The sequence below is a fragment of the Microplitis demolitor genome, chromosome 7 (assembly GCF_026212275.2).
Source record: "Microplitis demolitor isolate Queensland-Clemson2020A chromosome 7, iyMicDemo2.1a, whole genome shotgun sequence".
Lineage (NCBI taxonomy): Eukaryota > Metazoa > Arthropoda > Insecta > Hymenoptera > Braconidae > Microplitis > Microplitis demolitor.
Window position 1 is genome coordinate 13,549,698 of NC_068551.1, and position 288,358 is coordinate 13,838,055.

The 288,358-nt window shown below is 31.9% G+C and overlaps 2 protein-coding genes across 2 annotated transcripts; one reads left to right on the forward strand and one right to left on the reverse strand.

The window, feature by feature from the left end:
* Nucleotides 1–8,429: 8,429 nt before the first annotated feature.
* Nucleotides 8,430–138,925, reverse strand: LOC103578892 (homeobox protein orthopedia). The gene is made up of 6 exons (XM_014442320.2): nucleotides 138,739–138,925; nucleotides 105,201–105,338; nucleotides 104,932–105,113; nucleotides 22,262–22,442; nucleotides 21,968–22,147; nucleotides 8,430–8,979 (listed from the first exon to the last, which is right to left on the reverse strand). Exons 1-6 carry the CDS (start codon nucleotides 138,782–138,784, stop codon nucleotides 8,645–8,647), a joined length of 1,062 nt encoding a protein of 353 aa, XP_014297806.1. The 5' UTR covers nucleotides 138,785–138,925; the 3' UTR covers nucleotides 8,430–8,644.
* Nucleotides 138,926–238,391: 99,466 nt separating this feature from the next.
* On the forward strand, nucleotides 238,392–238,910 carry LOC103574413 (uncharacterized). The gene has a single exon (XM_008553857.1). The coding sequence runs from the start codon at nucleotides 238,392–238,394 to the stop codon at nucleotides 238,908–238,910; it is 519 nt and encodes a 172-aa protein (XP_008552079.1).
* Nucleotides 238,911–288,358: the final 49,448 nt, after the last annotated feature.

Here is a 288,358-nt window from a genome sequence, read left to right on the forward strand (position 1 = left end):
AATTATATATGGGCATATCAGATCATATTAGGTCAGATATGGATACATCAAATTTTTTAATATGGCTATATCGAGTCATATTAAGGCTTGATCAGAAAATTTTCTCACGGGTGCTTGTTTAGCTACAGTCTTGGCACAATACTGGCTTTTGATATTGGGCCAATGCTTGGATGAAGTCTTGGCACAATTAATTAATGTAACGGGACGGTTAGGTCCACCTCCGTTTTACGGGAGGCCGATTCCGCGCCCTCTCGGGCATACTCGCGCTGTGTACTCGCCTATCTTCCACCATAATATTATAAAAGCGAAATGTGAGCATAAGCTCACATTAGCTTACCCATTAGGCATGCAGTGCATGTGGGTGCCTCACCAACAACCACCACGAGACCGTCCTCACATGGACCCAAACACTCCTCCCATCTCAGGAAATAGAGAGACTCTGGTCGAAGTGGGGCTTGAATTGGGTCCCCCATGGTACCAATTCCCTGTATTGGTCGACATGCTGCAGAATTCGTGCTGAGCCACAGCTTGCACTCAGTGACCCCAAAAAGGGCTTCTTTCACATTATACTCACTCGGGTTTGTGACAGTAGTCAAATAAATTTGCCCTCAAATTTCCGAGTGATTATCACTATATGCTAGTGATATTATTATGTATGGGTTATTTATTACCCTCAGAATTTCAAGACATTCCAAGGGAGGATCCTCTCCCACGCAGAGGTATCTATTAGCTTCCTGCAACCACGGAGTTGCCGCATGTTACGGGTGCAAGACATGCGGGCACCGCTAACGGTTGGAGTACTAGTCCCAGAATCCACGAAGAGGGTAATACTTGCTAGTTTGGCGCCCCCTAGAGGGCGCCAAAACAATTTCCGGGGAAGTCTTGGCACAATTAATTAATGTAACGGAACCTAAGTTCACCTCCGCCGACCGGAAGCCGAGGCCTCGCCCTTTTGGGCATACTCGCGCTGCGTAAATCCCCTATCTTCTACCATAATATTATTAAAGCGAAACATTGAGCAAGCTCAATATTGGCGGATGTTATAACCCTTAGGATCGGAGATCCTTTGCGTGTGGGTGCCGAACCAACAGCCACTACGAGTCCTACCTCAAACGGGCCCATGCACTCCTACCGTCTCAGGAAATAAAGAGACTTTTTGGTCGAAGTGGGGCTTGGAATGGGCCCCCCATAGTACCAATTTCATGTATTGGTCAACATACCACAATTGGTCAAGAGGGGACGTGGTTTCTAAGTCTTGGCACAACACTGTCACTCAAGCTTGGCTCGGTGTTATCATTTCGATGCTTAGACAGACTTCCCTGCTTAAAAAATCTCATAAGTTCCGATAGCTTCTTATAAATTCTCATAGGAATTTTATGAGAATCAATGAGTTCTATAGGAAGCGAGAGTCCTCTTCTCATAGAACTTACTGAATTTTATGAGATTGTATAGGAGGTACTTAAAAAAATTATTTTCTCATAGATTCTGATAAGGGATTCTTTATAAGAATCTATCGGAAAATACAAATGTTTATAAAAAATGAGTTTTTATAAGGTTGGATGGGATAAAATATTCACGGGATTTATAGGGATCTATAAGAAAATAATAAAATTTACAAAATTTCTATTCAGTTGAGGATGTATGAGGAAATGATTTAGTCACTAACAACTGAAATCTATGAGAAAATAATACAATTAGCAAAATTTTTGTTTCAATGAGAACGTATGAAGAAATCATTCCGTCAGTAATGATAGAATTCTATGAGAAAATAATGAAATTGACAAAATTTCCATTTGGATGAGAATGTATAAGGAAATGATCTTGTCACTCACAACTGGAATCTATGAGAAAATAATAAAATTAGCAAAATTTTTGTTTTAATGAGAATGTATGAGGAAATGATCCTGTCACTAATAATTAGATCCTATGAGAAAATAATAAAATTTATAAACTTCCCGTTTGTATGAGAACGTATCCGAAAATATTTTTATCAGTCACAATTGGATTCTAAAAGAAAATAATAAAATTTACAAAATTTCTGTTTTAATAAGAACGCATGAGAAAATGATCCTGTCATTAATAGTTGAATTTTATAAGAAAATAATAAAATTCATCATATTCCCGTTTGTATATTCAATGACTTGTTGTCTCATGTAAGTTACGGTATTTACGCATATAAACATATTAGTCTAGTCAACAAGTGCCTTTTTGACGAAAATATGTCCAAGACCACCGAAAATTATGATTATGGTCTGATTTGATTCGAAATGGCATCTATAAAAAAAAAATTAAAGTGGAAATTTGGGCCTAGCAAAAATTGTAAGTTATTATCAATTTAGTAAAAAAAAAAAAAAAAGTGGTTTGGTTTTTTACAAATAGTTCAATAACTATTTGAGATATCCAAAATCTGTAAAAAGATCCTCCAAGAGCAGGAAATTTCCAAAAAAAGTCTTGTCTCCCTGAACTGTACCAACAATATTTATAATTTTAATTTAGCGGTGAAAATGGGAAAAAAACGGGTAGCGGCGCATGCACGCGCGTTAATAGAATCAATAGCATAATCGAAAAAAATTATTTTAGCCGATTAAATATAAATATTAAGAAATAAAAAAAATTTGGTTCTTTCTAAACGCATAGATTAATAATAACCCACCGAAAAAAAAATTTTATCTCAATTTTTCAATTAACTACGCTTTTGTTATTTAGTTCATTTTTACTCGTTCAACGTTTATATAAAAACCCTGATTATTTCTAAACTAAGAAACCAGGATTTTTTTCACTTCGTAGAGCTGTTCTTGAAAGGGTTTAGAAAAAATTGCCGTTGGAAAAATTAAAAAATTTCGATTTTTCACTTTTTTATTTACGATCTAAGGAATTGAAAAATTAAAAATGTAAATAAAGCAATCAAAGAATTTTATTTTTTTGATTATTTTGTTTTTTTATTGCTAAAAGCTACTTAACAATAATTAAAAAAAAATTTTTACTTACATCGTTCAAATAATTATTATAAACAAATGCATTGTTAATAAGATTTAAAAAAATTTTTTTTTGGGAATAAGATGCTTGATAAAAATAATGATTTTTAAGAAAAAAATCGTCCCTTAAAAAAATTTTTTTATTGCTAAAAAGCGCATTTGCTAATTAACAATTTTTTTTGTTGCTTAGTATTAATATTAATGAACTATTTTTTTTTTATTCATAATTCATCATGTTCTCTTGTTTTATAAAAAAATAATTTTTCATTTGTTTATTAAACAAACAATTTGTTGTAAACAAATGAATTTTTACGCTATATTTTTTTTAAATACTAAAAAAAGTACTAAAAATAACCATGTGTTTTTTTTTATCGCAAAACATTTTAGGAACATTCGAGTCGAATTTAATCTGTTTTTTCTTGTCATTTAATAAAGTTTAAAACTGACATTTTTCAAGATTATGAAAAAAGAAAAGAAACAATTGAGTAACTGTCTTTAAAAAAATGCATTAAATGAATTTAAAACTATTACAAAAAATTAAGAGAACATCATATTATCAAAATTTCAATAATAAATAAAAATAATTTTTTTTAAGCTTAGTCTTGGCCATATATAGTACTGGATAGCTTTAAATAAAAGAATAAATTTCGATTTCCAAATGCATGTGGTGGCCGAACGGGCTAAAGCACTTGACTTGAACTATTTTCAGAGCTTCAATCGAAGGGTCGTCAGTTCGAGTCCCATCACATGTTGGAAAATAATTAAAGATTTCTTCTTTACCGAAGTTGAAAAATAATATACAGTAGACTCTGTGGTTATAAGTTATATTTCTGTCTATACTCTTACTTACCGGAAAAAATGAAATTGACGTGAGAGTGAGTAGAGCGTCCGATGTAACTTTATAACCAGAGTCTACTGTATAACTCTCAGTGAGTTAAAGTGAGTTGTCAACTAGTAATTAAATTATTTTTTTAAACAAAGAAATAAATGATTTTGTTTTCTTATTCAATTCAACTGAAAATAATTTCAAAATTTAAATTATTCCAAATAATTTTTAATTATCTTAAGATACAGAAATATACGATATTTCTCTCATTTTTTTTATTATTATCTCATAGAACCCCATAAGTATGTCGCCTACGAATTAATGTAAAAATAATAAAACTATTTTCCCATTTATTCTTTTACAACAAGAAGAAACAAGACGTCTATATTTCCAATTGATTCTTTTAAGAAATGTATAAGTACAACGTATTCCTAATCATTCCGATAAAAATGTGAACATGTACAACAAATTTTATATAAGAATAATTGAGACATAAGTTGAAGGATTTGGTAAGTTTCTATCGGATTATGCTCAGGTTTGAATATTCTCATAGGTTCTAATATGGACTATCATTTTTCGATGGGACACTTTACGATTCATTCTCATAAAAATTTTTTTATGAGAATCTATCGGATTTTTTAAGCAGGGTTGGGCCAAACTTGGATTTCAAGCTTTCCCCAAAGTTAATAAATATTTCGCCAAGCCTCGGCCAAGCTTGGGTGTATTGTTTTTTCCTATAAGGGTTAAACACTCATTGAATATACACAAACTTCAATAGGACAATGTCAAAAAATTTAATTGTTAATTATAATATACTTACTTACTAGTACTCGCCTGAGTCAAAAACTTTCAGCATTATTTCAAACTGACTAAGCTGAACTGTACCTTAAATGAAGCTGACTGCGCTGAATTGAACCTTAATTTAAACTGACTGCTCTTAATTGAGCCTTAAATTAAACTGTTCTGCCTGCTATTGGAATTAAATTGAAGCTGGATTCAACCTGAACAAGCTTAAGCTTCAAACTGACATAAAATTTTCAGGCTGTTTTAAAACTGAACAGCCAACCGTAGCATTAAAGACACTTAATTCAAGCTAAACAACCTGTAGGTTATTCAGTTCAAAACTAGCTTAAGCTTTGAGCTTATTTTCAAGCTGAATAAACTGCTTCTTAACAAAAATTTGACTTGAGTTGAAACTGAATAGCTTGCTAAAGTATAAGAAAAACACTGAATTCAAGCTGAACAAGCTGTTAGGCTGTTCAGCTTGGAACTAGCTTGCACTTTGAACTTATTCTTAATCTGAACAACTTGCTATTTAATAATTTTTGGTATTTGTGTGGAAGTGGGGACCACTACATTTTTCAAAGTTCCAAGTGCTTGCACATCAAATACCTATAATTAAATTTTTTCCACGTGTTCAGCTACACGGCGGATTAATTTTTCTGTATGAGTTTATGTCTCTAACACTAGATATCTATCCGAACCTTATAACGAATGTGTGCAAAATTAGTAAAAATAACACAAAATCATGTAGATTTTCAAAAATAAATTTTTCTAATAAATATAAGTAATTTTATACAATGCCGTAAGATGGACGGTGGCGATGAAAAGGTCTATCTAAGAGTTACAAATAATTTTTGAACTCTTGTAATTGTAAAAATCAGCATATTTGTGTTATTTTAATACTTTTAAGGTGTACAACAGCTCACCTAACATTTTGTTACAAGTAGTTTGGACGGTATCCGCCTCCCGTTGCTAGTATAGTGTCTAGCTGAAGCCTACAATACTGTTTTACGCCGGCGCGTACTAGTAAGAGATGTAGTCTAAGGCGAGAGTGTGCTAACATAGCCTTACTGAAGAGTCCGTTAACGTACTTAGGACGAAACTACAAACATTATGGCAAATAGACATATACCTTAAGTTTTGGTGGTTGACTTAAGAGTCAATACATAGAATGAAAAGAAAAATATGTCAAATAGTGCAGTGCACCACGGAACTGAAAATTGTCAAAGAAAAATCCAAATTATGAGCATTTTTATACCATAGGCATACACTTATACAATACCAACGCTTAATAAACATCTAATTAATTAAGCAAATGTAACTTCAATCCGCCGACAAATGGTCACGGTTGAAATTGGAATCAAAGCGATTGGTCTATTTTTGGTTTTTTGCTCTTTAAAATACATGTGGACCCCACTTGTAAACATATACCTAATTTTTTAAGTATGAATTCAAGCTGAACAGTTTGATATGACTGTAAAAGTGAATTCATTCTTTCGATCTTATGTAGAGTACGACTAAACTCAGTAGTCATTGTCGGTAGCGTAGCCTAATCGTTAAAGCGTCAGTCTTTCGTTCGTAGGGTCCCCGGGTTCGAACCCCACTAATTCGTGTGCAGTCGTTGATAAGTGTAGCGTTTTTTCTCTGAATTAAAAATTTCTAACAGGATTAGAATTTCAATTATTCGCATTTCTAATAATTTCTGCATCACTGAAATGATTGACTAAAAAATTATAGTAAGAACAAAACAATCTGTTTTTTTAAATTTAATTAAATTTGGTCATATTCCGTCATACACAGCCATATATTGCCGATTTCCATATGTGACTGTATGTAATTGATAAATCCCGGGCAATTAAAAAAATATTAAATAATTACAATGATTTCTATTCTATTGAATCAAATATAATAATAACAATAATAATAGTATAAATCCTCGTCTCTAACTTAATGTCAGCCAAATTTCGGCCGGGAAACAAATTTATTATTTTTTTACCCGGGGAACCTAACATCAATCTGAAAAGCTTTAATTTCAAACTATTTTCAAGCTAAGGAGCCTTACTGATTGATTTTGTTTTCAAGCGTAATTTTAACTTGATGGTCCTGAAAAGTGAAATATGACGACCTTTCAGTCTGAGTTCAGGCTCATTTCATAATGTATTTTAAATAGCCACTTTTTATTTTTTTCAACTGTTGCCTAGGAGTTTATTTCAGTTTGAAATAAAGCTGAAATTTTTCGACTCGGGTCTATACACAAATATACAACCATAAAAATTATTATTTATTTATTTATTTATTTATTTATCTTCTCAGCAGTTATAAACGAAATGAAAAAAGTATAAATTATATTTTAATAAAAAGTTTTAAAAATCGGATACATTAAAATAAAACTAAGGATTATTATTTAATGATTGCATATATCAACAGTGATGTTTTAATTATTAATTTTGAAATACCCTGATGGTGATTGATAAGTACATAAATTATACATTTTACTAAATAAAACAAATAATATTATTGTTAGTTTGATAAATTAAAAAACATTTCACCTTTCTACCATTCATTTTGTACATTAAAAATCGTATACATTCGTAATCATACATTGACAACCACTTAAATTAATAATAATAATTAAAAAAAAAATAACAATCATAATAATAAAAATAATAATAATAATAATAGTAATAATAATAATAATAATTGATTATTTTTATGTAAATATATCAGTAAATTCGTAACTAGAATAATCAATCTTCAATGACGGTATAAATTATTAATATCAATCGCTCAATTTATTCGTCTTGTATTACTTATTTTTTCTTTGTTTACTTTGTTAACTCCTATAAATTGTAATACCACAACGTAATATTGGCTGATTAAAAAAAAATATCAGCCCGCCTTTAATATCACAATGTCGAAGTATACTCGTGTTTTTTTTTTTTTTTTTTTTTTTTTTTTTTTTTTTTTTTATTGTTATGATTTTTTATTTTCATTTATATTACTTAATAATTTGTTATTAATGTTGCTTAATAATTAATATTAATATTATGTTTATAAGTAAATGTATATTTTTATTTACAAAATTTATTTGTTTATATCAAACAACAACTGAACATTCTATCCTTAAATTTATAATACGTGTTTGTGATACTAGAATATATGTAGTTTGATTAAGAATGTAACAGGGTACAAAGGGTTCTAACTCTCAGTTAGCATTACAATTTTGGTTTTTTTTCTTATTTATTTATTTTTTTTTTTAACTATAAAGCCGCTATTCTTTATATCCGTTATAATACTCAATAAAAGTCGTAATCTCTATTTCTCTGTGATAATTATTCTCACTTTACAACATTACTTTCAAGACGAATAAAAAAATGGAAAAAAAAGTTAATAAATAAAATTGAAAAAAAAATAAAAATTAAACTAAACGATTAACATACAATTTATATGAAAGAGTAATTAAAATGATATTTAAAAATAACTAACTTAAAAAATTAATATATGATATCTTTCAATTTAATAAATGCGATATTGTCGCATTGACGTCTGATTATTTATTTACATGATTTCTCTTAATACAAATATGTATAGCACTAATATAACTTTTTCGTATACAACAGTGAAAATAAAATTGCTTTAGTATTTTGCGATTAAATTTTACTTTTTATTTTCATTTTTATTGGTGTTAAAAATTTTATAACCATCAATTTTTATATAAAACATAAAATTTCGCAGAAATAAGTGATAAGTACATATTTGAAATTATTAAACTAGAATTGAAATAAAATATTTTTCATTGATAATATATAGAATTCGAAATGCGTATCCTATTGCGTCAAGCGTTATTGTAATAAATTGAATTTAAAAATGTTTAAAATAAAATTAATAATAAGAGACTGAGAATTTGAGAGCATTTAAATGAAATATTCAGTTGTAAATTGCAAGTAAATTGGGACTATTTTTTATTTATTTATTTTTTATTTCCGTAGCAAATAGTTAACTTGAGAATAAATTTAAAGTGGTCTTTCTTGGGTTGTCTGCAATTCTCGCAGAATTATCATTAATACACTGAACTGTATTCGAGATCGTGAGATGAGTATTGTGGAGGACCAGAGGGTGGTGGAGGCTGCGGGCTGTATTGCTGGGAGGCGTCGGAAGCACGACGTCTGAGCGCCGCGATGCTGTGTGCGCCTCTCCAATCGGTAGTTTCACCGGCACTCCCATCCGCACTTCCAACGCAGGAAACACCACCACCACTACCGGATGCAGCTCCAGGCGAACCCTGTCCACAATTCATTCCACCCCCAAGGCCACCACCGCTACCCTGGCCACCGCCCGTGCCCACAGACGAAGCACCCGGTGGTGAACCGCGGGACGCTGTCACGTGAACTCCACCTAAAAAAAAAAAAACCTTTTCAATTTTTCATATACAAATATCTTCTTTTTGTCTATTATAAGCTTGAGGAAAAAAAAATTGAATCAGAAGTATTGAGCTGTTCGCTGCAGTCTTTTTTACTTTTTTTTTTTTTTTTTTACAAGCAATTAATTTTTTATTATCTCCGATAAAATACTTGAAAAAAGACATAAATTTCGGAGGGTCAACTTCCTCAATATGTAAATTTAAATCGTGTTAATTAACAATTCATAGAGTTTTGTTCAGTAGCCGTCGAGTAGGTGAATACACAAAATACTTATTGATGGTCTTAGTATATGATCTCGCGCCTCTCAAGTGCTAATCATTATTGAAAACCGAAAACGAAAAAAAAAAAAAAAAATAGAGCTTTGTAGTAAAAGCTATTTACTTAAATCGTTATCAGTTTTGAAACATTTTACGCTGATGGTTGATGGGTGCTACTACATTCAATATTGAAAATTATTATTACTTATATTTAAACACACAGATAAATACACACAGAAATCTTTATGGCGACAATCACTCGAAAATTTTAAAATATGGTAAGACAATATTTTATTTTTTAAAAATATTACTTGATTAAGTAATTTTTAATAGAATGAACTTGAACTATACTGTAGAAGGAATAAGTATTTTCACTTTACTGCATCGCAATATTTAGGCTATTTAAAAGAAATCTATTAATTTATTTTAAGGGCATTCTCAGACAGTGCCCCTCCCCACCTACTTTTTAAAAATTTTTAATGACTTTCAATTGTTGTAAGCGTATCAAAGTTTCATTAATTAATTAAAAAAAAAATTAGAGCATTCATTGGAAAAAGGATAACGTAGAAGTAATTTCGCCGAGATATAGAATTTTAAAAAAATTACTTACACACTGTGAAAAATCACCGGATAAGTGCAAGCGGTGTAGGTGTTAAAATCAGCGGTGTTAAATTTCAACACCGAAAGCGGTGTAAAAATAACGCCGCCACCAGTGTAAATATTCTGTACCGGTGTTAAAACAAATTCTCCGGTGTTAAAATAACGCCGTTACCGGTGTAAATATTCTAGACCGGTGTTAAAATAACGCCGCCGCTGGTGTAGATATTCTTTACGGGTGTTAAAATATTTTATTTTGTGAATATTTTTAATTACTCGATCACTATACTTGTTAATAAATGATATTTTTAATTAATTTTCATAAAGAACTGACATTTTTTGTGTTTTATAATCTTTAAAGTTCATTCTCCAAGCAAACGCAGTTTACCCTGCTTTTACACCGATATTACTCCGCTTTTACACCGGTTCTACTCCGTTTTTACACCGGTTACCCCACTTTAACACCGGTATTTTTAACACTGGTGAATTACTCCTCCTACACCGGTGTAATTTCATTTTTACACCGGGCGGAGTTAAAATGAGTCCATTTTTAACACCGCTCTTTTTACAGTGCAGTTGTTATTAATTAGGAGTTAAAGCAAATTTGTTAAATAAATTTTAATAAAACCTTAATGTCAATTTTATAATTCGAATTTTTAAATTTTTCATCTCGGCGAAATTACTTTTACAATGTCCTTTTTTCAATGAAAGCTTTAGTTTTTTTTTTTTAATTAATGGAATGTTGATACGCCTATGATAATTGAAAGTCGTTGAAAATGATTAAAAAAAGGGGGGCACTGTCTGAGAATAGCCTTAATAACGATAACAACAAAAAAATCGGTCTATCGGTTGATCCTGCGGGCTGGCCCCAAAACTTCTCGCTGTTTTAGAGCTCCTTGAGCTCGAAAAAATTGTTGTGAATACATTTTCGAGCTTGAAAATACTTTTTTATGCCGCTGTTTTAAAAAAAAACCGTTTTTACCATTTTTTTCTCCAACGATATCTCTCAAACAAATTTACCGATTGAGACGGTTGAGGTGGCAATTGACGCGTTTTATTGAGTTCCCCGACTAGAAATTATAGTGAGAAATGCCGAATTAGTGAGGGGCAAGTTTGGCTTGCCTAACTTAGGCAAGCCTAATATGCGCCTTATCACATTCATGTTAGGCAAAGCAAGGATCGGTTTGACAAATATGGATGGAATTCGGGATATCTATGGCAAGTCGAACTTCGGCAAACCTTCGGTTACAGTTACTTCCTGCATGTTAGGCGTTCCAAAAGTTTCTCGAAGTTGGCTTGCCAAGCTTATGGGGAACTAGGGACATCTATGGCAAGCCGAACTTCGGTACTTGAATGTAAATCTTTCGCATGTACTCATAACCTTTTTTTAATCTACTTATAATACTACTGCTGGACAATTTCTATTTAATTGACAACTTTATTTAATTAATTTTTTATGTTTATTTAATAATAACAGAAAAAGAAATGTAAAAACTTTATATAAAAAAAATATTTTTAATCCAACCAACAACCTAGGTGAAAAAAAAAATTAAATAAAAAAAATTTTTTTTATATAAACTTTTTATATTTCTTTTAAAGTAAACTTCTTTAGGTGCGACTAGGAAGTAACTGGATGACAATGCAACGGAAGTCCGTTACGGCAATATGGCGTCACGTTTCCGTACCATCCGGTTTTTAAATATTTTTGATTTTGTCAATAAATAGTTTATAAACAAATCAATCAAATGCTTTTGAAAAAAAAACAATTGATAAAAAATATTAAATTGAAAACATTAAATTAAATAATAATAAAAAAAAAGAGAGTGCGTGTAACATTCACACACGATTGAAGTAAAACTTCTTTGATATTGTACGAGATGGCGATTAAGTTAAAAATAAATATATCGCATAAAAATTTAAAAAACCATTTATTGACGATTTAACCCTAGTAATATATACATTTATATTAACGTCGACCTTTATACATTTTAAAACAATAATTTAATTACAACACGGAAAGAAATTTCCGTTAAAAATGACCGTTAATTTCCCTGTAATCATGGGACAAATGGCACGACCTAATCATTTGTCGGTAAGTCCGAAAATTTTTTACTTTTTTCAACAAATTTTAACGTAGTCTACTGTAAATTTTTTCGGTTTTCGGTAAATTTTATGAAGTTTACCACAAAATAAATGAATTTTTTCCTAATTTTTATTTCAAAAATGGTAATAAATAAAAGCACTGAGTTATGTCCCACGATTACAGTGAATTTAACGGTAATTTTTAAAGAAAATTTCTTTCCGTGTGTCATACTTCAAATATGATATGATTGGTTTATGATAACTGAAATGAGAAACATAAACCCTATTCTGCAAATTTTCTAAATTTCTTGAGAAAACTGCATCAATAGTCGTACCATATCTTGTTGTTGATTGAACTGGAGAATTATTCATCGTAAAATTTAGTTTATCACCTAAGAAATCAATTAATGGTCGAGATTCTTCTGAACGTAAATTAACATTGAAATCTCCAGCGTGAATTAATGGTATCTCATGGTAAGTTGTATCTAAAAGACTTGAACCTTCAGTAATGAAGTGAAGTAATTGCTGATGAATAAATTTTATGATATTAGATACAGTTTTATTTGGAGAAATGTAAAGAACAACTATAATCAATGTTTGGTCGTGTTTGTTTAAACAGCGAACAACTGCAATATCAGAATCTCGACCATTGATTAATGTCTTAGGTGATAAAAAATTTAACGATGAATAATTCTCCAGTTCAATCAACAACAAGATATGGCACGACTATTGATGCAATTATTCAAGTATATTTTGCTGTTTTAAAAGTGATGTATTCTTTTAATCTCATATAGCACAAGTAAACCTAGTAGTCACTGTCGGTAGCGTTGCCAAGTCGTTAGTGCGTCAGTCTTTCGTTCGTTAGGTCCCGGGATCGAATCCCACTAAAGTGTGCGTGGTTAGTTGATAATTATAGCGTTTTTTCTTGAAATAAAAAAATTCTACTAGATTAGGACTTAAATTAATCACATAACTGATGATTCCCACATAATCAAAATGATTTAACAAAAAAAAAATACAAAAATCGAGTAATTTGGTTTTTTTAATTTAGTTTAAATTTTTATACTCGATCGCTTGAGAGTCGCTTAGAACCTTTGCAGCAAGTGTGGCTTCCAAACTGCCGCCGCGAATTCAGAAGCCAAGTAATGCTGAGTCTCGCAACTGCGTTACTTCCCAAACATCGGCCTCGTTTGGATGCCTCACTTGCCACAAGTTTGACATTCGGCATGCCTCATTTGGATTAAACTACCGCCTCACTACAATTTTTAGTCGGGTCTAGAGCTAATAAGATTTCGGAATCAATCCACCAGGCACATTAAAAGTTATCTAAAAAAAATATCTTTGAAAAAATTTTATTTTTCGAATATCTCCGAACGCAACCTACAAATCAAGCTCAATTTTTTACAGCTTCTAGATATTAACAATCCACATCGAATGAAACCTTAACGATCAAAATTAGTCCATTCGTTCAAAAGTTATAGATATTTAAAAATGTACATACACACATACATACACTCCGACATCATCTTGAAATTAGTCAGAATAGCTTCCTAGAACCTCAAAACGTCAAGATCTGATAGAAACTCGATTTTCGAAAATTGGACCGAAACCAATAACCTCGCATTTTTGAAAATTTCCAATTTTCTTAGCGGGAAGTTAAAAAAGAGAAAATTCAATATTTACTTTCTTTCTTTTATTCTAGTATACTTAAGAATTAGAATATAAATCAATCATAGTGACGTATCAATGCGGAAACGAGGATCTCTTCATAGTATCTCTTAAAGTAAAAGACTCTAAACCCATTCAGTATCATTAGTCGCTCACTTTAACTGATTGATAGGTTTTCATAATTTTTATAATATAAAAATTTCAAGTAAAAAATTATCATTGATTAATAATTATGTGTGAATCTGAATATATATTAGGATATCGAATCGAAGATGTTTTATTTTATCAGAAATTTGAATCAAGTGACTGTTTTCAAAATCACGCTCAGCCGGTCATTTTTAGGTAGGTTTTTCCTAAAATCTAACTATTGTATTTGTTCACATGGTCGATTTTTCAAAAAATTTTGTCATAACCTATCATAATGGTTGAGTAAGGTTCAAAAATACCACTCGTTAAAAAATTTATATATGTATGTATATGTATATATATTAGGGTGGGCCAAAATGCGTTTTTTTTTTAATTCAAATTATTAATAGCGAAAATATCGTTTATAAGGCTTGAAAAAAAATGCGTGCGAAAGGCAAAAATTATAGGCAAATATCTTAGATTCGCCAGATGAAGTGAAAGTTAAAAGTCGGAAAAAAATTCATTCAGGTACTTATGTTCATAGAAATTTGAATCTCTTCCATAAAGGTCCTTTGATAAAATTACAAAAAATTAATAGTTTTTGAGACAATGACCATTTTATATCAAAATTTCACTTTTTTGCGATCTCCATACTTTGTAACGGTAAATTATAGTAATGTGAGTATTTTTTTTATTGAAAATTTGATTCTCTACAAAAAAGGTCCTTTCAAAAAATCCTGTCAAATTAAAATTTTCTGAGATAATAACGAATTTATGTCAAAATTTCACGTTTTTTTGCTATATCCATAAATTTACCGATGAATTATAGTAGTTTCAGTATGTTTCTGATTGGAAATTTTATTCTTTACAAAAAAGGTCCTCTGAAGAAATAATGTCAAATCAAAATTTTTTGAAATAATGGCCATTATATCAGAGGTACTAATGTTTTTTAATATTTCCATATTTTTTTATAGTGAGTAGTGGTTATTTGTGGATATATTTTAAAGATCATATGATTTTCCATGAAAAATTTCTCAAGAAGAAGTTAAGTCTAATTTTTTGTTTCGGAGATAATATCAATTTTATTAAACAATTTTGTATACCTTACTTTATTTATATTCTCCATAGGAAAATAATAATTTGATGGAGAACATAAATAAAGTAAGGTATACAAACTTGTTCAACAAAAGTGATATTATTTCTAAAACAAAAAATTAGACTTAATTTCTTCTTGAGACCTTTTTCATGGAAAATTGTATGATCTTTAAAATATATCCACAAATAATCACTACTCACTATAAATAAATATAAAAATAAGAAAAAATATTAGTATCTTTAATACACACATGCCATAAATTAAAGGAACAGAAAAGTTTTAGAAATCTTTCAGTGATTTTTGTAAGGCTGTAACTTCGTGAAAAATAATCGTATCGGAAAATAAAAAAGGCATTTTGTAGCTTGAAATCTCTAGTTTCGACGCATTTTTACCGAATTTTTTTTATACCTTCAGCAATTGCGCAAACATGAGAAATACCGCGAGACAAAAATTTTCTAAATTTTTTCTTTTCTTTGAGAGAGTCCACGGGCTGCAAAAAATTTTTTTCAGCTAAACCAATGCATGGGTCGGTTAGCAAATTTAATCAGCTTTAATTTGCATTTTTTCTGAGATTCGTACGATAACTTGTCGTTGAGATATCAGCCTTCAAACAAAAAATGATCCTTTTGGGTTTGATCATCGATATTTCAAGTAGTAATGAGCGCACAGTAAATTGAAGGGCGGTGTTAAAAACTTGAATAAAATCTCTACAAGATCCTCTTATCATTTTTTGAAAAAATAAATTTTTTTATTTTTAACGTTCATTAGAGGAAAATACAAAAAAATGACTTTTTTGGTTTTTTAGTAAATCAACCGCTACTTTGCGAATATCGATAAAAAAAATAATGTTGCCAGGGACTTTTTTAGCTAATGTACCCTCAATAACCCTGCAAATTTTTAAATTGATCCATCGAGCCGTTTTTGGGATGGATTGATTAAAGTTTTGCAAAACAATTAAAGGAACAAGTTTTGTTCCTTTGATTGTGTAATCATAAGCACAATGAAAAAATATTTTTTTCGACTTTTCTCAAATTTTTGCATTCGTTACTCATCAAATGCAAGAAAAAGACAAAAGAAAGAAAAAAATTCCAAAAAATGTCGAAAAAAAATAAAAAACAAAAATTGCAACTTGTTCCTTTGTGTTTGTAATTTTTTTTTCTGCAGCAATGATTGACCCGATTTTTATATAATATTTATTTGTACTTTGTTTATTTTTTAGTCTGTAAATAAAATATTTAAAGCGATGGGATAACTTTTTTTCGAATAAGGATATCCTGATAAGGTCCTAACAAGGAATTGATCAGGTTGACCCGATGGCAAATGATTCTTTCTTGAATAAGGATATCCTGATGAGGTCCTGGTAAGGAAGTTGTCGGGTTAACCCGATGGCAAATAACTTTTTTTTGAACAAGGATATCCTGATGACGTCCTGGTAAGGAACTCGTCGGGTTTACCCTAATAAGGCAAATCTTATATTAGCCTGATAAAGTCCTTATGGTACTTTAGGCAAATCAGGAAAAATTCTAGTCGGGTCGCTATTGTCTGAGAAAATTTCAATTTGACATGGTTTTTTCAAAGGAACCTTTTTTTTAGAGAATCAAGTTTTCAATACGAAACAAACTTACATTACTATAATTTACCATCACAAAGTATGGAGAATCGCAAAAAAAGTGAAATTTTGATATAAAATCGTCATTATTTGAAAAATTATTAATTATTCGCAATTTTATCAAAGGACCTTCTTTTGTAGAGAATCAAATTTTCTATTAAAATAAGTACCTGAATGAATTTTTTTTCGACTTTGAAGTTTCACTTCATTTGTCGAGCCTTAGATATCTGCCTAAAATTTTTGCTTTTTCCACACATTTGTTTTTAAGCCTTGTAAACAATATTTTTGCTATTAATAATTTGATTTCAAAAAAAGCGGATTTTCGGCCTACCCTAATATCTTCCATTTTTCTCGGTTCTTCCGTATATTTTTTTCTATCAACTTTAAGCGTACGACAAAAGAGACTTTTTTGTAGAAAATTTAATTTCCTACAAGATCTCTGAGTTCAAAAATCGGAAAAAATTTTTTTGACATAACTATTTACAAAACAGAAAAAACAAATTTTTTTTCAATGTATTTTGAATGGGAAAGCCCCCCCCCCCCCCGTGCGCCAACTCAATTTTTGAGATATAGAGCTAAAATTTTAGGAGAATTTTTTTTTATTAAAGTAACTTTTGAGGTGTATTTAACCGAAAAAAAAAAATAATTTTTTTTTTCTGAAACAGTCTAATATGTATGTAATATAACCAATTTTTTTATCACGATTACGCTTACAATTTTTATTGGATTCTAATGAAATTTTCTACACTTATTCTGTGGACGATTATCACGGTTAAGTTCGAAGATGGACTAAATCGGTCAAATAATTTAGAAGTTATGGCTGTCTGAAATTTTCACGATTTTTCGAAAAAATCAATTTCTATTTACTGTTGAAGTTCATATAACTATAAAACTAAACCTGATAGACAATTTCCGTAAGAAGTATTTTAAAGCTTGTGTAATAAGCTTCAATTTTCTACCTTAAACTTTGTGTTTTGACTATTTCTTCCAATAATTTGGTAGTCTTGAAAGTTTGGATATGGTATCAAAAAATTTAGAAAAAATGTTTTTCATTCTGGATAACTTATGCATTTTCCATTATAATCTAATTCCGTCAGTTATATTTTGTTGCGAACAAAATAATCTGTAAGCTTTACAGTTATTTTATACTTTCAAAGTCTATATATATATATATAAATATGTCAATGTGGTGGCGCGAGTCAACTGTGTCTCTATACCAATGTCATATGCCTGTTTAACCTTTCTCGTATTTGAATTTATTAATAATAGATAAATGTAAATAATAACTGTTATTTACCTATTTGTTTATTAATAATCTAGTATCATTCTCTACCAATTTCATGAAAAATCTTTGAGCTTAATATTTAAGTTTTTATTTTTAAATATCGAAATATTTGCTTGCGCCGTTTTTGGTAATTTAAACGAATTTATAAATCTCGAATTTTTGATGAATTGTGTAAATTTTCATCAGTACATATTTTATTACGTACATATATTTTCGTTTCTATATATAACCATATTTAATCAGAACTATAGTTTAACAATCCGAAATTTTAGTTGTACGCGATTATTTGAGTCGCGGATTAAGAATCTCGAATTGAAAAACTGACCTTCAAAAATTGGCGTTAATGTTAGTAAAAACGAACAAGGGCCGCCTTCGCTTCAAACTAAGCGTGAGCTAGCAAAAAGTCAGGGAGTTGCTGAAAATTTTCAAAAAATCTACCTTCCATTCTGGCTGCCACATGGGATTTTTTTACTTTAACGTTCGCTCGTTACACGGAATGAAAATTCCACTAAAACTTACGATGTTAAGATCGTAATTTGTCTTACTGATTATTGTAATAGCGGACCATACCTTTCAAATCATAATTTTTACGATGTAGAGTTGGAAATTTCATTTAAGAAATAATACTTCAGACAAATAATACAAAGTCTTAAGCTCTTTAGTAGAAATTACGATGTGAACATAGTAAAATTTGAAGAGATATTTCAAATAAAAGAATAAAATAATAATTGTCCAGGAGTTGGACTTGAACCCGAGTCCTTTTCAAGTGCGAAGTGTCCGACACCATGGACCACTCGGCCACGGAAGGGCTTAGACGTCCACGGTATTTTTAAGATCCCAATGAACGATTTGAATAAACAGTCATAAGTCGCGAGAGCGCCTCTTACGGACGACGCAGTTACTATTAAAAAATTACGATCTAATATCGTAATTTTTATAACTGCCATCGTATTATAACAGAGGCTGCACTGTAATATTTAATTTATTCAAGAGTAAATAGAAAGATAAATATAGGAATAAATATAGTTTTTGAATTGTAATTATTATTTTGTTCTTTTTACGATGGTAACATTGTAATTTTTGAAATAATTTTTAATCCTGAGTTTTTGTTAAAATTATGATGTTAAATAGTAAAACTACTGTTAAATAGTATAACCTACATAGTAAATTTTAAAATAAGACATTTGAAAATTGACGCTAATGAAAGTATAGTCCACGATTACGGTGTTAACATCGTAAATTTTAGTGGAATTTTCTTTCCGTGTAGATTAAATTCAGGTTACGTTAAATTCTTTAATAATTTAACAACTATATAATTAGATATATATTTTCAAGTTCTGAAAATTCAATAAAGTATAATATTTGATAAATTGTTCTTAAAGTCAATAAACTTATCATAGTTCAGTTGATTTTGTCTTTGAGTAAGTGTAGGGCCATGTGTTGATTCCAATAATTAAAACTATAAAAAACAAAATGATTTTTCATTTCATTTATTAATTTATATTAAGTCGTTTAATTTCACTGCAATAAAATGTGAGCGCATAATGAGCCTTTTACCTTAATCATTGTTTAAAAAAAATTTTTTTTTATTATGTAAGAATTTTTCACGAAATATTATAATTTAGCATAACTAATTTAACAATATAGTTGATAAAAAATTAATATGTATACTATTAATTTTTATCGTATCAGATCTAACAAGACGTAAGCTACTAAATAGATTCAAATTGAATCAAATTTCATAAAACACACGTCTAATTTTACTGTAATTTATTCATTCTATAAAATATATTGAAAAAATTTCGCGTCATATTTATATAAATATATGTCACATTCAAATTTATGAGATGAAAGAGAAGCCTTAAAATCTATTCCAAATTTCGATTAAATTTTCTTATAGTTAGTTACAATTATATTATTTGTGCAAATTTAAACGCAAATATAAAAAAGTTTCAACTTCCACATTAAAATGGTGATTTTGTATATAAAAAAATTCAGCATATATAGTATCAAAATTCTGATTTTAAATTTAGTTAGATCTATAGATCCAAATATATTTGGATATGATAAAATTGGCAAACCCTTTATATAGTCCCATGCAGGAGGTGCCAGAGTTGAATGACGGGGCCCTACTTGGTCCAGCACTGAAAAACCTAGTTTTGGCACACCTACATTGGCCCATGCTTGGCTCAAGATTGGGTATTCAGTCCTGGCCGTTACAATGATTACCCGGGCTTGGGCCAAGGCTGGATGCTGATGCTCCTGCCTTGGCTGTTTAATGGCAACCCAGATTTGGGCCAAGGTAGGATTACCCAAGTTTGGATATACCTATGGTTTAATAAGTACATCATATAAACGTATCAGTTTAATAGTAGTAGGTTCATCCAGTAGCTAACGTTCGGACCCAGCAATCAGAAGGACGGCAGTTTGTGCCCAGAGCCCAGCAGAATTTTCACCGAGTTTTTTTTTCATATTATTTACCTCCCTTAGATGGTTTAAACGTTAGTGATCATGAACTCTACGAGGTTAATAATATTTTTTTTTTTTTTTTTTTTAATTAAATTTATTTGCTTCTTCGATGTATGGGCCAAGTCTAGCAACAAAGCCTGGGCCAGCACTGGCAATGAAGCATGGGCCAGGTCTAGCAACCAGGACTGGTCCTGTGTTATCATTCCAGGCTTCTACCAAGTAAAAAGTGAGCGTGAATATGAATTTAATTTCAATCTGACTTCACTCCACATACGGATTGAATAGGGAGTTTTTTTTTCAGTGAGGTAATTTCGGAGTGATGTGGATTTTGTTTAATCCACATTCACTTCAATCCGGATCTTTAATGTTAAAATAAACTCCCCTATGAAGTAAATTTCACTCCGAGGGGATTTAGTAATTAAAAAATCATCCAATCCGAATTTACTCCAGATTTGATCCGCGTCCATCACTCGGCACATTTTCGACAGTATGTTTGCGCACAGATAATCATATATGAACAAATTTGCATAATTTTATAAAAAGATTTTTCAGCAATGATTATATCTACAAAGTGTTGACAAGATCTAAAGACAAATTTAAAGAGATCTGCACAATATTTTGAATGAAAATTTTTTTACTGATGTAATGATATTTACGATCTGACGTTGTATGCTGAAAAATAATTATATTTTTTCATATCTGCTTCGATAGATTAAAATCTGATCAGATAAAATTATTTATGATTATTCTCTTCAAATGAGTCACTGAAAAGTATTGCAAATCAGTAAATATTCACTAGACATTTGGAAACAGGACACTTGAAGGTATAATTCGCTTTTTTTGTTTTTACTGTACGACAATTATCCTCCGAGTTACAGTATGTTGAAAATCATTTGAAAATATGGAAGTTCTTTAATACCCCTAATTTTTGCGAATAGTATATAAAAAATCTTTGTGATTGGTAATTTTCATCATTATTCAATATTCGTCTGTGTAGTTAATGTGAGTGTAGTTAATACCATAATATCCCGATGACTGTAATTACTATGGTCATAATAGTTTGAGGACCGATTTTTTAAGTAACGAGTTGCTTCCTTGTAGCGATTAATTGTGATAATTGACACATAGTTACATATATCACACCGATATATATATACATACATACGTATAGTAAAAGGTGAGAAATTATTTAAAAAATTTAAATTTTTCACTTAATAACTTTAAATGACTTAAAAAAAATTACGTTACAAAATATTTCTTAAAAATATTTCACATGAACGAAAAATAAACAAGTCAAAAAAAAAAAATAATATGTGATAAAAACTTTAGTAAGAATTGTGAGTAATTTTGGAAGGTTCATCAACTTTAAAACACGTCTTTCGGTGAATACTTTTTTTTAGAAGTATAATAATATGAAATGGTTATTTATACTGTTTGAACGGTATACAAATATATATAGATGTTTGAAGCAAAAACAGGTTGCATCGGGATGTTATGGTCAACATATAATGAAAGATCTCACACCTAGGTGCGACCACTTTGATGTCTCACTGTGCAAACACAACTCGATGGACTTTATGTTTCTGTCTCAAAGTCTTTACGTGCAGACTCGTGCAGCCTCATTTCGCAGATGATTCCTGGAATTTATATTTCCAACGCTCGTATTAAAATTATAACCAAATAATAATAATAATAATATTATTTATATGAAAATAAAAAAAAATAATTAAATTAATTAAATAAATTTTATGATTAAATTAATTAAACAATTACCAAGAGAATTAAGTCCATAGGTCGCTTGGTAAACTGTTTGAGACGGGCTACTGATTGGTAGGGTAGAATTACCAAGTCCTAAACTTGAACCAAGACTTCCGGAAGTCTGTTGACTTAATTGACCTAAGCTTTGGCCAAAACTAGTCATTCCCATGCTACTTTGACTCAATTGTCCTAATCCTAAAAAAGTAACCGACAAGTTTAATTAATTAAATTTATTATAAAATACACATACATCATCATAAAATATATGTAATGATATCATGATATTCTTTAAATTAAATGATAACATACCTGGGCCCATTGCCCACCGATCTGTTGGAGTGTGAAACATCCCAGCAGCTCCACAAAGATCTGAACCCATTGCTCCAAAGGGCGGAAGCCCATGAGATGGTAGTAAAGCTCCTGGTGTTCTGAACACATTTGTTGTCTTCTTACGTTTCTTCCATTTTGCTCGACGATTTTGAAACCACACCTGTCACATACGTAGCATTCAAAATAGTAAACACTAATTATTATTTTATTTAATAATTATGTAATAATGTTTTTAATTATTCAAAATTAAACATCTATTATTTAATTTCATGTATGTAAAAAATATATAAAGCAGAAAAGAAAGAATAAATTTTAAATACAATAAATGTTTTTTTTTTGAGATTTGTAGAAGCGATTTACACATTAATATCGTGTCTTAAAGAGAGTAGGGGAATATTATTACATAGCATTCTTGATCGTTAGTACATAAGGTATCACGTGGAACGATGAGGTGTCCCTCGGTGTTACTACAATATCTTCAACCCCCACACCCGCCGCTAGCTATTAGCCGACGTTATGAGCTGTTGATTCTGGCCACGTAGTGGCTTCCTAAGCTGCCGAGGTCCCGGAAACTTGATTTATTGATATCGCATGCTAAGCCCTTCTCTCTCTCTCTCTCTCTTTCTCTCACTCTCTTCCTCCAATCTCTATTTTCTTTCTCACTACAGTCTCAACAATATACCCCATTGCCAGTGCATTGTTTGTACTATATATGTATATATATATATATATATATATATATATATATATATATATATATATATATATATATATATATATGTATAATTCTCCAACACTCGGGCAGTGACGTTCACTTTCCTGGTTTAGCTTTACTTGCTATATGTACACACGACACTGTACTCACAGAGCCATTTCATATTTGCGCTGTACCTATAAATTAGTACTTTGGCATTAGCACACGAACAGATTCGTAGTCAAGAGCTGTGTAGGTAAACATTATAATGTACTATCGTGTACGGATTATTTCAGTCTAATTGGATTTATACAATTTATCTTTGGTTTACTCTGAGTGCCAGTTTTATTTACAATAAAAATGATCGGATCGATTTCAAAGTTAACTTTTATTCAATTAATAACATCTATAATTATATATTGATAAATCATGGAGATAATGGACCGTACAAATTTGAAAATTTGTAAAGAACGTTTATTGAAAGAAGAAAAAAAAATAGAATCCTCTGGAGACAAATTTTAAAAAATCACTCTTTTGCAGTGAATATTCACTTATTGCTAGTGAAAAGTATACCACTATTTGAATTAGTGATATTCCTCACAAGTAAATAGTGAATAGTCATTACTATTTTCACTATTTTAAATTTCGGACGGAAGGAGATTATTATAGGGAGATTTGGTATTTTGTTGACTTGGTAACGTTATATTTTGTATGATTATTTTTTTTTTTTACCCCATGTTTTAGTCTGCTGGGTGTGGTCCTGTTGATTTCACGCCAGAGCAAAGGTTTAAAAGCCCATAGATAATTCGAAGCTGCTGCTGCATGATGCTGTTTATGATTCGCTTGGAAGAAGATGTAGTTTGAGGGTGTGGAACAATTTAAACCCTCACCTCGTACTTTTTTATTACGATTTTTATTACTTTATTCTTTGGTATTAGTTTTTCTACGAAAATTTATTTAACATTTTATTTTTTAATTTTATCTATCGATTTAAAATTTATTAATTATATTGTGAATAAATTTTACCTATTTGATAATCGTAAGTGTATACATTTAGAAATCGTATTCACATTGATCATTTTATGACTATTAAGTTGATGATGCGTTAATTAAATGCTTGTTAAAAATTACTCAATGACTTATTGGCAGATGTTTTACAATTCGAACACCTGGATTCCATTAAATCTCGGGGATTAACTATAAATTTTAAATAATCATAATCATTTTCGATTGAATGAGTCATAAATTTTTTTACTAAAATTTCACTTTTAATATAATATAAACTGTTATAAAAAGCAACCGGTTGATTTTTTTTCTATTTACTTTTTTATACTCTACGTGAATGGAAAGCCTCGTAAAAGGGGTTCAGTCTACTCTCTGTGATATAAATTGAGCTCACTATCAAAGTAAATGGCAGGATCTTCGAAATGCTTGAAGATATATTGTAGAAGATTTCACCTTGCTATTGAACGATTGTCAAATTTACTTAAAAAAACAAAAAAGTAATAGCATTTGAACATAAAAATGTCACGAAAATTCATGAGGTTTTATTAAATAGTTTAAATAAAATGTGAAAACAATTGCAATGATTGCACATCCCTAGTAAAAATAAACGAGGGCCACCTTGTTTGTCATCTACCGTTAGCATCGATTTCTAGCGACGCTAGCAAGATGCTAGCCAGTGCCTCGTTCCATTCTTACTATGGATCACATCGATAAAATAAAATAGTTTTATAGATTAAGATATAGAAAAGATAAAGATAAATAATTAAAAGTGTAAAACTCGTACACAGTCTTTGTTATGTTTGGTAGACGACGTAGTGAAGTTAATGAGAATAAATATTGTATAAACTTAGTGGGAGAAGAAGGGGAGAGAAAAGGATGACATCTGATTGATGATAGTGGTCGTAGAATCCCGTCGGAGGGTGGCAAGACGCATTACTTCTTAGACCACCTACTGTTCTCTTATTTTATCTCTTTCCCTCAACACCTCCTAAAGTTCCTTTTGTCTCTTTTATTCATTATCCAGGTTGTAGACAAAAAAAAGAGGGGTGGAGCTATTAGCGCATGGACAACCCCCAATAATCGATTAGACTATGTAGGAAATAAGAGTATTACATAAAATGTATATATAGAAAATGTGAGATAAAGATGACAAATATTTATGAATTAATGGATTTTAAAATGTCTACATCCAGTGAATATATACAGGGATTATATGATGCAAGTTATGACTTATAAAGTAACATCTTTTTTAAGATCAATAGAATATCTTGAACAGCATAGTAATGTTTTTTGAAAATAATCTTTTAAAAGAATACTAAATAAAATAGCGCCTTTGATGTTTACAGTGAAAATTAATTGCAGCTAAAAAAATGGAGGAAAAAAAGTTATAGAAGATTGTATATTTAAAGTATAAAAAACTATAGTCATGTTGTAATTGCACGTGCAATATCTACCGTAAAGTTGATCCATTTATATTTTATTGTTATTTCACAACCGGCATTATTCTTGTCTGTATCTATTATAAACCCATCGTTAAATTAACTAAAATTACAACCAGATAAAACTGGCATACATATTTTTTTCAACGTATGGAAATATTTCAACTAAACATTAAAATAATATAAATTTATTTATTATTAAGATTTTTTATACTATTCCTATCGTATTTTTGGTCAATAAAAAAATTTTGCATTGCTTTGATTGGAAGTTTGGAATGGAGTATTCTAGTATAACGCTAACCAGTGTCTTGAGGCTAGTCGATTTATTTCCACTATCTATAGGGATATCGACTAAACTTTATTACCTATAAAAATTAGATTCTGCAGGAGAATGGTATAAAATATATAAGATACCAAATTTTAAATTGTGAAAAAATAAATTATGAATAATCCCTTAATTTCTAAAGATTAAAAGTTACACAATAATTAAGCTCCTGATCACGATGAAAAAGTTAGTGTCGAAAAATTTGAGAATTAAATATTGAAATAATTTAATAATTTACTTTAATTTTGAATTAATTATTTTTGAAGTTTTTATAATAATGTAATTTATATTGCACACCTCCATTGCTCACATAAAAAACATATTGACACTCGTCCAAATATGCTCAACTAAAATAAAATCCGTATCATTTGAAGGATAATTTATTCATGTATTTCCAAATTTTTTTTGAAAATCATGTATGCCCGGACTAGAAATTTTGGTGAGGCTTGCCGAATCAGTTTGGCCCGAACTAGGCTTGCCTGACTAAGGCAAACTTTGGTATGCCAAAGTCGGACGAAACTAGGAACGTCTGTGGCAAGTCACACTCAGGCTTAATATTGGAATTCCTGACTAAGATCGGATTGGGATGACCGAAGGCTTGGTAAGTTCTTAGATCTTCGAGTCTACTTGATCAAATGATCTGAAATTTTCAGAAAAGTTGATGCCAAAAAAACTCTTTCGATCGCCGTCTTAATCATCCAAATTGGTTTATTAGTTAGAAAGATATAAATAGTTTACACACACACACACACACACACACACACACACACACACACACACACACACATACAGACACTCGGACATCATTCTGAAAATAGTCAGAATAGCTTCCTAGGACCTCAAAGCGTCGACATCTGATGAAATTTCGATTTTGGCAAATTCCGGGTAAAAACAATAACTTCCCGATTTTTTCGAAAATTGTTGATTTTCTGAGCGGGAAGTTAAAAATTTTTAATTTAGTCAAACAAAATTATATGATCATTACAGTCATACATGACCATCTATTGCCAATTTCTATGTATGAGGCTCGTATGCGAAGTATGGTTTCTAAACTACTGCCTAAGAAGGAAGCCAAATCAGGCAGGGCCTCGCAACTGCGTTACTTTCAGGATCTCGACCTAGTTTGGTTGCCTCATTTGGTGCAAGTGTGGAATTCGGCATGCCTTATTCGGACCGCACCACTGCCTAACTCAAATTTCTAGTCAGGTGGCTCTCATCATTTTAGTACTATGCGGAATGTTCTAAAATTAACTTTGTTTTTTCAAGGAATTTTTCATTGGACTCAATGTATTGTTTGCCACAAAAACTAAATACAGCGTTTTCTTTGCTATATTTAAAGTTGCTAAATTTTACGAAAGTTATTTACTTTCAATAATTTTGTTTTCGCGGCATCTTTATTTTTATTACTTTGCATCTTTATTATTTACTAACAGTATTGCAAATCTCTTCATTTACTTATATTAGCTCGAAAAAATATTATTATAGTGGTTTTTTTTTTTTTTTAATAACAATATTTTCACTTTTGGGGGGCGGAGTGATCCGTTTTGCCCATCCGGAGAATAATGAACATGTACAATAATATTTATAAAAAATATTTTAAGTTACAGAATTGATTATGTTTTGTTTACTATTTATTCAATGTCTTTTGTTTAAAAATTTCGGCAGATAGTGAAAGTTTAAGAGCTTTATCTTTAAGGTAGTACTATCGATACTACAAGTGTCAAATGTGTGCTTTGTCTAATTTGACTACCGTAGTATTTATATTTGGAAACGTCGCGTAAAAGCAAATGAGATAGAAGTATGCTTATAGTAACTCTGTTTCACTCAAAATGTGAGATCATGCGCAAAATTTATTGCGCAAACATCTATTATACAAGTTATTGGCTTTACATGTTTGTTTACTCAAATGTCTGATTCAAAATTATTAAATAATAAAAAAAACATATTTCATTGGAAAGGAAAGAGTCACAGAAAAAAAAGTATTAAAAAAATCTGTAACAAATAGCATTAGCAAATAAATTGAATGAGAAACATGGAAAGTTCACGTCTGCTAACCCTACGACTAACGTCAATAATTTTAGAAAAAATTATTCATTACTTTGAAACTAAAGAAAAAAATATTTAAAAAATTTGTAATATTAAAGTTAATTTATGCAATATTATATATTTTATAACATGTTGCTTCATTTAATAATGAAACTATATTAATAAAAAATATATTGTATGTTTTGTAATAAAAAATGAGTATAACACTGATATCCCTACATACCGCATTTGATGCATGTTTAAATTTCGAGCGCGTCATAACCTTTTTAGCGGCGTTGCCACATGTAAGTAACATGCCAAATTTTTCTTAATTATTTACTAATTACTTTTATCACAAGCTCTGAAGCTCTAATTTTAATAAACCAAAGTATTCTACGCATTTTTTTCTTTCCATTGATACTACCTTCATTGAAATCTTAACGTCAGATTTTGTGAAATAAAATAAACTATGTGATTTCCCATCCCGGGTAAAAAAAATTATATATAATTATATATAATTATCTATAATTATCTATAATTATATATGAAAAATGGCCCTATATAATTATATATAATTATGCAGAACTATATATAATTGAATTCCTATGCAATTTGTTAAATAAATTGTGAATTTTTGTATACCCATACAAAGTTTAGAAACCGGCCCTCGGGTGGTCCATCGCCGGGCGAAGTATAATGATTAACGGCCGGTCATTGACAATTTCTAAAGGCCCATGAACGGCTGAATATACAAATGATAACCCCGGCCCATTAATGGCGCTCGACTATCGGCCGATTAATGGCAGCCGGCAATCAGCCAAGCATGCAAATGAATTTAATTTAAAAAAATTTTTTTTTTCTTGAACCTAATAGAATTCATGATCATGAACGTTTAAACTATTTAAGTGGGGTAAATGATGTGAAAAATACTCGGAGAAAATTCTGCTGGGCTCTGGGCGTGAACTGCCGTCCTTCTGATTACTGGGTTCGAACGATGGCTACTGGACGAAACTGCTAATATTGAACTGACACTTTTGAATGATCGAGATATTCATTCTGCTACAACCACTCGATTTTATGAACATAAAGAGCAATTTAATTAATGTTTTCGATTATTTAGAAAAAAAAAGAAATTTCGTACTATTTTATTATAATTACATAATTTTTTAAAATAAAACTTATTAAATTGAATTGATTATTTATCAAGAACCCAGTTGAATTATCTTGCTCTACCGCCATTATTAAAAATGACATTTATTATAAAAATGTATGTATTATTTTTTTATTAAATTAATTTTTATAAATAAAGTTATAAAATTACAGTTGTTGGTTGCAAATAATAACGAACTAAAAAATATTTTAATTGTTAGTTATAAATAACTTTAATCGGAAAATTAAAATATATTATTGATTAAAAATTAGTTTAAATCCAAAAAAATATAATTATTAATTAAAGCAACCTATAATAATAAGTTATTTGTATAATCAATAATTGATTAGTAGATTTTTTTATTTGACAAAGTCATGGACCACTGATTCACTAACAGTATCCTAACGTTGCGAAACGATAATCGGCCAGTCATAAGTAGCCATTCATTAGCCAGCCATAGGCAGCGTCGTTTAAAATATTAAACGGCTGCTGGTAATTAACCATGCTTGGGCCATTACTAATTGTCAATGCTTGGCTGAGTGACGGCAGTCAGACATCGACGGATCTACGGCATTTTTTCCATTAACAGCGACTTTGTATGGGTAGTAGAGGCTTTATACTTTTTATTTAAATCATTTTTTTTTTTTTTAAGAGTCCGAGTTTAATTTCTAAGAAAAATTATTTATGAAAACATTGATAATAAATATTTTTGTCATTATGTAATACAAAATGCACTATATTACCATCAGAAAAGGTTCTTTTCACTCTGCTAAATAACGGAGGAGTGCCGGGCCGGAATATTCTCAAAGTTGAAATTTAACAGTTCTGAAATATAATCTACAAGGAGAGAGAATTATGGTAACTGTTCCTAGTACGTTTATGAAATATCATCCTATACCGTTATGGTAATGATTACTTGGAATTATAGGATATAGACCCATACTTTCTGGGAAAAGTTTTCATAAGTATGAGAACAATTCCTATCAATATGGTAACAGTTTCCATATCGCATGTGAAAGAATCATGGTAATGATTACCATACTCATAGGAATCGTTCCCACAAGCAAATAGTAACCGATCCTATAATCACATTGTAATGGTTCCTAAGTGTATATGGGAATAAGCCCTATATATTATGGTAACTATTCCTATAATATTATTGTAAGCATAACCATCATATTATAATAATGGTTACCATAATATTATGGTAATCATTTCTATAATGTATGGAAATTATTACCATGATATCATGGTAACCGTTATCACAATATTATGGTAACGATTACCATAATATTATGGTAACGATTACCACAATATTATGGGAATAGTTACTATAATAGTATGGGAATGGTTACGATAATATCATGGTAATAATTCCCATAATATTTAGAAATTATAATAATTTTTTTTTTTTGTTAGAAGCGTTTTTTTTGTATATTACAAAATTTTAAGAATACAAGAAAACGCTTAATACAAAAACAAATTTATTATAATTTCTAAATATTATGGTAACAATTACCATAATATTATGGTAATGGTTACTATAATATCATGGTAACCATTATCAAAGTTACATGGTAACGATTACCATGATTCCATAGGAACTATTCCGATACTATATGGGAATTATACCCATAATTATAGGAATGGTTACTATAATATATATAGGAGCCGTTCCTATAATCAACATTTGAAAAAAACCGGTTACCATGCAGTATGGGAACCATTCCCATAATATATTGTAACTGTTACCATAATTTTTTCTCCGTGTAGTCAACATGTGCCTTCTTGGTCAAAGTTTTTTCTTCGCCTCGGAAAATTATGATCGAGGTGTCATTCGATTCGTCATCGCATCTAGAAACTTTTTAAAAAATTTGATGTGGCGCTAGCAAAAATTTTAAAAGTTATAAACAATTTAGTAAAAAAAAAAAAAAGGGGGGGAGGGGTTTGGTTTTTTGCGAATATCTCAAAAAGTATTTGAAATTTTTGAAATTTGAAAAACGATTCAAAAAGAGGTACAAATTTCCTAAAAAAAAGTTTCACCTCCCTGAACTCTAGGACCAATATTTACAATTTTTTTAGGAGGTTAAAAATATGGCCGGAAACGGGAACTTATGGTTGCGTAAGCTCCGCCCATTTCGGACCTTTGATAAAAAAATATTATTTAAACTTATTAAATATGAAAATTAAAAAATGAAAAAATTCAGGCACCTACAGGATAAATCAATGAACAAAAATCTGGCGATCAAAAATTTTTATCGCGATTTTTCAATTAGTTATCCATTAGTTAATTAACAATTTTTTGTCGCACGAACTTAAATATTAAAAGTGCGATAATTGTTAAACTATAAATCTGGAATTTTTTTTCTTTTATGGAGCTATTTCACAAAGACTATAGAATAGATTCCCGTTAGAAAAAGTAAAAAATTGTTAATTTTCACTTTGTTATTAACAATTTACTTAAGTGAAAAATTATAAAGCTCGATTAAACATTGGAAAAAATATTTTTTTTATAATATTGCTATTGGTCTGTTTCTTTATGATCATAAGCTACTTAAAAATGATTTTTAATCATTTTTATCTCATACTGTTTAAAAAATTGTTATAAACAAATGCGTTATTTATAAGATAATCAAAACATTGTTTGTATAACATATTCTTTGATTGAAATTATGATTTAAAAAAAAAAATCTTAAAAAAATTTTTTTATTACTTAAAAAGGCATTTGTTAATTAACTATTTTTTTTTCCACTTGTTATGAAAATTACGGAACCATTTTCTTTTTTAAATCATAATTCATCTTGTTCTTCAATATCTGAAAAAAAATTTTTATTTTTATTCAAATTTTATTTGTTTATACAATAAACAATTGAATTTTTTATTTATAATTTTTTTTATTCTAAAAAATACAACAAAAATAACCCAGCATCAGTTTTTAAAAAAAAAAAAATTTTCGATTTTTTATTTAATTTTAAGTTATCTCCTTTATTCAAACTTACCTTTCGCGCCTGCTTTTCTTCATTTATTATTAATATAACTTATAAACTATTGCAGATACAACAAATTCATCTAGATCTTCTTTCTCCTAATTTAACTACTCAACAAATTCATGAATCAACTAAAGCTTTAACTTAATTATTTATATAATTTTTTTGCAATTATTTATAAAATTTAAAGGAAAAAAAATTTTTTTTTGTTTTTAAAATCGAAATATCTCATTAACTATAACAGATACGACAAAAGTTATTTATATCTTTTTCATTCTGTATTAGTTGGTGAACAAATTGAGCTCTAGCTGAAGCTGTAATCTTAAAATTTATAAAGCAAGTAGCAGTTATTAATAAGAATGTATTGGGCAAATTTTTTTTTTATTCTGACACATTTATTCATAATATCTAAGATTATACTGTTACAGCCTCAGCTAGGAGCTCAATTTGTTCAATAACGAATACAGAATGAAAAAGATATGAGTCGCTTTCGTCGCATCTGTTATAGTTAATAAGATATTTCGATTTTAAAAACAAAAAAAAAAATTTTTTTCTTTTAATTTTTATAAATAATTGCAAAAAAGTTATATAAATAATTAAGTTAGAGCTTTAGTTTAATCATAAATTTGTTGAGTAGCTAAATTAGGAGAAAAAAGACCTAGAGGAATTTGTTGTATCTGCAATAGTTTATAAGTTATATTAATAATAAATAAAGAAAAGCAGGCGCGAAAGGTAAGTTTGAATATAGGAGATAACTTAAAATTAAATAAAAAATCGAAAATTTTTTTTTTTTCAAAAACTGATGCTGGGTTATTTTTGTTGTATTTTTTAGAATAAAAAAAAATATAAATAAAAAATTCAATTGTTTATTGTATAAACAATTAAAATTCGAATAGAAATAAAATTTTTTTTTCAGATATTGAAGAACAAGATGAATTATGATTTAAAAAAGAAAATGGTTCCGTAATTTCCATAACAAGTGGAAAAAAAATAGTTAATTAACAAATGCCTTTTTAAGTAATAAAAAAATTTTTTTAAGAAACGATTTTTTTTTTAAATCATAATTTTCATCAAAGAATATGTTATAAAAACAATGTTTTGATTATCTTATAAACAACGCATTTGTTTATAACAATTTTTTAAACAGTATGAGATAAAAATGATTAAAAATCATTTTTAAGTAGCTTATGATCATAAAGAAACAGACCAATAGCAATATTATAAAAAAAATATTTTTTCCAATGTTTAATCGAGCTTTATAATTTTTCACTTAAGTAAATTGTTAATAACAAAGTGAAAATTAACAATTTTTTACTTTTTCTAACGGGAATCTATTCTATAGTCTTTGTGAAATAGCTCCATAAAAGAAAAAAAATTCCAGATTTATAGTTTAACAATTATCGCACTTTTAATATTTAAGTTCGTGCGACAAAAAATTGTTAATTAACTAATGGATAACTAATTGAAAAATCGCGATAAAAATTTTTGATCGCCGGATTTTTATTCATTGATTTATCCTGTAGGTGCCTGAATTTTTTCATTTTTTAATTTTCATATTTAATAAGTTTAAATAATATTTTTTTATCAAAGGTCCGAAATGGGCGGAGCTTACGCAACCATAAGTTCCCGTTTCCGGCCATATTTTTAACCTCCTAAAAAAATTGTAAATATTGGTCCTAGAGTTCAGGGAGGTGAAACTTTTTTTTAGGAAATTTGTACCTCTTTTTGAATCGTTTTTCAAATTTCAAAAATTTCAAATACTTTTTGAGATATTCGCAAAAAACCAAACCCCTCCCCCCCTTTTTTTTTTTTTTACTAAATTGTTTATAACTTTTAAAATTTTTGCTAGCGCCACATCAAATTTTTCAAAAAGTTTCTAGATGCGATGACGAATCGAATGACACCTCGATCATAATTTTCCGAGGCGAAGAAAAAATTTTGACCAAAAAGGCACGTTGACTAGACTAATAAGTTTCTTACCAGGGACACTACAAGTAGAGGGCGCGATCTCGTGGCGAGCACCGAACTACTTCCGCTGCTGCTTATAGCATCGGTGACTTCTCTCTCCTACGTACATATATATTTGGGTGTCCCAAAAAACAAAACAAATACTTTGTTTTTAAACTCTTATGGGCCCAAAAGTTACTTTATATTATAAAAAAAACCTTCACCAAATTTTTGCCAGATATCTTTAGATTTGAACTATCACAAATGGGGGTCCCCTTTCCCATTTAAAATACACACGAAAATTTTTCATTTTAGTTTTTCGTTATTAAAACTATGAAAATTTTTTTTTTCAATTCCGCTTGGTATAATTCCGTAGGAAATAAAATTCTCTACAAAAAGTATTGATGCAATATGTACGTCAAACAAAATGGGAAAAAGTTACAGGGCGTCAAACATCGACAAAAATTTAGTTTCCTTAGTGTTTAATTATTTTTTGTTATTTTTCATCTTTATTCTATCGGAAAATTTTTTTTCAAATAATGACAAGCACGGTCTTGTAGGAAATTTGATTTTCTACAAAAAGTATTCGATATCATATGTACGTCAAATGAATGCGAAATAAGTTAAAAGGTTTTAAATATCAACGAAAAATCAAATTCTATTTTTGTTGACATTTAAGTTCAGAAAATTAATATTTTTAAAAATTGATTTTTCGTTAACATTTAAATCTCTGTAACTTTTTTTTCATTCATTTAACGTATGTATGATATCAAATTCTTTTTGTAGAAAATCAAATTTTCTTACAAGACTGTGCTTGTCATTATTTGAAAATAATTTTTTTTGATAGAATAAAAATGAAAAATAGCAAAACATAATTCAACACTGAGGATACTAAATTTCTATCGATCTTTGAAGCCCCGTAACTTTTTCCCAGTTTGTTTGACGTACATAATGCATAAGCACTTTTGTGTAGAGAATTAATTTCCTACAAAATGATACCAGGTTGAATTTAAAAAAAAATTTTTTTCACAGTCTTAATAAAGAAAAATTAAAATGAAAAATTTTCACGTGTATTTTAAATGGGAAAGGGGCCCCTATTTGTGATAGCTCAATTTTAAAGATATCTGGCTGAAATTTAGTGAGAATTTTTTAGTAATATAAAGTAACTTTTGAGCTCATAAGAGGTTAAAAAAAAAAAACAAATTTTTTTTCTTTTGTGGTATCCAAAAATTGAAAGTATAAATAAAAATAAAAATTTTGGTACCAATCCGGGCTCTTAACAATGATATTAAGGTTTGCCTCAATCAATTTTTCTATTTTCCGTTTAAATAACACGGGAAAAAAAAATTTTTTTTTTTTTAATTTTCAAGCTCACAAACCAATCAACAGATTTTTATGCACTATAAATATTTCTGTAAGAAATTGAACGCTCTACAAAAAAAGTCTCTAATCATTTTTTGATAAATCCCGCTGTTCAAAAGTTATTTAAGCTTCAAGTCAAATTTATAAGAAATTTTGAAATTTTTTTACCTTTCTGGTGAAAATATCAGTCTTATCAAAAAATGTCATGGAAACTTTTTTGTAGATAATTTTATTCCTTACAAATTGTTACAAATAACGTTTTTCGAAATTCCGCATTGTTCACAAGTTATTTACATTTCAATGTCAAGCTCTTAAGGAAATGGATTTCTGATTGATTTTAAGAGCTTGACATTGAAATGAAAATGACTTGTGAACAATGCGGAATTTCGAAAAGCTTTGTTTGTAATAATTTATAAGGAATTAAATTATTTACAAAACAGTTCCTACGATATTTTTTGATAAGACTGATACATTCGCTGGAAAAGTAAAAAAATCTCAAAATTTACTAAAAATTTGACTTGAAGCTTAAATAACGTTTGAACAGTGGGATTTATCAAAAAATGATAAGAGATTTTTTTGTAGAGCGTTCAATTTCCTACGAAATCATAAATTGTACATAAAAATCCGTTGGTTGGTTTGTGAGTTCGAAAATTAAAAAAAAAAATATTTTTTTTTCCCGTGTGATTTAAACGGAAAATAGAAAAATGGATTGAGGCGAACCTTAATATCATTATTAAGAGCCCAGATTGGTACCAAAATTTTTATTTTTATTCATACTTTTAATTTTAGGATACCACGAAAGAAAAAAATTTTTTTTTTTTTTTTTTTGAAACACCCATATTCATATATATATCTTCACTCCCGAGTTATTTTTCTTTCTTTTCTATTTTTATATAGAATTATATATGATTCTTATAGAATTATATGTTTTTATATATAATTATATATATTGCTAAGAAAAAATCACAGATGATCATATATAAGTATATATAATTATATGCAATTACATATAATTGTACATAACTATGTATAATCATCTGTGATGTTTCTCAGCGTTATATTTAATTATATATAATCTTGTAAAATTATATATAGTTGTATATAATTATATAGATTTATATATGATTATATTGAATTATATTGGGTGTACAAATTAATTCGGTCCGTTTTTTGTTGTTAAAAATATATTTATTTTTAAATCAAAATAAATTAATAGATTAATCAAAGTATTGTCCATCGTTGATTACTACTTTTTCCCATCTCTCAGGCAATTTTCAAATTCCATCTCGAAAAAATGATTCGTCTTTCGAGGCAATCCAATTTTCTATTTCTGCAAAAGCAGTGAACCGGTGACCTGCCAAGTCGTGCTGCATCCATCGGAATAACCAGTAATCCGAAGGAGCAAGGTCCGGAGAATACGGCGGGTGTAGTAAAATATCCCACTTAAGTGTTTCTAAATATTTTTTGACGACGTTTGCGACATGAGGTCGAGCGTTGTCGTGCAAAAGAATAACTTTATCATGTATTTGTTCGTATTCCGGCCGCTTTTCACGTAATGCACGGCTCAATCGAATTAATTGTAACCTATACCGATCACCCGTAATAGATTCACCAGGTTGTAGCAACTCATAGTACGCAACACCTTTTTGGTCCCACCAAATACACAGCATGACTTTTGAACTCAAATTTTGCTTTGCTGTTGATGTCGAGGTCGATGGTAACGATTCACCAGGCTTAGCGTAGTATTTTTTCTTCTTGGGATTATCGTAGAATATCCATTTCTCATCTCCAGTAACAATTCGATGTAAAAAACCCTTTCTTTTTTGCCTTTGAATCAACTGCTCGCAAGTGAAAAATCGCTTTTCAACGTCTCTTGGTTTCAATTCATGAGGAACCCAGTATCCCTGTTTTTGAATCATTCCTATGGACTTTAATCGTACAGAAACTGCTTGTTGAGTCACTCCTAAACTATCTGCAAGCTCCTCTTGTATTTGACTTCGATCTTCGTCGAGTAATGCCTCCAATTCTTCGTCCTCGAATTTTTTTGGTTGTCCGGGTCTAGGCTTATCTTCAACGCTGAAATCACCATCCTTAAAACGTCGGAACCATTCCCTACATGATTTATCAGTTGGAGCATTATCACCATAAACTTCCACAAGCATTCGATGCGCTTCCGCTGAACTTTTCTTCCAATTGAAGCAAAAAATTAAAACCTCCCGCAGATGCTGCTTAGTTAACACAAAATTTGACATATTCAAAAAAATTAAAAACAAGTTCTTTTACGAAATTCGAAGTGATGGGAACGGAATGTTATTGACAGATGTCTAACCTCTTTGAAACCACCGAGATTAACTGTCACAATAAAACATTCATGACAGCCAGAGCCATCTTTTTAAAACGGACCGAACTAATTTGTACACCCAATATATAATTTTTTTTTACCCGGGCATAAGGATCAATGCTAAAGACAAATATCTTCTAATATTAATATCTTTTTTTCAGTTCTCTGTAGACCTTTCAAAATTGAACTGGTTCATTATTTCATAATAATGTGGCAATATACCAAGTTTTATCAAATTCTGAACGTCAATTCTAAAACCAATAGTACACAGTTGAAAAATTTGTGTCAAATTTAACACAAATCACATGTCCCAAACGGTCCACTGAATTTTTTGTGTTAATTTAACACATTATACTTGTGTCAAACAATAATGCAGGTTTAAAACTTGTTGAGATCAAGTAACACATTCAACTTTAGTTAAATTTATACTTGATGATGTCAAATAATTGACACAAAATATTTAACCATTGAATTTTTATACACAAGAACACAAAATTTTCAACTGTGTACTACCTTAAGTTGTTTTGGCTGAATATTTATAGTATTGAATAAAAGTAAATTCTTGTGACATCATATTACGGAAGCGCATCTGCATGTTTCAAATATCAAGAAAATTAAAATAAATTTATAAATCTAGATTATTATTATTTTTATTATATTGGTAAAAAGTCCTGTTTTTGATCTAAACGTGATCAGAAATAGACTAAAAATTATAGTACATAAAGTCTGATTTTGTTCTTAAAAACATTTGAACACATACACGGAAAAAAAAGAAATATTGTTGCAACAGGAACGTTCCTGTAATATGATCCTGTTGCGGCCACAGGTTTTTCCTGTTGCAGTCACAGGTCTACTTCTGTTGCAATCACAGATCCATTGCTGTTGCAGCCACAGGAATAATCTCAGATTCATAATAAGGGTAATAATGTGTATTAGTGGAGTTGAGAATCAACGACGGTAATACATATTTTTTTCTGCATACACACACACACACTTACAAGTGCATATGCGCGCACACACGCACGCACACACATACGCGCAAGCACATTCCCACACACATGTGAGCACACACATCTATGCACACGCACACACACACATGTGTGCAAACGCGCGCACACACACGGATACACACATATGTACACACACACGCGCACACACATATGTGCATCCACATATGTGCACACGCACATGTGTGCAAACGCACAGATGTGCGTTCGTATATATATATATATATATATATGTGTGTGTGTGTGTAATAAAAAATATTTTTATCGGGGTTAGTTTCCAACTCCATTAATTCACTTATATTAAATATTTGTCATGATTCCAAGACTATTCCTATGATTGCAACAGGAAAGTCCTGTAGTATTTACAAGATCATTCCTTTTGCAGCCACAGGTCCATTCCTGTGGCTGCAACAAGAATGATCTTGTGAATACTACAGGACTTTCCTGTTGCAGCCACAGTTCTTTTTTTTTTCCGTGTACCAATAATTATAACAAAAAAGTCTGTTTTTAGTTTACCCATGCAGGAGCTGCCAGAGTTGAACGAAGGGGCCCTCCTTGGCTCAGCACTGGGGAACCTAGCTTTGTCACGTCTATATTGGCCCATGTCTTAGCTGACCCAATGATTACCCGAGTTCAAGCCAAGACTAGGTTCCCCTGCCTTGATCATTCAATAGCAACCGAGACTTGGGCCAAGGTAGGATTATCCAAGTTCAGCTGTACTTATAGTCACCCATCCTTGGGTCAGAATTGGCTAACCCAGGTTTTTATGAATTATTTAATTAACTTATTATTATGTTTTTTTAAATTAATAATTATTTATTTTTGAATCAAAATAAGTTTTAATTAATAAACGTTTTAACGTTTCGATTAAAATTATTTACAACTCATTATTAAAACATTGTTTAGTTCGATATTATTTGCAATCAACAACCCTAATTTTATAATTTTACTTATAAAAATTAATTTAATTAAGAAATAACTTATGAATTTTCAAAATAAATGCAATTTTCAATAATGGTGGTAGAACAAGATAATTCAACTGGGTTCTTGATAAATAATCAATAAAATTTCATAAATTTTATTTTTTTAGATTATGCAATTATAATAAAAATAATACGAAATTATTATTTTTTTTTCTTAATTGAAAATATTAATTGAATATTAATTGCTCTTAATATTTCATCAAACCAAGAGGTCGTAGTAAAATGAATAAGTAAATCATATAAAAATTTCAGTTCAACATTAATAAGTTTGTCCAGTAGCTGCGGTTCAAACCCAGCAATCAGAAGGACGGCAGTTCGCGCCCAGAGCCCAGCAGAATTTTCACTAAGCTTTTTTTTACGTCATTTATCTCACTTAAATAGTTTAAACGTTAATGATCACAAACTCTATTAGGTTAATAATAGTAAAATTTTCAACTTCCCGCTAAGAAAATTGCAAATTTTCAAAAACTCGGGAAGTTATTGGTTTCACCCCGATTTGTGAAAATCGAAATTCCAACAGATATCGACGTTTTGAGGTTTTAGGAAACTATTCTGACTAAATTCAAGATGACGTCCGAGCGTATGTATGTATGTATGTGCGTACGTACGTATTTATGTACGTATGTAAATATTTTGTAACTTTTTAACGGATGAACCGATTTTGATTTTCGAGGTGTTATTCGACGCGGCTTGTTATATACTATGAACACCGAAAATTTGAGCTTAATTAGTAGGGTACGTTTAGAGATATTTCAAAAATAAAATTTTTTCAAAAATCTTTTTTTTGAATAACTTTTAATTCGCTCAATGGATTGATTCCAAAATCTAATCAGCTCTAAAACTTTGTTGTAAGCCGCGTCGAATGCCACCTTAACCTTCGAAATTGGTTCATTCGTTCAAGAGAAATCGTTAACGAAAGAATTAAAAAAAAATTTTTTTAGTATTTTGGAAATTTCTCAAAAACGATTTGATCAATCAATTTCAAAATCTGATTAGTTGTAGAACTCAATAAAACGCGTCGATTGCCACCTTAAACGTCTCAATCGGTTTATTCGTCCGAGAGATATGGTTGTAGAAAAAATGTTAAAAAACGTTATTTTTCGAAAACAAAAGCATACAAAAGTATTTTCGAGCTCGAAGAGCTCAAAATGAGCGGCAAGTTTCGGGGGTTGGCCTGCAGGGTCAACCGACAGACCGATTTTTTTAAAATTAATAGTATATTACAACCCAAGGCCAGAAAGTTGGATTTCCTGGCGCATGGGATATAGAAGCCGAGGCTTTTATATTGCATGTGTCAGGGTATCCAACATTTTGGCCGTGGTTTCTATGCTTTTTTTCTTGATCTTCAACCGAAAGTACGGAAATACGGACAAAGGTGGGGGGGGGAGAGGGCGGCCCGTCCGACTTTTGCAAAGCCCAGGCGAAACCGAGGTTTTGTTGGTCGGGGCGGGCTAAAAAAAAAAATTTGAAAAATAGTTGACCCTGCAGGCCATTTCTGGAGCTCAGAGAGTGCCCCTCACTTTTTCAAAAATTTCAATGGCTTTCAACTTTTATAACCGTATCAAAATTATATTAATTAATTTAAAAAAAAATAGAACCTTAATTAAAAAAGGGAAAGATATAGATTTAAAAAAAAATTACTTGCATTCGATATCAATTAGAAGCTGAATGAAAACTGTAAAATAAATTTCAGTAAAATCTTCATGTTAATTTTATAATTCGAATTTTCAAATTTTATAGGCTAAAATTTATTAAACAAATTTCGTTTAACTCCTGATTGATATCAATTGCAAGTCTTTTTTTTTTTAATTGTATACCTCGGTGAAATTACGACTACGTTCTTCTTTTTTCAATTGATTTTTTTAATTTTTTTTTAATTAATTAATAAAGTTTTCATATGGTTATAATAGTTGAAAGTCATTGAAATTTTTTAAAAGTGGGGGGTACAGTTTGAGAATGCCCTTAATATCACTCAGTAGTATTAACTCTTAAAAATTATAGTAATTATGACGATTTAAAATAATTTGTGTTGGTTTTGTTGTTGGTTATGTTGAGCTGTCAGTACGCCGGCCTTGTATACTGTACACATTATAGTGTATTATTCATGTGTGAGTATACTGACACAAGCGCGCTTGTATATATAGTTACAAGAATGAGCCAGAAAAAAAACGTAGTCCACTAAAGTGCGCTGTAATTCGTGTAAGCCACAAAAGTTGTTCTTTCTGGAGCCAAAGGCAGCCAGGAGATCCGTACTTTCGGGTCGGGAATCAAGAAAATTTATTTGTTTTATCGATGCATGGACCAAGTCTGGCAAACGAGCATGGGTCAGGGCTGGCAACCAGGCTTAGCATGGTTATCATTCCAGACTTCTACCAAGGCTGGAACAAGGCTGGCTTACAAGCTTGGCCCAGAGTTCTACATAGTTGAATCAAGCCTGGACAAAGCCTGAGCTTGTTGTACTTTTCTGTCTGGGTAAAAGCGATTTAAAACAGACTAAATATCATACTGTTGCGTGATTGGAACTATATTTGAATTCAAATATAGTTTCACTTCCGGCAAATAGAAGCAGCACCTCCTGGGGCCTAGCTATAATTTTAAATCTGAGCATGCGCAATGCGGCGCATGCGCAACCTCGCTTTCCTGCTTCGTGTCGAGAAGACGGCCATCATTATCTTTTGCATACATACATTCAAGTGATAACACGTGTTATTGTAAATCGTATGATTTTGCGCTCATCCTGAGTAATTAATTAAAAATAATAATTGATATACATCCAGCAATCAATAAGCTCATCAAAAATATAATTATTTTTGTAATTGTGGCCACCAGAGCTCATAAAATAATTATCCAAAAAACACAAGAATTTAAGTGATTAACGACCACGTTCCTGAAGAGGTATATTTCGACGGAAAACATTACAGGTGCTTATTTATTCAATAAATAATTATATAAAGTGCTCAGAAAATTAAAAGACTCAATTTTTAATAAATTAATTATCAACATGCTCAATATTTTAAATAATATAAAAGTTAATTCTCGCTCGATAGCCTCTGCAATCATGCTACCACGTATTCAGAAAATGAATTCGATTCAGTGTTATTTATTACGAGCTCATTCAACAATATTAAATTAAGTGATCAATAATATTATAAATCAATGAACTCAATTATTTATGCATTTTGTGCTATTCAAAATAACTATTAAGTGTTCAATTATTAGCTTCGCTCGGTAACCTCTGAATTTATGTTACTTATTATCATGACATTTTTGCAATCAACTCAGTGTTTCAACATATTCAACTTAATTATTCAATTATTTCAATTAATTACTCCTGCTCAATTTTATAATTTAAATTTAATTATTTACGTATTCATGATCTCAGACAATTAACAGTATTAATAAATTAAATCAACGATTTGATTTTGTAATCCAGTGATATTATGTGCTGTGACAAAAAAATATTGTTATATTTTTTAATATGCGTATTTTTCCAACATCCCAACCACCAACCAATCCTGGCATTTATTTAATTATTATTACAACACATACGAATATAAGTCTGATATTGGCCTAGATAAAGAATAATACGGACAAAAACAGATTATATTCTTATATGAAATAAATACGATTCATAGACTTAAATTAAAGAAAAAATATTAGAATTTATCATTTATTTTTAAACAGATCTAATTTTTTGACCCAAGTTATCATTCCAGACTTCTACCAAGGCTGGCTTATAAGCTTGGCCCAAGGTTCTACATAGTTTGGCCAAACCTGGGTCAAGCCTGGGCCCATCGTATTTTCCTCTCTCCCTAGTAGAAATGAAATTGGGGCGCTGGTTAGGGCCTAGCTAATTTTACTAGATTGAAGCCAGGTGCTAGCCAGTATAATATCAAGGTGCTGGCTAGCACCTCGCTAGTTGGACTAGAAATGAAATAGAATATGGTGATACTAAATCCCACGATTTCAAAGGATAGGTTATAATATTAACCGTGATTGCACAATAATTAACTTATATGAATTATGATTTTAAAAAATTGAAATAATTATTTGTAATAAATGAATTACTACTTTTTAATATAATAATTATTAATAATCTGAATAATTTAAAAACTTTTTTATTTAACAATCTTTTATTAAAATTTTTTTCTGAAACAAATTTTATAAAAAACAATACAATGTTATTCATTTATTTTTTCGTTATTTTAAAACTTTAATATTCAAACATTTATCATTTATTATGAGATTAAAATTATTTTAAAAAATAAATTATTATTTCTTAATTATCATCAATATTCAACGATTTATTATCACGTGTTTTACTACTTTCATCCCAGTCTTTTGAGTTTGTTAAAATAAATCCCACAGCTTTCAAAATCTCTGAACGTGAACCTATAATTTTAGATTCAAAAAATTCATATAAACATATCATAATGTTTCCAGTTAACACATTGATGTAAATTCGACGTCAGAGTGACGTTACGCTATGTCATCATTTACGTAAGATATAAGTCATGAATGAGTCAGGTGTGACTCATTATTTCACACTTTTTTACGTAAGATTATGACGTAAAACTAATGACGTATACATGACGTAAATGTGATGTCTGTGTGACATTCCATGACGTCAGTATGACATATGGGTGATGTCAAAATCATCAATCCGAAAAAAATGTTTTTGAAAAAAAAAAAAAAAAAGAAAAACATTAATTACCGAATTTTTGAATTGATTATCACCGCGTGAACGCATTACGAATTTAGAAACAAGATTTGATAGCAGTAAATTAGGAAAAATCCTGGGCGTCTGCTGGGTTCAAACACGGCTCCTCTTGACTGGCAGTCCTGAACGTTGCTCACTGGTCACATCACAAGAGTTCAAGTCTTGTGCTTAATTGATGTATTTAGAGTGAAATGCCGGTAAAGACAGAGTTCATAAGTTTTTGTGATGGATTTTTACCAAATTTAAAAAAAACTCTATGAACTTATATGAAATTTTATAAAAACAATATTTGTCGGCCTCGATGATAATTATAAAAAATTATATAAAATTTTATTAAAGTTCTTCAAATTTTTTAATTTTCCGTTGTGATGTGAAATTTAAAACATTTTACTAGGGTGATTCAGTCGTTTCGAAGATATTCGTGAAAAACCGATTTTTACCGTTTCTTTCTCCGACGATACCTCTCGAACGAATAAGCCAATTGAGATAGTGGAGGTGGCAATCTACGCATCTTATCAAGTTTCAGAGCTGAATAGATTTTGAAATCGACCGTTTAAATCGTTCTTGAGAAATTTGAAAAAAACAAAAAAAAATTTTTTTTTCGCAATTCTCAATTATCTTCGAGTCTATTTGATCAAATAATCTGAAATTTTCAGGATAGTTGACGATCATCAAGCTCTTTCGACTGCTGCAAGAACAAAGTTAAACATAAACGTTTGAAAAAAATCATTTTTAAAAACTATGTGTTTCAATAGTAGTAATCGATTTTTTTATAAAACAGTAAATTTGTAATCATTTATATAAGTAAATTAGTTAATAAAATCGACTTTGGATACGTGATATCAACGTAAATATTTTGTTTTTATTAATTTTATGTTGGTCAGTCACTGGTGTGCTTTATTACTGTACTAAGCCAGTAAATGACCGACAAGTCATTCATTGGTATGTACAAAATTTCTCAAGCCTAGTGAATAACCGTATGTTTGATTTGATTCGTTAGTTGATTTTATGCTTCATAAACGAAACTTTAAAAGTTACAGTTTGGCGCCATGCAGTAAGTTTTACATTTTAACTATGAAATATTGCAGTTTAAAAATGTATCAAGTTTACTTTCTCACACTGTAATATTTGATGAAAATTATCAAAGTATCATTCGATAAGCTTTAAAATTTACAGTTTTTCTCAGCAAGTTTTACGTAAAAATTATTAAAACTTGTTTCTTAAAATAACGATATTGCCACTATAAACTGAAAATTTTACATTTCCAATGAGTAATATTTGTATTTATTCTTTTCAATAATCTAGTTTAAATAGTGATAGAAGCCACTGCAAAACGTAAAATTTTTTTTTTAACTTCCCGCTAAGAAAATCGACGATTTTCAAAAATTTCGGGAAGTTATTGTTTTCACCCCGATTTTCGAAAATCGAGTTTTCATCAGATGTCGACGTTTTGAGGTCCTAGGAAGCTATTCTGACTATTTTCAGAATGATGTCCGAGTGTGTGTATGTATGTAAACTCTTTGTACCTTTTGAACTAATGAATCGATTCGGATGGTTGAGGTGGCAATCGAAAGAGCTTGTTGGCCTTCAACTTTCCTGAAAATTTCAGATTATTTGATCGAATAGACTCGAAAATATTGGCGAATTACGAAAAAAAAAAAAATTTTTTTTTTAGTTTTTTATTGATTTCTCAAAAACGACTCATACGATCGACTTCAAAATCTAATCAGCTCTAGTATTCAATAAAACGCGTCGATTCCCACCTCAACTATCAAAATCGATTGATTAGTTCAAAAGATATCGGCGTTGAAATGTTAAAAAAATAACATTTTATGTTATTTTTTCCGGATAAATCATAATATAACGTACTAAAATGTGCCTGATATCATACCAACTCATCTTTTTTTATGATTTCTTGCGATCATATAATGTCATCGAACTTGGTTTTTAGTTTAAATCATATTATCAACGAAAAAATCGATAAAACGTTGTTTTTAATATTTTTATCGGATATTTCATATTTTATTGTTTCTTACATGAGTCAAAATTTATTTAAACCTTGATTTTGATCCCCGACATTGATTTCTGCCTCAATACACTTATTTTACTGAATAAAATCAGGAACTAAATTTTAAAAACCGCTTCATTGATGATTTTCGATTCTTAAATTTTCAAACTTCAGCATAACAGGTAACTTGTTAGAGCTTGAAAAGATTATAAAAAAACAATTGCATGTGATAGCATTTTCGAGCTCGAAGAGCTCGAAAATATATCTACACTAATGTTTTCGAGCTCTTTGAGGTCGAAAACAGCGGGAAGTTTTGGGGCTGGCCCGCAGGGTCAACCGACAGACCGATTTTTCTTTTTCATCTAAACGTAATTTTTCGTTTTTTTATTCCGAGAAAATTATTCAAGCAAACATTAATATTATAAATTAAAGTCATGATGTATTATAGGATATACTATAGTACATTCCAAAAAGGTACTTGTTACTCTGTCAGGTAACAGAAGAATACTTGAACAAAATTGTATTTAAATTTGGAATATAACAATTCTAGAATATCTTTCTTACCAGGGAAAATACAAGTGGCTGGGCGCGATCTCATGGTGAGCACCGAACTACTCCTGCTGCTGCTGCCAAGCACTTGTGACTTTCCCTTTCTTCATATCTATCTTTTTTCCCAAGAAATTTTTTTTCTTGGCTTAAGCAACTTTTGTTTTCTTGGTTGGAGCATATAAAAATACTTGCATGAAAAGTATAATACTTGTTTCGAGAAACTTTGTTTTCTTTAAACAAGAAAATGCAATATTACTGCAAAAAAATTATGTATCTTGCTTAAAAAAAAATATCTCTTGCTTTAAGTAATACAAGCTCTTGAAGCAAGTAAAAATTTTTTGATTTAAGCGTAAAAATATGTTGAGATGACACAAAAAATTTTGATTCAAGATAAAAATTTAAGGATAATTGTTTACTTGGTCCAAGTATATTTTTATTTTCCGAATCGATAAAAAATTCTGAATCAAGAATATTTTTCTTGATTCAAGTTAACTGTTTTTTCTGTCGATAATCTCTAATATTGGAGCATGGGTCTTGGCTTAGTGCAACGTGCACTCACATATACAATTTCAAAAATATCTACTGAAAATTAAATAGAATTAGTATTTTCGTACATGCAGCTAATTTCCGTGATACAGTCCTAAATTTCAATATCTAAAATGTAAAACTTACAAATTCAAATGCAAGTGATTTCATGGAATTGAAACACAAGTGTTCAATTTTCAAGCTTTAATGAATGGTTGTCAAACTGCAAAAGTTTAAAAAGTAAATTTTTAATTTTCTAAAACTTATTAACGATATTTTAAAATGTAGTTTTACTATTTTTACATTTTTAACAGTAAAAGTTCGTGATTGCTAAGGCATTGATAATACTTGACATAGAAATTTTAAAAATTACAGTGTGAGATGTAATAGTTCCATTTTCTACATTAAGATTCATAATTGAATGCTCATACCGTAAATGTTCTCGAACCACTCCACAAATTTTCTTATATGATACTTTAATTTTCACACAACGACTAAACTGTAATTTTTACAGCTTTAAAGGGGATGGAATGATTTTTAAAGAAACAAACTTTCTTTGAGCGAAAGGTATTAATTATTTTACATTTTGTTGTGTACGATTTACATTTTCAAACTGTAAACATTACTGCTTAATTTGCAACGAATTTTTTATAGGATAAAATTTAAAAATTACAGTATACATTCTAACTTTTGTAATTTTTAATATGACGGGCTGGTTTTTACATTTTATTCTGTGACTATTCCTGTTTTCTTTTTTCCGTGCACTGAGTGTTAAAAGAGAAAAAAAAAAAAACAAATAAGACTGTAGAAGAATAAAATTCAATTTATAAAATCAAAGATTTTTTCGTTAATTTTATCATTTTATTTATTAAACATTGTTAGTTATTTGAATTTCAAAAATTGCATATCTGTAACCAATTCAAAGATTAGTAATAACAATTTATAAGTGTTGAATAATTAAATAAATAATTTACGTTAATCAAAATCTGTCAACTAATTAAATATGATATTTAAACGAGTGTACTTTAATAAGCAGAGGGCGCTGCTGCAGCTTGCGTGGCTGTCACGTTTATATAATGCCAATACGAAATTCTGTTTAATAAGTTAGAAATCTTTAAAAAAAAATATTCAAAGTGATTATTAAGTTGGATTATTTGGCATTCTATGTGTAGGAATCCAGTTTCTGCTTTTCTTAGCTGTTTCAAAAGTGAAATCTCCATTAATTCAAATTTTGTAATCTACCCGCATAGAAAAATACATATGTGAAAATTATATGCAACACATATGTCACATATATAACACATATAACAGTTATTGGTTATATATAAATCATTATATAAAATTATACATAATTATATATAATTATGTATAATTCTATAAAATTATACTTAATTATATATGGCCAAAACTCATACCTAATTTTATATAGTGATTTGTATATAATTATATATAATTCTTTTTTCCCGGGTATATATGCGTGCATATATGTATTTCTATATGTAGAAATTTATGTAGACATATACGTAGACATATATGTCTGCATATATGTAAACATATATGGCTGTATATACGTCGACATATATGTCTACATATATGCCGACATATGTGTACGCATATATATGTACTTATATGTATGCATATATGTCTTTTATATTCTTATATAAATGTCTAAATATACGTATGCATATACGTAGGTATATATTTTACAATTATCAAAATATATATTTTTTTATGACTTAAAATATATTTTGGCGCAAAAAAAAAATAAGTCGGAATATATATTTTATATAAGTAACATATATTTTTATATATGTGACATATATAATACATATATATTTGCATATATTTTCCGCATATATATATTTCCATGCGGGATAACTAACTTCAAAAGTGGCCTAAATGCTGCTGACACTGAGGTATGTCCACGAAACCTGTGTCTCTCTCAAAGACTAACCAAATTGTAACCTCTATACCAACAAAACCACTTGATAAAAAAAAAGGAAGACCAAAGAAAGGCGCTGACATCAACATTTGCGTGGAAAATAACCCCAGTTCGACAGCTACAAGCACTGACCTACAAGAAGTGGCCTGGCTAGCGTCGTATCTTGCTACCATGCGAAAAAAAGTAAATCCTTTTACGCAGATACCAGCGATAATATTAAAGACATGGCCAAAAAGCAAGTTGATGCCATTAAAAATATTAATGAGGAGGTGAGTGCAATCAAAGAAAGTTTTACCAAACTAACTGAAGAGAACGACCTCATTAAAAACAGGCTTAGCGAAGTAGAATCTGCCCTGGCAGCTGTTCAGAAAAATTCTTCGCAGCTCACCACTGATGAAGTAAACAAAATCTCTGCTATTCCAACAGAATCAGAGAAATCCATAAATGAGTTGAAAAGGAAGCTTGAAAAACACAAAGAGAATCTTGTAAGAAATAATGTAATAATCAAAGGTTTACCTGTCTCTGAAGAAAATATCACCGAACAAATTCCAAACTTCTGGGTAGGCAAATTAAACTTTTAACCGACAATTCTTGAAGCCAGAATCATTAATAAATCTCCTGCAATTGTATCGATTAAATTCGATTCATTGGCGTCAAAAGTCAAGATGATGAAGGCAAAAAGAGAGCTGAAAAAATATCCTGAGGCCAAAAACATATCCATAAACCCTGAACTCACGAGCCTTCAAAGAAATGTAGACAAGAAAAACAGGAATTTTGCTGCTCAATGCAAACGCGAAGGAAAAAAGACAGCCATCTTGTTTCAGAAAGTATTAGTTGACGTTAAACTTTTTCAGTGGTCGCCAATAGAAAATAAAGTCTTGCCTCTAACCCCAAAAAAAAAAAAGCTATCAACAGCCCTATAACCAATGCAAACCCACCCAAGCCTGTAAACAATTTTTCATCTATCTTTAATTTCACTGGAAACAGTCAACATAATAAACACAAGTAGCTCAAGAAACGGGCTAGGTTTCCTAACACAAATATAAGTATCTGCTTCGTAAATGTAAAAGGTTTTAAAAACTTCCAAGATATCTTTAATGGACTCAAAACTGATTTCTACTGTATTAATGAAACCTGGATTACTTCCCCTGTAACTTATGTTCCAGCTTTTCTATCCAACACAGAATCCCTCTGGGCGTCTGCCACCAAATCACATTGCACTGGTAGAGGAAGTGGAGGTGTAGGCATCATCTCCAGAAAACACCAGCTAGCCTGTATTGCCAAAACCGCTAATTGGATTTTCACCAAACTTCATCTTGGCAATGATCTCCATGTGATTCTAGGTACACTTTATTTTAAGCCTGAATGTCATCGTGAAAATAAGCTCAAGGAGCTGAAACAACTAACAGAAGATATTCAATTAGTTGAAGAAAGTATACCTATCATCATCGGAGGTGACACAAATGCACTACAAGTCCAACTTCCAAGAAGCCAACAGGCTCAACTACGTGTCAACAAAATCGCACTATAAGAATCTGGTTAAACAAAAAAAAAAAATCACTATGTTAGTGAAATTCAACTCCGATTTGCAAGTACAAAAAATCCTAAAGAGTTCTGGCAGACTGTCAGACTCTGCAAGCCGAAGAAATCTTATCAATTCGGACCTGACATTCAAACCTGGAATCATTTCTACAAATCAGTGTATCCCAAAATAATACCTATCCCTCTAACACTCAGCCTCCAGCAGTCTAAAGAACTTGATTGTGACTTTACCTTACATGAACTTGATCTCTGTCTGAAAAATTTAAAACAAAACAAAACACCAGGGCCCGATCAAATTCCCAATGAATTTATATTTAACTTTCCTTCAAATTGGAAACAAACTGTGCTATCACTATTTAACTGCATACTAGACAAAGAAGAAACTCCGGGAGATTGGACTACCGCACACTTAAGCATGATTTTCAAAGCAGGAAACCACGCTGACCCAGCCAACTACCGAGGAATTGCATTGATCAACTGCATAACAAAAGTTTTTACATAACTACTCAGGAGAAGGCTGGAGACCTGGGCCGAAAATGCAAAAATTCTCCCTGAATCTCAACTAGGCTTTCGGAGTAAAAGAAGCTGTGCGCAGACAGCGTTCATACTCCAATCGGCTGTGAATCTACGTCTCCGCCTAGCAGCCAAAGCATATGGACTGATAGTTGACTTTAAAAGAGCCTTTGGGTCAATACCTTATCACAGACTTTGGTAAAAACTGCATCACCTTGGAATAAGCACGAAACTAATAAAAATTTTAATGTTTATATAAAAAAGCATATGCTAAAGTAAAATCAGGTAATCAATTCTCAAATAAATTTAGAGTAACTGAAGGCATCCTGCAGGGCAAGAGTCTGAGTCTTCTACTATTTATTTTTTTCATCGCCGACTTTGAAACTTTTCTTCGAAATCGAAATTGCTCAGGTATAAATATAAATATTAACAATCTTATAGACCTGCTCATGCTTATGTATGCTGATGATACCATGTTACTGGCAAATAGTGTTATAGATCTCGAGAAACTGCTAAAATTTTTGGAATGCTACTGCGATTCAAATGGCTTAGAGTTCAACACTACTAAAACAAAAATAATGATTTTTAGAAGAGCTGGGAAACTAAAGACAAATGAAATAGAGCGTTTTTTCTACAAATCAAAAAAAAAGATACCGTAAGCTCCTATAAATATCTCGGAATTCAAATATCCTCTTCCATGCTGGGCTTAAAGGCTACTGAGCACGTGATAAAAAAATCTAAGATGGCAACTGGAGCAGTTTTAGCGATAGAAAGAAACGCGAAAAGCAGTGCCTGGAGTCCCAAAGTCAACTTGTTTAATGCTATGGTAACCTCGACACTTTTTTATGCATTTCCAGTTTGGGGTATCGAATACATAGACAAAATTGAAACAGTCCAAGCCGATCACTTCAGAAGAATCCTGAATCTACCGAGAAGCTCGCCCAATCATCTCCTAAGACTTGAATTAGGTCTCACCAAACTCAGTCTCACTGCCTACAAATTGGCTCTCAAATTTTTGATAAAAATTCTGGAGCTAGAAGATCGCTGTCTTGCGAAAATCTGCTTTCTTAGGCAACTCGAACTCTGTGAAGACCCTAGAGGATTGATCAGTGATATCAAATACAACTGGGCCGCGTCTTTCAAAGAAATTCTACCTACAATGAATATCTCCCACATTTGGGCTAACTGGGATCCGTCAGTCTGAAAGGCGAATCTTGCCCCGGCCCTCAAACATGTCAAACGTAAACTAAGGCTTGAAGATATAACTTCCTACGAGAAATTACCTACTCACCTCTTCAGAATTCACAGATCAGCCGAGGACAGTACTGCTTTCCATCTCACTCAAAATCTCACGATCTCGCACAAACGTCTACTGACCCAACTGCGACTTGCAAATCAATATATGTGCATTTTTACTACTGGCAAAATAACAACTAAAATTAACCCAAAACATATCTGCAAGTTTTGTGACTTAAATAATTTTGAATCAGCCGAACACATACTATTTTGGTGCCCCTTCTACGAGCAAGACAGATCAACCTACTTATCACCCTGGATCAATCAACTTGAAGTTTCCAGCTCGAAAATTTATCAAATCTTAGACATCAAACATACTAGAGGCTTGAAAGACATCTATAGTTTCATGCAGTGCATCATCACAAAAAGAAACAAATACTTAGCTGAATCCCAACAGACTGTATACTAAAAGGAACTAATTTACAGAAACTTTATATTATGTATTTCTATGAAGCCCCGCCCCTTTTGCAGCAGGGAAAATATGTACCCCTTCAATATGCAATAAATAAATAATAATCATACTTTCATAAGCATGATTTTGTTTTATACAGTTAAAATTGTTAATGTGATATTAATATACCTTACGAGTATTTTTCTACATTCAAAATTATTATAGTTATAAAAACACAATAGCTATTTCCATCCATTGGTACTGTGATTATAAGGATTCGTTAAATGAACTAATAAAATTTTAACGAATATCAAAATCGGTGTTTTTTCCTACTCAAAATTGTTAATTCATCTCTCGGATACAATAAAAGTTTCTATAAAAATTAACTTCAAGTCAGAACTGAATGTCGGTCATTTACTGGATTATGCCCGGTCATTCAATGGATGAAAGCAGTCATTCACTGGGTCTTTACATTTACGCTGATTAAATGGAATTTCATAGAAACTATAATGAAATAAATAAAAAATCATGATAAATATCAAAAGATAAAAGATGTCACAATTCAATTATAATAGCTTGACTGAGTTTCAAAGTTAATTATTGTTTTTATTAGACGAGATATCTGCCACTATACACTGAAAAAAGAAAATACTGTATTCAAGTATCTGCGTGTTTGTTTATAATTTCCTCAGGAGGATACAAACACGCAGATACTTGAATACAGTATTTTTTTTTTTTCAGTGCAACAAATCGGTCATTCATTGGGCAGTTTACCCTAGTCCAAGAAACTATAAATATTAGTCAAGATTACTATTTTCTCATACTCATATCCCTTTCTAGTTACCACAACCATGCACTTTTCTCTCAGTGTAGTATATTGTCGAGAAATATTCCGTGTTAATTAAACAATTAATTTTCTTTAACCACCCACACAGAAAATTTGAAATTTTCTTTTTTTTATTTCTGCAAACAGAATACACGTGTCGATAATTTATAAAACTAAGTTGATTACTCAAAATCTAACATGAGTGCTTGAAGTTTACACTTTTACATTTTCCAAGCATTAGTAATGAATATTATTGGGACGAATTTTGTATTGGGAATAAAATAAATTTTATTTTCTAATCCAATTTAAATTTAAAGTGGTTTGAAATAATTAAATAAACTACAAATATGCTATTAGATGATTATAATTATAAAGCTATTATTTTTTATTGATGTTTATAAACGTGATTTCTTATCTGGTGGTTTAGAACTAGGGGATAGATATGTGATTTAATGTAGGGGAGTAGGTGCGACATCATAACCAAATGGGCGTCGAATGACGTTCCCTTGGGTGACCGCGACGACACAGTTTATCCATTGAGAAGCCCCATATCGTACACAACCCTCTGTACCATTTTAATACCACACATTTCTATCTCTATCTATCCTTCACCTCTTTTCATTTCTCACTTTCGTTTATACATTTTGAGTATATTATTCCCCTGTCTGGAACAACCCTATATATACATTATCCACGTTATATTTTTCAAGCGACGAAACGTAAGAGCTAATATCACAACCTATGCATATTTATACCGCATTAAAAATCATCCTCCCTTAAAATGCATGAGACATTGCATATCCAAGACGTTTTTATACTTTTTTTTTGGTTCGTCCTTAGTCATACATATATTTTTTACGTGTATATAATATATACGTGATGTATTAAGTAGAATAAATTATTTTCAATAAATATCGTATAAAATGCTAAATTTTTTGTAAAATATATATAAATTTATTTAAAGCTAATGATTTAATATTGTTAAGTCAAAATAAATGGTGATTATAAAATGAAATTATCCTAGTGATATTTTTCTGGTTGAATTCGTAATAACAAAACACACATTTGATTTTGCAATGAAATAGTAGCTTTTCCCTGAGGAATTTGGAATGACACTACTATCAACTCAGTTCTCTAGGGAATACTTTAAGAGCAATAATGCATACCTACCACCCCATATGTGACTATAGATTATTCCGTACCCCAGATATTTACTCACTAGTGCAAAAGTCAAGTTTTTTTTTTTATTCGTAAACTACCAGCTTTATTTTACTTTTCTTTCTTTTATCTATATTAATAGGTATTATATTTAGTTAGAAAAATTATGGATAAAAAATAGTTAAAAATAGTTATTTAATAAGTAAATGAGCACAATAAGCATTGGAGAGGATAAGAGGAGCTTGGTGGCGGATTGAGAATGTGAGATCGTATGCTATAAAATTGGAGGCAGTAATAATCGAAAGAGAACCCTTCAGCCTAGAAACGACGCAGTTAGTAGCTCTCGAAGCAGTTAACTTAAATGCCCTGTTAACAGACGTTAACTGCCAAGCGCTACGAGTTCTATTTCTCTGGACGATTGCAATTTTAATTGACACTTCATTACGATTAAATTTAAATCGGGTGCATGCAGTTGTAATAAAGTTTTGCCGGATAGTTGTGCCTCGTGAAGCTCCTTTTTTTTATGTATTGGAAGTATACATGTCTCTATATCATACACATACACATCCATCCACACACATATGAAAATTTATTAGTTTAATATGTTTGAAGAATCCTCTCCAAAAATCAGTTCGATTAAAATTTTTTAAGGAATCAGTCAAAAATTTTGAAAATTCTTAATTTTCCTTTCTCGTGGCAGTAATAGTTTATTCCTCCGGAATTATGAACATGCTAAAAATTTCAGCCGAAAATTCAAATATTTAAACATTGTTCAAGAATTTCGAATGTTTCCAAGTACTGCCTTTCGGACGTTTTCGAGCGACCCTGAAATATCAATTTTAAGGTTTCTCGATTTTTTCACCATTAATTTGTCCAATACCGAATGAAAATAGATTCCGAGACCTACAAAAAATTAGTTATTTACACACTTTTCCTTATTTAATTCTGTTATTTGAATTTTCTTTTAGCTATCATTGTGATACATATACATATTATATATGCTTAGTATATAATCACCTCCTAAAATTAAGACGAAAAAAAATTTTCCCCATGCACACTAATAGAAAAAACTTTAGTTTTAATAAGAATATCTACATGTCGTGTGTATTTACAAATTTGTTTTTTAAGTTGAATGAATAATTTTTTTTTGCTCTTTTGTAAAACTTACAAAAATAGAGTTAGATGGTTTACTTTTGAGAAAGATGATGTACATATATATTAGCGTGACCCAAAAAAACTGACTATTTTTTTTTTCGAGTCTCTTACGAAAATTTGCTAGTTTACGATGTTTTAAGAAGCCTCTCCGAAAATTAGCTCGATAAAAAAATTTCACGAGGTTGCTTAAGAATTTTGAAAATATCAAAAATGATCGAAAATTGAATTTCTTATTTCAGATTTTTTTCTTTCTCGTGAAATAATAACTACGCTGAAAATTTAAGCTCAAAATTTAAATATTTAAACCGCGCTCAAGAATTTTGAATGATTCCGAGTGCTGTCTTTAAACGTTTCCGAACGACCCTTGAATATTAATAATAAAGCTTCTCGATTTTTTCACCATTAATTTGCATCACAATAAATGAAAATATATCCTGAGAAATAGAAATAATAAGTTATTTACATGGTTCTTTATTTTTTAATTCAATTTCTAGGTTTTTTCGCTTATTCCAAACTTACCAAATTTTATTGTTTAAGACTGTTCTGTATATTTTTGGCTATGCAAAAGTTATATGCTAGTGAAATAACAATAATTGAGTCCCGTAATATTCTGATCATATATAAAAACATATATTTATATTGTGTATGGAAAAGAAAACTTTCTTATTCGTATGACCAACTCCAATTAAATAAGATATAAATTTTAAAATACTCTTTAAATTGCAGTTAAAATTTTCAAAATTAGTTAATTTAATGCGAATTCGCATACCCATGTAGATATACATACACCGAACAAAATATATGCTTAAATTTACCAAAGAAAATATATGGTGCCATATATAATATAAATTATATGCTACCATATATTTCATTTCATATAAAAATTTTATATTTTTTAAATTTAAAAGGATATATATTAATACAATATATTGTAAAGTAAATGTAAATATATATATAGTTTAATATAAAAAACATATAAGTAACATATATGAATACATATATTTACTACTGTATATAATTTTATATTAAATCGACGAAAATCTCTATATGACTATTTATAATATACCGTATGATATATCATATATTTTTTTGTTGCAAACATATATGATTTTATATATTTTAACCATATATTGTTTTTTCATACAGGGTTATGAACGAAATACGAAAACTAATTTTAAGTGTCAGTTACATATTATCAGTAAATATTCAAAATTCTTGAGCGTCGTTTAGATATTTAAATTTTGGGCTGAAATTTTCAGCATAGACATGATTTTACAAATATAAACTATATGTAAACTATTGGATCACACTAATATATATATATATATATATATATATATATATATATATATATATATATATATATATGCTAAGTTAGCTTACTCATTACCAATATCTTTTTTTACAAATCTATTGACAGATGTCAACCGATTATTTTGTGACGGATTCAAATTAACGTAATTAAAATTGTCGGTCAGGTTTTGCTGAATATAGACTCTACAATATTTTGGTATTTTTTATATTGGATGAAAGAATAAACTAAATATATATATTGATTTCTATTCAGTTTTAGCTTATAGTTAATTAGATAGACGAATTAGTTCGTATTTTACTGTCAATCAAAATTTTTCATATAAATAAATAACAATTCCAATAGTCCTGGTGAGTTAATGGCAGTTAATTTTCTCGTCAATGGAACTTTCAACAAGTACTTTTTTGCTATAAATTGAATGGTTTACTGTGTAGATGAAAATAAAATTGATTCACAAGTATAAATTTAATCAGTTAAAGTGATTAATGCAATAAAAACAATTTTAATTATCTTTGACATTAATGACTGTGGTTTTAATCTTTCAATTTTTAGAGTAGATAGTGATAATCATGTATAACAAAATCTATATAGGCCATTCCATGTCAAATCGCCCAATGGTTGGAATCGACCTCTTTCGATTTGGACGAATTTTGGTCAGAAGTTTCCTATTACCATATAACGCAATACAGCCAATGGAAAAAAATTTGGGAATTTTCCTTCAAAAGTTATGCAAAATTTTTTACGAATGTTAAGAATTCAAAATTTGTCATTTTTAAAAATTTTTTTTTGAAATATTTTTTTTTTTATAGCCTCCAGTATCCCTTCCAAAAAAAGCTTTGGATCGTCATTGTAACTATCATAGTTTTCGAGATACTGAAAGAATAAAGTCGAAAAACTGAAAAAATCGCGAAATTTTGAATTTTGTATAACTTTTGAAGAAAAATTTCCAAATTTTTTTCCTTTGGCAGAATTGGGTTATATGGTTATAGAAAACTTCTGACCAAAAGTCGTCTAAATCAAAAGGGGTCGATTCCAACCATTGGTCGATTTGACATGGAATGACCCATATATGAAAAAAAAATCAAAAATATATAATCAGGCTTGAAACTTACAATAGTCAGGCTGAATTATAATCACGACGATGATCATAGCAATGATCATAATAGCCTATCGCAAAATTCTTTGACAATTCCACCATGAGGACAAATGTAGTAGCTAGATTTTTATTAAATCTACTAAAAATAGAATATGTTTAGAAAATGTTCAAGACGCAGGTTCCCAACTAGAATTTTTCATAAGGTCCTGACGAGCTCCTTATCAGGTTAATCTTATTTCATATAAGTTCCCGAGTGGGATATCCTGACGAGGAACTGATGTGAATGTAACGCTTAAGACCCATGAGGTCCTCATCAGGATTGCCTTATCAGGTCCTTACCAGGATATTCCCATCAAATCTTTATCACGGTGACCTTATTAGTAATTATTTTAAAAAAAATATTCAATTGCGAAAAAAAAATAAAAAACTTTTAATTCGATCGGGAATGTTATCTATTGTATTAAGATTATTAATTAGAGCAAGTAAACATGTTTTTTATTGATGAAAAAATCCCAATGACTGCTAGGCTCGAACCTGCATCCTTCCGATTCAAGGTCCTTGATGCTATCCACTGCGCTGAGACACATATGTGATCTTGTAAGTGTAAATATTATATTCATTATGGTGTCCAAGAATAACTGATGAAAAAGTAAAAAATCTATGCTGCAATGATTGACGTGATTTCTATATAATATTCATTTGTACTTTATTTAATTTTTAGCCTATAAATAAAATAAAGGGATTGGATAACTTTTTTTTCAAAACACAGAAAGAAAAAAAATAAAAAATAAATATTTTTTACAATAATAAATGTGAAATTCTTGTTTTTATGTCAAGATATACATGAAAAAGACATTATATCACACGACGGAAGTGTTATGTCCTTTTTGATGTTATTTGCAGGTATATCTTGATGTTTTCGAAAATTTCAAATCCAACTCCACCGTCCATCTTACGGCATTAAATATCTTGAGTCAAGAAAATATTTTTGAAGACAAACGTTTTCGGAAACCAAGTCAAGATTTTCCTGAGCCAAGAGAATTCGTCTTGGTTAAAAAAAATTCGTCTTGGTCAGAGAAGATTTCTACTTTATCTGAGAAAGTTTAGGTCTCCAAAAAAATTTTCTTGAATCAAGAATATTTACCTTTAGTCGAGAATTTTTTTTTTCTGTGTAAGGATTTCCTGATGAGGTCCTGACAAGAAACTTGTCAGGTCGACCCGATGGCAAAAAAACTTTTTTTGAATATAGATTTCCTGACGAGATCCTGATATGGAACTCGTCGGGTTGATCCGATGACAAATAACTTTTTATTGGATTGGGATATCCTGATGAGGTCCTGACAAGGAACTCGATGGGTTGACCCGATGGCAAATAAATTTTTTTTGGATATGGATTTCCGGACGAGGTCCTGATATGGAACTCGTCAGGTTTGCCTTAATAAGGCGAACCTTATATTAACCTGACAAGCTCCTTATGGTACTTCAGGCGAATCAGGAAAAAATTCTAGTCGGGATTATAGCAGTGCTACCTCTCGGAAAAAAACCTGTTTTGGCCTAAGAGACTTACATGGAACAATCAAGCACGAATGTATGGAAGCTATGTACACAAACATATATAGTCTCCATACACGAATGGTTACTGTCTAGCACATGAGACAGTAATGTTCTAAAAAAAGTGTTTGAGAACACGATTGGTTAATATGCTCAGGCCAACACTTTATGTTTGGATCCGTACTCAGTCTGGTGCAGCACAAAAATGCTAGCACCGTAATCATGCCCGGGAAAAAATGGTTTTATAAAATTTTATAAAATCTTATAAAATTTTATGTACAATTCAATAACAATTTATAAAGTAAGATCTAGGTAAAAAACATAATAATTAGGCGTAATTTTACAGTATTTTATAAAATTTCATAAAGTTTCGCAAGATTTCATAAAATGATATAAAATTTCATGTTCAGTCACGAGCTTCGATAATTTGAGAAGCTTCGTGCATTTCCGCTACGTCCGGGAGCTGCAGAACCCGCTACTAACTTCAAGGTCAGAATAGTGCCGGGTCACTCGTTATCTGGGTCCGGTACATACAATTTCTAGTGTAATAGTGCGTTTTTGATTTTCGACTTGAAAATCGAGCGCGAAAATCCAAGTGATCTTACGGCCATCTATTTGAATAACTTTACGTTAATTAACACTCACCAGTCGCTCGGGGCCATGTCAGAGGGCCCCCTAGATCGAATTCTACTGAGACAATAGCGGGGTAGTTTCCCACCCTCAGAACTTTTCCTTTAAAACGGCTAGCAAGCAATTATTCAAGATCTCAGGCTCTGGCTACCACCCAGAGTGGACCAGTAGGGTAGTGGACTGATGACACCTAGCGAGGTTCCTACTCTACGACCAGAGCTCATTATAATTTACTTGAGCTGGCCTAATGATAAGTCTAGTCACATCTAGTCATTGAGTCCAGTGTTCAATTTTATTTAATTTATTTTATATCTTTGAGTTTGTTCGTTCGATATTGATAGCCGCAGTGATTATTTTATAAATTATTTATTTGAAGAACGTTTTAATTGACCACATTTTGAGTCAAATTTCTACCCGCGGTCATTTAGTAAAGTTAAAGTTAAATTTAAATTGTGCCGATAAAATTCGTGAGTGTTATCACACCATTGCTGTTCATTTCCTGCGATTTTGTACCACGGGAGATTGGGCCAACAACGTCGCTGCCACGTTTGCTGCCTACTGATATTGAGGGTCACTTCCACTTACACTTACAAGGATAGAACATGCAGTAAGGTACAGCATAAGTGGGATCCCCAAATTAAATTTATACTTGGTCTTCTCCCTCGTAAATTAAAATATTGAACTTATATACTAAATTTTACTCTAGTTAATTCTATTGGGAAAATTTGCATATTGTAAATGGGTATTTAATTAAATAAATATAATATTTTTCTCTTTGATAATGCAAAACCAAATCTTTCACGGAATAAACCACCAGACATTCCTTCCCTTTAACAATTAATAAGCGCGAATTTTTAGGGAACAAGGCGAGCCCCCCCCCCCCCCCCCAGCTCATAAGATTAAATTAATTAAGTTGATTATCAGTAACCGGGGCCTGGACAGAGCTAGCCCAGCCAGGCTCACCCGTTATACTAGCTCATGGCCGGGTCAACTCGGCATGAGAGCCCCGCTACCAGCCGACCAATCAGGAAAATTGGCGGCTAACTACATCCTGCTGGCGCGCTTTTATGCAAATGGGAAAATTCGCTGGGACAGCCATGCTGTCCACGTTACCAGCGAGCAACAACGAAGGAAGAAGCCGCCGTTTTATCACCTCAATCTTCATCGTGGACAGGCGGCGAGAACTTCTGACCCTCAGCATACTTAACTTTGTCAGCCGGTAAAGTTTAGTTCGTCAACTTGACAAAGTGAAACTTTACAAAATTAATACCGTGTAGTTGGCAGCTCTATGACTTACTAGCGCCATATTGTTGTTTTTGCTATTTATATGCATATATGTGCCCGCATGGAAATATATATATGCGGAAAATATATGAAAACATATATGTATTATATATGTCACATATATAAAAATATATGTTACTTATATAAAATCTATATTCCGACACATTTTTTTTTTTTGCGCCAAAATATATTTTAAGTTATATAAAAAAATATATATTTTTATAATTGAAAAATATGTACCTACGTATATGTATACGTATATTTAGACATTTATATAAGAATATAAAAGACATATATGCATGCATATAAGTACATATATGTCAGCATATATGTAGACATATATGTCTACGTATATGTCTACATAATTGTCTACATATATGTCTACATATAGGAATGCATACATTTCTACATATAGAAACGCATATATGCACGCATATATATAGGCCTATATAAAATAAATATTTTCAAAAATAATTTTTTAGTCGACAGGAATCGGAATTTTTTTTTTTGTTTATGGAAATTGGTACAGGAAACTGTTTGGGAATTTGAATCAGAGAAGAATTTCTCAGTGTAGGGCTTATTAATCATGAAAGAAAAATAATTTGGTTTGCCCGAGCTTGGAATCGAACCCAGACCAATTCGTTCTCACGCGAGTACTCTGCAATTGAGCTACCAGGCTTTGTACCAAACAGAGTTCAATTTGTTTATATCAATTAAGTCAGGCCATCTATTACCCAGCGGCATTTGTGAAATGATTTATATATATATATGCTTTTCATCAGACATACGTCTGCCATATATTTGTATACGTATAGTAGAATATTTTAAAAAATTTTCCTCAATTCATAATTAAATTTAAAATATATATTTGACATACATTTTACATATATGTTTACATATATATTTACATATACATCGACATATATATTTGTTTATATGCCAGTATATAGATTCGTATATATGTTTTCATATATGTTGACATGCATGTAGACGTATATGTCTGCATATATGTGCACATATACCGAGAAATATCTGTATATATATGTCTACATATATTTTTACTTATATAGCCACATATGTCTTCATTTATATAGTACCTATTTATAATATATATATTATATATTTTAAATTTTATGTAAGCATTTATGCTTTCATCTATCTATACATCTATCTGAAAATTTAGTTGACATATTTTTTTTTTGCGCACATATATGTTATATATGTGACATATATGTTGCATATAATTTTCACATATATATTTTTCTTTGCGGATGTGGTCGTATATCTGTCAAATATAAAAATAAAAGTTTATGCAATATCGATTCGTGTCATAAGAAAATAAAACATGAAACAATGTCTTCGTGTTGCATTATATCTTGTGGTCATAATCATAAAAATCCTTCGTGACGTTATCATCGCTTTCCGAGTAAACAAGAAATGTAAGTTAATAAACTTTTTGATTGAGTTAGACAATACAAATGTAAACATTCATTGTATAAAATATTTTAAAAAATAATTTATGCGATGCATGATATAAAACAATATAATAACAATGTTTAATGGTAAAATATTTTTTAGTTGTGCTGCATGGATCCAGGCGGTCAGAGTTGAAGATTTTCTGCAACTAAATAGCAATATACTTCATAAAAAAAAATATGTGTGTAGCTGTCATTTTACAATTGACGATTATAGTTCATCGTTACGAGTTCATTTAAAACGTACGGCTGTTCCTTCAGTATTCGATAAGAAAACGATTCCAATCAGCGACGAAAAAATGTCTCAATTTTTTTCGTCGCAAATTATTGACCCCACAATTTGTAAGTAAACTCTTGTAGTTGAAATCTATTTCTTTTTTATTATCAAAAAATCTTTAATCATAGGAATATCATTGAAATTGTTCATTTTCAGTTGTTGCTTTACCTGTCCGAAAATTAAAAAGCATCGCAGTGCAAGCAGAGAAGAGAAAAAGATCAACAAGCCTGGATACGGGCTTGAATATAAGCTTCAACACAAGCCTGGACTCAAGACTGGAAGAACCTCCAGCAAAAAAGATACGAAAATCCGGTATATATAGATATTTATTTATTATCTTAAATATGTTAGAAATGGAATTAAAACTGGACATAATGAATACAAATTTTTAAATGATGGGAATAAAATTGTTTTGTTCATGAAATGAATTGCTTCTATCGATGTTGCAGTCATAATCGATGGAGTCTTGAAGCAAATAACAATATGACAACGGGTGAATCTTTACGTAATGTAAAGAAATTAAAGAATAAGCAGCCCAATTTAATAATAAAGATATTATGGCAAAATTTGAATGCCATGGACCTGCTAAAATATGTATATTGAAATTATATATTATATACTTTATCATTCTAAAACGTTACGATGTTGATGTAATTAAGTTAAGTCTCATTCAGTAATTTAATAAAAATTTGAATATAGTTAACTCCAATTATTAATACATTAGTAACATGTAGAATAACTTAATAAAAGATAGTACTTTCGAATAAAAAATCATTTAAAATTAGAAACTTTGCAGTATTTTGGATGGTAAAGTTTCGTAAGTACGTCAGAGTTATATCATACCCTTACCCTTATAGTTTTCTTTTTAAAATTTTCGTTCTAAATACTTCTTTTTTCCAATCTTTTCTTATCAAAACCATATGTAATTGACGTTTATAATTAATAATAATTTGTTGAAATTATTTTTAGTTGCCGTTAGATATACTACGAAGAAGAAACTTGCAGAAGAGGCTGGAATACTTGGGGCTGAAGTTACTCCTCAGACTTCAGCAGTTTTGAATCTTTTAGCGGAAGAACGTACAAAAACGAAAAATTCAGAGAATGTGATATCAAAAATGGTAAAGGATTATGATTTGCTGAATACCAGGTTATAAAATTGCCAGTGGGGAGAAGACAGTAACCAACTTCCAGGGCTTTCACTACTGGCAGGTTTAGAAAAGAGGTACATAAACCGGAAAGTACGAAGAGAACGCTATACACGTGAAGAAATTTTATTTGCCATTGGCATATATAACCGTTCACCAAAGTGTTATCGGTTTATGATGAACTATATGCTGCTTCCTAGCGAAAGTACGTTAAAACGTGCTTTTTTATCTATAAACTTCTCAGAAGTGGTTTTGGCGCCCTCTAGGGGACGTCAAAACTAGCAAGTACCACCCTCTTCGTGGGTTCTGGGTCCAGTACTCCAACCGTTAGCGGTGCCCGCATGTTTTGCACCTTGTAACATGCGGCAACTCCGTGGTTGCAGAAAGCCAATAGGTACCGCTGCACGAGCGAGACCAACTCTTCAGACTGTCTTAAAATTCTAAGGGATACTAGCTCGGACACAACCCTATCACTAGCATACAGTGATAATCACTCGGTAAAGACTGAGGGCAAGCTTATTTAACTGCTGTCTTAAATCCGAGTGAGCATAATGTGGAAGAAACCCTTTTTGGGGTAATGAGTGGAGGCTGCGACTCACCACTAATCTGCAGCATGTCCACCAATACATGGAATTGGTACCATGGGGGACCCATTCCAAGCCCCACTTCGACCAGAGTCTCTTTATTTCCTGAGATGGGAGGAGTGTTTGGGTCCAAATGAGGTCGGTCTCGTGGTGGCTGTTAGTGAGGCACCCACATGCATTGCATGCCTAATGGGTAAGCTTATGTGAGCTTATGTTCATATTTCGCTTTTATAATATTATGGTAGAGGATAGAGGATTACGCAGCGCGAGTGTGCCCAAAAGGGTGAGAAATCGGCTTCCCGTCAAACGGAGGCGCACTTAACCGTCCCGTTACATTAATTAATTATCTATAAACTTAAACGTGGGCATTAATGGCGTTATCTGTGAAGCTTTAAGGAAAGCTGTCCAACGGATGTTCCATCCCTTAGATCGATATTATACAATTGTGTTCGACGAAACTGGTATTAAGCCACGATTGTCCTATACAGTCGGTAGTGAATCTGTAAGTGGTTACCATGATGATGGTAATGGTGTACAAAAACCAGAGCTTGCAGATCATAAGACTGTTTTTATGCTCCAGCAAATAAACAAATCAGTGAAACAACCATTATCGTTTCATTTCACGCACAAGCCAATGAATACATGCGTTTTAAAATCTATGCTTGTGCAAATTTTAATGGCAGTGGTGGCTGTAGGGATGATACCAGTTGCTGTGATATCTGATCAGGAATCTACAAACAGAACTGCATTTAATTTGCTTCGTAATGAAACCCTTAATAATTACAAAAGGAATAATTTTCGAATTAAAAACTATGCTCAAAAAATTTTTATAATATTTGATATCGCACATTTAATCAAAACCTTGAAGAATAATTTCTGGCAGCTTTGAACTTGGATTTTTAAAAACCCTCGTAAAAGTAAGCGAGATTATCCTGGACATATTATCGAGATGAACTGCGAATGAGGCTATTGGAGAGATATAGTGAATTATTTCTTCGAAGATTCGCAATGCCACTTGAAAGATGAGCATATTTTTCCCACAAGTAAAGTGAAAATGGCTGTAGGATTTGCCTCACAGGTCTTAAGCCAAACAACGGCTGCACGGTTAAAAGCTTGGGCATGTGCTGATCGAATTACACGTAAAACTGCAAAAAAGACGAGCAGCATCATCCAATATTTAGATAGAGTTATTGACTTATTCAATGGTTGTAAGTTGAATGACGGTGATAGAAAAAAGTCAACAACAAGAACTTATGTAACTTCAACATCTTATCATTGGCAGTTTTGGCCGAGGGCAAGACAAATGATTAAGTCGTTGAAATTCTTTCGTCCGGACGGAGTACAAATATCTAGAGGAACAAATAGTAAAAATCAAACGTCGCCAACAATCATCCAACTTCAAGATTTACTTACTGCAGCCGATTCAATAACCTCATCAAAAAATTTTCACAATTCGTCAGATGCAAATTATGTAGCCATAGAAACAGACGAAACGCTAATTTATCACCTTGAAAATACTGATGAAAATTTAAATGCCCAATTAAATTCGATTTTTGACGGAATTCAAATAGAAGAAGAAAATGATCTGGCTAAAGAAGATACATCCATACCTGAAAAATTATTCTGTAACATTTCGAAATCTCCCTACTCCAAGTCTTGTTCAGACTGTAAAAGTAATTTTTTGTCTATTAACGAATCAGGATCTCTACAGATCGCACCAGCGCTTCAAAATCAAATTTTGAAGGCAATAAACGTATTTAACACGAAAATTAAGAGCAGATTGCACGAAAAAAATGTATGTATATTAGCTAGGAGTTTGATAGTTAACCAACTTTCAGAGTGTTCAGTAGGTTGCTCGAAACATGCTGAAGCACTAAATGTTGAAACTTCAGAGAAAGTTGTAAGTTTTCTGATCAGGCAGCTATACTTTCTAGTCAATCGTAAAATTGAATTAGACGAGATGAAAACAGCTAATTTACAGAAAATTCCTGAATTCACTGGAAAAGCTAAATAAAAGCTTTTGCTAAAGTAAGATTCAAAATAAAAAAACATACTTTGCGAAGTAATATTATTACTAGTCATATATTAATTCCAGTTGCTTAAACGACTGAAAAAATATTTACAAAGTGTTCTGTTTTTACTGAACTGTTTTAGTGAATTTTTCTTTGTCATGTCTAATGCTTTTTAGTTAAATTATATTTTTGTTATATTTATTAGCCATGTTACCTCATTTTTCAATGAGAATTAATAAATAATTTATTAATGTTATCATTGGTTTAACCAAAAAGTTCTAAATTGTATTTAAATGCATTTTAAATTCTGAATAAATAAATTTTTTTGCTTTTGTATTATTGTTATTGTTTATGGTTATTGATAAGGTTATTGTCAGTGGTTTTTTTTACCCAATAATGACAATTATATAATATTTCCAACATATTAGTTTATTTACAATTATTAAATACAATACGCATTTCTTTTCTTAATTTCTGATTTCCTATTTTTCAAAATTGCCGCTATCACGCTGTTTTAGTAACTAACCGACTGAGGGCGCTGATATTTTCTCGGCAGTGTTGTCCCCCTAACAGATTTAATATGAAATTACTTTTAATGTTCGTATTAAAAAACTCGACCCGCTGACAAAATTCGGTCCCATCTAAAAGCATTGAGTGCTCACCCCCTGCTCTTAGCTAACGGCACGCATCGTGAACTGACGCATTTTCCCGGACACCATTCCTACTACTACTATTGCTACTACTAAATCAGTTACCAGTAATATACGCCATTATTTAGCCAAAAGCTCATAAGCCCACCCCCGGTGGAAACTTATTTAATTGAGGTTATTTTATTCTATTGAATTAATTATTGGAATTTTTGGAGGACTACTATTGTGGATCTCGGACCTGGAGGTTTGCTGAGGGTTTTGGAGGAATTTAGCGGTCGATGAGAGTGTAAAAGAGTTGAAGTAAGTGGAGTTAAAAATTGTCGACATAAAATTTATTGTTAAAATTGTAAAAATTAAAATCAGTAGTCACTGTTAAAATTGTTAATATTAAATTAGTCGAGACATTTATGACAGTCAAGTCAGTCATAATTTATACAGTTGCGTCGAGTCAGTTTCATCAGCCATTTTATTTTACTGTTTACAGTCATTTTATTATTTGTCAAAGCGACTCCGTTTGCAATGAATGCCATAAGTTAATATTAAAATTATATTTAATTAATTAGTTAATTTTCCTTGATAATTTCCCTTCATAAGTATAAGTAAACATATAAGTTCTCTCTCTCTCTCTCTAAATTTAATACTGCGTGGTCCAGTACGGGGTTATTTTCATCCTGAGATTACTGAGCTTAAGTTTTACACACGTGTGGGCCCTTGGTTTGTCAAGACCACACCGTTAATTGACAAAATAAGTGGGACCCATTACAATCCCAACTTGAAAAAAAGTTGTAAGCTATGCAGCAGCTGCCAGAGTTGAACGACAAGGCCGTACTTGGCCTAGTACTGGAGAACCTAGCTTTGGCACATCCATATTGACCCATGCTTGGCTCAAGATTGGATACTCAGTCCTGGCCGTCCCGATCATTACCCGAGTCTGAGCCAGGACTGAGTAACCTAGCCTTGGCCGTTACAATGATTACCCAAGCTTATGCCACGGTAGAATTACCCGTTTGGCTATACCTATGATCTATGGTTTAATAAGTACATTATACAAAAGTATCAGTTCAATATTAGTAGGTTCGTCAAGTAGCTAACATTCAGACCCAGCAATCAGAAGGACGGCAATTCGCGCCCAGAGCCTAGAAGTATTTTCACCGAGTTTTTGTCACATAATCTACCTCCCTTAGATAGTTTAAGCGTTAATGATCATGAACTCCACGAGGTTAATAATAATTTTTTTTTTTAATTAAATTTATTTGTTTCGTCGATGTATGGGCAGGTCTAGCAACCAGGATTGGCACTGAGTTATCATTCCAGGCTTCTGTCAAGGCTGGTTTACAAGCTTGGCCCGCCGTACTTTCCTCTCTGGGAAGACCTATTGGTATCTTTGGTTGGTAATTTTTGGTCATTTTAACGTTGGATCATCCTTGCAAGTTCCCAAAAATATCTCAATCGAGCAATCCCATTGTCAAGTCATTAATTTCAGCATTGGGTATTCCCAGAATGTTCCCAATTCTATCCCAATCGGGTAAGCCCAATCGCAATTTTTTTATTTTAATCGTGGGCTTACTCAATATGTTTCCGACCATATCCCAATAGGTATAACCTTAACGAGCTTGTCCCATCGATACTCAATGGAGTCCCAGTGTATGCTTGGGGATAATTTCTAGTCGGGATCTTCAATATTCTTATGTATACTGCCTTGAACAAGTTATGCACATGTCTTTATGACGATTTTTTACTACATGATCTTGCGCAAGATTCATACGTAGAAAAAGACAATAGTGACCAGGGGTATTGCTCAAGGCACTAACACCAGAATCTTACTTAAGCATGTGTTACTTGAGTCCATTTTACGTCTTGTATATTCCCGAGAAAAAATGATCAGACATGAACAGGAATGGGCCTTCAGACCTGATCAGGCATGTTCATGTCTGGTCAGGCATGTTCATGTCTGATTAGGTATGTTCATGTCTGTTCATGCCCATCCGGGAAAAAAATTATATATAAAAAATGGCCCTGTATAATTATATATAATTATGTATAACTATATTATATTATATATAATTATTGCTATAAAAATAAGAAATTCGGGCATGTGCAGGATTTGAACCGTGGACATTGCGCTCGAATGTTTAACACGCTACCCACTGACCTAAGAGATTTAGTTGAAAAGTAAGTTTCGTATAAACTTTAAGTAATAAAAATTTTATATGTGATAGATTCTTGGTCAACAAAATTTTATATCTATGAGCAGACATGAACAGCCATGACCAGACATGAACAGGCATGATCAGGCCTGAGCGTGTTTAACGCTTCAGACATGAACAGGCCTCATCATACGTGAACAAACATAATCGGGTCTGATAATTTTTTCCCGGGTTATAAAAACTAGAACTCATATTTCGCACGCAAGCGCGCGAGTGTCGCTTTTCATATATATTTAACTTAATGTATATATTGTTGTGTAAATTGTGTATATTCTTATGCTGTTTTGAGTTCTTAGCCGATTACATTACGAAGAGTTTGGTTTCACATATTTTTCATGCCTACTATATTATAAGCATACCAGAGTAAATCTCATGTTCGAAACGTTGCGATAGATATTGATTAGATAGAAATTGAATTATAATACCCTAATATTAATCTACACTAGTCCCAAAAATTAAGGGATCGAAAAAAAATTCGAAATTTTTGGGTGATTTTCAACATGCTGTAACTCGGTAAAAAACGGTCATAGAAAAATAAAAAGGAAATTGTAGCCTCAAGTTTCTAGTTTTCAGATCTGGCCCTTAAATTTTTTTATTTTAGCAAAAAAGTCAATTTTGATAATCAATAACTCCGGACGTATTGGTCGTACTGAGAACGGAAGTAGGGTTTTGAAAACTGGAAAACATTCTCTATAAGGCAAAATTAGTCGCTTTTGATAAAAAATTTTTTTTTTGAAGCGATAATGTTTATTAAAAACAGGTCAAAATTTGCATATTTAAGGATATTCGGAAATCTTGCTATAACTTTAGATATAACGGATGAACAAAGGATATCGTCATTTTTTTTCAACCTCAAAGTATCCTGAAAAAACCCTGAAAATTGCAAAGCGCTGTGATTTTTCTTTTTTAGTGTCCCGAAGCTTTAAATTTATCGATTTTGTCAAAAATCTCCATAATTGGCAGTTTCTCGGTGTTTGTTCATTTTTTCAATTTCAAAATGTTTTTTTCACCAATAATTTTGATTTCGTTCATCAAAAAGATTGAGTATCAAAAAAAATTAAAAAAAAAAAAAAAAAATGTTTCAAAATTTTTTTTTTTTTTTTTCAAAATTTATTTTTTTTTTTTTCAAAATTATTTTTCTTCAAAATTTTTTTTTTGGTGTATCCGCAATGACTTATTATTGTCAAGAAGAATTCCTCAATTTTTTTTTACTGTCGGTATGTGTGTAAGAAGCGTAAATTCGACCGTGCAATCTTCACGTGGTACGCTTTGGGAAACGCTAATGCGGGCAAAAAAAAATTGAAGAATTTCTTTTTGATAATGATAAATCATTGCGAATACAACGAAAAAAAAAATTTTGAAATTTTTTTTTTTTTTCAATTTTTTTTGATATTCAATCTTTTTGATGAACGAAATCAAAATTATTGGTGAAAAAAACATTTTGAAATTGAAAAAATGAACAAACACCGAGAAACTGCCAATTATGGAGATTTTTGACAAAATCGATAAATTTAAAGCTTCGGGACACTAAAAAAGAAAAATCACAGCGCTTTGCAATTTTCAGGGTTTTTTCAGGATACTTTGAGGTTGAAAAAAAATGACGATATCCTTTGTTCATCCGTTATATCCAAAGTTATAGCAAGATTTCCGAATATCCTTAAATATGCAAATTTTGACCTGTTTTTAATAAACATTATCGCTTCAAAAAAAAAATTTTTTATCAAAAGCGACTAATTTTGCCTTATAGAGAATGTTTTCCAGTTTTCAAAATCCTACTTCCGTTCTCAGTACGACCAATACGTCCGGAGTTATTGATTATCAAAATTGACTTTTTTGCTTTGATCAATGATAACTCGGCGCCAACTCTTCGTAGAGACTTCTTAAGGCCGCCAAATTGAAGGGCATAAAATTTTTTAAAAGAGTCATAAGGTCAGATTATCCAAAAAAATTTATTGAAGCTCATAGACTTGTTGAAAGACGAGCTAAAATTTTGATTTTTTTTTTTCGTCGGTTTGCTTAAGATTACTCCGGAACCGTGCATGATAAAAAAATTTAAGGGCCAAATCTGAAAACTAGAAACTTGAGGTCACAATTTCCTTTTTATTTTTCTATGACCGTTTTTTACCGAGTTACAGCATGTTGAAAATCACCCAAAAATTTCGAATTTTTTTTCGATCCCTTAATTTTTGGAACTAGTGTATATAACGATCCATAAACTGACTCAATCTTATTTATAAAATCGAATAGAATTTAATTGCAATGAGAACAATTACTGAACCTTTAATAGCTCTATGATATATATAAATAATACTTGGAACTTATGTCACTGAAAAATCTAATGTAACTTGTAGAGGCTTTTAATGGAATAATGACTTGCGAAATGATATTAAGAATGAATAATAAGCCGATCGTTTTAAACGATCTTTGAAAACTTACACGTAGTAATCATTCTTGTTTGAAATTCTATGGTGTCGTACTAAAGTCGGGCGGTGTTGGTCACCTGACGGATATTCAAATAAACATATTACAAAAATTATTATGGCCATAATAAAATTTTCAATGCCATGGTAATAGGCCATGGTAATTTTTTCAATATGTTTATTTTAATTTCCGTCACGTGGCAAAGAAGGTTTAGGATTTTTATGACACCATTAGTATTTCGAACAAGAATAATTTCTCATTGTTTATTAAGTCGAGTTGTAAGATTTAATTGTTATCGAGATAATGTATGAAGAATGCAGGTAGTAATTTTGTTAATATTAATAAATTTATATATTATTATTATAATTTCCTGGACTGATCACTAGATTGCTTCGATAGAAATATGGTGACATGACTTCTCTTTATTACCTTACAAACGGCTCTCTCCATTTATAACACGTTCTAGTTGCAGGAAAATTGTTATCCACTTGTTTCATCGCTGTTAAAAATATATTCACTGTTATGAATGTAAAACTATAATTCAGACTTTTAGCATTCTAATTTTAAGATTACTTAAAGATGGCCCCCACTTACCCTATATAAAGAAGGGGGAGGCAACTTAGAACTGTTAACTATAAATAAACAACATTTGTTTCAATCACAAATTTGAAATTTAAGAAGGCAACATAGCTGCTAATTAATATCTATCATCAACGATTGTATTTGTATTTCAATTAATAGAGAAAGATGTTAAAACTGTAACGTAGTAACTCGAGGTAAAGGAAATAGTATTTTTGAGATAAAAAAAGGCGATTTGTTGCGTCGATTAAATGAGCTCATGATAACTTAGATCTGAGAAGTTTTTTTAAATTATTCGGTGAAACAGTTTTCACGTTAAAGAATAAAATTTGAAAAATTATTTTCTTTTTACGATTTATTTTTACACATTCGGAAACTAACTTCGTAGATCTTAAAATTTTAAGAGACTCGAGATTGATTTTCTGTTATAGAATGCATCTTATTTTTAGACTCCATGATAACATTATATAAAAACCTGGCAAGACTATCCTAATTAGACTCCGATGAGACCTTTTTAGTTGTTTTATGTTATGTTTCATAAGTTCCTCCTTAAGCTCATTTTTATAAGGCTCATATAGGAGGTAGTGTCCACTAATATGTAATCCGATAAGGATCTCATAAAATTTTGTGGTCCAGGCCCTGATCGAAAATTCCGATTGAAAGTCAATCGGAATCAATTGGACTAATAGAAATGTTTATGAAGTGCCCTTAAATTCTAATTGTAATTAGTCGGAGTTATTGACCAGAGGATTGCAGCAATTAAAAATTTCACGACCTGCATTTGACCGAATATTAAGATCGGTATGGGTTCAGTGGTTTTTGAGTAATCTAGGTAATTAAATTTTTTAAAATATTTCCTTTGTTTATGTTCTGAAACCCATTTATTTTTTGAGCTCACAGAGTTATAAAATGTCTTCAAGTGTTGTGGAGCTCAAAGCTAACGGGATGTTTTGGCATTGGCTTGCAAAGCCAACTTTTCAAATCCTTTATTTAACGAATGCTTATTCTTTTACGATACTTTTGCTCAAAACTTTTATATTATTAATTGAACTTCCAAATTAAAAATAATGATACAATTATTTCGAGTGGTATTTAATCACGGTATAAAAACAATTTATTTTTTTATATAATGTATACTGAATGTACTGTAATAAGGTAATGATACATTATTAAATTGTGAAGGTTATTCCGGTATAAAATTTTTTAAGCATATTAATTGAATTTAAACTTCAATTACTTGAAGTATCCGTTGCATACTTTTTTAGGTTATTTTCGCTGAATTGAATAAATTTATCAGAGTATTTAAAAATTAGAGGATCTAAAAAACATCTTTATAATGTCCATAATAAGTAATAACGTTCATAATGTATATATTCACAATATATATGTATCCATAAGATGAATTTTATTTAATTTTTTTGTCGTCTACGTTCATATAAACTGCAATATAATTTAAAAATGGACATTCGTTTTATTTAATTGACTTTGACTACTGTCATAAAGAGAATAAAATCAAAATCATTAAAATTTTATGGATAAAATATGGTTCACTATTCCAGTATATATCATAAAATATGAATTACTCTTGAAGCTGCTGTCTCAGTCACAGAAAATATACAGTATGACCGAGTAATACTAAATGTCATATATTATATTTTATCTGACATCTTAGTTAAATTTTTTATATTATTCTATGAATAAATCATTACTTTAGTAATTTATTAAGGTTAGTAATTAAATAAATGAATAATGTTTAAATCACTTATTTTTAAAAATATTTTTCATTCAAATAACTATATCTTTCTAATTCGTATCATTATAAAAAGAAATGAGTTATTTGCTAGTATCTTTCTTAATCTCATTAAAATGTATTTAATTCTGCTCAATTGAATTTAAAGAATTAAAAATTAAAAGTAATTAAATAAGCGAAGCCGTATAAAACTTTCTATATTGAAAAAAAAAATGACACAATTTTGTTCTTGTGCTTACTTTATGAAACGTTCTACTCTGAATATTTAAATATTTTGACAATAATTAATTAACCCTTTTGTTTAGTAAAAAGTATATTTAATGAAACGCCATAGTAAGTCAAGAAATCTTTGATAGCCGACGCTCAATAGAGTTTCGGTTGTGAGCGCCGGCGCTCTTTCTCGCAGCCGGATTGGTGCCTCCAACCCTCTGTACAAAGCAAGTAGAGAATACTCGCGGCACGTTCCCTTGGAAACGTTTCGTTCGTTCTAATATCTAACCCTCTCGCGGATGAAAGGCCTCTTTCAATTACACTCCCTTTACCACTCATCCTTTTCCTCTCTTCTATACCAAGCTCTTCGATCCTCTTGTTGAAGACTTTCCTCTATAACTGAACTATGCGACTTTCTTTGTTGACGTCAAACAATCAACCGTTTCGTTTCGAGGTCTCTTTGTTCCTATAAATTGTTGTTTCAAATGTTTTTATTTTATTTTCACAATTTAATTTTATTATTACACACAGAAGAAACAGTTAACATAAATCAAGAAAAATATTCTTGATTCAAGAAATTTTTTTTTGATCGATTTGAAAAATCAAAATTTACTTGCACCAAGTAAACAATTATTTTGGAATTTTCATTTTGAATCAAAATTTTTTCTCTCACTTTAACATATTCTCACGCTTAAATAAAAAAAATATCACTTGTTTCAAGAGTTCATATTTCTTAAAGTAAGAGATATTTTTTTTTAAAGCAAGATGTATTATTTACTTCCCGCTAAGAAAATTATAAATTTTCAAAAATTCGAGAAGTTATTGGTTTTATCCCGATTTTCGAAAATCGAGTTTTCATCAAATGTCGACGTTTTGAGGTCCTTGGAAACTATTCTGACTATTTTCAGAAGGACGTGTGTGTGTGTGTGTGTGTGTGTGTGTGTGTGTGTGAACTCTTCATATCTTTTTAATGAATTGACCGATTGAGATGGTTGAGGTAACAATCGGAAGAGTTTGTTGACCGTCAACTTTTTTGAAAATTTCAAGTTGATCGATCAAATAGACTCTATGATATAAAAGAAATACAAAAAAAAAAAAAATTTTTTTTTCAGTTTTTTTCAAATTTTTCAGAAATGGCTCGATCCATCGATTCCAAAATCTAATCAGCTTTAGCATTCAATAAAACGCGTCGATTGCTGTCTCAACCATCTCAATCGGTTTATTCGTTCAAGAGATATCGATCGAGAAAGAAATGGTGAAAAATGGTTTTCTTCGATTATCTTTAAAGCGACTCATCCAATCTATTCTACAAATTGATCAGCTCTGGAACTCACTATAACACGTCAACTGTTGCCTCAACCATCTCAATCGGTTGATTCGTTCAAGAGAAACTGTTAACGAAAGAATTAAAAAAAAATTTGTTTTTTAGTTTTTTTGAAATTTCTCAAAGACGACTAGATAAATCAATTTCAAAATCTGATCAGCTCTAGAACTCAATAAAACGCGTCGATCACCCCAACCGTCTCAACCGATTAATTCCCTGAGAGATATTATTGAAGAAAAAATGGTAAAAACGGTTTTTTTCGGAAACAACGGCATACAAATGTATTTTCGAGCTCGAGGAGCTCGTAAATGTATTCACAACAATGTTTTCGAGCTCCAAGAGCTCGAAAACTGCGGGAGGTTTTGGGGCAGGGCCAACCGCGAGACCGATTTTTTTTTGTAGCAATATTACATTTTTTTGTTTGAAGGAAATAAAATTTCTCGGAACAAGTACTTATACGTTTTACGCAAGTATTTTTGTATTCTCCGACTAAGAAAACAAAAGTTGCTTAAGCCAGGAAAAAATTTCTTGGAAGAAAACTGGTGCTAGGCAGCAGTAGTGGGAGTAGTTCGGTGATTGCCACGAGATCACGCCCAGCCACTTGTAGCGTCCCTCGTAACCCAGGGAAAAAGGTTTAGATCTGATCAGATATAATTATATGTGGTCAGATCTAAACCTTTTTCCCCGGGGATCCCTATTAAAAAAAAATATTAAATTGCGAAAAAAAAAAAAATTAAGATAATTTCAATTCGACCCGAAATGAAATCTGATATATTAGGAACGTTACTTAGAGGAATTGTAAATGATTATTATTAATGAAAAAATCCCGGTGGCGGCTGGGCTCAAACCTGCATCCTTCCGATTCAAAGTATTTGATGCTATCCACTGTGCTGACCCACGTATGTGATCGCGTGAGTGTAAATAACTAGATATGAACAATTTTAAATAATAATACAATGTATACATAATTATATCTGAGCAGATATAATAAGATCTGATTATGTGAAGTGTTGTATTTAGTTCAGATGTCGTTATATCTGATCAGATCTTACGAGATACACGCAGATCTGACCGGATATAAGCAATTTTCTACAAAATTAAGACATATGAAAAATTTTTCACCAAATAGAAAAACAAAAAATAACGCTTCAGATTAAACAATAAAAAAGAATCAACCCGTCAACCTGTCGGAGAGAAAATATATTTCTGACTGAAAAAATTTTTTCGCTTTTATTAAAGAAGCAATTTTTTGGAGCAAGAAATTTTTTTCTTGGCCCAAGAGGCTATTTTTTCATTCAAGCAAGAAATTATTTCTCTTGTGGCAAGTTTTTTGGCCAAAGTAAACTTTTTTTCCTTCCAAACGTTAATATTTTGTAGAGAAAATACTTATTTTCTTTAGCCAAGAATTTTTTTTCTTAAACCAAGAAATTTTCAATTTCAATTCAAAAATAAATTTTTTTGAAGCAAAAGAATTTACTGTCTTGAACCAAAGAAGAGTTTTTGAATAAAGTGTTTCATTTTTATTGACTCAAGAGAAAAAATACGGAAGAAAATATTTTTCTTGAACCAAGTTAACTGTTTTTTCTGTGCATGTATTTTCGTCATTTAATAAGATAATTCTAATGTTTCAATATTCATACACTGATAAAAAGAAACCTTTGAGTCTTGGTTTGAGTTGAGCCCAATACGCCACGACTTTGAGTACGGCAAAATACGCTACGGCTTTGGCTGAAAAGCTACACGTATTTGGAGGGAAATTATCTACTCAAATACATGGTGTACTTGTGAACATATCATTTTCATTTGTGACGACTTTTACGCACTCAATTAAAAAATATATGTAATTGAGTCAACATACTAGAGACTTTATTCCGCCTATTTTTGCTTTTGTTTCTACAATACTTAAATTTGATGTAAAAAATTATGATATTCTATCTATTTTTTTTTTAATTTGAATAAACTTACATTTAGTCGTAAGAATATAATTTTTTTTCAACTCGATTGCTTTAATCGAAATTCATATAAAGTTACAACTCGATTGCTTTAATCGAAATTCATATAAGGTTACTGCAATTTATTCAAGTTGTCAAGTCATTAATGATCGATCTTGCATCAAAATAATACTTTGTAGAATAGAATGCAACCAGAGTGTATCCAGAGTAAATGAATACTGAAAAAAAAAAAAAAAAAAATTACCGAAATTTATTATTTTTAGATTATTCAAGAGCATTTATTGAAAACAAAAATTACTTTTTTTATTACCTGAAACGTACTTTATATTTCTGAATTATAAAAAAAAAATTTTCCAAGGAAACAAAAATAGACATTATTGTCACAATGTAGTATAGGATATACTATAATACCATCAAAAGAGGCACTTGTCACTAGGTCAGACGACAGAGGAGTGGCCGTGCCAGAATTGTTGTCAAGTATAGAATATAACAACTCTGAAATATATATCTAACCAGGAACAGCACAAGAAGTTGCGTGCGATCTAGTGGCGAGCACTGAACTACTCCTACCGCTGCTTATTCGAGTTCGGTGCCTTATGAAAAACATTTATAAAAAAATATGTTAAAAATACATAAAAAGTACATAAATATATATGAAATATGTATCAAAAATAAATTTTTAATAGCAAACTTTTGGCCGATTTTAGTATATATTTCAAATGTAATTTAAATATTTTTATAATAGATTTTAAGGGGTATAAGAAATACATGTTTGAAAATATATAAAAATTATATTAACAATATATTTCAAATATATAAAAAATATAATTATGAAAATATGAAAAATATATTTTTAATTTAACCAACATAAGAAAAAAAATATAATAAAATTATATATTTTTTATGTATTTGAAATATATTTTCTTCATATTTTCATACATGTATTTTTCAACTATTCTAAGATATAGAGAAAGGAGAAGCAAAATAGAGTACCCCCAATCCCTGATTAAAATTATTGATTGAAAACAATAGAATCGGAGATGATTTTAATTGTTTTCAACAAATTCTATTTCTCGATTATTCAATTCAGCCAAGATTAAATTGTTCTGAATAGATAAATAATGTAAAAAATTTCAAACCTATTTACGTATACACTGTGAAAAATTTCCAACGAATTTTACTATGGGTGCATTGTAACACCGGACCATAAGAAAACTGGTATGAAATTTACAAGTGTCCCGTAGTAAACGGTATACGCAAACGACACGATTGGGACCTATGCGCATACGTTTACTATGGGACACTTGTAAATTTTGTACCAGTTTTCTTATGGTCCGGGATTACAACGCACTCATAGTAAAATTTAATGGGAATTTTTCACAGTGTGAAAAAAAATTGAGGAAAATTCAAATATTCAATTGCGTTCAATAATTTTGAATAGATAAATGGTTCATGAATTTCAATCTTATGCGGAATTTAAAAATAATTGAAAAAAATTGATGATTTTGAATTTCTCCCAATTGTTCTCTATGAATAAATAAAACTTAATTTCTGGTTACTATTTAAATAATAAATGGTTGATATTCATTCGCAATTTTTAATGTCTTTGAATTATTTTCAATGAATAATTGATATTTTGTATCTGGTCCCAGCGTTAATAAAAAATTATAGAATTTCATTCGCAATTTTGAATGTCTTTGAATTACTTTTAACGGATAATTAATATTTTATATCTGGTCGCACAGTGAATAAAAAATTATTATAATTCATTACGTAATTTTCTCATGGCAGTTATTGTATATATAACTTAAAAAAGTTTTATATAATTATATGTAATTAGATAAAATTATCTTTGATTAAAAATACTTATTGAAAAGTATTGAAAAAGATAAGAATTGAATCCTTTTAATTACTTTCTATACCCCAAGGTTTTCATCTGGGCATAAATTTAATACTTTTCTATCATATTGAATTTAAAAATAATATAAGAATTCCTAAACTTCCGAGGAATTGAAAATGATTCAAAAGAATTGATATTTTCAATCTTTCTCAATACCAAAATAGTTCCGTATTTCAGGTTAAGAGTGGGATTGAAAAAGATTCAAATGAATTGACATTTTTGAATCTTTCTGAATCCTTCTCAATACCTAAATAGTTCGATATTTCGGATCGAGTGTAAGATTGAAAAGAATTAAAATGAATTGAAATTTTTGAATCTTTCTGAATCCTTCTCAATACCAAAATCATTCCATATTGGAAGGTATTGAAATGATGAAAGATTGAAATCCTTTCAATACTTTTGAATTCCATTTTAAGAATTACAAAGTATTCAAATGATCAAAATTTCGATTCCATTCAATACTTTCCAAAACCTCCGTATGGATTGAAAAGAATTGAAATAATTTTCAATCCTTGTCAATGAGTATTTTTAATCAGGGATATCGTGCCAAAATCCATCTATAAAAATATAAAATTATATATAGCCATTTAGATATATTTATATAAGATTTTTTTTTCCCGGGGAACTATAAAATTTTAATCACTTTTTAATAATTTCCAATTTTACCAGTAAATGTTGAGAAAGATTCATTTTCTTTGGTTTCAATTGTTTTCGATATTTTTCAATTCAATGCTCGGAATTGAAAACAATTGAAATCAAAGAAGACTGAATATTGTTGAATAGTTTTCTATTCGGCTTCTAGTTATTTAAAAAAGTTTAACTTTCGAAAGTTCAATTTCAGTCAATGTTTTTTAATTTCATCTAAAAAATTGAAATGAATTCAAATTTTTTTCAATTGTTATCAAACAATAATTTTGATCAGGGATAGCATAAGAAAAAAAAAGTCTTTTTTTTAAATGTTTTTTAAACCTTCCAAAATCACTTGTGTAAATGTAATTGACCATTGTTTGAATTTTTTTTGCTAAAATGACTTTTGTTTTATGATAAAAACCATTGAAACATTTTTAATTTCCCCTTGCATCTAATAATTATGTGAAATGTAATTTTCCGTTATGTAAATTACTTACAAGAAAATTTAATGTCATCGAATTTATTTAATTTTCAGAAATTTTTTTTTCTTTTTACTTTTTTTAGAAGAAACCCTATTTTTCCCGCAAAAATGAAAAAATTTTTTTTAAATGGCCTCTGAAAATTTTTTCTAATATTTACTTTGGATCTCATTGAAAAAAAAATTTTACTGTATTTGAATTCTCAACAACTTAGTATTTCCTTAAGTACCCCGTTTTGCTTCTCCCATCCTTTTTTTAATATATTTGAGTTACATTGAAAATATGTAAAATATATACGAAAATCGGCCAAAAGCTATTAGAAATGTATTCTTTATACATATTTTATATATATTTATATAATTTTTATGTATTTTTACTTTATTTTTTTTTATACTAAAAATATATATATTCTCTATTTTAATATGTTTTTTTTTATAAACGTTTTTTACGAGGGATGTTTTAGATAAAAGAAAAAGTGATTTTTATATTCCATTCATGCTCTTGAATAATCTAAAAATAATAAATTCCTGTAAAATTGTTTTTTTCAGTGTATTCATTCCCATGTAGGAACTTACAAGCTCTGACAACGGGGCTAAGCACGGACCAGGACTGGGTAACCCAGCTCTGGCTCCCCAGTGTCGGCCCTAGCTAAGGCCCAGGACTGGGCAACCTAGCTCTGGCTTCCCAATGTCGGCCCTAGCTTAGGTCCAGTCGTGGGCAACCTAGCGCTGGCTTTCCGCTGTTGGCCCCAAACGAGACCCAGTCATGGGTAACCCTGCTCTAGCTCTTCAATATTGGCTCAAGCTTGAACCAGAACTAGTTCACCGAGCTCTGGGTTTCCACGGTAGACCCTAGCTAGGACCCAGCTATGAATAACTTCTACCCATACAGGAAGCCCCCGAGTTGAACGACGGGGCCATGCCTGGGACATTATTGGGAAGCCCGTCTTGGCAAACCTATACTGTCCCATGCCTGGGCCATAACTGGGTAATTAGTATTGGCCATTCCAATGATTACCCAGGCTTGGGCCAAGATTGAATAACCTAGCCTCAGCCGTTGCATGGTTACCCTAACATCGGCCCAGGCTTGGCTCAACTATGTTGAACTCTGGGCCAAGCTTGTAAGCCAGCCTTGTTCCAGCCTTGGTAGAAGTCTGGAATGATAACTGGGTGCCAAGCCTGGTTGCCAGCCCTGACCCATGTAAAAAAAATATCAAACTTTCATTAATTTTTTGTTCTTATTATTTCTCATTATAATTATAAAAAAAAAATTTTAATCTGTTTTTGATCGAATATAGATCAAAATCAGAATAAAAATAATAAACAGAAAAAATCGGATTTTGATCTAGATTAGAATAAAAACAGACTAAAAGTAATTGACAGAAAAAGTCTGATTTTGATCTAGATTAAAACAAAAACAGACTAAAAATTATTGAAAATAAGTCTGAAAATAGTCTAAATAAGGAATAGTACGGGCAAAACTAGATTAAAATTCACATATTAATTAAATATAAATAAAAAATAAAATTGAATAAAAATAACTTAAAATTTTTAGTAGATTAAAAATAGATCAAATTTTTCGACCCGGGCTTGTTTGAATTTCCATGTTTTTAAATCAATTGAAATTCAGTTGACTCAAGTGCGGATAGGCCAAGTACGCAGCGTATTTCGGAAGAAAACACGATTTTTATCAGTGTATATCCTTGACATTATGTAAAAAAAGGAAAAGATAAAAATGGAAAAGGAGAAATGATAATAAAAATCTACCCAGTTGTAAAAACAGTGAAAATGAATAAGTGAGTTTATATATAATATATAGATATGGTAGATAGAAAGAAATTCTATGTAAGCTTTTGTCTCATTTAGCGTTCATAGATAAATTTTTCTTTGATATATATATATATATATATATATATATATATATATATAAACACTAAAGTATATGAATATGTTGGAAATTGTGTAAAAGAGAAACTGTTTTAAATGCAGACGGCGCTTGGCTTGACTGACGCTTCGAGATTTACGAATAAAAATTTCATGAATTTCTATTATCCTCGCGTTTTCTCGACATACCCTAGAGAGTTGAATAAAAAAAAAAATCTGTTGATAATAGATGTGCATTTATTTTTGACATCTTGAATGTGGAGAAAACGAATAAAAGAACTTTCAATTAATTCATTTAAATAGGCAGCTTATAATTAATAACCCGGGAAAAAAAAATTTATATTATTATATATAATTATATCTAAATGGCTATATATAATTTTATATTTTTATATTTCGATTTTGGCACGATATAATTTGATCTAATTATATATATAAATATATAATTATATATAAATTTACACTGTACAAATTCCCGGAGTGTATGCGGAGTGAATGAATTTTTAATTATTCACTCTGCTCGGAGTGGAATTCACTCCGCTTGGAGTGGAATTCACTCCGCTTGGAGTCGAATTCACTCCGAAGGGGAGTTTTCGCGGAGTAGATAATTTTGTATTAATTTAATTCCTCCGGATTGAAATTCACTCCGGAATGGAGTTTTGAAAATATAATTAATAAAATATAACTCTACTCAATATAATCGAAGTAAAAACTCGTGTATAAAATTGCTGATCAGCTGATACGCACACACACACCCACACCCATATTTTGACACACACACGCACTCGCGCACCCGCACACGCGCACGCACACATACATACATTTGTACACACGCACGTATTCGCACACGCACACACCCGCACATTCGCACACGTGCACACACACGCACACTTTTGCACACACCCGCACACACACACGCACACATTTGCACACCCGAATACACACAGTTTAACAGTTTAATATAAACTGAAATAAATTTATTTAAGTATTAAAACTCCGGACCGGAGTGAATTGGGAGTGAAATAAAATCCGCGTCACTCCGCCAAAAAAAAAACTCCCCATTCACTCCGCATGCGGAGTGATTTTTTTTTAAGCTCCGGAACTCCAAGTGGCAGAGTGAATTCGGATTTAATTTCACTCCGAATTCACTCCGGATTTACTCCCGATTTACTCCCGATTTTTTACAGTGTATTGAGTTATATATACGATAACTGCCATGAATTGAAAAAAAAAAAAAAACTTTTTGATTCAAAGTCTGATGTACTAACCACCGTGCTGAATCTTACACTTGAAAATATGACTTAATTGTATCTATTTGGATACAATCAACTTTAAAAAATTCAAGACATCAATAAATAAATAATTGATTCTATTATTTGTATTTTATTCAATTATGTTATTGCTTATCGAGTAAAGAGACCAATAGCGGTATACCTACTGATAGCTGAACAATAATTCTTTTTTTAGGCAAAGTAAAAAAAAATCAGAAGTTAAAATATTTTAAACTTAACTAAGACTTTTTTAATTTTATATCTCAGTTTTTTATAGCATAATTCATTATTAAAACCTCAAAATTTTTTAGCTGTCATCCCGTGTTGGGTGTTTTTAGTCTATTTCCAAGAATTTAGAATAAAGTTTTCTTTATAAAATTTATGAATGCGGTAATAAATTAAAAAATTTTATAGACTTTGTTTTATAAATCATTTTGCAGTTTTTATGAATAGTCTTACGTTGTTTGCTCGTATCTAAATTATTTCACAAAATATTGTGATTCACACACTTGCACAGCTTGATATTCACTCAAAAATTGCCATTCGATAAAATTTTGTAGAACTCAATTATACACAAATTTTTCGACCGAATGTATAAATATGCATAATTATATATAAAATAACATACTTATGTATATTTATATAAAAAAATGTATTTAAATATATGATTATGTATATTTGTATATAATGAAATTACCCGCATGGAAAAGCTATATATTGTTAAAAGTATATAAAAAAATATATGGTGAACATGTGATAAATATATAGCGACAAAAATATCTATATTGAAAAATATATGTTTTTTACATATATTGGATTATATATTTATAATAATATATTTGCCCATATATAATGTTGTGTATTTTTTTATATGTATTATCTCATATAATGGTCAATATATTCTTGCCATATATGGATAGTATATATAAAATTTATAAGTATAATATAATAAACGATATATACTTCCATATATTTTGTCCCATATAATTAGTGGTATATGGTCTCTATATACACGGAAAAATTGAAACCCGACTGGTTCCTGTGCAGCACACGACTGAGTCGTGTGCAAGAAAAAATATGGGCAAGCACACGACTGGTTCTGGTGCAAGAAAAAATATGGGCATGCACACGACTGGTTCGGGTGCAACACCGTAACTACTCGTGTGCTACACTCGAACGGTTGCTGTTTATAACTTTCTAAGTGCAGTTAATGAAAACGTCAACAAATTTCAAAAGCACAAAACCTCAATATTTTAAAATATTTCAAATATTTTGGTGGGGGATAGCATTTAAATATTAAGGTAAGTAAGCAAAAAATTTACAAATATATTTCATCATCGTTTACACTTGAGTGTGTCAATATATTTGAAATATTTTAAAATATTGAGGTTTTGTGCTTTTGAAATTTGTTGACGTTTTCATTAACTGCACTTAGAAAGTTATAAACAGCAACCGTTCGAGTGTAGCACACGAGTAGTTACGGTGCTGCACCCGAACCAGTCGTGTCTAGCACTGTACTCAGTCTGATTTGCCACCCGAACCGCTACAACGGCAGCACTATAATCAGTCGTGTGCAGAACAATACTGATTCATGTGCACACACGAATCAGTTTTGTTCTGCACGCGACTGATTATGGTGCTGTCATTCGGGTGCTGCACCAGACTGAGTCCAATGCTAGACACGACTGGTTCGGGTGCGCACCAGAACCAGTCGTGTGCTTGCCCATATATTTTCTTGCACAGGAACCAGTCGGGTTTCAATTTTTCCGTGTAATTGATTATATATGAAAGAATTTATATGTTTAAATATATGGTTCGCAGTATATTGAAATTATATTTTTCCAATATATTAAAACTTATATTTTTCGCAATGTATTGAAATTTTATTTTTTCAATATACTTTTTCAATTTCTACACATGCAATCCCACAAAAAAAAGTCAAGTTTACTATTTTTTTTTTCATTTCATCGATCTTGCATTTACTGAATAACTAACGCAATGACCTAAGAAAAGTAAAAAAAGTGCTGTATATTTTACAATATACTAGAAACCACATATTTTGCAGTATACAGGAAAACATATCTAAAAAATAAAAAAAATACTATATATTAATTAATATACTACTTTCAATATAATATATCAATATAAAAAAAGATATATTAAAATATATATGTAAAACATACATAAAAAAGTCATGTATTAATAAATATATTGGTAATATATTCTAGCAATATATTTTTATTCAATATATTATCATATATTAATACGGCAAAAATATTAATATTATTTTATATATTGTACAATATATCACATTATAATATTCATATATTTTATCATATATGTTTTCACATATAAAGCTTCTTCATGCGGGATAGGAAGATTTATATAATTATATATAAATATATATAGTTTTATAAAACTATATATAAATTCATAAAATTATATATGTTTATATATAATTAAAAATAAAAGTTTATAATTTTATATAATTATACACGTAATTTTATATATGTATATATAATTACATAAAATTATATATAATTTTATATAATAATGTATGATTATATCTTATTATATAAAATTTTTTTTTCCCCGGTAAACTAGCAATCTATTTTATATAAATATATATTATATTTTATCTGGAAATCAAATTTCAATTATACCTTGAAATTAATTATCGTTCTTCACATACACCGTAAAAAAGAGGTATAAATCCACGTTATCCCAGGGTTTAATTAAACCTGGAAAATGATGTTAACAAAAAAAGTCGTATTAGATTTTGAATATCAGAAAGTTTAAAAAATAACAATTTATGTCATTTTTTCCGGATAAATTATAATATAATAGACTAATATGTGTTCAAAATCATACTCATTCTCCTTCTTCATGGTCTTTTTTGATCACCACATAATGAAATTCAATACGTTCTTTAGTTTAAATATTACTAGCAGCAAAAAAATTGAAAAAAAAAACACACAGAAAAAAAAATTAACTTGGTTCAAGTACATTGTTTTCTTTAAATTATCATTTTTGTTTCGAAACATTTGAAATTTTCAATTCAGAAAAAGTTCAGTCTTAAATAAATAAATTATTACTCTTCAATGGAGAATAAAAATTTTTCATACAAAAATTTTACTCTTGAAAGAAGCATTTTTTGTTTTCAAACAAGATGCATAATTATTTCTGTCGAGATTTTTTTCTCTTGGTTTGAGGCCAATAATATTGACTCAAGATGATACCAACTTAGTTTGAGTATGGCACATTTTTTGAACCCATACAAAGTCGCTGTTAATGGAAAAAATGCCGTAGGTTGGTCGATGTCTGACTGCCGTTGATCGGCCAAGCATTGGCAATTAGTAATGGCCCAAACCTGGTTAATTACCAGCAGCTGTTTTTTTTTTTTATCAGAATAGCGTTGTCCAATCGAAGTGAGTTTCTATTAATATTTTTGAATGTATATGTTATGGCATAACTGGTTTCATATCAGAATATGACTTCTCGTAAAGGAAATAATAGTCAATGAACGGCTACTTATAACTGGCCGGTTATAACAGGGCTAGGCTGTTACTCTGGTCGTCCTTAAATTACCTTTTTAAGGGCGCCACTGGAAGTGATAACGGCCTCCCAGAACCGGATCTTAGATCATCAGGGTCGGTGTAATTTTATTTAATTGTAAGAGAAGGATGAGGAAGGATAACTTATAAATAATTTACTATTTCAATTCACCAATTAAACCTTTTTATTTTCTCATGACCTAATTGACCTTTAAAATTTTTAACTTCACTTATAACCTTTTTATAAACCTTATTTTATACCTTTTTAAACCTTATAACTTCTTATATAAACCTTATAACATTAAACCTTATAAACCTTAGAACCTTATGACCTTATAACATTAAACCTTATGACATTAATTGACCTTAACATAAAACCTTATAACCTTTATAACTTCATTGAACCTTATAACCTTTTATTTATTTACCCGCAATAATTTTTATTAATAAAACCAGCCAACTACCTTTGGCGTTTCCACACACTCACACTCTGGTTAAAAATCGCTTTACCTTCGCGACACTTAATTACTAAATTAGCCAACTACCTTTGGCATTTCCACACACTCACACACACAATGATTAAAAATCGCTTAACCTTCGCGACACTTAATTACTAAATTAGCCAACTACCTTTGGCATTTCCACACACTCACACACACAATGATTAAAAATCGCTTAACCTTCGCGATACTTAATTACTAAATTAGCCAACTACCTTTGGCATTTCCACACACTCACACATACAATGATTAAAAATCGCTTAACCTTCGCGACACTTAATTACTAAATTAGCCAACTACCTTTGGCATTTCCACACACTCACACATACAATGATTAAAAATCGCTTAACCTTCGCGATACTTAATTACTAATGTTTTTCCTTAACTTCTTATTTATTTCACTCACTCGGTCCCCTGAACTTATTTTACACACACTTCTTAAATTAATTTTCCGCAATTAATAATTTAATTAATTTAGAGAATTATATAATTATTAATTAATTTATTAATTGAATTTCCTTCCTAATTTATTGAGTACTATTTCCTTCTCATTTACTTATCACTTATTTTATCTCCTTAATAACACGACCTTGATTCATTAATTTAATACCACGTTACTTCAGGTACTTTTATCACCGCGATAATTATTCTTATATTAATTCTGCCTTCTTTTTAATTAATTATAATTTCTTTAATTGCTTAATTTCCTAATTAATTTTATAACGTCTTCGACCACGGACTCCTCTTATTTTCCCGAGACAATTTTAATTGATTTTCTTAATTTATTATTTTATTAAATTTTATGTATAAGTAATCACTAATGGACTAGCGTCTATGACTAGATTCGACTGTTCCGGTGCGCGCGTCACTCGACCCACCTGGAAACTTCTAGAAGAATTCCGGCTACCTGCCTGGAAATATTTTATACACGCAATGGCTCCGGCTACCTGCCTGGAGTTAATTAATTACTAAATCTTATAATTATCCGAATTTAATTTATTAATTTACTTTTGCAATTAATTTAATTCGCGAGGATTTTCTTTAGGCGCGACGATATTAACGTATGCCAAGTATTTAATAAAATTTTCCGGCTTCCCGCCTGGAATAAATTTTATAAATACCTCAACAATTAATTCTCCAGCTCTTTCGTCGTCGTCTCTGTCCGGGTTCTGTCTAGTTAATTGTCCTTGTTCTCGTTGGTCTCACTGGGTTCCGTCTCTCTTTCTCTCTTTACTCTCCTTTCTTTCCTTCTCTTTACTCTCCTTTAACCTGGTTAATTAATTTAACGGCGTCTGTATGGCGTCGGTTGTCTGGTTACTTCGTCTCTCCACCTCTCTACTCGGACGTCCCGGTGGTTAATGCCCGATTCTCGTTCCGGTCCCCGTTTTTAATTGCTCGCTCACTCTTGACTATAGTTGTCCTTTTTCCACTCCTACTTAACTCTAGGTGGGGTCGACGGTCGAGCAAGTGAAATTTCCATTTCCGGACGACTAGTCGCTATCTACCCGGAATACCCGAAGTGGTAATGTCACATGACCGACAGTGCGCATAATAGATTTTATTTTAAACTTAATTGAACGCGGTAAATAAAAATTTACCCCGTTACACGGTTATCGGTTTGCAACTTTGGGCCACTATTGGTGAATTTCTCCGTACAGTGGTCTATGATTGATTCTTGTTGAATGAAAGAATCTACTAATCAGTTATTAAATATTCAAACAATATTATTATAGTTTTCTTTAATTAATAATTATTGATTTTTGAATTAAACTAAGTTTTAAGTAATAAATATTTTAATTTTCCGATTATAGTTATTTACAACTAACAATTAAAATATATTTTAGTTCGCTATTATTTGCAATCAACAACCGCAATTCTATAACTTTATTTACAAAAATTAATTTAATAAAAAAAGAATACATACATTTTTAATAATGGTGGTAGAACAAGATAATTCAACTGGGTTCTTGATAAATAATCAATTAAATTTAATAAGTTTTATTTTAAGAAATTATGTAATTGTAAGAAAATAGTACGAAATTATTATTTTTTGTTTCTAAATAATCGAAGATATTAGATATTAATTAATTTGCTCTTTATATTTCATAAAATCAAGTGGTTGTAGTAGAATGATTAAGTAGGTCATTTAAAAGTGTCCGTTCAACATTAGTAGGTTCATCCAATAGCTATTGTTCAGACCTAGCAATCAGAGGGACGGCAGTTCGCGCTCAGAGCTCAGCAGAATTTTTTATCGATATTTTTCAACATCATTTACCTCACTTAAATAATTTAAACGTTAATGATCATGAACTCTACTAGGATAATAATAAAAAAAATATTTTAATTAAATTCGTTTGCATGCTTGGCTGACTGCCGGCTGCCATTAATTGGCCGATAGTCGAGCGCCATTAATGGGCCGGGGTTATCATTTCTATATTCAGCCGTTCATGGGCCATTAAAAAGTGACAATGACTGGCCGTTAATCATTATAGTTCACCCGGCGATGGGCCATCCAAGGGCCACCCTGGCAGATCCAATTCCACTGAATCCCCTGAAATCCCACCGTATAAATGTGAAAAAATTCCACACAACACACATTTAAATTACACCGTACTCCTCTGGGTTACACGATTTTTACCCGCTATTCCCAGCGGAGTTTCGATAGAAGAAGTAAAACACTAAAACTACACTTAGATCACACTACGGCTGATTCAGTGAAAATTTAAATTGTACGCTTAAATTACATCTTATACAATGTATTAAATAAATTGTAAATTTTTGTTCATATAGTAGAGACTCTATTCTTCTTATTAAAATAATTTTTTTTTGTAAGTCCAAGTTTACTTTCTAAGAATAATTATTCATGGAAACATTGATAATAAATACTAATGCCACGAAATAAAATAGGATATACTATGTTACCATCAAAGAAGGTACTTATCACTCTGTCATATAACAGAGGAGTACTTGTGCCAAAATTGCTTCCAAGATTGAAATATAACAGTTCTGAAATAAGTTTCTTACCCGGGACACTACAACCGGTGGGTGCGATCTCGTAGCAATCATCAAACTACGTCCGCTACTGCTTATAGCACCGGTGACTTTCCGCTCCTGCATATATACATATATATCTTAACGCCCAAGTTATTTTCATCTTAGTTTAAGCATTTTTAGCTTCCCACTAAAAAAATTGAAAATTTTTAGAAATTCGGGAAGTTATTGGTTTCGGTCCGAGTTTTGAAAACAGAATTTCTATCAAATCTTGACGTTTTGAGGTTCTAGGAAGCTATCCTGACTAATTTCACGATGATGTCCGAGTGTATGTATGTGTTTACGTACGTACGTACGGATGTATGTAAATATTTATAACTCTTGAATGGATGAACCGATTTTGATCGTAAAGATGTCATTCGACGCGGCTTGTTAATATCTAAAAGCCGTAAAAGATTGAGCTTGATCGGTCGAGTGCGTTCGACGTTATTCCAAAAATAAAAATTTTTCAAAAATGTTTTTTTTTAGATAACTTTTAATGTGCTCGATGGATTGATTCTGAAATTTAATCAGCTCAAAAACTATAAGCCGCCTTAAATGCCACCTCAACCATCAAAATCGGTTAATTCGTTTGAGAGATATCATTGAAGAAAAAATGGTTAAAACGGTTTTTTTCGAAAACAACGGCATACAAAAGTATTTTCGAGCTCAAGGAGCTCGAAAATGTATTCACAACAATGTTTTCGAGCTCAAGGAGCTCGAAAACAGCGGGAAGTTTTGGGGCTGGCCCACAGGGTCAACCGATAGACCGATTTTTTTTTCTTAGTTGGAGCATACAAAAATTTTTGTGTTTAAAAAATAGTACTTATTCCGAAAAAATTTATTGTCTTCAAAGCAAAACAAGGTCATTCAGCAGCCAAAATGGAAGGTAGATGTTCCAATTAATCTATATGAAAAGTTTTATATATACATATCTTGTGATACATGTTAGTTTATAGTCATGATATGAAATTAGGCTCGTTTTTCTAAGAGTCAGGGTAAAAAAAGACAACAACTATTTTCGATAGAGAACTTCAGATAGTTGATTTGACAAAACATTATGTAAGTAATGTACCAAACTCACCATCATGTAAACAAAGTATAGATAATTTAATTAGTATGAGATCATGATTATAATCACTATTACGATGGCAAGGCTAGTTATAATTAGAGTACGTACAGGTACGATTGAAACATAATAAATAACAAAAGAAATACTTTTAAAATATGAAATAGCTGTGAAATTTACTAGTTATTTTGTTTACAATAAATTACAACTGACAAAATTGTTTTATAATGGGAAATGCATAAGTTATACGGAATAAACACCATATTTACAACATTTTTTGATTCCATTAGAATTTTCAAGGCTATCAAATAATTAGAAAAAATAATCAAAACATGAAGTTTACGGTCAAGAATTAAAGCTTACTAAACAAGCTTTAAAATACTTTTTACTGAAATTGTCTATTAGTTTTAGTTTCGATGTTATATGAACTTTAACAGTGAATAAAAACTGATTTTTTCGAAAAATCGTAAAAATTTCAAACAGCCATTTTTTCAAAACTAATCGACCGATTAAGCTTATCTTTGAATTTGATCAAGATCATCGCCTATAGAATAAATGTAAAAAATTTCATTAAGATCCGATAAGAACTGTGACTGCTATTGTAATGACAAGACCAGTGATAATCATAGGGATTAGAGGTACATTTAATACATCATAAATAATAAAAGACATACTTATAAAATATAAAATAGCAATGAAATTTACAGGTTATTTTGTGCATAATAAAATACAACTGACGAAACTGGATTATAATGGGACAAGCATAAGTTATGTGAAATGAAAACGATATTTTCAACATTTTTTGGTTCCATTAAAATTTTCAAGGCTATCAAATTATTGGAAGAAACGCTCAAAATATAAAGTTTAAGGTCATAAATTGAAGCTTATTAGCTAAGCTTTGAAATACTTTTTACAGAAATTATTTATGAGTTTTAATATGAAAGTTATATGGACTGTAAAAGTGATTAAAAACTGATTTTTTCGAAAAATCGTTAAAATTTCAAACAGCCATAACTTCTAAGCTAATCGACCGATTCAGCCCGTCTTCAAACTTAACCGTGGTAATTACACATAGAAGAAGTGTAGAAAATTTTATTAGGATCCGATAAGAATTGTAGGCGTAATCGTGATGACAAAATTGGTTATATTACATATATATATATATATATATATATATATATATATATATGTAATATAACCAATTTTGTCATCACGATTACATATATATATATATATGTAGCATTGCTACAATAATTACGATTGATCAATTTAGGTAATCTACGCCGAACATGGATTTTTACATATTCCGTCTCTACCTCATTCGTAGAGACATTATATATTACAATAAGTTATACCACTGAACTGCATACACGCATCTAAGCATTTCTTATTGTATTCTCAAATTTTACTGTGTTAAATACGTTGGTTAAATAAAATATTTATTGAACATTATTAGTTGGTTTAAATAATTTATATTAATATAATTAAATTTTACCGTTAACCACTAAATATATATATATATATACAATATATAAATTTTTTAACGAATGGTATTTTTGAACTCTACTCAACTAATTATGATAGTTTATGACGAAATTACTTGAAAAATCGACCATGAGGACAAATACAATAGTTATATTTTTAAAAAAATCTACTTAAAAATGTTTTATTGTTTCAAAAAACTAACACATCTTTCTTAAAAAACAATATCTTTCATATTTAGAAAAAAAAAACTATTAAAACAAGTAAAAATTTTTTTTGTTTAAGCATAAAAATATGTTGACTTGAGAAAAAAAAATTTTGATTCAAGATAATTATTTACTAGGTGCAAGAAAATTTCGATTTTCTGAATCGTTAAAAATAATTTCTTGTATCAAGACAAATTTTTTGGTTCAAGTGAACTGTATTACTTTGTGAAAAATAAGTTGTAGGAAGTGGAATGATTTACATAAAAAATTATATCACATTTTAAGATAGGTCTGACAGTTTCGCCAAAAAAGTCAAAAATCTAAAGATGATGTAATGTGAGTAGATGAGTCAAAAAATGTAGAGTGATCACAAAGTACCCTCAGCGCTTTCGCGCTGGAAGTAAGTAATATTACTAAATTTCACTATGAATCCAACTTTGACCTCGAATAATTTTCAATATATTAAATTTATCAAAAAATTATAAGAGACCTTTTTTGTAGAACGTTCAATTTTCATCGCAAGTATTCATTAATTGTTCCGATACACTAATTGCCTGGTGAGTGATAAAATTCTAAACTGTAAAAAAAATTTTTCCTATGTTATTTAAATCGGAAATCGACAAATGCGATCGTCTACCTCTAAAACTTGAATTTAAGAGCCAATCTTCTGACAGAATTTTTTTTTGACATATTTTATCAATTTTTGGTGGTGCCCAAAAAAAAATGTTGTTATTCGGCACACCCTAATTTTTATATCATAAAATAATTCCAATTTTCAGAATTGATTACAAATACAATTTACAATCATCTAATTATCTTGCACCAAGTGAATATTTATCTTGATATTTTTATCTTAGGTCAAAATTTTTTTTTTTTGAAATTGACATATTGTTATGCTTCAATTGAACAATTCTTAATTGCTTAAAGTGTTCTTATTTCTTAGTGTGAGAAATATCTTTTTGAAGAATGTTTTTCGTTAAAAGTGAAAATAAACTGTATTTTTTAATCGAAAAATTAAAAGCAGAACACAGAAAAAAGACGAGTTATTTCAAAATTCAAGTTGTAGTAAAACACATGTACCTTTTATAGAATCTGACGATTGCTTGTTAATTATATATTACCATATATAATTATGTAAGATTATATATAACCATGTGATTTTTTTAGTGGCATTTTATATAATTATATGCAATTATATAAAATCGTATATAATTATTAGGTTGTTCGATTTTGAGGTGACTTTTTTTTCAACAAAATAACCGGCTAAAAACTTGCAGGAAGGTGAGAAAAGAAGCTTGTTTACAGCGGAGCTTAATATTAATATTTAGAGATGCCTATTTCTAATTTTCCATTTCCCATTAAAGAGGGTGGGGGGGCTAAATGCTAAATCGTGAAAAAAAATTGGTCTATCGGTTGACTCTGCGGGCCAGCCCCAAAAGTTTCCGTTGTTTTCGAGCTTTCCATGCAAGAGCTGCCAGAGTTGAACAAAGGAGCCATCCTTGGCTCAACACTGGGGAACCTAGCTTTGGCACGTTTATATTGGCCCATGCTTGGGTCGAGAAAAGTTACTCAATCCTGGCTATTCTAATCATTACCCGAGTCTGGGCCAGGACTGGGTTCTTCTATTTTGGCCATTCAATGGAATCCCACACTTGGGCCAGGACTGGGTAACCTAGCCTTGGCCGACCCAATAATTACCCGAGTTTAAGCCAAGACTAGGTTCCTCTGCCTTGATCACTCAATGTCAACCCAGACTTGGGCCAAAGTAGGATTATCCAAGTTCGGGTATGCCTATAGTTTCCCATCCTTGGGCCAGAATTGGCTTATCTAGGTTTTTTATTAATTATCCAATCATCTTATTATTATGGTTTTTTAAATTAACAATTATTTATTTTTGAATCATAATAAATTTTAATGAATAAATATTTTAACATTCTGATTAAAATTATTTACAATTAATAATGAATACATTTTTTAGTTCGTTATTATTTGCAATTAACAACCGGAATTTTATAATTTTACTTATAAAAATTAATTTAATTAAGAAATAACTCATGAATTTTTATAATAAATGTTATTTTTTAATAATGGCGGTAGAGTAAGATAATTAAGCTGGGTTCTTGATGAATAATCAATTAAATTTAATAAATTTTATTTTAAAGACTATCATAACCGGTGTAGCCTGGGTTGGCTAGCTCTTGTCCAGGCCTCGGTTACTTAATATTAATTTAATTAATTTAATCTTATGAGCTGGGGGGTTCGCCTCGGTCTCTGAAATTTGCGCTTAGTAATTATTAAGGAAAAAGGAATGCCTGGTGGTTTATTTAGTGAAAGATTTGGTTTTGTATTATGAAAGAGAAAATATTATATTTATTTAACCAAATACCAATTTACAATATGAAAATTTCCCCAATAGAATTTATTAGAATAAAATTTAGTATATAAGTTTCGATGTTTTAATCACGCGGGAGAAGACCAAGTATAATTTTAATTTGGGGAAGACAAATTCCCACTTACGCTGTACCTTACTGCATGATCCATTCCTGTAGTTGTAGATGACCCTCAATAAGCGTAGGCAGCAAACGTGGCAGCAGCGTTGTAGGCCCAAATCTTCGGTGATAGGAAATCGCAGGAAATGAACAGCAATGGTGTGGTAACACTCACAAATTTTATCGGCACAATTTCAATTTAACTTTAACTTTACTAAATGGCCGCGTATAGAAATTTGACTCGAAATGTGGTCAATTAAAACGTTATTCAAATAAATGATTTATAAAATAATTACGGCGGCTATTAATAACGGACAAACAACTCAAAGATATAAAATCAATTAAATAAAATGATCACTGGACTAAATGACTAGATGTGACGAGACTTATCGTTAGGCCGGCTCAAGTAAATTGTATTGAGCTCTGGGTGTAGAGTAGGAACCTCGCTAAGCGTCTTCAGTCCACTACCCTACTGGTCCACTCTGGGTGGTAGCCAGGGCCTAAGTCTTTTCAGCAACTGCTTGCTAGCCCTTTTTAAAGGAAAAGTCTGAGGGTGGGAAACTACCCCACTATCGTCTCAGTAGAATGCGATCTAAGGGGCCTCTGACCTGGCCCCGGGTGACTAAAGAGTGTTAATTAATGTAAAATTATTCAAATAGATGGCCGTAGGTCAATTCGACTTTGGCGCTCGATTTTCAAGTCGAACGCACTGTTACACTATGAAATCATAATAAAATAAATACGAACTAATTTTTTTTCTCTCAATCGAGAATATTAATTAAAGTGCTCTTTATATTTCATAAAACTGAGTGGTTGTAGTGAAATGAATAAATAAATCATATGAAAGTAACAGTTCAACATCAGGAGGTTCGTCCAGTAGCTACCGTTCAGATCAGCTATCAGCAGGACGGCAGTTCGTGCCTAGAGCTTAGCAGAATTATCATTGAGTTTTTTTCACGTCATTTACCTCACTCCAATATTTTAAACGTTATTGATCACAAACTCTAGTAGTTAAATAATAATAAAATTTTTTTTTAATTAAATTTATTTATTTTTTCGATTCATGGGTCGGGGCTGACAACCAGGCTTGGCACGATGTTATCATTCCAGACTTCTACCAAGGCTGGAACAAGGCTGGTTTACAAACTTGGCCCAGAGTTCAACATATTTGAACCAAGCCTGAGCCCATCGTACTTTCCTGTCTGGGTTCTTGAGCTCGAAAACATTGTCGTGAGTACATTTTCGAGCTCTTCGAGATCTAAAATACTTTTGTATGCCAGTGTTTTAAAAAAAAAGCCGTTTTTAGCATTTCTTTCTCTCACGATATCTCGCGAACGAATTAACCGATTTTAATGGTTGAGGCGGCAATCGACGCGTTTTATAAAATTCTAGAGCTGATTAGATTTTGCATTCGATCGTTCAACTCGTTTCTGAGAAATCAATAAGAAACTAAAAAAAAAAAAAGTTTTTTTTTTTTTTCGTAATTTGCAAATATTTTGAAGTACTTGATCAAATGATCTGAAATTTTCAGTTGATAGCTAACAAGCTCTTTCGATTGCCACAGGAACTATTCAAATCGGTTCATTAGTTAAAACTTTATAGACCTGTCACACACACACACACGCACGTCCACACGCACAGACACACGCGCGCGCAAGTACACACCACACACACATACGCGCGCACACAAACACACAGGCACTCGGACATCATTCTAAAAATAGTCAGGATAGCTTCTTAGGACCTAAAAACGTCGACATATGATGAAAACTCGATTTTCGGAAATCGGGGTGAAAACAATAACTTCCCAAAATTTTTGAAAATCATTGATTTTCTCAGTGGGAAGTTAAAAAATACTTTTTTTACAAATTTGTTTTAGGTCTATAGATTGAGCTAATTTATTGCAACCTTTTGAACATTATTAAGCATAGATTCAACAACATCAAGTAATTTTTTTATGCAAAAGTATCCGCAAACAAGCCAGTGACGGAGCTTCCCCCATAACGTTTTTTAAAATAGATGATTTGCGGTGAGCACTGTATCTCAGCTGAAAATTAATTCAAATAAAAAAACCACTGAAACTTAGTTAAAGGATTATTAAATCCTGCCCCCAACGTTCTCTGATAATTATTTTTTTTTATTTTTTAATTTTTTTTGATCATTTAAATTAAAAACTGCTTTTTTTTAACGAAAATTTGTGCCATTTTGAATGTGGAAAACTCTCTTGATGTGAAAAAATTCTAAAACTCAACTTTCGGGGCAGGTATTTTATACGTAGAAAGTGTGTACCAAGTTTGAAATAAATCGGTAATGTAGTTTTTGAAAAGCAGTACTCGCGGATTTTGAAAAAGTAGTTTCGAGGGACATGCGTTTAATGTTTTAAATGCTAGCAATGAAAAAAAATAATTTTTTTTTTAATTTTAAAAATAGGAACTAAAACTAGAAAACGCAGACAAAACGTCGTAAAAACTCCGAGGAAACACAGTTGAAACCTCGTGTCATCATGGCAGACAAAACACCGCTTTTTACCGAAAAACACTGTCGAAACTCCGTTGATACGCCGAGTTTTTGAGTTTGTACGGTGGCATTTGAATCACTAGGATATAACTTGGAAATTCAATAGTAATAGAGTGTAAAATGAGTGTCAGTAGATTAGTGTGAAACAAGGACAAACTAAAAGTGAAATTTTCACAAACCCACCGTGTGATACACGTGAGATTCCGGTGTATTTTGAGTGTAATTCGGATTACACTAGCCCGACTAGAATTTTTCATAAAGACCTGATGAAGTCCTTATCAGATTAACCTTATTTCAAATAAGGTCCCGATCAGGGTGTCCTGACGAGGATCCTGATATGGATGTAACGCTTAAGACCCATGAGGTCCTTATCGGGGTTGCCTTATAAGATATCCTCACTAAGATATCCTTACCAAGATATCCTCATCAAATCCTTATCAAGATTACTTTATTAGTAATCATTTAAAAAAAAATATTAAATTGCAAAAAAAAAAAAATAAAAGAATTTGAATTCGATCGAGAATGTTATCTATTGTATTGAGAGCATTAATTAGAGCAAGTAAACATGTTTTTTATTGATGAAAAAATCCCGATGACTGCTGGGCTCAAACCTGCGTCCTTCCGATTCAAAGTCCTCGATGCTATCGGGGGTGGTTTCCAAACTTCACGGAAAAATTGAAACCCGACTGGTTACTGTTCTGCACCCGACTCAGTAAGGTGTTGGAAACAAATGTTCGATTGTGGTGCAGTACCACACTGACTACTGTGCGGGACCGTACTGAGCCGGGTGCAGAACAGTAACCAGTCGGGTTCCAATCTTTCCATGTTTGTATGGGAATCAGGATGTTATTTTACTTGATTTAAAAATATACAAATATATTTTTAAAAATTATTAATTAGTTTATTACTATAATACATAGAAAATTCAATTTCTTGATGTAATTGATTCGATCTTTATAATAGAAAATATTCTTTTAAGAAAATTCAGTCTTTTGGACCAAAATGTTTTTATTTTGTTTCAAGAAAATTTTCTCCTTACAAGAAAATCGCGTCTCTTGCTCTAAAATGCTTTTATCTTGTTAAGTTGAGAAAAAATGTCTTGAGCTAAAACGAAAATATTTTTGAGCTAAGAAAAAAAATTTTATAAATAAAAAAAAAACTTTCTTGGGCCAAGAAATTGTTTTTTGTCACAAACAAAAAAATAATTTCAGTTGAGAAATAAATTTCTTCAGTTGAGCAAACAAATTTATTAAGCTAAAAGATTTTTTATTTTTTTTTATTTGTTATCGAAGAAATTATTTTTCGGTTTGAATATTATTAAACAATGCTGTGAAGCAGATAAATAGTTTATTAGAGGCGTTTATAACGGATAGGAAAGTTTTTCAATGAGTTTCATTATTGTAACAAATTGAGAAAAACAATTATCGCTTAACGCAGGAATCGAACCCAGACCGATTCGGCGTCGCGCGAGAGCCATACCAACTAAACCATTCTAGCCATTGCTGGCTACGTTTACTTTGTCCACATCTATTAAGCCACACTGGCCTTACGGTCAGTCATATTTATCAATCTTAAACACAGAATTTAGAATAAAAATATTATCGCCAATAATTTGGAAAAATTTTACATTTTAGCAAAATACTGAACAGATTATATGAATCGTTCATAAAACAATTTCGATATAAAAATAATAAAGTTTTTAATAAAAAAAAATTCGGTTAGAAAAAAAATTACAAATTTAGGGTAAGAGCACCAGTACCCAGCCCCTAACCAGTAGACAGCCGGTCCTATTCTTTAGCATTGGCTCCAAATATATATAGATATAATTTAACATGAGGTGGCTGGCTACTAGTTTGGGGCTGGGTACTGGTACTCTTACCCTATTTAATATTATTTAATTATCTAAATTAATTAATTTATTATAATAATATAATTCAATTATTTAATTTTCATTTGTTTCAATAAGAAATTTAGACTCGGTATCCATTTACTGTGCTAGTGCGAAAAAGAAAGAGTAAGTTAGAATTCATTTCTTAAGAACATAATTTTCTTCAACCAAGAAAATTTACTCTTTGCTCAAGTTGGGCATGCACCTTACCTGGAGAAACTATATCACCAATAGGAGAACAGAATTTTGTTAGTACAATGAATTTATTTTCTTCAATCAAAAGATATTGTTATTGAATGAAGTAAAGTAAGGTTCTTGTTTTAAAAAAAAAAATTATTTACCTTCATAAATGTATTGACTTCGAATAAATAAATTTATTCTTGATACAAGTAAATAACAAATCTTGAATAAACAAAATTTTTCTTCAATTAAGAAAATCAAGTATCTTGAATTAATAAAGAAGTATTTTCATTCGATCGTAAAAGTGTTTTTGAGTTAAAAAACGATTTAATGACGTAAGATTTAAAAATCAAGTAAATTTAATACTTGATCGAAGAAACTTCTGGCTTTCCTTATTTAAACAAAAACTTTCTTGACTCAAGAAAATTTATATTCAGCCAAAATATTTTTTTTTCTGTGTAGTTACTAAAAAAGATCAAATTTTTTTAGTAACTACACAGATCAGATCACATTTTAGACTAACTGGACTGTATTTGGACTACTTGGTCTGTTATTGAACTTCTGTAGAAATTTTAAGCTGTTTTTGATCTACCTGGACCGGAAAATTTGATCTGATTTTAGTCTAATTGGACTATTTGATCTGTTTTTGATCTTTCACAAAAATTTTAAGCTGTTTACGACGTGTTATTTTAAAAAACAATTGTGTTACGGGCAGGCCAAACTAGATTAAATCATGGACTTATAAAATTTTTATTCATAGGCAATATTTATAAAAAAAATATTAAGTTGCAGAATTGATTATGTTTTATTTACTATTTATTCAGTTTCTTTTGTTTATAAATGTTGGCAGTTAATGAAAATTTGACAGCATAATTTTTAGTTGTCTTGTCTGAATATTTATAGCTTTGAATAAAAGTGATAAAACAGCTCTTAAAATGTCAAGAAATTTTTCTTATTTATTGGATAAAGTCGAAAATATGTTGGCATTACAAAACATCAAAATTCTTGTGCCACGGAGAAAAAACTTTCTGTTTCAAGTTTGGTCGACAGCATTGTAAATATTGGTAGGTTTCGAGCCAACACTTTTCTCTGTGTGACATCTTATTACAGAGGCGCATTAGTATGTTTCAAATACCAAGAAAATTAAAATAAATTAATAAATCTAGATTATCATTATTATTATTTATATATTTATAAAAAGTCCTGTTTTTGTCCTTGAAAACAATTGAACACAAACCAATAGTTATAAAAAATTCTGTTTTTAGTCTAAACCCGATTTAAAACAGACTAAATATCATAAGAAATCAAGTCTGATATTTGCCTGGATAATGACTAGTACGGACAAAAACAGATTAAATTCCTATATAAAATAAATGCCATTTATCAACTTGAATTAAAGAAAAAATATTTGAATTTATCATTTATTTTAAAACGGATCTAATTTTTTGACCCGGGAAACTAATGATTTGGAAGTTTAATGCATATTTTTATTTGTAAAAACAATTTTATTTATACTAAAAATTTTAATCACATTATTTTTTAATGACCTCATTTTCAATAATAGAAAATTTAAGGTTACCTAGAGAATAAACATGGACAAATAAATACATTTGCTGTGAAAATCTTTAAAGTTTGAACACAGTAATTACTTATCATTTTGGGTATTATCATGACGAAATTCATTTATATTTATATACAATAAATAAAAATAATTATTACCTGCGAGATTTATGTTTGGATGTTCAAATTGTGAACTTGCAATTCAAAACTAACGATAACTAACCAAGAAAACGAATAAGTGTCACAAGCAAATACGCTGTGCTCTTTGAAGCGCTGAAATTTTTACTTCACCCAAGTAAATATATTACTTGGTTTGAGAGATAGATTTATTGTGTGAAAAAAACGTACTTTTAAACCAAGTATTAACAAATCTTGATTTAAGAATCCTGAAACTCCGTGAGCCAAGCAAACAATTTTTGAAGCAAAAAAAATGGCATTCTTCAAACTAGTATTCTTGGTCCAAAATTATCTTACTTGAATAAAGTTAACTTTTTTTTGTGCACCTTTTTTGCCTCAAAATGTAATCAGTTTCAAGTCTTGCTGAGCCTTTTCAATTGCCACCAAGAAAGTTCAAATCGGTTCATTCCATCCAAAGATATCGTTGGACTAAAATTATAATGATTCAGTAAAAGTACGTTTTACCGGCCTAACAAATTTTTGAGCTAAAAAATTTACAAGTAGTAATGTTTCCAAGCTCCCTGAGCTCGGAAACAGCGGGAAGTTTTTGGGCTGGCCCCATTTTTATTTTAACACCATTTTCAGGATTAAATTAAACACTGATATAACCTTAAAGCCGAGATAGTGTGGACTTACATCGGTTTTTTATGTAACGAAATATTATTATCATTATCATTATTATTATCACTATTGTTTTCCGTTTTGTAGATTCTCAAACACTTACACTCACATCCTTACTCTCTAAATCTGAAACAGTAACTATTCATTGTTTCACAGCTATAAATATACCAAGTGGTATACTTATAGTTGTGAAATAGTGTATATACACTATTTTTCAGTGATTTTCACTGTTTCCGAATTAGAGAGTCTGCTCCGATCAGAGTTAATTTACTCCACGTGTACATCGTTTTAATACCGATTGAATAACATCGTTCCACCAGTGTGAGATCATGTTAACACCGCTGTTTTACTGTGTGTACTTTAAAATAAATTTATTTTAATTTTCGATACTTTGAGTAATTATTAAAAATTCACTTTTCAAATACTTTAAATCGGAATAATATTTAATTTGAATATATTTCAAATGAAATTAATTAATTTTTTATGCAATAATAATTATCAAAGGCAGTAAACGGTAACTTTTTTAATTAAATAGTTACATAACGAAAATAGATATTAAACAATTATTATAAACATGACAAAGATTAAAAATAGAAACTCATTATTAATTTTAATTTGAAGCCTATGGTATAGAACCAAAAGTAAGGAATGAGCTTAACAACAAGTTTCACTTTAATCCACAAAATCTGCGGTAGGCCGTGACAATTGATTCAAAGACGTAGTTACAAAGGCTTTGAGTTAAGACGCTCACACAATGATAATTATTACATTTATAAGTACATGATATATTATCTATTATTAAAACACATATTTATGTGTAATTACAAAAGTTAATTAGAAAATAAATAATCAAATGAAACAAACCTGAACTCTACTTTCAGTCAGCCCGATCCGCATGGCAATTTCTTCTCTTAAAAAAATGTCTGGGTAATGAGTTTTACCAAAACATCTTTCTAGTTCATTTAATTGGGCTGGAGTAAATCGCGTCCGGTGTCGTTTCTGCTTTGTTGGTTTGTCGTCATTCTGGCCAATACCTCCTGCGCCTCCTGAAAGTAAATTATTCCTTAAAATTACTCAAGTTATTGATTTTAGAAAATAATAAAAATTATAAGAAAGTTAAATTACTCTCTTACCTGCTCCAGGCATGCCCATTATTAATTCTTGATGAAGCGTAAGCCCTCCACCAGCAGACAGACCTCCACCCAGATTTGTCCCCAGGACACCGTCCAATTTTTCGTGTTTCAGTTCTTGTGCATGAAGATCTTTCGCTCCTACAGTAAAGGCACAATTATTTTATAATCTAGGATTCATTAATTTTTTTTTTTTTTTTTTTTTTTTCATTTTCAATTCTTTTTTTTTAATCCTTATCACGTAATTCTTTCGTCTTTTGATTTTCTATATAATACCCTTAGATTATTCTTTCCCGAATGTCGGCGGCCAACGCAACCCCGTTAGACTTGTAATTTAAATTTGTATAGGAGCAGAAGCCGGCCGACCGGTAGCGACGGACCTACAGGTCACTTAGCACGAAGGTGTGAGAATCGTCACTGGTCTCCGCTTCAAGGCGAACAAATATACGCGGTCACCATCTTACTACAGGGCTCCCATGTTTCACCTCACAAAAGTAACCGACAGAGAAAAAACTTAAGGAGAGACTTGTGTATAGTAAATAATACAAGTGTTGAAAGATTGCTCATATAAGAGTTACTATATGTGGATTGTTTGAGTGTTACTTTTGTGCTTTGTCGGGTGTTATGTTGCGTAATGAACTAGTTTAATCTTTATTGATAATTATAAATATTTTTAGAAAAATTCTTTTCAAATTATTTTACTTAAATTACACTTGTGACGAATTTTCTTACATATAAAGGAAACTAGGACAAAATGAAACTGTATTTTAAAACTAAAAAAAATATTTTTTTCTACAAAATATGAATAGTTACAGTTTGTAGTAAAGAGTAGGGACAAGTTAATCAGTGTATGCAATAGGGCTATTAAAAAATATTTTTTTTTTATTTTGAAGTATTTGTTACCTGAATTAATTCATTGAAAACTGTAAACAGCTGAAACTGCGGTAAAATTGGCCACTATTGAAAAAAACAAAACAATTGTTTGCTGGAATTTGTTGTAGTTGATGATAAAGATTGAAGGATGTTTCGATAATTAAATTTATGTAATAACAAAAACTTAGTGTAGTCTATTTTTCCCGAAAGTTAGCTTTTTGTAATTTTCAATTAAATAATTCACAAAACAACGCAGATAGAAAAGATCTATATTCCGGGTCAAAAAATTAGATCTGTTTTAGAATAAATGATAAATTCAAATATTTTTTCTTTAATTTAAGTTTATAATTCATTTATTTTATATAAGAATTTAATCTGTTTTTGTCCGTACTAGTCATTATCCAGGCCAATATCAGACTTGATTTCGTATGACATTTAGTCTGATTTAAATCGGGTTTAGACTAAAAACAGACTTTTTTATTATAATTTTTGGTCTGTATTCAATCGTTTTTATGGACAAAGTTGAAGTTGAGTCAAAACGACTTAAATAACCTGAATAACTTTCGAAGGAGTGAATTTAGCAAAAAATGTTAAGAGACCTTTTTTGTAGAGCATTAAATTTCCTTCAGAAATCTTTATCTTGACTAGAAAAAATTTCAATATTTCTAGTAGTTACGAAAATCAAAAATCGAAACAAAGAATTTAAAAAACAAATCTGCATTTAAGGCTCGGTTACAAGCAAACGGCTCATTTTACGTCAATGTCCTAAGAGAGATTTTTTGTAGGGAATTCAATTTTCTTCGAGAATATACATCGCTCAAATTTTTCAAATAGATGATTTACGAGTTTTGGGTAAAAAATGAAATTTCTCTAAAAAAATCAATAGTCGTAACGATACACCTCTTAACATCAATATTAAGGGCTCAAACTTTCACAATAATTTTTTTTGGTCATCAGGAATAATATTTTCACAGCATCGAAAGAAAAAAAAAATAGTCAATTTTTTGGGCCCAGTCTAATATATATATATATATATATATATATTAGGGTTCTTCGTTTCCGGCGGAAGTATTTTTTTTGTTGCACATCAAGCAAAATATTTTTATGCTAAAACAAAAATTCCTGCTAAGTTTGAGCTCTTAATTCCAATCCTAAATACTTTTCATTTAATTTCCAAGATTTCCCATTTAAAATACTCGTAATTTAAATTACTTTTTTTTTAACTTTCTAATATTCAGCTGCGTTTTATGATATCGACACGGTTTTGGTCGCAAATTGTAGGACATTTGGTGTTCTTCAATAGTGCCCATAGTAACTTAGCTGTAATTCCAGCTGTTTCACTTGTGTCCGCTGTCGAAGTCATTTTTCCTATGAAATTGACCTTTATTGGCTAGCAGAACGTAAACCAATGAAAGTACACTGAAAATGTTTATAAGAATTTTATAGGAAATTCCGTTTTCTTCAAAAATAGCAATTATCATTTTCTTTTTTAATATTATATTTTTTAAATTATTAAAACTCCTATAACTTGGAAACTATTGACTTTAGTGACTTGACTCATAGGACTTTTTTTGAAGGGAATAAAGTTGTCTATAAAATTTCCATTAATATTTTTGATGTGCATTCATTGGTTTACGTTCAGCAAGCCAATAAAAGTCAATTTGATACGAAAAATGACTCCTCAGCGGACATCAGTGAAACAGCTAAGCTAATATGGGCACTTTTGAAGAACACCAAACGCCCTACAAACGCGACCAAAGCCGCGTCGATATCATAAAACGCAGCTGAGTATTATAAAGTTAAGAAAAAAGTAATTTAATTTACGTGTATTTTAAATGGGAAATCTTGGAAATCAAATAGAAAGTACTTAGGATTGGAATTAAGAGCTCAAACTTGGCAGGAATATTTGTTTTAGCATAAAAAACAATATTTTGCTTGATGAGCAACAAAAAAAATACTTTTACCGGAAACGAAGCACCCTAATATATTTATTCAGCCGAGACAACTAAAAAATAAAGCTGCCAAACTTTCATTAACTGCCGGCATTTTTAAACAAAAGACACTAAATTCATAGTAAACAAAACATAATCAATTCTGTAATTTAATATTTTTTTTATAAATATTGTTCATAAATAAAAGTATTAGAAGTCCATGATTTAATCAAGTCTTGTCCTTGCAAATTTTTAGAACTAAAATTTTTTAAAGTTCAAAAATTAATCTAACTTTGTTTGTCAATAAAACAATTGTTTTTTAAAACAACAGATCGAAAACAGCTTAAAATTTTTATAGAAGATCGAAAACAAATCAACTAGTCCAAATACAGTGCAATTAGACTAAAATCAGATCGAATTTTACGAAAATTACCTACCCAACATCAGTTTTTCCTGAGTGGGGCCCAATTGGGAACTCATTGGGATAGCCCAATGCAAAAATAACTAACTTATATTGGTTTTGCCACATCGGTACCCAGTTGGGAACTTGTTGGGATATCCCATTGCAAAAATTACCATCCCAACATCAGTTTTTCCTACGTGGGGCCTAATTGGGAACCCATTGGGATAGCCCAATGCAAAAATAACTAACTTTTATTGGTTTTGCCACATCGGGATTTAATTGGGAACTTGTTGGGGTAGCTAGCCCGATGCAAAAATTATTATTATTTTAATAACTTTAATGATTCATATACAATCTGAAATGCTCAAAATTCGTTATTGAAAAATTTTTTTTTCGAAAATTTAATAATAAAACGAATTTGTGTTCTACGCTCGTACACAATATTTATGTTGAAATTACTTTTTTATTTATCTACATTGTATATAAACAATTCATTTTATCAAATTTAATTAATTTTTAAATCAAATTATTTTTCACTTCTTCTGAACAAGATATTCTGTTTTGTGTCCTTCCCTCCTCTCTTTTCTATTTGTTCTAGTATAATTTCAATTGACTACAATTTTGATTAAATTGATTTTTTCTTGATTTACTTGAGGTTTTAATTTGGTAATCCATTTGACCGTAAGATTTTTTAATTTTTTTTAATTAATATTCTGTTTACTGGCTAAAAATTAAGCAAAGTACAAAATAATAATATATTTACACAAAGAGTACGTCGATTATTGCATCACTATAGGTATTTGAGAATACCTTGGTCTTACCCAATTGGAAGCCTATAGGGATTGCCCGATCAGGACCCAAGTATGTTTCTGCGTTACATCCTAATCTAGGGTTGCCATTGGGCAACCCAATTGGTTCCCAAGTGGTTGCACTGAAAAATTTCAAGTCGGGGTATGCCAAGGCTTGAACCAGTCGCTCCGGCTCGAAAAATTCGATCTGATTTTAGTCTAACTGCACTGTATTTGGACTAGTTGATCTGTTTTCGATCTTTTATAAAAATTTTAAGCTGGTTTCGATCTTTTGTTTTAAAATACAATTGCTTTATTGACAAACAGAGTTAGATTAATTCTTGAACTTTAAAAAATTTTAGTTCTGAAAATTTGCAAGGACCAGACTTGATTAAATCATGGACTTTCAATACTTTTATTTATGAACAATATTTATAAAAAAAATATTAAATTACAGAATTGATTATCCCGGATCTAAAAATTTAATCTGATTTTAGTCTAACCAAATTGTATTTGGACTACTTGGTCTGTTATTGAACTTCTATAAAAATTTTAAGCTGTTTGACCGGTTTTTTAAAAAAATAATTGCGTTACGGGCAGACAAAACTAGATTAATTCTTGAACTTTAAAAATTTTAGTTCGGAAAATTTGCGAGGACAAAACTGGATTAAATCATAGACTTATAAGATTTTTATTTATGAGCAATACTTATAAAAAAATATTAGGCGAGACCGGGACAAGACGGCCCACCTAAGCCGATTATTATTATTTGTGGCTCTTAACCATCAAGTCTATTTACTTTCGTCCAATTTTAACTCAATTCACCAAAATTTTGGTGAAGCTCCTGAAAAAAAAATTTTTTTTGGGGCAAGACGGTCCCCTCCAAAAAAAAAATGAAAAAAAAAAAGTTTTTTCTTTTTTAATTGTAAAAAAATTTCCCGCGTTACAAATGTTTATATTTTTCTCTTTAACAACAGTATTTACTTTTATATTACTCGAAATAACCTTTTTTGATATAATACGAGTAATTTGTTCACTTCTGTAGAAAAAAATTGAGTGTTTTAATTTTTTTCCAAACATATTACCAAATAAAAGAATTAACCAAAAATGATATTTCTATTAAATTAATCATGACTAGGTTATAATAATATGAAAAACATTTTTTTTAGAATTTTTTGAGTAGTTCATTTTGCCCCTAGTTTCACGTATAGGGCTAAAAATGAGTAAATAATCTGAATTTGTGTTAGTCAAAAGAAAACAAGAAAAAAAAAATTTGGTTAATTTTTGAGGTGGGCCTTCTTGCCCCAGGGGGGTGGTCTTGCCCCGGTCTCCCCTAAGCTACAGAATTGACTATGTTTTGTTCACTATTTACTTAGTATCTTTTGTTTAGAAATGTCGGCAGGTTATGAAAGTTTGACAGCTTAATATTTAGTTATCTAAACTGCATATTTATAACATTGAATAAAAGTGATAAAATAACTCTTAAAATGTTAAGAAATTTTTCTTATTTACTGGATGAAATCGAAAATATTTTGGCTGAGAAAATATCAAAATTCTAGTGACATCTTATTACAGAAGCGCATTAGCATGTTTCAGATACCAAAAAATTAAAATAAATTTATAAATCTACATCATTATTATTATTATTTATATTTGTAAAAAGTCCTGTTTTAGATCTAAGAGCGATTAAAATCAGACTAAAAATGATAGTAAATAAAGTCGGTTTTTATCCTTAAAAACAATTGAACACAGGCCAATAATTATAATAAAAAAGTCTGTTCTTAGTCTAAACCTGATTTAAAACAGACTAAATATCATACGAAAATAAGTCTGATTTTGGCCTGGATAGGGAATAGGACGGGCAAAAACAGATTAAATTCCTATATAAAATAAATACGATTTATAAACTTGAATTAAAGAAAAAATATTTGAATTTATCATTTATTTTAAAACAGATCTAATTTTTCGACCCGGGCATGTTTTGTTTACTATGAATTTAGTGTCAATTTCGTTTAAAAATGTCGGCACTTAATGAAAGTTTGGCAGCATTATTTTTTAGTTGTATCACTAAATATATATATATATATATATATATATATATATATATATATATATATATATATATATATATATATATATATATATATATATATATATATATATATATATATATATGTAGCGTTGCTACAGTAATTACGATCGATCATTTTCGGCAATCTACGCCAGAAGATCGATTTTTCCATATTCCGTCCCTACCTCATTCGTAGAGACATTACACAATTACAAGATACACCGCTGAGCTGCGAACACGCATTCAAGCATTTTTATTTTGTATACTTTTCTTTTACTGTGTTAGTTACGTTTGATAAATAAAACATTTATTTATCATTATAAGTTGGTTTAAATAGTTTATTATAATATAGTTAAATTTTACCCTTAACCACTAAATTGGTGACCCCGACGTGATTTCTTTTTACAAGAAGCGTCTAACACGTGCGTTACACAGTTTATAAAATCTCGCGAGTTCTCGCGTCGTTTTGCCGCGAATATTTTGTCGCGTTGCCGACTAACTGGCGAGACCGTGATATTTTATTCACAGTTATTTTTGTGTGAATTTATTTTTGATTTAATTCGTGCAGTGAATTTTTCTATCATTGTGCAGTTTTTTAACTTCCCGCTAAGAAAATCGACGATTTTCAAAAATTTCGGGAAGTTATTGTTTTCACCCCGATTTTCGAAAATCGAGTTTTCATCAGATGTCGACGTTTTGAGGTCCTAAGAAGCTATTCTGACTATTTTCAGAATGATGTCCGAGTGTGTGTATGTGTGTGTGTGTGTGTGTGTAAGTGTGTGTGTGTGTGTGTATGTAAACTCTTTATAACTTTTGAACTAATGAATCGATTTGGATGGTTGAGGTAGCAATCGAAAGAGCTTGTTGGCCATCAACTTTCCTGAAAATTTCAGATTATTTGAATAGACTCGAAAATATTTGCGAATTACGAAAAAAAAAATCGGTCTGTCGGTTGATCCTGCGGGCCAGCCCCAAAACTTCCCGCTGTTTTCAACCTCAAAGAGCTCGAAAACATTAGTGTAGATATATTTTCGAGCTCTTCGAGCTCGAAAATGCTATCACATGCAACTGTTTTTTTACGATCTTTTCAAGCTCTAACAAGTTACCTCTTATGCTGAAGTTTGCAAATTTAAGAATCGAAAATCATCAATGAAGCAGTTTTTAAAATTTAGTTCCTGATTATGTTCAGTAAAATAAGTGTATTAAGGCAGAAATCGATGTCAGGGATCAAAATCAGGATTTAAAGAAGTTTTGACTCATGTAAGAAACAATAAAATATGAAATATCCGACAAAAATATTAAAAACTACGTTTTATCGATTTTTTTGTTGATAATATGATTTAAACTAAAAACCAAGTTCGATGACATTATATGATCAAAAGAAACCATAAAAAATATGAGTTGGTATGATATCAGGCACATTTTAGTACGTTATATTCTGATTTATCCGGAAAAAATAACATAAAATGTTATTTTTTTAACTTTTTAACGCCGATATCTTTTGAACTAATCAATCGATTTTGATAGTTGACGTAGCAATCGGCGCGTTTTATTGAGTTCTAGAGCTGATTAAAATTTAAAATCGATCGCGTCAGTCGTTTCGAAAATATTTAGAAAAAACCGTTTTTCACTATTTCTTTCTCCCACGATAACTCTCGAACGAATTATCCGATTTTAATGTTTGAGGTGGCAATCGACGCGTTTTATTGAGTACTAGAGCTGATTAGATTTTTAAGTCGATCGTATAAATCGTTTTTGAGAAATCAATAAAAAACTAAAAAAAAAATTTTTTTTTTTCGTAATTCGCAAATATTTTCGAGTCTATTTTATCAAATAATCTGAAATTTTCAGGAAAGTTGAAGGCCAACAAGCTCTTTCGATTGCCCTCTCAACCATCCAAATCGATATATTAGTTCAAAAGTTACAAAGAGTTTACACACACACACACACACACACACACACACACACACACACACACACACACACACACACACACACACACACACACACACACACACACACACACACACACACACACACACACACACACACACACACACACACACACACACACACACACTCGGACATCATTCTGAAAATAGTCAGAATAGCTTCCTAGGACCTCAAAACGTCGATATCTGATGAAAACTCGATTTTCGAAAATCGGGGTGAAAACAATAACTTCTCGAAATTTTCGAAAATCGTCGATTTTCTTAGCGGGAAGTTAAAAAAAATTTTTTTTTTAGTTTTTTATTGATTTCTCAAAAACGACTTATATGATCGACTTCAAAATCTAATCAGCTCTAGTACTCAATAAAAAGCGTCGATTGCCACCTTAAACATCAAAATCGGATAATTCGTTCGAGAGTTATCGCGGGAGAAAGAAATGGTGAAAAACGGTTTTTTTTAATATTTTCGAAACGGCTGACGCGATCGATTCCAAATTTTAATCAGCTCTAGAATTCAATAAAACGCGCCGATTGCCACGTCAACCATCGAAATCGATTGATTAGTTCAAAAGATATCGGCGTTGAAAAGTTAAAAAAATAACATTTAATGTTATTTTTTCCGGATAAATCATAATATAACGTAACAAAATGTGCCTGATATCATACCAACTCATATTTTTTATGGTTTCTTTTGATCATATAATGTCATCGAACTTGGTTTTTAGTTTAAATTATATTATCAACAAAAAAATCGATAAAACGTAGTTCTTAATATTTTTATCGGATATTTCATATTTTATTGTTTCTTACATGAGTCAAAACTTCTTTAAATCCTGATTTTGATCCCTGACATCGATTTCTGCCTTAATACACTTATTTTACTGAACATAATCAGGAACTAAATTTTAAAAACTGCTTCATTGATGATTTTCGATTCTTAAATTTTCAAACTTCAGCATAAGAGGTAACTTGTTAAAGCTTGAAAAGATCGTAAAGAAACAGTTGCATGTGATAGCATTTTCGAGCTCGAAGAGCTCGAAAATATATCTACACTAATGTTTTCGAGCTCTTTGAGGTCGAAAACAGCGGGAAGTTTTGGGGCTGGCCCGCAGGGTCAACCGACGCCCAGATTTTTTTTTATCTTTTATCACCCTTGGTGCATTGCTGGGCATCTTATTGACGTTATGCCGTATCAGTGTTAATTCGGGGGACCTTTAGTGCGAATCGAATAGTGATAAAAGTTTACGCGAGCTGTGATAAAAAAATTGTAATTAATTTTTCGCGCAGGGTCGCGTATAATATTTTTTCCGTTACCGGAAATACCATCGAGGATTAAGCCAATACACCGGCTGCACATTCCTGAGCCGTGCGTCATCGATAATCTTTCGGTAGCACAGTACCGAATTAAAGACATTGTTGAGGGGTGATGTCAGACTCTGAAACGGAGAGTGACAAGAAAATAAAATAATCTTAAGTGCAGGTGATATTATTATTATTTGAAATATTATTTTTATTTTCTATATTTCAAAATGTACGCATTCACCGCAGAGGAAATCGCTGCTTTGCGTAAGCAACTTGCACTGTTGGCTGCCGAGTATAGCGAAATGTTTACTCAGGAGCAACTTTCAAACACACGATCCAGAGCACAACGACACCATCGTCCTCGGAAGGTTAAAAAATTTCACTATTGCTGGTATCACTTCAAGCATGGGAAAAATGCCCGACCATACGCTTCCGGCCATAAATGGCAGGGAAACTTAAACGAGAATCAGTAGAGGCGGCTCATGATTCTCAATCGATTTCTCGCCGCCTGTTTATCCGAGACCGAACTACAGGAACGGAATATCTTGTCGATTCCGGCTCCGATTTGTCCGTTGTTCCACGTGGCTGGTTGAAATCAATCAGTACACCGATAGGTTACTAATTCCATGCCGCAAACGGCTCGATAATTCAAACCTATGGTTTAAAATCGCTTAAATTGAACCTTGGACTTCGCCGTGAATTTTCATAAAACTTTATAATTGCTGACGTCACTAAACCGATTATAGGTGCAGACTTCTTATGTCATTATGACTTATTAGTCGACCTAAAACGAAAATGTCTTCGTGATGGCATCACTGGTTTATTGACACCTAGAAATTCTCACACGACATCGGCAGAAACAAATATCAAATAAGTCGATGGTAGTTCTGCATATATGGAATTATTAAGAGAATTTGCCGATATTACACGACCTGACGCTACTGAGCGTCAAACGAAAAAACATTCAACGGTGCATCACATTCGAACGTTACCTGGACCGCCAGTTTCGTACAAAGCAAGACGCCTGGCTCCAGATAAATTGAAAATTTCACAAGCCGATAAATACTCGCTGCGTTATCTTGACGACTTTGCTGCATTTTTACACGGTGAAAACATATTTTCAGTCCTCCAATTTTGCAAAGGCCTTTTTGCAAATACCCGTTTCACCGGAAGACGTGCCGAAAATGGCGATCATTACACCGTTCGGACTGTTCGAGTTCTAATTTATGACGTTTGGGCTTAAAAACGCGGCTCAAACATTTCAACGAATCATCGACGAGGTCACTCGTGACCTGGACTTTGTCTTTCCATATGTTGACGATATTTTAATCGCATCTAACGACGAGAAGCAACACATGGAGCACCTGAAAATTTTATTCGAGCGTCTCCGTGGATACAGACTGGTAATTAACGTACCAAAATGCCAGTTTGGTCAACCGGAAGTAAAATTTCCCGGCCATGTCATCACCAAAGATGGAATTAAGCCGTTACCGGAAAAAGTCGAGGCTATTGTCAATTTCGAGCCTCCTACCACCGTAAAAGCTCTTCGTCAATTTCTCGGCACAGTGAATTTCTACAAAAAGTTCATCAAGAACGCTGCAGAAATTCTAGCACCACTTAATAAAAGTTTGGAAGGACCCAAAGTCAAAGGCTCTCATCTAGTCACCTGGACAACCGAACTTCAAGAGTCTTTTAAGTCAGCTAAACAAGCTTTCGCGGATGCTACATTTTTCGTTCACACCAAAATCAATGCTGACTGGGCAATATTCACCGACGCATCCGAAATCGGTATTAGAGAAGTTTTACAACAAAAAGTGGATAACAACTGGCAACCACAGGCATTTTTCAGTCGAAAAGTGCCCCCGTCGATTCAAAAATTGTCGACGTACGATTGCGAATTGAATGCCATCTACGAGGCTGTTAAATACTTTCGACACATATTCGAAGGCTGGTATGTTACGATCTACACTGATCACAAGCCACTTCAGCACGCTTACAAACAGCGCACCGAAAGAGCATCGCCTTGGCAATTTCGTCGACTCGATTTCATCGGTCAATTCACCACCGATATCCGACATGTGTCGGGTAACGACAATATTGTCGCTGACACATTGTCACGTGTCGAAGCAGTATCTACTGCTATCACGTCGCAAGAACTTGCCGACGCTCAACAAACCAACGACGAACTTCAACAGTTGTTACGTCAGACAACTGCTTTGACTTTAAAAACAATTCAACTTGATAATGGACCTGTACTGTATTGTGACACTGCGTCAGGTACAGTGCGTCCATACGTTCCAGGACCGCTAAGGATAAAAAGTGTTCGACTCGCTACACACGCTCGGTCACCCTGGAATTAAAGGATCGCTAAAAATTGTCTCCAAACGATACGTTTGGCCGTCGATTAATAAAGATTGCCGTGAATGGGCGAAATCTTGCATCGATCGCCAGAAAAATAAAATCCATAGACACGTGTCATCGCCGATCACCAGTTTTCAACCTCCAACTAAACGATTCGAGCACATACATATCGATCAGGTGTCTCTAAAATCGTCAAGGGGCTTCAATCAATGCCTAACGATCATCGACCGATTCACGAGGTTTTTTGAGGCTGTACCGTTATCAAATGGAACTGCAGAGATGGTAGAACATGCACTATCGCTGCATTGGATTTCTCGCCACGGAGTACCTAAACGCATTACCTCGGACCAAGGTCCGCAATTCGAATCATCGTTATTTCAGTCGTTACTAAAAATGTACGGAATAAAATACCTACATACTACACCGTATCATCCGCAAGCCAACGGTGTCGTCGAACGTTTACATCGTCAGCTAAAGGCAGCACTCTTGTGTCATTGAGAGTCATGGTATGACGCATTACCAGCCATTTTGCTCGGCTTACGAGCTGCTTGGAAAGACGACGTCCAGACGACCCCGGCTGAATTAGTATACGGTGAGCCTATACGATTACCCGGTGAGTTACTACCTCCCACTAATAAAACTACGCCTCATAACATCGTCAATACTCTAAAACGTCATTTCAACTCATTGGCACCGGCCGAAATGTCGCGTCATGGCAAGCATTCTGTTTTCTGTTTCAGGAACCTTAGTACTTGCAGTCATGTACTGGTACGGAATGACCAGGTTGGACCATCTTTCACAGCGCCATACGAAGGTCCATATCGTGTAATAACTCGGCACGATAAATACTTCATCGTCGATTTTCGTGGACGACAAATCGCTATTTCAGTGGACAGATTGAAACCGGTTTACGAGGCGAATCCAATCGACACGACAATGACGATAGCAAACTCCCCGCCAAATAACACAGCAACCGAGACCCAAAAATGCCGAGTCCGGTTTAATATTTAAAAATTTACACGTTTTAATGTTTTTTAGTTAAAAGTTTTTTTTTTACAAAGTAAGAATTCACCACTGTATTATATTCATTCATTTACTTATTTATTTATTCATATCATTTGTAAATATTCCATTACTTTAATTATCGTGTATTAAATTTAAAACAAAAAAAAAAACAAAGGGAGTTCTGTAGCGTTGCTACAGTAATTACAATCGATCAATTTCGGCAATCTACGCCGAAGATCGATTTTCCATATTCCGTCTCTACCTCATTCGTAGAGACATTACACAAGATTACACAAGATTGATATAAAATTTTCGAAATTTTTTCGATAAAAACATTATCGCTACATTGAGAGAAAAAATCACTCTTATAAAAAAAAAAGTATATTCCAGATCGAAGAAAATAATTTATGGTAAATTTCCAATAAAGTTTTATTTCTGGCCGAAAGAATATATGTTATATATTGAACCATATAAGAATTATAAGTTGATTAAATTTTCGCACATTCAAGTAATTTAAGGTAGTACGAGTAGGAGGCATGGTGAGGATAGGCTGCTCTGAGCGCGCGGTAAAGGGGTGATGATAATCATGTGACCGCGACAGTACGTATGGCAACACTGTGATTGCTGTGATTATTATTTCTTGTTGTTATTTGTGAATTCAAAATAAACATCGAGTGTAAACAAGTGTCAATTTAGTGACAAAATCATCAGCTATTATAAAAAAATTGTGTACTAAAACTCGTAAAATTATTAAAAATATTGACACTGAATTTAATAAAATAGATAAATAATTATAAAAATGTTTATTGTTTTTAATTATTAATAATTCTATGCCTACAACTGTGTATTAACTTATTGACATTTTTTTAAATTAATAATATATAAGTATGAATGTAGCAGACGTCAGGAAAATTTTAAATTATTAATAAATAGAGTAAATCATTTTAAAAAGAATATTTACAAAAAATGTACTTATTAATTCCAAAATTTTTCGAACGCGCATTTTTTAAAAATTTAATTTTATTAATTATTTACTCAATTTATTAATAATTTTAAATTTCTCTGATGTCTGCTACATTCACACCCACAGTAATTGATAATTAATATTAATTAATTAATTATTAATAATATTTACTATTATTATTTACAAATAAAAATTTTTGATTAGACAAATTTCAAAAAATACCGCTCCGTATAAATATAATACCCTGCATAAATATAAGTTAAATTTGACAGTTGTAGGTTAGGTTACTTCACTGTTATGATCATCACTTTGTTTCTATCTCTTTCCAATATATTTTATCTCTTTTTAATGGCCTACAGTTTTGCCAGCTTGTACGAAAAATAATCAACTCTTGAAAAAGTTGATCTTTTCAATTAAATATCTTTTTAATTAGTCGGGCACAACGGGATTTTTTTGTTTCCAATAATTTATTAAGGTTTTAACTTTAATTTAAATAGATCTTTTTTATTTCCACCGACTAGTTTTGGAGAAATCTGTGAAAACATATCATCCATCTACCGTTTTACCATAAAGCCAATGTTAAATATACCTACTTTTGAAGTCATTTATTTATTTAAATAATCGGGTACCCCCCCCCCCTAAAATTTTCAGAATTGGTTTAGACTTAGTTCAACTTCATATAAAAAAAAAAATCAAGCCTTTTATTCATAATTGTCTTGATGCTCGTACTACCTCAATGAAAATCATTCTATTGAATGATTATTGTTCTAACTTTCCGCTATGAGAATCCCATGCAAGAGCTACCAGACTTGAACGATGAGGCCCTACTTGACACAGCACTGGGGAACCTAGCTTCGGCACATCTATATTGACCCATGCTTGGCTCAAAATTGGGTACTCAAATTGGGTTACCCAGTCCTGGCCACCCCAATCATTACCCAAGTCTGGGCCAGGACTGGGTAACCTAGCCTTGGCCATACAATGGCAAGCCAGACGAGCCAAGACTGGGTAATCTAGCCTTAACCTTTACTATGATTACCCGAGCTTGGGCCAAGACGGGGTGCCCCTGCTTTGGCCTTCCAATGGCAACCCGGACTTTGGCCAAGGTAGGATTAACCAAGTTTGGCTATACCTATGGTTTAGTGAATAGATCATATAAAAGTATGAGTTCAACATTAGTCGGTTCGTTCAGTAACTAACGTTCAAACCTAGCAATCAGAAAAACGGCAGTCGCGCCCACAGCCCAGCAGAATTTTCACCGAGTTTTTTTTACATAATTTACCTCCCTTGTATAGTTTAAACGTTAATGACCATGAACTCTACGAGATTAATAATAATCAAATTTTTTTTTAATTAAATTTATTTGTTTTGTCGATGTATGGACCAGGTCGGACAACGAAGCATGGACCAGGTCTAGCAACCAGGACTGGCCCTGTGTTATCATTCCAGGCTTCTACCAAGGCTGGGCCATGGCTAGTTTTCAAGTTTGGCCCAAGATTCTACATACTTGGGCCAAGCCTGGGCCCCTCGTGCTTTCCCCATTGGGTTACGTATATTTAAGCACATTATGCTCAGTTAGTTGCTTCATTGTCTTATGGTAGAACCAAGCTTTAGCCATGCTTGGCTATCAAGGCTTAGCAGATTAAAAAAAGATTAATGCTGTCCAAATTGTCAACATTAGTGGTATCTGCCTGGGATAGAAAGAACGGATGTACATTTTTTTTTTTTAGCTTCTGATATAAAATTTTAACTTCATAACTAAAAACTATTAAAGAGATTAAATCAATTTGTACTTCATTGAGTAGGGTAAGATACTTAATTATCAGCCGCCTACCAGAATCTGCCCCTCCCCCTCACCCGTTCTCTTTATATATTATATTAATAAAACGAATTCACGAGGGTTATTATTTATTTTCTTTAGCTCGATAATATCTTCGAGTACTTGTTGTATTTTTCGAGCCATTCCAGCTCGAAAAAAGTAACATTTCGTATTCATCGATAATTTGAGAAATTGATAATAATCGATAAGGATCGTTTTTCAAGTTTCATTTACGATTATGCTTGATGAGTCCAATATCTTTGGACATAAATTGATAGAATTAACCAAAATGAAGACTACGTGAACTTTAAATCCAACCAGCGAATCAATATATGAAACATTAGAAGAAAATATCAGGAACAGTGATTTTCTAGAATTTTTTATGATGACACTATTCAAATTAACGTACGGATTACAATAATTGATGCAGCGATCATCGAACACTATAAAGCCGAAGGACCAGTATGAGTTTTAGAATATATGAGGAATCACAGTGGGCTTCATTTGAAAAAAATGAAGTGAATTGTTATTTTTTAAATTTTTCATCGCCGATATCCTTCGAACTAATTAACCGATTTTAATGTTTGAGGCGGCATTGAACACAATTTATCAGCGTTTAACGCTAAAACATCATTAGAATCAATCAGTTTTATGATTTTTGAGTTTATTAAAAAAAAAATTTTTTTTTTTTTTTTTTTAAACTTTTGATAACGATATCTCTTGAACAATCAATTCGAAGTTGCTTATAGAGCTTAAAAGCTGATTAGATTTTTTAATCAGTCCATCAAGTTGACTAAAAGTTATTCAAAAACAATATTCTTCAAATAATTGTATTTTTCGAATAACTCGAGACGTAACTCATACTCTACATATCAATACCTCACAGCACTTAGGAAGTAATGTCGCTTCGACTTCTACTTTAAAGATCTAAATCGGTACACCCGTTTGAAAGTTATAGAATGGCTACATACGTTGGCGCGCACACACACACACACACACACACACACACACACACACACACACACACACACACACACACGCGCGCCCATACATCCTCTTCAAAGTAAACAGAATAGCTTTCTAGGACCTCTAAACGTCGAGATCTGTTCAAACCTCAGTTTTGGAAAATCGGACCGAATTCAATAACTCATTTTATTTGAAAATTTGAAATTTTCTTAGCGGGAAGTTAAAAAAACTTTTTATTTACTTCGCAACTCTGAGTTATGGAGTGAAATCGAGATTGAAATTAAATCCATGCTCACTCCGAAGTCATTTCCAAATTCCATAGTGTAGACTGACTACACTGTAAGAATAAAAATTTGCAGGCTTTAATAAATATATTTACTTGGATCAATATTTTATTAAGCTGAGTGAATTTTTTTTGAGCCCGTATATTTATTTACTTCTTGAAATTTTAACTTAATCTAATAAAATAGTTCGCGATCACTATATCAGTAACATATTTACTTGCAACTAAAAGTTATTTTTCTCGGTATCTACTAGTATTATGTTTCAAATTAACTTATTTCTATTTTTTCACTTTTTAATATCAATTATTTTACTAACTATCAGCATCAAAATCAAGTTTTATAAAATTCTGAACTCATTAAAAAAAAAAATTATCAATGTTCTCGTTGCTCGAACACTGCAAAAAAAAATAATAAATAGCAAAAATAATATGCGGAGCTGCAATAAGAACAAGTAAAAAACATACAGAATAAGTCCGGTGGAATACTTTTTTTCTATACTTAGGTGTCCATCGGTGCTTAAAATAAATGCAATGAATGAAAATATTATAATTTACGGAAAAATATTAATTTGTAAACTTAATATTGCTCCGATCAATAAAACAAATAGAATTGACCAATTAAAATATGGTCACACCACAATACCGATGTATGTCCCATGTACGAACTTACAAGCTCTGACAACGGGGCTAAGCACGGACCAGGACTGGGCAACCCAGCTCTGGCTCCCCAGTGTCGGCCCTAGCTAAGGCCCAGGACTGGGCAACCTAGCTCTGGCTTCCCAATGTCGGCCCTAGCTTAGGTCCAGTCGTGGGCAACCTAGCGCTGGCTTTCCGCTGTTGGCCCCAAACGAGACCCAGTCATGGGTAACCCTGCTCTAGCTCTTCAATATTGGCCCAAGCTTGAACCAGAACTAGTTCACCGAGCTCTGGGTTTCCACGGTAGACCCTAGCTAGGACCCAACTATGAATAACTTCTACCCATACAGGAAGCCCCCGAGTTGAACGACGGGGCCATGCCTGGGACATTATTGGGAAGCCCGTCTTGGCAAACCTATACTGTCCCATGCCTGGGCCATAACTGGTTAATTAGTATTGGCCATTCCAATGATTACCCAGGCTTGGGCCAAGACTGAATACCCTAGATTTGGCCAACCCTAGAGTCACCCTAACATGGGCCAAGATTGAATAACCTAGCCTCGGCCGTTGGATGGTTACCCTAACATCGGCCAACACTAGATAACCTAGCCTTGGCCAAGCCGAGAGTCACCCTAACTTAGGAATTATGGTGGTAGAGTAAGATAATTAAGCTGGGTTCTTGATAAATAATCAATTAAATTTAATAAATTTTATTTTTAAAAATTATGTAATTATAATATAAATAATACGAAATTATTTTTTTCTTTCTTAATCGAAAATATAAATTAAATTGCTCTTTATATTTCATAAAACCGAGTGGTTGTAGTAAAATGAACAAGTAGAACATATGAAAGTTTCAATTGAACGTTAGTAGGTTCGTCCAGTAGCCAGCGTTCAAACCCAGCAATCAGAAGGACGGCAGTTCGCGCCCAGAGCCCAGCAGAATTTTCACCGAATTTTTTTCACGTTATTTACTTCACTTAAATAGTTTAAACGTTAATGATCACAAACTCTAGTACTTTAATAATAATAAATTTTTTTTTTTTAATTGAATTTATGTGTTTTTTCGATGCATGGGCCAAGTCTGGCAACCAAGCATGGGCCAGGTCTGGCAAGCAAGCATGGGCCAGGTCTGGCAAGCAAGCATGGGTCAGGGCTGGCAACCAGGCTTGGCACCCAGTTATCATTCCCGACTTCTACCAAGGCTGGAACAAGGCTGGCTTACAAGCTTGGTCCAGAGTTCAACATAGTTGAACCAAGCCTGAGCCAAGCCTGGGCCCGTCGTACTTTCCTATCTGGGGTATATTTTTTCCCCTCACCGGAGTTTTAATTTTGAACTTTATTTAACACGGTTTATTATTAAAATAAATAAAAAACGAAGGTTAATTGAAAGGGATAGAGTATTTAAATATGTAAATACCAAAAGTTCATCTAGAAAATCCGAAAGAGACATTGGGCTATATTATATAACTTCTCAGATACACCCAGGGTTCACTCAATTGAGATAGGATTGGGAACATGTTGGGAAAACCCAATGCTGAAATTAATGATTCGACAATGGGCTTGCTCGATTGGGATATTTATGGGAACTTGTTGGGGCAACTCAAAATCAAAATTAATATCTGGCTGTTGGGCTTACCCGATTGGGAGAGAATTGGGAATACGTTGGGAAAACTAAACATGAAATTTATAAAAAAAAACAAATTTTACTTTTAAAAATTAAAAATAATTTTTAAATACAAAAAATTTTCGTTTCATTATGTATTTTTATATAAAAAAAAAAAAAAAAGATTAAACTTTAAAAATAAAGAAAAAAAAACTAAACAATAGGAAAACATATTTTTGATCTCTTGTAGATTATAAATTTAGTTATAAACTTAAAAAAAAACTAACACTTTAGCAAAAAAATAGTCCATATGACAGGTCCACACATAAAACAAATAACTAGTGGACAAAAACCCATATGTAAGTGACTCTTGCATTGGAAAACGTTCTAAGTAACTCATCAAGGCGTAATTTTTTTAATTCCTTTACAGTTACAATACCGTGCAATACAATTGATCGAAATAATAATAAAAAACTGCTAGTGCAGTGCAATATAATTGATAATAATAATAATAATAATAGAATGCTAGTATAGTGAATATCAGTTATAAAAATTATGTCTCGTGCAAAGTGAGAATTTGTGAAATAATAATTTTTTTTTGTCAGTTAACAGAAACATAAATTAACAGTAATAACGAAAATTAAATAAATTAATTAAAAAAATTGTACTGGAATGAAAGGATTTAAATAAATAATTTATTTAAGCAAATTTTTTTTATGTTAGGATTTTAGTGGGATTTTATTGGGTTGGCCTAAAGTTTCTGTAGGGTGTACCCAACTGAAACCCTATAGGATATGCTTGATTGGGAAACAGTCGGGTATACCCAATTGGGACCCAATAGGGATGACCCGATTGGGATCATCTTGGGCTATGCGTTACATGCCAACGTTGGGTTCCCTATTGGGAACTTCATTGAATACCAATAGGTCTTACAACTTTTTTTCTAGTCGGGATACTTAAGTTTGAAGACTCAACACAGAAAAAAAAATAAGTTGGCTGAAAATAATTTTTCTTGAGCCAAGAAACTTTTGAAGACATAGATTGGAAATCAAGATTTTCTTGAGGAAAGTAAGAAAATTCCTTGGATTTTAAATCAATATATAGGTTATATATTGATGAAATACAAATAAACTATTATAAATTATTATTTTAAAAAATTAAAATAGAAATTATTTGTAATAATTAAATTACTAATTTTAAATATAATAATTATTGATAATCTGAATAATTTAAAAACTTTTTTATAAAACGAATATTATAAAAAAAAAATGAGTGCGTGTATTTATGTACGCGCGTGAGAAGTTATACTTTTTTGGCATCATTAAAAAAAAAAAAAAATATATATATATATATATATATATATATATATATATATATATATATATATATATATATATATATATATATATATATATATATATATTAGGGTGGTCGTTAAAAATTAAATTTTCTCAGACGCCCCATAAAAAGCTACTTTTTAGTGTAAAAATACGTAGGGAATTTAGTTTGTTGGTTTTAAGTAAAAAGAATAAATGAAATTAATCTTCATAAAATATGCAGATTAAAGAAAAAAACCATAGAAACAATTTTGTAGGAAATTAAATTTTTGACAAAAAAAGTCATGATCATTTTTTTTATAAAACGTGTATTTATGAATATATTTTAAAAAAAACTTTTCTAGATCTTATATATTGGGCATTTTAAGGATAACGAATGTTAAAGATAACGTTTTTTCAGAAATATAAACAACTTCGTAGCTCGTAATATCTTAATTATTAATGCTTGTTACAGTTTCTGTATACTTAGAAAAATGATATTTACAAAATTTATAATTCTTAAAACGCTCAATTCATCAGATCTGAAATAAGTTTTTTCAGAATATCTTCATAAACACACATTTTTTAGAAAAAATAATCATGGGCTTTTTTGCCAAGAATTTAATTTCCTACAGAAAGGTTCGTATGATTTTTTCCATTAATCTGCATATTTCATGAGATATTTAAAAAAAGCTCCGATAGTATCGAAAAATGAACTTTGATCGTCCTTCGGCACGTGTTATTTTTACTTAAAACGAAAAAACTGAATTCCCTATGCATTTTTTCACTAATAAGAAGCTTTTTATGAAGCGTCCGAGAAAATTTAATTTTTAACGACCACCCTAATATATATATATATATATATATATATATATATATATATATATATATATATATATATATATATATATATATATATATATATATATATATATAATTATTAAAAATAAAATTCAGAGAATAATCAATATATATATGAGTGTGAATGTAGCAGACATCAGACAAATTTAATATTATAAATAAAAAGAGTAAACAATTAAAAAAATCATATTTATAAAAAATGCGCTTATTAATTTCAAAATTTTTTAAATGCGCATTTTTTAAAAATTTAATTTCATCAGTTATTTACTCCATTTATAAATATTTTCAAATTTCTCTGATGTCTGCTAGATGTACACTCATTAAATATATATGTGATGATTTGTACTAAATATTATAAGATTCTTAATTTTAAACATTTATTATTGATTATTTAATATTTTAAAAGTAAATAAATAAATTTAATATTAAATTTTGAATTTAAATTTAGTTATTAATTAAGTTTATTTATTTTTTAAATATTTATTATTCATTCAAGTTAATAATTAATAATAAATATTAAAAATGAATATTTTAATTTGATGGTCAATTCTAATTTTTATCACAAATTTGTTATTAAATTTATTTCTTCATTTTGTAAATATTAAATGCCCAATAATAAATATTCAACATTAATCCTAATAATTTTTAGTATTGATCATATTAAATAGTAATATTTCAATTTTTATTACCACTGAATATCATTTATCAGCACATATTATTCACTCTTGTATGAAACTAAAACTCGTGTTGTGAATGTAGGAACGAGAAACATGTGGATAAACATGAAAATAATTATCAGAGGCGACGAGCGTGCCAACATGCAAGATTAATAGAGGTTCTATTTCTATTTTGTTGGTAGCTTTTTTCGAGACTTAATGCGCAGTTTAGCGGATAGCTTCAACCTGTAACTTTTGTGTAACACTGATGCGCGCGCATCTTAAAATTTCATTTCATCATTTTTTCATAACGCGACTAAAGAAGTTTAACTTCAAAAATAAATAAATTATATTGTATTGTTTTTATAATATTCGTTTCATAAAAAAGTTTTTAAATTATTCAGATTATCAATAATTATTTTATTTAAAATAAGTAATTCAATTATTACAAATAATTTCTATTTCAATTTTTCAAAATAATAATTTATAATAGTTTATTTGTATTTCATCAATATATAACCTACACGGAGAAAACATTATAGTAACTGTTCCTAGTAGGTTTATGTAATATCATCCCATACCGTTATGGTAATGATTACTTGGGATTATGGGATATAGACCCATACTTTCTGGGAAGGTTTCCATAAATATGGTAACAATTCCTATCATTATGGTAACAGTTCCCATATCGCATATGAAAGAATCATGGTAATGATTACCATACTCATAGGAATAGTTACCATAAGCAAATAGGAACCAATCCTATAACCATATTGTAACGGTTCCTAAGCGTATATGGTAATGGTTACCATAATATTATGGTAATGGTTACCATAATATTTAGAAATTGTAATAATTCATTTTTTGTAATAAGCGTTTTTTTTTGTATACTTAATCTTTTTGTGAAACTATATTACAATAAAATATTATTTTTGGTCAGATAAAAATTAATTTGTAAATAATAATAATAATAATAAATAACTTCATTTTAATTTACACTACAAAATTCTATAGAAAAAAAAAATTATTATAATTTCTAAATACTATGGTAACCATTCCCATAATATTATGGTAACCATTCCTATAATATTATAGTAACCATTCCCATAATATTATGGTAACCATTCCCATAATATTATGTATATCCATTCCTATAATATTATAGTAACCATTTCCATAGGTACATAGTAACGATTACCATAATTCCATAGGAACTATTCCGATACCGTATGGGAATTATACCCATAATTATAGGAATGGTTACAATAATATATATGGGTGCCGTTCCTATAATCAACATTTCAAAAAAACCGGTTACCATGCAGTATGGGAACCATTCCCATAATATATTGTAACTGTTACTATAATTTTCTCTCCGTGTAAAATTGGGAATCATGAGATTTAATATCACCATTTTTTATTTCATTTCTAGGCAATGTAGCCAGGTGTTAGCTAGCGCCTCGATATTATACTGGCTATAATCTAGTAAAACTAGCCAGGCGCTAGCCAGCGCCTCGAATGCATTTCTACTAGGGCGTTTTTGAGAAATTTCGAAAATACTAAAAAAAAAAAAATTTTTTTTAATTCTTTCGACGACGGTTTCTCTTGAACGAATGAACCGATTTTGATGGTTGAGGTGGCATTTGACGCGGCTTATGAAGCTTCAGAGCCCAGTTGATCCTGGAATCAATCCATCGAGCACATTACAAGTTATTAAAAAAAAAACATTTTTGAAAAAAGTTTATTTTTGTAATATCTCTGAACGAGCCCTACCGATCAAGCTCAATTTTTCACGGCTTTTAGATATTAACAAGTTGCGTCGAATGACACCATGACGATCAAAATCAGTTTGTCTGTTCAAAATTTATAGGTATTTACATCCAAACGTACATACATACATACATACACTAGGACATCATCTTGAAATTAGTCAGCATAGCTTCTTAGAACCTCAAAACGTCAAGATCTAAGAGATCTAGAAGTTCGATTTTCGGAACTCGGACCGAAACCAATAACTTCCCGAATTTTTGAAAATTTGCAATTTTCTTAGCGGGAAGTTAAAAATACTTGGGCTGAAAATCAAATCACTTTAAAACAAGAAAAAAAATACTCTAGTCGGAAATCAAACTGTTTTAACCCTAGACTGGTCAACGTATGAGCGTGAAGCCGCACTTAATTTTATTATTTTTATTACAATTACATTTTTTACTAAAAAGGTTTAAAAAATTTTGACTTTGTTCTTTAAACATTTTAAAGTATCTTAAAATTTTTTTTGAGCATGTTTAATAACAGAAAGTCGCTGCAAAAAAAATTCTAATAAAAAAGTGACGGATTTGCGGGGCTGTTTTCATCACTTGACCAGAGTTGTTAGTAGATTTTCTCTTGCGGCGTTGCCGTCTCTAGTGTATGTTCCCTCTTTCCAACTTCTCATGTTCATGCGCAGACTTGCGCAGATTGTTACCGGCGGTTATTGTGTATGAAAGGTTATGTAGAGGTAAATATTTATTTTTATCAATAAACCTTTTTAGAAACTCTGCGATGAAGAAAATAATTTTTTAATTTGTTTTGTGGTTGAATTTATAATAAATTTATTAAAATATTTTTTTCTACCTACTATTAAAATATTTCCATTTACCGCCGAAGGCATTAACCTATGTTTACGTGATATTGTTATTTATAAAAAAAATAGTTGAGTTCTTTTTAAGTTAAATAAATTCAAATATTAGCAAAATTTAATTAACAAATAAGTATGTTCAATTTGTTTAAATAACAAATTGTTTTAAACAGAGTTTGAAATTTTTAAAAATAAAGTTTTGTTTCAAGTTCGAATTTTTTACAATATTCCCGCCGGAAATTATACACCAATAGAAAACAGCCAGAGCGATCAGACAACGTTGCACTCTCAAAAGCATCGCGGCGATTCTCTCATCACTTGACCAAAGTCGTTCGGTCGCGTTTGTTGACCAGTCAAGGGTTAAACCGAGACAAAAAATACTTGAGTCAAAAATTAAATTATTTTAAGTTAAGAAAAAAATACTGGAATCAAAAATCTAAATACTTAAAACCAAAAAAAAAAAAAATAATACTTGAGATAGGTCTAAAATGTTTCTGAACAAATACAAAAGTTTCTCAAGCTGAATAATTTTATTCTTGAATCGAGACAGTTTATTGTTTAATAAAGAAATTTGCTTCTAAATCCAAATTTTGTTATTGTTTTAATCAAAAACAAAATGTGAGCTTGATTCAAGAAAAAAGTTGGGAGGAACGTAAATTCCTTAAATCAAGTAATCCTTTTTTTATGTGCGTATTGATATAAGACTTGCGTTTGCAATGCATTTATTAGCATCAGTAATTTTTTATTTTTAATTTTACTATAAAAGACAATAAAATTGAATCAAGGGAGAACCGAAGAAACTTTTTGACTTGATTCTTTTTAAATCTTACAGTACCAAAAAATAAAATTAAAATTACACCGAGTTTAATGGTGAAGTCGTATCGCGTATAATTTTCCTCTCTAATTTTAACGAGTTGTATACGCAGGAAAGTTTTTAGTAAAAATTACCTAAGAATTCTAGATAACGGTGGGACAGCTCGATATTTTTGAGAGTTGTATACTATTTTTGTTTCAGTGATTTTGAATTGAATTTTATTAAAATATACTTAAAAAAATAACTACAGTTATTATACTACATTGTCATATTTTGGACTTAGCAAAAAATATATTACTTTATTTTAATACTTACATTAAAAAATAACTAAAACTAGATGTAATAGAAAATTTATCAATTTGAATTTAAAAATTCTAACTTTCCATGCAAGAGCTGCCAGAGTTGAACAAAGGGGCCATCCTTGGCTCAGCACTGGGGAACCTAGCTTTGGCATGTCTATATTGGCTCATGCTTGGGTTAAGAAAGGTTACTCAATCCTGGCCATCCCAATCATTACCCGAGTCTGGGCCAGGACTGGGTTCTCATATTTTGGCCATTCAGTGGTGACCCAGGCTTGGACCAGGACCGGGTAACCTAGCTTTGGCCGTTACAATGATTACCCGAGCTTGGACCAAGACTGGGTTCTCCTGTATTAGCTATCCAATGGAATCCCACACTTGGGCCAGGACTGGGTAACCCAACCTTGGCCGACCCAATAATTAGCCAAGTTTAAGCCAATACTAGGTTCATCGGCCTCGATCATTCAATGGCAACCCAGACTTGGGCCAAGTTAGTATTATCCAAGCGCGGGTATACCTATAGTTTTCCATCCTTGGACCAGAATTAGCTAATCTAGGTTTTTTATTAATTATCCAATAATCTTATTATTATGGTTTTTAAAATTAATAATTATTTATTTTTGAATTAAGATAAGTTTTAATAAATAAATGTTAAACATTCTGATTAAAACTATTTACAATTAATAATTAATACATTTTTTGATTCGCTATTATTTGCAATCAACAACCGTAACTTTATAATTTTTACTTATAAAAAATTAATTTAATTTAGGAATAACTCATGAATTTTTATAATAAATGTTATCTCTAATAATGGTGGTAGAGTAAGATAATTAAGCTGGGTTCTTGATAAATATTCAATTGAAATCAATAAATTTTATTTTCAAAAATTATGTAATTATAATATAAATAATACAAAATTACTATTTATTTTTTTCTTAATCAAAAATATCAATTAAATTGCTCTTTATATTTCATAAAACCGAGGGGGTTGTAGTAAAATGAATAAGTAGAACATATAAAAGTTTCAATTCAACATTAGTAGGTTTGTCCAGTCGCCAGCGTTCAGACCCAGCAATCAGAAGGACGACAGTTTGCGCCCAGAGCTGAGCAGAATATTCACCGAGTTTTTTTCACGTCATTTACCTCACTTAAATAGTTTAAACGTTAATGAACATCACAAACTCTAGTACTTAAATAATAATAAATTTTTTTTTTAATTAAATTTATTTGATTTGTCGATGTATGGGCCAGGTCTGATAACCAAGCACGGGTCAGGGCTGGCATCCAGGCTTGGCACGATGTTATCATTCCAGACTTCTATCAAGGCTGGAACAAGACTGGCTTACAAACTTAACCCAGAGTTCAACATAGTTGAACCAAGCCTGAGCCAAGCCTGGGCCCGTCATACTTTCCTGTCTGGGTTTCTTCAAACATTGTACTACACAGCATGGTAATTTTAGAAATTAGAAATGGTTCAAAAAAATTCAAAACAATTCAATTTTTAGACTATATAGATATACATTCATAATTGAGTAAATCGTTTTATTTAATCAGGGGTATGTTGAGCTAATGAATTTACTTAACCTTTTTTTTTTCAGCTTTCTTTAAATTACAATTTTTTTTTTTAATTCGTCGCTTTTATTTTATATTTTACTAAGTACTCTAATCTAGCATAATCAATTACGATGCAGCTAGTAATAATTTCTAAAATAAAATTGATTATCCCAGACAGGAAAGTACGACTGGCCCAAGCTTGGCCCAGGCTAGGTTCAACTATGTAGAACTCTGAACCAAACTTGTAAGCCAGCTTTATCAGAAGTCTGGAATGATAATATCGTGCTAAGCCTGGCTGCCAGCCCTGATCCATGCTCGGTTGCCAGACTTGACTCATGCAATAACAAAATAAATAAATTTAAATGAGAAAAAATTTTATTATTATTATCCTAATAGAGTTTGTGATCATTATCGTTTAAACTATTTAAGTGAGGTTAATGACATAAAAAAAACTGGGTAAAAATTCTGCTGGGCTCTACAACCACTCGGTATTATGAAATATAAAGAGCAATTTAATGAATATTTTCGATTAAGAAAAAAAAAATAACAATTTAGTATTATTTTTATTATAATTACATAATTTTCTAAAATAGAATTTATTGAGTTTAATTAATTATTTATCAAGAACATAGTTGAATTATTTTACTCTACCTCTACACGGAGAAAAATGTTGGCTCAAAACCTACCAATTTTTATTATGCTGTCGACCAAACTTGAAACAGGAAGGAAAGCATCCAAAAAATTATTATGCTCTTATGAAAAATTATGATGCTGCATCACAACTATTATAATGTATGAAAGTAATTGTTATTAAATCGTAGCGATAAGTGTCTCGCGCGTACACTGATAGGAAAACTATCTTGATTCAAGAAAAACTTTTTCTTCAAAATGTGGTTCTTGTTTCAAAATTTTTAATTGTTTTAATTCAAGAAATAAGTCTTTGAACCAAAAAATTTAAATTCTCGGATAGAGAAAAAAAATTCTTCGTTTGAGAATTTTATTCTTCGATAAAGCCTTTTTTGTTTTGAAACAAAATTCTGACATACTTTGCTTAAGAATTTCTTGCTCTTAGATAAAGATAGGCAAAATGTAGGTTTAAGACATTACCGACTTGTTTCGAGAATGGCGCGATTTTCAAATCAAGATATCAATTTACTCAGCTTGAAAAAAATTTTTTTTTTTATTTTAAAAATAAAAAATTCTGAAGTGATTTTTTAGGACTACATTCATTTACTTCAGATATTTTAAATTAGAAATTTATTCAAAAAAACAAATTTTTTTCATTACTTTAAAAACATCTTCCATCAAGGAATTATAACTTGAACCAAAAATTTAAAGTTCTTAAAATAATAATACGACATTTTTAGTTGAAGAGACAAGTGGTCTTGCTTGAAGAATTCAATAGTATCGATTAAAGATAATATAGTTTCGGGTCAAGAAACGAGAGTTATCCATCAAAGATACAAAATCTTTAGAGCCAAAAAAATCTAAGTCAAGACAAGAATTTCTTGAAGGAAGACAATTGGTTTTCTTCAGAAATAAATTCTTGGCTCAAGAAAATATTTCTTGAGTCAATATAAAATTTCTATCACTGTAGTAAGTATTATGGTACAGCATAATAATTTTTTGTATGAGCATAATAATTTTTTGAATACTTCCCTTCCTGTTTCAAGTTTGGTCGACAGCATAATAAAAATTGGTAGGTTTCGAGCCAACATTTTTCTCCGTATATTATTAAAAATAACATTTATTGTAAAAGTTCATGAGTTATTTCTTACTTAAATTAATTTTTGTAAGTAAAATTATATAATTACGGTTGTTGATTGCAAATAATAGGGAGCTAAAAAATTTTTTAATAATTAGTTGTAAATAATTTTAATCGGAGTGTTAAAATATTTATTAAATAAAACTTATTTCAATTCAAAAATAAATAATTATTAATTTAAAAAATCATAATAATAAGTTAGTTAAATAATTAATAAAAAACCTGGATTAGCCAATTTTGACCCAAGGATGAGTAACTATAGGTATACCCAAACTTGGATAATCCTACCTTGACCCAAATTTGGGTTACGATTAAATGGCCAAGGCTAGGTTACCCAGTCCTGACCCAAGTGTGGGTTGCCATTGAATGATCAAGGCAGGGGAGCCTAGTCTTGGCCTACACAGAGAAAAAAATCTAATAATATTTTTTATTTTTCAAATAAAAAGTACTATGTCGCCGAGGAAAACTAGAAACGGTCCAATAATGTCGAAATTTTCCTTTAGATAATTAAAAATTATAATCGCTTAATCCTATAAATTACTAAATTATAAGCAAAATTACTATGAGTTTTAGAGTACAAAACACACGCATTCAAGAAAATTTACTATTTGATATAGTAAAAAATCTATTTTAAAATAAAACTTTCACTGAGACTTCTATTGAATTTTTACTAATCAAGATTGCAAAAATTGTCTTCTTGAGTGCAATAATAAATTTTTTTTTTTTTCCCAACGATGTACATATATGTAGTTATATATTGTTGGAATGTATCTGTATATTTGTTTATGGATATATCTCAACTGTCATCTTAAAATCCGCCATCTTTTTTTTTTTTGACCACTGTGGGATTCGATCCTACGCCTTGCGAATAATCCAATTCGAATGCAAGCATGCTAACCATTCGGCTACAAGTACCATTCGAATTTTTCGAAGTATATGCCAAATATAAATAAAATACAATGAACTCGAGATTATATCTCACGGATTAAAAGTTACATTGTCAAATAGTAATTTTTTCCCGCTAAGTGGCGATTCACATTACTAACGTTTTAAAAACTACAATACCTCAAGAAAATTCTATTTGATATTATAAATTTCAGAATACTTTAGTTCTTTTTACAATGTTTTCAGTAATAGTTCTAAAATGTTATGAAGTAAAATTAATAATCTTACAAATTGTACTAATCGGGATATAAATGAATATTTTTTGCGAAATTCATAAAAACACAACTTGAATCACGTCCCGGTTCGAAAAATTTGATCTGTTTTTAATCAACTAAAAATTTTAAGTTATTTTTATTCAATTTTAGTTTTTATTTATATTTACTTAATATGTGAATTTTAATCTAGTTTTGCCCTTACTATTCCTTATTTAGACTATTTTCAGACTTATTTTCAATAGTTTTTAGTCTGTTTTTATTCTTATCTAGATCAAAATCAGACTTTTTCTGTCAATCATTTTTAGTCTGTTTTTGTTTTAATCTAGATCAAAATCAGACTTTTTCTGTCAATTATTTTTAGTCTGTTTTTATTCTAATCTAGATCAAAATCCGACTTTTTCTGTTTATTATTTTTAGTCTGATTTTGATCAATATTCGATTAAAAACAGATTCAAATTTTTTTTTTATAATTATAATGATAAATAATATAAACAAAAAAATTAATGAAAGTTTGATATTTTCTTACACATTGATATAAAATAATATTTATTTAATAAATAAATTAGCCTCAATTAACATATAGAGATTACTTAAAAAAAATTTAACTTCATCCTCCTTCTTTTCTTCTGATAGTGCATCCTAGTAACTGAGACTTTCTTTGAACATACATTCTGAGAAAAATCAACTATTTTCCTCTGGCTTCTTCTACCTCCAACTCATTCAGTTCCTTATCATCATCTGTTAGATATTTTTATAAATACAGAAATTTATTATTATAAGTTTATATTCAAAATGAAAGAGAATCTTAATTTAAAGAATAATTGGAGAAAAACTTTACCATTAAAAAATGAATTATTCTAAGAAACTCAAAGATTGTGTGACACTGAGTAATCTTAATTTAAAAAAAAAAAAAAAATTATGAGACAAATTTTTTTTTTAATTCTTTGCTTCATTATAAGCGTTACATAAAAGCAATAAATTTGAATTCAAAAAATAATTAAAAAAAAGAAATTAATATTTCCATTTATGGACAAAATTAATTACTACATGATTTATTAAAAATAACAAAAGTGAATAAAGTTCAATTAAACTGCTCAAGGAAAGTGATTCGGAAACATCTAGACATAGAGGATTATTTAAATTTTCTTGACATTTAAAACATGCTGTTGCTATTTTGTATTACAATGTCACAAAGAAATATTTTGATACGGTTTTTAATGTCAGAATATTTTTCGACTTTATTCAGTGAATTGAAGAAATTTTTGTTGAGATTTTAACGCCAATTTTACTACTTTCGTTAAATATTATTAATATTCTATCAAGACAACTAAAAAATATAGCTGTCAAATAATCATTAACTGCTGACATTCTTATACAAAAGACACTAAATAAATAGTAAACAAAAAAAAAATCTATTCTAGATCTTAGAATACTTTTTATAAATTTTTTCTAGACATAAATGAAATTATTATAAGTCCACGATTTAATCTAGTTTTGTCCTTGCACAATTTCAGAATCAAAATTTTTCTAAGTTCCAGAATTAATCTAGTTTTGTCCTTCTGTATCGCAATTGTTTTTTAAAACAGCAAATCAAAAACAGCTTAAAATTTTTATAAAAGATCAAAAACAGATTAACTAGTTCAAATACAGACTAATTAGTCCAAATGCAGCGCAGTTAGACTAAAATCAGACCAAATATTTCGACCCGGGAAGTGACTTCTGTTGTTTCCAGAAAAAAACACTATCTACTCTATACTAATATTTTTTATTTTATCTACTGAATTTTACTGAATAGATAAAAATAAATATGTTTTACAGTAATTTATTGTTAATGAATTGTAATATTCAACGTCTACGCTTAGAAATCTTTCTAACTCAGAATTGTAATATTATCAAAGAAATTTTTGAATATTGTTATTTCCAGAATGATCGTTGTGAAATAATTATGGATTGTTACACCATTCTTTATTCAGTTTTTACTAATCTGCATTATAATTTTTACAAATCGTAAAATTTACAATACTGATTGTAAAAATCAACAAAAAAATGGAACTTTCCACTATTAATAGATATTTTTGGTTTGGATTGTCAATTTCTCTTCGGAAAGTAATTTTTATTTGACGACTATAAATATCATCTAATTTTGAGCTCCGTTTTTTTCCGTGTAAGCTCGGGCAATCATTGGGTCGACCAAGGCTAGGTAACCCAGTCCTAGCCCAGATTCGGGTACACTGTAAAACCAAGTGTGTAGTCAAAATGTACACACTTACCAAATAACATTGAAACGCCATAAGCAATCTATATATATTTAATACACCGTGGAACGTGTTTTAAATTACTACAAAAAACTGTAGTTTCTCTTATGGCCTTAAACATAGAACACATTTAATAAGTATTAAAATAATACGTTTGTAACACACTTGGTTTTAGAGTGTAATGATTGGAATGGCCAGGATTGAGTAACCATTCTTGACCCAAGCATGGGCCAATATAGACGTGTCAAAGCTAGGTTCTCCTGTGCTGAGCCAAGGATGGCCCCTTCGTTCAACTCTGGCAGCTCCTGCATGGGATGTTGCTTTGTCAAAACTACCATGTGCATTGTGAATTCCATTCGATGTATTTGGTAATTTTCGTTGTAATCGGTAAATTTCATCATAATTTGATACTGTTCTTATCCTAGTACAACTGTAGTAATTTTTCTATAAATTTTTTATGTAAAAAATACAGTAAAATTCTCTGAATATAAAAATAGGGTAGAATAAAAAAAAATTTACAAAGAATAAAATTTTCCGACTTGAAGCGCGTGTACAGAAATTAAAAAAAAAAGTACAGCTAATATAAAGATAGAGTTTAACATATTTTTTAATTAATGATATGATTGATAAATAATTCTGTCATCCAGTATCATATAAAACATAAAAGACGAGAAACCACCATGTACGCGAGAATTTCACGTCAATGAAGACTTATAATCTGAAAAACTCTTTTAGCATGAATGAACGTTTACGACTGTGGGTTCTACTTCACCTTTTATTTTTCACCAGTTTTTGTGATGGTTTTATTTCGATTTTATTGGCTGTCAGAATATTTGGGCTCTACGAGAAACGTTTTATTTACAAAATACAAAACTAAATTCATCGTTATTATTCTCTTTGATCTACCGTCGCATTTGTACATCTCATACTTGCGTATATAAATTTTTACATATACAAATATTACAAAGAATCAGTTGTTTTTATACCCACAATATTTTTATCACAGATATATCAGTAAAACATTTTCCTCATTCTCTAAACTCATCAGTTATTTTTATTTTATTTTATTTTTTTTTATCTAAAAGACGTTAATTAAATACACCTTAATTTTCAATAAGCGTATTATGAGTTAGTTTTGGTATTTTAAACTTTAAGTAAAACAATAAAAGTGCTGTTGTAAAATTAGAAAACGAATATAAATCGATTATTAGTTATTAGTGATCGTGGATATTGGTTATTATTACTAATATTGTAATTATTATTATTAATGTGATATAATAAACTTACCGGTGATGCCATGAATGGAGGTTCCAGCAGAAATATTGTTGAGCATCCCTCCCCAGGAGCAATACTCCTGCACTCCCCGCGGCAATCTTCGTTCAATCGTAACCACTTTAGTAACAACAAGATCCGTAAGAAACGAAATCGAGTACCGATTAAATCGAGACCCGATATAAAAGACAATACAACGACCGAGCGGCCCGAACCTTCGGAAGGCAAACGACTAACTGCTTGGCTGCCATCTCCAAACTCCCCACTTCTCATTCTATCATCCTTGTCTTTTACACCCGCACTCTGTTTGACTTACAGTCGGACTATTTACTTGCGCGAGGATATTCTCTCTCACTTATTCTCATATTGAATCAACCGGGCGTTTCTTTCTATTCAACGAAGGTACTTGTTCGTGGGCGTGATATTAAATCGTAGCTATCCTTCGACTTCGACGCTTTATCAGGAACGTACGTAAACCAAATGTACCCTTTACAAATAACAATTATTTATTTATAAAAAATAAATATATAAATAATAAATTAATTCAAATTTTTAATTTACACTAATTAGTTAATTAAACAAATAATTAAATTCACAAACGAAATAATTATATTTCCAGAATTTATCATTTTTGAATATTAAAAATGAAATTTTTTTCTTTTTGTCATTTAATTAGTTGATTAAAATATTTTTGACTTTAATTTAATTAATATATGATTAAAATATATTTAAAAGTAGTTCGGTGCACATTTGATGATATGTATACCTCTGATTCAATAAAATGAATAAATATAGACAAAAAATTAAAATAAGTGTAAGTGTATTGCGTGGGCGCGAGAAGAAACCAACATAAGCCACGTTTATTATCTATACCAGCTTTATCAGTCTATACATGTTTACATTGTAGGCGTAACCAACGCAAGCCACCCTCCAATGAGAAGGTGGCCCGCCCTCCAGATGCCCCACTGGGTTCACAACGCAGAGATTTATTGAAATTTTATTTTTATGGACGACGAGCGTACCGCGCGCGAATTCACCGACGGTACAAACAGAGTGTACTGTACCAAAGTGTCAGACAATGAGAGAGTCAACTCAACTGTATATACATATATAGATACAACCCATTCCATTAGGGGATGGTAGTAGGGGATGAATAGCCCAGCCAAAGAAAAGATTGCTCCTCTACCATGCCTTTGCTTTCTTTCATTTTTTGATTACTATTATTATTATTCTTTTTTTTGTTACTTCTTGGTACACTTTATCTTTGTTTCTACCTTTCTTCTTTTATTTATTGTATGTATACTCTTTCTTAGCATTCGTTCCTTTTGTTTTATTGCAAACTACTTAGCTTTTCACTATATATTGTAAATTTATAAATGATTTTTTTTTTTTTTGCGTTCTAACAGCATAAGTATATTTATATATTATTTTATTGCATTCAGAGATTTCGGTACACAGTTTAAAGAATAATAGAAGAAAATATTTATAGATATACTGAGAAAATAAAATAATATTGTCCGAACAAGAATTTCTTGGTTCAAGAAATCTGTTCAAAATATTCATTTCATTATTATCAACTATCAATTTCTTGAGAAAAGAGCATCAAATTTATTTTTGTTATTATATGCATTTGATATTATACACGGTAAAAAAAGCATGGCGTTCAACACCATGCTGGTATGGTCTCAAGGCAGATATTAAAACAGTATGTGAAATATTCCAAGACAGTATTGTAGCGAATCCCAGAAGTATAGCGTTATTTGCTATAATGTATAGTACTAGAGCTATTGTATTGCTCACACGTATGCATAGCAAGCACGGCGAATCAGCATGGCCCTGAGACCCATACTACAATGCCGAGAGCACAATGCTACTAGTTTTTTCCGCCATAATTTTTGGCGTGTCGATCAATGTATACGATCGTATTACCGCCAAAACTGTATAGATGTCGTTAGAATAGGTTTATCGGTCAGAAGCATTGTGGATACGGCAACGCAGTATGGGCCTGACGGCCATACTGACATTGCGGCGTCTGCGAGAACTATCGCCAATGTTACTATTCCCGCAATGGTTGAATCACCTATGCATACAATTTTACAACGTATAAAAATCTCCGATACCATGCAGTATGGCGTTCACGCCTATACTGGCATAGTGATATCCGCAAAATATTTCTTACCGTGTATTATGAGTAAATAAAAGAATAGCTTTACTTGAATTAAATAAAAATTATTTCCATCAATTCTACAAATTCTCGAGACAAAATTAGATATTTTCGAAAATTATCAGGAATATATGTTCTTGGATGAAGTAAATATTCTCAATAAAAGTACTTTTTTTCTCATTGTACATATATAATTATAACAATATATATTTATTTTCCAAGTATAAATAAAACACACGACAGACGAGTGAGTACTTTTTTTAAAAAGGGAGTGGATACGAAAACGAAAATATATTAAGCGACTGTGTCTGTATGTGATCGATATTAAACAAACGACTGGGACGAGCAACATCGAATTGACAATGTGTCTAATGCAGCTTGTCTGTGTTATCGCCTCTAGTCAAGAGCTACCCTTTTGCACGAAATTAAAAATTGTTTAATTTTGATCTATTCATTAATTAAAAATGATTGTATAATTAAATTATTCATTTATTTTCGTTAAAAAATTGAAATTATTTTAATAAATTATTATCTATAGTCGCATTATATTATTTGTGATAATTTATGCTGTTTAGGGTATCAAAGGATTGATCGAAATGTATAGGTCATGCTCATACTTGAATAGTAATAAATATTTTATTTACTAAAGAGAATATGGATGCATTTATAAACACATATAGAGATGGAAAATTTTCAATGTATATATATATATATATATATATATATATATATATATATATATATATATATATATATGTTGCTGTGGGAATATATTGCAAAGGCATACCGTTTTCAATAGTAGACGAGTGTGTACAACTGAAACTTCGTGGGATCACAGCACGCAACACAGGTAGGAATTTCTGATATTACATACCTGAATCTGGAATGCTCTCTCTCGTTCGAAACAACCCCCACAGTATACAAAATGTTCTCTCCACCACATATATATAAATATAGACATATATAATATATATATTTACCCTCGACTATGTATTATTTCACTAGTAGTTGCTTCGTATGCCAATTTATTTCTCGTCTCTTCTGCATTGCTTCGAAGTTATTTTTCATATCGTTTAATTTTTTTTAATAATTTATTAATTTTTTTTTTCAAATTTTTTTAAAAGTACTATAATACATTTTCATTTAAGTATTTTCAACGCTGAAGGAACTTTTTTTAAAAAAATAACGGAATTTGCAAAAAATAAGTCATAACATAATTGACATTGTTTGTCAAGTTCTTGTCGTGGAAAATAGACATAATGTTGAGATAGGTCGTTTCACAAGGATTTAGTGCCTTCGTTAAGCTTCGAGCTTCATTCAATTTTCTTCAATTTACGGCAATTTGTGCTTACAGCAACCACATACTCTGACGCGTTTTCTATGTAAACTCTTCAGTATAAAGCACTTGTGTTAAAACAATTTACTAACTTTTCACTTTTAATTATAAGTATATTTTATACTTCATTTAATAACAACTTAATACACGAAAGTAATCTTTAAAAGTTCTTTTTATTTGATGGCTAACTTTCTTATATTCTTTTTAATAAAACTAAATTATTATACAAATTAGAAGTTTTTTTTTTTTTTAATAAACAAAAGCTCAAGTGTTAATATAGCTAATTAAATAGTAAAACAAAATATAATAGTAACTTATTATTATATTAACATGATGATTCAGTGTTGGACTAATAATGTAACTATACCTATTTGAGTCATCTCCATACTGAGGGAAAAAATTTTAGCAAGCATATTAAAAAATTTTTGGTTAATACAGTGGATATGATTAAGTATACACTGTAAAATATTTGAGAATGAACGCGTAGTAAACCCGGAAAAAAATTCTAAGTGACCCAGACAGGAAAGTACGACGGGCCCAGGCTTGGCTCAGGCTTAGTTCAACTGGGCCAAGTTTGTAAGCCAGCTTTATTCCAACCTTGGTAGAAGTCTAGAATGATAACAGCGTGCCAAGCCTGGTTTCCAGCCCTGTCCCATGCTGGCTTGCCAGTCCTGGCCCATCCTTGGTTGTCACTTTCGGATACTTTCGGATACTTTCGGATACTTTCGGAACACTTTCGAGCACATTCGAGCAGATAGATACCTGTCAAAAACTTGTCAAAAACACAAATTTCACATGATAAAAAATTTCAAATAATAATAATGTAATTTTTTTTTTTTTTTTTCTATTTACCCAACGGCTTTATTTTTATTCGAGAGATGTATGTTTATACCTGACCCATGCTTGGTTGCCAGACCTGTCCCATGCATCGAAAAAACAAATGAATTTAATTAAAAAAAAAAAAATTTATTATCATTGAAGTACTAGAGTTTGTGATCATTAACGTTTAAACTATTTAAGTGAAGTAAATGACGTGAAAAAAACTCGGTGAAAATTCTGCTGGGCTCTGGGCGCGAACTGCCGTCCTTCTGATTGCTGGTTTGAACGCTGGCTACTGAATGAACCTACTAATGTTGAATTGCGTTTATATGTTCTACTTATTCATTTTACTACAACCACTCGGTTTTATAAAATATAAAGAGCAATTTAATTAATATTTTCGATTCAGAAAAATAAAAAAATTTCGGATGATTTATATTATAATTACATAATTTTTAAAAATAAAATTTATTAAATTTAATCAATTATTTATCGAGAACCCAGCTTAATTATCTTACTCTCCCACCATTATTAAAAATAACATTTGTTATAAAAATTCATGAGTTATTTTTTAATTAAATTAATTTTTGTAAGTAAAATTATAAAATTACAGTTGTTGATTGCAAATAATAACGAACTAAAAAATGTATTAATTATTAGTTGTAAATAATTTTAATCGGAATGTTTAAATATTTATTCATTAAAACTTATTTTAATTTAAAACTAAATAATTATTGAATTAAAAAACCATAATAATAAGTTGATTGAATAATTAATAAAAAACTTGAATTAGCCAATTCTGGCCAAAGAATGGATAACTATAGGTATACTCGAACTTGGATAATCCTATCTTGGCCCAAGTCTGGGTTGCCATTGAATGATCAAGGCAGAGGAACCTAGTCAGCTATAGCCCTGTCGTCCAACTCTGGGACTTCCCGTATAGGGAATTATTTTATTATTTATTTACTTTGAGACATACACGGAAAACAACAGAGCTTAATATTAGATAATATTTATAGTCATCAAATAAAAATTACTTTCCGAAGAGAAATTTATAATCCAAAGCTAAAATTACTGTTAGTAATGGAAAGTTCCATTTTTTCGTTGATTCTTACAATCAGTATTGTAAATTTTACGATTTGTAAAAATTATAATGCAGATTAGTGAAAATTGAATCTAGAATGGTAACAATCCATATAATTACTTCACAACGATCATTCTGGAAGTAACAATATTCAAAAATCTCTTAAATAATATCACAATTCTGTGTTAAAAAGATTTGTAAGCGTAGAAGTTGAATATTACAATTCATTAACAATAAATTACTGTAAAACTTATACTTATTTTTATCTATTCTGTAAAATTCAGTAGATAAAATAAAAAATATTAGTTTAGAGTAGATATTGATTTTTATCTGGAGACAACAAAAAAGTCACACGTGAATCAACCCAGGTAGGAATCACCAAGGCTGACTATAGGCCGAGCCTAGGTCCTATTGTCACTTCCCAAGCTTTGGCAGCTAACCATTGGCCCGAGCCTAGGCCAGGGTCGGACCCTATGTTTCAATTTTTGTTAAATCGAGACTTGGCCACTGAAGATGACCCAAGGATCGGCCGAGGCTTGGCACAATAGCCTCACAGTGTTAATCTGAGCCTTGGGAAGGAACCATTGGCTCAAACCTCAACCGAGGCTGGGCCCGATAGTTTAATTTTTGTGAAGCCGAGCCCTGGCAGCTGACCATTGTCCAATGCCTCAGCCTACCCGGAAAAAAATTTCTTGTGGCTGCAACAGGAGGTAGTCATGTTGCAGCAACATGCCTGCCTCCTGTTGCAGCAACAGGATTAATACTGTTGTAGCAACAGGTTTAATACTGTTGTTGCGACTTAATAGTAAAATATAGTTACACAGTAAAAAATTTTGCGTCATTACGTCAAAAGACTTAAGGTCAAAATTTTTTGTGTCAAATATTTAACACTTTTTTGTGTTGATTTAACAAAATAAATGTTAAATGTACATATAAAACTATTAAATATTTAACACTAAGTTCTTTCACGCAATGACGCTACAGTTTTTACTGCGTAACTATATTTTACTATTAAGTCGCAACAACAGTATTAATCTTGTTGCTACAACAAAGCTGTCTCCTGTTGCGGCAACATGCCTACCTCCTGTTGCAGCCACAGGAAATTTTTTTCCGTGTAGGTTAAATTTTTATTTAACATTAAAATTAGCAACTTTACATGTATATAAAGAAGACCAGGGCATGACGGTCCACCGCCCGACTAGAAATTTCAGTTCGTTTTTTATTAGTTCCGGATTAGGCATGCCGAATTCCGAGTTTGCGCCAAATGAGGCAACCGCATAAGACTCGCATCACGAAAATAACGCACTTTCGGATCTCTGCATAATTAGGAAAGCCGAATTCGATGCAAATTCAGAATCCGAAGTCACCCCAAAAAACCGTAATCTATCTGTGAAAAATGATTTTACATAGAAATTGGCAATATATGGTCATGTAGGACTGTAATAATCTAATTTTGTTTCACTAAATTAATTTTTTTTTTTTTTTTTTTCATTCAAAATTATTTCGCGGAGCAGCTTATTATCAGATGTTCTAATTTAATGTTGCTTTAATTTCTGATCGAATTAGAAATTTTTAATTCAAGGAAAAACGCGAAAGTTACTAACGGCCGCTGTGGTGGGATTCGAACCCGGGATTTTACGCACGAAAGATCGACGCTTTGACTGCTAGGCTACTCTACCGATTGTGGTTCCTAGGTTTGGTTATGGTATTAAAATATTATTCGGTACCAGTCAGGAATTCCAAAGATATACCTAACTTAGGTAATGACAAAGACTTTCCTAATAGTAGCCGAATTTGGCATACCTAACTTTAGCAAATCTTCAGTCATTCCAATTCAATTTTAGTCAGGAATTCCAAAGATTCACTGAACTTTTACGCCCTGCTGAAAACTCCTAATGACAAACAAATTTGGAAAAGTTTTAGTATATCGAGTTTCGGTTTTCCTTATAAGGACGGGACAAGTTTTAAATTAGGCTTGTTGTTTTTCGAAAAGCCTCATTCGTCCCGAATTGGTATTTTGGCATGCCACACTAGATTTCTAGTCGGGCGAGCATACGTTTAATATCAAGAGTTAAAATTTTCTAAAAAGTAAACTTATTTGATATACAATAATTTTGATTTAATAAGTTACTGCTATGTACAAAACTATAGTTAATATAAATGTAAGAGTTCAATAAACAATATAGTAGTGCTACTTGATTTTACTCTTAATTTGGTCATTTACATCAAATCATAAAATTACAAATTAATGAATATATGTCATTACTCATCAGGCAATTCCCAGTTGATTGAATAAAACGACATTTCACCTCATCTTTACGGTGTAATATTTCTGAATTAAAGTGTATTTAAATAATTGACAAGCAAAAAATCATGATTATCTGAACATCAGACTTAGCACAGTGGATAGCGTCCCAGCCTCGTAATCTGAAGGATCTCAGTTCGAACCCTGGTACAAGGCCCAATAATTTAATTCGTTACTTCCCATTAATTCAGTAATTAGTTAATGACACTCCAATGTAATGTCGATAAAAGTGTTATCAAACTTTTTTTAAATTAGGGTCGAGGGGGGCAAAAGGGGTAGGGTAGGCAAAACAGGGTACCCCGAAAATTTGGTGAAAAAAAAAAATATTATTTTTTTCGTCTAATTATTGTATATCCGATGTATTTGCGCATTTTGAGCCCTACGCATGACACCTGGGGCAAAATGAAACAGCCGAAAAATCGAAAAAATGATTCTTTCATATTTATATCGTTAAATTAAAAAAAATTAATATGTTAATTCATTTTTCGACTGATTTTCTATAGTTGGGGTAAGTTGGACCACCAAAAATATTCTAAAATAACATTTCACTTTTTAATTGATAACAATTCAATTAAGAAAAAAAAAATAAAAATTTATCATTTTTCGGAGGGGGGCCTCTATGCCCCACAATAAAAATTTTTTCTGCCTTCGTATCCACCAATGATGTGAAATGTAATTTTTCTTTATGTATTTTATATGAAAAAAAAAAATTTAATTTGATGAAATTTGATCAATTTTTAAAAATTTTATTTGTTCAACTGTTTTTAAGAGTACCCCATTTTGCCCGTCAGAAATAAAAATTTCATTTTTAACGGCAGCAGAAAATTTTGTCTATTTACCTTGAATGTCATTAAAAACGAAAAGATTCGGCGTATTTTAGCCATCGAAAACTTAGTATTTCCATAGGTATCCCCTTCTGCCCCCCTCACCCCTATAGCGGGCTTTTAAAACTGTTCAAGCAGCTAGCGAGTCAGAAGATTCATACAAACCGTCATTACGATCTGAGATGGTTCATGAAGAAATACAAGCTATGTCAAATGAATCGTCCTCATTAAACAATGGATCAATGAGGGCTAAAGAAATTTATATTGAAGACCAATCGAAGAAAGGTATTTTATTTTAGTGGTCTATTATTTAAGATTTTTGATAAATTATTTTCATACTGAAAATGTTTATTTTTATTGAATTCATGACAAAAATTTGATTAACTATTAACAAAAAAGGAAAAAAATACTGTTAATTAATTCTTTAAAAAATAGTCATCTAATAAAGAATTTTTAACTTCCCGCTAAGAAAATCGACGATTTTCAAAAATTTCGGGAAGTTATTGTTTTCACCCCGATTTTCGAAAATCGAGTTTTCATCAGATGTCGACGTTTTGAGGTCCTAGGAAGCTATTCTGACTATTTTCAGAATGATGTCCGAGTGTGTGTGTGTGTGTGTGTGTGTGTGTGTGTGTGTGTGTGTGTGTGTGTGTGTGTGTGTGTGTGTGTGTGTGTGTAAACTCTTTGTAACTTTTGAACTAATGAATCGATTTAGATGGTTGAGGTGGCAATCGAAAGAGCTTGTTGGCCATCAACTTTCCTGAAAATTTCAGATTATTTGATAGAATAGACTCGAAAATATTTGCGAATTACGAAAAAAAAAAAAAGTTTTTTTTTAGTTTTTTATTGATTTCTCAAAAACGACTGATACGATCGACTTCAAAATCTAATCACCTCTAGTACTCAATAAAACGCGCCGATTGCCACGTCAACTATCAAAATCGATTGATTAGTTCAAAAGATATCGGCGTTGAAACGTTAAAAAAATAACATTTTATGTTATTTTTTCCGGATAAATCATAATATAACGTACTAAAATGTGCCTGATGTCATACCAACTCATCTTTTTTATCGTTTCTGTTGATCATATAATGTCATCGAACTTGGTTTTTAGTTTAAATCATATTATCAACAAAAAAATCGATAGAACGTAGTTTTTAATATTTTTATCGGATATTTCATATTTTATTGATTCTTACATGAGTCAAAACTTACATAAATCTTGATTTTGATCCCCGACATTGATTTCTGCCTCAATACACTTATTTTACTGAACATAATCAGGAACTAAATTTTAAAAACCGCTTCATTGATGATTTTCGATTCTTAAATTTTCAAACTTCAGCATAACAGGTAGCTTGTTAGAGCTTGAAAAGATCGTAAAAAAACAATTGCATGTGATAGCATTTTCGAGCTCGAAAAGCTTGAAAACATATCTACACTAATGTTTTCGAGCTCTTTGAGGTCGAAAACAGCGGGAAGTTTTGGGGCTGGCCCGCAGGGTCAACCGACGCCCAAATTTTTTCTTTTTAATACAAATAACTCGTAATTACTCATATAAAGTATTAATGATTTTAATTATTATTTTATAGATTTCAAGAATTCCCAAACAAGTAATCAGAGTAAAGTAATAAATAATGCAAACTTGTCATTAAAGCGAACAGCTGCTGCTGGTAATTATTTGAAATTTTTGCATTTAACTGAAATATAATAGTATATTTGACATAATTTATGAAATTGGATGTATTATTTTGATTGAATATATAGCTAATCTAAACGCTGATGAAGGACAAATACCAAAAAGATCCCAAAAAGAGAATTTAAATGATAAATTAAGTGAACTTAAAAGCAAAATGACCCTAGAGCAACGTAAGTATTCATTTATAATCGTTATTTTAATTATATTATTTTTGTTTTTATTTTACCTATTATTTTTCTTATAGAGATTGTAATCGAGTACATGGAATTAAACTTTGAGTCCATAGGAAAACAAATTATGAGTGCGAAAAGGAGCATTTTGTATGACATTGCTCACAAGTATCAAACACACTCATCTCATAAATCTAATAATTCAGCGGCACCAACAGATCAAGCAGACGAGTCCTGGCAAGCAAAGATTGGTGTCTCATTCCCAATCGAAGAATTGCCAATTTTTCTATCATTTGATGAGGATTTGAAAGCCAATATTGAAAAGAGAAATGCAGTTGTAAGTGTATCTTTACTTAAAATAATATTTACATTCATTTTTTGTATTTACAATGATGAATGGTTGAACTTTTAAATATTTCCTATTCTTTATAGAAAACTATGTTCCATGCATGGACGCGTGGAGGTTGCGAGTATGATAAGGACATAAAAAAAATTAAGTCAGAATTATTGAAAAAGGAAATACAAATTTTATACAGCGGAGTTGGACGAGTAACGAAAGGTGTTGGAAAAGAAAATTTTAGTGCTACTGAAGTATTTTCATTGATTCAAGGTTAATATTCAGTGATAATTATATTTATGTTTTGGTTATTGCAATAAATTTTATATTTAATATTACAGAGTTTATTGAAAACACATATTCTGATAAAAAAAAACAATGAAAATTATCAGTGTTCTAAGCACATATTTATCTGGAGCTGGGGATCGTGAGGGTGGAAGATTGACACGAAAAAAAGATTGAATAAAATAATCTATATCTTATTGTTGTTGTTTTTTAAACTAACTAAAATTTAAAATGTTTTCATTAATAAAAATTTTATAATTCTAAATAAATTATATCGTATTTCTAATTATGAATTTATTATATTAATTTTCAGTATAAAGTATGTTGTAAACATCCGCTACACTTTCTATAAGTATTTAAGACAAATGGAACCTGGAATTTTTGCTTGGACCAACCGTTAATTTTGTTTCGTGAGGCTCAGATCAAACTTGCATTTTTCTGCTCTGGAAATTGGATCGAACCTAGATTTTTGTTCCCCAAGGCTTGGATCAACCCTAGATTTTTGTTCTCCAAGGCTTAGATTAACTCTGGATTTTTGTTCCCCAAGGATTAGATCAACCCTGGATTTTTGTTCTCCAAGGCTTGGACCAACCTTTGTTTTTTTGTTTCCTAAGGCTTGGCCCAAGCCTGGATTTTTTTTTGCCAAGGATTGGGGACATTGTTATCATCCTAGACCTGGACCGATCCTTGGCCAAATGGTTAGCCAAGGCTTGTGCCAAGCCTTATCCAAGGCTAGTGACGCTTGGCCCAGGCTTGGTCCAAGCCTTGCCCAGTTGTTCTTTCCTACCTGGGATTTGGCATGTACTTCGAGAAATTCGAATGGTACTTGCAGCCGAGAGGTTAGCATCCCTGGTTGGAAGGTACCATTGGCCAAAGCTTGGACCAAGCCTTGGCCCGTCGTCAGCCAATGCTCTTCGGCTTAGCGCAAGGCTTGGGTTGAGCCTTGGCTGACTATTGGGCGAGCCATGGTTCAAGCCTTGGATGGTAGCCATGTTCCAAGCCTTGGGAATCAAAATATCAAGCCTCGACCAAACCTCGGGGAGCAAAAAATCCAAGGCTCACCCAATTCTCAATCTATAATATTGTCATTCAAATTAATAAATATAATTAAAAAAAAGTTTAATCACACTTTTATCGACATTACATTCGAGTGTAATTTACTAATTACTGAATTAATGGGAAATAACGAATAAAAGTATTTGGGCGCTACTGCACTGAAAAAAATAATCGGTAACTGTTACCGATTATTTTTTTCACTGTGGAATTCGAACTGAGATCCTTCTGATTACTAGGCCGGGACGCTATCCACTGTGCTATATCTGATGTTTAGATAATTATGATTTTCTGAATGTCAATCATTTAAATACAATTTAATTCAGAAATATTACAACGTAAAGATGAGGTGAGATGTAGTTTTATTTAATGAACTTAAAATTGTCTGATGAGTAATGACATATATATATATATATATATATATATATATATATATATATATATATATATATATATATATATTATATATATTATATATATATACACAATTTGTAGTTTTATGATTCGATATAAATGAATAAATTAAGAGTAAGATCAAGTAGCACTACTATATTGTTTATTGAACTTTAAAATTTATGTTAACTAATGTTTTGTACATAGCAATGACTAATTAAATGAAAATTATTGTATATCAAATAATTTAACTTTTTAGGAAATTTCAACTATTGATATTAATCGTATACTCGGTGGAACGTTATACCCTGGTCTTCTTTATATATATATATATATATATATATATATATATATATATATATATATATATATATATATATATATATATATATATATATATATATATATATATATATATATATATATATATATATATATATATATATATATATATATATATATATATATATATATATATATATATATATATATATATATATAAATACATGTAAAGTTGCTAATTTTAATATTTAATAAAAATTTAACCTAGGCTGAGGTAATGGCCTATGGTCAGCTGCCAAGGCTTAGCTTGACTAAAATTAAACTATCGAGCCCAGCCTCGCCCGATCCTTGGGCCAATGGTTAACGGCCGAGGCTCGATTTAACAAAATTCAAACCATAGGGTCTAAGCTTGGTGCACTTCTGGCCCCATGATCACTTTCAAATCTTGGGAATAGCAAAATTAAACCATAAGGCATAGGCTCAGTCCAGGTCTGGCCCCATGGTCATTATCAATGCTGGAGAGATTACAACTGGCCCAAGGCTCGGCCAATTGATGACGTTGGCGATTTCATCCTGGGATATTCTAGAATTGTTATATTCTAAATTTAAATACAATTTTGTTCAAGTATTCTTCTATCACCTGACAGAGTAACAAGTACCTTTGTGGAATGTACTATGGTATATCCTATAATACATCATGACTTTGATAAATAATATTAATGTTTGCTTGAATAATTTTCTCGAAATAAAAAATCGAAAAATCACGTTTAGATGAAAAAGAAAAAAAATTTTACATTTCGCAGTGAGTTCTATCACTATTTAAAGTAGATTATTGAAAAGAATAAACACAAATATTAGTACCCAGGTAGGAATCGCCAAGGATGACTATAGGACGAGCCTTGGTCCTGTTGTCACTTGCCAAGCTTCGGCAGCTGACGATTGGCCTAAGCCTCGGCGAGGTCTTGGCCCGATGGTTTGATTACGTTTAGCCAAGCCTTGGCAGCTAACCATTGGCCCAAGTCTAGGCCGAGGCTTGGTCCATTGATTTCATTAAATTAAGCCGAGCCTTGGCCGCTGACCATTGGCCCAAGGATCGGCCGAGGCTGGGCCCGATAGTTTAATTTTTGTCAAGCCGAGCCTTTGCAACTGACCATTGGCCAATGTCTCAGCCTGGGTTAAATTTTTATTTAGTATTCAAATTATCAACTTTACATATATACATATATATATATATACATATATATATATATATATATATATATGTATATATATATATATATATATATATATATATATGTATATAGAGAAGACCAGGGCATAACGGTCTACCGAGTATACGATTAATATCAATAATTTCCATTTGATTAGTTACTGCTATGTACAAAACTTTAGTAAACATGAAATTTTTATTTTTGGCGGGCAAAATGGGGTACCCTTTAAATAAGTTGAGAAAAAAAATTTCTACATAAAGAAAAATAACATTTCACATCATTGGCTTAATAAATCGTTTCCCTTCGATTAGCTTAATTACTAATTGTTATTCAATAAAAAAAAAAAAAAATTCTACATTTTTTATTTGCTATTATTTCGAACCCTAAAACGTATTTTTTTATTTTTTAGATTACAGATTATTTAGCATTATTTGAAAAATTTATCAATTAATAAACAGAATATCATTCTCGAATATTTTTAGTGGCTGAATTTGCCCCAGGTATAGAGAATCAGCCGGAAAATAATTTAATATATTAAATTTTTTTTAATTTGATGATAAAAATGTGAATCATTTTTTCAGAATTTTCGGACGGTCCATTTTGCCCCAGGTGTCATGTGTAGGGCTAAAAATGCGCAAATATGAAAAATACGCAATCATGAAATTACAAATTAATAAATATATTCCATTACTCAACAGACAATTTTAAGTTCATTAAAGAAAATTACATGTCACCTCATCTTTACGATCTAATATTTTTGAATTAAATTGTAGTTAAATAATTTAACAAGCAAAAAAAAACATGATTTTCTGGACATCAGATTTAGCATTCAGAAGGACATCAGAAGGATCTCAGTTCAAACCCCGGTAGCGCCCAAATAATTTTATTCGTTATTTCCCATTAATTCAGAAATTAGTTAATTACACTCCGATGTAATGCCGATAAAAATGTGATCAAACTTTTTTTTTAATTATATTTATTAATTTAAATAATAATATTTTAGATCGAGCATTGGGCGAGCTTCAGATTTTTTGCTTCCTGAGGTTTGGCCGAGGCTTGATTTTTTGTTTTCCAAGCCTTGGCCAAGGCTCGATTTTTCGTTTCCTAAGGCTTGGCCCAAGCCTGTTTTTTTTGTTTGCCAAGGCTTAGCGAAATAGTTATCAACCTAGGCTTGGGCCAATCCTTGGCCCGATGCTTAGCCAAGGCTCGCACCAAGGCTCGGAATTCTGGCATGACGACTGGCCAATGCCTGGTCCGAGCCTTATCCAGTGGTCCCTTCCTACTAGGGTAATTAGAAAGGTAGAATTTACAGTTTATAGTGGCGATATCGTTATTTTAACAAACAAGTTTTTAAAATTTTTATGTGAAACTTGCTAAGAAAAACTGTAAATTTTAAAGCTTATCGAATGGTACTTTGATAATTTTCATCAAATATTACAGTGTGAGAAAGTAAACTTGATACATTTTTAAACTGTAATATTTCACAGTTAAAATGTAAAACTTACTGCGTGGCGCCAAACTGTAACTTTTAAGTTTTGTTTATGAAGCGCTGCGTTACTTTCTGGAATTGTAATAAATGCGCTTTCGAACAGCAATTATTCCTGTTTTCTTTTTTCCGTGTTATAAAAAATAAATCTACAAAAATGTTTCTTTAACATTTTACAATAAGTTTAATAGTTTCGCTGAAAAAGTCGAAAAATATTGACAGTTACTATAAATTGAACTTTGACCAGGAATAATTTTTGAAAAAATAGATTTATTAAAAAATGATAAGTGATCTTTTTTGTAGAGCGTTTAATTTCCTACAAAATTATATATAGCTCTTTTTGATAAATTGATCTGATGATGAGTTATAAAATTCCAAAGTTAAAAAAAAATTTTTCCCATGTTATTTAAATGGAAAATAGAAAATTGCGATGAGGAAGTTGTTTATATAAATATTAAGAGCTCAAGCTTTGACCGTATTTTTTTTTCGTCATCTTGAACAATATTTTCGATACGATTTTTGAAAAAAAAAAAAAAAAAAAAAGTCAATTTTCTTGAATCAGTCTAATGTATATATATATATATATATATATATATATATATATATATATATATATATATATATATATATATATTAGACTGGTTCAAAATAATCGACTATTTTTTTCCTTTTCAAAACCCGCAGTAAAATATTTTCCTAGTCATGAAAAAAGAAGCCTGTAAAAACGGAAGCTCTTAATATCAATTTTGAAAGGTCGCTCATCGTAAATGTCTATTATACGTTTAAATAACATGGAGAAAAAAATTTTTTAACTTTGGGATTCTACAACTCATTTCGGAATTAACATGTCGGGGTGAGAGATATTTATTTTTGAAGGCAATTGAACGCTCTCAATAAATTGTCTTTTATGTTTTTTCTCTAAGTCTACTCCTTTAAAAGTTATTCAAGTTTAAAGTTCATCATGTAATCAATTTAACCGTTTTTTTTTTAAATTGTGGTATAATAATAAAACTCATCTTCGAAAAAAATTATTTTACAATTTTTAAATGGTATAGATAATAGCTTTAAGGTTAACACGATTATTTTCAGTTTATAAAATTTACGGGTTTCACTTCAGCTATTTAAACTATGAGCAATGAAATGCTACTAACAACAATCAAATATCAATAACCCAACAATCACATTTTGATGAAAAGGCGACACTTATCCAGTCATCTGGGTTCGATTCCCAGTTCGGGCTATCTATATTTTTCTCAATTTATCTATAAATTGTCTTATTGAGAAGGTTTGCATGTTTTAGGTTTCGACTATATTAAATTGGTTTCCACTATATAAAAAACCAATTTAATATAGTGGAAACCTAAACATGCAAACCTTCTCAATAAGACAATTTATAGATTAATTGAGAAAAATGTAGATAGCCCGAACTGGAAATCGAGCCCAGACCATGTGGGAATCGCACCGAGTGCTCTACCAGTTGAGCTATTTGGCACTATACTATATTCCGTTCAATTCGATCTATAACTTATTGAGCCTAACCGTCCATCGCAATTCAAATTTTTTTTAAACTTCAAAGAGAGAATTAATTTCAGATTATTTAAATTGAAAAGTCATTTATTCCTCATAGTAGAACAATAAAGATCTACTTTGCCAACGACGATAAACTTGATAATTTAATATTTTAAGACAAATTTTTTTTTTCAATAATAATTATGAAATATTTAAGAAAAATTAAGAAAAAAAGGTTAAATCAATTACATGTTGAACTTTTAACTCGAATAACTTTTAAAGGAGTAGATTTAGAGAAAAAACATAAGAGACAATTTATTTAGAGCGTTCAATTTCCTTCGTAAATATGTATCTCTCACCCCGATATGTTATAACGGTGGGCCCTGGCTACTTCGTTTCCAGTAGCCACGAACCACAGTTAAAGAATTTTCCCGAATAAATAAATTAATTAATAATAAATTATTAAATATAAATATAAATCATAACTATTTTGTTGCTGGTTCTTAGCGGGAAAAGATCTCAGGAGTAGGTCGACTCGTTTTGACCCGACACGCGGCTGAAAATAAAAACTTATTCTATACGACACTGGTGATGAAAGTAATTTTATTTAGAGACTCAATTCAATTATTTATAAGATTTAGTTTTATTTAACCAAGACCCAAATATATACAAAATTCCTCTTTATATAAATTTAATTTCTTTTAGAAATAAGTAAGTGTCCAGTGACAATGAAATAAATTTATTTGACGCGCAGTTATTTAATGGACGCCGGAAAAATAAAATCTAATAACTATTTACGCTAAATTCGCGTTGAAAAGAGAGATATAAATATGAATATAACTTTATTATAAAATCTTATCTGGGCTTATTATGTACGACGTACTGGTGGTATAGGGCGTCGTTGCATCGTTGACCTTCACCGTGGATTTGTTCAGGTTCCTAGGCTGCTGATGATACTGGATACTTGGCACCAACACTAAGTAAAACTTCACTAGTGGTTTTCTAAACCAATTTTAAACCAAATATTTACCGAAGCAATTTTATTTCACTCAAAATTATCAGATAAAATTTATAATGCAGAATTTAGTTAATTTCTTAACTGACTTTTGCGTGTCTGCTAAGTCGATCTCTTGAACTTGAGTGTCGATCGCTTGAACTCGAATCTCAATCGCTTGAACTCGAATCTCGATCGCTTAAACTCGAATCTCGATCGCTTGAAGTCGAATGTCGTCTCTGATCGAGACGTCTTAGGTCCCAACCTCCGATGACCCCTACCTAATTATGCGCACATGACCGATTTACGGTCACCTGCTGCGCGAAATCATCCGTTGTGGTCTAGCGCCTAACTCAGCCGAACTCAGCAATCAGGCTGTAATGAGTGAGAGAGAGAGAAAGACCAAATCCAGACAGAGACAGCGAGAGAGCCGCACTCTCACGTCGTATATCAACGCTGCCCGGTTATACTCCCCGTCGCCAGACTTGAGATTGGGGCTCGGGAGCTGAAACAAAGTTAAACGGTCTTCATCAGCCTTTGGCTGCGCCTGGGCAATTTTAAATCTGGTACATAATGATTGCCCAAAATTTTACCAGCTTCTGACTTTAGCTCAACGACCAAAGGACTAAAGATTTTATTAACAATGGCTGGTCCTAAGAATTTACTAGCCAAACTAGACGAATATTGGTCGGCTTTCTTACTCAATTTCCGATTTGGGTAATATACCGGATCACCCACTTGCAGTTTGGGAGGCTCTTTAAGTCCCTTATCGTGATATACGGCTTGCTTTTCACTTTCCCTTCTCATTATGTCTTCTATTTTATGCCGTAATTGATCAAGGCGATTAACCCGAGTACGCCACGAAGTATCATCAAGATCCAAGTCATCTATTTCGAGTCCAATAACTTTACCCGACAGCCGTGGTTCTTTGCCATGAACCAAGTAGTATGGTGACATATGCAACGAGGCATGATAACTGTTATTATAAGCGAGTTGAAATTCGCCTAAGTGCTCATCCCACGACGTCTGATCTTTCGAAATAAATGCTCGAATCATTGGTTTAAGAGTACGGTTAATTTTTTCAACCGGGTTACTCTGAGGATGCGCGATCGCTGTGGGTACTGATTTTACTCCCGTTTCTTTTAGGTAATCTTTAATCTCGTGATTGATAAATTCCTTGCAGTTATCTGTGATCAAAAACAGAGGGTATTCCCAACGTGAAAAAACACGACGCAAACTTTTCTTAACATTTAATCCGGTCTGCTTACGAAGTCTAAAGACCTCAATAAAGCGCGTATATAGGTCCTGTACAATCAACACGTACTGATAACCGGCTTTCGATCGCGGAAATGGGCCAGTCACATCGGCAGCGACTATGGCCCAGGGTTCAATAGGCTGTCGCGTGCGCATCGGCGCTTGAGACGAGGTCTGTTTATATTTGACCTTTTTACAAGTCTCACAATTTTCAACATACTCGCCGACATCGCGATACATACCAGGCCAATAGTAGCGTGTACGTATCCGATGATACATCTTATCGCGACCCAAATGACCCGCATTCGGTACATCGTGGTTCTCTTTTAAAATATCGGGGATCTCATTCTCCGTCGAAACCAATTTCCACGCATCTTGATTGTCAATATATTCTTTTAAATAATCGGGCTTATAGTACTCTAATTTATCCTCGCTATTTATTCGCCAATCAACAAAATTCTCAGGATATTTTCGTACATTAGCTTTCGTCATATCATACCACAAGCGAACTTGAATATGTACAAAGTCTACGTCTTTATTTTTAATCTCATCGAGGACTTCAGACCACTCCACAGGCTCCTGGTCCACATGTAGGCGCGATAAGGCATCCGGGCTTCCGTTCTCGGTTCCATGACGATGTTCAATCGTTATCTGGTGGGCCAGAAGTTCCATCGCCCAACGGGTGAGTCTGCCGTTCGGGTTTTTTAACGTATGAAGCCAATTCAATGAGGCGTGATCCGTGACTACAACAAACGGAAACCCTTCGAGATAACATCTGAGTTTACTCACGGCCCATACAACCGCCAAACACTCCTTCTCGGTTGTAGTGTAACGCGTCTCAGCACCCCGCAATGGCCTACTTAGACATATGATAAGAAACTCTTTCTCAGTATTTGGTTCCTTTTGAACCAAGAACGCACCTAGACCCGTATCACTCGCGTCAGTATATAAATAGTACGGAAGATCTGGCTGCGGTACAGCCAAAGGCTTAGCATTAACAAGAGCTTATTTAAGATCCTGGAAAGCCTTTTCTTCCTCATCACCCGATTTCCATTCCGTATTAACACTACATAATTTATTTAAAGGCCCTTGGACCTTTGCGACATTTTGTAAATGCCTATGGTACCAGTTTACAAGCCCGCAGAAACTGCGTACCTGCTTACGGGACGTTGGACGAGGGAAATTCGCGATAGGAGCTATTTTTTCAGGGTCAGGCCGTAGACCCTCGCTATCTACGATAAAGCCAAGAAATTTCACCTCGGATCTCGCGAATTTGCATTTACTTGGATTTATTAACAATCCAATCTCGCGAAATATTTCGAAAACAAGAGATAAAATGGCTTTATGCTCATCGTAAGTCTCACTTATAATTACCCAATCGTCCAGGTACGCGAAAACTTTGTCGGTCCAAGAACTCGGTAGGTTTTTCTTATGTACTTGCTCTACAAACTTCTCGCGAAGCTTATCCATGGCTTTTTGGAACGTAGAAGGTACCCCCGCGAGCCCATAAGGCATACGAACCCATTCAAATTGCCCCCTACCTTCTACAGAGAAGGCAGTGTAAGGAATGGACTCCGGTGCCATTAAAACCTGATGGAACGCTTCCTTAATATCCATAGTTGTGATATACTTCGCGTTATGTAAAGCACCATTACCGGAGAACACGACCAGCAACTGTTACTAGGCCTAATATAGCCTTTCTCGAGCAGTTCGTCTATTTGTTTATTTAATTCCGCCGCAATGACAGGACTACGCTGATACGGACGAGTTTGTATGGGTTTAATTCCCGGTTGTAAGACGATCGTATGCTGCCCGAGTCCAGTTAGACCTTGGTTCGGCAACTCCGCAAATTTTAACATTTCCAATTCCAAAAATACATCAAAATCTTTCTGTTGATCAAAAGTCAACGTTTGACAACTAGTTTGCTTATCGCGACAATTTATTAATTCAAATGGATGACTTTCATTAATGTCTTTAAATTGCCAAGTTCTCTTAGCGCAATCTATCAATATCCCAAACTGAAGAGTGAAGTCCATACCTAGGAATAGCTCAGATCCTCGAGGACACTCAAATACTGCTCTCCCGCTATTGTACCTATTTGAACTATGAACGGAGTCCCCCCAATAGTTTTGCATTGGGTATGATTCGCGAGAAGAACTTCCCGACGGTTTGTATCATCCTGTTGTAATTGACCAGAGCTAAGCTCACGTATTTGGTCATACATTTGCCGATTGATATAGGACCTTTCACTTCCCGTATCAATAATACCGTTAACCTGCACCTCGAATATCCAGATGGACACCGGTATACGAACCGTAATAGTTGGTGGTACAGGACCAGTATCCGTATAAAATTTGGTCCGAGATGTAATGCGCTTGGCAATACGTGAGGGCAATGCCTTATCTCTGAGTACCTCAGGAAGATACAACGCGCGCGAAGGCGAAGAACACGATGGTGGAGAGCTATGGCTAAGAGCTGGACCTTCAGATTCTAATCCTGGATCCAATTCTTCCTCCCACTCTTCTTCTTCAGTCTCCTCGTCACTCTCAAGTGGCTCCAGACCACATAGATATGGCATACCGGGAACGTCTACGAAACTTGGTTCTTCGGATTCGTCTGAACCAATCGACACAACAAAATCGCCAACTTCTGAAGTCTCTAAAATTTTCCGATGCGTTTCATTAGGGTTATTTTCGACCGAAAGAAAAGAACGATCAAGATAGGCACAAATTTCTTCTAATAAATTATCAGGCATTGGTAAATTAACCATGGACCGTGCTTCTTCCCTCAAGCCTTCCCAATGATTAATTTCGTCGGAATTTAAAACGAGTGAATTTATTTCGTCACTATTTAAAATCGGTTGGTTATTATTTAAAACCCATGAGTTATTATTAGAAACAGATAAGTTATTATTTAAAACCAATAAATTATTAAGATTAGGTAAGTCATTATTTAAAACAGATAAATTATTAAATATAGATAAACCGTTCGTATTATCATATATATCACAAAACTGCGTGAATAGATTCTCTTCAACATCCAAATTTTCTAAATTACTACCACTACTAATTTCGTCGATAGCATCATACCAAATTTCGTCTTCAAAATCGTGATCTAAATTATTTTTCTCTATAACTGGGCTGCATAGGTCAAATAAATTGACCTCAGTCCCAAATTTATTATCATTATTAAATTTTTTTTATTATCATTTCCCCGTATTATTTGTTTAAAAGACCTTCTACGTTTCGCGCCCTTTTTCCTCGGGGAATAGGAGGGCGAAGCTAGTTTTTTTAACGATCAGTGTGACTCACATCGCCAACACTGGTCGGTTGAGCTTCGACACAATTAGAATGATTGTTTACATTATTAATATTATCATAATTATTATTAACATTATTATTACGAGCAAAACGATTAGAACGGTTACCACGATTATTTCGGTTAAAATTATTTGAAGTTGTGTTCGGGTTTCTCCTATTAAAACTCTTTATGTTTGGTTGCCGACAATTTTGGTTATAATTATTCCTATTATTATTCAAGTTATTTTTATTCGAATTATTATTTGACTGAACGGGAATGTTTGTCGGACGTAAATTGAGACTTCCCGTAAACCCGGACCTAAATGAATCGGCATTTACTTTAAAACAATTTTGCCTGACATGTCCTATTTTACAACAGAAATTACAGACATCTACTCTGTTATTAATACACTGTTCAGATAGATGACCATTTTGCCCGCAGTTAAAACAAAAGTAATGGTAGAAATTACGACCAGCAGTGACTTCACTAAACGTACGCGATATGACATTTGAGTTGCCACTATTATTCGCGTTATTAGGAATAACGTACTCGATTATTTGGAGATCTATTTGATGAGATATTATTTTGAGGAGTTTGGACAGTTGCTGCCGATGCACAAACGATCAATTTGCCATCATCACCCTCTCGAATTTCCTCGATAACGAGTGGTTGTTTATCGTTCATCATCTCAACCAAAATAGGAGTACGCGGAAACGTATGCACTGCTGAGAACCGAGATTTTTCTTTTGTTTTAGCGTGTGACTTATCGGATGGCTCGGACGCGCGTTTATTTTCTTCCAGTAGCACAGTGGCCTCATGTAATACCGATAAGAGGTTATCATAAGTATTCACTGACCTAGAGAATACTAAGGTAGAAAGATTTCTGGCCTAGTGATCACGAATACACGTAACCTGTTCTGATTCAGGAGGTGGGTTACGCATCTCACTATAATTTTGTTGAACTCTAAATGTGAAATCGATTGACGATTCACCAGATTCTGCTCTCAACTGACCAATTTCCATCAACAACTGAGTGTCCGTTTTTTGTGAGCCAAAAGCTCTTAAAAATTCCCGTTTAAAATGGTCATAGTCGGACCAATGTCTCCTGTACGCGTCATACCACTTAGTAACGTTACCAGTTAAAAGATATCCAATAATTTTCACGTAATCTGTCATGAGCCAACCCTCGCGAAACGCCATGGCTTCAAATGAATCCAAGAAGCTATTGGCTGATAGATCGCCTTGCGGATAACGCACGGGCCACGCTCTCACGATTTCCTTTATATCGCGCCATTTACGTAACGAAACCGCCGCGGCGTTTGGTATTAATAGATTATTCGCTCTAGGTTGATCACAATACTCTTGATGTCTTTCTCCACCATTATTAATCGGGTATCCAGCGTAATTTCCATCGAAATTATTATTATTACCAGCGAATGAATTATCCCGTAATATTTCAAAATTATTGTCGTAATTATTTATTGGTGGATTATTATTTCGAATTCCGTTGTGGTTATTGTAACAATAATTATTGCCGTTGGAATTATTATTTACATTGTTGTTGTAAATTCTGCTAGGATAAATAATGGGGTGGTCGTTACTATTATTGTTCATATTATTGTTTAAATTATTATTATAATTATTGTTACTGAGACCGGCCATATTGTTGTGAGCATTATTAATTCCACTGGTACTTGATTGTATATTCACCGGGAGGGCTGAGGTCGTAGCAGCCCTATTATCGTGATTCAAGTGACCTGTACCATACTCCCCGTCGCCAAAACTGTGAGTTGTCTCGCGAACAGTTTGTGTATTTGGCTGTACAGGCACTTGTGGATTGTTTACTCGTTGCGTGCTCATAGCTAGGGTCAAATTTTGTAGACAATTTAAAATTTGAGCCAGGGCAGTTTGAGTTGCCGCTTGATCAACCTGTGCGGAAACTGGAACGATGCCAGGAAGAAAAACGGATCCCGCATTAGGCTAAATTCGTTGAGGAAGTACCAGGGGATTTTCTATGAACACTTCGTTCATAGATTCCCGTAAATTATTATTAATATTTGTTGAATTTGAGTTTAATTGTGTGTTTGTATTAACGGCCCGTGGGTCGCTCATTTGAATTGACCCAGACGAAGTTGTAACAGTAACTGGTGTGATAATAACGGTACTCGGTAGTGTCGCGGTAGTAATTGGTATAGTGGTGGTCACTGTCGTGATCATAGACGTGGTAGTCGTTACCATATTCCCCAAGCTACGCCTTACTGGCGGTCTAACCTGCTGTGGGGTGTCAGTAGTCACGACCAGATTAGGTATGACGGGTAGCGAAGTAGGATTTGACATCGTCGAGTTCGCTGACGAAACCGTAGTACTAGACGTTATTGTACACGTAGTCAAGGGTGGTGAATGTACTACCCTATGCTGACTTCTATCGTTCGAGGAACTAATACCTTCGAAGATCATCTCTTCACTTTCCCGTCTGCCCGATTGTTGAACCGAACGCTTTGAGTTTTGACGCGTTACTGGTCGAGTGTTACTCATAATACGATTATTGGGACTTAATTTTAATTTATATTAGCTGGTAAGACAAGCAGCTTACGAGCCCCAATAATACTTGAATATAAAATTTTATTACCGGTAGCAAATCCAAATTTCTTAAAATATTTCTATTGTCAATTACTAAGATTAAAATTTATACATTTATCACCGAATTAAGAGTTTATTTTAATGACTAGGTGACGATAGCTAAGTAGTCTCTAACAATGACAGTCTTTGTAAATTACATTTGATTTATTTGAATTTTCTATAATGGTTTAAATATTAAACCACAATCTAATAGAAATTCTTTGTTTGAAATTATTACAAAAGAAATTTTAGACAATGGCTAAAATTTAAGTCACTATTTTATTTTATTTATTAACTGTTAATATTAATTCTTTCTAATGCTTAAAATTTTAAGCCCCGAATTCTATTTTAATTATTAAAATTTTAACTATTTGTTTAATTTATTTAGTTGAAAGATTTACTTAGACTTAAGCCTCGTGAGTGAATTTTTGAAATTTAATATAATATTTCTTTTATCCAACGATTTTATTTATTATCACTCATTCACTTAATGAATTTTTCTCAAACTTAATTAAATAATTCAAACGGTGGATTATTTTAACCAAATAGAATTTATCAATAATTATTTTTATTATCAATTTTAACTTATGATTTACAACAAATTTTCTTTTATTATTTTATTTCGATTAATTATTTAATGAAAAAAAAAAAAATCACTGTCACTGTTAGTCTCATTAATATTGAACTTAAATTTTTTTCAAAATTTTTCAAATTTAATTTTTCTTTATCACCAGGTCAAGAATTTTTAAACGAGGAACACGAGTTGGGCGCCAAATATAACGGTGGGCCCTGGCTACTTCGTGTCCAGTAGCTACGAACCACTGTTAAAGAATTTTCCCGAATAAATTAATTTATTAATAATAAATTATTAAATATAAATATAAATCATAACTATTTTGTTGCTGGTTCTTAACGGGAAAAGATCTCAGGAGTAGGTCGACTCGTTTTGACCGGACACGCGGCTGAAAATGAAAACTTATTCTATACGACACTGGTGATGAAAGTAATTTTATTAAGAGACTCAATTCAATTATTTATAAGATTTAGTTTTATTTAACCAAGACCCAAATTTATACAAAATTCCCCTTTATATAAATTTAATTTCTTTTAGAAATAAGTAAGTGTCCAGTGACAATGAAATAAATTTTAATTTTATCGACAACGGTTTTTCTTGAACGAATGAACCGAATTTGATGATTAAGATGGCATTCGACGCAGCTTATAATGATTCAGAGCCCAGTCGATTTTAGAGTCAATCCATCGAGCAGATTACAAGTTATCAAAAAAAAAACATTTTTGAAAGTAGTATATTACACTACAAGGGAAAAAAGTTGGAATTCCTGCCCTGTGTGATAAGGTAAATCCTCGGGCATCTTATCACACAGAGCAGAGCTTTCAACTATCTTCCCGTGTGGTGTATACGATTTTTCTTTTTTTGTGGTCGAAAGTACGTTTATTAATTACATTTTTTAAAACTATAGGCAATACAAACACGTCCTGCCTTCAGCTGGCAGGTCGGCCATGTTTTTTTTATGTGCTCCCTATTGACGCGCCTCTTTCGGACATATATAAAACTTTAATTCTTTTTGGTCTCACTTTTTTTTTTGTTGCGTTTTTGATGCCTGCCCCATGAGATTTGATAGCACGAGAAAAGCGAGTGCGTCTGGTGGTGGGGGCAGGCATCAAAAACAAAACAAAAAAAAGCCATAATTATATTTACAAAAAACATCGCTGTCCCATTATGAGCATATCTAGAAAAGTTGTAGAATAGGTAACAGTTTGCCGTGAAAAATTATGATGAAAATCGATCAGTACGTGTTTTTTTGTAAATCGATAGTTTATACGAAAAAGTTTAAATTTCAATAGAAGCATTTAACCACTTTTCACGAAGTTACAGGCATTGGAAAAAAAATCTACATTTTTCGAAAACGGTTGGGAGAAAAAATTAAAAAAAAATCATGAAAGCTTTTTTCAACCTATACTAAAAGTTAAAAAAGTTACAAAAAAATCTGAAGTGCGAAAGCTAAATGGTCCGATTTGGCGTGGAACGCCCCCTATATTTTTCTCAATTTATCTATAAATTGTCTTATTGATAAGGTATGTATGTTTAGCTTTCCACTATATTAGATTGGTTTCCACTATATAAAAAACCAATTTAATATAGTGGAAACCTAAACATGCAAACCTTCTCAATAAGACAATTTATAGATAAATTGAGAAAAATATAGACAGCCCGAACTGGAAATCGAGCCCAGACCATGTGGGAATCGCACCGAGTGCTCTACCAGTTGAGCTATCCGGCACTATAATATATTCCGTTCCATTGGATCTATAACTTATTGAGCCACACCGTCCATCGTACGGTAATACGCCAATTTAATATAGTGGAAACCTTAACATGCAAACCTCAATAAGACAATTTATAGATAAATTGAGAAAAATATAGATAGCATGAACTGGGAATCGAACCCAGACCATGTCGGTATTACGCCAAGTGCTCTACCAGTTGAGCTATCTGGCACTATACTAAACTCATATTTATTCACCTTTCAAACCTTCTTTGGTCTGCCACAAATAATTCAAGACCAAAATTAGCCAAATCGGTTCAGCCGTTTTCGAGTTTTAGCGAGACTAACGAACAGCAATTGATTTTTATTTTTATAGATATCAACATAAATAAAATTTAACATATATGTATCCATTACCTCATTGTTCATATAATTATAAAACAGAGATTAGAATAAATTCTTTATGACACTTTTCATTGCCATGAAAATTTTTAAATGTAGGTTTTTTAATGTTATCGGAAAACTTATATTATCATTAGTCAACATAGATAAGAAAATTTCAATATTTTTAAGTAATCATTATCATATCACTCAATCTTATGAACCGTCGGGAAATTTTTCACGGATTACAGCTGAAAAAAAAAATTTTTTTAATTTTCTTAACAGGAAGATAAAAATTTTGGTTATTAGTAATTAAAAAATATTTTGTTAAGAAACTTACTTTCAGTAGATTTAAACGTATTAGTACTGCGAAAGTTAAGCTTTCCAACGCCATATGACTTTTTACCAATGCTTGAATAATTTAATTCAACATCTTTTTTTAAAATTGCAGGAAAAATTTTGTGTACACAATCAACTACTTTCATTTGCCCAAAGGTATACACTTGGATTAAATTTTAAAAATTCTGGTTTTTTTCTTTATTGTCTTCCGATATTAAACTATCATCAAATTTCTTAAATGTTTCCAGGTCACTGATCGGTAAACTTTCATCAAATTTTTTCTTAATCTCAACTAGAGATAAAATTGGAACTGGTGATTTGTTGTGTGAATTAGCAATTATTATTTGATTTTGCAAGTGATTTGTGTTCTTGCTCAAGTCATACATCAGGCTTCTTTTTAAAGAGTCTATATAATTGCGTAAGCTTAGAGTTTGTTTTCGGATAAGTACTTCAAGATATTTTTGCAGTGGTTCTAAAAAAATAAGAACAAACTAGCGATTATTACTTCAGCTATAGCTATTTTATGCTATAAATTAATCTACGTACGCAAAGGAGGATCTATCTCAGCAATAACTGCTTTTTCTTCCCTGTCTAAAGCATCAACCAACTGACGAAAATTCGAACCTGATATTGCAGCTTGCTGAATACCTGATGCCGAAGATGACTTATCAGCAGAAACTGACATAGTTAAAAAAAATTCAATATCTAAAAATTTAATGATTTCTAACTAAATTAGTAGTTGGTTAAATAAAATATAACATTAATTTTTTTTATCTGTGCTGAGAAATTGATAATTAATGATTAATTATAAGTCCTTACTTGTACTAGCAGGCTCCTGTTCTTCAATAATAGTATGATTGAGTAGACTCGATATGGGGCGAGATGAAGTCATCTTGGGAACTGCATTCAACGCTTCTTTAACTTTTTTCTTCGATAACATTGCACGATTATCTGATTTTTTACTTTCGTCATCTGTACTTTTATATCTTTACTAGTACAAGCTCGTTTTAAGCACCGTTTTGCTTGCTTCCAATTTTCTGAAATTATTTAAATTATTAAATGGATATAATAGTTTATTTTTTTAACTAAAATTTTATACTTACGTGCATAACTCAAAATTTCAATATCGTATAGCTGCCAAGTATCAGAACAATTTTTTAATTCTTTCGCCCAATTTCCAACGTATTGGTAATCACTTGAGGAAGAGTAACGACAATGTTTGTTATTCATTGTTAACCAACTCAATGGAACGATTTCAATCTCCTCAGTTTCGGGGGTTTTCCTCGGAAGAAAAAGGATGACAACGTATGGCTTATCGTCGTTATCATCAGATTCATTGGCACTCATCAAATTAATAGAAACATTTTAATTGAGCAAATTAAAACAAACAAGAAGCTAATCAATATCATATTAAATTCTTTTTCTTATAGAAATTTACTGCTTAAATATTTTTGGTTACTAACAAAAAAACTATCAGGAAGCTTTAGCAATAGTACTTATGATACAACACAACACAACAAGACAATTCAACTAACCAATTTTTCGTCTCAGTCTCAATCTAAAACCGAACAATAGAGGAAACACTTATGATTGTTATTTTTTTAAACTTCCCGCTAAAAAAATTATTAATTTTCAAAAATTCGAAAAGTTATTGGTTCCACCCCGATTTGCGAAAATCGAGTTTTCATCAGATGTCGACGTTTTGAGGTCCTATAAAGCTATTCTGACTATTTTCAGAAGGATGTCCGAGTGTCTGTATGTATGCGCGCGCGTGTGTGTGTGTGTGTGTGTGTGTGTGTGTGTGTGTGTGTGTGTGTGTGTGTGTGTGTGTGTGTGTGTGTGTGTATGGATGTAAACTCTTATTATTTTTTTAATGAATTGACCGATTGAAATGTTTAAGGTGGCAATCAAAAAAGTTTGTTGGCCGTCAACTTTTCTGAAAATTTCAAATTGATCGATCTAATAGTCTTTAAGAAATGGAAGAAAAACAAAAAAAAAAATTTTTTTTTTTTTCAGTTTTTTTCCAATTTTTCAGAAATGGCTCGATCGGTCTATTCCAAAATCTAATTAGCACAAGAACTCAATAAAACGCGTCGATTGCCGCCTCAACCATATCAATCGGATAATTCGTTTGTAAGATATCGTGGGAGAAAGAAATGCTAAAAAACGGGTTTTCCGAAAATAATGGCATACAATAGTATTTTCGAGCTCGAAGAGTAATAATAATTAAAGTAATAATAATTACTTTAAATAAACAAATTTTGTTACTAGTGAAAAATTATATAAACCAAGTTCGTGGTATATATCACTGTAAAAACAACTAACGATGGACGTGTGACGACACCGCATACCCAAAGTTTACACATAGTTAGTTTAATTTTTTTTCTTTTTGTCACTAGAGGGCTAAGACCCAATACAAACGCAGTAATTCTTTTGCGTAATATACTTTCATATTTTACATAGAATTAATTGTTTTTTTGTTTATAGTTTTTTTTATCTACACGTTTTTTAATTATTGGTCATGTAGTAACGTAACAACATAATGTACTCTATCTATACACAATAATACACATTTAAACTTGACACTCTTAATGGATATTACTTCAATGACTTCTGAAAATTTATCTCCCGCCACAATACCTATGTCAGTGGATGAAGTAGGGAAATCAAACACTTCATATGTGTCAAGTAAGATAGAGCCCATGATATAAATATCATTTTCTTTTATTACTTTTCTATCAGATTCATGTTTTATCAATATTTTTTGCACTATAATTATTGTTCTGTTTATTAACTGTTTACAATTATCAGGCTTCGTTAGTTTAATAATTGTATTGTTAATAAAAATAGAAGAATTATTATCATATTTTTGGTTGTTATAGATAAACAGAGAGTCTTTTTTAATTATGCATCGATCAACATGGTTATTTCTTTTTAATCTAATTTTTTTTTGAAGAATTTAGTTGTGACAGTCGATTGACAATTTGGGTAAGTGGCTTTCGATAAGATTTAACTAATGCATTAAATTCTCCAATAAAATTTTCACCCCAAACAGCAGAAATGTCACTTAATGGGAGATCTAAATTTATAACATCGTCTGATAAATGAATTAAGTTATGCATACTCAACACTTGTGTTTTTTCACCATATAATAAAGGTAACAAATAGAAAAACTGTCTTAATAACATTTTTGCATATTCATTACAATCTATCAACACTTCTGTATTATGGAGAATAAGACATGCTACAACTAATAAAAGAAAATATTTGTAATAATTACGTGGTAACATTTTTTTCATTACCATTCCCCCAGCATATAATAAAAAAAATCTGAATTGGATAGCTTTCCATGTAGATACTAGTGTGACTAAATATTGTTTTCTCTAAAATTCACTTGGAATATCAAGTTTTATAGATTTTAAAATACTACCAAAAGTTGAAACTTGACGTAGGTTTAATCGAGCACAACTAGTTCTATGTATCCAAGACTCAAGTAAAAACTTCGTCTCTCCGAGATACAGAAGATGCATTGAATCTAAAACTACTGATTTGACTGGATCAAAATTGGTGAGTTTTATTAAAGGACATTCACAGTCCAGATAATGACCTATTTGATGTTTTTCATCGAATGATGTGAATGTCCATGCTGGAGTATCCATATCTGGATAAATTCGTTTCTTTTTTGTTTTTTCGCCTGTAGATTTACCTTTTGTGGTGCATCTTTCACAAGCATAAAAAGCTCCAGGAGATTTGCATCATTCAATGTAAGAACGTGCTGGGGAATCAGCAATGATGGCTAATATTTGAAAACTATATTTTTTACCCTGTAAAGAAATACCATGAGCAGTAAGATGATTAGCTTCATCAATAAAGTCTTGTAAATATTCAGCCACGTTACGAGGTTTTGAATCAGCACAAAATATTGCTGCGGCAAATGGTTCACAATTATATTTCCGATGAAAGACTTTCACAGATATTGGCCAAATTTGTACTTGAGAACTTATGAAAACTTGCATTCCATCTACATGAATTGAAATGTTCATGTGGTTTTCTTCATATACACTAGATTAAATAACTTTTTCTAAACCTTGAGCGATTCCTAAATAAATGTACTCACTATCTGTTTCAAGCTTGCTTTCTATCAACCTCAATACTCGGTGATGTTGAGTCCTCAGTAGAGTTCGAGCAGTTTTTGGTAAATTCGTATAACCCTCTGTTCTTAACAACAATAACAAATCAGTTACAACATTAATTTTTAAAGTATTTAAATTATTTAGAACCCATTCACGTATTTTTTCTTCGATACCTGTATGTAAAGTAGTCTCATCGCTATTAACTAGAGCAGCCTGATGATTATCATCATCAATATTATGTCCATCAATATAACTACTAACATCACGATTATCACTAGCACAATAATTAAATTTACCATTATTTTCAATCACTTGATCACTATGATCAATAGTATTTGATAGTGATTCATAACTTGGAGTTTCTAAATGGTTAACCTCCAAATCTTCTAATTTATTCACCTCATCTCTAACTCGACTACAATCATCGTCACCATTATCATCTACAGACTTTAATTTATAGTGTTTTTTTTACTCGATAATAATTGTGTGACATAATGAATGATTAAATAAAATAAGTAATATTTTTAAGCTATTGCATAGCTTTTATCGCGGGCTTTGAGCGCGGTGACCGAATCAAGAAATTCCGTAACGAAAATAAAACCTAACACCCCCCACTCCGCCTACCATGTATCTCGACTGAGCGTTCGCTTAGCGTGTATGTATATCGTACGACTGTACGAAGCTCGATCGGATCGAGACGAGCTGCTCCGAAATCGGACGAATACGTAAGCAGCTGTTTGTGAGAAAGTATATCGCGTACCAAAAGATAAAAGGGCGCATAAATTTTTTTTTCATCGCCAATTGATTAGTAAACATTTTCTACGCTCGAAAATTTAACATTGTTTTCCCAAAGCTAAAAGGGCGTATGTCTTTAATTATGCGCCTTTTTAGCTTCAGGAATTTGAAAATTTTGTGACCAAAAGCTAAGATGGCGTATAAATTTTTTTTCTGAAAAATTAATTAAAAAGCTTAGCCAAAGACTCAAAATGAAAAAAAAAATCTGGGCGTCGGTTGACCCTGCAGGCCAGCCCCAAAACTTCCCGCTGTTTTCGACCTCAAAGAGCTCGAAAACATTAGTGTAGATGTATTTTCGAGCTCTTCGAGCTCGAAAATGCTATCACATGCGATTGTTTTTTTACGATCTTTTCAAGCTCTAACAAGTTACCTGTTATGCTGAAGTTTGAAAATTTAAGAATCGAAAATCATCAATGAAGCGGTTTTTAAAATTTAGTTCCTGATTATGTTCAGTGAAATAAGTGTATTGAGGCAGAAATCAATGTCAGGGATCAAAATCAAGATTTAAATAAGTTTTGACTCATGTAAGAAACGATAAAGTATGAAATATCCGATAAAAATATTAAAAACTACGTTTTATCGATTTTTTTGTTGATAATCTGATTTAAACTAAAAACCAAGTTCGATGACATTATATGATCGCAAGAAATCATAAAAAAGATGAGTCGGTATGATATCAGGCACATTTTAGTACGTTATATTCTGATTTATCCGGAAAAAATAACATAAAATGTTATTTTTTTAACTTTTCAACGCCGATATCTTTAGAACTTATCAATCGATTCTGATAGTTGACGTGGCAATCGGCGCGTTTTATTGAATTCTAGAGCTGATTAAAATTTGAAATCGATCGCGTCAGTCGGTTCGAAAATATTTAGAAAAAACCGTTTTACACCATTTCTTTCTCCCGCGATAACTCTCGAACGAATTATCCGATTTTGATGTTTGAGGTGGCAATCGACGCTTTTTATTGAGTACTAGAGCTGATTAGATTTTGAAGTCGATCATATAAGTCGTTTTTGAGAAATCAATGAAAAACTAAAAAAAAAATTTTTTTTTTTTCGTAATTCGCAAATATTTTCGAGTCTATTCAATCAAATAATCTGAAATTTTCAGGAAAGTTGATGGCCAACAAGCTCTTTCGATTGCTACCTCAACCATTTAAATCGATTCATTAGTTCAAAAGTTACAAAGAGTTTACATACATACACACACACACACACACACACACACACACACACACACACACACACACACACACACACACACACACACACACACACACACATACACACACTTGGACATCATTCTGAAAATAGTCAGAATAGCTTCCTAGGACCTCAAAACGTCGACATCTGATGAAAACTCGATTTTCGAAAATCGGGGTGAAAACAATAACTTCCCGAAATTTTTGAAAATCGTCGATTTTCTTAGCGGGAAGTTAAAAAAAGTGCTGCAGTCGTAAAGGTATATTCTAACTAATACTTTCTTCCAATATTAAAGTTAAAAATATATCTACACAGAACAAAAGGATTTTTTGGGGCAAAAAATTTTTTTTTTTAACTAAAAAAATTTTTACTTGACCCAAGAAATTTTTTGTAGTATAATGTAAAATCAAAAATTTTCTTGGGGTGACAAAAAAGTTTTTTGACACAAGAAAAAAATTTTTTAGGCGAGAAAAAAAATTTTTGAGCCAAGAAAAATTTTTTTCTTTAATTCATAATACAAAATATTTCTATTGCCAAGAAATTCTAATTCTTCTGTGTATAAAAATAATTATTTCTTTATTATTAAGTTCCTTGGATTTTTCTTTTTTTTTTTTTTTTTTTTTTTTCATATTATTCTGATTCATGACGGATCCATAATCCAAAACACTAATTAAAAAAAAAGTAAGTAAATTTTTATTTTTCATAATCTTTATAAAAATTTTTTATTCAAATAAAAATTTGATATTTTCATTTTTTTTTTTAATAATTTTATTTTTAATAAATTTTGATAAAAAAAAAAAGTGTAGTCGATTTTTTTTTTCATCTAACTTGTCTTGTGAAACTATTTGTCAGTATTTTGTATTTAAACTTGAATTTTTTTTATGTGCCCTTTTAGCTTTAGGCACTACTTTTCAAAAGCTAAAAGGGCGTATGTCTTAAGGTACGCCCTTTTAGCTCAAAGATGCCAAAATTTTTTTTTTGCAGATCTTGGCATTTCGAAAAATTTTAATGCTAATGGCAAAAGAAAATTTTTTTATGCGCCCTTTTAGCATAATTCCCTACTAACCTGTAGCAATGCGCCCTTTTACCTTTGGTACGCGATTTAGGTGTATAGGTATTTATCATATCTTTATAATGTTACACTCTAGGGATGGGCGATATTGAAAAAAAACATCGATATCGTAACATCGATAGTTATAGTTTTTCATTATCGAGTAGCGATATATCTTGTCCAAAAAATATCGATAGAAAACATCGATACTTTAGAAACAAAACATCGATAGTTGAAATATCGATAGATCAACTTCGCTGATGAAAAATCAGAGCGGTTGACAACTTTTCTGTCAGAAAAATTGAATTTGAAAATGAATAATGATCCACAAGAATCCACAACAAAATATGGGACCACCATTGACGTGGTATTTTCCAGATATTTAGAGGATGTCAAGTCACAAACTTATGTTTCTTATTTCAATGACCATAAACCTATAGTTTCAATGATAAAAATTCCTAAATAACCTACATGTATTGTAAGATAACAAAAATATTTTAAACGATATTAACTTCTCATTTCTTCAATAAAAGAAAAAAATTTGTTTTCTTATCGGTCACCACGCTCAAAAAGTATAGCTTGAATTAATATCAAAGAAAAAAAAATACTGCATAAATAAAAAATAAATAAATAATTATGATTGCATAAGTTGATAAAAAATTCTGTGCAATAGCTTTACCGCGGCAGTCCCCGAGTGCCACACGTCTTTTTTTTTTTATAATTTTACCTAACACACCACTTGTAGGGAGCTAGGTCTCACAATAGACTATGATCCCTACATTTTCTACTAACTTCCACAAGTACATGAATCTATAGTCTAGTTGCAGAGAAAAAAATAACAATTTAAAACATAATTCGTTTAAATTTCAAACTGAAAAAGAAAAAAAAAGTTAAGAATCACTTTTTGTTGGTAAAAAAAAAAAAAACTTACACAAAAAAAAAAAAAATTAAAATGAAAATTTTTAATAAATTATTTTAAATGAATATTTCAATAAATATTTAATAAATATTTCAATATTTTAAATAAAATTAATAATAGATTAATTTTTCATCCATTTATAATATAGGGTGAAAATTGTGATCGAAATACTCTCAGTCTTCTGTAGCTTACGACTGGGTTAAGAAGGTTTTTTAATCATCGGCAATCCATCGATAATCATTGATCGGTCTACCATCGGCTGGATGACTGGCCGATTGTCTAACCAGTGCCTTTGATACAAAATCCATGGGCCACTTATCAACCATTAATGGCCCAATAATGGTATTTTGATCATCGGCCAATGATTGCAAGCCATTAATAGGCCAGTCATCGGCATTGTTGTATGCCTGGCGGTTCCTACACGGGTTGGGATGTAACGCAAAAACATATTTGGGCCTCGGTCGGGCAATCCCTATGGGTTCCCAATTGGGTAAGACCTACGTATTCCCAAACGTACGATCCCTATTAAAAAAAATATTAAATTGCGAAAAAAATAGTATATTGCATAGTTAGGATACTAAGATAGTCTTTATGTGGCGAAGGCAATGTTTTCAGCACGAGTCATAGAATTACATACACGAGTCGAAGGCCCTTGTACGTGGCCCGGAGACGTGTGCTGAAATCATTGCGCTTGCCGGGTAAAGACTATTCGAGTGTCCTACTATGCACTATATTTTATCCAACAATTGTCTGATTTACGTGATTAATGGCAATCTGCGAAACGAAGTCTGTGGCTGTTTAGCGACACAGTGCGTCCACAAAATTACAACAAACCATCGGCTTTAAAATTCAAAGTTCATATTTAATTGATCTGAAATTTACTCGGATGTTTTAATTATTAATTTCAATATTTATTAATAAAATAAATACAATACAACCACGTTTTATAACTCACTCCTGAGATGATAAGTTGAAGTAACTATATTTAGTGTACTAGCCGTTCAACATGAATTTTGACAAAAAACTTTAAGTCGTTCAACGAGTTCTTACGATGTTCAATAGATGGAGCTCAGTTAAAAATCTTAAGACGCGTGATGAAATGTCATTTCACCACTCACTTTTCACAACGCCGGTGAAAGTCGAAGACATCGATTTTGATTTTACTCACCTTCTTTGCATCGGTCGATAAACAGCTGTTCAGGGTTCGCAACGCAGACGTTATAGAGCGCGCAAATCAGGCCTGCGTTGAAGAAAATAAAATAATTTTAATTAGATCAGAAATGTAATTTATTGTATTAGAAGCGTTACTTAGAGGGATTGTAGTACATAATTTTCATTGATGAAAAAATCTCGATGACTGCTGGGCTCGAACCTCCATCCTTCAGATCCAAAGTCTTTGATGCTATCCACTGTGTTGACCTACGTATGCGATCGCGTGAGTGCAAATAGTATATTTATCATAATACCAAAGAATAACTTGAAGAAATAAAAAATCCGTGCTGCAATGATCGACGTACTCTTTGTATAAATATATTATTATTCTGTACTTTGTTTTATTATTAGCCTGTAAACAAAATATTAAAAAGAATTCAAAAATTTTACGGTCAAATGGATTTTACCAAACTAAAACCTCAGGGTACTTCAAGTAAAACAAGAAAAAATTAATTTAATCAAAATTTTAGTCCATCAAAATTACACTACAAAAAATATAAAAGAGTGGAGGGAGGGACACAAATGAGAATATCCTGTTCAGAAAAAGTGAAATAATTCGATTTAAAAATTAATTAAATTTGATAAAATGACATTGTTTATACACAATTTAGATAAATGAAAAAGTAATTTTAACATAAATATTGTGTACGAGCGTAAAGAACAAATTTGTTTTATTATTAAATTTTTGAAAAAAAAATTTCAACAGCAAATTTTGAGCTTTTAAGATTGTATTTGAATCATGAAAGTTATTAAAACAATAATAATTTTTGCATTGGGTTATGCCAACAAGTTCCTAATCAGGTCCAACTCAGAAAAACCTGATGTCAGATAACTAATTTCTACCTTGGATTATCCCAACGAGTTCCCGATTGGATCCCAATGTGGCAAAACCAACATAAGTTATTTATTTTTGCATTGGGCTGTCTCAATGAGTTCCCAATTAGGTCCCACTCAGAAAAAACTGATGTCGGGTAACTAATGATGACATTGGTATATCCCAACAAGTTTCAGATCGGGTTCCGACTGGGGTAGACCTACTGGGCATGCCATAGTGATTCCCAATTGGGACTCAATATGTATTGGGACAATTTCTAGTCGGGTACAATTTGCACTTGTATTAAAGTAAAACACGTGTTGTGTATGTAGCAACTTCAACATTTAGTTTTCGTTTCGCCCCTGTGCGCACGCAGCGTAAGAATTAACTTTTTCATAACGCGCCCAAAGAATTATAAGTCATATATGAGCTTAGATATAATTATATATTAACATATATGATCATTAGACTGATTCAAAAAAATCGACTACTTTTTTTTTTAATAAGGACACACACTCAAAAGTTTCAGGAGAATAAGTGAAGACACCAGTTAAAATTTGAGCCCTTAAAATCAATATAAAGTACTTCCCAGTGAACACATGGCCTTGTTTTGACGTCATACATAGGTCATAGAAATGTCACGGCATCTTATGTAAATATGATGTCAATCTGACGTTCTACATGACTTTAATATGATGTAAGCATGACTCGTGTATGACGTCACAGTTATGAATTATGTGTTACGTACGCTTGACATAAAATCTAAATCACATTGTTACGTAGTCATAAAGTAATTATTGTATATCATACTGACGTAATTTTAAAATTATACATTTATGTCAGTAGCAAAGTCATGGTTATACGTACTATGGATGTCACTCTCAAATCATATCTTTACATCAGTGACAAGTCAGTATTTTACGCAATGCTGATGTAATTTCTGAGTCATAGTGTTTTTATCATCTATTTATTAAAATAATACGATCATAGTATGAATTTTCAAAAATGTGTAAATGTGTAAGAATAACAACTAAATGTCGAACAATTTTGGGGCCAAAGTAATCGATAAACTCGATAATAGATTTCAGACGTTTTAGATTAAAACATTAGTGTCAGCATAAAAAAATTAACTTCATTTTTTTAGATGATATACCGAAAATATCGTTGAGGATGAAAAAGAAAATTTCACGACAGTTTGAACTCTTTTGATATTAAGATTGTAAAGTGTAGTATTGCAATTTTTCAATCGATTGAATTCCATACGATTTTGTGAAATTATTTAATATTTCGCAAAATTTTATATAACATTTTTTAAAATTTCATTTAAGTTCATGGAGTTTTTTTAAATTTTGTAAAAATCCATCACGAAAACATATGGACGCTGTCTTTACCAGCATTTCACTCTAAATACATCAATTAAGCACAAGACTTGAACTCTCGTGATGTAGACCAGTGATCGACGTTCAGGACTACCAGCCAAGAAGAGCCGTGTTCGAACCAAGCAGACGCCCAGGATTTTTTCATCATTTACTGCTATCAATTCTTGTTTCTGAATTTGTAATGCGTTCGCGCGGTAATAATAAAATCAAAAATTAGGTATTTAATTTTTTTTTTTTCTTTCAAAAATATTTTTTCCGGATTGATGATTTCGACATCATCCATACGTCATACTGACGTCATGGAATGTCACACAGACATCAAATTTACGCCATGTATACCTCATTAGTTTTACATCATAATCTTACGTAAAAAAGTGTGGAGTAATGAGTCACACCTGACTCATTCATGACTTATATCTTACGTAAATGATGACATAGCGTAACGTCACTCTGACGTCAAATTTATGTCAATGTGTTTACTGGGTTTTTGATTGCGATTTTCTATTACTAGAAATTTCCCATTTAAAGAACATAGGGAAAAAATTTTAAGTTTAGAATTTTATATCTTCGTAATGACGTATTGTACAAATAAGCCCAAAATATTTGTAACTTTCCGCTTAGAAAATCGATGATTTTCAAAAATTTCGGGAAGTTATTGTTTTCACCCCGATTTTCAAAAAACGAGTTTTCATCAGATGTCGACGTTTTGAGGTCCTAGGAAGCTATTCTGACTATTTTTAGAATGATGTCCGAGTGTCTGTATTCATGTGTGTGTGTGTGTGTGTGTGTGTGTGTGTGTGTGTGTGTGTGTGTGTGTGTGTGTGTGTGTGTGTGTGTGTGTGTATGTATGTATGTATGTAAACTCTTTATAACTTTTTAACTAATAAACCGATTTGGATGGTTAAGGCGGCAATCGAAGGAATTTTTTGGCCATCAACTTTTCTGAAAATTTCAGATCATTTGACCAAGTAGACTCGAAGACATTGGCCAATTACGAAAAAAAAAAATTTTTTTTTTTTAGTTTTACAAAATCGGATAATTCGTTCGAGAGTTATCGCGGGAGAAAGAAATGGTGAAAACGGTTTTTTCTCAATATTTTCGAAACGACTGACGCGATCGATTTCAAATTTTAATCAGCTCTAGAATTCAATAAAACGCGCCGATTGCTACGTCAACTATCAAAATCGATTGATTAGTTCTAAAGATATCGGCGTTGAAAAGTTAAAAAAATAACATTTTATGTTATTTTTTCCGGATAAATCAGAATATAACGTACTAAAATGTGCCTGATATCATACCGACTCATCTTTTTTATGATTTCTTGCGATCATATAATGTCATCGAACTTGGTTTTTAGTTTAAATCAGATTATCAACAAAAAAATCGATAAAACGTAGTTTTTAATATTTTTATCGGATATTTCATACTTTATTGTTTCTTACATGAGTCAAAACTTATTTAAATCTTGATTTTGATCCCTGACATTGATTTCTGCCTCAATACACTTATTTCACTGAACATAATCAGGAACTAAATTTTAAAAACCGCTTCATTGATGATTTTCGATTCTTAAATTTTCAAACTTCAGCATAACAGGTAACTTGTTAGAGCTTGAAAAGATCGTAAAAAAACAATCGCATGTGATAGCATTTTCGAGCTCGAAGAGCTCGAAAATACATCTACACTAATGTTTTCGAGCTCTTTGAGGTCGATAACAGCGGGAAGTTTTGGGGCTGGCCCGCAGGGTCAACCGACGCCCAGATTTTTTCTTTAGGAAACTTAACGCTCTACAAAAAGAGTAGTTTTATGATTTTTTGATCAATCCATTTGTTCAAAAGTTATTTAAGCTTAAAGTCAAACTTATAGTAAATTTTGAGATTTTTCAATTTTCCCAACGAAACTATCAGACTTAACAGAAAATGTCAGAAGACCTTTTTTGTAGACAATTTTATTTCTTTTGAATTGTCTCTGATAAAGTTTTCAAAAATTTTGCATTGTTTTCTAGTTATTACCTTTTCAATGTCAAGATCTTAAAATTGATCTCAACATTATTTTTTTTTAAATCTTGACACTAAAATAGTAATAACTAGAAAACAATGCGAAATTTTTAAAAACTTTATCGGAGATAATTCGTAAAAAATAATGTTATTATGTTTTATCATTAATACTTGAATGAATGACTTATTACAATAATTTTAATTCTTATAAAAAAATTATACTTTCATTTTAAATATAAATTCATTCTCGTGTTGTAACTCCGAACCGGTGTGAGTGCTGATAGAAATAAAATCCACATTTCTCTGACATCACGCATACGGAATGATTTATTTTTGAAACTTCAAAACTCGGGTGTGAATTGTGGAATCAATTTGGATTGAAATCAAATTTGTATTGAGGTGAAACTATTTAAAATTATTTGGCGAAGCAAATAAAAATGTGGGCATCAGTTGGCCTTCCGGCCTAGCCCCAAAACTTCCCACTGGTTTCGAGTCCTTTGAAATCGAAAACATTAGTGTCATTACATTTTCGAGCTCAAATAGCTCGAAAATACCTTTGTTTTCCTTTTTTATGAGCTTTTCAAGCTCAACAGGTTACGTTTTATGTTAAAGTTTAAAAATTCAGAATCAAAAATAATTAATAAATAAGCGTTTTTTACATATTTATTCCCAACTATGTTCAATAATTAGGTCAAAAATAAGTTTACGTGATACGTTGTATCTATATCGTGTAAGTATATCGTGGTATGAGCAAAAATGATGATTTTTAAGCAGTCACTTCCAATGACTTACATAAAGAAGAACTTATTAGTTTCGAGTTATGTTGTTCAGTAATTATGATGTTTTGCAATGAAAAAAGCAGATACAGATTTTACATTTATTATTTCGTTAACGATATCTCTTCAATGGATGATCTGATTGGGACGTTCTTGGTAACAATCGAATGCTTTTATCAAGTTCTAGAGCTGATTAGATTTTGAAATTGATCGATTTGATAGTTTCCGGAATATTCACGAAAACCGAAAAAAAAAACGATTTTTTTTTTCATTCTTTCGTCGACGATATCTCTTGAACAGATTGTCCGATTGAGACGTTTGAGGTGGCAATCAGCGCGTTTTATTGAGATCTAGAGCTGATTAGATTTTGGAATTGATCGATCCAACCGTTTTCAAAATAATGCCGCGACTATTAAAACGCGGTCAGTTCAACCTCGACAGTTCAACCACGACACTTCAACCGAAGGAAAGTTCAGCCTAGCTACAAAATATCCGCGATAAAATATCCAAAGAAAACATAATTCATGGTTTTTGATAAACGGATAAACTGTACCACTCTAAGCATATGTGTTGACCTATTTCCAAAATGATATCCACTCAAAATATGTAAAAAAAGGCACAGTACTCTCTTAAAATGAATCAGAGAAGTTCCACTGATTCAACCAGTGAATTAAAAATATGTAAGCGCGCGGGTACAGCAGCATTCTGTACATGAGTGAATTTAAGTGTTTTATTGTGTCAATAAGTAAGTAATATTTATTTATTATCATTATATAATATTTCAACTAACTTCTATATAATAACAATAATTATATGACACAATTTTTACAGAATATAAAAATAAATAACTTTGGACCCCGTCAATGTCTTCTCAATTTTACATAGATTATTTTATGTACTTGATTTAAATTATCCTATCAGTTTAGATAATTTTTATAATTTTATTGATCACCACATTTATAAAATAGCTACAGCCCGTAGTGCTGTCTCTTTTTTAAACATAAAATGAAACAATATAAAAATCCTATTGAAAATGGAATCAAATTAAATTTTTATAATTCCTAATAAATATTATTTATTTTATAACTAAATAATTTATAACTAAATATAATTGTTATTAAGATTATTTTAGTTTACTTTGTTTTCAAATAAACATTTATAACAAAATAAAATTAACCTAACCTATTTTCTTTATATTTATATAGTACACCAGCGTATCACTGGTTCAACCAGTGAGCCAAGCGATCATCTTAGTCCACTGGTTGAATCAGTTAATTTCACTGGAGAATCAGTAAAATTTCACTGGTTCATTTTAAGAGAGTACGATTGTCGTTCAGTTGAAATGTTTTCGGTTTAAATGTTGCAGAACCACAGACATCGCTCTGAAAATGTCTGAATAGCATCCTCGCAACTTCAAACGTCAACATATGATAAAAATCCGATTTTTGAAAATCGGGGTGAAACCAATAACTTCCCGAATTTTTTGAAAATCATCGATTTTCTTAGCGGGAAGTTAAAGAAGTATATTTAGACAAACATCGATGTAAGCGATCGAAGTGAGGATTTAAATGAGTTCCGACACGTATCAGAGCGTTAATACATGAAATATCCAAGAAAAATATTGAAAACGGTGTTTTTTAAATTGTTTCGTTGATAATATTATTTAAACGGAAAAATAAGTTACATTACATTACGTAGTAATCGAAAGAGGCCGTAAAACAGAGTTCTTATGTTTTAAAATACATTATTTTACATTATATTATGATTTACTTGGGAAAAATTACATAAGTTGTTGTTTTTTTAACTTTTCGACGCCGATATCTTTTAAGCTAATAAATAATTTTGATCTTTAACGTATTGATCGACGCGTCTTATTGAGTTCTGAAGCTGATTAGATTTTGGAATTGATCGATTCAATAGTTTCCGAAATATTCACGATAAACAAAAGAAAAAAAAAAACAATTTTTTTTCATTGTTTCGTCGACGATATCTCTTGAATGGATTATCCGATTGAGACGTCTTGGCGGCAATCTAAAGCTTTTATCGAGTTCTAGAGCTAATTAGATTTTGGAATTGATTGATTCGATAGTTTCCGAAATATTCTCGAAAAACGAAAAAAAAAAACGGTCTATCGGTTGACTCCGCGGGCCAGCCTCAAAACTTCCCACTGTTTTCAAGCTCCCTGTGCTCGATAACACTGTTGTGAATATATTTTCGAGCTCGATAATACTTTAATATGCCATTGTTTTCGAAAAAAACCCTTTTTTAGCATTTCTTTCTCCCACGATATCTCGCGAACGAATAAACCGATTTTGATGGCTAAGGCGGCAATCGATGCGTTTCATAAAATTCTAGAGCTAGATAGATTTTGAAGTCGATCGTTCGACTCGTTCCTGAGAAATCAATAAAAAACCAAAAAAAAAAAATTTTTTTTTTGTAATTCGCAAATATTTTTGAGTCTACTCAATCAAATGATTTGAAATTTTCAGGAAAGTTGATGGCCAACCAATACGAGGTCACCGATGCTCGAAAAAAATCTACGATCGACCGAGGCTCGGCTACCAATGCTCGGTCGAGCGTCGGTGCTCTATTATCAACCTATGGCTGGCACACCATCGGTCACTGAACTATATTCATAACAATGAAATACGATCATCAGCCGGTTCTCGGTCGATGATATGATAAATTTTCTTTTGCGCATGCACACTAATTATCACATCAGCTATTTTTAAGCATTATTTACATGTATATACTCTTCATTAGATAGAAGCAATTCTTACTGGATAACAGAAAATAAATTTATGATTGTTATCAATAAAAATTTTGTAATTTCTAAAATCATGTCTGACCGTGTAAAAAAACATCGGGCGTTAAAATAAACATGGGTAATAGATCCCAACCGCCTAATACACCCTCACTGTTAGTTGTTAATGATCATATTACAAACGATCGTGATCATGATAATTCACACAGTGAAACAATTGCAAATAATGTTAAAAATAAAGAAATTAATTATAGTGTATTTAATAGTAATAATGAAAATGATGAGAATAGTTTTAATAATTGTGTACACTGAGAAAACATTTCTCTTCAGACAATTCAATTGGTTTTGTTAAATTCTGTTGAACTAAATTTTATTACATCAACATAATCTATTTTGTCATTTTTAACAAATAATTTAATAGACTCTATTTGGTTGACATTAATATTTCTCTCTCTAAGATAATAAAATTATTTGGTAATGTTAAGAAAATATTCATTTAATGGACAACTAAACTATTTTATAGTGCCAACAAATTCAAATATTGATGCAAAGTATTATTATATTAACTCCAATGAATATTACTTACACACAAAAAAATATATTCATTTAGAATAAATATACATATATTTGGTTGAGGTTGATAAATATATATTTAAACGTAATGATTACTGATTTAAAAAGTTATGGTGATAGGCAGCAGCAGCAGAAGTAGTACAGTGCTTGCCACTAGATCGCGCCCAGCAGGTGTAGTGTGTCCCTGGTAAGAAACATGTCAGAATTATTATATCCCCAACTTAAAGCATATATGGGACTGCTTATCTGCTGTAAATCAGCAGAGTGACAATAACCCATTTTTGATAGTAATATAGAGGTTTTTTGTATTACACTATGACATTAATGTTTCCCTGAACATTTTTGTCACAATATAAAAAAAATACATGTAAAGGAAATAGATTATTTGTCTAAGTATGCATTTATTTAATTGTAAAATAAATATGCTGTGATTTTAAAATAATATTTAATTATTGTTAATAACTCATTCTCTAAGGCTCACTAATATATTTCATTATTACAAAAATTAGTTATCAGAAGAAAATTTTGTTCTCAGTGTACAATAGGATAATCCTCGTATCCTATCCTCGGCCGATACTCGGTTACTATCTTCGGCCGATGCTCGGTTACTATCCTCGGCCGATGCTCGGTTACTATCCTCGGCCGATGCTCAATTGGCAGTCTTGCGCTGATGTTAACATCCGATGCCCAGCGAGTCTTGCTCCTATACATATTCCGATGCTCAAGGATCAGGCGGCAATCATAGCCCGATGATTGACCGATCACCGTTCTTTGTATGGGAACAAGCTCTTTCGATTGCCGCAAGAACCATTCAAATCGGTTTATTAGTTCAAAATTTATAGATCGGACACACACACAGACACACACACATCTCTGATAATGTCAGAATAGCATCCTAGCATCTTCAAACGTCGACCTATGATGAAAACTCGATTTTTTAAAATCAAAGTGAAACCAATAATTTTCCGAATTTTTTGAAAATTGTCGATTTTGTTAGCGGGAAGTTAAAAAAATTCATACAATCTTAAAATAAAAATTGATAATCTTTTTTCGATTGAAGTTTTATTAGCCGACTATAGTTACAGATAACTTATAAACATTAATTATATTAGAGCAGTTAAAGAATTTTTCTACAAGAGCATTGACTGTTTAGTATTGTTTGATGTTTTTGATGAACATCAAGTGAATACTTGTAAGGAGCGAGAAAATGTAAGTTCTCTCAATGTGGATTAAATTGAATGATTCAAGGTTCAAAAGTTTAATAATAAAAAAATGTGAATAATTGTTGTTGAAGGTTGTTAAACTTCGTCGATGATACAGAACGACTATACTAGTATATACAGTTCATTGAAGCACCATTCTAACTGAAATTATAACATTCTAGTGGAGAAAAGGGGTACCGATATTAGCTTGCGCACGTATGCTTTCATTAGACGTTATACCTTCAAGCGTTTCAATTTAACGTGGAACTACACTCAAGCCTCGTTTACAACTCTATAATATATCCATCCGCAGTACTTGCTATTTGTAGCGTACTTCATTTATAAGAGGATTGAGTTCCTATCATATCTCACATTCCTACTGTTGTTAACAATTTTATGAAGCATACTTTATACACATTTTATTTTACAGTAAAAAACTCATTTCTAAAAAGTCTATAATGGCATAATAAAATACCGTTGAAAATTATTTATAGACATCATAGAATTTTTTTTTTGGACGATATACATATATCAAATTGAAAGATTTATTTTATTTTATCCACACGACCATGGGTGTCCAAAGTTTAATTAGTTTTCAGAACGGATGGAAACGCCTAACGAAAGTTAAGTTTTAGTACCGAGTTGTAGTTGAGGGACAATTTTCTCCAGAGTTTAAGTTTTTCAATTTCACAGACATGAAAAGAAAACTAAGAAGATATTCATGACCTGAAAAGAATTTTCCATTAGATTTTTTGGCCTTTTCTATTTTTATAACTTTTTTTTCTTATTTTATAACATCTATGTAGTTATCAACATTTGAATAGTGAAAACAAATATATATATTCAATGAAGTCTACATGAATTTTTTCCTCATGTTTAATAAAAATACAGTATTGACTTAAGAGTCTTGAAATTTTCGCATTTTTTAAGCTCCAACAAAATTTCATCTTTTTTCGCTATACTGATGAAAATGTTTGATAAAAATAATTTGCGATACAATTAACATTAATAACTACATTCGATATTTTCTCCGAGCGATTGTCATTGTTTAATTCCCTATTTATTAAATACTAGTAATGCCTCTACCTGTTCCGTTGGACAAAGCCGTAGAATGGAGTTAATAGTTAATATTTTAAAGACATTGAAAACATGGCGTTTATTTCTCAAGAATTTTCCAGTTTTTCTATTCTTATGGTATCAGTTTCCCATTGGGTAGGAAATTCAATGAAGAAACTTCCTCTTACAAGGAGAAAAAAAATCTATAATGGATAATTATGTGCATTTCGTGAAGGGAACGATCTATGTATAACTCCAATTACGATCTAGATAGCTACCGTCACGATTCATTCTTCCCATTTTCACTATGATCTTTGCTATCACTATACTTATCACTAGCCCAACTAACCTCCAAATAGCTAAACAAGTACTGTAACATTCAGGAATTCGTATACCATGTATCGAGCTTATCATAAAAATGTTTTTTCTTCCGTGTTTTTATTTGTATAAACTTTCTGTAACATATCTTCAATAGTATATTACCTGCGCTGTAAGTTTAAATTATATCCACAGATCTGATAAAAAATTGTATACACACCCGGAGGAAGGAAGAACGTCTCAATCTGCGTGTATGCCACTCTCGCCTTCGGCTCGGGTAGGTAATTGTACATATGAATGACCTACTTTCGTCCCTTGGTGTGTAATATACTGTTATGCGTGTATAATTAAATTAGCGAGAGGCCTACAATTTTTTTTTTTTTTTTTTCAGAGATGAACATACCTGAATTGCATTCCACCACTAATTTTATCATACACTGAAAAAAATAATCGGTAGCAGCTACGGATTGGCAATCGGTAGCCGCTACCGATTATTTTTCGGTAGCAGTCACCGAAATAATCGGTAGTGGCTACAGATTATTTTGGTAACAGCTACTGATTATTTCGGTTGATTGAAATCGGTAGCAGCTACCGATTATTTTTTTTCAGTGTAATTGAAAAGGTTATTGCAGCTAAACTTTATGCAACAAATAATAGGCATATTCAGATTCAATAAAAATAAAAATAATATAGAGTTATGCTATATTGCTCATGCAAGTTTTTTCTAAATAAACTGTCTATGTAGACAGCTGCTACGTCCGACAATACGTATTGCTACATCTTAACAATATATATGGATATTTTTAACATCCAGATTGCAATGTTAATTATTTGGATTTCTATAGGGAATGGAACTAAATAATATGGTTAAATTAATAATACTCCTATTTGAAACTTAAGATCATGACCGCAGCAATCTAGTATTACCAATTCGACACTTTTTGATATGAGAAATATCTATAACTAACAAAACTTTAGATATTTACGATAACAATACTTTTTTTTTTTTCATGAATGCAATGTAAAAAGAAATTGACTATAAAATATCAGGTAAACTATCTCCAAATTACGACGAAATTAATGAGTATAACTTTTCTGTTGATATGTCATTGATGTCCCATATAAAAAAAATATGTGTCCGGAAATATCCGGGCCAATCTGCATATATGAGACACATACTTGTATATATGTCGTATGTATGCAGATTGGCCTGGATATATCCGGATCTATTTTTTTCGTATGAGATAAATCCTCTTAAATTTGAAATAGTAAAAATAGTGACAATTTGCTATCAACTAGTAAAAGCTACGCTACTCTTTTAAAACATAGCGCGGTATAATTTTAACTAGCAATAAGCGAATATTTAGTGCAAATAATCAATTTCATTAAGGGGTTATACGCAGTTAGAATTTTAAAAAAATCGTTTTTTTTTTTCATTTTCGGAATGTACATATATTTGAGTATCTTCTCTAAAAATTTGAAGTCAATCCGATAAATACTTTCAGAGATATACTTAAATTTGTAAGGCCACGTCAGAGCGTTAGAAAGTAGGGCCAGTAAGAACTGGACGAGCAGATGCACGCATGAGGCGCGCTACCTGAGACCCTTTATTCTATTGTTTTCTTGTAGAATACGAGTATAATAGTTAGGTATACTAAAGACTTGAAGGTCACATCCAGTTATATTATAACCTAAAAGAAGTGTTTCGTCAGTCTAAATTGTTCTGCTACGTTGTAAAGTCGTGCGTTCAGTTCAAACTTACTTGTGAATTTTGTGTTTTATTGTGAATTTTATTTAAACATTAAAAAAATGCCTCGTAAATGTTCGAGATCTCGTAGAAGTACCGAAAATGTCCAAATATCTAGAAGAAAGAAGAGAACACAGACTTTTAATCCAAAGACTACTGAAACGGATGAAAGTAGTTTTAGTGCGTCTGCTAAAAAATTCAAAATGCAGAAAGAGATTTTAGTTTCACGTGATTCTTCGATTGAATATATAATTTTAAACTTCATTACAGTATTTGCTGCCATAAGTGAATATGTGCAATCTAAGTCTTGTAAGGGAAACATAAAATTTGAAACTGCTTCTACCCATGGACTTGGTTTTAAAATCGTTGTACTGTGTGATAAGTGTGAGAATCGTGTGATAAACTCCAGCCCTTTTGTAAAGCATTCTTACGAAATAAACAGAAGATTTATATTTGTCTTGAGAATTCTGGGACTAGGATTAAAAGGCGCAGTTAAATTTTGTGGCTTGATGGATATGCCTGCTTTTTTAACACAAAACACTTATGACTTGATTATTGAGAACATTCATTCTTGTGTGAAAGTAGCAGCTGAAAAACTGTTTGAAAAAGCCTGTGCCGAGGAAAAAGAAGCGACTGCTGGAAACCAAGGTGACCAAAATGATGGAGAATTAACAGTTTCGGGGAAAATAAGTCTGAAAATTGTTCCATGTGGCTCTAAAGTTGTTGAAATAGCGGCTTACATTGCAGCTGCAACATATAATGAACAACATCATTGTTACACATTATGAGTGCATTAGGGCTTTCATTAGGCACCGCAGCTCATGATTATGTTCAGAAAGAGGACGCAGAGCGTGTGATGATCTCCGACGCGAGAGCGCTAAGGAGCACGCGCGAAGAAAGAATGGCTCGACGACAACACCAGCTGGACTTACTGGAAGCTAAGGATCCTACACAAGGTCCCTCTTATGGCCCTGGAATCGATGATACCATGTAAGTTTAAAAAAACAAAATTTACCTATGTGTAAACTACTTCTGAAACTTTAAACGCGTTTATCTCAAAACTGTCATTTCAGAGTCGGTGAGCAAGATTTCTCAGAGATGGCTCAACTAATCGGGCTGAAATTTTAACACAATATTTTTAGATACATTCTTCAGGTATTGAACGAAGGAATAAGACGTAAAAAATTTTTTACTATTTTTTTTGACAATTTAGAGCGAAAATTTTTATCGAAAACGAAAAATTTTTTTCAAATTGCCGCCATTTTGTCAAAAATGAAAATTTTGTTTATTCCTTCGTTCAATACCTGCATTTATCTATCCTTTAAAAGAATTCACCTTTTTTTTTATTTCAGATATTCCAAACCGATGAAATCGTGCTCACCGCCGAGCGCCTTTTTTTGGAGGTCGTTCGGGACATCATCTGCAGAGACGGTGCACATCAATATTTTGACACGAAAAATACACAATTATATTCTTCAAAGTGTGCTCTTTCAGAATTACTATCACTTGTACTTAATAAATAAAAGCTGTGTCCACAAAAAAATCGTAAAAAAAAGTTATTTTTGAGCCTCGCAACTGCGTATAACCCCTTAATTCGATTTTACAGAGTAAGTTTTAGGGTTAGTGCGAACACAAAAAACGTTTCCATATATCTTAACATAGATTAGTAACTTGTAAAAATGGTGGTGTAATCTTCAAGTGGGATACAATGTAATGTTTTAATAATTTTTACCTATATTTCTGTACAATATAAAACTTGGTTGAGTAGATTTGGACTAATAAAGATCGTTGAAAGAATGTACAGGATGCTATAGTTAGTAGCACATGGCTCTCATCTTGATCTAACGCCACCAGAGTCTGCACCTCTTGATCCCTGAGGATGAGTAGGTGGACTTACTGCTAAAACGTGGCAAGATTTACACCAAAAGTTGAGACCAAAGTAGAGATTTATAGCTACTTGCTTTACTCTTTATTTTTTTTTCCCTCCTTATACATTTCTCTTGTATTTTCAGGCGATAAGATATTTTAAAAGATATTCTACCGCATAAGCTACAGTTACACTGATACTTTAGTCTTTTCACGCCTTTATTCTTTTGTTTGTTTGGACATTAAAAGTCATACGTGAAGGGATGATGTTGGTTTTATGCTTGTGTATATTCATAAGTGTGAACAAACAATAGAGAGGGTGCGCCCTTTCACTGACGATGCGTTACAAAAAGAAAAGGAAGAAAGTGATAAACTATATAATAGACACTAGACTGCCGAAGTTATGTCCAGTCAATAGTGAAACTGATTCTAACATATCAGCTCTACTGATTTACGACCTGATTGCTCGGTCATTCTCAATAATTGGGGTCTACCATCAGTGTGAAACCGTTTCAAGTCAGCAGAAGATATGCGTGATGCCAACAGGAAACACGCATTAAATAATTGACTTCGTGAACTTACAAATTGAGCAAAATCAAATCATTTTATCGACTGTTCTTTTATTATATACAACTATCATACGCACACATAATTAATAAAAGTACAAAACTTTAATCACCTAAAATAGCACAAGAAGTTAATATTTTTATGTGGGGTACGTGATATGTGCAGGTTAAAAGTCAAAATCAACATTGTTAAGATGTTTTCTTAATTTTTCTTGAATGGATTTTCGTTACTTCGTTGATTTCATATGGACGTATAACTATAGTTACCCTATGTTAGTATCACCCTCTTTGCTGGATTAGCAGACCCTATAGAGGGAAAAATGTAATATAAAAGGCTTAGAGACTAAGCTGTTAATATGTTGTCCTGCGATGCGCCCGAGAAAAGCTATGTATATGTTACTAACTTAGAAACATATGTTCTGGTGATTATATACGTACGGTCTAAAAACACCCCTACGTGAATACCTTTTAAATATTTCTTTGGATTAACTTACCTATATGTTCCTAGAGAGTATTTTAATTTTCATACATTGCAATAAAAAATTTCATTATTTTGCATAAAGGTAAAATAAAACGAGATAATGATTAATTTTCAAGCTTTTGAGGCAACACGTACTTCTATTCTAACCAAAGCGTAATTTCGAAATCATCTTAAAACTATACGGTGAAAAAATTAATTTTTTTTATCATATATTAATATTCGAAGAAAGCCGACGAAGATTTCAAATACGGCACCAAAGATTCTGACTGCCAAATTGGAGATAATGATGTAAATAAAAATTTGAAAATTGGTTGAACTTGTGGAACAACCCCGAAGATTCCCACTGTTTTCGGGCTCAGAGAATTCGGTATGGTTATTATTGATAAACTTTTCAGCACTCCAAGCTTAAAAAACGGTTGTACAGAAAAAACTTCATTTCGATGAAAAAAATCAATTTTTGTCCGACGATATATTTTGAACAAATCGTAAGATTTCCACATATATTGTGGAAATTGAAAGAGTTAGTCAAGACTTAGATTTGATCAAATTTAGAAACGAATTGGTTAAGCGATTTACGAGTTATGCAACAACAAACTAAAAATAATTCTTACTTTTTCGTACTACTCGTTAACTACTCGATTGATCGACTTAAAAATATAATCAGTTTTAAGTCTTGGTATGCCCCTTCGATTGGTACCAAGTTCGTTTAAATCGTTTGATTCGTTCCAAAAATATCGTCGGACAAAGAAGTCTTACACACGCGCACGCACAAACACATGGGTAGATCCACGGACGTCCATCTGAAAATAACCAAATTGCTTCCAAGGACCTCGAAACGTCGTGATCTGTTCAAAATTCGGTTTTCGAAAATCTGACCGACCGTAATACTTATTATTTTTTTTTTTTTTTTTGAAAACTTCCAACTTTCTTAGCGGCAAATTAAAAAAATAACTATGAAAAGAATGTGAAAAAAAAATCAAATGATTCTACGCAAAACCCGGAATCATAAAAGTACTTGTGATCAAAATCTAAGCAATACATAGAATACACAATCATTAATAAAACTAGCTAAGCAAAGTTATGAGTTATGCATAAATATAAATAACATTGGAGCATACCAAGAATTAATTTAGATAAATATTTATTCTATGATAAAGCTCATGACGTAGTCGGAGCGTACTTGTTTTTAAATTATAATAATCACGCAACAGTTCATGGCAACACCAATACAAGTTCTGAAAAAGATAAAGTTGTTGAATTTAAAGAATTAGCAAAAAGAAATAATTGAAAAAAAGCAGAAATAGAAAGAGTAAAAAAAAAACGAACATCAATTGAAAGATTATATTATTAAAAATCGGTTTATCAGTTGACCCTGCGGGCCAGCCTTAAAACTTCCCGCTGTTTTCGAGCTCCTTGAGCAAAAAAAGTCTCCTAACATTTTTGGCTAAATTCACTCCTTCGCAAGTTATTCAGGTTATTCAAGTCGTTTTAACTCAACTTCAACCTTGAACAACTTTTGAAGGAATGAATTTAGCAAAAAATGTTAAGCGACCTTTTTTGTAGAGCATTAAATTTCCTTTAAAAATATGTATCTTGACTAGGAATAATTTTAAAATTTCTAGTAGTTACAAAAATCCAAAGTAGACGCAAAGAATTTAAAAAACAAATCAATATTTAAGGCATGATTACAAGGAAATGGCTCGTTTTAAGTCAATTTACTAAGAGAGATTTTCTGTAGGGAATTTTTTCGGCCTAGTCTAATATAGATATACAGTTTGCATGGAGAGACCGCTTCTTAATTCTTTTCAATCAGTATTTTTAACCAGGGTCAAGCTTATATTTTGTATTTGATTAAAACAACAGAAAAATTGAAATTTAGAAGCAAATTTTGTTATTGAATAAATAACTGTCTCAATTCAAGAGTAAAATTATTCATATGAAAAACTTTTGTATTTGTTCAGAAACACTTCAGACTTATCTCAAGTATTTTTAACTTCCCGCTAAGAAAATCGACGATTTTCAAAAATTTCGGGAAGTTATTTTGTTTGGAATTGTTTTCACCCCGATTTTCGAAAATCGAGTTTTCATCAGATGTCGACGTTTTCAGGTCCTAGGAAGCTATTCTGACTATTTTCAGAATTATGACCGAGTGTGTTTGTATGTACGTAAACTCTTTGTAACTTATTAACTAATGAATCGATTTGAATGGTTGAGATGGCAATCGAAAGAGCTTGTTGGCCATAAACTTTTCTAAAAATTTCAGATCATTTAATTAAGTCGACTCGAAAATATTTGCGAATCACGAAAAAAAAAATCTGGGCGTCTGTTGACCCTGCGGGCCAGCCCCAAAACTTCCCGCTGTTTTCGACCTCAAAGAGCTCGAAAACATTAGTGTAGATATATTTTCGAGCTCTTCGAGCTCGAAAATGCTATCACATGCAATTGTTTTTTTACGATCTTTTCAAGCTCTAACAAGTTACCTGTTATGCTGAAGTTTGAAAATTTAAGAATCGAAAATCATCAATGAAGCGGTTTTTAAAATTTAGTTCCTGATTATGTTCAGTAAAATAAGTGTATTGAGGCAGAAATCAATGTCAGGGATCAAAATCAAGATTTAAATAAGTTTTGACTCACGTAAGAAACAATAAAATATGAAATGTGCGATAAAAGTATTAAAAACTACGTTTTATCGATTTTTTTGTTGATAATATGATTTAAACTAAAAACCAAGTTCGATGACATTATATGATCAAACGAAACCATAAAAAAGATGAGTTGGTATGATATCAGGCACATTTTAGTACGTTATATTATGATTTATCCGGAAAAAATAACATAAAATGTTATTTTTTTAACTTTTCAATGCCGGTATCTTTTGAACTAATCTATCGATTTTGATAGTTGACGTAGCAATCGGCGCGTTTTATTGAATTCTAGAGCTGATTAAAATTTGAAATCGATCGCGTCAGTCGGTTCGAAAATATTTAGAAAAAACCGTTTTTCACCATTTCTTTCTCCCGCGATAACTCTCGAACGAATTATCCGATTTGGATGTTTGAGGTGGCAATCGACGCGTTTTATTGAGTACTAGAGCTAATTAGATTTTGAAGTCGATTATATAAGTCGTTTTTTAGAAATCAATAAAAAACTAAAAAAAAAATTTTTTTTTTTTCGTAATTCGCAAATATTTTCGAGTCTATTCGATCAAATAATCTGAAATTTTCAGGAAAGTTGATGGCCAACAAGCTCTTCCGATTGCCACCTCAACCATCCAAATCGATTCATTAGTTCAAAAGTTACAAAGAGTTTACACACACACACTCACACACACACACACACACACACACACACACACACATACACACACTCGGACATCATTCTGAAAATAGTCAGAATAGCTTTCTAGGACCTCAAAACGTCGACATCTGATGAAAACTCGATTTTCGAAAATCGGGGTGAAAACAATAACTTCCCGAAATTTTTGAAAATCGTCGATTTTCTTAGCGGGAAGTTAAAAAATTTTTAGTTTTTTAGTGATTTTAGAAAAACGACTCGAACGATCGACTTCAAAATCTGATCAGCTCTAGAATTTGATGAAACGCGTCGATTGCCGCCTTAGCCATCTTAATCAGTTACTTTGTTCGAGAGATATCGCGGGAGAAATAAATGGTAAACAATAGTTATTTGCGAATATCTTTGAAGTTACTCAACCAAACAATTCGGAAATTCGATCAGCTCTAGAACTCAATAAAATACGTCGATTGCCGCCTCAACTATCAAAATCGGTTCATTCGTTTGCGAGATATCGTTGGAGAAAAAAGTGGTAAAAAACGGGTTTTTTTTCAAATATTTTCGAGACAGTTTAACCAATTGATTCTAAATTTTGATCAGCTCTAGAATTCAATGAAACGTGCTGATTGCTAGCTCAAACGTCAAAATCGGTTTATAAGTTCAAAAGATATTGGCGTTGAAAAATTAAAAAAATAAGATTTTTAGTTATTCTCTCCAGATAATTCATTATATAATGTATTAAAATATGTCTATGTGTAAAATCATGCCAAATCTTCCTCTTTATATTTTTTGTCGATCATGATATAATGTCATCTAACTTGTTCTTTAGGTTGAATCATATTATCAACAAAAAATTGAAAAAACGCAGTTTTTAATATATTTCTCGCATATTTCATATTTTATTGTTTCTGACATAAGTCAAAACTTATTTAAATCTTGATTTTGATCCCTGACACTGACTTCTGCCTCAATACACTGATTTTATTGAACATAATCGGGAATTAAATTTGAAAAACTGCTTCTTTATTGATGATTTCCAATTCTCAAATTTTCAAACTTCAGCATGAAACGTTACTCGTTAGAGCTTAAAAAGATCATAAAAAAACACCGCATGCAATAGCATCTTCGAGCTCGAAGAGCTCGAAAATACAACCGCACTAATATTTTCGAGCTCCTTGAGCTCGAAAACAGCGGGAAGTTTGGGGGCTGTCCCGCAGGGCCAACCGACACCCAAACTTTTTTTCTTGGGTTAAAGTATTTCGATTTTCAATTTCAGTATTTTCTTCTTGGTTTAAAATGGTTTAAGTATTCTCAAGCATACTAGGACCTCAAAACGTCGTTATCTGATGAAAATTAAATTTTTGAAAATCAATTTCTGGAATTTTTGTAGATTTTCAAATTTCATAGCCGGAAGCTAAAAAATCATAAATGGTTCAAACTATCAAGTATAAAAACGTATGACGGTCTTGATAGCTTCAGACTGTCCTCAAAGTATCAGACCTCAGACGATCAGTGTAGTCTTCGGATAGTTTGAGCCAGTCCTGAAACCACCCACATATCCTCAAAGTATCGGTTTAATCGGAGAATCGTCGTCAAAGTAGAAATTGTGTATACACTGTAAAAAATCACCGGGGTAAGTCCAAATGGTGTAGGTGTTAAAATCAGCGGTGTTAAAATTTAACACCGAAAGCGGTGTGAAAAAAACGCCGCCACCGGTGTAAATATTCTGTACCGGTATTAAAATAACGCCACCACCGGTGTAGATATTCTTTATTGGTATTAAAATATTTTATTTTGTGAATATTTTCATTTATTCGATCACTATACTTGTTAATAAATGATATTTTTTATTAATTTTCATAAAGAACTGACATTTTTAGTAGATTTCATAGGAATCTAACTATTGTATTTGTCCTCATGATGAAATATTCGAAAAATCTTGCAATTTCTAAACAAAGCTCGACGAGCTGAGTTAGAAAATACATTTGGTTCAAAAGTTTATATATGTATTTATATATATATGTATACATATATATATATATATGTATATATGTATATATATATATATATGTATATATATGGAATGACCCATATATATATATATATATATATATATATATATATATATATATATATATGGGTCATTCCATGTCAAATCGACCAATGGTTGGAATCGACCCCTTTTGATTTGGACGAATTTTGATCAAAAAGTTCCTATTACCATATAACGCAATTCTGCCAAAGGTAAAAAATTTGGAAATCATTCTTTAAAAGTTATGCGAAATTCAAAATTTCGCGATTTTTCCAGTTTTTCAACTTTATTTTTTCAATATCTCGAAAACTATGATAGTTACAGTAACGATCCAAATTTTTTTTTGAAAGAGGTACTTGAGGCTATGAAAAAAAATATTCCAAATAAAAATTCAAAAAAATGACAAATTTGTCAAATTTTGAATTCGTAAAATTCTTCAAAAATGACGATCGACATTAAATTTTTGGCTTAATTTTTTTCGTATAACACCTTGTACTTATTTTAAAAAATTCTGAAATTTTCAGAACTGTGTTTTTTGGTTTTGCAGAAATATAAATTTTTGAATAAAAAAAAAAAAAAAAAATTTTTTTCTTGATTTTTTTGCTAAGTACGGTTAAGCAACCACGTAATCGAATAAATTTCAGCAGTAAAAATTTCATTTACTATCATGATAATGTGAAAAAGACTATCATTGACGGTTACCTTCTTATTTACTTGATATCTATCGACTGTATTTTTGATTATCAAAAAATATGAATTTTCGAACTTTATTAAATAACATTTTTTTTTTGTTATTTTTAGTTAAGTCAAGTTGAGAAATCAAACAATGTTGTGAATTTTAGCAGTAAGAATTTCGCTTATTGACATAATAATGTGGAAAAAGACCATTACTGACGGTTATATTCTAATTTATTTGATATCTACTGAATATAATTATTATATTTCATACAATAATGTGAAAAAAGACCACCAGTGACAGTTATCTTCTTATTTTTTGATATCTATCAAATAAATAAGAATATAACCGTCAACGATGGTCTTTTTCACATTATTATGATAGTGAGTAAAATTTTTACTGCTAAAATTTACTCGATTAGGTGATCGTTTAACTCTACTTAGCAAAAAAATCGAGAAAAAAAAGAATTCTTTTTTTTTTTAAATTCAAAAATTCATATTTTTGCACAAACAAAAAACACAGTTCTGAAAATTTCAGAATCTTTTAAAACAAGTACAAGGTGTTATACAAAAAAAAATTGAGTCAAAAATTTAGTGTCGATCGTCATTTTTGAAGAATTTTAAGAATTCAAAATTTGACAAATTTGTCATTTTTTAAAATTTTTTCTTGGAATATTTTTTTTTCATAGCCTCAAGTATCCCTTTCAAAATTAGTTTTGGATCGTTACTGTAACTATCATAGTTTTCGAGATATTGAAAGAATAAAGTTGAAAAACTGGAAAAATCTCGAAATTTTGAATTTTGCATAACTTTTAACGATAAATTTTCAAATTTTTTTCCTTTCGCAGAATTGTGTTATATGGTAATAGGAAACTTTTGACCAAAATTCGTCCAAATCACAAGGGATCGATTCCAACCATTGGTCGATTTGACATGGAATGACCTATATGTATATATATATTAGGGCCTTTCAAAACAACAACCCAATTTTTTTTTATGGTGTACAAAAATTGAAAGTATAACTAAAAATAAAAATTTTTACATCAATCCGGACTCTTAATAATGATATTAAGGTTTGCCTCAATCCATTTTTCTATTTTCCAGTTAAACACGGGAAAAAAAATTTTTTTTTTTTTTAGAATTTTCTAGGTCCCAAACTAATTAACGAATTTCTATGCACAATACATTTTTTTGTAGGAAATTGAATGCTCTACTAAAAAAATTTCTTATCATTTTTCGATAAATCTCACTATTCAAAAGTTATTTAAGCCTTAAATCAAATTTATGGTAAATTTTGAGATTTTTTTACTTTTCTGGCGAAACTCTAAGTCTTAACAGAAAATTTCAATAGAACTTTTTGTAGACAATTCTATTCCTCATAAATTATTTTTAATAAAGTTTTTCGAAATTCCATATTGTTGACAAGTTATTTTCATTTCAATGTCAAGCTCTTGAAATCAATCAGAAATCTATTTTTTTAAGAGCTTAACATTGAAATGAAAATAACTTGTGAACAATGTGGAATTTTGAAAAACTTTATGAATAATATTTTTTAAGAAATAAAATTATCTACAAAAAGTTCTAATGACATTTTTTTAAAAGACTGATAGTTTCGCCGGAAAAGTAAAAACGTCTCAAAGTTTACTATAAATTTGACTTAAGGCTTAAATAACTTTTGAACAGTGGGATTTATCAAAAAATGATAAGAGACTTTTTTTGTAGAGCGTTCAATTTCCTACAAATAATGTATTGTGCATAAAAATCCGTTGATTAGTTTGGGAACTGGAAAATTCTAAAAAAAAAAAAATTTTTTTTTTTTCAGTGTTATTTAAATGGAAAATAGAAAAATGAAAAACTAGAAAAATCACAAAATATCACAGGACCTTTTTTGTAGACATTTTTATTTTCTACAAATTATTACCCATAAAGTTTTTTCGAATTCCGCATCGTTTTCTAGTTATTTTCATTTTAATCTCAAGCGCTTAAAGTCGATCAGATGATTATTTTTTTTAAGAGCTTGAGATTAAAATGAAAATAACTAGAAAACAATGCGGAATTCGAAAAAACTTTGTAAGTTATAATTTGTAGGAAATAAAAATGTCTACAAAAAAGGTCCTATGATATTTTGTGATAAGTTTGATAGTTTCGCCGGAAAAGTAACAAGATTTCAAAATTTATTATAAATTCAACTTCAACCTCGAATAACTTATGAACAAATGGATTTATCAAAAAATGATGAAAGACTTTTTTTGTAGAGCATTCAATTCCCTACAAAAATATTACTGTTGATTTTTTCTATTGTGTATCTTTAGCTAGTTATAAAAATCAGAAGATGCAAAAAAAAAATGTTTCCATGTTATTCTTATGGAAAATATAAAAGTGCAATGCGGAACCTCTTAATGTTAATATTAAGAGCTCTAATTTTCACAGGCATCTTCTTATATCTAAATGAAACTTTTGAACCTGTTTGCGAGAAGAAAAAAAAATTTTGTTATTTTTTGAATCACCTTAATATATATATATATATATATATATATATATATATATATATATATATATATATATATATATATATATATATAACGCTCCGTTCTCCAACGATAGCGTCCACAATTCTACACCGATCTTAATGTAACTTAGTACATTTATTATATGGACTATTACCTTGGATGAGTTCGAAGATGAGCCGAATAGGCCAATAAGTTAAGTAGATATCGCCTTGAAACTTGGTATACGTATTCTGTGGATGACTACCTTCATTGAGTTGGAAAATGAGCTCAATCGGTCGATTAGTTTAGAAGTTATAGCATTCTAAAATTTTCAAAATGTCAAAAATTTATATTTTTACTTATTCTTCTTTCGATATTTTTTGAATGCTACAACTTATCGACTTTCTCTTACATTCATCTGAAACCTCTTCAAATGATCTTTCATTTTCATGCCTATATATGTGTCTAGACCAATGAAATTTCTTATCTTACCACTCATTAAATGAAATTTTGCTATTGCATTGGTTCTCCTAATACTTTCAATAGATTCCATAGAATCCTAACTACTTTATTCATTTGTAAATTTATACAACTGATTAAATTCATATTATTGCTGTGTAACGCTCATAAAATCTAAATATCTCAATTCAAGTGTGAAATTCAATTTTGATTTATTGACAATATTTATGACTGATTTCAACTATGACTTTTACATCTATGATTATTGAAATTTCAACTTAAATTATTTTATTCAATTTTGTATTAATCATTAATCATATATTAAAAAACATAGAATACATTTTCGTAGATAATTCAATTCTGTTTAACTTCAATTTTCGTTATTTAGCTTACCATTCCGATAATTTTTTAAATTTTCTGATTTCAATTCTTAAATTTTTTGCATTTAACTTTGAATTTTTCGACAATTTAATTTTTTGTTGTATAACCTTGAGAATTTTTGAGAATGTCAAAGAAAAATTAACTTTGTTATAAATGTTTATTTGAATGGTTGAAATAATCAAATAATAAGAAATCTACTTTCATTTCGGCTGCCGAATGGCCTTTTTTGTGTTTTATAATCTTTAAAGTTCATTCTCCAAGCGGACGCAGTTTACCCCGCTTTTACACCGGTATTTTTAACATCGGTGAATTACTCCTCCTACACCGGTGTAATTTCATTTTTACACCGGGCGGAGTTAAAATGAGTCCATTTTTAACACCGCTCTTTTTACAGTGTACATATATGTATTAACAAAGTAATGCTACATTCCTATTTTAGTACGAGTATAATTGTATTACTCGCTTAAAAATAAGTGTACAGCAATGAATAATACATGATTGTGTAGGAAATTTACCACTTTTCAAAAAAAGTCTCTTGTTTTTTTTGTGAATCTAACCATTTGAGAGATGTTAAAGGTCAGAGTTTGATTTGTTTAAAAAAATTGCCGATTTTGTTTGAAATTTTATTACTCTGTAACAGATAGACATAAAATTAAGCCCTATTAAATTTCTCGTAGAAAATTTATTGCTCTTCAAAAAAGGTTTCTTACACTTGTTTTCTAAATTTAACCATTTAAGTGAAATCGAAGCTCAAAGTTGATAGATTTAAAAAATAATGTATTTCGATTAATATTCTATAATTCTTCAGCGAACAGATATAGACTCAGACTTCCAATAATTTGTTGTCGGAAAGTTACCGCTTTACAAAGAAGGTCTTTTAAATTTTTTTGATAAACTCAACCGTTTAAGAGATATTTAAGCTCTAAGTAGAAAGACAACTTTCACAATAAAAAATTGAAATATTTCCCTCAAATCATTAACAATTCTAATTAGAAAAAATGAAAGATATATAAATCCTACCAAAAACAGATTCTCTGTATAAAGTCGCGCCAAGTACACGTTCAAAATTTTTTAAAAGTAAAAAAAAAATTATTTTTTACAAAAAAAAAAAGTCAAATCAAAAAAATACCAAGTACCTAGTATGATGCAAAATAATAACAAACATTTTTATAAAATTAAAACAAAAAATTATGTACCAAAATTTCAATGTACTTGGTGTGCTTACAAAAGAGTAAAAAAAAAAACATATTTGATTTTATTAGAAATAAATCTTGCTTGAGTACATGTAGTAACGCACACCAAGTACATTGAAATTTTACTCAAAAATACAATTTTTTTTTTAAGAGTCGGCGCGACTTTATACAGAGAATCTGTTTTTGGTAGGATTTATTTTTTTTTTTTTGTAGTGTTATTATATTTTTCAATTTTTAGTATTATTTGACGCATAATTTATTGTTTGTCAATAATATAGTATTAATTAGAGATCTATACATATTTTCAACGCAATTGCTAAATAAAAATGATAATTTAATTGATCTGTAGATAGCACTAAATTATATATATACACTGTAGATCCCTTATTAGAGAGGTAATTTTTAAATATAGACATTGCGAGTAGCTAGATAGAACTTAAGAAAGTTAATCACGGATTATATTTTGAAAATTTTTAAAATTATCTGATGCATCATTAATTGTTAGTCAATAATAATTACTTAATTAGAGATAATTATACGTATTTTTGACGCAATTACTACGTAAACATACTTAAACTGACCTACATTTATATCTATACATACATATATATATAGCACTAAGTTGCCCGGTTTTGGTACTGTTTAGCGGATATAACTTTATATACAACAGAACGAAATTCAAAATTTTGACGTTATTATTGACTACAAGTTATTACCAACATTCCTAGAAAGTTGACGATAATCGACTGCCGCAACCTGACGCCAACTTTCTGAGAAAATTGAAGTCAACTTTCTGTCAACCCTGTCAACTAAGGGAATGCCAGCTGTTGGCACACATTTTCTCAGAAAATAGGTGACTAATTGCCGTCAACTTATGGAAATGCCAACAATCTTTGCGGCCAACTTGATAACAAGTTACTGCAGTTGGTTGCCACTAGCTCGCTTGTAACTTGATTATCAGAAATCGCTTATGGCTGAAGTTGTATATCTCAGTTCCACTTACTTAACTCCTCATTATAAACCAACTCAATGTAAACTGATCTGATTTATTCTGATTGCAATCATTTTTTGGTCGTTTATCAATCAATGTCAGTCTATCAAAGTTGTTTGTGAGTTAATTGCTTAATTATGAAAAAGTAAATAAAAATTAGCCTTTAATTTTTTTTATTTGACCCCTGTACTTCGATATTTTATTAATTTTTCCATTTTAATCACTAGAAAATCGTTTGTTGATGATTGCCGGTTAAAACAAAGAAAACAGTAATTTATTTATAATAAAAATGTAATTAAGAAACTAGATTTGCCATTAGTAGTCTTCAATAAAAATAATATTTTTTTTTTGTATAACTATAATAAATCTTCCGAATAAAAATAATTATATGTTTCCATTCGTTAAAAACACTATTTTCAAATTTTGCTAATAAGGTATTGACAGGTAGCGCCACAATGTTAGATGTACGAAATAACCCTAAAAGCCACCTTAGCTTGGAATTGATAGTAATTTGATAATTAAAATTATCGAAGTTTGCTGTCCGAATTGGCTGACAATTTGATATCAAAACTTGGAAAAAAAAATAGTGGTTGATTTTTCCTTAATTTAGAGGTCACTTTTTGATTACTAGAAAAAAACACTAATAAAAGTTTCCATGAAATTTTCGTCAAATGTCTAATAACTTCGGGCTTTTCCGTTTTTGACGGTATTTTGTATACGACTTTTAAAATAAATTTGGATTCGAATTCGGGTAGTAAGTTTACGTCAAATTGTATCGCAAGTTTTATGCGAATTCTCGTCAATAACGGAAGAGCCCGAAGTTGACGGATATTTGACGAAAATTTCGAGGAAACTTTTGCAACTTAAATTTTGCTAAGTAAACTGTACAATTAGGGAATATCCTTACAATTAGCATTGATTTTTTATAATATTACTCGATTAATATTATTGTACGAATAATTATTATTGTACGGCTAAGTAAGTAGAGCTCATTTTGGTACGTCCTAGCGAATATAACTGCAATATCAAGAAGTTTAAATATTTTAAATAGACACCCTAATACCACAGTTTGTTTAGCAAAAGTTTCCTGGAAAATTTCATCAAATGTCCGTCAACTTCGGACAATTCTGTTTTCGAGGATAATTTATATACAATGCTGGTCATTAATTCCTTTCGGGTAGTATAGCATCGGGAATAGAAACATCTCTAAAAATGAACATATGTATAATTTTTTTTATGCAAATGAAAAAATATAAAAATAATAAATTGTAAAAAAAAATGCTATATTTAAAAATTTATGTATATTAATAAAATGTAAAATTATAGATATGTATTGTTAAATAAGTAAATAAAAAAAAGTCCCTTTGAAAAAAATATCTAGATTTATAAATTACTAAAAGAAATATGGTCAATATTTAAAAATTTGTAAATAATTTTTATGTTTATATGAAAATATTTATATTTAAAAAAAACTAAATTTAAAAGTTGATAAAAAATAATTGGTATAAAAAAAACATTTCTACAAAAAAAAAAATTGCATAATCAAACATGTACTTAAAAAAACATATGTAAAAATAAACAACTCTACAAATAAAATATCTATAAAAAATCGCCTGTTTTTGAACATCTCTATAAATAATCACATATACAATTAAATATCTGGAGAAAGTATAACTTCTAAAAATGACAGTAGTATCACCACGTGCTCATAATAATGAATAAGTTTATGTTGTAATATATAAGTATTTGAAATAAAGTACTGATGACAAAAAAAAATAGATTTTATTTAAGGATGCAATAAAATAATGATCATTTGTTTTATAATTTGTAATTTTTTTAAGTTCTCGCTAAGAAAGTTGACGATTTTCGATAAATTCGGGAAGTTATTGTTTTCACCCCGATTTGCGAAAATCAAAATTTCATTAGATGTCGACGTTTTGAGGTGTTTTGATGACCTAGGAAGCTATTCCGACTATTTTCAGAATGATGTCTGTATGTGTGTATGTGTATGTGTATCTATCTATGTAAACTCTTTATAACTTTTTAACCACCCAGTGAACACATCAACGTAACAGGGATTTTACATTTATGGAATGAAAACTTTCGGTTACGTAAAATCGTAAGTCACAAGTACATCACATCTTCATAACATGTATACCACAATTTCACACTCATTTACGTAACATAGTAAACGTAAATGTGATATTAATGAGACGTACATGTTACATTGGTGATATAGCTGTGATGTTATTTAAATATCATATTTACATAACATAGAAGTCATGAAGAAATACAAATTTTACGTTGAGGTCATAGAACAGTGACTTCTAAGTGACATCATTTTCTATTAAATTGTACAAAGCACTTTTATGCACTTGAAATTATAATTGCAATATTAAAAAAAATTAAAATCATTAGGAATAACTATAAGAGATATTAATATTTGATTTATTGGCTGAAAAACATACATACATTTTTTTATACGATTGTATATTTCTTTTTTATAAATATTTAAAAATCTCCAAGTTCTTATTTTTGTTTATTTTTTTTTAATACTGAAATATTTTGCTTTTATTCAAGTATCGTCTCACATGGGCCGATACGACAAAAATGTATCCGTTGAACTGGTTACCTCGAATGTGCATTCGATTGAGGGATAAAAGGTGGATCGCATGTATTCTTGGAGGAACAATTTGCGCGCCTGAATATCAGCGATGGATTCATAAACTACCAAATATTTATTGTGCAGCGACTGCATGCACTCACGTCAGACACTTTATTCATTTTTTCCGCCTGCTTGTAAATAATTATTTTTAAATTATTGTTATCGTTATTTATTTGTATTTAATTTAATCAATAAGAATAATAGCAATAAAAATAAAAAAAAAAACCAAAGAAAATGTCCAATAATAAAATAAATATATTTATAACCAAATGAAAATACAGATGTAAGTTTATATAAATTAATAAAAACGTCTACTTCATCGATTCGGCATAAACCTTGGCGCGTTTCAATGTTAAATATTAGTTTTTACATAAATAAAATGCAAAAATATTAAGTATTACAAATACATACTTTTTATGCATAACCTTTTCTATCGCAATGCCGTCGAAATACGTACATCATTTTAAAGTAAAATTTTTTACGTAAATGTGATGAAATTTTTCGATGTAAAATAAATATAACTATTTTTTATGTAAGAGTGATGTAACAGTATGAACATATCCGAAACATTACATTGTGATGTAAATATGACGATAAAATAGAATCACCAAGATTATGTCACTTATAAGTCGATTTTGTGACGTAATTTTGAGGTAATATCTAGAATGTAAAGCTATTGTTTGTATGTAGATAATTGTTAGTATTATTGAATAATAATAGTAATAATAAAAAGTTAAAGAACTAGTAGAAGTTTAATTTTATTATTAATTCCACTGTAATATAATTAATTAATTAATGTAACGGGACCTAAGTCCACCTCCGCCGACCAGAGGCCGTTTCCTCACCCTTTTGGGCACACACGCACTGCGTAATTCCCCATTCTCTACCATGATATTATAAAAGCGAAATATGAACATAAGCTCACATTAGCTTACCCATTAGGCATGCAATGCATGCGGGTGCATTACCAACAGCCACCGCGAGTCCGACCTCACGTGAACCTAAACACTCCTCCCATCTCAGGAAATATAGAGACTCTGGTCAGAGTGGGGCTTGGAATGGGTCTCCCATGGTACCAATTCCATGTATTGGTGGACATGCTGCAGATTAGTGGTGAGTCGCAGTCTCCACTTATTACCCCAAAAAGGAATTCTTCCACATTATACTCACTCGGATTTAAGGCAGCAGTTAAATAAGCTTGCCCTCAATTATTATTACCGAGTGATTATCACTATATACTAGTGATAGAATTGTGTACAGGCTATTATCCTTAGGATTTTAAGACGCTCAAAAGGGGTCGGCTTCGCCCACGCCGAGGTACCTATTGGTTTCCTGCAACCACGGAGTTGCCGCATGTTACAAGGTGCAAAACATGAGGGCACCGCTAACGGCTGGAGTACTGGTCCCAGAACCCGCGAAGAGGGTGGTACTTGCTAGTTTTGACGACCCCTAGAGGGTGCCTAAACCACTTCTGGGTCCATTGTAATATAAATTAATTAATGTAACGGGACCTAAGTCCACCTTCGCCGACCGGAGGCCATTTCCTCACCCTTTTGGGCATATACGCGTTGCGGGGTGTCCCCATTTACCACCCAGACGACACTCTTAGTCGAAAATCGACCAGGAGTGGACATTAACCCGAGGTATAATCAAAAATCCTCATTGCACGTGGTATTTAACCACAGCCACCACAAGCCCAACCACTTTGGACCAAAACTGCTTCCATCTCAGCAAATAGAGAGACTCTGGTCACAGTGGGCTTGGAAAGGCCCCCCGAAGTACCAAACTCCCAGCTTTGGTCAACATGCTTGAGTAGGATTAGTGGTGGGATGCAAGTTTTCCCCAACCCATACGGGTTTCCTCCACTTATAAACACTAAGATTTCAGACGCGCCATTGTACACACTTGCCCTCATCCATCACTTAGTGTTCTCTTATCTCCGAGTTTTTTGGGGGGAGGGGGGGCGCCATGTGAATCGCGACACTCCAGTTCTCAACGACTTCGAGGCATTTTGTCGACAACATCGCAACGACAATGCCGATGAAGAGAGCCCTGAAGTCAGCGTGGGAGAAGTTCGTTCAGCTCTGAATAATGGTAAGAACTGGGCTGCTCCGGGTCCGGATGGCGTTAACTTGTTTTAGTGGAAGAAACTAACTTCTACCCATAGTCATCTGGCCCGGATTTTTACAGCGTTCATCAGAGGTAATGAACCAATTCCATGCTGGCTTGTAAAAGGGCAAACCGTACTCATCCCGAAGAAAGGTGACTTGTCTGACCCGAAAAACTACAGGTCTATCATCTGTTTTAATGCGGTTTATAAGATTTTCACCAAAATCTTGAATAATCGTATTCTGCAGGAGATCGACCTTGTTTGGCAGCAGATATACGAACAACGTTGCAGTGAAAGAGGCCTGTCAAGTTGTAAAGAGAATCTGTTAGTGGATCGTTGTGTCATTCAAGACGCGATCTATTATCAGCGCAACCTGTCAATGGCCTGTATTGACTACCGCAAGGCATTTGACTCAACATCTCATGAGCTTATTCTCTTTTTGCTCAAATGCCTTGGGGTCAATCACGATACAGTGGGATGCATTCAGCGTACTATTCACCTTTGACGAACCGGTTCCACATTTCATGTGGCAACGACAAACGTGTAACCAAAGTTGTACAGTACAAACAAGGAGTCTTTCAGGGAGATTCTCTGAGCCCTCTGCTATTTTGCATCTCACTGCTGCCAATATCTGTTGCGCTATGCTGCACTCGTAGATACTCAGTGGGTCCACCAACTGATCGGAAGTATTCGATCACCCACTTACTCTACATGGATGGTCTGAAGGTGTATGCTCCTGATGAGGAACACCTTCAGACAGTCTTGAATATCGTAGGGGAGTATACCCGGGATGTCGGCTTGACTTTTGGGTTGGACAAATGCGCGGTCGTTAATCTGGTGAAGGGTAAGTGTTCCGATCTGCGTGAAGATATCGAGTTAGTAGATAGGAGCGTCATTGACCATCTTGACGCCGGAGAGTCGTACGAATATCTAGGGATTGACGGGAGTCCTATGCAGGACATCTCGAAAATCAAAACGACTCTCTGCAGCGAGTATGTGCAGAGACTCCGGAAAATCTGGTCATCAGAGCTTTCCGGGAAAAACAAAGTCTCTGCAACAAACATGCTTGCTGTCCCGGTACTACTGTACTCTTTTCGTGTCCTTCAATGAGCCCAAAAAGATCTCAGAGACCTCGATATCAAGACACGCAAACTCCTGAATATGCATCGGAGCATGCACCCTAGATCCTCAGTCACCAGATTATACCTTTCCCGGCACATCGGAGGGAGAGGTCTACAGAGCTTGGTGTCTACACGATCGTTTGGTTTTGGGTTTAACATACGAAGTTGTCAATTTCACAGCAGATGAAAACGACTTCCTTATGCAAATTGTTCATATTCATGAAAATGGGCAGAAGGGAGCGTTTTTGTATAAGGCAGCAATGTACGCAGCAAAATCCCTCAGTCTCAGAGAATTAAACCCTCTTATTGACCTCCCTAAGGAGGAATTTAAGACGGTCGTCAGGAACGCTGAGCAACAAAAACTGCTCAGTACACATATGGACAAGTCCAAGCACAGCGTGGTTTTTAAACACGCGCGTGAACATGGCTTGTCCACACAGTTAACGATTTCCTTCCTTAAGTCAGCTGTTCTGATGTCCGAGACTTAGGGATATATTTTTGCCTGCCAAGATGGTGTTATTAACACTCTCGAATACCGTGCTAAAGTGCTCCAGATGCAGCTAACCGACACATTATGTAGGGTTTGTAAACAGCATCCAGAGACGCTTATGCATCTTTTGTCAGCATGTCCTGTGCTGGCAAGAAATGCATACGTCCAGCGTCGTAATGCTGTTCTGCGAGTACTTAATTACCATCTTAGACATACGCACAGTACCGATAAAACACCATTGCTGCCTTATTTGCCAGGAGATATTCCGCGAGTTGTTAAGAATGACCGTTGCCGTATTTATTAGAACGTGCCATTCGCAACAACGCGGAAAATAGACCATAACAAACCTGATAGTGTGCTCTGCCATAAAACCGCTCGTAACATTTATGTTATTGAGTTTTCAGCCCCTGCTGAATATAACATCACAGTTAAAGAAGAGCACAAACACGAGATACATTAGGATCTCCTGTAAAAAATTGGCAAACTTTACTCAGGCTACCGTGTCAAGCTTGTCGCACTCATTGTTGGCGTTCTAGGAGGGATGAAACAGACGTTTGTGTCTGCATTGGCTAGAATCCTAACTTGTTTATCGCAGATTGAGTCTTTGGCATCGCGGATGCAAAAGGCTGTCATTCTCGGATCCCTTCTTCTACTTAGGCAACGAAACTTGGCCTGCTGCACATGCTGATCATCTTGTTGATGAAGCATCGCAGCAGTAACGATTCGGTGCTCAGATGAGGCCATCGGTAGAGTCGGACTACCGGGGATAACCCCCTGAGCATTTAACTACGAAAGAAATAATAATAATAATAATAATAATAATAAGATGAACATTTTATTTGTACATTAGTGAATTTACATCATTTTATGAATAAAAACTTTTGTTGATTTACAACTGGAATCTTTATCATTCAAATTTGAGTTTTTTATTTCCCCACATTCATATCACAAAATGATGAAAACAATATATACTATTTTTATTATACGGTGCTTTATAAAGAAAGGCCCCAGGGGTATAAGCATGGTGAATTTGCCCCCGAAAGGTATAGGCTTGATACTGCAGGGATTTTTAGGTACTAATAAGATATTAAAATCCTGAGAGTTTCAGTTTTTGAAACCAATCGGTCTTCGAGAAAAAGCCAAATATGTAAAAATCAGAAAAAATGAATATTCTCAGAGACTATTTTATCGATTGACTTATACTCGGGATATGTTTTGGGGGTCGATAGTAGCTCCTCGGAAAAAAATTGGGAGCTTGATCGGTCGACAACAACCTCGAAAAAAATTACTTTTTAATTTTAATTTCGACTTTTCACGATGTTACGGTTCTGGTACAATTATGAAATAATTTTTTTTGAATTCCTCATCCAATTTCCTATGAACCTAAGTGCTTTTAAAATTTTTAAAAAAGGTACGCTATATAAAAAAAAATAAAAACCACTTTTTAATTAATTATGTAGTTTTTTTTTGCAGTAATAGTAAAATTATTTTTAAATTGTCGCTTTTAGTCATTGAATATGGTATGTTATCGACTCAGTCGTCTTATGTGCAAAAAGAACCGCACGACCGACGCGCCCACTGGCGTATTTGGTCGTATATACAACAGCTGACAAAAGTGTTATTTATGATCTGAATCTGAGAGATTGTCTGTTCACATTTTATTTATTAAGCTAATAAAATGACTCCAAATAAAACAGTCAATGATAAGTGTTGCATTTGCTCAAAAATAGTAAAGAAAGTTCCGGGAACTCCTAAAACTTTATTAACAGAACAAGACATTGATGAGTTTTCTGCAGTATTTGATGGTAAATTTTTTACTGGTGATGTTGTTTGTGGTATATGTCGTGTAGAGATGTATAAAAAAAGAAAATTTGAACCGGTGGTTATTGATGCTGAAGATAGATCTAAATCTATCGTTAGTGGAATGTTAGAACGAACGGAGTCTAGTCTGTCACACATGACATTGTCTCAGTTAAGTTCAGATGATCCTTCTTTTAGAGTCAACATTACTCCTACCGATTGTACAGAGTACATTGAGATTCATGTGAAAAGAACTATTTCAACTCATCGATACTGTTGTCTTTGCGGTAATACTAGTGACTTAATTATTATTCCTCAAAAAGCCCGAATGCAGTCATTCATTAAGCGACGAGTCTTCATACCAGATGGAAATCGATGCTGTCAAAATCATTTAATAAACAAACGATTTTATGATGAATCTCTAAGTTTGACCAGAGTTTATTCTAACTGGACTTTAATTTCATCTGTAGAATTAAGTAATATGATGGAAAATTTTGCTGTTGAATGCGATTCAACATTACTGAATAAAATGGAGGATTATCGTTTATCAGATGAGAAGCTTCGTGTTTTGACTGGTTTAAAATGGGAAAATGTGATTGAGTTGCGGAATTGATTAGTTTCAATGAGAAATACTGATACTCGAAGTGTAACTCAAGCAATAATAGTGTTTTTGGTTAAGCCTCGCACAGGTAATTCAAATAAGTTAATATCTACAATCTTGGATATTAACGAAGAGCAGTTAGTGTCAAAGTATTGTGAGCAAGTCATCCAATCTTTCGAAAAAGACATTTTACCTTCGCGTTTTGGTTTAAATGCAGTATCTAGGGCTGATCTTATTGAGAATCATACATCTTCAGTTGCTATGAAACTTCACAATGATTTGAATGATAAACTCATTTTAATTTGTGATGGGACTAATGCTCGTTATGAGAAAAGTTCTAATAATGAGTACCAAAGAAAGTCATATTCTGGTCAAAAAAAAGTACCACTATGTAAGCCATTCACGATTTGCACAACTGATGGATACATAGTTGATATGTTGGGACCGTATTATGCTAACCAAAATGATGCTACTATAATGCGGGATATCATAGATAATCCTGATGGTATATGTCATTTATTAGAACCTGGCGACGCATTTGTGGTAGATCGAGGATTCCGTGATGTGAAAGGATACTTGGAAGAAAAAAATCATAAAGTATAAATGCCAGCACTCAAAGGAAAACAAACTCAATTAACAACAGCTGAGTCTAACGCTTCAAGAAATATAACACAAATTCGTTGGGCTGTAGAAGCAGTTCATGGGATGTTAAAACAAAAATACCATTTACTCGATCAAAGAATTGACAACAAAATGCTTCCTAGGGTTGGAAGTTTTTTTAAGATTGCCTCATTTTTACATAATATGTATAGTAAGCGTCTTACTTTCGACTCAGAGTTTTTGAATGAAGTCATCGAAACAATGAAATCGCAAAATAATGTAGTAAATACGTTAGCTGAAGACGTTCAAAAAAATGGCTGGCAGCGAAAAAAATTGCCGTTTCAAACAATTTCATCTGAAACTCTTGAAGACTTTCCGGAAATGACAGAAAATGATCTGCTTTTTTTTTTCACTGGTTCCTATCAATTGAAACAGGCTGTTTCCTATTTAGCAGAAATGCTTGATGGAACAGGTAATCTCACTATTCAATATGTGAAAGAACAGTCAAATATACTCCAAATTCAAGTTCAATCCAGACACATTAATAGAAAGGTTTATAGATGTTTTATTGAGTATAAAAAAAAATGCTATTGGTCCAAAAAGCATATTGAGGCATAGTTGTGAGTGTGCAAATCCGGGTCGAAAAATTTGATCTGTTTTTAATCAACTAAAAATTTTAAGTTATTTTTATTCAATTTTATTTTTTATTTATATTTAATTAATATGTGAATTTTAATCTAGTTTTGCCCTTACTATTCCGTATTTAGACTATTTTCAGACTTATTTTCAATAATTTTCGGTCTGTTTTTATTCTTATCTAGATCAAAATCAGACTTTTTCTGTCAATTATTTTTAGTACGTTTTTGTTTTAATCTAGATCAAAATCAGACTTTTTCTGTCAATTATTTTTAGTCTGTTTTTATTCTAATCTAGATCGAAATCCGACTTTTTCTGTTTATTATTTTTAGTCTGATTTTGATCTATATTTGATCAAAAACAGATTAAAATTTTTTTATATAAATATAATGATAAGTAATATAAACAAAAAAATTAATGAAAGTTTGATATTTTTTTACACATTGATATAAAATAATATTTATTTAATAAATAAATCAGCTTTAATTAACATATAGATATTACTTAGAAAAAATTTAACTTTATCCTCCTTCTTTTCTTCTGATAGTGCATCCTAGTAACTGAGACTTTCTTTGAACATACACTCTGAGAAAAATCAACTATTTTCCTCTGGCTTCTTCTACCTCCAACTCATTCAGTTCCTTATCATCATCTGTTAAATATTTTTATAAATACAGAAATTTATTATTATAAGTTTATATTCAAAATGGAAGAGAATTTTAATTTAAAAAAAAAATTACGTGACAAATTTTTTTTTCAATTCTTTGCTTCATTAAAAGCGTTATATAAAAGCAATAAATTTGAATTCAAAAAATAATTAAAAAAAAAATTAATATTACCATTTATGGACAAAATTAATTACTACATGATTTATTAAAAATAACAAGTATGAATAAAGTTCAATTAAACGTACTGCTCATGGAAAGTTATTCGGGAACATCAAGATATAGAGGATTATTTAAATTTTCTTGATATTTAAAACGTGCTGTTGCTATTTCGTATTACAATGTCACAGAGGAATATTTTGATACGGTATTTAATGTCAGAATATTTTTCGACTTTATTCAGTGAATTGAAGAAATTTTTGTTGAGATTTTAACGCAAATTTTACTACTTTCGTTAAATATTATTAATATTCTATCAAGACAACTAAAGAATATAATTGTCAGATAATCATTAACTGCCGACATTTTTAAACAAAAGGCACTAAGTAAATGTAAACAAAAAAAAATCCATTCTAGATCTTAGAATACTTTTGATAAATTTTTTCCAGACATAAATGAAATTATTATAAGTCCACGATTGAATCTAGTTTTGTCCTTGGACAATTTCAGAACCAAAATTTTTCTAAGTTCCAGAATTTATCTAATTTTGTCCTTCTGTATCGCAATTGTTTTTTAAAACAGCAGATCAAAAACAGCTTAAAATTTTTATAAAAGATCAAAAACAGATCAACTAGTTCAAATACAGACCAATTAGTCCAAATGCAGTGCAGTTAGACTAAAATCAGACTAAATATTTCGACCCGGGATAGACTATTCAATATTAACGTTTGCAGCGTTGCCACATTTATTATACTTAACAATGTGATTGTATTAGTTTGTATCTGTATATTTAAATCTAAAATGTATTGGGTACAGTCTTTCACAAAAATAAAATATTCTGGTATTGAGTATCTCTAACTTTTTGTAGTTACGATTACGCTATACTTTTGGCTACGAATGTCGCAAGTGAACTACCTTAATCAAAATTATAAGGTATTAATTAAAAGTACAAGTTGAACAAAATGGTCTAGATGTAGAGTATTCAATACATATATTACGCCTTTATCTATTCATGTCGTCAATTGAGTTTTATACTAAATTTTAGGAACCATCTAGCAAATATATACTGTCATGACAAAGACTTTAACATTAAAGTGACATCATACAATTTCTTTGCGACGAGTCATGGTAAATCTCTTTGTGATGCAATTGGTGGGATCATCAAAAGATCAGTTATGCGATATTGTCTAAGAGCTTCACAAGAAGAGCAAATTACAAATGCCTTACAAATGTATGAATACGCAGTTCAAAACTGCAAAAATATCAGGTAAATATTTTTTTTCAATTATTCTTAAAAATTTATATTAAATATTTAGAATAAAATTCTTGAATTAAATAACAATATTAATGAGAATGCTGAGTTTCAGAGTTTTGTTGGTGCCACATAGTGAAGTAAGCAAGCGTAAAAGGAAATTAAAATGTCGACTTTCAACGGTAAAAACTTGAACGAATACAGTTGAAGACAACGTTTTCCAGGCGAAAATCACTTCTTTTGACAAATGTTCAAAAAAGTAAAAGTTCTACTGCAAGAAAAAAAATTATACGAAATGATGAATAAAACAATGAAATAAGTATTATTAATATTGCGAAAAAAAAGCATTATATTTTTTAGATCTCCCAATACTTTCTCAGTAGTTTCATCGCTGTTCAAAGTTTCATAATAATATAATTTAAATTATTTTCATTGATAGTGTTTTCTAAAATTGTATTATTGCTTCTTTGTGCAGACACAGAATAGATTATATCCATGAGAATATTTTTTATTATTAACGTGAAAAATATTTCCAATTTCAAAAAAATAATTCAAAATAAATATATACGCAGTAAAAAATAAAGGTTATCGAAACAATATTAAAGTCTTTTATGTTACATTTACGTAATTTGAATCGTGTAATAAATCAATATGGTCAAAATAAGCAATAAAAAAAAAAATAAGCAACTTCATTAATAAAGATTTCCATCAATTTTACCAATATTTAAATACTCATAGGAATTTGCCAAAGCTTAGGCCAAGAAAATCCGTTTGAGGGATTATTCTAGACATAAAACAGTATACCTTCCTAAATTTTTAGGTAATTTGGAGTAGTCAGAAATGTGTACTAAGCGGTTAAAATAAGCGATTTTTGGAAAGTCATCAACTTTAAGATGACATATTTCCGATTTCTGCTTAAATTGATCTGATGAAGTCTCTAACTCAAAGTGCCTACATTAATGAAAAAAATGAGATCTGAAAGGAACAAATCGGTTAAGACTGAAATTTTTGGTGACGATTTGAAATTTGTAAATTTACCAAAATTTTCATCGTTTTTAATTTTGTATTAAAACAAGGTTCAACTGTCTAGGGGTGTACAATATTTTTTTCTACAAACTAGAGAATGTACTCAACAAGACCTCACATAAATCGTTCGATTCACACTCGAAGTATTGGAGAACTGAATTTTTAAACGTAAAGCTAAAAATGTGATTTTCGGACCTTCAAACGACTCGTTCTCCTGACTTAGAAGACTTAGAGGGCTGAAATTCGGTTTGTGGGGATACTTTATAAGATATTTCAAGAATCTTAACTTTCAGCGAAATCGATTGACTCCTTCCGAGAAAATATTCGGAAAGTAATGGAACTACTCATACATATATATATATATATATATATATATATATATATATATATATATATATATATATATAGGGCGATCCAGAATTACTTTTACAGCGAGAAAATTTAGATACACATAAAGATTGGAACCCGGCTGTTTACTGTTCTACACCCGACTCGGTACGGTGCTGGACGAAAATGCTCGATTGTGATGCAGCACCACACTGATTACTGTGCGGAACCTGACTGAGCGATAAGCGCACACGAAAGAGAGCTGCCATGCAGCTCAAAATTTTTGTTTTTCTACCGTCTAAAAGATTTTCAGGTGGGATTTAATAAAGAAAATGTTGCTCTAAAATCAAGCACCCTAATATATATATATATATATATATATATATATATATATATATATATATATATATATATATATATATACATATATATTTCTAATTCAAAACGATTAAATATCTAAAAATTTTATTTGTTGATATTGTTAAGAACTTAATAAATATTTCATATGCTTTGAAAATGGTTACATTATTCGTTACACTGTTAAAAATGACTGTGAATTTTGCAGATTTTCAGTACAAAATGGAGTATTAATCTTAAAAATTCAATGTACTAATAGAAAATATAATTCATGTTCGGTAATATTACAATACTGTTTCATAATTTTATGAAAAATATTTTTGATTTAACGATTTCGTGTACGAATGTAACTTACATGTCAATGTCCACGGAAATTAATATATTGTGACCAGCGCGATACAGTATATTGACTGTCGCGATACTAGTTCAGCTATTTGGAGGTGTGTGCGCGTATTATTACGTATAGTGCTAACTGGAATTCGGATCGTGAATGGGACTAGAATGGATCGCCACGGTAGGTCTACAGATCATCCCCTTCACGATACGCAATCCACTGTCCCGTGGATCGTGCCAATCACAATATTTTTGTATGTATGTATATATATATATATATATATATATATATATATATATATATATATATATATATATATTGAGACAATGTGAATTGTCTTCGTCGTCCTCAGCCTTGCGGTTTCCAATTTTCCCCCGTCTTGTTGCCGTCTGAAACTACACAAGTCATAGTGACGTGGTCACATGACTAATTTTCACGTTGACGCATGACCGTAAGGGTGAAGTGGGGACAGAGTTCAGAGGCGAGTCCCAGGCCCTCAATTATCGGTCAATCACTTTGATCTTGGATCTAGTACCGTTTAGATTTATTTAAATATTCTAAATTAATTATTGTTAGCTGGCAATTTTACTTACGTTATATCAGTTTATTGCTATTCAATTTTATTACTATACTTTATATTTAACTGGCAACTTAGCTTGCGATTTCATTGTTTATTAGATATTATTATTTTAGTATAAAATACGTTTAATTTATGAAGTTTATTATTACGTTACCGCTGATACATCTGTAGTATCAGCGCATTAATTATAAAGAATAAAATCAGTGCGATAATCAACGCTTTCCACGTGGCCATCGACTATTGTTCGGACCATATCGATTGTATTCTTCAGAAACATTTATTGTAAGTAATTGAAATTATTATAACTGGCAATAAACTTGCATACTTTTCTTGTAAACTCTCTATTCTATTTACTACCTTTTATTCGTATTTTAAAATACCGGTAAAATTATTTAATAAGACACAATACCTATTAATTAAGTTATATAAGATAATTGAATTAATTACAAGAAATATTTATAGATAATAAGCCGTAAGTTAATGAATTTTTATATACGTTGCCGAGTTTGAATAAGTGCGAGTCCTTGCTTTGCAAGAACCCTAGCCCATTGCTCTGTTCCAATAAAATAAAATTTGTTAGAGGCCAGCCTAAGCCAGGGTTCAACCCGCGAATTCTGGTGGCTGCTGGTAAAAATCGCGAAAGCAAAAAGCGGCTTGTCTCAATATATATATATATATATTTAATTCAAAACGATTAAATATCTAAAAATTTTATTTTTTGATATTGTTAAGAACTTAGTAAATATTTCATATGCTTTTAAAATGGTTACATTATTCGTAACACTGTTAAAAATTCGGAGCCAATATGATGATTTAATATAAAACTAATTCAAGTTTTTGTGTTTTTAGGCATCCGGACTTTTTTCAGCTTTGACAAATTATTTAATAATTTTTTAGTTTTCGAGTGTAATCTTAAATTTTTTTTTTGCAATACCTTCTCACATATATTAGTCATAAATTTATAACTTCACTTCTAGTAAAATAGTTCTTGAATATTTTTTTTTAAACCAATTATTTCACTAAAATCATATGGGGTCAATTGAACGAGTACTCTCGGGGACGGTTGAACCACACGAATCACACTGTGAGCATCAGACATGCGCGCGCATCTTGACAGAATGTGAAAACAAGCTAAACTAACCAAAAAAAAATAATTATACTGACAGAAGTTTTAAAAGTGATTGTTATAATATATAATGTTATATAAAATAATCAATGTTATTAGAAGAGTTGTAATTTTAGTTTTAAGCTGTAATAAATAGTAAATTATCCATTAAAGTCAATTGTTTGTGGTTCTTATACTCTTGGTTCAATTTTTCCCGACTAGTGGTTCAATTGCCTCCGCAATAGGGATGATTGAGCCATTTTATGCAGTTGCCAAATTTCGTATTTATTGAAAATTTTCATCATTTTTTAAGTTACGTGCTTATGAGAAATGATAGTCTATATAATAAATTATAATTTCATAAAAAAAAAGTTATTATTTTGCTTTTATTCATATAAAAAAAAAAATGTCAAAGTATTTTTGGTTCAATCTACCCCACTCTCCCCTACTTGGACAACGCAGATAGGTTTTCGCAAGAGAAAAACCCGCACTTGATCAAACCAACAATTGGCAAAATTCTAATTTAATTACTTTACGGCTATTTATCTTAAAATATACTCAAATAATCTAAGATTATGTAAAATAACGGATTAGGTAGAATACAGGGTCATGAAATAAATAAGAATAGTCAAGTTTATTGCCAATAATAATAATTAGAATTATTTACAACCCGTGCAAAAAAAAAAATTGCTTCATTAAGAATTTCATTGTGAATTTGATAATCAAATTCAGATTTTGAAACAAATATGACTTTGATAATGAATTAGCTATAAAAATCTTCTAATTTTCTATTACAGCTGAATTTAACTACTAACCAACAGCTGAAATCTAATAATTCAATAGGTAGTTTTCAAAAACTTACCTTTCGCTTTAAACATGTGATAAGTACATTATAAAAATTGTATATTACCAGCTTTGAAGAAGATTCCAAATTTTTTAATCGAAAGAAATCAACACAACGAAGAGGAGTAATTCATGATGAATTTGATAATAATTATTATCAATTTAGTACGAGATTCATATTGAATTAATTATAAGATGAATGTGGTTTATTTTATAATTGTATTTTTCATTACACCCGATATTTTAAAAAAGTAAAGAACTATTTTATTTAACTTAGAACACATTCATCACAAATTTGATTAAATTTAACAGTATAAAATTAATACTTGATTTATAATAAGTTGATTATAATGTTACAAAGTTGATATGAATTTGATCATATATTACATATAATAATGAACTAATTTGATATAACTTGACAATAACTGTCAAGTTTCTAACAAATATAGCTATAAAATTGGAAAAATATAGTATAAACGTAGATTAGTTTAATAAATTCAATTTAATAATGCAGAACAAAATATATTTTTTATTTTATTTATTTTTCAAATTATTCAATAAAAAAAAATTAATTCTGTAATAGCACAAACAACAAACTGTTAACAATAAATACAGATTTTTTAGAATAAATTTCAATTTTATACTGTCAAATTTGATCAAATTAGTAATAAATATCTTCTAAGTTAAATAAAACAGTTCTTCATTTTTGTTAAGATCTTGGGTGTAAGAACAAAAAATATAATTATAAACTAAAACACATTTATCTTATAATTAATTCAATATGAATCTCGTACTAAATTGATAATAATTATTATCAAAATTATCATGAATTACTCCTCTTCATTGTCCTAATTTCTTTCGATTAAAAAATTTTGAATCATCTTCAAAGCTGGAAATATACAATTTTCGTAATGTACTTATCACTTGTTTAAAGCGAAAGGTAAGTTTTTAAAAATTACCCATTAAATTATTAGATTTCAGCTGTTGGTTACCTTTTAGATTCAGCTGTAATAGAAAATTAGAGGATTTTTATAGCTAATTCATGATCAAAGTCATATTTGTTTCAAAATCTGAATTTGATTTTCAAATTTACAATGAAATTCATAATAAACCAAATTTTTTTTTGCACTAATGTTGAACGGATACTTTTAAATGATCTACTTATTCATTTTACTACAACCACTTGATTTTATGAAATATGAAGAGCAATTTAATTAATATTTTCGATTATTTAGAAAAAAAAAAAGAAATTTCGTACTATTTTATTATAATTAGATAATTTTTTAAAAATTATTATCTCGCTCTACCACCCCTATTGAAAATTACATTTATTATAAAAATGTATGTATTATTTTTTTATTAAATTAATTTTTATAAATAAAGTTATAAAATTGCGGTTATTCATTGCAAATAATAACGAACTAAAAAATATTTCAATTGTTAGTTGTAAATAACGGACGGCAGCTCGCGCCCAGAGCTCAACAGAATTTTTCATCGAGATTTGTCAACATCATTTATCTCACTTAAATAATTTAAACGTTAATGATCATGAACTCTACTAGGATAATAGTAAAACAATTTGGAAAATCTAAAAGTGCACGACTCACAGTGCTCATTTATTATGAAATAATAAAATAATAATAAAAAACGACCATTCGGCAGCCGAAATGGAAGGTAGATTTCTCACATAATCTATCGAATAAGTTAATTTCGTACATGAATATCTTGTCATACATATTAGTATGTAGTCATGGTATGAAATTTCTCGGCGGACTTCAGATAATTCATTTTACAAAACATTGTAAAGATAATATACCAATCTAAACTTTTCGCAAATAAAGTATTGCTATATTCATAGTCTACAATGCTTATTTAATTTTTAGATGGTTACTATCACCTAACGGTATTACTATTAACAAAATATTATCTTCCAGTGCCAACAAATTAAAAGATTATATTATTAGCGACAAGAAAAATTTAATGGAAATAGATGTTAATGTGTAGTGCATAAGTCATTAAGACTTCAGACCATAAAAGATGCATAGTTCTATATTAAAAAAAAATTTCGATGCTGTGAAAGTATCATAAAACAGTAAAAATGTCAATCATAGAGTGTACAGGTACATTTGAAACATCATTAGTGATAAAAGAGATACTTTTAAAATATGAAATAGCTGTGAAATTAAAAGGTTACTTTGTTCACAACAAAATACAACTGACGAAATTGGATTACAATGGGAAATGCTTAAGTTATGTAGAATAAAATCCATATTTTCAACATTTTTCAATTCCATAGGAATTTTCAAAGCGATCGAATTATTCGAAGAAATGGTCAAAACATAAAGTTTAAGGTCATAAATTAAAGCTTATCAGACAAGCTGTCAGATACTTTTTACGGAAGTTATCTATGAGTATTAGTTTTAAAATTAAATGAACATGAAAGTGGATAAAAACTAATTTTTTTCAAAAATCCTGGAAATTTCAAACAGCCATAACTTCAAAACTAATAGACCGATTTAGCCCATCTTCGAACTTAACCGTGATAATCACCCATAGAATAAGTGTGAGAAATTTCATCAAGATCTGATAAGAATTGTAGCCGCAATCGTAATATAATATTAAAAAAAAAAATGACAATTGCTATTTCATTTTTTAAATTATTAAAATTTTTATAACTTGGGAACTATAGACTTTAGCGACTTGACTCATAGGACTTTTTTTGAAGGGAATAAAATTTCTTATAAAATTTCCATTAACATTTTTGATGAGCATTCATTGGTTTACGCTCTCTAAGCTAATAAAGGTCAATTTCATAGGAAAAATGACTTTCGCAACGAACGCAAGAGAAACAGCTGGAATTACAGCTAAGTTACTATGGGCACTTTTGAAGAACAATAAATGCCCTGCAATTTGCGACCAAAATCGCGTCAATATCATAAAACGCAGCTGAGTATTAGAGAGTTAAAAAAAAAGTAATTTAATTTACGTGTATTTTAAATGGGCAATCTTTGAAATCAAATGGAAAGTACTTAGGATTGGAATTAAGAGCTCAAACTTGGTAGGAATTTTTTTTTTAACATGAAAAACAATATTTTGCTTGATGAGCAACGAAAAAAATACTTCGCCGGAAACGAAGCACCCTAATATATATATATATACTAACGCAAAAAATTAAAGGAACAGAAAAATTTCATAAATTTTTTAGTAATTTTTGGAAGGCTATAACTTTGTGAAATATAATTGTATCAAGATTTTAAAAGAAGCATTTTATAGCTGGAAATCTCTAGTTTTGGTGCATTTGTATCAAAATTTTTGAAAAAGTCTGGTTATTACGCTAACATGAGAAATACCGCGAGACAAAACATTTCTAAATTTTTTTTTTGTTTCCAAAGAGCCCACGGACCGTGGAAAAATTTTGTCAACTAAACCAATGCATAGGTCATTTGGCAAATTTATCCACTTCAATTTGGTTTTTTTTTTAACCTCGCAGGACAATTTGTCGCAGAGATATCAGCCTTCAAACAAAAAATGATCCTTTTGGCTTTGATCATGGATATTTCAAGTACTAATGATTGCACAGTAAATTTGAGAGCGGCGTTGAAAACTTAAATAAATTCTCTACAAGACTCGTTCATCATTTTTTGAAAAAAAAAAAATTTTTTTTTATTTCTAACATGCATTAGAATTACAAAAAAATAACTTTTTTTGGTTTTTTAGTAAATCAACGGCTACTCTGCAAATATGGATAAAAAAAATTGTTACCAGGGACTTTTTTAGCTTAATATACCTCTAATAACCCTATACATTTTTTAATTGATCTATTGAGCCGTTTTTTGGGGGTGATCGATCAAAGTTTTGCTAAACAATCAAAGGAACAAGTTTTGTTCCTTTAATTGTGTGATCATAATCAAAATGAAAAAATAATTTTTGTTTTACTTTTCTTTCATTTTTGCATTGGTAACTCAGTAAATGTGAGGAAAAGAAAAAAAACAGAAGATTTTTTACCGGTGAGACCGGTTACAAAACGCAAATTAACTACAAGCACTTTCAAAGAGGAAAGATTCCTCATTAATTTCTGCCTAATAGCGACTTAATATCATGAAATGCCGCGAAGTTATAGATAATTGGAAAAAAAAATTTTAATGTACGTGTTAATTAAATAGGAAAATTACAAATTCATTTAAGGAGTACTTAAAATTAAAACTAAGGGCTTAAATTTGGTGGAAATTTTTTTTTTATGTCTAGAATAATATTTCGTCAACGGAGCGAAAAAAAAAGTACTCGATTCAAATGAGCCACCCTAATATATATATATACATATATATATATATATATATATATATATATATATATATATATATAAAATTGAGAGAATGCACGAAAGGATTATGGTGTAGGTGTAGTTGATTCAATAACTGAAGATCAACACAAAAATTATAGATTATCAATTAGATGTTTTATTAACCAAATGTATACTAAACGCCTGTGAGAAAAATACTTAATAGCGAATGCGACTCAATAATAACGTGATAGCGAAAACATTAAATTCATGTGAAAAACTCGACACGTGGTCGGTAGTGGATCAGAACACGTTGTAATTAATTTATATTTAATTAGACGCGAGAAAAAATTTTCGAATATACTCAATAATCAGTAGCCTTGATATACTAGCTAATTATTGAGGATATTTTAGCGTCAGTTAAGCGGAATTATCACAAAAGAATAATTTATACTGAGTGAAGCGATTAAACGGATAGCTGTATTCGTACTGATCGATCCACGATGAAGATCGAGATGAAAACAAACGGCGCCTTCTTCCTTTGTTGCCGCTCGGTGGTGACGTTGCAGCTTCGCTCCATATAACGAATTTTCCCATTGGCGTAAAAGCACGCCAACAGGAAGTAGTTGATAGCCAATTTTCCGCATTGGCTCTCGGTATAAGGCGAATTCTCTGGCTGGCCGGCTGATATAAGACGAATTATCTGATTGGCCGAAGGGTAGCGGTTTCTCATGCCGAATTGATACGGCCATAAGCTAGAAATTCTGTATCGGGCCCAGATAGCGAGCGACCCGGCACCATTAATTTTCAAATTAATTAAGCTCGTGACTGAAATATATATATATAGATATATATATATATATATATATATATATATATATATATATTGTAACGGGTAAAATTGGGGTTAATTGCAATTTTTAATTAAGAGTTATTAATTACTTGATAAGTTGAAAATGAAATGAACCATCAAGAACCAGAAAAGATAAATCAGTAAATAGATAAACAATATCTGAATGCAAGGGAATAGCCAATATAATTCCAGAAAACAAAATTAGAAAAATTTACAAAACTACCCCTTTTTGCTCAGTTTAGCTCGCCGGAGTCCAGGGTTCAAACAAAAGGGGTTTCAAAAGACAGACATTATTAAACATAACACTTTAAATTTTATTCAAATCACCACCTTTACATAGGCTTCGAGCCCTTATTCTACTACCAATTATTTACGCACGGTTTAAATCACGGTTTATTATAAATTTTAAATATGTACACACGGTTACGCGGTCAATTCCCACACATACACACAAACTTACGCGGACTAGTAACGCGGGTCTACCCCCTCCCGGATGCTTCAGGGGTGTCTGGTCGACTTCCCCGTCGGCCCTGCCCGAGTTCCCCTTCCCTGAGGGTAAGCGGATGGTCTCCGTCTAACCAACACCTACACGGCTAGCTTTACCACCCCTTGGCAGAAGGCCTCAGAGTGGGGACCCTTAAATCTCCCCGAGAATAAAAAAATTCGCTTACCTTGGTCCGGTCGGACTCGGGGTAGTCGAAGTTCCAGATGTTGTCCAGGGAATGGTCTTCCTCTAGAGAACGTCTCGGGAGACTAAGTTGCTCAATACGGGCTTTAACGAGCGCTTTTATTACTTGAGCCATCCGTCACACATACGGAAAAGGATAAATTTCATCGCCCTCTAGCGTTGCTTTCTAAAGTGTAGCGATCGAGAAAATATTCTAAGTCCAACCGTCAAAAATCAAGGGAAGCAGAAAAACGATGAAATATTATTCAAGAGATTGAATTTCTTCTAAGTTTTGTGTTTTAATATCAGTGAGAATTGAAAAAAAATATAATTTAACGAAATATAAAAATGGTTTGAAAGGAAAAAGAATGTGTTTAAGACTTTGAGTAAACATCTAATACGGAGAAGTTAGCCTTACGGCTTACGCACTCGCGAGCGAACGGAGAGAGAATGAAAGAATACGCGATTAAAATACTAAGTTAAATTAAACTCTCTCACATTATTTTTCATATTTTGTCTTATTTTATATTCCTTTCAATCTCTTGAATCTTTTAAAAGATTCATATGGAATTATTTTTCACATTTTTTTCCTTCTCCTTTAAATTTACTGGCTCGGGACTTAGAATATTTTCACTCGGCGCGTATTCATATTACCATTCTATACACTCGTACCAATGTAATATCACACAAAATCTTAGTAATAATATGACACAGCCATAGTAAATAAATCCACTATAGTTATAGCAATAGTTTAAGTATATTAATAGAAATAATAGTAAGTAAGTAATAGTTATAATACCAATATTTAAGTAGATCACAATAAACAAGTAGTAATTAAGTAACGTAGTTATCTAGTCATAGTTAATAAGAGATATAGTTTTTTTTTTAAGTACAAGTAGTAAGTAGAATACCATAGTTTAAGTAATAATAATAATAGTAATACTAGTTATAAATCATAGTCATAAGTAAAAATCAGTAATTAATAATAGTCAAAAAGAAAATCACAATAGTAATTAGTCAAATAGTAATAAGAAAATCATATTAGTATAAGTCACTAGTAATAAGAGTAGAAACAAAACAAAACTTGGTCCGCACAAACGGGTCCACCATCACAATATATATATATATATATATATATATATATATATATATATATATATACATATATACATATTCTAACGAATATGAAACTGATGTTTTAAAATATTTGAATAGCTAGAAAACAAATGCCTTCTTCTCATGTTATATAGATGCGCGACTAGAATCAGTTAGTCTTAGATTGACAGTATAACAGCATACATCTGTATTTAATAAACTATATCTCTCTTTGCTTTCTTTTATTGCTGTTAATCGTGGTGTTATTATTTCTAATATAAGTGTGTTATCATTGTAGTGTATAAGTAATATTAATTGTGTTATGTCCGCCGCTTAAATTTAAATTAATTATCCGGGATTTCTCCCTTTGGTAGCGATAGAAAAATTTAGACGAGCGATTTGGAGGTTGCGGACAACATTAAAGAATACGAGGAAGAGGTATCTTCCTATAATTTATTATTTATGGTGGATCTTTTACTTCGAAGTAAGAACCCAAACGTCTCCGAAGAGACCGGTGATCTTGTGTTGAACCAGTTATCTCATGAAAGAATAGAATGTATATCTTTCACCTACCTTTCGATGTTTCTTTCTTTCTAGTCACGGCAGGTTAGATCCCTCCAGAACGTTGCAGCTCACTCAGCTTCCTCCTGTAGGATTTGGTTGGATGGGCGCGGCTGGGGTTGTAGGATGTAAACTTATGTGCTACTCTCGAATGAAACTCGGAAGGCTGAACTTATGGTTTTTCTGCTTTTTATTTCTGGTTTAGCTACAATTCACTTGTACACTGAATCCTTTACACAAATTTTTAACATTTGATATTTTAAGAATATTGATTATTCTCGGATATTTTATAAGATTTGTATTTTATATTTAATGCGTCCTTTTTACACACCCGAGAGGTGATTTTATGCGCAAAATAACTCAGACCGAGATGGAATCGCAAATACACGTGATTTGCGTCACTATTTCAATCGGACCGGAAGTTTCTATTAATCTGTGAGGATTTTTAATAGATAAGAAGTCGATTATTGCTTTTTCAACGCCTAAGCGGAATCCTGCAATAATTGACTGCAAAAAGATGTCAATTTTAGAATGCCTTATTGATTATTCAACGCCGAAGCGGATTCCTGCAATAAGGTTTAAATAGAAAAATATTAAAGATCCTCTTATTGACTTTTCAACGCCTGGGGCGGAATCCTGCAATAAGAGTGCACGAAAGTTCGACGTTCGAATATTCGCGGACCGTAAGTTAGAAGAACCGACTAGCCATGAGCTATGGGTGCTCAGGCTTTTTATAAACTTTGATTTAGCGATTGATGGGGAATTTTTAATTATTGTTATTGGTGGAAGGTGACGACAGTTTATTAATTGTTTGTTCGCCTTATTGCAGTTATCCTCCCACTATTCTTTGTCGCATAAAAAGCTGGAAAAAGCTGACGCTGCGTTTTCGCGCGCTTTTAAAAAGAAGAGCTCTGTAATAATTATTTTTAAATAATTATTAGAATAAATAATAAAAAAAAAATTATTTGGACATAACAATTGTAAGTTGAAATACTACAATATATATATATATATATATATATATATATATATATATATATATATATATGTAGCATTGCTACAGTAATTACGATCGATTAATTTCGGCAATCTACGGCAAACATCGATTTTTCTATGTTCTGTCTTTACCTCATTCGTAGAGACACTATAAGTTTTACCGTTGAACTGCATACACGCATTCAAGCATTTTTCTTTAGTATTCTCAAATTTTACTGTGTTAAATTAAATTAAATTAAATACGTTGGTTAAATAAAACATCAATTTAACATGATTAGTTGGTTCAAATAATTTATTTATTATATTTAACTTTACCCTGAACCGCTCAATTGGTGACCCCGACGTGATCTCTTTTTAAGGCAAGCGTCGAACACGTGCGGTGCATAGTTTGTAAAAATCTCACGAGTTTTCGTGTCGTTTTGCCGCGAATATCTTGTTGCGTTGCCGTTTAATCAGCGAGACCGTGATTTTTTTATTCAGTTATTTTTGAGTTAATTAGTGCAGTGATTTTTTATCATTGGGCAGTTTTATATCATTTTCTCACTACTGGTGCAATTAATTAATTGATGTAACGGAACCTAAGTTCACCTCCGCCAACCGGAAGCCGAGGCCTCGCCCTTTTGGGCATACTCGCGCTGCGTAAATCCCCTATCTTCCACCATAATATTATTAAAGCGAAACATTGAGCAAGCTCAATATTGGCGGATGTTATAACCCTTAGGATCGGAGATCCTTTGCGTGTGGGTGCCGAACCAACAGCCACTACGAGTCCTACCTCAAACGGGCCCATGCACTCCTACCGTCTCAGGAAATAAAGAGACTTTTTGGTCGAAGTGGGGCTTGGAATGGGCCCCCCATAGTACCAATTTCATGTATTGGTCGACATACCACAATTGGTCAAGAGGGGACGTGGTTTCTTCCCCTGCCTTCCTAAGAAGACACCCAGTTTGTTTCACATTCATTCATCCATACTTCAACACATTCACACACACACCTAACTTCGGACTGACACCCGGGATGTACAGAGTCTTCACAAATCGTGAGCTCCGCACATCCATGCCCAGAAGCTCCGACAACAACTGAGTGGATGCCAGTTGAACCGCGATCTAATAGTCTTCTCCTCCTTCCTCTCGGTGCTGGAATTGGCTGCTGAGCTTGTGGTGGAGACAATCTTTGCTGAAACCATTGAAAATATTAAAGGAGTCTGGGGATGCGGCAAGAACCCGCCCGATTTGTGGCCACTCCGCGACCCACCCTTCTATGCTTTGGAGCACCTCACGCTGAGGCTCGAACTCGGTGCATTTTAGCAGTAAGTGCTGAACGGTATCCCACCCTTTGTTGCATTGGGGGCATTCGCGGTTCTTTGCGAGTCCATACTTGAAGAGTCTATCTTTAAAGCAGCCGTGTCCGGTTAAAATCTGGGTAAGCCAGAAATTAGGGCTGATGTGTTTGCTCGCTAGACGTTCAGTAACGTCGGGGAAGAAGTTGAATGTTGTTCGTCCTGTTTCCGCTGTGGACCACTGTTCTTGCCATCTGCGAATGGTTTCTTTCCTGAGGGAGACAAGGCCTTCTTCGTCATCTGGCTGCACGGTCGCGTTTCCAAGGGTTGCCTGTTTGCCAATGCGAAGATTGTAGCGGGCGCAACGTTCATCAATCACAAGCTGAATGGGCACTGCCCTCGCAACTACACAAAGTCCCTCATACGATGCCGTCTTGTATGAAGACGTCATCGTAATCAGAGCTCGACGTTGCAGGGCCCTAAGGGCCTTCCATTCCTCTACCCCACATAGGTCACTCCAGCCTGCTGCCGCATAAGTGACAACAGGCAGGAAGTAGCCCCTGTAGATAGTGGACATAGCCGGAAAGCGCAGTCCCCATTCAGTCCGTGCGAGACGGCGTAGACGACCAAAAGTTTTGTCTAATTTCGCGCGCCTTGTCTTTATATGTGTTGTTGGTTTGAGGTCCTGGTCGAAGTGTACCCCTAAGTATCTAACGCTCTTTTTAAATGCTATTTTTGTTTTACCTATTACGATTTTCGGTGGCTTTGAATCATACTTGGGCTTTTTCTGTCTTTTCGCTTCATAGGGGTACGGACCTTTGTCCTTGCGTGGACCGCGTCGGGTGTACTCTCTCTTGAGGAATATCGCCTCGGTCTTGGACTCCGACAATGCAAGCTTCGCGGAACGACACCATTCCAGTATCGTGTCTACTGTCCCTTGCCCCTTTCTCTCAATATCGGCACGTGAGGTGCCTTCTATGATGACGAGGAGGTCGTCAGCATAGGATACAAATTTTCTCCCGTGTTCTGTTGACTCTAGTTTTTTAAGTAAATCATCGAACATAATGTTCCAAAATAAAGGCCCTAATACTGATCCCTGTGGGCAACCCCTTGTTGGTTTTTTACTCTCTTTTCCAAATCCCCATGACAGTGAAACTGTCCTATCTTCAAAGTAACTCTGAACTACCCTATACACATTTTTGGGGCACTCTCTATTCTTCAATCCTTCGAGTACTCGCGGCCACCACACGTTGTCAAAGGCGCCAGAAATATCGAAGAGAAGTCCGATTGCCAGATTCTCTGTTGTCGAATCTAGCAAGCGACGCATCTCAACGATTGCATCTTCAGTCGACCTTTTGGCCATAAAGCCAAATTGTTGACTGGAGATCTTATCCCCAGCTAAGACTGTGGTGGTGAGTCTCGACTTAATTAATCTCTCAAATACCTTCCCGATCACCGAAAGTAAACATATTGGCCTATATGATTTAGGGTCACTCGCGTCTTTGTCACTACTCTTAAGGAGCATGATAATCCCACCCTCTTTCCATGACGTTGGGAAAATTCCTAGCTCTAAACATCTATTATATAGTTCTAAGAACTCCCCTGTTAGAATCACTCCCGCCCTTTTCATCACCTCATTCTCTACTAGATCTGTTCCGGGTGCTTTTTTATTTTTAAGGGTCTTTAAAATTCTGTATAGTTCGCGCGGGGTGAATAAATCGGCATCCGCGGTGTCTGGTGGCGTCTCTGAATTTACTCGCGTTGTTAATTGCTCTTCCGTTTCGTCCTCTGGGTTATCGTCAACAATGTGTGTCTTAAGAAAGCAGCTAGCTGTGTCCTTAAAGCTTTCTGTGGATTGTCCGTCACGCCGGAGTGTGGTGAGCACTCTGTTAACTCGGTGTTTGTCTGCCTGGAGCTTGTAAACGATGCCCCAGGGCTCCTTGTTACCGTTCGACGTGACAAACTCTCGCCAGCTGTTTTCTCTCTGTCTTTTTACGTGTTTCGAGTATGTCTTGCAAATTGTCAAGTACGTTTTTCTAAGTTCAGTCCTCCTCTCTGTTTCCAACTCTCTCTGTAATTTTCTCCTCGCTTTGTAAACTACTCTCTTTTCTCTTGTTAATTCTCTGGTCCACCACGGGTATGATTTTTTGTGCGACTTCTTTCGTGGGATGGCAAATTCACATGACTCTATAATCGTTTTAGTGAGTGCAGCAGCGTACCTTTCCACGTCCTCGACCGATTCCAGCGCCAGACCTTCAAGATTCACTCTTGCGAGTTCCGGTAGTTTCTCATGGAACTTCTCCCAATCGGCCAACGCAATGTTGAAACGCTTGGGGTCAGCCCCATCGAGGCCCTCTCGGTCTCTTGGAATTCCAAGGCTGATCTCAATCGCATAGTGGTCAGTACTTTGCACCCACTCGCGTTTGATGGACCAGTTTCGTACATACCGTGCAAGTTTTGGGGTGGTTAAAGTGACATCTATATATGACTCTCCTGAGGCTGATGAAAAAGTTGGGCCCTCCCTCTTTTTGTTCAAAATCTCTAATTCATAATCATCTATAAAATCCTCCAATCTCTCTCCTTTCTCGTTTGTTTCTGGCCCCCATCTAATAGACCTAGCATTCGCGTCCATCCCAAATAATACCTTCTTTCCCCTTAATGCCTGAGCTACCTTTTCTAGTTGCGTGATGTGAATCTCTACATCTTCGCGACACTGGAAGTATGACGATACCACGTAGAGAGAAATGCCTGGGCCCACAATTTGAGCGCATACGCAGTGTGATGTACTTAGTTGTCAGATGTGAATCATCTTGTATTTAGAGTTGGTTAAGCAAATAGCCGCAAGTGGCTTTTCCCCAGTTGTAGCAGCAATTTGTACATTGCTGCCAAAACCAGGTATTCTGAAACACTTGTTATTCAGCGCTGCGTACGGCTCTTGCAGAAGAAGGACATCAATACGTTCCTCCTCCCACAAGGCACCTGTCTCCAGTGTTCCCGCCTTATCATTTCGCAAGTTCACCTGCAAGACTCGAAGACTGTTGGCGTTGAATCCTCTCTCTCCTCCTTCTCTCTCTGTCGGATTTGGGTGGGGTGGAATTTCGTTTCGCGTTCCGAGCCCGTCTACTGTTTCTCTTTGTGTTGCGAGCCCACCGTGGACAAAGTTACTCGACCCCGGACACTCACGTCGGTTTGTGCCCCGCGAACAATTTTTCCCGTCTGCTAGTGAATTTACTTTAGTTGTTTCCCGTTTCGCGTTCTCTAATTCGATTGGTCGCGTGATTTTACCCGTGCGCGTCCGCGTGACCCGATTCTCGTGCCGACGATTTTTAGCGGGGGTACCAGGGGGCTTAGCGAACAAATTGGTAGCAAAAACACGGCTTGCCACTCTGGCACTCCTTCGAACGAACGTGGTATTGGTTGTCGTTGCTGTTGGTGATGTCGTCGTGGAACTCCCAGATTGGTAATTTCCATGACCTTCCTCTCCTTTGAGGACCGGTCCCGCAGAATCCGAACGCCGGTCCATTAGTGCGGATAATTTTTCAAAAGAGTGAACTGCCATGTTTTTGTTTTTGTTGCTGTTTGAGTCGCTAAACTCCTGGTAGTACCTATAGGGAGAAAAGTTTTAATTAGTGTTGCTGCTGCTGTCTGTGGAAGAGAAAAAGCGTAGTTAGTGTTTTGGGGGAGGGGGGAAGGATAAGGGGTTTAGGTTTGTCTGGGAGCTGATACTTGTCCGTTTTTGCATGAAAATTTCATACGTATTGCTTTCGCAAATTGTATGATAATCAAAAAAAAATTTTTTGCAGGGCCTGGGCCTATTTGCGGAGGTATCAGTCCACTGTCGACATATAATAATAGTTTTTGACTATCATTTTTGCGTTCAAGAAAATCGATTAAAGTGAAAAAAAATGGCCCTGGGTCCGAGGACCCCAAGACCATTTATTCACATATAATCATCAGTCGTTCAAAATCGATTAAAGTGAAAAATTTCGCTTCATGGTGCAGGCCATGAAGCTAGTTAATCACTTATATATTCAAAATCGATTAAAGTGAAAAGCCCGCTTCCCCGAAGGGAGCAGGCCTTATCACTTTTGTATATAATCAACAATCATTCAAGTTTTCCATTGATTTTTAAGTGATTGGCATCACTTTTAGGGGTTGGCAGCGTTGGGCTACCACCCCAAGCCGGTGTCCTTTCGAATTCCGTCCCGTTGGAATCCTACTAGCACACAAGCTGCTACATCCTACAACATTACTTCCTGCTCGTAGTTTCGGTAACAGAGGTCCACAGCGTTGTACAAGTACAAATTATAACACACTCATATCCGGAACGGGACGGCCTAAAAGCCTCCGAATCGAACGTGCGCTGCTTTTCCTGAGTTACTTCCGCCAGAATTATTTGCGTGGAAGCAATGAGGTAGAATGCCTTCCTGACCCTCATCCCTCCTTTCAACTCAAGGTTGTTCTTTCTAAGGAAGAGATTTTTGGGACGGCTGCGAAGTACCCGCTCCGGCTTGTGTAACCCTAAGGGTCCACAAGATTGTGGTACTATACGAGGTTTTTAGACCTTTTTACATTCAAATGAATACCATCTCAGGTCTGAGTAACTTCTTTTCGAGTTCACAGAATCGTGGTATTCCTTGGAGTCTTTTGCTCCGTTAGTGTAGTCACTCCGGCTTGTGTAGCGCCTCGGCCCACAAGATTGGACTACACTGCACTTTGATAACCAATCAAAGTAATCTTTCTGAGGAACATATATGATTTGAGATTTTTGAAATTTACGCCAAACTTAAATGAGCCATATTATTTATAGACTTAAAGGCATCTGCGCGCACACACCCTAGTGCATTTATTCTCTTCCCCTTGTGGTCTTATTGGGAAGAGTTATTTGCCCTCTTTGAGAGTTTTTGAACTCTTGTATCTATCGAGATCCAGCATGAACGTATGTTCTCAAGGACCCCGGCTTGTACTTCGACCCAGTGAGACCTATATCAGCTAAGTTACCTTATCCACGTACAGTCCACTTATGAGCTAAGTGGTCATAGCCGGGACTATCTGAACCATCGCCCCGTAAGTAGTGAGAACCGAAGTCCCTGACCTCGAGGTTAACACCTTAAACTACAGTTTGATGTCTGAGTCTCTTGGGCTTTTCCAAGCGAGCACGGCTCTCAGTTAGTTTGGCCCTGCGGTCCACCGGCTTTCGAGCTGCTCTAGGGAATGGGAACATTTGTTCTGCTTTTGATCTTTTGTACTCTTGCACTTTTAGTACTTATTGTACTCTGTTCTTTCTTTTGACTGATCCTTAGTCAAATCTTGTGTCCAAGAAACGGTATTCGAAAGTCATAAGTTGCTTAGACGAAGTAAACAACATGACGTCTTAATTTGTTTCCTGATTCACTTTACTCCAGGGTGCGCACATGCGAACGCCCAATATTGGTTTATTTGTTTTGGTACTTTGTACCATTTTATATATACGTGTTTATATATGTATGTATGTATGTATCCCGAACCCTTGGATACTTGAGTCGGTTCTCTAAGAGATTACCGCTCTATCATTCTTTCTTTCTTTCCCAAAATTACAGTAATGTCCCTCTGGATCGGCAGTGACATCGTTGGTTTCCCTTACGGTACTTATGGTGGTACCGCGGAAAGGTCGATGTTTGCTTGCCCGGCCCATCTTGGCCACTTTTGGGCCAAACCACCTCACTACTGGTGCATTGCTGGACATCTTATGGACGTTATGCCGCATCAGTGTTGATTCGAGGGATCTTTAGCGCGAATCGAATAGTGATAAAAGTTTTCGCCAACTGTAAAAAAAAAAAAAAAAAAAACTTGTAATTAATTTATCGTGCAGTGTCACGTATAATTTTCTTTCCGTTACCGGAAATACCATCGAGGATCAAGCCGGTACACCGACTGTAAATTCCTGAGTCGTGCGTCATCAATAATCTTTCGGTTGCACAGTACCGAATTAAAGACATTGCTGACGAGTGATGTCAGACTCTGAAACTAAGAGTGACAAGAAAATAAAATAATTTCAAGTGGAGGTGATATTATTATTATTTGAAATATTATTTTTATATTCTATATTTCAAAATGTATGCATCCACCGCAGAGAAAATCGCCGCTTCGCGTAAGCAACTTGCACTATTGACTGCCGAGGTTAGCGAAATGCTTGCTCAGGAGCAAATTCCGAACACGTGATCCATGGCATACCGACACCAACGTCCGCGGAATGTTAAAAAATTCGACTATTGCTGGTATCACTTCAAGCATAGTAAAAATGCCCGATCATGTGCTCCCAGTTGTAAATGGCAGGAAAATGCCAACGAGAATCACTAGCGGTGAAGAGTGATTCTCAATTGATTTCACGCCGGTTATGTATCAAAGATTGAGTCATTGGGACCGAGTTTCCCGTGGACACTGGCTCCGATTTATTAGTATTTCCTCCCGACTCGATAAAATTGCAAACAACTCCCATAGGTTATCAGCTTTATGCTGCAAACCGCACGATTATCGAAACCTATGGTTTATCTATCACGAACGCGGAATCTCGGACTGCGTTGAGATTTCACGTGGAATTTTATTGTTGCCGATGTCACTAAACCGATACTTAGGGCCGATTTTTCGAGTCATTTCGATTTGCTAGTTGACCTCAAACGCAAATGCTTATGCGACGGCATTACAGGTTTGACATCATCCGGCTATTTCCTCGCAACATCAGCATTGGACAAAATTAAGGCTGTAGATGGTGATTCCGTTTACATAGATCTGCTACGTGAGTTCTCCGTCATTACACGGCCTGGTCCGTCCAATCATAAGAAGAGGAAACATTCAACGGTGCATCACATTCATACAACATCTGGCCCACCTGTTTTCTGCAAAGCCCGTCGCCTATCACCCGACAAATTAAAAATTGGTCACGAAGAATTTCGACAGATAATTGAGCAAGGCATTTGTCAGCCATCGCAGAGTGCTTGGTCTTCGCCATTACACATGGTTTAGAAAAAGGATGGTGGATGAAGACCATGTGGCGATCATCGCCCATTAAACGACCGTACTCTTATCGATAAATATGCGCTTCGATATATGGATGATTTTGCCGCGTATTTACATGGGAAACAAATCTTTTCTGTCGTCGATTTTACCAAAGCTTTCCTCCAACTTCGAGTAACTCTACAAGATGTCGAGAAAACGGCTATTATCACTCCGTTTGGCTTATTTGAGTTTTTATACATTACTTTTGGACTCAAAAATGCAGCACAGTCGTTCCAGAGATTCATCGACGAAATCACCCGTGATCTGGATTTCGTATTTCCATATATCGACAATATACTAGTCGCATCCAAAGACGAAGAGGAGCATTTAAAACACCTCAAGATATTATTTCAACATCTTCGTGATTACGGACTAGTAACAAACGCTCCGAAGTGCCAACTAGGCAAAACCGAAGTTAAATTCCTCGGTTATTTAATCAACGAACACGGAATTAAACCATTGTCGGAAAAAGTTGAGGCTATCGTTAACCTCCAGCCTCCTTAAACCGTTAAAGCACTTCGTGGATTTCTTAGCACAATAAATTTCTATAGAAATTTCATTAAGAACGCTGCAGAAATTTTAGTGCCGTTAAATAAAGGATTGGAAGGACCGAAAATCAAAGGATCGCATCCTGTCAACTGGACAGTTGATTTGCAAAACGCCTTTGATGCCGCTCAACGATCTCTCGCTGATGCAACACTCCTTGTGCACCCAAAAACTGACGTGAATTGGGCAATTAACACCAATACATCAGAAATCGGTATCGGTGCCATCGATTTATCCTACAGCACCGAATAAATAATGACTGGCAGCCGCTGGCGTTCTTTAGCCAGAAATTACAGCCGTCGATTCAAAAATTGTTGACTTATGATCAAGAACTACACGCGATCTACGAAGCCGTGAGACATTTCCGGCATATCTTCGAAGGCTGGCATTTACGATCTACACAGATCATAAGCCGCTTCAACATGCATTCAAACAGTGTACGGAGAGAGTTTTACCATGGCGATTCCGCCGTTTGGATTTCATCGGTCAAATTACGAATGACATTAGATATGTGTTTGGTAACGACAATATTGTCGCTGATACATTGTCACGATTCGAGGCAGTGTCTACTGCCATTACATTGGAGGAACTTGCCTATGCACAGAAGCAAGATCTCAAGCTTTAACGACTGTTGCAACAGACAACCGCGTTGTAGCTTCGACGAATCAATTTCGACAAAGGTTTAGCATTGTACTGTGACATTGCGTCAGATACGGTGCGATCTTACGTTCCAGAGCCGCTGAGAAAGAAGGTGTTTAATTCACTGCACTCGCTAGCTTATCTCGGAATTAAAGGATCACTTAAGTTGGTCTCCAAACGATACGTCTGGCCGTCATTTAATAAGGATTGCCGTGAATGGGCGAAATCTTGCATCGATTGCCAGAAAAATAAAATTCAGAGACCCGTCTCATCGCCAATGGCCAGTTTTGAACCTCCAACTGAACGATTCGAGTACCTTCGTATCGACCTAGTGTCTTTAAAAACGTCAAGAGGCTTTAACCAGTGTTTAACGATCATCGACCGATTCACGAGGTTTTCTGAGGCTGTCCCGTAATCTAATGGAACTGCAGACACAATAGCACATGCGCTATCGCTGCACTGGATTTCTCGCCACGGAGTTCCTAAACGCATTACCTCGGACCAAGGGCCGCAATTTGAATCGTCGTTATTCCAATCGCTAATGAAGATGTATGGAATAAAACACCTGCATACCACACCTTATCATCCACAAGCCAATGGTCTTGTCGAACGTCTACATCGTCAGCTTGAATCAGCACTTTTGTGTCACCAAAAATCATGGTACGACGCATTGCCAACCGTTTTGCTCGGCTTACGTGCTGCTTGGAAAGACGACATACAGACGAAACCGGCTGAATTAGTATACGGTGAGCCTATCCGATTACCTGGTGAGTTACTTATTCCCACAAATAAAAAATCATCTCATGACATTGTCAATACCTTAAAACGTCATTTTAATTCATTGGCACCGGCCGAAATGTCGCGTCACGGCAAGCATTCCGTTTTCTGTTCCAGAAGCCTTAGTACTTGCAGTTACGTACTGGTGCAAAATGACCGGGTTGGACCATCTTTCTCAGCGCCGTACGAAGGTCCATATCGTGTTGTAACGCGACACGATAAATACTTCATCGTCAATTTTCGTGGACAACAAATTGCCACTTCAGTGGATAGATTGAAGCTGGTTTAGTCGACACGGCGACGATAACAACAAACTTCCAGCCAAATAGCACAGCAACCGAGACCCAAAAGCGCCGGGTACGGTTTAACATTTAAAAAATTTACGGGATTTAATTTCTTTTTTTTTATATAAAACTTTTTTTTAGAAAGTAACAATTCACCACTGTATTACATTCATTCATTTACTTATTAATTTATTTATATCATTTGTAAATATTCCATTACTTTAATTATCGTGTATAGCGTTGCTTCAGTAATTACGATCGGTTAATTTCGGCAATGTACGCCGAACATCGATTTTTCTATATTCCGTCTTTACCTCATTCGTAGAGACACTATAATTTTTACCACTGAACTGCATACACGCATTCAAGCATTTTTCTTTTGTATTCTCAAATTTCACTAGATTAAATACGTTGGTTAAATAAAACATTTATTTAACCAACGTTCTACGCCAAATCGGACACCATTTAGCTTTTGCGCTTCGGATTTTTTTGAAACTTTTTTATATTGTAGCATAGGTTTAAAGAGACCTTCATGATTTTTTTCAAATTTTTCTTCCCGCTATATCTGTACGATTGAATTGGTTGATGTTATTAAATTTGGTATCGTTAGAAAGGTCTTGACTTGAATTTGCGCATTTTTATATTTAAAATTTTTTTTTTTGTTGCCAAGTGTTCAGATAAATTAATGTATCTGTATCATTCGAATTATATTAAAATAACGCGAGAAAAATGACAACTGTACTTATTTTCTTCAAATAAATTAATATTTTAATTATTCTGTGAATAATTATGACTAAATGTAACTGAATATAGTTATGTTATTTATATCATATTACTAATTCCAAAATGACATATTTTTATACGCTCTTTCGATTTTAGCGAGCTTCTCAAAGTCAAAAGAGCGTATACAGAAAAAAAAGATTCATTGACGCAAAAAATTTCTACTTGCCTAAAAAAAATTTTCACGTACCCCAAGAAATTTTTAGCATTGTGAATTGAAAACAAAAAATAATTCAAAACTCAATAAAATTACTTGGCGCAAAAAATTATTTCTTATCCAAAAAAATCTTTTTCCGCTTCAAGAGAATTTTCGCGTTCAATTCATGGTGCATAAAATTTCTTGATGCAAGTAAACATTTTTTTGTGCCAAGAAATTCGTTTTTTCTGTGTATTTCATAAATGTAGTAGTGATATTTGGGCAGTCACGTAGTGACTGCAGGTTGTTCGTTAATGAATAAATAATAATTTTAAGTAATTTTGAATAATTCAAATTAATAATAATAATAATAATAATTAATTAATTAATAATAATTTTTTTGAGGAAATAAAATTAGAAAATTTTGATGATAGTTGTGTATTAGATAATTATTAATAGCAAATCCTGAGCATGATATTTATTTTAGACATTTTTCTAAAAATAAACTGGAATATGAAATTTAAAAAATCAAGAGAAAATAGATCCCATCATTGTCCCATGATGAGCATAGCTGGGAAAGTTATAGAATAGGTGGTAGTTTGCTGTGAAAAATTATGAGGAAAATCGATCAGTACGTGTTTTTTTGTAAATCAACAATTTATACTTAAAAGTTTAAATTTCAATAGAAGCATGTTTCAAAAAATTTTTTTGATATTCTTTACTGAAACGATGTCTAATAACGAACATTTTTTGTCTCTTTGAAAATTTTATTTAAACCACCTTTCGCGAAGGTACAGGCGTTTGAAAAGAAATCTCTACATTTTTCAAAATTTGATATTTAGAAAATGGTTGGAGGAAAAAATTGGAAAAAGATCATGGTCTTTTTTAACCTATGCTACAAGATAAAAAAGTTTCAAAAAAATCTGAGATTTAAAAGCTAAATGGTGTCCGATTTAGCGTGGAATGCCCCATATATATATATATATATATATATATATATATATATATATATATATATATATATATATGTATATATATATATATAAATATATATATATTTATTAGGGTGGCCCAAATAAACTGACTATTTTTTTTTCGATCTTGCATGAAAATTTCTTGGTTTACAATGTTTTAAGAATCCTCTCCAAAAATCCGCTGAATAAAATATTTTCAAGGGGTCACTTACGAATTTTAAAAATATCAAAAATGATCGAAATTTGAATTTTTCATTTCGAATTTTTTTCTTTCTCGTGGCAGCAATTATTTATATTTATGAAATCATGACTACGCTGGAAATTTAAGCCCAAAATTTAAATATTTTAATCTCGCTCACGAATTTTGAATGTTTCCGAGTGCTGTCTTTTGAACGTTTTCGAGCGACCCTTGAATATTAATAATAAAGCTTCTCGATTTTTACACCATCAATTTGCATCACAATGAATAAAAATATAACCCGAGAAATAGAAATAATGAGTTATTTACATACTTTTTTATTTTTTAATTCAATTGATAGGTTTTTTCGTTTATTCAAAGCTTAACAAATTTTATTGTTTAAGACTGTCCTGTATATTTTTGGTTATGCAAACGTTATATTTTAGTGAAATGATAATAATTGAGTTATAAAAAAATACAAGAACTAATTCAAAGTGTTACTTACATATTATCAGTTAATATCTAAAATTTTTGAGTGCTGTTTAAATATTCGAGTTGTGGACTAAAATTTCCAGCATAGTCATGATTTTACGAACATAAACTATTGCTGCCACGAGAAAGAAAAAATTTAGAAATAAAAAATCCGAATTTCAATTATTTGTGATACTTTCAAAATTTGTGAGCGACCTCTTGAAAATTTTTTGTCGAGCTGATCTTTGAAGAGACTTCTTAAAACACCACAAGCCAACAAATTTTTATGTGAGATCAAAAAAAAAAAAATTAGTCGGTTTTTTTGGGCCACCCAAATATATGTATATATACATACATAAATTTTTGTCACCAATAGCATTTTTGGAACCTATTCGACCGAATTAGATAGAAAATGTTAAAATTTTTGTAAAGTTGTTTTATGAGGACATATACAATAGTTAGATTTTTATTAAATCTACTAAATATGCGAATTTGAAAATTTCCAAATTCAAAAGTCGTGATTTTAAATAACGAAGCAACTAATTTTATGATTTAGGATATTTATTTAGAAACCCGAACTTACAAGAAAAAAAAATCTGTCAATTTAATAATAATTTTAGCAGATGGAATATGAAAGAAGGCCATTCAGCAGCCGAAATGGAAGGTAGATTTTTCAATTAATGTATATAAAAAGTTTCATATGTACATATCTTGTGATAGATGTTAGTGCATAGTCATGATATGAAATTAGCCTCTTTTTTCTAAGAGTCAGGGTAAAAAAATACAACGACTATTTTCAATAGAGAACTTCAGATAGTCGATTTGACAAAAAATTATATAAGTAATGTACCAAACTAACCATCATGAAAACAAAGTATAGATAATTTAATTAGTATGAGATCATAATTATAATCACTATTACGATGGCAAGACCAGTTATAATTATAGGACGTACAGGTACGATTGAAACATAATAAATAACAAAAGAAATACTTTTAAAACAAAATAAGACAAAATTGTATCATACTAGGAAATGCATAAGTTATATGGAATAAACACCATATTTTCAACATTTTTTGATACCATTTGAATTTTCAAGGCTATCAAATAATTAGAAAAAATGGTCAAAACATGAAGTTTAAGGACAAAAATTAAAGCTTACTAAACAAGCTTTAAAATCCTTTTTACTGAAATTGTCTAAGAGTTTTAGTTTTAATGTTATATAAACTTCAACAGTGAATACAAACTGATTTTTTCGAAAAATCGTGAAAATTTAAAACAGCCATTACTTCAAAACTAATCGACTGATTAAGCTCATCTTCGAATTTGATTAAGATAATCGCCTATAGAATAAGTGTAAAGAAATATCATAAAGATCCGATAAGAACTGTGGGTGCTATCGTAATGACAAGACCAGTGATAATCATAGGGATTAGAGGTACATTTAATACATCATAAATAATAAAAGAAATACTTTTAAAATATAAAATAGCAATGAAATTTACAGGTTATTTTGTGCACAATAAAATACAACTGACGAAACTGGATGATATTGGGACAAGCATAAGTTATGTGGAATGAAAACGATATTTTCAACATTTTTTGATTCCATTGAAATTTTCAAAGCTATCAAATTATTGGAAGAAATGGTCAAAATATAAAGTTTAAGGTCATAAATTAAAGCTTATTAGTCAAGCTTTAAAATATTTTTTACAGAAATTATTTATGAGTTTTAGTTTTAAAGTTATATGGACTGTAAAAGTGATAAAAAACTGATTTCTTCGAAAAATCGTTAAAATTTCAAACAGCCATAACTGTGTAGAAAATTTAATTAGGATCCGATAAGAATTGTAGGCGTAATCGTGATGACGAAATTGGTTATATTACATATATTACATATATATGCATATATTAGGGTGATTCATTTCCGCAAAAAAATTTTTTTTTTTTAAGTAGTCAAGCAAAATCTCAGTCTACATCGAAAAAAAAAAAAATTTTCACCAAATATGAGCTATTAATTTCAATGCTAAGTACTTACTATTTCAATTTTATTGTTTTCCACTTAAAATACACGTAAATTAAATTACTATTTTTTTAACTTTCTAATACTCAGCTGTGTTCCATGATATCAACGCGGTTTTGGTCGCAAATTTTAGGGCATTTGGTGTTCTTCAAAAGTGCCCATAGTTACTTAGCTGTTACTCCAGCGGTTTCACTTGTGTCCGTTGTAGAACTGATTTTTCCTATGAAATTGACCTTTATTGGCTTGCAGAACGTAAACCAATGAAAGTACACTAAAAATGCTAATAGAAATTAGATAGTGAATTTTATTTCCTTCAAAAAAAATCGCATAAGTCAAGTCGCTAAAGTCCATAGTTTCCGAGTTATAATCATTTTAATAATTTAAAAAATATAATATAAAAAAAAAAATTACAATTGATATTTTATTTTTCAAATTATTATAATAATTATAACTCGGAAACTATGGACTTTAGCGATTTGACTCAAAAGATTTTTTTTGAAGGGCATAAAAGTTACTATAAAATTTCTAGCCGCATTTTTAGTGTACTTTCATTGGTTTACGTTCTGCAAGCCAATAAAGGTCAATTTCATAGGAAAAATCAGTTCTGCAACGGACATAAGTGGAACCGCTGGAGTAACAGCTACTTAACTATGGGCACTTTTGAAGAACACCAAATGCCCTACAATTTGCGACCAAAACCGCGTTGATATCATGAAACGCAGCTGAGTATTAGAAAGTTAAAAAAATAGTAATTTAATTTACGTGTATCTTAAGTGGAAAAAAATGAAATTGAAATAGTAAGTACTTAGCATTGGAATTAAGAGCTCATATTTGGTAAGAATTTTTTTTTTCGATGTAGATTGAGATTTTGCTTGAGTACTTAAAAAAAAAACTTTTGCGGAAATGAATCACCCTAATATATATATATTTATATATATACATACATATATAAATTTTTTAACAAGCGGTATTTTTGAATTCTCCTTAACTAATTATGATAGTTTATGACAAAATTCCTTGAAAAATCGACCATGAGGACAAATACAATAGTTAGATTTTTAAAAAAATCTACCTAAAAATTCACATAGAATTTTTATATTTACTAGTCACCTTTACGCCAACTTCTATATAGAACAAATTTGCTATTCATATGTACTTCACGAAAAAAAATTTCCGCCTCCCAAATAAAAATTTTCCACAGAGATTATTAAATACGTTGATGTACCTGAACATTATTCCAGTTATTAACCCAAACATCCAGCCACACATTATCCTTCACATCGCTCACACTTCTAGCTACACATTGACTCACACATTGACCCAAACAATGTGTGGCTGGATGTGTGGGAAAATGTGTGGATGAAAGCCTGGGACCATGTGCAGAATAATGTGTGGCTGGATATGTGGGACAATGTGTGGCTGGATGTGTGGAACGATGCGCGGATTAATGTGGAGCTGGATGTTTTGATCAATGTGCGGGACAATACGCGGGATAATGTGTTGTTCGATGTGTGGCTTGATTTGTGGCTGGATGTTTTGGTCAAAATTCGGGATAATGTGTGGCTGGACGTTTTGATAAATGTGAGGGATAATGTGTAGCTAGATTAACGTTTTAAATAATCTCTGTTAAAAATGTTCATTTGGGATGCTGTAAATTTTTTGAGGAGTATATTTGAATAGTGAACTAGTTCTACATAGAAGTTTGCGTAAGGGTGCCCGAGTCAAAATTCAAGAACCGATTCAATCGTAACAGTTTCCAATCACTTTGATATTCCATTTACCACCTAAAAAGACGCTTGTCTTGACTGTGCAAGATGAAACATAAGAATAAACCGTCCGACAGAAAGATGACTTACAGAGCTCTTAAAGATAACATTTTGCTGATCTGACATCCGAATTAGTTATCCCGAAGATAACAGAAAGATATCAGAAAAGCCTCTTACGCACCATTTGGGGATATCTTTAAGAGCTCATCGGTTAGAAGTCAGAAAGATAACTTTTTTAGAGATCTTAAAGAAATCAGTTTACGGAGATCATAATGGTTGACAATGGGGTTCTAAAACACTTTTGGGTTTTTCATATACATGATATATCCCAATTACAAAAAGCTGAGAAACTTTGGGATGAATTTGCGCAAGAATGGTCGACTCGTCGAACTTTTAGCAATCGGCAGCCCATCGATATTAATTTTAATGACAATCAAGTCCTGTAGAGTATAATAATCAATAATTCTCAATTGATCAGTTAAGGCATTTTTTAACTGTAATGAAAATATTGACCAGGAAGGACTTCACGAGTTACTATCGGTGTTTCCGGTGTACCAAGTAAGGTCCGAGAATCAAGAGGTAGATTACTCATTTCTTCTTGATTCGATGTTTTTAATATTTTTAGAAGTTTATTCGCTGCTTCACGTGATATATTGAAATCAGTCACCCATTGAGCTAGTTTCGATGATAAACTTGTTTCATTGATAGCTACCAAAGCATTCTTTTTTAATTGATTACAGATTGATAATATACGTGAGTCAGAATTGCCACTAGTTTTACTTTAAGAACTGTAATTACTTATTTCATTTTCATTAAGTTTTTCGCCATCAATATTATTGTTTGTATTAATATTTCTTTCATTATCAACATCATCCAATTCATCACAAGATATATTATTACTCACAAAGCATGAATTATTTTCTACTGTTTTACTTTCATCACTAGATGAATTTTCAAAATTATGTAATTTATTTAAAAAACAACGTATTCATTTACTTTTTTGATCTTTACACAAATTTTAAAAATTTTTTCTTTTCGACATTTTGCTATTGTATTTATAATAACTAATTATATGCAATTACTTTAGAGCAGAATCAATAAATAATGTTTATAATCATTGGTACTTATAGGTTACAATTACATTAGCTGACGAAAGTTGAGGTTATAATAGTCTCATAAGAAAATGATTTTTTTGATGTTCTAGAGACATCTATAAATAGTTTTCATTTTGCTAACTTTCAGATTTCTTTTAAATGACCTCAACACCAAGTTATCAAAACGATAAATTTTTCTGAGCTCTTAAAGGTAACATTTTTTGGGTAACATTATTGCATCTTTTTGACATTGATGCCGGACTGGAAGTACGATCAAACCAGGCCTGAAATAAAAATAATAATAACAACTATCTTCAGAAGTACCTAGCGAGCGTGGGTACGAATCCCACTTAGATTCAATCTTTTTTTTTTTTTTTAATATTTTATTCGTTTAAAAATATCTCTTTAATAATCTGTAAGAAAATGAACTAAAATTTCATGGAATTTTCGATTTTTTTTACAAACTTTTACACATCCCATAAAACATTTTAAAATCTCATAAAACATTTAAACATTTAATGATATTTCTTATATGAATTTTACCTTTTTTTTATAATTATTAAACTTCATACTATTTTTTTCGTGGTCATTTCAATTTCATTTAAGCGTAAATTTAATTGATTTTCATAATAGTCCCCTAAATGGTATGAAATTTTTTAAAATTTTGATCGGCTAACAAATAAAATCCTTATAAAAATCTAAGTTTTTATGCATAGTATGAAATTTGATAAAGTTCGGTTAACTATTAAAAAATTATATCAATTATGATAACAATATTTAAACTAAAAATATTTTTAATTTACTCTATTTCTGAATCTCCCTAAAAGGAGTTTATTAAACAATGTATTTTACTCCGAATATGGATTACGGAGTTAACCATGATATCATGATATTAACGTTTTTTCATAAGTTATTTTTTCATATTTCAATAAATATACCATTTACTTAAATGCGACCACGCACGTAGGTTAGCGCAGTGGATAGCAGCAAGGACTTAGAATCGGATGGATCCGGGTTCGAGACCACCAACCATCAGAGATTTTTTCATTAACCACACACATACTCGGTCAATCTCAGTAAATATCCTCACCCAATAGATCCAAGAATATGTCTAGATAAAATTTTTTTTTTGCGATTTAAAATTAATTTCAAAAATAATTACTATCCGTAAAATTTTAGGGAACTCTATAAAATTTATTAAGAATTTATTAAATCTTCAACTATTAAATAATTTTTCCTCGGGTTGTTATAACATGAAAGAAAAAAAAAAAATTAAAAAATCTATGTGGGTTTTGAACCCACGCTAGCTAAGTACTTTTAAAGATGATTATTATTATTTTTACTCAAGCCTGGTTTGATCGTAAAGCAGTCAAAAGTGGACAAAACTCCACTAGTTACGATGAAACCAGGCGTTCTATCGTATAGATAGTAATGCAGTAGGGATCCGTTTTAATCGTCAAATAGGTCTCAAATGTATAGAAAAAAAATACGATCAAAACAGCCTTAAGATTTCGACTCGAGTGACTTGTAAATACAAAAATTCTATGTGGAACTTGTTTTGTTTCATCTGCTAAAATTATTATTTAATTGACAAATATATTTTTCCTCTCAAGTTGAGGATATTTGAGTCACAGTTATTTACGTTGTCGATTTTTTTTTTATTTCACTGTACTGTTTTATTCAATGGTTCGAATTTATTTTTTCCGAATAACTCGTATTAACTTATATCTGTTATTTCCACTAAAATATTATCAAAAGTATTGGTCTAATTTTTTTCGGAACCAGTACAGTGCTATTGCAAGTGTATAAAATTGTGTATTTTATAATTACGCACACATATAGCCTGTGAAAAAAATGCATAGTTTCATACATATCTTATGAAGTATAATATATATAATATATTAAGATATTTGCGAGACATAATGTTATGAAGATAAATTATTCGAGGGCAAAAAATTTTAAGTCTTTTTGGCTAGTTTTTTACACATATTTTGAAGATCCGTTTATTACTGTTTTTAATCAATGGAGTTTCTGCATATATTACATTATTTATAATCTATAAGTTTACACGCTTCCAACACGAAGCAAAAAGGTTGTGCTTAATTACCAACTTGTCAAGGTCAAGTGATTTAAAAACATATTATTATGAAGAAATAACACTAATAAATAAGCCTAATACGTTTTTTAAGTTGTCCAGAACGTATTCTTAGAAAAAAAACTTGATTCAACAAACATGGGTGAGTCGAATTTTTTTAATATTTAGCTTTTCAAAATATAGCATGAGTGTTTGAGGTGTACATTTTTTTAATTTCAAATTGTTTTTTCAAATTTCAGTTAATGATGATCAATATTTCATTATTGAAGAGATTTTTCAAAAAATTATTCTGACGAATGAAATTTATAGCTCCACGGACATTTTGTCTTGAGAATATTTTGTCTTGAGGATATACTGTTTGGGGATAATTGGTCAGGGATATTTTGTCCAGGGATGAAAATGTACTATGCTTGTGTACTTATTGATCAAGGATCGGATCTATCCTTTATGACGCATTCGCTAATTAAGAAGCTGGATATTCAACTCAGTAAAGCAGCTGTAACATTACGTGGAATTGGTAATGTGTCAGCTGAGTATTCGCTTGGGTCATGCAAGATGACGCTGCATTCGCTACACAACAACGCTTCTATTACTATCCAAGTTTATGTGCTTGCTCTATTGACGGTAAACTTGCCATCATTTACGCTAACTAATAAGAAATGGCTGCACATAACTGGTCTACAACTCGCTGATCCAGACTTCTTGACTCCACGACCTATTCACATCATTTTGGGTGCAGCACCAGCAGCGCATATAATCAACGCCAAAATAAGAAAAGGAAATGACAATGACCCAATCGCTCAGTCAACATCGCTTGACTGGATCATAAATGGCTCTGTGGACACCGCTACATCGAAATTGAGTGCTTATGGTCATCATGTCACTGTTGATGATCAACTACAAGACTTGTTGAGCAAGTTTTGATATCAAGAAGAGCCACAGACAGAATTCGTTACACGCTACAACGAAGATGAAGAAAAGTGTGAGCAACACTTTGTCAATACACACTACGGACAGTCTGATGGTCGATATGTCATTCACTTGCTGCGTAAATCTTCGCCAATACAACTGGGTGATTCGCTACGAGCTGCACGATACGCTTTACTACGTCTTCACAAACGATTGGAGGATGACCCAGTCTACAAGAAGTTGTACTTCGACTTCTTGAAAGAATATGAAGACGTGGGACACATGAGATGCGTAAAATTGGAGGATTTACCACCAAACTGCTACCTGTTGCCTCGTCATAGGGTTCTGAAAGAACAGAGCACTACAACCAAGCTCAGGGTGGTATTTAAGGGGTCCTGAAAGACAACATCTGGCGTATCAGTCAACAAGATATTTCATGTGGGCCCCAAGATTCAAGTTGACATCAGTGACGTACTTATTCGCATCCGCTGACATCGCTATCTATTCGCTACAGACGTAACTAAAATGTTTCGTCAGATTGCAGTTGACAATGAAGATCATCATCTACAGTGCATACTCTGGTTTGACGAAGATGACATCCCAACAGTATTTGCGCTCGCTACGGTTACTTATGGAACTACATCAGCTCCATATCTCGCTGGGAGAGCACTTTTATAACTCGTTGAAGATGAAACAAATAAATTTCCAAAAGCTACCGAACTGCTAACCAATACACGCTATGTTGACGACATCTATGGAAGCACAGATGAACTCGCTGAGGCAATTCAAGTTGCTCTTGACTCAAAAAATATGTGTGCCGCAGGATGTTTTCCGCTTGCAAAGTGGGCAAGTAATTTAACAGAATTACTCTCTCAAATCGCTCCAGTTGAAACCCAAGAAGATACACCAAAAGAATTTGGGGATACTACAGTAAAAGTACTCGGGTTAACCTGGAATTTAACACAGGATAAATTCTAATTCAGCTATTCACTTCCAGAAGCATCACCAACTACTAAACGCACAATTTTATCTGAAATTGCTCGCTTGTTTAACCCACTGGTGTTTTTGGCACCGATCATCGTAAGAGCAAAGATGTTCATGCAGAAGCTCTGGCTGCAGAACTTCAACTAGGATGCTACGCTATCATCGTTGCTTCTTCAAGAATAGAATTTGTTTCAAGATGAACTACATCAGATCTCGAAGATTCAGATACCTCACTGGAATTATGTAAAAAATAGTGTATCGATCGAATTACATATATTCTCTGACGCTTCACAACTCACTATGGCTGCTGTCGTCTATTTAAAAGTTACTGACACTACTGGAAACTCCAATATTTCGCTAGTGTATGCCAAAACACAAGTTGCACCACTGAAACCCATATACCAAGAATGGAGCTCAATGCCGCTGTCTTACTCGCTCAACTGGTACTCTACGTCAAGAAGGTTTTGAAACTTAAAAACGTACCAGTTTTCTTGTGGACAGACTCCGCTGTATCCTTAACGTGGATACGAAATAACCCAGCTAGATGGAAAATCTACATTCGCAACAGAGTTACCAAGAGTCAAGAATTGCTACCAAGTGTCAACTGGGACTTTGTTCCAGAGAAACTTAACCCAGCTGACTGCCTTTCAAGAATTTTAACAGCAGCCAAACTAGAAGAGCATTCGCTATGGTGGACGGGGCCTAAGTCGCTCAGTCAATCAAAAGATAACTGGCCATCTTTTGACATCTCTACGCAGACGGTATCACATCTTCAAGAACGTCGAGGTCTGGTTTTTACCGTCTTCAAGGCAGATTCACACCCACTACACACGCTACTTGATGAATTCTCTAAGTTGTCTCCACTACTTCGCACGCTTGGAATCTGTCTACGTGCCATCGCAAAATTTAAAAATGTGCTACAGTCCACACTGGCCACACCACTCTCTACAGTTGACCTGAAACTCGCTAAGACTTTGCTGATAAAGTATACTCAAAGTCAGTACTATTCGCAAGAGCTACAGCTATTGAAAGATGGAGATTCCTTACATTGAAATCATCGTCTCGCTAAATTGATTCCCTACGTCGACTACAACGGAGTACTCAGAGTCGGCGTTCGCTTGAAGAATTCGCTGCTGGATGATGAACAAAAAAATCCAGTCAAATATCTAAATTATTAATTGTTATATTTTGTGTAATATTTAATTGTTCAAAAATCTTCACGCCTAAACCAGATCCTTCAGATTTATTCGCTCATTTTACATCAATTGTTTTTTATATTTTTTTTTTTTTGGATTAGATTTTGTTTCATTTAGCAATTGTTTCTGTCAATTGAATCGTATATCACATCTTATTAAACAGTCAAAATAAGAGTCTCTAATCTGACGTATTTGTAACTAAGTAAGAATGTAAATCTATTTTCTCGCCTCCGGGCAGAGTGTCAGCTTTCGTCCCTCTGTGCAAAACGAAATTGCGGCTTTCCGCCTTCCTCGAGGAGAAAAATAGTATACACTTCTTGGGCAGTTAATAAGAAAGCCTCAGATCACACATGTTGGTTGACTTCGGCTTCGCTTCGGCCAACAATTACATGTGATCCGCGACATTTTTTACTTTACTGCCCTAAGTGTGTAATAATCTATTAATTTAGTATCTCCGGCACTATAACGGCTTAAGAATTTAAAATTCAGCATGAATGTTTGTTATGTCATGAAAGTATTCCTCATAAAACCGTTTTAATAAACTCAAGTCCTACGGAGGTTAGTGGGAGCATCAAACGTTAATAAGCTGCCGTTTTTCAGAAACATGCGTTAAAGACTTGTGATTCGTCGTGAACGTTCATTATGTCATGTTGGTGTCCCCTCCACTTCATGGCTATAATAAAATTGGCTCCGAAGGAGGTATGCGAGGACGTTGATCGTTAATATACTGTTTCTTGAATATACCTGACTAGAATTATTCATAAGGGCCTGACGAAGTCTTATCAGGTTAACTTTATTTCGAATAAGGAGCCGATCAGAATATCCTGACGAGAAAGTGATGTGGATGCAACGCTTAAGACTGATGAGGTCCTTATCGGGATTGCCTTATCAAGTCTTCATCAGGATTACTTTATCAGATCCTTACCAGGATATCCTCATCAAATCGTTATCAGGGTCACCTCATTAGTAATTATTTTTAAAAAAATATCAAATTGAAAAAAAAAAATAAATAAGAGCATTTTAATTCGATCGGGAATCTTACATATTGTATTAAGAGCATTAATTAGAGGAAGTAAACATGTTTTTTTATTAATGACGAAATCCCGATGAGTGCTGGGCTCGAACCTGCGTCCTTCTGATTCAAAGTCCTTGATGCTATCCAATGCGCTGATGTACATATGTGATCTTGTAAGTGTAAATATTATATTCACTATGATGTCTAAGATTAACTGATAACGAAGTAAAAAATCCGTGCTGCAATGATTGACGTGATTTTTCTATAATATACAATTGAACTTTGTTTTATTTTTAGTCTGTAAATAAAATATATAAAGGAATTGGATAACTTTTTTTGAATCAAGATTTCCTGACGAGGTTCCGACAAGGAATGTCCGTAAAATTAGCTGACGCAACTCAAGAAAATTGAATTTGAATTAAGTAAAAATTAGGTGTTTTTTAGGTGCTATTTAGGTGCGCAAACCGTAAATTAGGTGCACAAACGATTTTCGAAATATTTACAAAAAACGGGTGGTCTGTCAGAATATTAAATTCTGGCAAACCATTAAATAAAAGTGATGATTTTTTTTTTTATGGCGTGAAAATTAAGTGCTTATTAAGTGCTTCTAGAAGCCTCGATGCATTCTCTGAGAAAAGATAGTTATTTAGGAAATGATTAGAACTGCCGCCAGGATAGCTGGGTATACATAACGATAAGAAATAAATCACAGCATATGCCCTATGCTGTAAAAGAAGCGATGTTGAAAATGAAATCAATTTGATAGCGCGCAGTGTTAAAATAGAATAACACCGGTGTAGGTTGTTTAATTTGGCAGAGTTAAATTAGTATAAAGGCTAAACAATACCAATATAAAAGTGAGGTAAAATGCCTCCATTCAGAGTATTAATTTTAGAAAGCTTAGAAAATTAAAAAAATGTCAGTTTCTCATGAAAATAAATAAAAAAAATCATTTAAAAAAAAAATTCAACGTATAGAACTAAGAAAAAAAAATGTATTACATACGAGAAGATATAAAAATTTGATGAATATTATCAGGAAGGAGTTTCAATTTTGCTATGGACATATTTTTATAATTATTTTTGTTATACGTATAGTTATTTTATTTTATAGTTATTATTGTTATTTCAATCACAATTGATTAACCTAATTAATAAAAACACTGGTTAACGGTAGTGATCGAGTTAATGAAAATATTCACAGAGTAAAATATTTTCAACACAGACTAATATTTTAACACCGGTAAATAATATTTTCACAGGTAGCAGCGTAAATTTAACAACGCTTTTGGTGTTGAAATTCAACGCCAAAAATTTTAACACCTTTACCAACTGGACACACCCCGATGTTTATAAAGTGTAAATACGGACTATAATGATGTCATTAGTCAACCTTTGGTCGATAATCGAATCAGGAATGATAATACAGTGACTTTTTTTAAGTTCCGTTTTGGTCTGCCAGTTTGAGATTTTCCCGCAGTAAAGAACAAAAGTTATCGTCCCAAAGCGAATTGAATGGAACGTCATTTAGGTGCTCATTAAGTGCTAGAGATTCCAGGTGAGAACAAAGCTTAAGGTGATTTTCTTGTTCTGGGAAAGTGTCGTGGAAACGCTGCTTGGAAATTGTTTTAAAAAATTCGTATAGAGAGTTGTGACACGTTTAAACTAACCATTCTACGTGGAAAAACGATTCCAAAATTATAGTCATTTATTCTCTATTTCAACTTACGGTTTGGTCTGCCAGTTTGAGAGTTTCCAGTGGTAAAGCTCAAAAGTTATTTTCCCAGAGCAAATTGAATGGAACATCATTCAGGCGCTTATTAAGTGCTAGAGATTCCAGGTAAGAACAAAGCTTGAGGTGATCCACTTGTTCTGGAAAAGTTTAGTGGAAACCCTACTTGGGAAATTTTTTTTTAACTGTAGGGTAGCAAGTTCAAGATTCTCAAGTGATAAAATCCGGAAATAATTTTGTGCATGTTTTTTAACGAGTCTTTTGAAAAATTCTATGAATTACTTTCTGTATACAACCTTTACCCGTCTACAATTGAATTATCTTTAAAATAAGTTTTAAATATCAAGATTTTTTTTTCCTATTGAAATTAGAAATTTATGAATTTTATTTTATTTTAAACACGTGTTTGGCAAACAAATAATTTACAGGGAGAATACCCTTGGAAAAGTTATCATTCTACTACTGACAAGACATACATTTTCAAGGAACAATTATTCTGTGTAAATAGTTTTATAAAAGAAAAGTTAACCTTTTGCTAATTAAATAAGTGAAAATTCTTTTTCGATTACGCTTAGTATGTCATACTGTGACCCTGGCTTACAGTCTTGGTGAGGGGAGGTGTTGTGTTTGAGTCGTCATCGAAGACTAGAATTTTTAAACAGCAGATTATAAATCTATACTAAGTGATTGAAAATAATTATACTTTTGTTGGTCAAGATAATGGTATTCCTAAAATGAAGAAAGAGTTTGGACACTTATATAAAAATAAACAGCCAATTTTTGAAAGATTGGGTGTTTGACACCGAAAATTGGTTGTAGATAGTAGTGACAATCATATTTTTTAATTTGTTAACAAGTGATAAAAAAAAATCTAAAATTTTTTGTTGTTTAAATATATAATTTAAAATTATATGACTAGTGAGCTAAGTGTGTGAAAATAATTGTGGAAATAATATTTTTTTTTTGGTTTGAAACTTAACTTAAATGATGTTGAAATAATAATAATTAATGTATTGTAGAAGGAAAAGTAAGATTTCATGAATAATTTTGGCGTCTAAAGTTCAATTTTAAAAGTAATAACAGTAATAAGTTAAGAGATAAACGAAATAGGTCGACAAATAATAGTGATTAAATAATTATTTAATTTTCAAATCAAGACGAGGCAAAGCCTAATAACATCGGAATCAGTAAGCAACACAAACAAACAGAAGTTGAAAGAAATTCATCTGATCCGTTTGAAATGAATAATTGTGTATTTCAAATACATTTGAAATATTTTTGGAAAATTTAGCGTATAAGCCTTGCAACAAAAGTAAACAGTTAATAAAGTTTTCGGCAATAAAGATATTAAAATTTTAATTTCAAATAAAACTCAAAAATTTTTTTATCAAAAAAATTTAACTTCGCTTCACAATAGCATATCTGTTATTATAAAAATTTGGATATGTTCAAAATTAAAACATTAAAAATAATCAATTTCTATCAAAATTAGAATATCTTCTAAAATGAAATTCCCAGTATTATAAAATTTAACTTCAATAATTAGTTTTATAAAATTAAAAATAGTTGAAATTAAGTCTAAAATGCCTTAAAAAATTTTTATCATCAAATTTTCTCGTAATTATAAAATTACATTAATTTTCCGTTACCACAAAACCAAATTTTCATTCCAGATATATTTCTCAAATAAATCTTTATGTTCAAATTCTATCATGCTTGCTATGGAACAAATAATTAAATCTAATGCTTTTACATATAAATTTTACTTCCGGTTTTTACAAACACCAAAACTTTTATAAGGTTCATAATTTTATGAATTAATGAATCATCAAAATAAGTTCTATATTAAAATTCTTTGGGAATATAATTCATCATGCCGGAACAATATATCTCTTTAACAGAATTAAAATTTCTGCTCTAAAATAAAAGATTACCAGTACACAAACTTATTCTTATTTTAAAATGCAATCTGCACTTCAATAAAGACCGTCTTCAGTTCAAAGTAAATACCTAAGTAAATTTTGTCAAGCTTAAATACATTTCGATAATAAAATAAAAATTTACAATATTTGTTCCATCAGAAATAAAATTTACTCATCAAAACAAAATTAAAATCAAAGCTCTGTTGAAATAAATTTCGTCATTAAAATAATAGATAACATCTCAAATAAATCAACTGTAAGCTAAAACAAAATGGTATACGAAGGAAAATCCTCTTGAGTTAATTTACTAGATTAATTTTTCTATTGTGAAATTCACCTCAATATACATTCAGCCTAACGATTAAAATTTCTGCACATAATTAAAATTAAAATAAATATTCTTTTGTTCAATAATGTTATCTGTATTCAATTAATAGTAAATTCGTATAGTAATCTCTCACCAAAGGTTCGTCCTGGTTTTTATAATAATCGCTATAATCATAAAGACAATAATAATGTAATGTTAATCAAAATTGAATATCGTCGTAGAGATTTCTCTAATAATTTGAGCTTTTAATATTTATTTTGATCATTGTTAAATTATTAAGAAGTCAACTTACAGAGCAACAAGTCACTTTATCAAGTTAATTGATTTTTGTTATAATTGTGATTAAGTCGGAAGTAATCAGCGAATACTCACCTAGATACTTATATATTTTGAACAAGTTTGCAATGTTACGCGTTATAGTTCTATTATCCAAGGTTTTCTTATGTTAGTCTCAGTTAATTATCACACTTAAATTATTTGTGTAAATAGTAAATTTCGGCCGCTAAAGAATATGTTTTGCTAGATAATTTCAAATGTAATAGTGTAATAGTAATTAATGATATGGATATTAATAGTATATTACGCCGTGAGAATCATATTTAAAGTAATAATGATAATTTGTAATTTAGTGCAAGTAATAATAATAGTTGAATAGAAGTTAAGATAATGATCGACATTGCTATGAATTTAACACTTATCTTATCGGGTTGTTGTCAAAATTTAGGTTAAGTTAATTTTGTTAATTTATTATTGTTATTTAATATTAAGTTGAAGTTATTTTTGAATTATCGGGGTTGAACGATAATTTTCACGTTCCCCAAAAGAGCTTGGTTGAGATAGGCGGATTGGTCAGAAGTTGGCGATGATTTCCACGTCCTTCAAGTTGAGAAAGTATATATTAGGGGTTGACGATGATATTCACGTCCCCCAGGTTGATGAAAAAATTAGATTTAGGGTGACGAGGGTTTGCCGTCCCCTGTTTAGATTAAGAGAATTTAGTTTTAAGAAAATTTAGTTATAAAGATAATTAGATGTAAGGTAACAAGGTTGTTGTAGTGACAATAACAAGAGCTAAAACACTGAGTTAATTTCAAGCGATTGGAAATTTGTAGGAAAGATCTTAGTAAATCCATAATTTTACAGATATTTTGTATGAGTATAAATCATAAATTAAGGAATGCCTGTTGAAATTTGTTGTTACAAGTTGCAGATAATAATCGTCCAGTTTATGAAAAAATTATAAAATAGTTTATTAATAATAATTAGTATTTGTTAGCCATTTCTCACAGCAATATTTATTGTAAAATTTCGTAGAGTCGTTTTATATATATGTAAAATTTATTGTAATATTTATTTAATTATTGTATTTAGCTGGAACTTTGTTAATTAACTTGTTGAAAATAGGATCATCCTGAACTTGTCAAGTCGCACCCAATTTTCGAGTCTGGTAGCGGGGATTGTAACGGGGCAGCTAGAGGTTCGACTGCTCAAATCGGTCGCGTCATTTCGGGGAGCCCCTCAGTTCACACACCACCCTTATCAACGCATATTCACTACCCGGTTCACCGAGACTCCGAAAGAGGCCCATGGGTCAGTGTGCCATACTTCCTAGACGGAAGTTCAGGTGAGGTCACGTCGATGACCCCTCCTCGGATTTTATAGCTATATAAGGGCGAGCAATCAGCGATGAACTCAGTTAATATGCAGTTAGCATACACTTAGCATCTAGCAATCAGCTGAGAGATGTAGTGAAGGGCTGAGGACGCCTAGCGAGGTCCTTACTCTACACTCTCCAGCTCACTAAGCACACATTGCTGTCTATCTTTTGTACTAGTTAAGCCTGGACAATTCGTTGTATTGTAAAGTCCGTTAATTTATTACCAAGTCCGTTTATTTACTGAAAAAGTCTAGTTAGTTTAATTGTTGTAAAAGCCTAGTCAATTGATTCCATTTTAATCTATGGAATAAAATATGTGCCATAATATCGAATCGTCGCCAATAGTCTTGCAAAAAGGTCAATCAAGTATGTTGCAGTCCACGTCCAGAATGTCCTACGTAATTTGAAGATCATCGATGTAAGTCTATATGCAGTTAATTATAAGCTTGCCAAACGCGAAATTGTTTATATTTAGAATTTTGTTAAATTTTAATGTGCTGAAAATTATATATAAATCTTGGAATTTTTTGACTTGTTGATAGAAATGATTAAGATAAATTATTCAAGTTGTTAAATTTTATTACGAGAAATAGTCATATTGTATAAAATAAATTCTTCAAACCGATTATGTTACTGATGAGATCAGACCCAGGATCTTCTACTTACGCATATTAATACAATAATTCTTTTGGTTTTCCCTTATAATCTAAATGTCCATATATTCAGTAAATTACGTTTGTAAATAATCAGAACATTAATAAAATCAATAAATAATATTATAATAAAGAGAATGACACTATAAAATAAATTCATTACACCATTCCCTCTATCCTGTAATCAGGCTGCGTACTTAGTCATACTAGGTATTTTAGAACTCAGTTGCTCATAATCGAAGCAGCCGGACAAGAAGGGCTGTCCGAACTTCCTGGTACGAGAAAGCCAGAGCAGACCTTTACAATATGAATAAAAAAAATTTTTTTTAAATTGAATAGAAAGTATTCAGGCTTGCCAATTAGCAAAAAGAAAAAAATGTAGTAGGACGGTAATGTACAAGCACCCCTGGTGGAATAAATGTACGTATAATGTATAGATATATCACAATCCATGTTCATTTTACATAGATATGTATATAGATATTGTTGTACAACCTTTTTTTAATTTTATTAACTGTAATGAAACGACACTGAGTTATCTAGCCATAGGAATCGTTAAAAAACATGCACAAAATTATTTCCGGATTTTATCACTTGAGAATCTTGAACTTGCTACCCTACAGTTAAAAAAAAATTTCCCAAGTAGGGTTTCCACTAAACTTTTCCAGAACAAGTGGATCACCTCAAGCTTTGTTCTTACCTGGAATCTCTAGCACTTAATAAGCGCCTGAATGATGTTCCATTCAATTTGCTCTGGGAAAATAACTTTTGAGCTTTACCACTGGAAACTCTCAAACTGGCAGACCAAACCGTAAGTTGAAATAGAGAATAAATGACTATAATTTTGGAATCGTTTTTCCACGTAGAATGGTTAGTTTAAACGTGTCACAACTCTCTATACGAATTTTTTAAAACAATTTCCAAGCAGCGTTTCCACGACACTTTCCCAGAACAAGAAAATCACCTTAAGCTTTGTTCTCACCTGGAATCTCTAGCACTTAATGAGCACCTAAATGACGTTCCATTCAATTCGCTTTGGGACGATAACTTTTGTTCTTTACTGCGGGAAAATCTCAAACTGGCAGACCAAAACGGAACTTAAAAAAAGTCACTGTATTATCATTCCTGATTCGATTATCGACCAAAGGTTGACTAATGACATCATTATAGTCCGTATTTACACTTTATAAACATCGGGGTGTGTCCAGTTGGTAAAGGTGTTAAAATTTTTGGCGTTGAATTTCAACACCAAAAGCGTTGTTAAATTTACGCTGCTACCTGTGAAAATATTATTTACCGGTGTTAAAATATTAGTCTGTGTTGAAAATATTTTACTCTGTGAATATTTTCATTAACTCGATCACTACCGTTAACCAGTGTTTTTATTAATTAGGTTAATCAATTGTGATTGAAATAACAATAATAACTATAAAATAAAATAACTATACGTATAACAAAAATAATTATAAAAATATGTCCATAGCAAAATTGAAACTCCTTCCTGATAATATTCATCAAATTTTTATATCTTCTCGTATGTAATACATTTTTTTTTCTTAGTTCTATACGTTGAATTTTTTTTTTAAATGATTTTTTTTATTTATTTTCATGAGAAACTGACATTTTTTTAATTTTCTAAGCTTTCTAAAATTAATACTCTGAATGGAGGCATTTTACCTCACTTTTATATTGGTATTGTTTAGCCTTTATACTAATTTAACTCTGCCAAATTAAACAACCTACACCGGTGTTATTCTATTTTAACACTGCGCGCTATCAAATTGATTTCATTTTCAACATCGCTTCTTTTACAGCATAGGGCATATGCTGTGATTTATTTCTTATCGTTATGTATACCCAGCTATCCTGGCGGCAGTTCTAATCATTTCCTAAATAACTATCTTTTCTCAGAGAATGCATCGAGGCTTCTAGAAGCACTTAATAAGCACTTAATTTTCACGCCATAAAAAAAAAAATCATCACTTTTATTTAATGGTTTGCCAGAATTTAATATTCTGACAGACCACCCGTTTTTTGTAAATATTTCGAAAATCGTTTGTGCACCTAATTTACGGTTTGCGCACCTAAATAGCACCTAAAAAACACCTAATTTTTACTTAATTCAAATTCAATTTTCTTGAGTTGCGTCAGCTAATTTTACGGACATCGACAAGGAACTCGTTGGGTTGATCCGATAGCAAATAATTTTTTTTTTTTTATTAGAATGTCCTGACGAGATTCCGACAAGAAACTCGTCACAATCGCCCTAATAAGGCAAACCTATATTAACCTGACAAGGTCCTTATGGTACTTTAGGCAAATTAGGAAAAAATTCTAGTCGGATACGTGTTACCGAGTCAAAATTTAGCGTGTACGTTCATTATGTCATGTCGGTATCTCCCACTAAATGGCTATAATAAGATCGGCTCCGAAGGGGGATTACGGAGCGTCAAACGTTAATATATGCTCGTTATTAAAATATGTGTTACAGCATTGAAATTTAGTGGGAACGTTTATTATGTCATTTAAGTATTCCTTATAAAACGGCTCTGATAACATTTACTTCTAAGGGGGTTTGTGTGGGGGTGAAATGTCAATACTTACCGTTTTTCAAATATATTCGTTACAGAGTTGAAATTCGGCATAAATGTTTGTTCTGTTATGTAGGTATCCCTCATGAAACGGGAACTTTCATAAAATCCACTTCTGAGAGGGTTCATGGGGGCATCAAACGTTACTATACTCCTGTTTTTTGAATATATGTATTACTGAGTCGAAACTTAACGTGAACGTTCATTAGCTCCTGTAGGTATCTCCCATAGAACAGCTTCAATCAAATTAAATCTTAAGAGGGATTGAGGCGTGTCAAAGGTTAATATACTTCTGTTCTTTTAATATACGTGCTACAGAATTGCAATTCGGCGTTAGCGTTTCTTATATCATCTAGGTATCTCCTATGAAACAGCTCTAATAATAATAAAATAAAAGTTATTTGCTATCATGTTAACCCGACGAGTTCCTCATCAGGACCTTATCAAGTTATCCCCATCCAAAAAGAAGTTATTTGCTATCGGGTCATCCTGACGAGTTCCTTATCAGGACTACATTTGGATTTCCTTATTCAAAATAAAGTTATTTGAAATTAGGTCAACCTGATGTGTCCCTTATCAGGACCACATTTGGATTTTCTTATTCGAAATAACTTTATTTGGTATTAGGTCAATCTGTCCTGTTCCCTTATCAGCACCACATTTGGATTTTCTTATTCAAACTCAAGTTATTTGCTATTAGGTCAACTTGACTTGTTCCTTTTGAGGACCACATTTAAATTTCCTTATTCAAAATGAAATTATTTGCTATAAGGTCAACCTGACGTCTTTCTTATTATAACAAGGGTACTGTTACCTTAGTCGTCCTTAATTTCCTTTTTCAGGGTGGCACTAGAAGGATTAAACGGTCTTCCAGAACCGGTTCTTAATACTCAGGGTCGGTGTAAATTTTAATTGTAAAAGAAAGAAAAGGAAGGATAAATTCTATAAATAAATTAGATTCATTAATATGACAATTTTCACCTTTATTTATTTTATAAACCTTGTAAATAAAATCATAATTTTAATAACCTTATACCTTATAAACCTTTAGAACTTATAACCTTTAGACCTTATAACATTAGCCAATTACCCTTGACGACTACAATTTATTGAAACTACTTGCCAACTACCTTTGGCGTTGCACACACACACTCACACAACTTAATTTTTGCCAACTACCTTTAGACTAACAACTTTAAAATTATAATTTTAATTAAAATCGTTTACTTCACGAATTAATTATTTATTACAATATTTTCCATTAAAATTGATCTATTTGATCAGTACACGCACACTCTCACTTGAGTCCCCTGGACTTTTATGCACACACACTGAATTTAAAACAGTCGTTCCCGCCGCTCTTCAATAAATTAATTAATTAAAATTTTAGAAAAATCATTATTATTAATTAATTAATTTTATTTACTCCTTCTCAATACCAATTCAACTAAATTTACTTTTAACGATAATCCGTGAACGTAATAATTTAGGTTACCTTCGTTTTGATTCCCGGACAAAATATCCCCGGACAAAATATCTCCAAGACAAAATATCTTCAGACAAAATATCCCTGAACAAATTATTGACACGATCAAATATCTTTAAATAATCATCTTAACGCCGAAATTTCAAATGCCACTTTCGAAAATGTACTCGAAATGAATAAATTATGATAGTTAACAAAAAATACGCTTGCAATCGTATTCTGTATTTTTTTCCCACGGTTTATGTGTGTGTAATTAAAAATAGTTAAACAAATGCTTTTGGACGCACAAAACTCGTATACAACTCATAAGTTATTCATTGTTCGGGTATCTTTAATGAATAACAACAATTTTTAAATTAACGTTGTATTTAATACGAAAAATAATTATTAATGTAATGAAAAACTTAATATATATAATTAATCAATCACTAGTTAATGTAATAAAATATATTCTGTTGAATTGAAACAAAAATAATTAATATCATACTTTTTTTATTCTATATAAAAATACCAAAATACTATTATTAAGAATTTCATCTTTTTTATAACTCTTGCAATTTATCAGTTCCTTATAACAATTGAATCACATTTATCTTCATTCTTCTAAATTAAACTACTCATTATTAGATATTGCATTCTGGAGTCATCTACCTTATACTATTAATTAATGGAATAATCTTAAAGTATACAAATCAGTTATCATATAAATTGTAAAAATCATATTTTATTATAGAGTAATTATTTTGTTTTTTCGCCTGAATAATGAAGAAAAAAAATAGTCAATATTATCTAAAGTTCATAAATAAATAATATAAATAAGTATCTGAAATTAAAATAAACAACTAATCAATAATACATTTATTCATTTAAGGCACGACGTGATAAACCAGTTTTAAGATAAGTGAGTCGACAAATAAAAATTAATTTTTAAAAAACTGATAATTGTATCAATAATAAATTTAATACAAAACATTACTCAGCTATTTCCATCACAGAAATCATTGTATTGAGATAATTTTTGCGACATTTTTTAAGTATCTAAATTTATCGTTTGAATCATAATTCATGACAATTTATCCAATCCAGTATCATAGTCTTGATAAGCTTGACGACGAGAAGTTGAAACATCTAGCCCAGAATCGATTTGAGCAATTAATACATCAGTTTTAGATTGTTCATCTTTAATTGAATTCAAAAACAGCCAAATGGAAGGTTTACAAACACCAACCCGGTGATTAAAACCACTATGCCACCCTTCCATTGGATTATTCGATCTAATTGTCGTTAGTGACAGCCTTATAGCAGTTCCACATTTTAATACTAAATCGGGGCTTTCCACGTTTTTTTTTTACTGCGAAATAATTTGCCAATCCAAGTCGTTTCAATGTACCCAATAAAATCATCAAGAATGTCAACATTGCGCTCATAATAATCACTAGACACAATAAGCGCTTAACCAGTTTTAAAATATCATCAGGAGGAAGAAATGCCAATGTCGTAATTAAACGTATGTTGTGAGCAAAAATCACATCTGTATTTTACATTTTTTGAAGCCCACATGACTGAAGACGACGCTAAATACACTGATTGAAATGAAAATTACACCCACTACCTTTCACACCAGATTATATTTTTTTGAATGATTCTATGAACGCCTCTTCAAAGTCAACCATCATTCGAGTGAGTATAAAATTTGGCAGATTTTTTCTCAACACCTTTAGAAATTTAATTTAGGTGGATTTAGATTCGTCAGGTGACAACAAGTACACGAGTGGAAATGATTTTCCATTTGATAGACCATGGATAGTATACAATTGGCCGAAAATACGAGGCACAGACTTCAAGGTTCCATCACCAAGCCAGTGTTCACATTTAGTTAAGAAATTCAAATTTTTAAGTGTTGTGAACGCTAAAAATCGTTTTTTATTGCCACTGCTATCATGTAGTAAGAATAATTCTTCATTTTGTGTAGTTTTAAAAACATCTGGAAATTCTAGTTCCCCTCGAGACGGTGGATCAATCATCTGTGGATTTTTGATCTTTCGAACGCGATTAACAGTGCGGGCGAGTGATATAGGTTTGGGCAATAAAGCGGAAACGGGTAATAAAACACCACGTAATGCATTTAACACACTATTGCCAGGTTTTGCGTCTTTGTTTTTAGACTTTTTCACTATTTTACTTTATATAATTTTAGTTTCAATTGAAGCAGGATCTCCAGCATGTTCGTGGATTGGTATCACGCCAACTATATTGCCTATATAAAACAAATATTATTATTATACATATATAAAATAACATCTGACAGATGTCAATATATATATATATATATATATATATATATATATATATATATATATCAATGAAAATAAATAAATTACTCAATCAATATAAAACCATTAATTTAATAATAATAACAAACCTGTTCATTTTTCAGTACCTGTGTGTATTAGTACATTGCATTTAACATTACAAGTACAACGCCACGAGAAAAAATTGAATTTTTATTAACTTTTTTCGAGAGTATAAATATCCCTAATTATTGTAATAATAATTAAATGTATAAATGCCAGGACTGGTTGGTGGTTGGGATGTTGGAAAAATACTCATATTGAAAAATATAACAATATTTTTATTTGTCAAAGCACATAATATCACTGGGTTACAAAATTAAATCGTTGATTTAACTTATTAATACTGTTAATTATATGAGATCATGAATACGTGAATAATTGAATGCAAATTGTACAATTGAGCTTGAGTAAATAATTGAAATAATTAATTTGAATATATTTGAACACTGAGTTAATTTTAAAAACGTCATGATAATAAGCAACATAAATTTAGAAGTTACCGAGTGAAGGTAATAGTTGAACACTTAATAATTATCACCGGCACACAAAAAAAATTAAGTAGAATGTGCATTTGACCGGACCTACCTATGGGTGCATATTTTGGTCCGCTGAACCCGAATTCGAGGTTAGTTTGACCCCTACACCCTCGAAATTTCGAGAAAACTTGAAAAAACCGTAAAAATGATGAAAATTGGCAGTTTTAATGATAAAAAAATGTTTTGAAACTAAACTAAGGGTGATTTTCATGTATTTCGATCCACTGAAAATGAATCAAAACTTCATTGAGACCACGAGCCATTTTGAATGTGAAAAAATCACCCAAAATTCTCGAAAAATTCCGAAAAACTATAGTTTTCATGATAAAAAAACTTCCTCTGGTCCAATTTAGATAAAATTTTATATCTTTTGATGTCTTCAATTCGCATCTTAATTTTTTTAGTCTATTCACTCTCTATAGCTGGAAAAATTCGAAAAAATTGTAAAAATTACCATTCATAACAGAAAAAAAAATCGGTCTGTCGGTTGACCCTGCGGGCCAGCCCCAAAACTTCCCGCTGTTTTCGACCTCAAAAAGCTCGAAAACATTAGTGTAGATATATTTTCGAGCTCTTCGAGCTCGAAAATGCTATCACATGCAATTGTTTTTTTATGATCTTTTCAAGCTCTAACAAGTTACCTGTTATGCTGAAGTTTGAAAATTTAAGAATCGAAAATCATCAATGAAGCGGTTTTTAAAATTTAGTTCCTGATTTTGTTCAGTAAAATAAGTGTATTGAGGCAGAAATCAATGTCGGGGATCAAAATCAAGATTTAAATAAATTTTGACTCATGTAAGAAACAATAAAATATGAAATATCCGATAAAAATGTTGAAAACTACGTTTTATCGATTTTTTTGTTGATAATATGATTTAAACTAAAAACCAAGTTCGATGACATTATATGACCAAAAGAAACCATAAAAAGATGAGTTGGTATGATATCAGGCACATTTTGTTACGTTATATTATGATTTATCCGGAAAAAATAACATAAAATGTTATTTTTTTAACTTTTCAACGCCGATATCTTTTGAACTAATCAATCGATTTCGATAGTTGACGTGGCAATCGGCGCGTTTTATTGAATTCTAGAGCTGATTAAAATTTGGAATCGATCGCGTCAGCCGTTTCGAAAATATTAAAAAAAAACCGTTTTTCACCATTTCTTTCTCCCGCGATAACTCTCGAACGAATTATCCGATTTTGATGTTTGAGGTGGCAATCGACGCGTTTTATTGAGTACTAGAGCTGATTAGATTTTGAAGTTGATCGTATAAGTCGTTTTTGAGAAATCAATAAAAAACTAAAAAAAAATTTTTTTTTTTTCGTAATTCGCAAATATTTTCGAGTCTATTTGATCAAATAATCTGAAATTTCCAGGAAATTTGATGGCCAACAAGCTCTTTCGATTGCCACCTCAACCATCTAAATCGATTCATTAGTTCGAAAGTTACAAAGAGTTTACATACATACATACACACACACACACACATACACACACTCGGACATCATTCTGACAATAGTCAGAATAGCTTCCTAGGACCTCAGAACGTCGACATCTGATGAAAACTCGATTTTCGAAAATCGGGGTGAAAACAATAACTTCCCGAAATTTTTGAAAATCGTCGATTTTCTTAGCGGGAAGTTAAAAATTGATTGGACATGATTTAATGCCTAAAATAAATACTCTATACCGTAGATATATCAAATAACTTAAAATCTGAGAAAAACACAAGACTTAAAAAGATAGGAAGAAATGATTTTTACGAATCCTAAACTTTCCTTCGTCTGTATCGCACTCTTTTATCCTCAAATGATTTTCGTAGTGGATTCTTCTTTCGTTTACGATTTTCTTCGTGTGCTTCTCTTTTTAACATCCAACAAAAATCTTTCATCATGTTAACATTTCAATTTTCTTGGTATCTACTCTCCATTTCACTGATGTCTTGGTGAAAAGGTTCTCCCTGTTCTTTACTATAGTATCCACAATTGTCAGGGAAGTGGTCAAGATGAGAATCTAAAAAGTGTAATTTGAGATTCATTAAACAACTTAAATTTTTGTAGTTTTCCAGCAATCCGTCAATTAAAGTGCTGTAATCCCCATTTATGTTATTTCCCAAAAAGTTTTGTGAAACATTTTTGAAGCTTACCCAAGCTGCTTTTTCTGTGTCATTCATTGTTCCTTCAAAATTTGCATCCTGAAATAAAGATCGTATTTGGGGTCCATCAAAAATTCCCTCTTTCAATTTCGCATCACTTATTGCAGGAAACTTTCCTCTCAAGTACGCAAAACAATCACCATCTTTATTCAGAGCTTTCACGTACTGTTTTATGAGTCCCAACTTGATATGTAGTGGTGGCAGCAAATATTTGGAAGGCTTTATTAAGGGTGGTCGTATAACGTTACGGGAACCTGGATTCAATGCAGATCTTGATGGCCATTCTTTTTTGACATAGTGATTATTCCGGTCTCTGCTATCAAACGAACATAAATAGCAAGGATATTTAGTGAATCCCGATTGCTGACCTAAAAGAAGTGTTGCAATTTTGAGATCTCCACAAATTTTCCAGTTATGCTCTGAATATCTTATTTTTCCCAATACAATTTTGTAAATTTTCATAAGTTTCTTTCAGTTTTGTCGAATGAGCTATTGGAATCGGCGCAAATTCATTCCCAATATGAAGCAAAACAGCTTTAAGACTTCGTTTCGATGAATCGATAAAAAGTCTCCACTCATCGTCTTTATACGTGTTCGGTTTTAATTCATCAACTAAAGCTTTAACATCTGAACAGTATACCACCGAATTTTGATCGTCGTTTATAAAAAATTTCCGGAATTTTTTTCCCCTATGTCGATATAATGTCACTGATACACCTTTAGCCAACGAATGTTTTTCTTTCAACGGCTAAACGTTTTAGGGTCTTTTGTTTTTCCGCCAGGTAAGTACTCTTCATCTTCTGAATATTCTTTTTCCGAACTTTTTTCAACTAGCGTATCGTCTTCTTCTACATCTATTTCTTCAACCGTATTAATTTCCTTGACAACTTCTATTTTTTGTAGCTTAATAGCTGATGAAACATTGGCGTATACAATTTTGTTTTTTGTATTCCAGGTGAACCCGGTAGTATCAGTCATACAGAAATAACAATTCAGTGAACTAGTTAGTGAAGACCATATCATTGGTATTGTGAATTTCAAGTTGTCCTGTTTCTTGTTTTTTTCCCACCGGGTTAACATCATGTTACATCGACTACAAATCGTATGTGGAATCCATGTTGAATCCAAATTAGTAATTTGGAGACCAAAACATTCTTTATAAATTTGTTTAATCTTATTAGATAACGATCTTCGATTCCTCTCCAAATTGAATTCTCCACAAATGTAACAAAATGAATCAGGACTTTTATTACACAGATTAAAATTACTTCTTGTAATAGTATAGTCTCCAGTAGCCAAGTTTCCCACTTCTGAAGAGCTGCAGTCGCTTGATGACGACGCCTGCGAGGTCAAATGCACATTCTACTTAATTTTTTTTGTGTGCCGGTGTTATTTGAATAACACAAAATGCATAAATAATTGAGTTCTTTGATTTATAATGTTATTAATCTCTTAATTTAATATTGTTGACTGAGCTCGTAATAAATAACACTGCATTGAATTTATTTTCTGAACATACTCGGTAGCATGATTGCAGAGGCTACCGAGCGAGAATTAACTTTTAGATTATTTAAAATATTAAGCATGTTGATAATTAATTTATAATAAATGGAGTCTTTTAGTATTCTGAGCGCTTTATATAATCATTCATTGAATAAATAAGCACCTGCAATGTTTTCCATCGAAATAACCTCTTCAGGAACGTGGTCGTTGATCACTTGAATTCTTGAGTATTTTTGAATTGACTTGCGGTTGGTTTACAGCAAGTGATTAATGTTACGTGCAAGACTTGCAATAAATCTTGCACCAAAAAAATATACTCAAAATTTAAGTCAATCAGTCGTTTATTTTATGCGACTGTGCGCTATGATATATTTGAAGCAACTAGTATTACAAAAATTTACCAAGTTCAAAGGTAGCTTGACCCAGGGCGGAGGTCATTACAATATTTAGTAGTGGGAATCGGCAAATAGGAAGTAGGATGAGTTTTCAACGAATGGCAAGTAGGTCAGGTGACCAGAGGGAGGAGTAATTAAAAGATGACAGTTTTTGGGAAGGTGTGAGTGGCGAGAGAGGCCAGGTGCAAAGTTTGACGTCATTGGGTCCAACGACATACCTGAGGATAATTAAGGTAACGGCATGGCTGGACCCTAATGGCAATGTTTACCAAAAATATTAGCACGTCTACTGAATTTTATAATATGCAGACTACAAAAAACCCGGAGGATTGTTAAAAGATTACAAAAAAATGCCCAAATGTAAACTTTATGACTATAAGAGGATGAGCGAGAATACCCATCTCTTTTGGTATAAATATTTGAATATTTTCTAAACATTATAATATTTTAATGACTGGGAAAAAATCCAGTTATTTAGTAACAACTCAATATAATTTTTAAGCCGAAGGCTGCAATAAACAAATAAGCAGCTTAAAATCTTAAGTAAAACTAAAATTTAAGTGTATCTTTAAACATACATTTAGACTATAATTTTGAGCAAATAAATTTAAATTATAAAGTCTAGGCGAAATAATTATTTTAAAAATATAATAAAAATATGTAAATTTAAAGATATAGTTATAATAAATTTATAATAAAATTTATAAATGCGCGACTGAACAATTTTATTTATTTATTCATGAGCTCTGGTGCCCACAATTACAAAAATAATTACATTTTTGATGAGCTTATTGATTACTTAATTGAATTTAATTATTATCTATAATTAATTACTCGAGATGAGCGTAAAATGATACGATTTAGTATAACACGTGTTATCAGTTGAATGTATATATGGGAAAGATAATGGCGGCCGTCTTCTCGACACGAAGCAGGAAAGAGTCGTTGCGCATGCGCCGCATGGAACATGCTCGTGTTTCAATTTATAGCTAGGCCCCAGTAGGTGCTGCCTCTATTTGCCGGAAGTGAAACTATATTTTAATTCAAATATAGTTTTAACTACACAACACTCATATAATAATAAATTATTACCTTTTTGGGATATCACAAATTTTCAAGGCATTTTGCTATTGATAAAACAAGTAACTGATTGATTATCAATAATAATTAATGATTTATTATATTACAAGCAAAAATATTAATGCAAGTAACCAAGCGAAGCGTCAAGTATATCAAACAAGTCAACAATCAAAGACTAGATCGAACTTCAATAGACGAGTGTTTCGTGTCAAAATTAAATTAATGGAATAACTTATATGAATTGAATATTTCATCAAAAATTGACTCTATGATAAAAATTATTAAATTAATATATTTAGGTAAATGTTTTCATTCAACAAAATAAAATTTAATACAATTTTTATTCATAAACTTATCACAATGTTTAAATATTGAATAGATGATCATAACAAAAAATAATAATACTTTTTCCTCAATAAATTAAATCATATACGAAATAACGTATCCTGATACATTGTTTTTTTTTTTTTTTTTTTTTTTTTTTTTGTCGTGAGAATAATTTGTTCAGGGATATTTTGTCTGGGGATATCTTGTCCGGGAATATTTTGTCTTGGGGATATTTTGTCTTGGAGATATTTTGTCTGGGGATATTTTGTCGGGGATATTTTGACTGGGGATCAAAACGCGTGTCACCAATAATTTACACTTTGAGTTTTATCCATGCTCAACATGACTTCATTACCCGATTCTAGCTCCACTCAAAGTTCCGCCATCTTTACTTTCAGTTACTCGACTTCTTTCTTTACGGTCTTTATTTTTATTTATTATTTTATTCTATAGTAGATTATTAATGACTTTTAATTTAATAATTTTATTATTTGCGTTGGACAATTTAACTAATTTTACAACCGGTTATTAACTTTATTTCTTAGTTACTTATTACTGGAATTTACTTTATTAAATTCAATTAATCTATTTATTTATTCTAATTAATTAATATTTCCTTCTAATGCGGACTAGAACACGAAATTTCTGGCTTGTGTTGTCCACAATAGGCCTAGAAATTCTTACGACGCATGCAATTCCGGCAATGGTCTGGAATTACGAACTACGCACTGGATCCGGCAGTTGGGCCTGGATCCGGTTAGACAAACGTCTGGCTTAATTTTAATTTAATAAATTTTATAACTAATCAATATAAATCGGCCTAGACGCGGATCACCCCGACGAACGACTAAGTATTTTGAATTAAATTAATTTTCTGGCTCAGGCCTAGAGAATTAACTTAATTAATACCTGATTTTTGATGCGGTTTCCTTCTGTCCCATCTCCTTAGGTTTTTTTTTTTTTGGTTGTCCTACGTCGCATCTCGTCAGGATCCTGGTCTCTCGTTCTCGTCTTTCCTGGTGCGCATCTTTCTCTCGTGCTTCCTCTTCCTTTCAATTGTTGTACTCGTGCTCTCCTTCACCTGCTTTTCCAGTATAATTAATATAATGTTATGAAGGTACCGGCTAATGGCCTGGTATCAATAATAAATATATAATATAATCGCTTGGTTCCACAATTAGAAGCCAAGTCTACAATTTATTGATTACCTGAGATACTGAGCGTCCGGCTGGTCGTCTGATCTGTCCGGTTGTGTGTCTCGACCTTAGTTCAACCTGCACTTATAATTGTGCAATCACTCGCCCAAATTCGGCAACTTCCGAAATATTTAGACACTCCTATTTACGCCTAAGTGGGACTGACGGACAAGCCCCTACGATTTCCGCTCGGGACGACAGTCACACTCTAACCCGGATAACCCTGGGGTGGTAATAGTTTTTATTGACGGCTCTCATAGAAGAGAGTAATAAATTCAACGCCGAAAATTCAAATTTTCCCTGTTACACTTCCTCCTGCCAGAGTATCACCCAAGTTGGAAATTGTAAGTTCTCGTCGTCCGAGGATGTTAAGTTGTAAACTGGATTTCTTAAGAAAATTCAATAGTTATGGAGGTAAAAAGTTTTATTATTTTAAATCAGAAGTCTTTCCTATCTATTCCAGTCTCTCATCATCTGAGCGTGGCTCTAATTTGAGTACCTCCTCGCGGTCGTCGAAAACTGGTATCTCTTCTTCTATCCCCGACTCTGCGGACGTATATCCTCTTCCATACTGGACGCGGTCCTAATCTTCTGGTTCGACCCAGTCCATATGCATCATATGCGGTCCGTTTCTTCTCTTTTTTTTCTTGGTCTTCTTTTTCTTTTTCTTCTCAGGCGCCTGAGTTTCGGAAACCTCGGCGTGGACAATGGGTCCTGGAGGAACTCGCTGACTGGCAGCTTCTTCGGCTACTGCTGAGTCTGATGGAGTTGTCGGCAGGGCTCGAGCTCCTGCCATGGAACTATGTCTGATTGAATCGACGGGCCTGGTATGGATTCGATTCCCATACTGGCTAATGGGCCTGGTATGTGATTAATCTCCATTCCGGCTGATTCTGTTATTTGTTGTGATGACTTCCTGGTCTGGCTTGATAGTGTGGAAGTACCGGAAGCACTTTTCTCAGCTCTCGATGTTATTGATACCAGAGGAGTGGAATCATTCGTCCCATCCTGGGAACACATACCCGCTCTACGTCTCGCGGCGATATTCACTGCTGTCAATGGTTGTTGTTTCACAGCGCTCTTGTGAGTCGATCTGGTGAACGTCCTAGATGACCCATACTCTGATCTTTTCCCAGGAGTCGACATTCTCCTACTCACTACTGCCGATGTTAATGGCCGTGCAGTACTCTGGTGAGTTGGTTTAGCAGTGTCACGATCGAAGTGAGTGAAGGCGACGGGCGAAAGGGTAATTTTAAATCTATTATTTAATATCAGAATGCTGATTTTCCCCTTTCTATAACTCAGCCAAGGAGTTCGATTGAACCTCACGTGGTTAGTGTGAGAATATAGGGATTTGAGCACCGATTATTAATTAATAGATTGATGCATGGAATTATTTTTATTCTGTCATCCAACCAAGGAATTACAATCACGTGGCTGATATAAGAATGTTATAATTTCGTGTTGCTTTACAACTTATTTGTCTATTTGTACCAAGCGGATGTACTATAGACAGTCCCGTTCAATGACCTGCGTGACGTTAGGGTAGGTCAGGGATTTTCTAAGCGAGAGGGATATTGGGTCGATGAATATGGGCCCTCGAGAAGACCGTGTTCTTTCTCTGTCTTACTTTAAAGTTACTATGACTTAAATTACCAGCACTCGAATGCCAGAGAAAAGGACAGTAAATGAAAAGACAAATGTATACAAAAAAAACATGTGTAGTATATTGACAGATTTAATTTTACAAAATATTATAATAATGAACTTACCCCAATGAGTTGATATGCCTGCACACACACTCACTTCAGATTCACCAATTTGAATCTTGTGTACACAGGAGTTTACAATGTTTTTATGGTTTTATCGAGATTTACAGATTAAATCTTTTCACGAGAATGCTATGCACGCTGAACCGATAGGCCGGCTTGACTTTCTAGTGAATTTACGATGATATATATATTCTTTAAATGATTTTTATAAGAAGTATTAACTATTCCCGAACAAGGACTCCGATTGCTTAAGCGGTGGACGTCACGTGAAAGAGTTTAGTTAATTTTATCGCGAACTCAAATGATTTTACTCCAGGTATCCAACCTAGGAGTCCAGATGCCTAGGCGTAGGACCTCACGAGGAAAGGTTTTAAGAATAAAATTCAAGTCGCGTAATTTATATTTTAAATAAAAGAATCGAGTTACGATTATCGATCTAGGACCCCCGATTACCTAAGTGTGGAGCGTCACGAGAACGAATTTTGAAATCGACTCAGTGAGTCTTACTCGTGGATAGATCCGACAAGGGTTTTAGTTGCGGCGGTAATGACTGACTTTGATTATTTTTCCGGGGTTTTTATATGAAAAAGTTTGAAAGAAAAGTGGGGCCGAAGATGCCTCTTGCATAGGTTAAAGACGAAGAAGACAATAATATAGAAGGGTTTGATTTCTTTTGGACAGCTGAGAATGACATTTTATTACGGGAGTTCTTGGAATTTTGTAGTAAACAGGATGTAAATAGAAAAATAAGTCCGTGGTGTACTGCTTAAAAATAAAGTAATAAATATGTGATGACATTTATGATCGATATATTACATACTCTAGGAAAATATAATTTTAAAAATAATACAAAATTGAGATGAAAAATCTTTAGTGATAGGTGAAGGAACGGAGAGGTTCTGTGGGGGACCATATAAATTTTTAGAGACTGCGTTTCTATGATGACATTTATTATCAATATTTTAGGTAATTCCGAGAAATGTAATTAAAATTTAAAATAGAAGAGCTTCCTATGGTGGAAAAGGGAAAAGTAAGAATCCGCGGGAGACCGTGAGATTCTGTAAAAACGATGTTTCTCCAAAATATATAGTGACATTTATTACCGATATTTTGGACACTTCTGAGAAATGCAATTAAAAATTAAAAATAAAATAAAATTAGAGATAGATTTCTACATTGGAAAAGAAATAGTAAGTATCCGCGGGAGACGTGAGGCCCATTGGTAACAGATGGTTAAAATAGAAAGGTCGTAAAAATTTGAGTTGAACTAGAACAGGGAAATATTTTGACAAATTTATTGAGCCCTTTTCGGTGACTTTTATGATGACGAGGGACTCGCGGCCGCGGAAGATTCAGAGAAATCTTTTCGTGGAACATCTGGAAGACATTGAGTCGGTGGATTCTTTATAAGGGATCGGCCGTAGTGGTGCAGCTGTGCATAGAGAAAGAAAGACGTACTATTTCCTAGTTGCTTGTTCTTATCTACGTCTCTCTTTCTTGTAACTTGACCGCTCATACTCGCATACTTTTCTGTGGGAATTCAGAGCAAGCCCAAAATACGTCATAGATATCTATATATGGTCAACATACGCATACATAACACACACACATGTACAAAACTCATGCACATATACGTATGTACGGATACCCCTGTATTATTGTATCTTTGGTGAGTGTGCTCCGAATTCTCCAGGTTAATTCTTATAAAATAAAAAAAATAAAATGAAAAATAACTGAATTTAAGGTTCAGTTGAGTGGTGACTCAGGTGTACCGATTGTTACAGCAGAGTTTCCCTTGCAGCTCCCTGGTGAGTAAGACTTACGTCTCTAGCAGACGTCGTGGTACTGGACACTATCACTGGGCCTACCCGAGGCTGTACAAGGCGGCTGGACGTGGTCGACTGGTTTCCAGAAACCACAGAGCCTAGTCACTGTAAAGCGGACTGGCGTGGTGTCATCTGGATGTCCCTTTCGGACTCCTCCAACAAGCCGGGTTGGTTTACCACCAACCGGCGATGGGGGTGCCTCCTCGGAGGTCCATACGGCCTTGGATTCCGGTAATATCTCCTGCGGGTCACCTCCGTGTACCCACGGGCTCCATCCCTGGAGTGTCTCCTGCTCCGGTTCATCTGAAACAAATTAGGGTTAGTCGTACGGTCAAGGCAATCGTTATCATTAAATTACTATTTAATTTTATTAGCAATATGCGTACCACGGCGCGGTAATTTTAAATCCGGCGTATAATGTGTATCAAGTGATTTACCCGCGTCATTACTAAGTTCTACTACGAGCGGACTCACGATTTTCGTAACGGTAACCAGACCTAAGTATTTCATGCCGAGACCTGCGCTATATTTTTGACTCTTATTGCTAAGTTTTCTGTTCGGGTAGAAGACCCTGTCACCTATTTTAACTTCTGGTATTTTGCATTCTGTACTTAGTTTAATCGCTTGGCGTTCATGTTTGGCTCGCATGATGTTTTTGATTTTGTGCCGAAGTTCATCTAGTCGCTTAACTCTCTGTTTCCACTCTTCGTTATCAGGAATAAAATCTTCTATTTCCAACTCAGTTAATTTGTCAGATAGTCTAGGCTCTTGGCCATGCACTAGGAAATATGGAGATACTTGTAACGACGCATGATACGAGCTATTATCAGCCAGTTGAATTTCACCTAAATGGTCATCCCATCTGGTCTGGTTTTTATTTATATAAGCTCGAATTATCGGTTGTATCGTGCGATTAATCCGTTCTACAGGATCTGGTTGTGGATGAGCGACTGCTAATGGTGTAAATTTCACGCCAACTGATCTTAAATAATCCTATACAGTCTCGTTAACAAATCCCGTGCCATTGTCTGTCACCAGAAACAGCGGGTAAGACTGTAAGGAAAATGTGCGTTTAAATGCGTCCAAAACAGCTGCACCAGTGTGACAACGTAAAGGATAAAGCTCACTGAACCTAGTATATGTCTTCTATGACTAATCTATACTGGTGTCCTCTACGTGATCGAGTGAAACGTCCAGTTATGTCAGCAGCGACAATTGCCCAAATTGCCCAAGGTCTTATAGTCTAGTCAACAAGTGCCTTTTTGACGAAAACCTGTTCAAAACCACCGAAAATTATGATTAAGGTCTCATTCGATTCGAAATGGCATCTCTAAATCATGTGAAAGTGGAAATTTGGGGCCGGCGAAAATTATAAGAGTTATAAACAATTTTGTAAAAAAAAAAAGTGGTTTGTTTTTTTTTGACATATTTCAAAAACTATTTGAGATATTCAAAATCTGAAAAAAGATTCTTTAAGAGCAGGAAACTTCCTACAAGGGGTCCTACCTCCCCGAACTGTACCGATAATAATTATAATTTTAATTGAACGGTGAAAGTGGGACTGAAAACGGGTAGTGGCGCGTGCGCGCATGTCGATCGAATCAACAGCGAGATCAAAAAAAATAATTTTGACCGATAAAATATGAATTTGAAGAATATGAAAATATGAGCAAAAAATAATTTATTTATATAAGTGCTTTTTCTCATAATTCATTGAGTAATTGAGATAGAGATTTGGTGAAAAGATCAATTTGTTTATTGATTGATGAAGAGTAGAAACGACTTGAAGTGTTCTTATCGTATTCCCAATAGCTCATAAGATATTTGAACTGAAACGTCCCAGAAAGATTTATTTCGAAGGATTTATATAAATAATAGTAAAAAAATTATTAAACAATCGAGTTAGAGCTTTGATTGAAAGCTCAATTTGTTCAATGATTAACGGAGAATAAGAAAGCCTTGAATTGTTCAAGTCGTATCTTCAATAGTTTATAATTTATTTCAATAACAATGAAGAAAAATAGTAAGGTAGCGACAAGTCCAAGTGTTCAATAATTTTAAAAATTATATAAAAAATAGAAAAAAAAATTTCCGATAAAAAAAAAACACATGGTCATTTTTAGTATTTTTTTTAGTATTTAAAAAAAAATATAGCATAAAAATTCATTTGTTGACAACAAATTGTTTGTTTAATAAACAAATAATAAATTAATAAAAAAATTTTTTTTTTTTTTAATATAAAAGGACATGATAAATAATAATTAAAAAAAAAAATGGTTTCTTAATATTAATACTAAGCAACAAAAAAAAATTGTTAATTAGCAAATATGTTTTTCAGCAATAAAAAAATTTTTTAAGAAACGATTTTCTTCTTAAAAAACATTATTTTCATTAAGGATTAGATTTCCAAAAGAAAATTTTTAAAAATCTTATTAACAATGCATTTGTTTATAACAAATATTTAAACGACGCCAGTAGAAATTTTTAAAAAATTATTGTTATGTATCTTCTAACAATAAAAAAACAAATTAACCAAAAAAATGAAAAAAAAATAAAAATTTCTAGACTGCTTTATTTACGTTTTTAATTTTTCAATGCCTTCGATTGTCAATAAAAAAGTGAAAAATCAAAATTTTTTAAATTTTACAACGGCGACCATGTCTGAACCCTTTAAAGAATAGCTCCAAGAAGTGAAAAAAATTTCAGGTTTTTAGTTTTAAAATAATCAGGGTTTTTATGTAAACTTTCAACAGGTAAAAATTAACTCATTAACAAAAGCATAGTTAACTAAAAAATTGCGGTAAAATTTTTTTTTTTGCTAGATTACTGTTTATTCATATGTTTAGGAAGTACCAAATTTTTTTTATTCCTTAATATTCATATTTTATCGGTCAAAATTATTTTTTTTTTTTTGATCACGCTGTGGATTCGATCGACATGCGTGCACGCGCCACTACCCGTTTTTAGTCCTACTTTCACCGTTAAATTAAAATTATACATTTCCTGCTCTTTAAGAATCTTTTTTCAGATTTTGGATATCTCAAATAGTTTTTGAAATACTTCCAAATAACCAAACCACTTTTTTTTTTTTACTAAATTGTTTATAACTTTTACAATTTTTGCCGGCTCCAAATTTCCACTTTTATATTTTTTAGAGATGCCATTTCGAATCGAATGAGACCTTAATCATAATTTTCGGTGGTCTTGAACAGGTTTTCGTCAAAAAGGCACTTGTTGACTAGACTATTATGGGTTGTCGAGTTTGCATCGGAGCTTTTGATGATGACTGTTTATATTTTGCTTGCTTGCCAACCTCACAAGCTTCCACGTAACTGTCCACGTCTTGGTACATACCAGGTCTATAGTATTGGACCTTAATACGTTCATACATTTTTTCTCGCCCTAGATGCGCAGCATCCGGGTCTTCGTGATGCTTCTGAAGGACTTTCTGTATATCAGGATCGCTCAAAACCATTTTCCAAGCATTGTCGTTTCCAACAATAGATTTTAATGGATCTGGACGATGATATTCAAGCCGATCTTCAACGATACGCCAATCCAGAAATCGCCCTGGATTGCGACGTACGATATTAAATTTAACTCCATACCAACTTGATACTTGTAAGTGTAGACAGTGGTTAGATCTAAGCTGACTTTTTATATCCAACCAATCTTTTAGAGTATTATCGTCATATATACGTGACAGTGCATCAAGTCCTTCATTCTCAGTACTCCGTCGATGTTCAATGGTTATCTGGTGTGAAAGCAGCTCCATAGCCCAACGAGCCAACCTGCCGTTCGGGTCTCGTAGTGAATGCAACCATTTTAATGCCGCATGATCAGTGACGACAGTAAATGGTGTACCTTCCAAGTAGCATCGTAATTTACGAACTGCCCAGACGGTAGCCAGATACTCCTTTTCGGTGGTAGTGTACCTTGTTTTGGCACCCTTGAGCTAACGGCTTGAACAGATAATTAAATATTCTTTTTGTGTCTCGGGATCTCGTTGTACCAGGAATGCTCTCAAGCCTGTATCGCACGCATCAGTATAAAGATAAAATGGCAATCCAACTTTAGGTACAGATAATGGTTGGGCATCTGTTAATGCACGTTTTAATTTCTGGAATGATTTTTCTTCCTGGAGATCATACTTCCACTCTGTGGTTACACCGGTTAGTTTATTCAAAGGTCCTTGAACTTTGGCTACATCTTGCAGATGTCTGAGATACCAATTTACGAGTCCCGGAAAACTTCGCAGCTGTTTCCTGTAAGTCGGTCTAAAATAGTTGACAATCGAAGCTATTTCATCTGAGTCTGTATGTAATCCATCTTTGTTGATTAGAAACCCCAAGAACTTTACCTCTGGACGACAAAATTTACATTTTTCTGGATTTATCAGTAAACTCGCATCTCGAAATACTTCAAATACTAGAGCCAAAATCTTTTTATGTTCTTCCATGGTCTCGCTGATTACAATCCAATCATCTAAGTATGCGAAGACTTGATCAGCCCAACTAGTTGGTAAATTACGTTCAACCAGCAGTTTGTAAAATCTTTCCTTTAACTCATCCATTGCCTTCTGAAATGTGCTAGAAGCACCCACTAGTCCATAAGACATCCGTAACCACTCGAATTTTCCCGTCCTTCCACAGGAAAAGCGGTGAGAGAAATCGACGCAATTGCCATGCGAATTTGATGGAAGGACTCCTTCAAGTCCATCGTACTAATGTAGACTGCACCATGAAGCGCACTAAGTATACGTCACATGTTAGATAGTGGATGAGCTAGTGGTATAGTCACTCGATTAATGAGCCGATAGTCAACACAAAATCACCAGGTTTTATTTGGCTTAGCAACCATAACCGGCGAGCAAGACCAAATACTATAACTGGGTCTTATGAATTTTTTCTCAAGTAGTTCGTCGATCTGCCGGTTTAATTCTTCATTTGTTACTGGACTACGTTTGTACGGTTTAATTCTGACTGGTTTGGCATCAGGTTTCAGAACAATCTCGTGCTCAATTATATTTGTGAATCCTTGATTCGGCATACCTTCAAACTTTTTCATCTCCAGTTCAATGAAATTTTTGAAGTTATAACAGGGATTTTTAGAATAAATTAATTTTATTTGTAAATTAATATTTGAATTTGAATTTTGTTCGACTGCGCTCTCGGCCCACGCATTTCCGTTGTCCCCACACCATCGACGATCGATAATATGGGACTCTATCGTTTGATTGATACGCTTGGCAGTGCGACGAATGAGTACTCTACGGGGACCCCGAGTCCCGCCGTTTCTAGAAATTTAAAATTCATAAAATTTTGGATGTTACGAGCCTGAGATGAGATTGAGAGTGGGGGCTGCCGGCTTCGCAGCGCACAGAGAGGCACTTGAGCGTCACTCACTGCCGAGAGTTGCGAACAACCAGTCGCCATAGTAATTCGCTAATTCTCTCTACACAAAAATCTATAAGAATTAATTAAAATTCATGGTGAGTCGTGAGACCCCATCCAAAACAAATTAATTATTATCACAAGTGAGTTTTACATTTTATCAGTCATCATCCAACTAAGATTCACGGCGAGTCGAAAAGACCCCGTACTTTTGGTGCGTCTCCAGTAAACGGTGAGTCTAAGTCTGACCCCGGACGCCATTTTACAATCCACGTTGTGGCTTTTGTAAAATTTCATATAGAAATTCAAATAATTGCGCTGAGTTTAGCAACCACGTAATTAAATAAGAAAAAAAATTAACTAATTAATAGAGGTTGTAAGGACGCGGCAATCAACGACATCCAGCGTCAGCAAGCTCGGGCGGCGTCCCTCCTCCCACCAAATGGCGTCGTCAACAACATCATCGACAAACTCGGTAAATTTATGAAAACCATCTTAAAAGATTTATTCCTTTTATTCTTTAAATCAAAATTTAATATTTATTTATATGGAAGTTAAGAAAATTTTTATAAATAAGTAAAATAAAAATTATCGGTTTTCGCGGCGTGGGTTCGAGAGTGTTCGGTCGCCATTTTGTATAAGTGTCTGTCTAAGTGTCTGGGTTTGTCTTTATCAGGTAGCGTCATGTTTAATAATTATTTCAGTTGAGTCTAGCGACCACTGATTAATTATTTAATAATTAATAATTATAATACTTAAATTTAATTTAATTTAGCAGGTATTCTCCTAGAGATACTGAGTCTCACAGACCGTTCTCTAGAAGGTGCTGGAACGTTAGTTTAGATAGTGACCTTGGTGCTGAGTCTCACCGAGCGCATCACTGGGAACTTTATTTAGGCAAAATTATTAAAATGAATATTTGAATAAAACCAAATTCAGGCTAAAAAGTCAACCCAGAACTTCAGGCGTCAATTTGAAATTTTATATTTGCGGACAGAGTGTGTGTGAGTGTGAATTGGAATAAATTATTTCCTCGCCAGCAAAAATCTGTTTTTATATAATGGAGATAATAGTTGTTGTTATAATTAAAGGAATTTTATTTTAAATTGAGAACTAAGTCAAATTTTAACGTACGTAAATGTTGTCGGGAAGTTGAAATTTGATTATTGTTAAATATACTTAATACCAACTAGGAAGCAAATCTGTTGCCACATAAATATTATAAATAAATTTGGATATATTTTATTAAATTACATTTACTGAAATAATTATTTCTCAATTGACTTATGACGCTGAGTCTAACCGACCGCTCATTAAGTGATTGAATTTGTTATATTTAAAACTTAACTCTGCAGATGTGTGGTCCAGCCACGGTAAGGAAATTTTCGAACTCGTCCTTAAGATTTCATTTCTCTCTGCTTTGTTTTGCCTTGCACACGATACTGAGAGATCGTGCAATTTACTCTCAGTGGTGCCCTTAGAACTTTTTGAGTTCAAAAGATGTCCAAATCGTGATCTTGGAAGCCTCGTCGTCAAGACCACGGAAGTCGAGGGGTACCCGGTTATAAAGTCCAGTTCTTGATCAGCTGTCATTGACGAACACCTTGTCGCATTTTCTTTACAAGAAATAAATTCAAATGGATGTATTTCAGCATTACCAATGAACTGCCAATTTCTGTCTTTACTATTAATTATGACACAAAATTGAAGCGCAAAATCCATCCCCAACGCTACAGAATGACCAAGGTCTTCAATCACACTCAGATATTGTTCTCCAGCTACCGAGCCAATTTGTATGATGAATGGAGCACCACCCAAACTCTTACATGAAGTATGATTTGCCAGTAGAACGCCACGTTTTTGAGTCTCATCAGATCTTAGTTCACCAGAAGCATACTCTCTGATGTCCTCATACACCTTAGCATTTATGTAGGATCTCTCACTGCCAGTATCCAAAATACCGTTTAACTTAATCCCAAAAATCCACAGTGAGACTGGTATTCTTGCTGTAATTTCAGGTGGTCTTGGTCCTGAGCCATGAATGAAAATTTTTCTTTCAGCTAAACGAAACTTAATAGCAGATAACAACAGCTGGTTCTGGAGTATCCCTGGAATAAAGGCTTCTCGAGACGAAGGTGTTCAGTTGGTGTCTGAGGCCTGCGAATCTGGAGACTGGCTTGGGCCTATTTCCAAAAGACGCGGCGAAGACACGTTAAATTCGAGATCAACTGGTTCTAGCTGTTCAGTCACGAGCTTAGACAATTTGAAAAGCTTCGTGCATTTCCGCTAAGTCTGGGAGTAACCGAATTCGCTACTGACTGCAAGTCAGAATAGTGCTGGTTCACTCGCTATCTGGGCCCGGTAGATACAATTTCTAAATTATGGCCGTGTCAAAACGCCATAAGAACCCGCTACAAGCCGGTCAATCATATAATTCGTTTTATATTTGCCAGCCAATGAAAGACTTCGTTATCAACTACTTCCTGTTGGCGCACTTTTAAGCCAATCGGATAATTCGTCTTATAGAGCAAGGCTGCCACGTCGACACCAAGCGTCCACGACGACTCAACGTCGCTTTCAACAAATTTTTCTCCAGCGTCTTTTCGCTCCTGAATTCAAGAGTACAACCTCGTACTCTCAAACCGCTCTGCTTTAATATAATTATTCTTGGTTGCATTCGCTATCGCGTATATATTTTGTTGCATTCGCTGTTTCATATTATTTTCTCACAGTTTTAAGTGTAAATAGTGTCAATAAATATCTAATTTATTTCTTGTTATAATTTGTGTAATTTTTTAGTTGTTAAGATTCTATTACACCTGAACCAGATCCTTTTTGCGCATTCGCTCACTTGACACTAGCCCTGGTTGAAATTCGTCTTCCCAAGGTACTTCTGGTTCATCAGCATTTTGCTCTATTATCGATGTGATTAAAATAGTGCTGATGTCCTGGTCTGGCTGGTTGGAATCTCTAATAATAAAATCTTGGTCTTCCATCACTTGGATAAGCTGATTTACTAATTCTGTAGAAACTTCTGACAGATCTTCTTGAGTCAGTTCTCAATATTGTAGTGACTGATATCTTAAATTCATATCACTTATACACTACAATTATAACACACTTACATTAGAAATAACAACACCACAATTAACAGCAGTAAAAGAAAGCAAAGAGAGATATAGTTAATTGATATACCGATGTATGCTGTTATGCTGTCAATATATGCCTAACGGACTCTAGTCGCGCATCTATAAAACAAGAGAAGAAGGCATTTATTTTCTACTTATTCAAATATTTTAAAACATCAGTTTCACATTCGTTACAATATTATATGAAAATGTCAATCATTGCAGCACAGATTTTTCATTTCTTCATTAATTATTCTTCGATATTATAATGAATATAACATTTACACTTACAAGATCACGGTGACACGTGTTTTGGGTCCAAGACAAAATATCCCCGACAAAATGTCCCTGCGATAAAATATACTCGTGACGAAATATACCCAGACATAATATACCAAGACATAATATCCCCAATCCCGGGAAAAAATGATCAGATCTGAACAGGCATGAGTCTTCAGGTCTGATCACATATGAAAAATGACCGAATATGACTAGACCTGGCCAAGCATGTTTAGGTCTGATTGGGTATGTTCATGTGTGTTCATGTCCATCCAGGTAAAAAAATCATAAATAAAAAATGTCCTTATATAAATTTATATAATACATGCTGAAAATAATCGCCGTTAAATGCCTAACCTCGGCCTCATAAACTTTTTTATTAAATACTTATTACTTCTGATTGGTCAAATGCAGTGTTTAACCTTTCTTAAAGCATTTGTGCATGCCTTCTACCACGAAATTCGACAAAAATAGGCGTAATATATTTCTACTCTATAATCCAAGTTATCAAAATGTTTAAGATAGTTTACCGGGGTGATCTCATCTTTACCTAAAATATGAATATGCAGGTTGGAAAAAGCATAGCAATAAAGGAAATCAATTCTTTTCTGTCAATTCCATTGGATTACTAAAATAACTTTCTTGTTTTAATGGTTTAAAACATAAAAATGAAGTTAGCCGACATCTAAAAATTTTTAGAAGTTTTTTATTGAAAAAATTATTACAAAACAATTTTCTACCCGGGAAAAATAGTTCTTATATGATCATATATAAATCATATAAAAGTCACTCATATAAAATTATATAAAGTTTTATAATAAAATTGGTCCTATAAAAACTTATATGACTTTATAAAATCATATATAATCATATAAAATCCTATAATATCATATAAAGTCTTATATAATCATATAAAGATATGTATACCAGGAAAAAATGGATTTGTCTAATAACCTATATATAATTAGATCTAGAAATTGGCAGGATCTGATGACGTGTAATTATATATAATCATGCATGAATGAATTTAAAAAAAATATATATAGTGTCGGTTTACTGCTATTTTGCTAAGGGGTCACCCATCCAACTAATGTACTACCTCAATGCTGTTTAACTTTGAATATCGCGCGTCCGTCGTTTGCTTCTCTGGTTTGCTTTACACTTAAATGTATTACAATCTATAGCATATTACTTAAATCAAATAATCAAATTGATACATTCTACATAAATAATGCACCAAATATGATCAAATTTTACAACATATGTATTTTATATAAAATTATAAGTTGTTTTAAGATAACCTGCTTATAAGACCATAGAAATTTATATATAAAAACCATGAAACTATATAAACTTTTATATAATCATATATGATTTTATATAACCTTATTAAACTTTTTTATAATTATACAAGTTTTTTTATAACTTTATATAAGATTATACGAATTACTATAAGAATTTTATTAGATCGTATGAGTTTTTATATAATCATATATAACTTTATATATGTATAACGTATACTTTGCTGAAATTTCGCGACGGAGACGCGGAACAGCCTAATATAGCGTATGCAGTCACCCACGCGTGATACTAAATAATAATAAATAATAATAAACGATATTAAATGATGATAAATATCGAGATCAAATTAAAATAAAATAATAGATTAAAATAATTGTCAAAATATAAATAATAATTAAATGTTGTCGTGCCTGGACCAGCTCCTCAGGCTGGGTTAGTGCACGCAGGCGCCAGACCGTTTATTCAAAACGGACAAAAATTAATCAGGTGGAAAACTTACGAGGAAAAGATCCGAGCAAGCAGCTTGCGGCGAAGCGGACAAACACTCGAGCGATACAATAAAAATTAAATAAATGATGAACAATTGTAGATAAATAATAAATAATTACATACAAATAACAAATAAGATCAGCAAAAATGAAATTAAACAGTAGGAAAAGATCCAAAGAAATAAATATTAAACTTTCGCCGACAGCTTTTGGTTTCCACGTTTTAATTTTATAAACAATAGTAAAAATAATAATTTTTCACAATATTCAGGTTGGTTAAATTAATAACAATAATACCTGGTTATTTTGCCAACAATATAATCGCAACATCACAATAAAGTATATAAACTGAGTTGACCAAGAATAAATATAATTTAACTTAATTAATAATCCTGATTTAATTTTAAATAAAAGAAATAATTATTTAATTATTTAGATTTTCAAAAATAAGAATCATCCGTAATATTATCTTTGTTTATTTTCTTTTCGAAACTTATCTCTCAACGCTTGTGAGAGAGAGAAAGATACGGAATTTATCCTAACTCACACTCAAAATAATAAATTCCTCTGTATTAAACTAATTTATAATTTTAAAATAAAAATTTCAATATTAATTTTAGACCGCTGGGGTAAACAAATAAATCAAAAGTAAAAAAAGTAAAGTTACTCAATTATTTCAAATGATAATAAATATAAATAATAACAAATATATATAATAATGCTTAATATTTTTTTTCTAGAAATATTTCGAGTGAGAACAAAAACAAATAATTTTTAATACTTTGGGGAATTTTCACCCAAGTGATGACGTCACTACTTGAGGAATTTACTCAAGTACTGTAAGCGCTCTATAGACATATATATGCCTACCGGCAACGTTTAACTACGTTGTACTTAACTTATATACACATATATATATGTAGAAATATCAGAATATTTTTAACAATAATAAACGAAATATCTAACAATAATTAACGACAATTATTTATAATATAAATCATGTATCATTCAGTAATCAATTATTAACAAATTAATTTCCCTCGTCGCGGTGACCAACAACTACCGGGGGAGGTTATCACGTGGAAAATATATGCCGTGAAAGAAATCCAAAGTACTTACTCAAAATTAATAGACTTCCGATGATCAAATAATATCACGATTAAATGCTGATATTAACAGCAACTTTTTTTTTTTCTTTTTTTTATTTAGCCAAAAGAATTCAAGTACTAAGACGTAATTACACAATGCTACTCGGGACAGCGTCCGTACACAATCACTCGCCGTATCTTTCTGATTTAATTACCCTATCCTCCATCTGTTGGTCGTCGCCCACGTGGCGCACCCATCGCCCTTATTTAATATTATTACTATCTTTACTAGCCCTGGGCCTAATTTTACATTAAAAATATAAATTAAAAAGATAATTTCTGGACACCTGAATGATACATGAATAATTATTTAGATATATGAACTATTTATTCATACTATCTACATATTTTTATTCTATCCAATAACTGAAATAATAATTATTTAAAAATTATAAAATTGACTTCGGGAATATAGCCAAGGTATTGATTTACCTTTACCCGGCGGTCAATTTTTCCCCAAACCACAACTGACATCCTTAGTCAGATGACAAGTTTAAATGAAATAATTTGTTAAACAAATGTTGGGGCATAATGTTACACTGGATTATGCATCCCAACTGTTTCAAAATTATA

Bases quoted from the DNA above. Each gene is read 5' to 3' on its own strand.
- LOC103578892 (XM_014442320.2), bottom strand. From the start codon at position 138,784: ATGCTCAACAATATTTCTGCTGGAACCTCCATTCATGGCATCACCG. The intron at 105,339-138,738 runs GTAAGTTTATTA...CCTTTACTGTAG, and splicing joins CTCCATTCATGGCATCACCG to GAGCGAAAGATCTTCATGCA. The intron at 22,443-104,931 runs GTTTGTTTCATT...CGTATGTGACAG, and splicing joins TGACTGAAAGTAGAGTTCAG to GTGTGGTTTCAAAATCGTCG.
- LOC103574413 (XM_008553857.1), top strand. From the start codon at position 238,392: ATGTATGGAATAAAACACCTGCATACCACACCTTATCATCCACAAGCC.